General features: G+C 48.9%; 5 protein-coding genes across 8 annotated transcripts in view; 4 read left to right on the top strand and 1 right to left on the bottom strand.

The window, feature by feature from the left end:
* Positions 1 to 9,585, top strand: part of TAGAP (T cell activation RhoGTPase activating protein) — a 10,673-nt gene extending 1,088 nt beyond the window's left edge. For both annotated transcript variants that reach the window (XM_066247927.1, XM_066247928.1), the window contains exons 4-10: positions 185 to 251; positions 1,900 to 2,066; positions 2,733 to 2,894; positions 3,781 to 3,890; positions 5,476 to 5,671; positions 6,215 to 6,329; positions 7,697 to 9,585. In XM_066247927.1, coding sequence (XP_066104024.1) covers positions 185 to 251; positions 1,900 to 2,066; positions 2,733 to 2,894; positions 3,781 to 3,890; positions 5,476 to 5,671; positions 6,215 to 6,329; positions 7,697 to 8,877 — 1,998 coding nt within the window. In that variant the 3' untranslated portion in view covers positions 8,878 to 9,585. The remainder of the gene's footprint in view (positions 1 to 184; positions 252 to 1,899; positions 2,067 to 2,732; positions 2,895 to 3,780; positions 3,891 to 5,475; positions 5,672 to 6,214; positions 6,330 to 7,696) is intronic.
* Positions 9,586 to 25,330: 15,745 nt separating this feature from the next.
* On the top strand, positions 25,331 to 63,657 carry RSPH3 (radial spoke head 3). Its single transcript, XM_066248400.1, has 9 exons — positions 25,331 to 25,701; positions 28,215 to 28,299; positions 37,033 to 37,165; positions 38,897 to 39,042; positions 40,022 to 40,225; positions 42,406 to 42,568; positions 45,631 to 45,717; positions 46,125 to 46,385; positions 63,469 to 63,657. The coding sequence occupies exons 1-8, from the start codon at positions 25,616 to 25,618 to the stop codon at positions 46,346 to 46,348; spliced, it is 1,128 nt and encodes a 375-aa protein (XP_066104497.1). The 5' UTR covers positions 25,331 to 25,615; the 3' UTR covers positions 46,349 to 46,385; positions 63,469 to 63,657.
* Positions 63,658 to 139,773: 76,116 nt separating this feature from the next.
* On the top strand, positions 139,774 to 191,772 carry EZR (ezrin). Its single transcript, XM_066247827.1, has 14 exons — positions 139,774 to 139,923; positions 140,771 to 140,857; positions 165,442 to 165,525; positions 171,455 to 171,550; positions 172,489 to 172,763; positions 173,414 to 173,497; positions 174,330 to 174,476; positions 181,337 to 181,433; positions 186,013 to 186,176; positions 186,501 to 186,631; positions 188,461 to 188,621; positions 188,936 to 189,028; positions 190,401 to 190,652; positions 190,808 to 191,772. The coding sequence occupies exons 2-14, from the start codon at positions 140,846 to 140,848 to the stop codon at positions 190,970 to 190,972; spliced, it is 1,761 nt and encodes a 586-aa protein (XP_066103924.1). The 5' UTR covers positions 139,774 to 139,923; positions 140,771 to 140,845; the 3' UTR covers positions 190,973 to 191,772.
* A 659-nt stretch (positions 191,773 to 192,431) lies between these two features.
* Positions 192,432 to 273,144, bottom strand: SYTL3 (synaptotagmin like 3). 3 transcript variants are annotated; one of them, XM_066247925.1, is made up of 16 exons: positions 272,852 to 273,144; positions 263,864 to 264,462; positions 261,339 to 261,554; positions 252,906 to 252,970; positions 235,626 to 235,677; positions 234,491 to 234,560; positions 232,573 to 232,651; positions 230,450 to 230,574; positions 223,233 to 223,367; positions 206,197 to 206,375; positions 201,076 to 201,178; positions 199,018 to 199,188; positions 196,380 to 196,485; positions 194,907 to 195,009; positions 193,805 to 194,010; positions 192,432 to 192,800 (listed from the first exon to the last, which is right to left on the bottom strand). In XM_066247925.1, exons 2-16 carry the CDS (start codon positions 263,971 to 263,973, stop codon positions 192,691 to 192,693), a joined length of 1,830 nt encoding a protein of 609 aa, XP_066104022.1. In that variant the 5' UTR covers positions 263,974 to 264,462; positions 272,852 to 273,144; the 3' UTR covers positions 192,432 to 192,690. The 3 variants fall into 3 exon arrangements, with proteins under 3 accessions (XP_066104022.1, XP_066104020.1, XP_066104021.1); XM_066247923.1 differs by having other exon boundaries at positions 234,491 to 234,563; positions 272,852 to 273,143; XM_066247924.1 differs by lacking the exon at positions 272,852 to 273,144 and adding an exon at positions 270,298 to 270,377 and having other exon boundaries at positions 234,491 to 234,563.
* Positions 273,145 to 278,071: 4,927 nt separating this feature from the next.
* On the top strand, positions 278,072 to 285,506 carry LOC136316390 (dynein light chain Tctex-type 1-like). The gene is made up of 5 exons (XM_066248435.1): positions 278,072 to 278,163; positions 280,698 to 280,739; positions 283,396 to 283,519; positions 283,943 to 284,020; positions 284,304 to 285,506. The coding sequence occupies exons 1-5, from the start codon at positions 278,137 to 278,139 to the stop codon at positions 284,372 to 284,374; spliced, it is 342 nt and encodes a 113-aa protein (XP_066104532.1). The 5' UTR covers positions 278,072 to 278,136; the 3' UTR covers positions 284,375 to 285,506.
* Positions 285,507 to 285,773: the final 267 nt, after the last annotated feature.

The following is a 285,773-nucleotide window of genomic DNA, read 5'->3' as shown; positions in this document are numbered from 1 at the left end:
AGGCTCTTATATGAAGCAATCAACATTGTTTCTTCTAGAAACCAGAAGCTAGGAAAAAAATCAGTGGATTCTACTGACCGATTTTTAATATGAATAAAATGTCCTATGTGTATTTTGTGGGGAGGGCCTGGGGAGAAACCTTTAGTCATTACTTTTAACTATAATGAAATAAACATGTTTTTAGGGTGATATCAAGGAGCATCCTCTGTTGGCATCAAGTGAGAGTGAAGATAGCATCTGCCAGCTAATTGGTGAGTTTTGAAAACATACTGGTCTTTTATGTAAGTGCTAACAACAAATGTTCTGGGTTTGTAAAACCACAGTACGTTACTCTACCAGGAATTCTGTTTTAAGTGTTTTCTCAGACCGCAGAACATCAGCACTTGAATGGCAGGCACTTCCTGCTCCCTAGCCCTCAGGGCACTCAGACAGGATCCTCCTGCAGCCACCCCCCCCCCCCCCCCAGCGCTCCAAGGGTTCTCAGGAAACCCAGGTCTCGGGCCTGCGCGTCCTCACAGCTCATATACGTATGAGAAACACACAGTGCCGTTTCCGTTTTCTTCCTTCTGTCTTGGAAAGTGAACCTAAAAGCCCACGTAGCAATCACTGCTGACATCAAATTCCAAAGAACCCACGGTTCCCTTTCACTTCTTTCATAGCACATTTCATCGTAAAGTCACTGAAGACAAGCCCCGTTCTGTCTGTCCTCCGCCACCTGCCAGTATAAAACATATAGAGACAAATGTCAGTGCATTGGGAAAATACAGCTTTTAAAATGAGGGGGAACGGAGAAGGTAGGAGAGAGAACAAGAAGGAACCTGTGAGGCAGAACCCATTGCACACACATCTTCAGGATTTGCAAGGACAGACCATCTTAGTCAGGGGTCCCCAAACTACGGCCCGCGGGCCACATGCGGCCCCCTGAGGCCATTTATCCGGCCCCCACCGCACTTCCGGAAGGGGCACCTCTTTCATTGGTGGTCAGTGAGAGGAGCTCATTGACCATCTCATTAGCCAAAAGCAGGCCCATAGTTCCCACTGAAATATTGGTCAGTTTGCTGATTTAAATTTACTTGTTCTTTATTTTACATATTGTATTTGTTCCCATTTTGTTTTTTTACTTTAAAATAAGATATATGCAGTGTGCATAGGGATTTGTTCATAGTTTTTTTTATAGTCCGGCCCTCCAACAGTCTGAGGGACAGTGAACTGGCCCCCTGTGTAAAAAGTTTGGGGACCCCTGATCTTAGCAATGCTTACTGATAATTCCTGATTGCCAAGTCTAGACTCAGGCCTCCCTGCAGCAATCTGTCCTCTCCCTGTCCTAAGCCCTGAGGGTGACTGCAGCCAGGCTGAGTGATGCAGTGCCTCCTAGTGGATGGTGGGTGCTGGCGCGGCTGCAGAGGTTTAACAGCCAGCCCTGCTGAGTAGCTTCAAAATGACATGTTATGCAAGTTACTTCCTCTCCATGTAAGTTTCATTTTCCTCACTTGTCAAAGGAGCAAATTAAAATGACATAGTTAACATCAAAGACGTCCACCACGATTCTGAAGGTCAATAGGTTAAGATGGTTATTTCTGACCTGCACAGTTAGGCTTCGCCGACGCTCTGCAGCAGAGAGTGGCCGCAGGGTAAAAACAGGAAAGGTGGAGATGTCGAAGAACCCTGGTGTTGATGTTTAGGGGCTGGTTGCCTCGGTGACACTGTGGTTGTTTTCTGGGTTGATTTTTCAGAATTGAAGATTCATGCCCTTGGCTATCTCCGTTTTTTCAGTACTTGCCCCGCATGGCACACCAGGGGTGGCTCTATGTGGCCGACGCCACTCAGTGTCTTACGTGGATCTTTGTTTACTGTTATTTTCATCTCCATTTTCTCCTTGCCTTGTTTCCCTGGCTGTAGAAATTAAGAAGAGGAAGAAGGTGCTGTCCTGGCCCTTTCTCATGAGAAAGCTTTCTTCTTCGTCAGAGTTTTCTGGGGCGTCAGAGCCAGAATTGAAAACGTCACTGTTTGATCAGCCCTTGTCCATTATCTGTGGTGACGATGACACACTCCCTCGGCCCATTCAGGTAGGCGCACCTTTACCTGTAAACCTACTTTAGCCAGACCTGAGGAGTCCTTGGCACTCTGAGCCTCATGCTGACCTTGCTGAGGCCGATCTTTAGTTTTCCACTTCCAGAAATGGTGTTTCCACCGCTGAGTGCCGTCGGGACTCTACCTGGCTGCTTTCAGTCTAAAAATTGGTTGTATCTGCCAATGAGCTCAGGTCGATGGTCACTCCATCCTTGACTTGACAGAGTTAAGAATGCTGAAAATGTGTGGCTTCGGAAAAATCAGACAGAGATGTGGAATAGCATGTATGGTCAGAAGTCCAGTGTTCGTGTGGAATGATTCACAAGGAAGGGCACCTGATGTGATTTTAGAGTGTGCAAAATTAGAGCTTTCACGGTTCGCCTCCTCTTAGAATGGTGGCAGGGTTGAGGAAGACAGTTGATAGCAACTGGACCGAAAGGAAGCACTAGTGTTGATGGTCGCTTGTTAAGACTAACTTAGTATCGTGGAAAACTGACTTTGATGAAAAGGACATTTTGTGACAGGTAAAATTAGCTATTATTTATATGCACTATTTCAGTTTTCTGTCTCCTACCTCGGTGTAGGTTTTCCTTGTGTCGGTAGCAAAGCGTGTCTTCAAACCAAGGGTGACCGTGTCCTGTGCCTGTGCCTCTCCCCTGCAGGACATCCTCACTATTCTGTGCCTTCACGGCCCTTCCACGGAGTGGATATTCAGGAAAGCTGCCAACGAGAGAGCCCGCAAAGAGCTCAAGGAGGAGCTCAACGCGGGGGGCCCGGTGGATCTGGGGAGTTGCCCCGTGCATCTCCTGGCAGCGGTCTTTAAGGTAAGTCGGCCATGTTGGCACCAGAGAACCTGCCAGTGGGCTCTGGCACATTAACGCTCAGGATATAAGAATGGGTTCTTGGCCCTGGCCGGTTGGCTCAACGGTAGAGCGTCGGCCTGGCGTGCGGGGGACCCAGGTTCAATTCCTGGCCAGGGCACATAGGAGAGGCACCCATTTGCTTCTCCACGCCCCCCCCCTTCCTCTCTGTCTCTCACTTCCCCTCCCGCAGCCAAGGCTCCATTGGAGCAAAGATGGCCCGGGCGCTGGGGATGGCTTCTTGGCCTCTGCCCCAGGCGCTAGAGTGGCTCTGGTCGCAACAGAGCGAAGCCCCGGAGGGGCAGAGCATCGCCCCCTGGTGGGCAGAGCGTCGCCCCTGGTGGATGTGCCGGGTGGATCCCGGTCGGGCGCATGCGGGAGTCTGACTGTCTCTCCCTGTTTCCAGCTTCAGAAAAATACAAAAAAAAAAAAAAAAAAAAAAAAGAATGGGTTCTTCTCCCTACAGTTCAAAGTAAACTGATCTTGGAGTCGAATTTTTGGTTTATTTTTCCTTAGTTATGCCTTTTATTTATTTGTATAAACGTTTCTATGATCTCAGGTTCCAACAGAAAGTGAGGCATTCAATTTCCCCAAAATTCTGATGAGAAAGGCACTTGGGTTGTCCTACGGCCAAGTCCAGCCCCTGAATCTGCTGGGCCCTTGGATGCTGACCTTACTGGGGCTGTGGTTAGGAAGTTGCTGAGGGACAACTCAAGAGAGAGAGGTCCCCCCCAATCAAATGCCGGCAGGGGGGGGCACAGCCTGTGGCGAGAGAGCATGGCTCCCCGAAGTGGAGCCCACTTTGCCCGACACATGGGCCGAACCGAACCAAACCCGTTCTCCCCTGCAGGACTTCCTCCGGAGCATCCCGCGGAAGCTGCTTTCCTGTGACCTGTTTGAGGAGTGGATGGCGGCCCTGGAGCCGCGGAGCGAGGAGGACAGGATTGAGGCCCTGAAGCAGTAAGTGTCCAGTCATCCCCGCGGGCCTGGCCCACGCGACCCGGCTTCTCCTTCCTCCCTAACTGTGCGAGGGGTTCCTGAGAACTGGAGTGACGAGGGGAGTGAGTGAAACTGTCCCTCTGCTCCCAGTGAACCCAGGACTGAGCCCAGACATTCCCAGAGTTTTAGCCGAACGAAAGGCAGGCAGGGCTTCTGGGAAAAGTAGAACGTGAACTGCAGTCCGTGCAAAGAGGTGGGGGTCTAAGGACGCGAGTCGTTCAACAAAGGCCGAGATGGAGGCACAGATGAAAGCTTCAGACCCGGCCGCCCGGCCAGGCGTGGGGACCTGGGGGTTTTCCTCGGCTGCAGGCACTGCTGTCCTGCAGGGCCACAGCTGCCCCAGGACACATCCCGGGAAGGGCCGTAGAGCAAACCTGGAAGGGACGGCTTTGTTTAAGGGAGTGCATAAAATATTTTATATTCTTAGAACTAACCAAAATGTAAACTACATAAAAACAAATTCCAGAGGGCCCTGGCGGGTTCCTCTGTGGAAAAAGTATTGTCCCAGTGCACCGAGGTCGTGGGTTCGATCCTGGGTCAGGGCACATGGGAAGCAACCAATGAGTCTAAATGGAACAACTGAGTAGAGCAATGAGTTGATGCTTCTCTCTCTCAAATCAATGGAAAAATTAAAAAATAAAAACCAAATTCCAGTGACAGCAAAAATAATTGCATATGCAAATGAAAGTATGACCTGTTAGTGACTAGAGAATCTGAAATGTCTAACTTTAAAATACCAGCCCTTTTGCCAAATCCTACAAAGGATTGCCTATATATTATAATTGTCCCACACAGCTAAGTATTTTCAATGAAGTATTTATAGAACTGGAGTGTTTGTCCCAAAATTGAATATTTGTTTCCACTTAAAGACACAGAGCTCTTCCACAACACTAACTTCTTATGACAAATGACAGTGAGCCATATATGAGAGTCACCATTCTTTTTTTTTTAAGTGAGGCTTTAAAATCTGAATTTATTATTTGTTGGAAACAATATTGCCGTTTCAATGCTGCCTTGACCATAGTTACCAACGTGCCTTATAAACTGATTTCTTCTCTGTAAAGATTTCTCAGAATGGTACAAAAATGTCTCATCTTTGTTCCATGATCACAGTACAGAAAAAGGCAAAAGACAGAGTTTAAAAAAAAAAAAGCCTCGCAGTGTTAGAAACAAAAGGACATTCTATATAGCCAAAGGATCCCTCAGCAAAATGAGTTTCAGAATATTAAACTGTGGCATTTGTTGCAGGACCTACTGCTCCCCAACCTAAGAGTTATGTAAATTACAAAGGGTTGTGTTATCAGTGTCCTGAATATAAAGCCCGTTCTCCTAGTCATCAGGATGCTCGCTGTTGCGGTTGGCCACTTTCATTCCGGGTCAGGTGCCCCTGGAAGTGTCCGAATGGGTGTTTCACAATGTTACTTGTGAAAACGACACCTTCCTCATTTTAACGGAAGTCTGGGTCAGCCAGAAACCTTCAGCTTGCTGCACCGGCGCTGGAAACCTCTAGCGCCCCTAACCCCGTCCTCCCTGACCTTCCCCGCAGGGTTGCAGCTCAGCTGCCCCGGCCCAACCTCCTGCTGCTGAAGCACCTGGTCTCCGTGCTCTATCTGATCAGCAAGAACTGCGAGGTCAACAAGATGGACGCCAGCAACCTGGCCATCTGCGTCGGGCCCAACATGCTGACCCAGGAGAGCGCCCAGGGCCTGTCGCTGGAGGCCCAGAAGGACTTGAACAATAAGGTTTGTTCCAGGCTGTTTCTGAGAAGCTCTCCTTGTAGGACCTCACCATCCGCCTGCAAGTCAAAGCGACGAATGCCCCTGAATTTCTCGGCCTGACTGGAGGGCACAGGGGAAGCTTGGGCTGCGGAAAGTTGTCGTCATAGTTCCGCTCTCAGACATGTGCCTCTAATGAAACACAGGCCATGTCCTTTGTCGTCCTGGGAGACAGCACCGAGCTCCTGATGTTCCCACCGCTGGGGGGAGGGGGGGGCAGCCCTTCCATTGTCCTTCCTGCCTCGCGCTGTCGGTCCGGCTGCCCATCTCCTTAAGTGAAAATTTAGTTACTTTAAACTAAAAGTTTTGGAATTCTCAACTAAAAGGATACATGTCTCAAGGATAACCTCTAATAGAGATGATTGCTTCCAAATGTGTGTGCTCTTTCCAGACGCACAAAACCAGGGTACCCCTGTTGGGGCCTCCCTAATAGCTGACCCCACGAGGTGCCCCCCCCTTAAATAAATTAAGACATTTGTAAGATGACAGTCTACTGGTTTGTCCTCCCAGGTTAAGACTTTGGTGGAGTTCCTCATTGAAAACTGCATTGAAATATTTGGGGAGAACACCCCAGCGCCTCCCAGCGTAGCGTCCGAGGACTCTCTGGAGCACACGGACAGCTCAGGTACGGGCGTGCGGTCGGCGCTCCGGGTCACGGGCGAGCCCGCTGCGCTGCCGGGCAGAGCAACTCTGGGGTCTGAGGCAGGAAGTCCTCTCGCAGATCCCCAAGGAGAGGAGACTCCCCTGTCTGCAGGGAAGTTGTCAGACGGGAACTCTGTGCCCGTGCGTCTCCGGCTGCGGGCTCCATTCAGGCTGAGCCCGGGACTTCGCCTTCCTTTTCTTAAATACGGAGACCTGCCCGTTTTACTGAGACACCTTCAGCCAGAGGGCCCGAGCAGTCAACTTGTGTTTCCGCTAATGGAATCTGGGTCCATTAAAATGCAAACAGACCCTGACCAGGCGGTGGCACAGTGGATAAAGCATCGGACTGGGATACAGAGGACCCAGGTTCGAGACCCCGAGGCCGCCAGCTTGAGCGCAGGCTCATCTGGTTTGAGCAAAGCTCACCAACTTGGATCCAAGGTTGCTGGCTTGAGCAAGGGGGTTACTCCATCTGCTGTAGCCCCACAGTCAAGGCCAGCGGTTCTCAACCTGTGGGTCGTGACCCCGGCGGGGGTCGAACGACCAAAACACAGGGGTCACCTAAAGCAATGAGAATACATAATGCATATCAGGTATTTACATTCCAAATCATAGAAGTAGCCACCAAAATTATTTTTTGGTTTGGGGTCACCGCAACATGAGGAACTGTATTGCGGGGTCACAGCATTAGGAAGGTTGAGAACTACTGGTCAAGGCACATATGATAAAGCAATCAGTGAACTACTAAGGTGTCGCAACAAAAAACTGATCATTGATGCTTCTCATCTCTCTCCGTTCCTGTCTGTCTGTGCCTATCTGTCCCTCTCTCTGACTCTATCTCTGTCTCTGTAAAAAATGCAAACGGAGCCGGTGAAAGAACCATCCACAGCTCAGTTTTTAAACCTAAGATCAGTAAATTTTCCGTGAAATGCTCTTTCCTCTTTTTTATCCTTTCTCTCTTTCTACCGCAATATAGTAGATTCTGAAAGAAACAAAAATTGAATGTGGCAAATATCTTTCATTGCAAACCCCAAAGTATCATACTTTTCACTCCAGAAGGCACACCTGACCATAAGACACACCTAGGGTTTTAAGGAGGAAAATAAGAAATATTCTGAACCAAATGGTGTGTTAAAAATTTTAATAAAATACCATATTTTTCGCTCCATAAGATGCTCGGGCATTTTTCCCTCCACTTTTGGGGGGAAAAAAATGCGTCTTATGGAGCGAAAAATACAGTAGCTTCCCCAAACAGCCAGCGTGATCCTTGATGTAAGTGGGGCAGACGGTGCTCATGATCATTTCTGACTGTATCTGAACGCAACACTGCCCTCCCTTGAATCCCTGCAGACACATCCACGTTGCAGAACGACTCGGCCTACGACAGCACGGACCCCGACGCCGAGGGCTCCCCCAGTGGGCCGGCCCGGGAGCCCAGCCGGGAGCCCATCGCCAGCGCCGTTGCCAGGCTGAAACGCTCCCTCGCCGAACCGGACCGGAGGTTCTCGGAACCCAACCTGTCGTCTTCCCGGGAGTGTCTCGGGGGCCATAGCACCAGCCAGAAGCTGACCCGGAGTGAGGACGACGTCACCGGGGCCCGGCCAGCCTCCCGCTCTCCCGGCGAGGAAGCCGAGGACCCGTTTCCCGAGGAGGTGTTCCCCGCGGCGGAAGGCGCGCGCCAGGGGCTGTGGGACCTGGCAGTGGAGAACTTGGCTCAGGGCGAGGCGTCCCCAGGGGGCCCGGCGCCCAAAGCCGCCTCCAGCGGCTCCCTGGATGCGTCCCCCAACAGCTCGCCCGTGGCCTCTCCGTCCAGCCTCCGGAGAAACTTCTTCACCAGACATCAGTCTTTCACAAGGACGGATAAAAGCAAGCCCAGCAGAGAGATCAAGAAGCACTCCGTGTCCTTCTCCTTTGCCTCCCACAGGAAAGTGCTGACCAAGACCCCCAGCTCGGCGTCCGTGAAGTCCAAGGGCCTCGCCAGGGACCTAGTACCGAAAGACTGTAAGAAAGAAAGCCAGCTTGCTGGGAGAATTGTCCGGGAAAACTTGTCTGAAGTCCGCAGCCAGACGGGCCTGGACGTGAGCCCGGGCTCGCCCGCCCCGTCCGTGGAGGACGTGTTCCATTTGGTAGACCTCAGGAGCCCCGGGAGCCCGCCTTCCTACCAGGAGGCCGTTCAGTGCCAGGCCCCGCACCTCGCTGCCTGCGGGAGCCAGACGGTTGGCAGCATGCGGGCCAGGATGCTCAGCCTGGACGCCAGGCTGCCACCACCCCATCTGCCTTGTCACCGTGGAGGGGACTCAAGGAGTATGTGCGGTCAAGAGCCCCCGAACGGGCACAGGCTCTCCCCCAGGACTGAGAGTTGGGAACAAACGCTAGGACAAGTGACTGTCATTGGGCGACGCGAGTGGCACGGGCTCAGAACTGTGTCTGAGTCCCAACAGAAGGGCAAGTGGGACGGCCTAGTGCGGCGGTGTAGTCAGCTGGTCTTTGAGGCCGACCAGCTCCAATACGCCAAGGAATCCTACATTTAGGACGGCCGCCCAATGCCAGGCGCGCCCGCGTCCAGACTGCTTTCAGACTCTGTTCAAACAGTCGAGAATAAGCTCCCTTCAGGAAGTTGTCCAGAGCCCTCCTCTGAGGGGACAGCGGCTCAGCGGCGCTTGGGTGGTGTCCGCGCAGACCCTGGACTTGTGCGGCACAGAGCAAATGCGTGAAGCGTGTCCTAGACACGGTGGCTACGTGAATGCCTGTACATATTTGTCTGTGGACTTGGCGTGAGCTGCATTGCGCGTCTCTGCCTCCTGGGGCACTCGTCTACCCGTTAGTGTTTAAAAATAATGTTTTCTTTTTTATACGTTGCCTCAAATGTCATGCCAATTTTCGTATTTTCCACAAGCTCCATTTAGGGGGAAATGCTTTCATCTCTCGTGACAAGTGCCCTAAGCAGCCGCGTGGTAACTAATCACCACAGTAAGAAGAGAGAAGGTGACTGCAAGCCTCGGACTCCAGTGTGGGGAGTCGGCACGGGCATCGCCAACACCAGTAAAAGGCTGTCATGAAAATGTATGAAGTTTTTAATTGGGATAGATTAGTGAAAATGCATTACGTCCATATTAACTGACTTACGCACTTTGAGTTTCTTTCTAGTTCGGGGATGTCTTCGCCAGCAGTGTGGAGGAAATTACTTTATATGCATTGGAGGTCGTATATAAAACTTCAGTATAATCTCACTACAATAAATCGCCTGCCTTTTTCAAAGTAAAATGTTTGTTCTTTCCTGACACATTGCTTCCTAAAATCCTTCACACATTGCTTCATTCAACAAGCATTTATCGAATATATAAATTTATTATTTTAGACTAACAGGCAAAGCTAGAGGTCTTGTGTTTAGGGAGAGACAATCCTTGTTCTCCAGATGTTTGCAGCACCATAGAAATGTACCCATTTTAAGCCATCTTTTCGACAAATGGTCACTCGGAGGCTGGAAAATTTAGTATGCAAAACAGGAATATAGCAACTATAATATTTCCTGGGTTTTTTCAGTGACTTAAAATTTTTTGGTACTTTAACAAAACCTTTTTTTTATAATGCTCCATTTGTTTGTTTATTAGCAAACATTGGTAAAATGTGCAAACTTTAATGCTCAGCGGTTAAGATAACTTGGAGATACTTGGAGGTTTTTCTTATTTTATTCACTTCTCTCATAAAACACTGAGTCTTTTCATTTGTTCAAGAAATATTTCTGTGTTGGTTAGCTACCAGATGGTGAAGACCTGTTTTTTCCAGAGGAAACTTATCAATAATGTAACACAAAGTTAAAAACTCAGATCACTCAAGGCAGCATGTTCAGACCGAATGACATCATTTAAAAATATTGATTGAGCACCACTGATAGTATATAAATTTCAAGGGCAGACACTCCCCCTTCAGCTGCCAATTTAAGGAAAGCAATCTGTCCCAGGGTTGGAGGTAGTGGCCAGCGCTGTGGCCGGCGCCCTGCTAAACATTCCAGGCCTGGAAACAATGTATCCGTCACGTCTTTAGCAACTTCCTATTGAGAATCAGCACTTCTCATCAGCGGCCCAGTAAGACTGTAAGCTAGGAAGCCTCCAGTCCGTTCCGCTTCACCATGGACCCGACCGCCACGTGACCCAGCTCAGGCCACCGAAACTTGCCCCTTATTTATTCTTAAAATAAGAATTCCTATGTTAAAAAAGCAGGAGCAGACTGGAAGCCTCCCGCCTATTCCGTGTGAGGAGCACAGTTTGCTGACAAACGTTCACGAGTTTCTTGCAGTCAGACAAACATCACTATGGTGGCCGTCTTTGAACACAGAAGAAAAAGGTCTGGGGATTGTTTCAAATCCTGCAGTGTGCTGTTTCCAGTTCTCTCCGCAGAGTCCACTGGCCTTTCAGAGCAAGACTGCCCAGCTGGTCGCCAGGCATCGAGTCTGCGACGGCTGCCGCCAGCAAGCCTCTTAACAGAAGTGACGTCCATAGCGTTCGACTCAGGGTGTCGGCGGGCGCGGTTCCTTCTGAGGCCGCGGGGGAAAGGCTTGTCCCAGGCCTTTCTCCTGGGCGTGTAGGTGGTGGTCCCACTGTCTTCTCAGTGTATCTGTCCCCAAATTTCTCTTTCTAACAGGCACCAGTCAGATTGGGGCCTGCTCTGATGGCCTCCTTTGTCTCTTTAAAGAGACATTCTGAGATACCAGGAGTTAGGGCTTCAACAGATAAATCTGTGGGCGGGGGCAGCACACTTCAACCCATGGGGCCCGTTTCACAGAACAGTACCCAGTACCTAGATCAGACTAATATTTTTTTTAGATTTTATTCATCTTTATTAGAGAGAGAGAGAGGAAAGAGATAGAGAGAACAGAGGGAAGAGCAGGAAGCATCAACTCCCATATGTGCCTTGACCAGGCAAGCCCAGGGTTTTGAACCGGTGACCTCAGCATCCAGGTCGACGCTTTATCCACTGCGCCACCACAGGTCAGGCTAGACCATAATTTTTAATACTTCACCATAAACAGAGGGCCCAAGATTACATTGAGATTTGAATGATATCAGAATGTCACTTCAGCCCAGGGACCCAGGAACACCAGAGTTCTGTCCTGCATGGACCTCCTCAGGGCCATACAGTCACCAATGGGACCGACACAAAGGACCTGACGCCCAATGCCGGTTGTGTGGCAAAACCAGGTTGGAAGTCAAGGCCTAAGTAGGGGCTTCAAGCTAAATCCAGGTCTGACCCCAGCCTCTGAGCCACAGGCCCCTGCAGCGTGCCTGTGCTGCTGCCTGGGCTCCCGAGCTCGGGGGACCCTGACCCTCGTGCCAGTGGAGACAGGGAGCACGTTCAGTCAGCGTGCCCACTGACCAACAGCCAGCATTCGATGTCCTGGAATCGGACAGAAGAGACCGGAACTTAATCCTCTTGCGGAAGGTAGGACATTTTCTGCCCTCCTATAAAGAGAGGGGGAGAGGGGGGTGTCCAATGCCATTGCCAACGTCCCACATAACATACTGTGACATACTGTGACCTCCGGCAGTGACACACTGTGCCCACCGGGACTTGATCCAGAAATGTTGGTTCATAGCTGTAACCAAGGTGGGGAGTTTGTGCCCCAGCTGAACAAACCCACAGACCCCTCAGAGCCCCAGCTCAGCAAGTACAACACAGGTGCGACCCTGGGCTCCCCGGGCCGCCGGAGTGGCAGCCACAGCTTACAGTGCAAATGAAATAAATGACAGTTACTGGCCGCAGTGCTCCATGGCCATAGATGAGACCGTCCAAGAGGAGATAAGCACTGTTTGTCCTAACACACTTATTTAAAAAATGAAATCCAGCTGAATTTTCCAGATTGTGATCTGACTGGAAGGACCACCAGTACCCGCCTTCCTCCTAACGGGTCAAGTAGACAGAAACCCATGGCAGATGGGATCTCACATATTTTGAGTTAATTGAATTATGTAAGATCTTAACTATCTGCAGAGGGTGACTTGCTGAGGAATGAGGGTACACGCATTTTGCTTGAGATACAAACACATCACTTTCTGGCACTAACTGTGGGCCAAGCCCCTGCACTGCGTCCACTCCTGGGGACGCTGTGTGGGAAAGAGGAAGGGCGCTGGGATGGCAGGCTCCCCTCTTCCTCTCATCGGCTACAAAGGGGGGCCCTCGGGAGACACACCAACCGCAGAATGTGAAAGAGAAACAAGGATACCATCTCTAGGAAAAGGAAGTCCGTGTGCGGACACAGGAGGCGGTATGAAACCCGAATTCACAGGACCTGAGTCCATACCCGACATGTGCCACCATGGGCCAGCACCAAACTGTCCAAGCCTCGGAGTCTCCGTTCATGAAGCGGGAAACATCACAACATTGCATCGGTTGTGGAGTATCCGTAACAGAAACCCCAGACGACAGAAGTATTTCAGTTACTCATAGGCACGCTGTGAGAACTTTGTAATTGTAAAAGAGTAGTTTTCAATAAACTAATTAACAAAGGACTTGACCTCTACAATGTAACAGATACTGTGCTTGTATAAGGAACTTATAACTTCGCAAATAAGACACCTTCAAGGCAAAGGTAAGTCCCAAATGCGTGATGATAACAGAAAGAAAACAGTAGAAATGATTGCTAATTAAATTTAGGAAACATTTCAAATTTAAAGGAGCTTCTTTATGAGTGAAATTCCTGATTCTGTAGGCCAATAATATGGCAGGCTTTCCACTGGAGTGTTAGACACACACACACACACACACACACACACACACACACACACATGCACACACACACACACTTCGCAACAGTGGCCTGTCCTCTGGCCAGAGCTGAATACCTGGAAATGCACGCCCTCCTCCAAGATTCAGCTCCCTTCTTCCTGCTCTTGTTCATGCTCCCGATCCCTCGGGCAGCTGTTTATTCGTAGTTTGTCTAGTGTGGAGTTGCAATTTGTGGGAGGGTTGGTTTGTTGGGAGCCCATTCCATTGGCCCACTGGGTATGCGTCTTCCTCAAAACTGTTTATCAAATAGGCAGGCAAGAGTTCTCGACCACAGCCCTGGTCCCCAGCAGACTTATAAAAGATCAAATGGAATGACATCTTGGAAAATCCTCTTGGCACGTTAAGTGTATAAGGGGGCAGTTAGACATGGGTAGGAAGTGACTAGTTTCCAAAGATGCAAATATGGCAAATGTTTTGAAAAAATATTAAACTCTTAAGGAACCGGAAACATGTCAAGTAGGGGAATCTTACTATAGAATGACAGGGAAACCATCTGGTCATTTCATTCATGACCCTGATTACTTTTATCTGTGAATCTGTAGGAAAAAAAAAAAGTGATGAGGTTTTCTTTTTTATTATTATTTATTGATTTGAGAGAAAGGGAGAGAGAGAGAGAAACATTGATTTGTTGTTCCACTTATTTATGCATTCAGTGGTTGATTCTTCTCTGTGCCCTGACCGGGGATCGAACTGCAATCTCTAACCAACTGAGCTACCTGGCCAGGGCACATGATGTTTTCATTGTGATTGAAAATCAGAAAAAGTGTAACTTGCTTTCTGGAAAATTTGTAGGTGGTATATTTGAACTGTGTGTACTTAATTTCTAAGAAAATTTTACATATATGAGGCTTAGATGTCTAAATCTAAAGCTTTAAGGAAGAGCAAACTCCCACAGGCCTCAGGGCACACTGAGATCTGCATACAATCTAAATTCATTCCTTTCCGAATTTTTTTTTTTTTTTTACAGAGACAGAGAGTCAGAGAGAGGGATAGACAGGGATAGAGAGACAGGGACAGACAGACAGGAACAGAGAGATGAGAAGCATCAATCGTTAGTTTTTCGTTGTGCGTTGCGACACCTTAGTTGTTCATTGATTGCTTTCTCATATGTGCCTTGACCATGGGCCTTCAGCAGACCGAGTAACCCCTTGCTCGAGCCAGTGACCTTGGGTCCAAGCTGGTGAGCTTTGCTCAAACCAGATGAGCCCACGCTCAAGCTGGCGACCTCAGGGTCTCGAACCTGGGTCCTCGGCATCCCAGTCCGACGCTTTAGCCACTGCACCACCGCCTGGTCAGGCCCTCTCCGAAATTTTAACTACAAAGAAAGTTCAGTAACTCCTTAAAGATAGGGGTTGTTTGTGTATTCAGTGAACATTACAGCACATCCAAGCAGCAAAACAATTTGTAAAATTAAGTATTTAGCCCCAGAAGAGATCCCCTCTCAAATTACTAAAACGGTATCCTTATCATTTAACTCTAGCAGTTCTTGCCCAAGAATTCTTCATGGGTGTTCATTCGCATGTGTAAAATTCTTCTTGTTATATCCGTTTTAGCCAAGTTGTTTGAGTCAGGGAGCAAGTCTAATTTGTGAACATTGGTGTCTGACTATCCATCCCCATAACAGAGATGGTAACTTTTCAACACATTCTGGCCATTCCTAGAGACTAAAGAATTAGAAAGCAGAAAGGCAGAATTTAAACTACAATCTACTGGCCCAAGCTCATCTATCAAAGCTGTGCCTTTAGAAATGCTCTATTTAATATTCTTGCCTCAGCTGTCTTGCCCGTGCAACTGATCCAGCCTCGTCGTTCACACCCCACTTGATCATGCTCACCAAACCCTTCCAACCCCACCCTCTTGCCTGGCCCACAGAGGCTGTCTATCAGCCCGTGGAGCCTCCTCCATAGCCACTGTCGTCATTCCCAGGTGTGGCCCCTCAGAGACATGCCACGGGAGCAGGCAGCCAGGGGCTCGGGCATCGGACCCTGCCTACTTCTCCAGCCCACGGCTCCGGGTGTCCCCCTGCCTGCAGCGCCCACACGCATGTGCGCAAAGCTGACCCCACCTATGCCTTTGTTCATGCCATTTCCTCTACCTGGACTGTCACCCGTAGACTCTACGGATCCACACTGGTCACCTCCACTGCCGAGCGGACGCCTGGCCTCGTCCAGAACCACACACTGCGCCCACCTCCTCTCTGGACTCCACACTGCTTTGTCCTGATTCTTTGCACACCCCCCACCCACCCAGCAGACCACAACTTCTTTGAGGGCAAAAGCGGGTCTCATTTCCATTCGTAATCCCCAGTCCTAAAAAGACTTCTGACCTACATTAAATGTTCCTTCCGTGTTTATTGAGGTAATGAAGGAACAATAAAAATAGACAAACATGTAGTCTTTCATTCAACCAGAAAAACAGGACAGTGGTTCCCTCTATGTAATTCATCCGCTCAGCCTCATACGGAACTTTCTCTGAACTAGAATTTCTCCAAGCTGCTATCCCTGACCTTTCTACCTTGTCCGTCAGTGGCCCTCAACTTCAAAGGCCCTGGCCTCACCCTTTCCTTTCATCCTTCTTTTCGGCAATATTCTAGATTCCAGACTCGTTGGGAGGAGATTTAAGGTATTATTTTGTTTCTTTAAGCATTTAGGGAGCTCCGTCTTGGTGCCAGGTATGGTGGGGATGTTCTTTGTTCTGCTTTAAAATTCACCCCTATCTCATTTAATTCTCACAACCTCATGAGGGGAACATTAACATCCATGTTTCTATAGATGAGAAGATTATGTAACTTGTCTGTGATCACATGCGAATGAGAGATGAAACGAGCATTTGATGGGCCACACGCTGAAGACGGGCTCTTTCCCTCCCTCCCAGCGTGCGGGATGGGGGGCACATAATCACGGCTGGTTTTATGTTCTTTCTGTAATAAATCGGTTCTATTCCACAGACCTGAAGTAGTTTTAAAACCACAGGGTCATTCCATCAAAATGGGTGAAGTTTATCTTTGATCAGAGATAAAGGCAAAGAAACTCCCGGCTTTAAAGTAAAACCACATAGGCCCTGGCCAGTTAGCTCAACAGTAGAGTGTCGTGCCAGTGTGTGGAAGTCCCGGGTTCGATTCCCGGCCAGTGCACACAAGAGAAGTGCCCATCTGCTTCTCCACCCTTCCCCTTCTCCTTTCTTTCTATCTCTCTCTTCCCCTCCCGCAGCCAAGGCTCCATTGGAGCAAAGTTGGCCGAGGTGCTGAGGATGGCTCCATGGCCTCTGCCTCAGGTGCTACAATGGCTCCGGTTGTAATGGAGCAACAGCCCAGATGGGCAGAACATCGCCTCCTGGTGGGCATGCTGGGTGGATCCCAGTCAGACACATGTGGGAGTCTCTCTGTCTCCCCCCTTCTAACTTTGGAAAAATACAAATAAAAAAAAATTAAAACCACATAGATGTAAAAGTAATTTTATTACCCAAGTCTGTTTTTCCTGTGTTTTGAAACTGTCAGACACCTGAGCACAGTGAGTGCAGAGAGGGAGTGAGGGCTGCCCCCAAGAGAGAAATCACAGACTCCTGAGTCTGACGTCACCTGCCGACCCATCTCAGAGAAATCTGTTCAAGGCTTAGATCCTTTGACAAAAACAACTCTTATTTTTAAAAATAGGAAGTCAGGGTTTTTCTTCTCTCTCCTGACAAGAAATTTCCATCCACTGGCTTGACATTTTACCTTTCGTTCAAAAGCTCAGAATGTTTTTGTATTGAAAACTTCCCAGGAAGTCGAGCGCCCTCTTCTCGCACTGAGTCACGGTTTTACTCTGACTAGGTAAGCAGCATCCTCAGCCTCCGACCAGAAGGAGCCACTCAGACTTCTGAGTTCGGAAGGAAGTGTGGTTAGTAAACACCTTGATTCGGAGTTCTTCTCTAGGAAATGGAAAAACAAAGCTACAATCCGAAAAATTAGCCTCCAATTCAAGTGACAACTTTGCAGCAAAAGATCAAGGACTGATCTGGAACTGGGCTCCTTCGTGTCAGAGGGGCCGGGTCTTAATAAAATTGCAGAGGGCTCCTGTTGAAAAGGAATGCAAAATCACCAATACATCTTTAAGGGCAAACACGGATATTTATATATTGCAGAAGAAGAAACAAAATCACACATTATAAATCTAATGAAGCTGACATTAAATAAATTTAATGAAGCTGTAGTTTTATTTGATAACAAACAAATCCTCAAAGTTGCATAATATTTTTATTAACAGCCTCCTGAGACAACTCAATAATGCTCCTTTTTCTACAGTTTTTGGCTGCATACCCAATGTAGTTGCTTCTTCGTATAAAGATTTTGTAAATTTTTTTTGTAGAGAGAATGAAAGTTAATTTATTGTGGGTTTTTTTGGCTTACCTGATTAAAATTCAGGCTTCTCTTCAACATTAATAGTTTTATTTAAGCTTCTGAACTCATTATTGTAATGTCATATAAATTTTTAAGGTTGTTGTCAAGTTTGTAGAAACTGCTCTCAAGTCTCTTTCCTATAAGAACTGTAACATCTAGAAAAAGACTTCCTTAGGCTACTTTCTGGCTTCATACAGTTCAAATCTTGGCTCTCCTCCGCTACCCACATGCTTTCAGTGTAAAAAGCGTTCTCAGATGTGTTCTTGTACCGGCGGAAAACTGGGTAGGCATAATAGCCAGGGGAAATATCTCTGGAAGCCCCTCCTACCCAGGACAGCTATTAATAGCCTATTCAAAGAATAGCTTATTCAAAGAAGTGACTGCAAATCACACAAATAAATCTTCAACTTTCTCTTAGCCTAGTCCCAAAATCCCCAGGGCCACTCCAAAGGGGTTGGGAGGAGCAGGGGACAGAACGGAGAGAGACAGCCGGCATAACTGATTATAGTTAGAATATCTTTTGCAGATTGAGCAAGGCCGCGTGGCCATGTGAATCTGCTTTGACTGTGACCCTTCCCAAAGCCTTAGGAGGGACCTGGGGAAAGGCCCTCCGTCCAGGCTGCCTTTGCTTCACTGTAAAAGCTACCTTTGGGCTCCCTAGTATTTTAGGCTTTTAGTCTCCCATTAACAATAAGTGGGGGGGGAAATGCAGGCGTTTTTAAAGTACTTCAATCTCCACAAACCCCCCTCCTATCAGCACAGTCGCAAGGTTGTCAAATAATTTGTGCAGGGTAGGAGCAGAGTCTGCTGAATACGGACATCGGGCAACTGGGTGGGCGGTTTTGCCTATATTGTCGAACTCAGGTTGGTAAATGGGCTCAGCGTTGCTAGTTGCTACGTAGCAGAGCAGCACCCAGAGCAAGCTCCCTGGAGCTCTTACTCTTTCTACTTTCCATGACTGCTTCCTACAGACTCTTTCTTCCCCCTAATGTAACATGTACTCATTGGAGAAAACATTTTAAGTATAGAGGAGTAGAAGAATTTTTTTTAAGTTACCAATGGTTGCATTACCTAGACACAACCATAGTATGATTGTAGTGTATTTCCATGTTTTATGGAACATAGAAATTGGAATTATTACATTAAATAAACCTATTTTTCCTTATTTTTTAAGGAAACATGTTGCTTGTCAAAAATATTTAAAAAACGTTGGAAAGTATGAAGAAACTGAAACCCACCTGTATTAGTTTCCTAGGGCTGCTGTAACCAAACACCACAAAACGGGCAGCTGGAACCATAGAAGGTCACTGTCTCGTAGCTGTGAAGTCCAGAAGTCCAAGATCAAGGTGGGAGCCAGGTCGGTTCTTTCTGAGGGCTGGGCAGGAGAATCTGTTTCAATCTGGAAGCCTCTCTCCCAGCTCTGGGGGTTCACTGGCCACCTTTGGTGTCCCTTGGCTTAGAGAAATATCGCCACGAACTATCTTCACAGGGCGTTCTCCTGGTGTGAGTATCTGTGTCCAATTTTACCTCCTTAAAATGACACCGGTCCTGTTGGATCAGGGGTTGACTCCAGTCCGGTGTGACCTCATTCTAATTTAACTAATTACACCTTACATTTCCAAGAAAGGTCACATTCTGAGGTACCAAGGAGTAGGTCTTCAATATCTGAATTTTGGGGGAATACAATTCAACCCATAATACAATTCCTCGTCCTCCCCAAGCCTCATGGAGCAAAGACAAACCATCCTCACTGCTTCCTGCTCCAAAATTCCTGGTCCACAGGACCTGGGAGCGTAAGACAATTGTTATTGTTTACACCACTCATTTCTGGAGGAACTAGTTACACAGAAGTAGTAACTAGAAATGTATGATTCTTAGTCTTTTCTGTTCTTTGTACCTTTAAGAATATATTTCTTACTGAAGTGAGTCACCAACTTCTTAGATCAAGAGGAAATGATAAATTGTTCATCTGAGATTTGGAGATTTTTCTTTAAGGAACAGAAAAACAGATCAACTACATTTCTAAACATCAGCGCCGTATGTACATAAGGAGATACTGCTTCCCCCCATAGGAAACATGGGGACACCCACGAGTCCTGGTAGAAGGAAGATAAAGTGACTCTTAAGGACTGGTGCACAGTTTACTGGTCTTGCCCAGCTAGAAGTACCACAGATCAGGTGAACATCAGAGTTTTAAAGATGCAGAAGACATGTGGCAGTGATCAGTACAGTGCACACTGAACTCTCACTTGGAGAAATGCAGACTGTCAGTTCTTCTGGACGGCGTGTCTCCCCCAGGCAAACAGTTATGCCAATATTAACAGATACTGGAACCAAATCAGTTTTACGTGGGAATCAAACATGACATTTCTTCTGAAACATGTGGTGCAAAAAAAAAAACAAAAAAAAAACAAAACAAAACGTTTTTTGCAAAATAGCAGCAGCCTCAGGAGGGACAGAGAGCTCAGGGAAGTTCTCCAGCCCAGTTGAATACTGGCCCAAAATGAACAGGTTGGCCTTAGAAACCCTTCGGGCTCATAAACTCCTCATTTAGAGTTTTTCACTTTGACAGCAGAGGCACATACACGATAAAGCACAGCTCTGCCGATGTTACAGTGTTTGTGGACCCCAAGTAGGCTGCGGGAGCAGAAGGAGCCACCAGCCTTCCAGGAGAGGGAATCATCTCTGCTTTCCAGATGTTTCCCTGTGGGCAGACCAGGACTAACAGCAGATGTCTCCATCTCCCGGGTTTCAATATAATCTCAGGGCTGGGAATAGATTCCGTTCATTCATTACAAGACAGTTTATTTAAAAAAAAGAAAAAAGCTTCTGCTTCCTGCTAAGGAAATTCAGGTCGGGAGAATCTATACTGCTCACAAAAATGAGGGGCTACTTCAAAAAGGAATGTGAAGCGGTCGAAATATCCCCTAATTTTTGTGAGCAGTATATTTTCAGATAAAAATCTCACAGATAACAAGTAACCTGACTGATTAATGCAAATGCAGGAAAATAAACATTCAGTAATGGTGTCAGGTCGGTGGATTATGGGGGATGGTCACGCAGGGAACCCAGACCCGCGAACTTTGGCTAGGACCGCCCACAACCAAGCGCGCCAAAAGAGGCTTCACAGGAACCCTTTGGGAAAAAGTGACCGTCTGCCAGCCAGTGACATTTCACCACGTCATATTAGCTTGACTTCCCTAGAGGGACCCCTTTAAATATCTCCCACGGGGTTTAATCCTTGCGACTTCCCTGGCCTCCATCTTTCCTTGGGGCCAGTGAACCTCGCTGGGTGGGATGCGTGCTCTTTCCTCAATAAAACCTTTTGTTATTCCACACTTCGTGGCTCCGGCCCCTTCCTTCCTTCTCGGCAGGGAAAAATACCTTACATTTTGGTGCCAAAACCCAGGAGGAGTTAGAAGTCCGCAAGGACTGCTCCTCTCCCCACCCCTCCGAGAAAGAACCAGGATCTCCGACCTTCCACCCACTTTGGCTCACGGTGCAGTAAGTCTCCTGCCTCCAACCTCCCCTCAGTTCTTTCCGCAGAGACTCCCTGTCCAAACCCATAGCTACATCAGGGAAGTCTTTTTCATCCGAGTGCATGTGCTTGCAAGACGTCCCAAGCATATCCACTTTACCTTTTCCGTCTGTGACCAGACCTTGAGTTTTTAGGACGCTAATACTCAAATCTGACCACTCCAAGGACTGAGGGCGGCCGTGGGGGCACAGGAATCTCCCTCCTTAAAGAAGAAACTGTTCTTCTTCTCAGCTGTGGCCAGGCCACAGAACCCACTGAATTAGCCTCCTGAAGGGACTTTCGGTTTTATCACCCTCACCAATTTAACTATCGCCAAAAAAGCTGGGAACTGATTGGAGATCTCTTACATACACAGCTCCTAATTATTCGCGCACCCATCCTTAATCTCTGTGCCGCCTGTTCCACTGTGCAGGCCTATCCTGGCCAGAGAAACCTCACCTAAAACCTCCACTCCTGATCTTTCCTTCTCCAAGGACTCCCAATTCTCTCTCCCTCCTGTCTGACCCCCGGGGGCGCCCCTCTTTCGGGACTTTTCTCTGGTCCCTCTGCGGACCTCTTTTGTGCTCGGTTCTCTTCCCTCTGAGAGCCTCCACCCCTCCCTCTGCAAAAAAAACCCTGTTTCTTATTCACCACTGCCTTTTCTCTTTCTCCTCCCCTGCTGGCCAGGGGCCCTTCCCTTCTCCACTGTGTCCTTAATTCTCTCCTCCGTCAGGCCATTCTCAGCTTGGCATTGGCTCTTACACCGGTTTTCAGGATGCCCAACCCCAATTTTATTGCAGGAAGTTCCTACCCTGTCCTACCTTCGGCTCCAGCGTTTCCTGCGGGATCTGGGTGCTGGGCTCCGCACGAGCCCCCCTCCTCTTATTTTCAACCCCCCAAACCCCTACCCGGGACCTGTGAATATGGCATTTAAAGTTTTTAACGGTCCCAACTAGTAGAAACAAGCCTGTTCGCCAGGCCCGCATGCAGCAGAAGGTAACGCTCTAAACCCCAACTATTGTGGCAACCCTGAGACCAGCAGAGCCACCAGCAGCTTGCTTTAAGTGTGGCAAGCAGGACCACTGGTCCCGGCAAGGCCCCTGCCCATGGCTGCCCACTGAGCCCTGCCCTGACTGCAAGCAGCCCAGTCACTGGTGGAGCGATTGCCCCTTTGGGCAACAGGCTTTTCCTCAGCTCCTCTACGTGGAGGACAAGCCACCCGAATGGGAGGCCAATCCAGCCAGGTGGGTGCATTGCTCAAACTCCTAGGACACAGCCTGGACTCGGAGAACCCAGGGTATGCTGCAACAAGTGGGTAAGTCCATCTCATTTCTTGTGGACATGGGGGCTACCTTCTCTGTTTTGCCATCACACTCTGGACCTCTAGTTCCCTCACAGGTTTCAGTTATGGGAATGGATGGGACCCCTTCCTTTCCCCTTTTTACGCCACTCCTGACATGCAGTTTTGCCTCCTTATAGGACCACTGGCAGTCGAAACCACTGGACTCCATCCATCTCCAGCTCACCAAAAGGCTGGACCCTACAAATCCCCCTATTACTCCTCTTTTTTATTTTATTTTTTTTCTATTTTATTTATTCATTTTTAGAGAAGAGAGAGAGAGAGAGACAGAGAGGGATAGAGAGGAGAGAGAGAAGGGGGGAGGAGCTGGAAGCATCAACTCCCATATGTGCCTTGACCAGGCAAGCCCAGGGTTTCAAACCGGAGACCTCAGCATTTCCAGGTCGACGCTTTATCCACTGCTCCACCACAGGTCAGGCCACTCCTCTTTTTAAAAAACCCTTACAGGACCGCATCCGCAAAGTTTCTCAACTCACAGCCACACAGATGTTCCTCCTCACACCCCTCAAAGCCACCACCTTCCGATCTCCCCCTCTCCACGACACCCCTAATCAGCAGGAAGTAGCCAGACGAATAAACGGTGCCCTTTTTTCTATTTAACACAAAAGGTCAGAATGTAAGGTCAGTGGATAATGGGGGATGGTCACGTGGGGAACCCAGACCCGTGAACTTTGGCTAGGATCGCCCACAACCAAGCGCGCCAAAAGAGGCTTCACAGGAACCCTTTGGGAAAAAGTGACCGTCTGCTAGCCAGTGAGATTTCACCACGTCATATTAGCTTGACTTCCCTAGAGGGACCCCTTTAAATATCTCCCACGCGGTTTAATCCTTGCGACTTCCCTGGCCTCCATCTTTCCTAGGGGCCAGGGAACCTCGCTGGGCGGGATGCGTGCTCTTTCCTCAATAAAACCTTTTGTTATTCCACACTTCGTGGCTCCGGCCCCTTCCTTCCTTCTCGGCGGGGAAAAATACCTTACAAATGGTACTATTTAAGGTTTTGTTTTTGTTTTTTGTAAAAAGTAATGAACATATTTGTTGGGGTTTAAAAGTTAAATATATAAAACTGTCATGTGCTTCTCACAATATTGTTATGCATATGTTCCTGGAGAGTTATGCAAAAATAGGTTTATAATGAATATATATTCCAAATCAGAAGCCTTTTAAAAGAATACTATGTGAAATGTTTTAAATGAAAATTTGCAAAAGACAGGTATCTATATTTTCATAGTAAATTTTCATATTTTAAAGTCTTTTTTTAATTTTTCCATTGATTTGAGAAAAAGAGAGAGAGAGAGAGAAGTATCAACTCATTGTTCCACTTAGTTGTTCCATTTAGTTGTGCACTCCTTGGCTGCTTCTCATATGTGCCCTGATCGAGGACGGAACCCATGACCTTGGCACACCAGGATGACACTATCCACTGGGAAACCCAGCCAGGGCCACTTTTTTTGTCTTTGAAGTCTTTAAATTAGGTACGTCTATCCTTTTACCTTAATCCTTTACAATGTCAATTTACTGGAAAAAAAAAAAAGACAATCATGCAATATTGTCTAACTTAAAAATAAAGTCATGGAGGCCCAAGGAGATTGGATTGTTTCAGAACATTGGTTTTTGTTTTAATTTGAAGGTTATATTAAGTGACAATGGCTTTTATAAATTCCAATTTTCCTCACCAGAAATCAAGGTAATCTTATAGCATTTACTTCTTTAGCTCTGGTTTCTTGACCTATAGGATGTCACGTGAATGTCCTACAAACTTCCTAATATCAGAATGTTCCCTGTTACGTGGAGGAAGCCAGTTGGAGCCAAAGAGAATAATGACCTCAGATAGATGCAAAGAAGAAAGTTTGGGGTGCTCACACTGGTGTCATTCAAATCCTGATTCCAGTGATGCCTAATGCCCCCTAACACTGCCATTCCTGAGATCACATAACTATCCTGATAAACTTCAAAACATTCTCTTCTTGCTACGCAAGTTCAAATGGATCTCCACCATTTGTAGCCAAGTCTTCACCATGACAACTGTTTAATGTACAACCTATATGGCTATAAATTAGGCATAATTTTTATAAAAATTGTTTCAAATCTCATACTGATATAACACTTCACAGTTTTCTAAACACTCTGATACACACAAGATCTGTTTTGGTATGCAAAAGTAATTGGGTAATGCTGGTAAAACTATTATCTATTATTTTTAAATAACAAAAAAAAATGTTTGTCACTAAAACAAAGAATCACTTAAATTTTGCCAGAGGGCACACAGCTAGCAAGTGCAAAACTGGAGTTCTACTCCAGTCCCTAACTCCAAATCCAGTGCCTTAAAGCCACGCCGCTGGTCTGCAGACTCCTTGCCTATTGCTGTCAGCGTCCTTGTACACACACTTACACGTGTCAATATTCTGGAGAGACTGGCTCTTGAAAGGAAACCTTTTCACAACACAAATAACTACCTTCTAATTGGTCTACTTTGTAGATGTGATTTTTTAAAATAGTATTTCCTTTAATGCAAGGTATACTTGTGCTGCAATTATTTTACTTACTAAAATATATATTTTACTAAAAGCTAACAAAGAATTAGTGACACCTGGTGGCAAAAACTTACAAATTCATGTGCTACTACTACCACCCTTTTTCAGTCGAAAGGCTGGTGCAAAGGCACATGGGCCTAGGGCAATGGCGCCAACACTAGCCCCCGAAATCACATTCCCAAATGGAGCTGGGGACCACCGCCTAGTTCCCCCAGGACACAGCAGAGAGCTCCACGCCCACCTTTCTAGCCCTAGAGCTGCTAACGCGCAGGCGCATCTGCCAGGTGCGGTGGGCGGAGTCGAGGGCCGGAAGTGCGCGAGCGGGGGGCGCCTAGTCGCGAATCCAGCGCCTCGAAATTGCCTGAGGTCCCGCCCCCGCCTGCAGGTCCCGCCCCAGGCGGAATTTGGCGTGGCTGGGCAACCGTTGAGGACGCCGCGGACGCGCTCTCTGCTCCCTTCAGCCAGCCGAGTGTAGCTCCCACCCCTCGCCCTGGCATCCTCCCTTCTCGCCCGCTTTCTTTCTGGACAACTCTCCTCGCGTCCCGGAATCCCTGCCCTTGCACAACGTAAACCTCCCCGGTTCCCATGACGCCTTAGCGTCCACCTGCTGCTGCGAAGCCCCGTTCCATCGAAAGCGAAGTGCTTGGACTCCAGCCGTGCTTCGACGGCCTCCACGTTGGCTGACCGCGGCTCTCCGACCATGGGCACCCACCTGTACACATTCTCCAGCCGGCCCCGGGCCGTGCCCTGCCGGCGCCGGCGTTACCGGGACAACCTGATGGAGCCGTGAGTGAGCCACCAGCCCTGTGGCCCCGCCCACCCCCACCGGCCCCTTCGCCCTGGTAAAGCCTGCCCGTGCTGCTTTCCCTCCGCCACGCGCTGCCCGAGTCAGCTCCCCTCCAGGGCTCTCGCGGCGTGGTGGGGTGCAGGCCGGAGGGCGTGGGGACCTCCGTTTGTTATCTTACAGGGGTAATGGGTGGCGGATTTATTTCACAAAGTTTGAGTCAACTGATGTTTATTGTTGGCCAACTAAATGTCAAGCACCTTTCTAAGGGCGTTGACATACATTTTCTAACCGAGTCCTCAGGGCTTGGTTTGATAACATCACCGTGCAGATAGGGAAACAGGTACAAAAAATTGTCACAAACGTAAATGGCATGGCCAAAAGGGAGCCACACCGAGTCTTTGGTCAAGAATCAGGCGACCCTTTCATGCTGGACCCCAATCATTACATTAATATGGCTTTGCTTATATTCAAATATCCATATTTAGAAAGGGCCGTGATCCTTACGGTTTTCTTGAAGTTCTTTTGATAAGCCTCAAATTTTGGAATCAGCAGAACTTAACAATGAAAGTTACGTGGAAGCAGGAACCTTTGTGTCTTTTGTCCAATTAGAACCCTGCCTGAGACATAGTAAGCACTCAATTCAATTGCTAAATTATAACTCATGATGCTTATTTCAAAATCTGAGTCCAAATTCATAATTATCTCATTCTGACAAATAAAGACTATTTTTTTAAATGAGAGGAGGGGAGATAGACACTCTCTATCCATGGGCAGACTGGGGCCCTCGCTGGAACCAGTCCAGTCATGGCTACAGAGAAGGAGAGGGAGAGAAGGGGAGAGAGAGGGGGACAGAAGCAGATGGTTGCTTCTCCTGTGTGCCCTGACCAGGGATGGAACCCAGGATGGCCGCACACTGGGCTGACACACTATCCACTGAGCCAACCAGCTAGGGCCAATAAAGACATTTTTAATAAGAAGCACCTATCACTTTTAAGGAAACCAAAATAGAAAATTTAAACTTAGAGGAGGACTATTTATATTATAAAAGGATTCAATTTCAAAAGGTACTCCTTCCAAAAGCACTTCTGGTGCCTTTAAATAGTTACAGACACAGGCCGAGAAAGAGTCGTTGGAGAAGGCACAGAAGAACAATCAGAAGAGTATGTCTGTGTCACAGTGTTTAGAGGTGGTGGAGAAAAGGGAGGGCTTCAGTGTGGAGCGGCCAGCTGCTCTGAGCACTGCTGGGAGGAAAAGTACAAGGAGCAGTGAGTGCAGCGTGCCGGAGTGCTAAGTCATGTGAAGTCGGGTTATCCAATTGTGGTTTCAATATATGATGAATAAGCAATTCACTACCCTTCTCAACGTTGTCTCTGACAGAGTCCTGTTATTGGTATAGATTAGTATTTGGTTTCATAGCCCTAAGTAGAATACCATTTAAAGCACTTTGAGTGACAATATCAGCTGTATTTTTCACTATTGATCATTAGGCTGCAAATTAAAATTTTGTTAATATTGAAAACTATAATTTAAAAAGATCTTTGAAGTTAAAGAACAATGAGAAATTTAACTTGTTTTATTTCATTAAGCCTGATTCTATTTATGTAACTTTTCAGTCCTCGGATTGAACTTTTGTCAGTTTTTGAAGTCAGGCCCCTTGTCAACTTTTAATGTTAAGAAATGTTTTACAGCCTAAGCCCAGCCCTGCCACTTCCTAGCAGACTCCTTTTTGAGTGGACTGCTATTTCCCAACTTGAAGCTTATTGTGAGCAATAAATAAAATAACATATGAAGGGCCTGTCATAAAATAAACATTGTGTAAGTGGTAGCCTTTGTCTCATTTTTTGGACTGTGCTAAAACAAAAATCTATTTCTTTAAATATTTTCATCTTAGTCTAAGTCTTTTTAAAAGTGAGTTGACTTTGCCCTGACTGGGGAGCTCAGTTGGTTAGAGCACCATCCCGACACGCCCAGGTTGTGGGTCTCTTCCCCGTCTGGGCACGTGTAAGAATCGGCCCATCTGGGCATAAATAAGCAGAACAACAAATTGGTGTTTCTCCTCACCCCCCCACCCCCGCTTTCTCTCTCTCTCAAATCATTCATGAAATAAAATTGTATAAAAATGAGTTGAGCCTGACTAGGCAGTGGCGCAGTGGATAGAGCATAGGACTGGGATGCGGAGGACCCAGGTTTGAGACCCCGAGGTCACCAGCTTGAGCGCGGACTCATCTGGTTTGAGCAAAGCTCACCAGCTTGGACTCAAGGTTGCTGGCTTGAGCAAGGGGTTACTCGGTCTGCCGAAGGCCCACGGTCAAGGCACATATGAGAAAGCAATCAGTGAACAACTAAGGAACCGCAACGAAGAATTGATGATTGATGCTTCTCATTTCTCTCCATTCCTGTCTGTCTGTCCCTATCTATCCCTCTCTCTGTCTCTGTAAAACAAAAAAAAGTGAGTTGACTTCCTAGTTAGTACCATGTATTACGCGGCTGTTGAGAATCTGCTCTTTTACAGAACGGAGGAGCCTCCACCCTACGGGAACATCATGTACGACAGGCGGGTGATCCGAGGCAACACGTACGCTCTGCACGCCACGCCGGTGAGTCCTTCCCCTTCCCGTCTGCTGCAGACCGAGACCTTCACACAACAAAAGAAAAATGGATTCTAGAAAAATGAACGGTCTTATATCTGTTAAGGAAATTGAATTTCTGATTTTTTTTTTGAAGTTGGAAAAATAAGATGTTTTTTATTTCCAACCTCTCAAGCCAGTAAAAGATCAAATATGGGGTGTTCCAGAAAGACATGGCCTTGGGGTAAATATTGACATGGAAACAGGGAGGTATTTATAGAATCCAGGTAAATACATTTTGACCAACTAAAAAAGCCATAATTGGTTAGTAGTGAGAAAGTAATATGCAAGGAATCTAGGAAGTCCTGAGGTAGCTTTAAAAATTTGAACATGCATTATTCTAAACCTGCCAACTGCTTTTTGCCCTTTTATTCTGTAACTGTCAACCTTTTTTCTTCTCTCTCATTTGCTCTATCTCTTTTTGCTTATTCATTTCTTATATCCCAATGGTGGGAGTAACATAGAAGTATAAATATAATGTCCTTTGTGACATTTCTTAAACCATCCTTTTTATGTAACACATTCTGCATGAGCTCTAATCATAATTATGATCATTGAATACCTGGTAATTTGTGTCATTAAATAAATTTATGTATTTAAGGAAGAAAGTATAACTTAACACTCAAATATATTATTGTGGTGGGAAAACCCTTTTTAAATTGGAAGCTAAAGACAAAACAATTGATCAGGTCCTATATGTAACTGAAAGTCCCTTAAAATGCAATATTGTGAATTTCTTGATTTTTTGGTAGGTAAAGAATTTTACAGTACTTTTTTTTTCTATTTTAACCACTGATAGAATTGGGTATAGATTGAAGACTAGTGTTTTGAGCTTCTGCTTTCTACAAGTCACAGGGTGGGGATGTTTGTGTTTGCCAAACTTGAAAAGGCCAGAACCAAAAAAAAAAAAAGAAAAATCCCATGTTGCAATATTCTGTTCCCACTGCCAGAGCGGGCTCAGCTCTTTCCTGGTCAGATGAGGTCAAATGGAGATTTTCTTCGGAGTCACTTCCAGAAAAAGTTGCTTGCAGTTTCCACATATTTTCAGTGAGCAGATGATGGTAATGCTACAGCTGATGCTGATGTTCAGGATGATAACAGTTTCTTCCATGCATCATAATGAGAGGCATTGTGTATGCCTGTAGTGCCCTGGGTTTAGACCTTCAATCCCTTTCTCCTTAATCTCCATGAGCCTCCATTTTCTCATCTGGCGACCAGGGAGCGAGGTGTGTTGAAAAGACCAGCTTATCTCCCAAGTGGAAAGGACAGGGAGAGGGACAGACTGTGAGGGGCTAAGGAATGGAGGACACGAACTAAAAAAGCTGACTCATCCGTGCTGGAGGTGGCCATAGCTCGAATTTCTGATTTTAAAGTGTCCCCATTCCCCAAAGAAATCTCCAGGCCCAGGTAATTTCCCTGGAGAACTCTACCCAACATGTGCAAAAGAATGTGCATCAGTTCCACACAACCTCTTCCAGAAAATCAAAGAGGACGGAATACTTCCCAACTTACTTTATGAGGCCGATGGCCCTGATTCCCAAATCAAAGCAAGTAATAACAAAACTCTAGGCCAGGCGCTATCGTGGGAGTGTACGTACAAAACCCTCAACAACACCCGAGCAGATAGAATCCAGCAATGCATGGAAAGAGCTACATGCCGTGATCAAGTGGGATTATTCCAGGGCACAGCGGTGTCCCAGCATTTGTGAGTCGGTGTCATCCACCCTGCCAACAGGTTAACAAGAAACATCCCACGGTCGCCTTTGTTGATGCAGAAAAAGTATTTTAACAGAATTCAATGCTTATTCATGATAAACACAGCAAGTTAAGAATTGAGGAGAGCCAGTGGGTAAAGCGCTGACCTGGAATGCCAAGGTCGCCAGATAGAAACCCTGGTCTCGCCTGGTCGAGGCACATGTGACAAGCGATCAATGAACAACCGAAGTGACACAACTATGAGTTGATACTTCTCACTTCCCCCACCCAATAAAATCAATAAATAAAATCTTAAATAATAATAATAATAAAAAAGAACTGAGAGGGTTTCCTCAACTTGATGAAGAGCATGCAGCTCATATCATAATGAATGGGGAAAAGGGACTGCTCTCTCCCCTTAGACGGAACAAGTCGAAGGGCCTACACCCGTCACCCTTAGTCAACATAGTACCAGAAGTTCCAGCCAACGCTAGATCCAGACCAGAAAGGAGGAAGGAAGACTGACCCTGACTGCAGGTGACATGATTGTCTACATAGAAAATCCCACTGAATCTACAGAAAGACCTAGAACTAATCATTGGGTTGGGCAACATCACAGCATACAAGATCAAAACACGAAGATCAGTCATATTTCTGTACACTGGAAAGGAACACGAAACAAAATGTAAAACGCAATACCATTTACAGTCACTTCAAAAACCTGTAATGCCTCGATATAAATCAAAACACACGTAGGGCACGCAGGATAAAAATCACAAGATGCTGATGGAAGAAACTAAAGACAATCTAAAGAAATGGAAAGACATACCAGGTGCACGGATTGAAAGACTCACCATTGTGAAGATGTGAATTCTTCCCAAATTGATCTAGAAGAATAACAGTTTCTATCAAAATCCCAGCAAGATTTATGTAGAGCTGGACAAGCATAGTCTAAAACTTATATGGAAAGGCAAAGGAACTAAAATAGTTAAAAACCATTTTGGAAAAAAAGAATACAGTGGGAAGAATTACTCTACCCTATGTTAAGACTTATCAAATATGATAGTAGTAATTGTATCAAAACAGGGTACTACTGGTGGAAGAATAGATACAGGGACCATTAGAACAGAATAGAGAGCTCAGAAATATACCAGCACAATACACCCAACTAATTTTTGACAAAGGGATGAAAGCAGTTCAATGGACGGAAGACAGCTTTTTCAATAAATGGTATTGGAGCAGCTGAACATCCATAGACCAAAACAAATTAAGTGAACCACAACCTAAACCTTACACCATAAGCAACAGTTAATTCAAATGGATCCTGAGTTTAGATGTAAAATGTAAAACAAACTTTTAGGGACAAACCTTCAGAATCTAGGACTAAGCAAAGAATTCTTAGGTATGATATGCAAAGCACTGCCCAAAGAATGAAGATAATAAATTGGACTTTATGAAAATTTAAAACTTGGTAATGTGAAAATCCTTGTAAAAGTACAAAAAACAGCCCTGGCCAGTTGGCTCAGCGGTAGAGCATCGGCCCAGCGTGTGGAAGTCCCAGGGCACACAGGAGAAGTGCCCATATACCTCTCCACTCCTCCCCCTCTCCTCTCTATCTCTCTTTCCCTCCTATAAACAAGGCTCCATTGAAGCAAAGTTGGCGCGGACTCTAAGGATGGCTCCATGGACTCCGCCTCAGGTGTTAGAATGGCTCCAGTTGCAAAGGAACAATGCCCCAGATGGGCAGAGCATCGTCCCCTGGTGGGCATGCCGGGTGGATCCAGGTCTGGCGCATGTGGGAGTCTGTCTGTCTGCCTCCCTGCTTTTTACTTCAGAAAAATACAAAAAAAAAAAAGTACAAAAAGCTACAAACTGGAAGAAAATATTTGCAAGCCACATATCCAACAAAGGTCTTATATTTGAAATATATAAAGAACTCTCAAAAGTAAAAAAGTAAAAATAAAAACCAATCCAATTCAAAATAGTCAAAAGACATGGCCAGATATTTTGCCAAAGAGATTTGGATGGCAAGTAAGCACGTTAAAAAAATCAACATTATTAGTCATTAGGGAAATACAAATTAGAACCACAACTACATACCTGTTATGCCATTGCTATACACTATTTAGAAATGCTAATAATTTTTTTTTTTTGACAGAGGCAGAGAGAGAGAGAGAGGGACAGATAGGGACAGACAGACAAAGGGAGAGAGATGTGAAGCATCAGTTCTTTGTTGTGGCAACTTAGCTGTTCACTGATTGCTTTCTCATTTGTACCTTGACAGGCATGGGGGGGAGCTACAGCAGAGAGAGTGACTCCTTGCTCAACCCAGCGACCTTGGGCTCAAGCCAGTGACCTTGGGCTCAACCCAGCGACCTTGGGCTCAAGCCAGTGACCTTGGGCTCAAGCCAGCGACTTTTGGGCTTAAGCCAGAGACCATGGGGTCATGTCTGTGATCCCACGCTCAAGCTGGTGAGCTCACGCTCAAGCCAGATGAGCCTGCGCTCAAGCCAGCAACCTCAGGGTCTCAAACCTGGGTCCTCTGTGTCCTAGTCGGACGCTCTATCCACTGCACCACCGCCTGGTCAGGCTAGAAATGCTAAGTTTTTAAATAGTGGTAACAACAAGTGTTGGGGAGGGTGGGGAGCAGCTGGACCTCCTGTCCATTGCTGATGGGGATGCACAGCGCACATTCACTCGGGAACTTTTTTAAGTAGCTACCTAAGAAAACCAGCAAGCACTTACTATTTGCGTCCTTAGATGTTTATCCCAGAGCAATGGGAACTTATATTCACATATTAACCTGAACATGAATGAACATTCATAGCAGGCTTATTCATAATAGCCAAAAACTGAAAACATTCTAGTGTCTTTCACTAGGTAAATGCTTAAGCAAACCTGGTCCATCCATACAACCAAGTGCTACTCAGTAGTAACAAAGAGGATTGAACTGGCAATACATGTAACAGTCTGCCGGGATCTCAAGGACATTTCACTTAGTGAAAAAAGCCATTCTTAAAAGATGACATACAGCATGATTCCTTGTATGGAAGAGCCTCAAAAAGCCAAAGCTGTAGGGATGGAGAACTGATGAGTGGTTGCCAGGGAACAGAGATGAAGGTGGCACTTGGGAGAAATACGCAGGAATACCCAGAGGAGCCCCTTTGTGTTAACAAAACAGGCTCTATCTCAACTGCGGTGGCAGCTACCCACATCTGTGTTAGGGACGAAACCACATAGAACTGTGTATCCACAGACACAAGTCAACGCGTGTAAAAAATGAAAACTGAGTAAGATCTGTTAATATTTTACTAGTGTTGGTTTCTTGATTTTTATGTTATGCTACAAGTGTATAAAATATATATACTTTGGAAAAAGCTACCATTGTAAAAAGCTGGGTGAAGTGTACCAAGGACTCAATCTACTATTTTGGCAACCTCCTGTGAATTATTTCAAAATAAAACTTTAAAATTTTTTAAAATTAGAACCTGAAAGAGTTAAGTTAGGCATTCTGTTCCTTGTGTTTTATATTACCCCAAATCTTTCAAGAGCTGAAATGGATACAGTTATGGCCCGCTTAACAACAGGGTGTGTTCTGAGAAGTGCCTTGTTAGGCAATGTTGTGCGAACATCACAGAGCGCACTTGCTCAGACCTGGACAGGACAGCCAGCCCACACCTGGGCTATCCGGAATAGCTCGTGGCTCCTGGGCTACAAGCCTGCGCAGCATGTTATTGTACGAAATAAGATGAGATTAAATCAAGCACAGGAGAAAATGATGCAATCAGAAACACAATAAACATGAGATGCATGGGGCTGATTGAGGCCACACAGTACGACACACTGTTTTATGACAAACATTTTTTTTCTAAGTAGAAAGAGTACATTCTAGCCTGACCAGTGGTGGCACAGTGGGTAAAGCATCAACCCAGAACTCTGAGGTCGCTGGTTTGAAGCCCCAAGGTTGCTGGTTCTGAGCACGGGTTCATCAGCACCAGGTCGCTGGCTTGAGCAGGGCATTGTCCACAGGACTCAAACCTCGCCAGTTTGAGCCCAAAGGTCACAGGCTTGAGCAAGGAGACACTGGCTTGGCCCTGGTCAAGGCACGTACAAGAAGCAATTGGTGCAAAACTAAAGTAGAAGCAACTATGAGTTGATGCTTCTCATTCTCTTTCCCTTCCTGCCTCTCCCTTTTATGAAGAAAAAAAATGATAAAAATATAGTATGCCAGCCCTGGCCGGTGGCTCAGTGGTAGAGCATCCACCCGTTATGTGGAAGTCCCGGGTTCGATTCTCAGTCAGGGCACACAGGAGAAGCATCATATGCTTCCCCCTCTCCTTTCTCTTTGTCTCTCTTTTCTCTGCCCGCAGCCAAGGCTCCATTGGAACAAAGTTGGCCTGGGTGCTGAGGATGGCTCCATGGTCTCCGCCTCAGGCGCTAGAATGGCTCCTGTTGCAACAGAGCAACGCCTCAGATGGGCAGAGTATCGCCTCCTGGTGGGCATGCCAGGTGGATCCCATTTGGGTGCATGTGGGAGTCTGTCTGCCTCCCTGATTCTCACTTCGGAAATTAAATAAATTAATTAAAAATTAAAAAATATATAGTGTGGTAAACACATAAGCCAGTAACAGCCTTTTATTATCGTTATCAAGTATATACTCTTATACAGCGGCATACTGGGTTTGTTCACACCAGGGTCGCCATGAGCACGAGTGATGTGCTGTGCCACAGAGTTGCAGTGGCTACAGTGTCACTAGGTGATAGGAATTTTTCAACAACTTTATAATTTTATGGGACCCCCATCATATTGTTGACCAAAAACATTATTATAGCACATGACTATAATTCTCTTTCATTAAGAAAATGAAAAAAAAGCATATTTATAATAATGTAGCATATATACACAAAGAAAAGAAAAGTTCCCAAAATGATATTAGTTAATTAGAAAAATAAAATTATAGGTGATTTTTTTAGTGGGGGATAAAGTGGTTATTTTATCTTATAATAAGAGGAAATGGCAACTATGTAGGAGCTATTCTATATCAGACATTGTCTTAGGCTTGTTACAGTATCATTTGATTTGTTCCTTACAACCAAAGCCTTTGATAAATGTCATTAGTATTTCCATTGTACAGATGAGAAAACTGAGTATCTGAAAACTTAGGTTATTAGTTCAAGCTTTACTAATCCTAGTAATTAATAAACTGAGGAGTTGGAATTTGAGCTTCAGAGTCCATGCTTTTGTTTCTACTATGATAGTGTTACATTAGAGAAATAGTATAAGTGCATGGTATCACCACAACTAAAAAATATATATATGCATTTAAATGACAGTAGCCATTGCCTTAGGGATATGTGATTATAGTGTTGTTGTTTAAAAAAAAAAAACACTTTAGTGTTACTACATTCTCATTTTAAGTAAAACATTCTCTTTTTTTTTTTTTTTTTTAAGTTGGAAACGGGGAGGCAGTCAGACAGACTCCCGCATGCGCCCAACTGGGATCCACCCGGCACGCCCACGAGGGGGTGTCGCTCTGTTGCAACTAGAGCCATTCTAGCACCTGAGGCAGAGGCCACAGAGCCATCCTCAGCACTTGGGCCAACTTTTTGCTCCAATGGAGCCTCAGCTGCGGGAGGGGAAGAGAGAGTCAGAGAGGAAGGAGAGGGGGAGGGGTGGAGAAGCAGATTGGCGCTTCTCCTGTGTGCCCTGGCCGGGAATCAAACCCGGGACTCCTGCATGCCAGGCCGACGCTCTACCACTGAGCCAACCAGCCAGGGCCAAGTAAAACATTCTCAATTCTAATTTTAAATATCAAGAGTCTTTTCATGCATAGTATTTTCATGATTTTCCACTGTTTTCATATTTGCCTTGGGATAAGACAGATTAGAGAATGATTTCAAAATGAGATACATAAACAAAATCCAAGGACCTCCAAATAGTGCAAACTGCTCTGAATAATTACAGGATTATTTTGGGGGTTTTTTGGTTTGTTTGTTTTTGTATTTTTCTGAAGCTGGAAACGGGGAGAGACAGTCAGACAGACTCCTGCATGCGCCCGACCGGGATCCACCCGGCACGCCCACCAGGGGCCACACTCTGCCCACCAGGGGGGCCATGCTCTGCCTCTCCGGGGCGTTGCTCTGCCGCGACCAGAGCCACTCTAGCGCCTGGGGCAGAGGCCAAGGAGCCATCCCCAGCGCCCGGGCCATCTTTGCTCCAATGGAGCCTTGGCTGCGGGAGGGGAAGAGAGAGACAGAGAGGAAGGAGGGGGGATGGAGAAGCAAATGGGCGCTTCTCCTATGTGCCCTGGCCGGGAATTGAACCCGGGTCCCCCGCACGCCAGGCCGACGCTCTACCGCTGAGCCAACCGGCCAGGGCCTATAGTTTTGATCTTATAGTTACTGTTCTGTGCACTTGGACAAAAAGTTACTGTTTTATGAATTTGTGTGTTTGGACTAAGGTAAAAGAGTCAATAATAATATTGTAATAACAATGTGTGATGCCAAGTGGGTACTAGGCTTATCTGAGGAATCACTTTGTAAATTATATAAATGTCTAACCACTATGATGGACACCTGAAACTAGTATAAAGTAATATTGAATGTCAACTGTAATTGAAAAATAAAAAAATAATCTTAGTGCTTTTCATTTGCTTAACACTATATTAAAATTTATTATACCCAAATAGTTTTATAAGTACACTATGTTACTAGGCACGAGAGGAAATCATGGTACAAATGCCTCAATGAGGAAAAACAACTAGATAAGATTTGACACCCACTTCACAGTTGTTGTTTGAAGTAATTTTTATTCTTTGTCAGACCCCTTTATAATTATCTGGTATAATTCAAGTAAACTTTTAAGCACCAGGTCACTGAAGATCAGGAAGCCATAGAGGACAGGTGCTCTTAACACTCTTTGGGAATCACTTTTGCAGTTGTTGTTCTATATTCTTTGAGAAATATTTTGTAAACTTTAGATGCCTTTTTTTCACTCAACATGGGCAGTCCCATGATATAGATCTTCAGAGACATCAGTTGACCAGGAAGAAGACTTTTGCCAGAAAACAAACCCAAGAACAGCTCACACCACACACGCCGGAACCCGTGGAAGGCAGGAAGCATGTGGATGTGCAGACAGGTGTGTGTGGCTGTGTCCTTGGCGTCTGACTCCTTGGTTGGCTCCATTTTCTAAGTTAGGTCTTTCTTTTTTGGCCTTTATGTTATTTATGTATCCATTGTTATCCAGTACTTCCCCAATCACTGGGTAGGAGAAGCCAATTCATTAAAATAATTCGTAGACTGTGTTTTATTATTATATTGGGTACACAAGCTACACGTTGCACCAGCCAAGGTGGTGAGTGCACTCACCAATTATCTCTGGGTAGCAGGGGTGAAAGGAAGAGAACCACCCCACGCTTTTCACTACCTTGAGGCCAAGTCTAGAATGAGCCAAGAGAGTTGTGATTCTGTGAGAGATAAATCTTAATGTTTATATTATAATAACATTAAGTGATACAACAGTAGCCACCTTTTGTTGTCTTTCCTGTATCTCAGAGACTAAACCAGGCCCTTTACCTGTGTATCGCATTTATTAGTAAAAGGCTCCAGGTGACAGATGATTATGATCCCTATACAGATAGAGAAACTGAGGCCCAAGGAGGATATAATTGCTAGGTTCTTATTTTTTTTGTTTTGTTTTTTATTTTTCTGAAGTTAGAAGCTGGGAGGCAGTCAGACTCCTGCATGTACCCGACTGGGATCCACCCAGCATGCCCACCAGGGGGCAGTGCTCTGCCCATCGGAGGCCATTGCTCCATTGCAACCGGAGCCATTCTAGTGCCCAAGGCAGAGGCCATAGAGTCATCCTCAGCAACCAGGCCAACTTTGCTCCAATGGAGCCTTGGCTGTGGGAGGGGAAGAGAGAAACAGAGAGAAAGGAGAAGGGGAAAAATGGAGAAGCAGATGGTTGCTTCTCCTGTATGCCCTGACTGGGAATCGAACCTGGGATTTCACTGGGCCAACACTCTACCACTGAGCCAACTGGCCAGGGCCGAAATTGGCTAGGTCCTTGTTCAACATCTGACTTCAATTCTCATGTTCTTTGCGTGATACCATACAGCTCTTGCCTCATATATATTTTTCCTAAGGCAAAATGTGTTTTTATGTAACTATTTATAATCTATAGGGGTTGAGAACTGTTTTGGCTGAGAGAGCCATGAACGCCACATATTTTAAAATGTAATTCCGTGAGAGCCATACAACGACCTGTGTATGTTACACATTATCCAATAAAAATTTGGTGTTGTCCTGGAGGACAGCTGTGATTGGCTCCAGCCACCTGCAACCATGAACATGAGTGGTAGGAAATGAATGGATTCTAATACATGAGAATGTTTTATATTTTTAACGTTATTATTTTTTTATTAAAGATTTGTCTGTGAGCCAGATGCAGCCATCAAAAGAGCCACATCTGGCTCGCAAGCTATAGGTTTCCGACCCCTGGGCTAGAGGGAACATCAAGTAACATAGTACCGTGGGGAATAATTATTTAAAATATGCAGGAATCTTCAAATCTTTATATGTGTACTATCTTACAGGCCTCAGTTGGATGGATTATTAACTTTCCATCCCCTATTACACTTTTCAATAAATATTCTAGCCTAGATGACTCTATGGTCTTCCAAATATATAAAACTGCCTGGTACCACATGTAACACCCTCCCCCCCCCCCCCCCCGCCACTTGAGCACTTTCTAAGACTTACTTTCTGATTCATTTAATTCTATTTTGAAGGAGCTCAAGTTTCCGATACAGATACATGTTTAAAAAATATCACAATTTCAAACTCAATGTGTATGGTATTTTCTTAGAATTATACCTTGAAGAAATTGCTGACCGCATAATAGAAGTTTATGTGGCGTGCCAAACAGATGCATTTTTGGACAGACCACCAACACCACTCTTTATTCCTGCCAAAACCGGCCGGGATGTGAGCACCCAAATACTGGGAGGAGAGGTACAGTATGTTATTTGGGCTTCCTTTCATCTTCACTATAAATCGGCAAAGTTAGCTTTAGTTAAAAGCAAAAGAGGAGTACAAACCCCTCCATGGTCACCAAGATCCTACCGACTGTGTTTCTTTCCAAATGTATCTCTACTAGTTTTATCTTAAAGTACGCAGAAACATTTTTAAATACCATGTTCTGATGTCCCCTCTTTGCTGATCAGAAATATAAATCATTAGCTATGTTTTTGATTTTTATTTGTCTGCATACTTGCTTAATGGATGACTATAAGTAGATTTGTATCAAATAAGGAAAAATAATGTCTCTGGTATAAAAGATTCTACTATGAGTTGCTTATAGATTATATAACTTTTATGAAAACAGTCTATGTTAAGTTCTAAAATACATTTTCAGGTCAATGTGGAATGTATAAATTGGCCAATTTATGAAATATAAGAGAAGGCAATACTTATGTACACAGTGCTTAAAGGAGGTTTAAGACTTGAAGAAACTTGAAAGAATTTTCATAGAAGTTGGGAAATAAAATAAGTCTTCACAAGCTCCATAGCAGAGTATATTGCCTCTGAATCCTAGAAATCACCCTAATAGCCATTCCTCTGGTTCCTTAGTTTTTCAACTATTATCAAAAACAACCAGAAAAAAAAATGAATAGGAAAGGCAGGGAATAAGAAAAAGATATTTCTCTTGTGTTTCAGAATTTGATCTTAAAATTGTTGAGTCTCAGGGTTCATGTTGATGACTGCTAAGATCTCTTTATCACTTTGACTTAATCAGTTTTGCCTATAAACAAAATGCTACCCTGTGCGGGCAGGCTGATGCTGGACTGGAAACTGTAACTAAAGCACCAGCATAGTCCACGCAGGAGGCACTCCACGTGTGGTACCTGATCGCTACTGCTCTGGGTGGTGTTTCAAGGGACATTTAGTTCACGATGACCATTTGAAATTTGCTTTGTTTTGTGCACTGAAGCTCTTTGACTTTGATCTTGAAGTCAAACCAATGTTGGAGGTCCTGGTGGGGAAGATCATTGAGCAGTCGCTCCTGGAAGTGCAGGAGGACGAGGAGCTGGCTAACCTGAAGGCCAGCCAGCGCGCCTACCATGAGCTCCGGAACCTCGAGCTGGCCGAGGTCCAGAGACTGGAGGAGCAGGAGAGGCGACACCGGGAGGAAAAGGTCGGGACTCCGCTTTGCTTTCCTAGGCGGGCTTTTGGCTGGGTAACAAATTATATTCACAATTACATGTGGTATGTTACAGAGCTAAAGGCCTTTGGAAATGTGTTAGGAAAAAAACTCGAGTATTTGTTCTCCAGGTCTCTCCTGTTCTGTAGATCATAGCTCCTTTATGAACTGAATTACATTTTTTCAATTTCAGCATATATAAATGTACCGAAATAGAGTTCCCCCAAAGTCCCAAGTGGAATCATTTAAATTGTGTAGGCCCCAATGGAAAGGCACTGTTAAATATCAAGAGCCCCAGCCCTGACCTGTGGTGGCGCAGTGAATAAAACCTCGACCTGGAATGCTGAGGTCGCCGGTTTGAAGCCCTGGGCTTGCCTGGTCAAGGCACATACGAGAAGCAACTGCTATAAGTTGATGCTTCCTGCTCCTTCCTCCCTTTCTCTCTTTCTTTCTCTTTCTATTTTTCTCCTCTCTCTAAAATCAATAATAAAATCTTAAATTCACATACACACCAAGAGCCCTAGTGAAAGAAATTCATGGTCTTGCTGTAAGTAACTGGCAGAAGAGGTGGAAGGAAAATGTGAAAATACCCAAGATGGGTGGTAAATCAGAAGCAGAGGATCCAGACAGAGTTTTTGGGTCCTTTCTCAGTGGCCAGACCCGTCTCTATACCCTTAAGGACATACCAGAACCACTTGGGTCCTTAGAGTATATTTTAGACTATAGGATTTTAAAACCTTTAAGAAGGAAAGCTTTGGAATCCAACTTTTAAAAGATGCTACTAACCTCCAGTGAGGAAAAACGAGGCTCAGTGGGCCTGGAGTAGCCGTCAGCATCTGTTGGACACCGCAGAACTGAATTCTAAAGGGGCCTTCGTACCTGACACAGTTCCTTTCCCAAGGACCCTCTTACTGCACTGAAAGGCTTCGTTGTCGGGATCTTCTACTAAATACCTAATTAAATGGGCTTTCAGTTTCCCTCCAAAATGAATAATTAATTGTGTAAAGAGCATGTGGCTTAGGGTAAAGGCTGTGCAAATGCAAACTATTTGTTTACAAATATAAAATGAACACTGACCAAATTAGCTTTGTTGAAATAATCAGTGAAATCTATCAAAGAATACTGATTTATTTTTTTAGTTTATTTACTATTAGGAAATGTATTATGAAAAAATGAATAAAAATCTAGATTTATATTTGCTTAAACTTTGAAAATATATTAATTAGAAAATAATGTTTCCAGTGCACATGAGAGTAGAAAAATGGCCCATTAGCTTTACAGATATTGTATAGTCTACAAGAAGCAGCAACAATGAAAAAGAGGTGTTAGAATTTTTGGAACTTTATGACTTCAGAGAGTTATTTCAAATGAGACATCATTGGCCAAGATTCTTAACTGAAGATGTCTCAGCAACTAAAATTTCATATCAGCAATACTTTATAGTACTACATAAAAATATGTATAACTTATAATCCTTTGATATCATCCATACAGTCAAATATGTGTATCTTGAAATTGTTTTACTTTTTTACTTGAAAATAGATTAGGTGCCTGACCAGGTGGTGGTGCAGTGGATAGATAGAGTGGTGGACTGGGACGTGGAGGACCCAGATTTGAAACCCTGAGGTCGCCAGCTTGAGCACAGGTTCATCCACTTGAGCACAGGCTCGGTTGCTGGCTTGAGCATGGGATCATAGACATGACCCCATGGTCATGGCTTGAGCAAAGGTCACTTACTCTGCTGTAGCCCCCCCCCCAAGGCACATATGAGAAAGCAATCAATGAACAACTAAAGTGCCACAAGGAAGAATTGATGCTTATCTCTTTCCCTTCCTGTCTGTCTGACCCTATCTGTCCCTCTCTGTCTCTTCTCTCTGTCTCTGAGACACACACACACACACACACACACACACACACACACACACAGAAAGAAAATAGATCAGGAGATGAGTTTTACCATATGCTCCCTCTCTTTACTGAGTTCAGTACCTATTAGCTATTGGCAATCTTGATGGAAAACATGAACCTTTAATGGACACCTTGCTGTCTGTGTACACACACACACACACACACACACACACAAATATGAGTCCCAACTGTTCTCACACTGGCCTGAGGGCTCGGGGCGGGCACACAGCTGAGGGCCCAGGAGTGACGGGGCTCTCTCGGGGCAGGACCGGCGGAAGCACCAGCAGTGGGAGGTGGTGCACAAGCACAAGGAGACCTCGCAGAAGATCGCGGCCCACGCCTTCGCGCAGCGCTACCTGGCCGACCTGCTCCCTTCGGTGTTCGACAGCCTCCGGGAAGGTGGCTACTTTTTTGACCCCGTTGAAAGAGGTTTGTGGAGGATTTTTATTCGATTAACTCCTGTTACAGTGAGCGTCGTCCTAACAGTTCAGATTTATCCCCTGCCCATTTTTATTTTGAATTGGAATCTTTCTATCTCTGAAGCAAATCAAAAAGTCAATTATAGTGGTTTTAAGTAAATGCTATTACTAGTAAGTATATTTTAAAGATCTTGATTTCAGTATGTTAGTTTGTCTTGTTTCAGAGGGAACATGGGCCTGTAGAAAGCAGAACGGACTTGGCGGTAAGTTTGCATTAGGGACCCGGCTTCATTGTTAAATACATAGCTGTACAAGCTTCAGTTTTCTTACTGTGAGATGAGGACTATTCGGGAGGTACCTGTCATATGAAACTTTTGTAAGCCATAATGTACATGTATATGCAAGTTAACTTTTTCTCAGCTGATTTTCTATTCTAATCAAAAGCCCCTTGGGGCGGCAATTAAGGTCCTTTGTTGGGTTATGTTAGGTGTTCACACCATCCCGGGCACTGCATTAGGTGTGGGAGATTAAAAAGGAGACCTGGGCTCTGCCTTTACAGAACCCAAACCTGCTCGTGTCCCCCAGAGCCGCCGCTCCAGCGGGGCTGGCCCCAGGGGGGTCAGGGCTGCCGTATTCTCACCGCCCCTCTTCCCTCCGACTCAAAGGTCCTCGGTCCTCAGTGCTGTGGGTACAGGTCCCACCTCAAATGACTACCGGTATTCGGGTACATGTTAGCAATGTGCCTTTTGCCCTGACTACATATTCAGCTCAATACGCAGAGGTCCGATTACACACCAATAGTATTAGTTTACATTTATATTGTACTTTGATGTATACAGTGTTTTTCATGCGTGATACCATGTGATCCTCCCAATAACCCTGTGGGGTGGCTGGGGCAGATTAATCCCCATTCTGCAGAACTAAGAACTGAGGCTCAGAGAAGTTCAATGCCTTGTTCCCTTCTGCTGGCAGCACGCAGCACAGCATGACCACACTGACTCCCGGTCTGCGGGCCTTGCTCCCGACTACTCCGCGGGCAGCACGCAGCGCAGCACGACCACACTGACTCCCGGACCACGTGCCTTGCTCCGGGTCCACGTGCCTTGCTCCCAACCACCCCGTAGGCAGCACGCCGGCGCAGCCCAACTGGACCCTGACTCCCAGTCCACGTGCCTGCCTCCCAACCCGTGTGCCTTGCTCCCGACCACCTCGCGGGCAGCACGCAGGCGCAGCCCGACCGGAGCCTGACTCTCGGTCCACGTGCCTTGCTACCATCTTACTGTTTCAGCACACAGGCCAACAACCTTTCTTTCTCATGAATTTCTGAAAGTCAGTTGTAGGTCATGAAAAAGCTTATAAATAGATTCATACCTACCTTAAAATTACTTATAGTAGTGAATATGATATTCTATCACACTGTTGACACCCCACTGAAAAATAAAATGAGCCTAATGGGTGGTGGTGCAGTGGATAGAAAGTGGACGTGGGACGCTAAGGTCCCCAGGTTGAACCCAGAGGTTGCCAGCTTAATCACAGAGTCACTAGCTTTTGCGTGGGAGCATAGACATGACCTCATGGTCCCTGGCTTGAGCCCAAAGGTTGCTGGCTTGAAGCCCAAGGTCGTGGGCTTGAGCAAGGGGTCACTGACTCAGCTTGAGCACCTCCCCCCACATCCCATCAAGTCATGTATGAGAAGCAATCAATAAGCAACTAAAGTGAAGCAACTAACAGTTGCTGCTTCTCACCCCTCTCCTCTGCCCCCTTCCTTCCTGTCTCTCTCAAATTAATTAATTAAAAAAATAAAAAGTAGATGCCTACTCCTAAGAAAGCTATTTTTTAAAATTGATTTGAGAGAGAAAGAGAGAGAGAGAGAAAAACACTGGGTTGTTGTTCCACTTATTTATGCTTGCATAGACTGATTCGTGTATGTGCCCTGACAGATGGCCAAACCCTTGGTATACTGGGACAATGCTCTAACCAACTGAGCTACACAGCCAGGGGCACACAAAAAAGCTATTTTTGAACATTAAAATGTATATTGTAATGGAACATAGTTTTAAAAGGCTCACACAGTAGTGCAGATTTCAGTTTGAACAAATGTATCACTAATGAAACCCCTGGTTTCTAGATAGCCTTCTTGTCAGATATCCTCTGACCTGCATCCTGAGTCTTGATCAGCAGCCGGGAAGCCCTGAGCTTGGGGTTGGGGTGCGGTTCACAGGCACGCCCGATCCCAGACTGACTGTATGCCCTGCACTTCTGCCGCAGACCCCATCCCATCCCACCCCTACCTCTGACCCACCACCCCCTGATCCCAGACTGACTGTATGCCCTGCACTTCTGCCGCAGACCCCATCCCATCCCACCCCCACCTCTGACCCACCACCCCCTGATCCCAGACTGACTGTATGCCCTGCACTTCTGCCGCAGACCCCATCCCATCCCACCCCCACCTCTGACCCACCACCCCCTGATCCCAGACTGACTGTATGCCCTGCACTTCTGCCGCAGACCCCATCCCATCCCACCCCCACCTCTGACCCACCACCCCCTGATCCCAGACTGACTGTATGCCCTGCACTTCTGCCGCAGACCCCATCCCATCCCACCCCCACCTCTGACCCACCACCCCCTGATCCCAGACTGACTGTATGCCCTGCACTTCTGCCGCAGACCCCATCCCATCCCACCCCCACCTCTGACCCACCACCCCCTGATCCCAGACTGACTGTATGCCCTGCACTTCTGCCGCAGACCCCATCCCATCCCACTCCCACCTCCTTGACCCACCACCCCCTAATCCACCTCAGATGTACCGGGACCGTCCACTCTAAGAGCTTTGGCCTCAAAGAAGGCCTCAGCGTTTTGGAAATACTATTTCTACTGCAATACAAAGGAAATGGACCAGGACATTTATAGAGAATGTGGCAAAACTAATGCTTTGTGAGTAACCTTTTCTGTGAGGAAAGCAATGCTGACAGTGTTGACATTGTATGGGGAAGCACAGATTACTCCTATCTATGATGACTTGTAAAAACCGCTTGAGGATTAAAATGAACTTTTTTATTGCAGATGTTGAGACAGGATTCCTCCCATGGCTCATGAATGAAGTGGACAGAACGATGGAACAACGCATGGTGGGAAGGACGGTGCTGGACAGTAAGTATTTTATTTAAAAGTCCTCTAACATTCCTCCGTAGAAGAAATAAGAAGAAGGAAGGTGGTAATTTTACAGTTTTAGTTCTTAATTTTTCAGTCTGTCAACGATATTAACCAAGGTGCAGATTTTTACCCTCAATATTATTTTTAGTTCTTCTATAATTTGATCAGTATTAACATCTTTTGTTAAATATAAATGATATCTTGTTAAAAACAGACGTTGGACATAACTCCTATTTGATTCCTTAAGTGGCTCAGAAGGCAAGTGCACTGACTTTATATAAAAGGTTATGATGTAGGGAAGGGACGAGGTCTGGAGAGTGTTTTATACTCATCTATGTGTCAGCATTATAACTAACCACTGAAATACAAAAAATCACAGGACTTCTGTATGTAAAAATTCTCAGTGTTGATCCGTGAGGCGGTTGAGAGGCGGCTGACGACTTTTGAGCAGAGGGACAACCCCCCGAGGGAATTCCAGGAACCAAGGATGGCGGACGAGGGAAGGCGCAGCCAGAGGTTGTCATCCCAAGGAAGAAAGCTTATGAAAGAAGGAGAAAAACCAACAGAAATAAGGAAGTTCTTTGGATGGGAAGACCAGTCACAACGCGGGGGCATCTCGAAACCGTGACATCAGTCCACAGCCCATCAGCGTGCCAAGCAGTCAGGTAATGACGTGAGTCCCCTTAGGCTATGCAGACTGTGTACTATTACTCAACATAATGGATTGGGCAAAGCAAATCCACTGAAACAATAAAACCAATAATAAGGGAAACTTAAATACTACATTGATTTACTAGTAGGATATCTAGAAGTTACAACTCTAATGAGAATTATGCTTAATTACAAGCTTCCCATTATTACTATATATAACTAACAAATACATTTTTCCTTATCTTTCTAACTTGTGGGTTAGTTTTTTTTGTTGTTGTTTTAGTAAATATGATATTTAATGTTAGATATCAGTGCCATGAGCTTTTCTTCTCTGCAGGGAAACTGTGACTTACTCTAGGTAGGAACATCTAAGTTCTGTGACAAAGTGTTGTGCACCCTCCTTTAAGGACCAGGAAGCATACCCGTGTTTGTATAGAATTAGCAGGGAGCTCCCCATTCCATCTCCGATACTTAACGAAGGCACAGAGGAGTCCGTGACTTGGTAATCTTCCCTCATCTCTTTTTTCACATTCCTGCTGTTAGAAAATATCAGGCGAGGCCGGTAAAGCTAAATCTAAAGCTAAATCTCTACACACCCTTCAGCAAGTCCACTCTCTTCCCCAGAGATAACTTCGGATATTAATTAGCATATACTTATTAAGCCCTTTTGAAGATACTTATATATTTGAACACCTAGAAATATATGGGTTGACTTCTCTATATATAAATATAAATGTATTGATTGCATCTTTCACCTACCTGACAATATATCTTAAATCTTTCAACTTTAGTACATATAAATCCTTTCTTTTTAATGTAAGATATTATATGTTATGACTATATTATATGTAGTATAGGCAAAGCACGTTTGGCTTTTAGTCTGAGCTTGTGTGGAGAACTTACTTGCACTGTTGGAGATAAGATGTTTGATCTGTAAGGTCTTGTTAACTAACCTTCAGCAATCACGGAAGTCTCCTGAGGCTTTCGGTAGACACAGCCCACTTCTCTCTGAGTATTTATTGATATGTGAGCTGCCGTGATTTGAAGTAACTTGCGGTTATTAACACATTTTTATCTTAATTTCTTTTTATGTTAGGTATCGGAAATGTATCCATAGTTTAACAATGGAGAAAGAATGTCTTTCTCCTCTTGTGACAAGGACGGAACCGCGTCACTATATATAGCATCATCGGGCTCTCAAACCGTTTTCCGTACATCACTAATCATTTACACCTCATGGCTCCCCTCCCCTTTTTTAAAAAAAAATTTATTGATTGATTTTTAGAAAGAAGGCAGAAAGAGAGAGAGAGAGAGAGGTAGAGAGGGAGAGAGAAAGGGGGTAAAGTGGGAAGCATCAACTCGCAGTAGTTGCTTCCCATATGTGCCTTGACCAGGCAAGTCCAGGGTTTCGAACTGGTGACCTCAGCATTCCAGGTCGCCACTTTATCCACTGCACCACCACAGGTCTCGTGGCTCCCCTTTTGAAGTATGTGTGACAATATTTTAATCTTCGTTCTCAGTCACGAGGTCGGTCAGCCAGTGAAGGTTGCTGAGCCCCACTGAGTGCCAGCACCCTGCCAGGGGCTGCAGGAAGCCTGCGTGGACACGAGAACGTGGCTCAGGGCGCTAGCGCCACCTGCCGTTGGCGACGAGCCTGCTAAGTAATAGTATGAACGCTGGAACCCAATCTTCTTATCTTCCAGTTGAGTGTACTTTCTTCTAAGCAACCTGAGCCCTTGTGAGGTACAAAGAGTAACCTTCAATAAATTATTGCATTACCAGCATTTTAAAAATTGGGATTACACCTGTTTTCTTTGCTGGGTTAGTTCCATCTTATTAAGCAGTCTTCATGATAACCCTAAAATTTATAAAGTTAATTTTGGCAAGAAGACCAAATTAGGTCTTCTTAATTAGAGCTCTTGCTGATCTTCGTATTATTACTGATTTTTAAATGCCTACAGTTTTAGCCGTGGCTGGGGAGTTCAGTCGGTTCAAGAGCATTGTCCCGATACATCAAGGGTGTAGCCGGCTCAATCCTGGGTCAGGGTGCATACAAGAATCAACAAATGGATGCATAAATAAGTGGAACAACAAATGAAATCTCTCTCTCTCTCTCTGCCTCTTCTTCCCTCTCTCTCTCTCTAAAAAAATTAATTTAAAAATTGAAAATATGTTTTTAAGAAATGATATCATTTTTTTAAAAACAGAATAACTATAATTTTAAGAATGCTTTCAAAATGGATTTGAGATTACCTTCCACAATTCTAGTCCTTTTTTACAATAATCCAGTTTGTTAAGCACTTTGCAGATGCTTTGTTAAACATTCAGACCTATGCCCTATAATTCCATAAATTAACTCAATTTATCAAAATATACAGAAATTTGTAGACCTCACACTGAAATTGGTTAAGCCTAACTGCCATCCTATTCCATCCTTGAGAGAAACAAAACTATTTGAGGTGTTAGGGCACTGCCCCTGTAAGAAAAAACAAATATTATATGTTACATATCATCTGGGGAAAATAATATTAAAGGAATCTTTAAATTTTCCCAAAGTTTATAAGGAATTTCTCCAAGCATGTGAAATATTGTATGGTTAGGTCGTCAGGCGATATGCTTGGGTTCCTTATGTCTGGGTTTTTTCTAACTGTAAGCAACTCTGCAAATGGGATGAGTGCATAAAATTTTCAGACTTGCATTGGCTTTGCCCACGTTTGCTAATACTCTCCTTAGGAGCTCCATTTCTTTCTATTGTTTAAACTAACACTAAGCTAACAGAAGCTAACTGGTAATACAATGGATGATATGTAATAAATGTATAGAGAGTATTATCCCCAACATAAATTCCCATATCACTAAAATAGATCAGAGAGGTGAAAGTAATTTTCTCTAGTGTTAGGCATCAAAGTGTCTAGCCATTGTGACTTGTGTTGGCATGCCCTGGGAAGTCCTTCACATATATATATATATATATATATATATATATATATATATATATATATATATATTCATTGCCATTTATCTCACTTAATTTATTTAGGATAAAGGCATTCTGAAGAGGCTCCAACATGGGTTTAAATGCCCCATAGACCCTAGTTCCTAGGTCTAATCAGAACCAACCTTTCTAAGATTGTTCACAGTCAGAAATACAGATAAGAATGTTACAAATAGCATGTCACCATCATTAGAAAGTATTGTTAATGGTGTTGGATTGGTGTCTGTAATTCTTACTTTGAATTAGGGCGTATTTACCTTTGTGTCCCAGTGACATTAACTTACAAATTAAAATTTAATAGAGATTTTCCTGTTTTTCATAAACCATGAAAATAGTACAACTGAAATATAAGAGTTAAAAGATGGAATAAGTTTGCTTATAAAATAAAATCAAAATACTTAAAAGTTTGAAATTTCAGAATAAAGGTATCTTAAAGATTATATTTAAACAATTTCAATCCATTTAAAAATAGAGTTTAATATGTGAATAAATTTTATCACTGTGTACAGTAATTTTTATAAACATTGAATATTTTAATTTATATACCTATCTTCTAACATTTTAGATTATATTGATATCCATATTTACCACTAGGTGTCAGTAGAATCTTCAGGTAAAGTTAACTTGCCTCCAAACTCATACATAATTTAATGACCATAAAGAGACCTTAGTAGACAAAGAGTTCAAAAATAGATTGTGTTCCTTGGAGTCTCTAGACACACACTGAATATCTTGTCTTGCCCTGAAGTCATCTGTCAGCTCTGCAAGGATGCTAGTGCACGTCCACTTGCATCTCAGATACTTAAAACGTTAGTTTTAGAATGGACCTTAGCTGTCGGACTCTTCAGTCTCCCAGCCGATACAGGGTCCTTAACAGGCAATCATTTATACTTTTTTTAACGCCTTTAAGGATGAAGCTTACACTCTGTGAGCTACTCTAGAATAGCATTTTTATCTCCCCTGACTGAGGCTATGGCAAATGCTTAGTCAATAGCATTATTGGACATTTCCCATTAGAAAAAATTTTCATGCTATGTCAAAATCTGTCCCATTATAACCTACGCTTTTTAGTTCATAGTCATGGCATTTGGAGGGGGACAGGATCATTTTATTTCTATATTAACCCTATTCTATACTCCAGTGCGTTTTTCCTTCTTAGCAAGCTTTTTCTTTTCTCTCAATGAAATGTCACCACTCTTCCCAGGTATTCCTCATATAACACAGTTTCAAAACTTTCTCATTCTCCCTCCTGGTCACTGTCCTCTTGAAACTCCTATTTGGTCAAAGTCATCTTAAAACATGTTTCCCAGAATTAAGCATTTTACTATAGATGTCATCTGACTCAGCAAGAAGCACTGCCGGGCTGTTCTCTGCCATGGTTTGCATATCACCAACTCACTTCTCAGTTCAGATATCTAGAAACTTTATTTTTAGAACATAGGGGAGAAAAGCCAAAGTGACTTCTGAGCAGTCACAGTGTCACAAAGTCTCCTCGTAGCAGACCACCCAAACCTGTTTTTACTGGTTGCTAACCAGTTTGGCTCTTTCTGAGCTCTGCCTATCAGAAGTCGCATATTACAAGGAGAGGGGGCCTTCTATGGAAGACCCAGGGGCTAACAAAGTGAAAAGGCAGGGAAAAAATAAGACAACAAAGCACAACAGCCTGGGACCAAAATCGAATATTCCTCAGCAGTCCTGACTACATCACTGTATTATAGCACAGCCAGAAATGAATGTCTGTGCAGCACGCACTCCTGCGGTGGTCAGGCACGGACCTCTGTCTGTCTGCCCCTCCATGAAAGCAATGAGAACATAGGCAAAAACTGTCAAAGAATCAACACTTTCAGAACTGGAAATTAACCAAAGATTGGCAACAACGAAGAATACTCATTCAAGAAAAATGGCCGAATCTCAGTGAGAACAGTAAGCTTTGTGGCATTTTCACTGCCCTATGTCTGTCTCGATCTTCCCAGCTCCGTGTCAGCCTTGAGCACCAGCAGACTCTGACCACAGGCACTGAGGGCAGCGGCCCAGGCACCATCAGAGGAAGCAGACAGGCTTAGCGCTCCCCAATAGCCACGTCCCAGAAATGGTCACTCTTGCCTGTCTGGCAGCGTCTGGAAAAGTGCATTTGCAGGACTTATCTCTGTTTGCCCTGACTCACAGCTTGCTCAGTGAGGAAAGCCCTAGCACCAGGACATTTGTTTAAAAAACAACAAACAAACAAAAACCCCACAAGTGTTTAATATCACAGCTGCCTAAGGCAGAAGTGTTGGTTGAACAAACAAGAGGCCAGCCACAACCTTGAAAGGGGAGTCTGGGGGTGGAGGTGTCCGCAGGGGCCTGTGAAAAACCTCGGGACCTCCCTGGGAGACCGTGGAGGGTGCTGATGTGCACGCCCAGGGAGACCTGAGCAGACTCATCTCGGGCCTTCCTCGAGGTCGGCCGGAGCAGGAACTGGAGGCTAAGTCAGAGCTGTGAACTGCTGAGATGCTGAAAGCATGTCCCAACACACGAGCCCAGCAGCAAAGGGTGCAAGACGTACCGGCTCCGGGCGTTTGGAAAGCTCTGTCTGATTGTTAGCTGGTGACTAAGCTAATTCAGCAGAGCCTCATGGCAACACACAACAAAGGGTACAGAGTCAACAGGATTTGGTCAGGAACGCGTTCAACAGAAGAACAGCAAAGCAAAGAGCACAGGACACCCAGGTTGGGGGGTTGGAACGAGAATCTGATGTCCAGAGTTAGGACATTTTTAGCTCTTTAAAGTGTCCAAATGTAAACCAAAACTCTGGAAGACTTGCAAAAAATAGGAAAGTGTGGTCCACACAGAAGGAAAAGGTCAGTAGAAGCTGTTCCCTAGGAAGTCCAGATTTTGACCGTGCTAGACAAAGACATTCATCAGCTATTACGAATATGCTCAAAGACCTCAAGGAAACCATGTTTAAAGAACTAAAGTATGAAAATCAAAGTATGAATATCAAGAGATAGAAATCATTTAAAAAGTTTAAAAAAGAACCAAAGAGACATCCTGCTATTGGAAAGCTCACCCGTTGCTGATGGCATTATAACATGGCGTGGCCGCTTCGGAAGAGCGTGGCAGTTTCTGAAAATGTTGCGCTTAGTTACACATGACCCTGCAGCTGCACTCTTAGGGATGCACCCAGGAGCAATGAGAACGAGTCTGCACAAAAACCTGTACATGAGTGTTCACAACAGCACTACCTATAAAAGCCCAAAGTGGAAACCACCTAAATACTGACTGATGAATGGATAAAACGTGCTGTATCAAAACAGTGCGATATTATTTGGCAGTAAAAACAATACGGTGCTGTATACTATTAACATGGCTGAGCTCTGAAAACTACACGATGCGAAACAAGCCAGTCATAAAGGTCACACGTTACATCATTCTGTTTCTATGGAAAAAAATGCCCAGAACTAGCAAGTCCTCAGACAGAGAGTACATGAGTGGTGGCCAGCGCTGTGGAGGGCTCATGGAGAGTGCCCGCTCACGGGGACGGGATTCCTGCTGCAGAAATGAAGACATTCCCAAGTTAAATCGTGGCGAGAGTTGCATGATTCTGTTAAAATACTGAAAACCACTGAGTTGCTATGTGAGTTTCACCATATGTAAATTGTATCTCTATAAAACTGTCATTTTTAAAAGTTAATATTTATAAAGATGAATCATCAAAAAATGGTGATTTATGTGCAGTGGATTCTATTTGAGATGCTTGGTGTGTAATCCTTTAAAAATTTTAAAGGAGGTCAGACACCACGCAGCTTTAGTCTTCCTGGATAGATGAAATGTTACTCTTTTCAGCCCAAAATACGTTAATCCAATGTTTCGTAATTGAAGCTTCTTATTGAAAAAGCTGGTTTGCTACCCCATGAAGGAAGAACATCGTATTCCCAGTTTCTCAGTTATTCTTCTTAAAATATCCCTAACTCAGGATGAGTGTCATGAAATGATTTCAAAAGAGCACCTTGCCACCACCTAGTAAGTAACCAATAACTAATAAGCTCTCCCCTGTAAAACAACCAAATATTCATGGCAGACAAATCAACAGAAAACATTTTATTTTTAATATTCTTCAAGTAGCCTGACTGGGCGGTGGCGCAGTGGATAGAGCGTCGGACTGGGATGCGGAGGACCCAGGTTCAAGACCCCGAGGTCGCCAGCTTGAGTGCGGGCTCATCTGGTTTGAGCAAAAAGCTCACCAGCTTGGACCCAAGGTCACTGGCTTGAGCAAGGAGTTATCTCTCTGCTGTAGCCCCTGGTCAAGGCACGTATGAGAAAGCAATCAGTGAACAACTAAGGTGTAGCAACGAAAAACTAATGATTGATGCTTCTCATCTCTCTCTGTTCCTGTCTGTCTGTCCCTCTCTCTGACTCTGTCTCTGTTAAAAAAAAAAAAAAAAAATTCTTCAAGTAGAACTGTTCCTTGCAAATATTTTTTCCTGCCTCAGAATATATGACTATATATTAGTCATTCAGGAAATATTTAAATCCATTAGAAAAATCCAACTCTCGGTGTTATTAAAATTCCAGAAGAATAAAGAAAAACTTACATTCCAGTTTTCATTCCTAGAGGTGACTGAGATACATAACCCACTTCTCTACGAACCAGTCCTCTGGACACATGACAGTGTAGAACCCAGGCTGAGTTAACTGCGGCTGACCAGCAGAATCTCAGTGTTGCCAATCGAAAGAATTTGGAGGCTACCAAAATTCAGCAAGCTAACAAAGCTAATGATTTATGACAGGACACTGATCATTTCTGGGTTCCAGGCCCTAAAAATAACTGAAAACCGTACAGTAATCACAGTACAGAAGGGACTCGAGAAGCTGTCTGACCCTGTGGATCTCGGATTTTGATTTAGTCCACAGAAACTCTTCCTCAACTGCGGCCAAGTAGAAAAATAATGACAATGCTGCAAGTTTTTCCCGGATAACAAACTTTCCTTTGTTCTGAGATCATATTTGGGAAGAAATTGAAATAAAAATTATAAAGAGTAGTTGTTTGGGTTTAGAAAAGTGAATTGGAACCAGACTAGCAAACCTTGGACCCACAGATAAGATACAGCATGTGTCTGCGTGTGCGTGCCTGTGTGCTGCATTAGAAGCACTCTCCAGAGCCCCGGACACCTCCCTGGGGTCCTCTCTCCTGCCACCCTGTCCGGGAAGCACTGCCTAGTCCTTGTCCTCCCGTTCCGCCCCCACTGCCTTCTCAGTCCCTGCAGCCTGAACTTTGTCCTTTGTCTTCATCCTTCCCGGAAGCTGGTTATACTGAAGTCTCCAGGGACTTCTCAAGTTTGAAACCCAGGGTGCTTATCTTACTGATTTACAGAGTAATTAACATTCCTAGCCACTCCTGTTGGAAGCTGAAATTCTTATTTCTCAGGTCTCTCTGTCTTCGTCTGCTCCACATGCTTTTCTACCTTTCCCTCTCTCAATCTCCCTCCCTCTCTCTCTCTCTCTCTCTCTCTCCCTCCCCCTTTCTCTCCCTCCCTCTCTCTCTCGCTCTCCCTCTCCCTCTCTCTCTCTCTCTCTCTCTCTCTCTCTCTCGCTCCCTCTCAGTAGTCAGGGTTCTTCAAAGCTCTCTTCTCTCCTGTCTCACTTAGCATGACAACCCCGCCAACCCTAGTAACCTCATCGGCGCCATGACTTCAGTCCACCAATGCTGTGAAGGAGACCTCAGTCCTGGGCCTCAAATCTGTATCTCTGTCCATCTCTGGACAGCTCTGTCCAGAACTCTAAAGAATCTGAGATTTTATTTACTTTCAGGTTGTCAGGTTAGCCTGCCAGAGTTTCAAGGATGCTGGTAAAGACACAAGACGTCTGAGTCAGAGATAAAGGGCAGTGTATTACTCACAGTGATAACGGCACCCAGGATATCAGCATTTTTGTGCTGTTTCCTGGGCCCCGGTTCCCACAGGTAAAGTGGAGGAGGTCCAGTGAATCTTGCACGTGGAACGCTTCACCCTGGGGGAGAGGAACCCTGCGCTTGGGGCATGGAATCTTTCCGAGCGAGCAGGAGCCTGCTCTTGGCTGCACAGGGAGACACAGCCTTTTTCTTCGAAACTTGTTCGGTTTCCTTCCAAGGCCCTTGGCTATCCAGACACCCCTGAGAAGACAGTTTGACCTGAAGGGCAGACTGAGGCCCTTGGCTACCCAGACACCCCTGAGAAGACAGTTTGACCTGAAGGGCAGACGGAGGCCCGGAGGCCGGGGCAGCGTCATCTTCTGGGTCTGTTCCTTCCTGTCTTCCTCCTGAAAGGAATAGTTTTAGGTGATTTTAGTAACAACTGAAATGTTCATCTTATAAAAAGTGACAATACTAGAAAGTCAGGAAGAACCAGAGCCCTGGGAAAGGCGTGAAAACTAGGCTGACACAATATTCCTCGCTGTGTGAAAATGTAGACATGGTGTTGGTCGTTTGGGCAACCGTTGTTCATAGACTGACCATGAACCTGCAAATCAAGGGGTCAGAAAAATGCGGAAAACAAGGAAATGAGGTGAGCTTCACGTACTAGCCCTGCTGACGTTGAAGCCAAACTGAAGCGCGCACTCCAGCGAACCCCCCTTAGCTCACTCCCACAGGGGACCTCTGTTGACGCCTGCTCAGTGGATACTGGGAATTCAAACACGGACACTTCCTGGTCCTCCAGGAGCTCACAGAATAGAAACAGGCCGGTTGCCCGTGTGACCAGGCTAAAGGCGAGGCCCACTGCCAGCCGTGAACTGAGGCCTGGAGCGGAGCAAGCCACAGACATCCTGCCGGGCGCCGTGGGAGGCTGTCTGTGGGCCATGCTGCGGACCGTGGTGGCTTCATGGCAGCGCCGTGCCCACTGCTTGGGAGAACAGCCCCTGACCAGGTGGTCCCTGTGACTGCACAGGGCACGTCCAGACAGCCGTCCTCGGACCCTGGTGTTGGCGAGCAGCCTTCCTGCGGAGCCAGGATGTTCCTCAGAGGTGGACGATAGGAGAGACCACAGTTTCGCAAGTAGCTTCATTCTCGGATGGAGATACGGAGCGACAATGGCGTTATCAGCCTGTTCGCTGTTAGCTACGCCTGGCCAAGGGGCAGTGGGACCCCGAGCCACAGGTAGCCAGCCGATGGGCCCGCCTCCTTGGCCAGGGTGGATCTGGATAACAGGTCACTCCTGACTTTCTCTTGGCCAGCTAAGGACGTGTCCGTCTGCCCACGCCAACACCCCGTGGTGCATGTGATCAACGCCGGAGGCGAGGTAGAAAAATGTCTTCCACAAGACTGGGAAAGAAGGTTATGACATCCCCGGGACGGGCCCAGGGCCAGGTGGGAATGTGGGGCCCTTGCTCGAGCATCACTAAGAATTCAGTGACATCAGAGCAGTAAGTCAGGCTTGGGGCCCCTCTGAGCGTGGTTCCCGTGGGCTGCACAGGTCCCACACCTGTGACACCGGCGCTGACCCTGAGACCTCTTTCCTGGGCTGGGGCTGGGTGCCGTGGCCCTGGTCTGCTCTGCGGTGTCCTCAGAGCCATGTGGAGACTGTCCTTGGTCCTGTGGTGGAGATGGTGTGGGATGCTGGTGGAACAAGGAAGAAGGCCCCTTTGAGTTGAGAGAGGGGCTGGGAGCTAACGATCAACTTGCCCAGGACTCATCCTTGCCGAGTCGCCTCCAGAGCTGGAGTTGGCCTCCCGTGGACAGACCCCCGGGCTCAGGGCGGTGCTACGGACACTGGCCGCGGCCAAGTGTTGAGGCCACACAGCCAGTCCTGATGGGAGTGGTCAGGGCCGAAGCCCCTGTCCCCACACTATGAAGCTGCAGCTACAGGAGGGCCTGCGGCATGCGTGGCCACCAGCCTGGGCGGTTCCCTCCCCCAGCCCCGCCTCAGGCGTCAGAAGCAGGCGAGCACCGCAGGCTGGGGAGACTGGGAGCAGAGGGGAGGAACCCACCGCACCACCCGGCCTCTGCCACCCACTGTGGACACCGGAACTGGACGCGGGCGAGCCACAGAGGAGAAGCTTCCAGCTGCAGGAGGGTCTGGGTTTGGACCACTCTCTGCATCAGGCTCACGGATCAGACTGGAGGTTTGAGTGCCCTCACAGGGACAGAAGAGCTGTGGAGTCTGCTCCAGATCGCACCCAAGAAGCGAGGAGAACAAGCGCACAGGGGGCTGCGCGAGCCGGGCGGGTGGGGGAGCAGGGCTGAGTCTGCCTGCCCCCCCTCCGTCCAGACTGGACAGTAACCCACACCCGCTGTGTCTTAAAGGGGAGCTTCTGACACTGCCAGCCTGTGCAGTTTCTTTTCTTTTATTTCACAGTCGTTTATCTTTCTCTAAACATCACACGGGGGGATGCAAACACACACGTTTGCAGAGCACGGGGTCTGAACATGGACGCAGGCTGTCCTGCTGCTCCAGTCAGTTCCGGGACTTGGGCGGCCGGCGGGGTCTCAGCAGGGCCCTGAGCTGCAAGGGAAGCGACAGTTCATCGGTAGAAACTGTGAGGGGGTGACCTCACATCCTTCTGCGTTGTCATGTCGGGGAAGGATGGACTCCAGAGAGCAGCGAGAGTGTTTAAGGAAGGAGTGACATCAGGTGTGTATTTTCCTACGCGGAGTCTAGCAGAACTTTAGACTGTTGGTAAGATTGGATATAGGGAGGTACGATTCCAGTTGCCCTGGGGGGGGACAAAAGTGAGGGGCGGTCGTGAGAGAGCGAGCTGTGAGGTTATCGGGAAGCCAGGTCTGCGACGTAAGGAGAATAAATTGTTAAAATTTCTAAAACGTCAGGGATTCCTTGCAGAGACAGTCTAATGACAAAAACAGATGAAAGCAAACCTCTGCTCTGGAGTGCACTGTTCACGACACGCCTCCTGTCCTGTTGTGACCGATGGTGTGGTCACCACCGTCCGGTCAATTCCACGAGCGATCTGTGCTCGTGTGGCCTTAGGAACTATTGGGTGCTGATGTTTGTTTGTTCAGACTCGTTTGCTGCCTTTTCTCCTTCTGAGTTTGAGTACTGTGCGAGAATCTGGCCCATTCCAGTGTAGAAACACTGATGTGAGCCCCGTGTCCGTGACTGCTCCCCACTGTCCGCACTCAATAAACGTCTTGAATAAATGAGCAGCGTGAGGTCCCGCCAGGAGCACTGGGCGCTTGTCCTCGCCCCTGCCCGGTGGCTGTGGAAGGGGAAGCCCTTCAGTTCTCTCCATTTGTCCAGTGAGGACCTCCACTACAGGGTCTGTTTAAAGTGTCCCCAGATTCCCGACTGCTGTGAGTGACAGCGTCGTGTTTCCTCCGCTACCTGCTCCCCGTCAGGGACTGATGTAAAGGACAGGGTCACAGGTCCTCCGCTGTTCCCTCCGGGACCCTCCTTCAGACGCCCAGTCACTACCAACACCAGCTTGGACAGACAGCACAGTGGGACCAGACATGACAGGGTCCTGGCTGCTGCCCTGGACACTGGCAACAGAGAGGTGCCAGGTGCCCAGGAGAGAGAAAGCCGAAGCTCCGGCAGGTGGGAGGACTCGCTAAGTGGGTCGAGGTAGAGCCATGCCGAGCTCAGCACTCACCTCACCACGGCACGGCAGCCTCCAAGAGGCCGCAGACAGTGGGCACTGTCATCACCCCGTGATATGTGAGGGACCACGACCACGGAGGCTGTCATTTGTCTCAGAGTCACGAGTATTCGGAGGGCCTGGATCCACCACCCACAGGCTGGCTCTGAAGGCCCCCTGCCCAGACTGCCTCCCTGTGCTGAGTGGGGCAGTGACAGGCAGCTCCTCAATTATATCTAATTAGGAGACAGGAAGCTTATCTCCAGAAATGACGTTTACACACCAGTTTCCCAGGGACCTGACCCTGCGTGAAGACAGAGACATCAGCAGGTGGCTGTTTGGGTTAACAGGTGCTGCTTCTCCGGTTCTGTTCCGTGACCACACAGAACCTCAGAAAGTCGTCATCACTTTAATCAAAGCGACTGCGTTCATACCTGTCACACAGGACTTAATTATAGAGCTAGTTCCAGATACGTGAAGATCTGGGCACTGGGACACTGCGGCCTTATCAGGGTACCAGCGAGGACCCTGGGTCTATCGGTGTACCGTGCATGCTCCCCCTGGGTCTATCGGTGTACCGTGCATGCTCGCTCCCCTTCTTTTCAGCAGTAACCAATCAGCTTCTGCGCTTGGAATTTTCCTGAAGGTGTTACATAAACAAACATATCCCTAATCCCAATAAAAACTTACCATTTAAAAATTTTTGAAGATTCGGGTTGCCATTCTTTGATGAATACAGGACTCAACACTTTAAAATTTTTATTTCGTCCATTTAGGAAAATTAGAAAATTTTAATTAAAAATTTTCTTTCAAAACTATGTATAGAATTAGAATCTGAAGAACAAACTATACAAAGGTCTCATAAATACACAGACTTGTTATTTATGAGACCTTTGTATTTTGTTATTTCTTTCTTTCTTTCTTTCTTTTTTTACAGAGAGAGAGCCAGAGAGAGGGAAAGATAGGGACAGACAGACAGGAATGGAGAGAGATGAGAAGCATCAATCATCAGTTTTTCTTTGCGAGACCTTAGTTCAGAGGTCGAGAACCTTTTTGGCTGAGAGAGCCATGAACGCCACATATTTTAAAATATAACTCCATGAGAGCCATACAATATGTTTAACACTAAATACAAGTAAATGTGTGCATTTTTTGTAAGACCAACACTTTTAAAGTACAATAAGTCTCTGAATTCTTTTTAATAACATTGTTATGTTGTTGCTAATCAATGATGAATAAAGTACTTCTTACCATTAATGCAACTTCTGGTGCTGCATGGTTTTGCTGATGGCTTTGTAGTCTGGTTGGTACGTGGTGAGGTTAAGCTTCATGCAGGCATTGAGACTTCCATCCATTAAATGTGATCATAGGTTGGTCTTAATGTTCTTTAGATGTGAGAAAGACTGCTCACATGAATACGTAGAGCCAAACATTGTCAGTACAGCAGTACTCACACGCTGCAGTGTGTGGTATGTGACGGGAAGTGCATTCCAAGTTTTGACAATCAGCTGGTCCGCGAGTTGAAGTTTTTTCATTTCTCCCCACTTGTGTTTGCTCACAAACTCTGCTTGCTGTCGTGCAAGTCTTTCCAAATCTTCATTCAGTGACTTGAACTTATTCACCCACATGTCTGAGGCATTCAGGTCAGCAGTTTGTAGCTCAAAATCTCTGACAGAGACACTGGGGATGTAACTCAGGTCAGTGCTGTCCACTGCACACTTGTGTGGATGGGTGATGAACTTAAAAAGACGAGCACGCTCACGAAATTCTCCAAAGCGCGCTTTGAATGACTGCAGGAGATTGGATGTGAAGCCCGCTAGCTGCTGGAGATCAAGATGTTGAATAGGGTCACTTGCTGTGCATGCATCTTTAAACTCTCTCAGTTTTTCAAAGTGTAGTAAACGACCTGTTTCAATGTAGATGATGAAGAGTTTCAGCTTGTTTTCAAATGCAAACACTGCTTGTTGAAAGGATAAGACTGTATTTTGCCTTGCATTTTCACATTGAGCTGGTTCAGATGTTCAGTCATATCCACGAGATGGTAGAACTTCAGGAGCCACTCAGGGTTGGCTAACTCAGGATGCTTGATGTTTTTCATTTCAAGAAAAGTCTGGATTTCGCTCAGAGAAGCCGCAAAACGGCTGAGCACCTTCTTTCTTGACAACCAACGCACATTGCTGTGCAGAAGCAGACCAGGATAATTATTCCCAACTTCATCCAGCAGTGTTTTAAACTGGTGATCATTTAAAGCTCGGGCAACAATGAAGTTGACCACCTGAATGACCAGCAACATCACCTCACCAAGCAGCTCGCCACACATCTGAGCACAGAGAGCCTCCTGATGTAGGATGCAGTGAAAACTTAGGATGAGTCTCTTTTCATGTTCACGAACAAGCGCTATGAATCCTCTGTTTTTCCCCACCATGCACGGAGCACCATCAGTACACACCGAAATAAGTTTATCCATCGGTAGATTTTTTTCTTTAGCGAACTCTGTGAAAGACTTGAATAAATCCTCCCCTCTTGTATCTTTCGTAGGCAAAACAGCAAGACTTTCCTCACGTAGTGTGTCACCAACAGCATACCTTGCAATCACGCTGAACTGGGATAAATGGCTTATGTCTGTTGACTCATCCAAAGTGAGAAAAAAGAATGGTGCTGCATTTATGTCCTTCACTTGTGTTGCCTCAATTTGATTTGCCATCATGATGGTACGATCGTGAACAGTTCTTGCCGACAGAGGCATGTCTTTTATTCATTTGATTATCTTGTCTTTATCCGAAAAGTTGTCAAAAAGTTCATTGGCAACATCAAGCATGAATGTTTTGGCATACTCCCCATCTGTGAATGGCTTTCCATTTCTCACAGTTGCTAAAGCACCAGCAAAGCTAGCCAAATTCCAGTCACCTTGTTGGGTCCAAACACGGAGTTGCTGATGACTAGCTTGCACTCTGCACAGTAGCTCTTGACATGCTTTCTTCCTGCTGTCCCCTGCTGGATATTTCAATGTAAATGTAGTATGGTGTGTGTCGAAGTGCCGCTTTATATTTGACCATTTCATCGATGCAATTTTATCATTGTATATTAGACACACTGCAGAACCTGCTCTCTCCACAAAGGCAAATTCCTCTGCCCATTCCTGCTGAAAAGTATGATGCTCCTCATCTTTTTTTCTTTTAGCCATCTTCTTTACCAAAAGGATTTCTGCAATTAGCTAGTTGACTACTTGATTAAAAGGAAGGAAGTTTACTTCTTGACCTCACAACGACCTGTGTACGTTACGCATTATTCAATAAAAATTTGGTGTTGGCCCTGGCCGGTTGGCTCAGTGGTAGAGCGTTGGCCTGGCATGCAGAAGTCCCGGGTTCGATTCCCGGCCAGGGCACATAGGAGAAGCGCCCATCTGCTTCTCCACCCCTCCCCCTCTCCTTCCTCTCTGTCTCTCTCTTCCCCTCCCGCAGCCAAGGCTCCATTGGAGCAAAGATGGCCCGGGCAGTGGGGATGGCTCCTTGGCCTCTGCCCCAGGCACTAGAGTGGCTCTGGTCACAACAGAGCGACGTCCCAGAGGGGCAGAGCATCGCCCCCTGGTGGGCAGAGCATCGCCCCTGGTGGGCGTGCTGGGTGGATCCCGGTCGGGCACATGCAGGAGTCTGTCTGACTGTCTCTCCCCATTTTCAGCTTCAGAAAAATACCAAAAAAAAAAAAAAAATTTTGTTGTTGTCCCGGAGGACAGCTGTGATTGGCTCCAGCCACCCGCAACCATGAACATGAGCGGTAGGAAATGAATGGATTGTATACATGAGAATGTTTTATATTTTTAACTTTTTTTTTATTAAAGATTTGTCTGCGAGCCAGATGCAGCCATCAAAAGAGCCACATCTGGCTCACGAGCCATAGGTTCCCGACCCCTGCCTTAGTTCATTGATTGCTTTCTCATATGTGCCTTTACCGGGGGCTACAGCAGACTGAGTAACCCCTTGTGCAAGCCAGCGACCTTGGGTCCAAGCTGGTGAGCTTTGCTCAAACCTGATGAATCTGCGCTCAAGCTGGAGACCTCGGGGTCTCGAACCTGGGTTCTCCGCATCCCAGTCTGACGCTCTATCCACTGCGCCACCACCTGGTCAGGCCAGATTTGTTATTTCTGGTGGTTTCTACTTCTTGTGTCATATCTGCTAAAATGATTCGTAAGGAACTCACAGATAAGGAAAATATGTGTACATTAGCACACCTATTATAAAATTATAAAATAGTGTAATGGACCTAGAGATTACAGCGTTTTAATTGCTTCAGTATCATTCACGTATCAATATAAAGCCTTAGTCATTATCTCTGCTATGTTCCTGTCCATTGTTGGAGAAAGGCATGCGTTTCTTGCTGTCAGGGTGAGGCGGTCTGCTACTGCCCCGGACTCCCTGGGCCCGGCCTTTCTTCCTGTTCCTGAAAAGGGGATCCCACAGGACATCCTACTGTTAGGTCAGTGTTCTAGATGTTCTCAGTGAGATAACTGTCCGATATTACCTGTGATTTTTATATATGGTGTGTGTGTGTCTTCACAGGGGGCCCACTTTATCCAAGACTGTTCTTGAGCCTTCTCGACAAGAAGAAGTTGACCACAGCATTTGGAATCACCTGTTCACTCTTTGGATGGGAAAAGAAGGGGTAAATGGAAGTGTGCAGGTTACTTCTTTGTAGCTGATGTATCTATTTGATTTATACATTACTCATAAAGCCCCCTTTTTCTTTAACACTGCCTTTTTCAATTTTTTATTTATTCATTTTAGAGAGGAGAGGGAGAGAGAGAGAGGGAGAGAGAGAGAGAGAAGGGGGAGGAGCTGGAAACATCAACTCCCATATGTGCCTTGACCAGGCAAGCCCAGGGTTTTGAACCGGCGACCTCAGCATTTCCAGGTCGACGCTTTATCCACTGCGCCACCACAGGTCAGGCCATCACACTGCCTTTTTCATTGGAGAAATGAACTTAAAAAGATACAATAGCATTCAGTAAGAAGGGGCTTAGGATACTGCCCCTCAAACACCACGATGTGAGGGGGGTGCTGAGGGGAGTCCCTGCACATGGGCCGGAAGACACCCAGGAGCATTCCGTGCCAGGCAGAGAAAACGGCTTGTCTTTGTCTGTTGTCACTGATGGAGTCAACGTACTGAGGTAACGCCCACCGCTCTCAGGCTCTGTATCTGCCGAGGGCAAGACGGTGAGCAAAGAGATGAATTAGTAAAATCCTGCCCACCCTCGAGGAGCAAACTCCGGCAGCCCCGTCCTGATCTCTGTGAGATGCACCGAAAAAGATTTTTACAACACTCCCTCCCTTCTTGTACATTGTGACGCAGCTGGTCTAGGGCGTGCCTGGGTGTTGTGTTTTGTTGTTTTGTTTTTAAGCTCCCCAAGTTTTTTGGAAAGTGCAGCTACACACACACAATTGAAAAGTTGAAAATCTCTGAGCATTGTTTCTTCTCTGGGTTCTTTCATAAGTGGTGGGTTGTTTTTTATTTTTTATTTTATTTTTATTTTTTTCGTTTTCTGAAGCTGGAAACGGGGAGAGACAGTCAGACAGACTCCCGCATGCACCCCACCGGGATCCACCTGGCACGCCCACCAGGGGCTATGCTCTGCCCACCGGGGGGCGATGCTCTGCCCCTCCAGGGCGTCGCTCTACCACAACCAGAGCCACTCTAGCGCCTGGGGCAGAGGCCAAGGAGCCATCCCCAGCGTCCAGGCCATCTTTGCTCCAATGGAGCCTTGGCTGCGGGAGGGGAAGAGAGAGACAGAGAGGAAGGGGGGGGTGGAGAAGCAAATTGGCGCTTCTCCTATGTGCCCTGGCCAGGAATTGAACCCGGGTCCCCCGCACGCCAGGCCGACGCTCTACCGCTGAGCCAACCAGCCAGGGCCTGGTGGGTTGTTTTTTATTGTCGTTTGACCCAGAATGTACTTCCCAGTGTTACAGAAAAAGTAGAATTGGACCCAAAGAATGAGTGGCTGCCACCAGACACTGGAAATTCCTGCCAGTCTCTTAACTCCAGAGAAGGAGTCTGGAGGGACGATGGGCCATGTCCATGCCCCTCGGAGGAGTAGGGTTGTGGCTGACCCTCCCCACCTTCCCCTGGTGTCTGCTACAGGGAGTGTTCAGTTAGAGGCATGGCTGAGTGTCCCACTGGGGGCAGGTGACCTCATGTGTCTTATTTACAATTATAATGACTGTAACCAAATTGTATCCTATTTATTCTGGTGAATGGTAAAAATAAGTTTATAAATTTATATAAAAACAACAATCCCTTTTTATTCAGAAATTTGGGAGAGATCTAGATTTTAATATAGGCGTAGATTTATATTTAGGTAATATTGGCCAAAGCAAATATTGCAATATTAAAATAGTATTAATATTTTTTAAAAAGCAATGAAGTAAACTTCAAGTTCTTACAACACTTTTTATGTCCCATAACTCGCTTTGGTTGAAAATATAATTTGAGCCTGACCAGGCGGTGGCGCAGTGGATAGAGCATTGGACTGGGAAGCAGAGGACCCAGGTTCAAGACCCCGAGGTTGCCAGCTTGAGCACGGGCTCATCTGGTTTTGACCAAGGCTCACCAGCTTGAGCCCAAGGTTGCTGGCTTGAGCAAGAGGTCACTCTGTCTGCTGTACCCCCTTGGTCAAGGCACATATGAGAAATCAATCAATGAACAACTAAGAAACCGCAATGAAGAATTGATGTTTCTCATCTCTCTCCCTTTCTGTCTGTCCCTATCTGTCCCTCTCTCTGGCTCTCTCTGGCTCTGCCACCAAAAAAAAAAAAAGAAGAAAGAAAGAAAGAAAGAAAGAAAGAAAGAAAGAAAGAAAGAGGAGGGGAGGGGAGGGGAGGGGAGGGGAGGGGAGGGGAGGGGAGGGGAGGGGAGGGGAGGGGAGGGGAGGGGAGGGGAGGGGAGGGGAGGGGAGGGGAGGGGAGGGGAGGGGAGGGGAGGGGAGGGGAGGGGAGGGGAGGGGAGGGGAGGGGAAAGAAAAAGAGAAAGAAAGAAAAGAAAGAAAGAAAGAAAATATAATTTGAATAAAAGCTAGTTTATGAGCTACTAAGTTGCTAACGCACCATACATGGTAATGAATCTGAGAGGGCAGGACTGTCTCAGTGTGGACAGTGTGGTCTGACCAAGCCTGACATTTAAACCTCACATCATGTTTTCTAAACTATTTTATAAGTGCTAGGACACACACTCAGTGCTGAATATAGTACTGCTTTTAAAGATAGAATTTCCATCCTTCCAAATGAAGAGCTCCCAGGGTGGCTCAGATGGCATCTGGCCGATGCCCAGCCTTGGGGACCGAATGAGTGGTGGTCGAGTTAATTTGGTAGTAATCTTGAACGATGTTCATCTAGAGGTCAAAGAAATGGAAAGACTTTCTGAAAACGTCACACGATCCTGTTTAAGGATTGAACACTATCATTTACAAATAACCGCCCTCGGGAAGGAGAACTGGTGTTTGGAGGCATGGTACCGGTTAGGACACAGCAGGCCTGGGCGCCATCTGTGGTGTCTAGGGACACGCCGCCTGTGTGTTGATGGTCGTCCCCGCGAGCCTGCCCTTCCCCGGCGCAGCGGGAGGGGGGCATTGCATGTCCCCAGCTCTTCCGTGGCCGTCCACTGACCAGAGAGGGCCGACGTTCAGGGACGATGGAAGCCACCTGCTAACACGTTCCGATGCTGACGACTCGCTGCTCGCCCTGGGAGCAGGCCCTGCGGTCAGAGCACTAGCGCTTTCAGACCGAAGGCTGCGGCCCTCGGGTCACGGGGTGGAGCAGTCAGGCTGACCCTGGAGCTACTAACCCTGAACCCCTTCCAGGAGCCTCCAAGATGCTGGGAGAGGGGCCCCAGCAGTTTTCTCCATTGAATTCCATTTCACCCGCAGAGCAGAGCGAGACTAACAAAAGAACCAGTATACATCACCTGCTTCGCCACAGAGAATACAGAGGACCTGGGACATCAGCCGGAGGCCCAGGGCACCCACAAGGGAGCACCCCGGAGCCGGCTGTGGCCACCAGCGAAGCCTTGGGACCAGAGATTCTAAAATGATGTCATCATGCTCTGAGGAACACTTGACTCCTTACAGATTGAAAAATAATAGAATCAGTTTTATTGATTTACCAACAAGACGTGATTTACCACATCTATTTCATGACTTGGTTTTACAGCAGTTTTGTAAATGTGCCTTTTTTTTTTAAAATGTGTGAGTTCTTACTGTTTCCGGTCCCGAATAAAAATAGCCAGTAGATTTTGGTAAAGAAAGCTGTTGGTCTAGCATTCTTCACTGGAACCAAAAGTAACTTTCAAAAATATAAATGGGGTTTTCAGTTGGTTCTGGCTTGAACAGTGCCAGCCGCCTGTGTCCCCGTCGTTAGTGGCAACGTGCATTCTTAGGGATTGACATCAGTGTGCTGGAGAACTCACACGCTTAATAGAAAGTCTCATTTTGTCATTCTGAATTGCTAATGTGAAATGCTATTGACTAGAATCAGCTATTACAGATGAAGAAAACTTAAAAAGGGATAGCAAACACTCCAAGATGGCCAGTATGACATAGTATTTTAAGTGAGGATTTCCTGGAAAATCCAACAGCTTTACTAGGTGTACAGGAATTAAACTTTTACGCAATTTATATTTCAGAGACACTATGTACTTCTAAAGAACACACAAAACTAGTGTATTTTTTTCTCTTTTCTGGCTTACAATTCATTTAATGCTGCTAAAGTTCTCAGAAAAGAAAATACATACTCATGTCTGATAATAAAGTCACTGTGGGCTTTCTGCTTTTGAGAAAAGGAAAAGAACAGTCACACTTGTGAAATGCAATTCCAGTGCGCAGACAAAACCATTGGTTTATTATTAACACTTATTAACTAGGTGGTGGTAGTCAAATAAAACAAGCTCACTACAGCTGAAACAGATTTCACTCGGATTTTAAGTTCCAGAACCTCAGATTTTCATTGTTTTGGGGCACACTGTTACTTTTCTAATTGTATTTGTTACGTATGGTGAACTAACCCAGGATTTCCCACTGCCTAAGCAATCTAGGAGAGATCAATAATCGTTAAAAAATGGTGGTGAGGTTTGCACATCTGGCAAAACTGAGTTATTGTTGGACCAATATGTTCCCCCAGAACAATTAGAAAGCCTGGAGAGAATATAACAAACATGGATTTAAAGACAGGAAAGAAGTGGGAAGCAAGAGAAGTGACCCCAACACCTGGGGACACCTCTCCCCCGCCGCACCAGTCAGTTCAGAAAGCAGACGCGGCAGCTGGCAGCTGAGAAGCAAGCAGAGGTCGGGATCACGCCAGGAGCTGGGGGAATAAAACGTGGACTTCTCCGCCCACCCAGGAGGAAGAGCCCCCTGCAAGCAGCCTAGGTTGCCAACCCAGGCTAAGCGCTAAGTCCTCATCAGTAGAGTAAACCATGAACAGATCGGCTCTAAAAAGCCTGGGGCCCAGCTATAAGTCATCTCAAGCTCTCACAAAGGTCAGGTGATCTGTCTCTGACCCAGCTGTTGGCCACAAGCACAAGCAGATCTCTGGAGAAAGATCACATCGTGCAGAGCCGCAAATTATCACTAAAAATTTCATACATGATGTCTGGCACTCATTCAAAAATAAGCAGGGCATAGGAGAAATCTGGCTAGCTCTCCTTAACCATATGATCAAGTAAATGTCACTAAAAATGGGAGCTCGTGTACCTCCTTAGTAAAACACTAGGAAGGACACGTCAGTTAGTTTTACAGTATTTCTGCCAAAAAGGCATAACTTGATTCTAATGGAACAATCAAACCCAAATTGAGAAACCCTCTATAAAACAACTCATCAAAATGTTCAGTGTTATAAAAAACAAAGGCTGGAGGAATGTTTCACAGAAAACTAGAGACATGACAACTAAAAATGCAAAAGGTGACCCTGGGTGGATCTGGTCTAAGGAAAAAGCACAAAAACTTACAACAAAAGACGTCGCTGGAAAAACTGGTGATATTTGAATATAGATTATATTTTAGATAAAAGTATTAGTATTAAATTTTTTACACTGAGGTCTGATTGGTATACAACATTATACTGGTTCCAGGTGTACAAAGTAATGATTCAGTATTTGTACATGTTGTGAAATGATCACCACAATACATCTCATTATGAGAACTTTGAAGGCCTCTCTTAGCAACTCTCCAATATGCAATACAGAACTATATTATTAACCTCAGTCTGCTCTGCTGCAGACATCCCCAGGACTTAGTGATTTTACAGCTGGACATTGGTACCTTCCGACTTTCTTCAGCCATTTGGCCACCCCTGTCCCCTGGCTGCCTCTGGCAACCACCACTCTGTTGTCTGTGTCATGAGGGTTTTTGTGTGTTTGTTTTTATTTTTATTTGTTTATTCAATTTTATAGAAGAGAGAGAGAGAGAGAAGGGGGAGGAGCAGGAAGCATCAACTCCCATATGTGCCTTGACCAGGCAAGCCCAGGGTTTTGAACCGGCGACCTCAGTGTTCCAGGTCGATGCTTGATTGTCTGTTTGTTTTTAGATTTCACATCTAAATGAGAAAGTAAGGTATTTGTCTTTCTCTGTCTGACATTTCACTCAGTGTTGTGGCCTCAAGGTCCATCGATGTCACAAATGGCAAAACTTCCTTCTTTTCTTCGGCTGAATAATATCCCATGACATACATGCCACGTTTTCTTTATCCAGTTATTTGTCAGCGAGCACTTCCACTGTTTTCGCATCCTGGCCATTGTAGAGAGTGCGGCCGCACACACGGGTGCACAGATCTGTTTGAGTTAGTGTTTTTTGTTTTCTTCGGCAGAGTTGAGTAATTGTTTCAGAAACGGTGTGGCCTGCAAGCTCAAAATGTTTACTAGCTGGCCCTTTAAGGAAAAGTTTGCCAACCCTGCTTTGTATGGTTGGTTGCTTCTCAGTGATTAAGAGAAGAAAAAAAAAGTGAGTACTTTATATTGAAATACATATTACTGTTTCCAGAGCTTTTTATTTTTTCCTAAAGATCTGAATTTTCATCTGATATCTTTTCCTTTAATCTATAGAACACCCTTTAGAATTTCTCATAGTTTAGGCCTGCTAGTAAGAATTCTCTCTTTTACTGATCTGAAAATGGCTTCCCCCCCCCCATTTTCATTTTTTTTTTAATTAATTTTATTTATTCATTTTTAGAGAGGAGAGAGAGAGGGAGAGAGAGAGAGAGAAGGGGGGAGGAGCTGGAAGCATCAACTCCCATATGTGCCTTGACCAGGCAAGCCCAGGGTTTCGAACCGGCGACCTCAGCATTTCCAGGTCGACGCTTTATCCACTGTGCCACCACAGGTCAGGCCACATTTTCATTTTTGAAGAGTGTTTTTACTGGATATAGAATTCTGAATTAACAGCTTTTTTTTTCCTTTCATGTAAATCCATTATCTTTTGGCTTCTGTTGTTTCTCAGGAGAAGTCCATCATAATTTGAATTGATACCTCCTTACATGTAATGCATATTTATTTTCTGGTTGCTTTGAAATTTTTCTTTTTATCTGTGGTTTTCAACAGTTGGATAGGTGTATGTGTGGATCTCTTTTCTTTATCGAGTATCCCTGAGTTTCCTGGGTCTGAAGATAAATGTTTAACATCAAATTTGAGGGATTGGGCCATGATTTCTCTGACAGTTTTTATGCCATTTTCTTTCTTTTCCCACTGACATCCTAATTACCTTTATTTTAAACTGCTGGACACTGCCCTGCAGACCACCAAGTCTCTTTATTCTTCCGTTTGATCATTTTTATTGGTTTGGTTTCAGATTTTCACTAACCCTTTCTTCTGCAGTCTCTCTTAAGTAGTGGAAGTTTCATTTTCTATATTGTACCTTTCGGTCCTAAGATTTCCATTTGGTTCTTTTTTTTATAGTCCCATTTCTCTGCTAAGATTCCTTTATTTTATTTTATTTTTTAAAATGAATTTATTGGGGTGACGTTAATAAAATTATAGCGGTTTCGTGTGTACAATTCTATATGAGATTCCTTTTATGTTTACTGATTATGTTTTAAATCTTTTGATATTTTTATATTAGCTGCTCAAAGTTCTTGTCTGAAATATCAAAGGTCAACATCCAATGTCATCTGCATCGGTTAGGAGTCTGTTTTTATTGATTTTTTTAAAAATCATGAGTCATGGTTTTCTGTTTCTTTGTGATGTCTATACATACTTTATTGTGTGATGGTGAGTGAAGATAATTATGTTGTAGGCACGCGTCCCCAACCACAGCCCGGCCCGTGGGCCGCATGCGGCCCCCTGAGGCATTTATCCGCCCCCCCCCCCCACACTTCCCGAAGGGGCACCTCTTTCACTGGTGGTCAGTGAGAGGAGCACTGTATGTGGCGGCCCTCCAACAGTCTGAGGGACAGTGAACTGGCCCCCTGTGTAAAAAGTTTGGGGACCCCTGCAGTGTAGAGTTTAGATGATGTCATATTCCTTTATAAGATACTGGGTTTTGTTCTGCCAGGCATTTCAATTATTATTGTACGTTTTTCATCAGGATAAGCTAGTATTACTTTTTGTTAGGGAGGGATCTGTTTGGGTTTTGAACTGAGCCCTGAGGTATGACCCTTACTCTTACTTCTTACCTAGTCCTTACTTCCTGGGCTTAGCCTTGCCAGGTCTCACCCGAATGGCCAAGATGTTTGCAGAGGTTGCTCTATTCAGTCCAGATCAGAACTCCAACACTTCCTGTCCTGTACAACTCCTAGATGACCGTTGTCTCAGCTCCACACAGGCCGTCTCCCTAGACCTTGTGGAGTCTTGTCTTGGACAAGCACAACCTAGTCCTCGGTTAAGGACTCACCCAGTTACTCCCCACACAAGTTTCCGTCTCAGGATCCTGCATGGGCCCCCCTGTCTTGTTCCCTCTTCTGTCAACTCCGGCTGCTTCAGCAGCCCAGAACCCCGTCTCTGCCGCCTCCTCTCAGTGTGGCCACTGCTCAGCTTGAGTTCTCCCGCCCTCCGCAGCAGCAGGCAGAAAGCCGGGGTCACTGATTCATCCTGCGAGTTCCCATATCTCGGGGTCACGGCCCTGCACTGCCTGTCTCCAATGCCTCGAAATCGTTGACTCACATATGCTGTCCACTTTTCTAGTTGTTTTCAGCAGAAGGACAAGTCTAATGCCAGTTTCTGTATAATGGCCACAAGGACACGTCAAGCAGATGCAAAGGCGATTATGGTTTTAAACAGTGGTCCTCAACCAGGCTGCACACTGGAGTGCCCTGAGGATTTTATTTTCAGCAGTGGTGCCCCAGAGGATATTTTACAAGCTCCCCAGGTAACCTGGAGCTATAACCAAGCATGAGAAACACATCATAGCGGTTCTACCCTGGTTTCTCGCTTTCCTAAATTATAGGCTTCTTGTTCTTATTTGAGGCAAAGTAGTACCCTTAATCTCCCTGGCCTCCTTGAATCGGCCTCGGAAGAGGTTCGGATAGCTTTGTTTATGGCGTAAGGACAGCGAGGGTACTCTCCTCTGTGATAAGACTTGCTGGGTCAGCGGCTTCTGGAACCTGTGTTTCCCAGTCCTCGCTGGCTCGTTTAATAATTTACAGTCAGCATGAGGGTTACTATGTTGAAAGGTCATTTTGTTAAACTAGACCATAACCACGTGCCCTAACACAGCGTCAGCATGTAGCCACTGAGTGCTCTGGGGATTCTGTAGACCTGGGGCTGCTCCAGTAGGACCGAGACAGCCACTGAAGGTGCGTATCAGAAAGCCCATCACTATGTTTAGAACAAAACTGTGCTCGAGCAATAAGCCAGGCCCCTTTCCACAACCCGAGCCACTGGCTGTGGGACGAGGGTAGGACCATGGGATTCAGAAACACCCCTGGAGGAGAGGTTACCCCTTTTTTATCCTTGATCCCTTTTAGTGGGTTTCTAAAATAATATTGTTTTTATTTGTTAATGTTACCAAAGATATTCTGTCCTCATTAAGAATTATAAATTAGTCTGGCCAGATAACTCAGTTGGTTAGACCAATGTCCTGATGTACAGAGGTTGCTGATTCGATCCCCTATCGTGGCACATACAGGAATAGATTGATGTTCCTGTCTTTCTCTCTCTCTCTATTCCTCTTTCTCTAAATTCAATAAATAAAATTAAAAATTAAGAAACATAAATTAGAATTAATATTATCCATATATATTAAAATATATAACACTAATATTTAGAGAAAGCTATATGATTTAAAATGAATAATTTAAATAAATACTGGTTGTCCCTGGCTGGTTGGCCCAGTGGTAGAGCATCGACCTGGCGTGTGGAAGTCCCAGGTTCAATTCCTGGCCAGGGCACACAAGAGAAGCGCCCATCTGCTTCTCCACCCCTCCCCCTCTCCTTTCTCTTTGTCTCTTTCTTCCCCTCCTGCAGCCAAGGCTCCATTGGAGAAAAGGTGACCCAGGCAATGAGGATGGCTCCAAGGCCTCCGCCTCAGGTGCTAGAATGGCTCCGGTTGCAACAGAGCATCGGTCCAGATGGGCAGAGCGTCACCCCCTAGTGAGCAGGCTGGGTGGATCCCAGTTGGGCGCATGCAGGAGTCTCTCTTTGCCTCCCTGCTTCCTAACTTCAGAAAAATACATAAAATAAAATAAAATAAAAAATACTGGTTTATTACTTTATGATATAACAAGTTGAAAGTCTGGTGTTAAATTCCTTTTATTTCATTACTAGTTTTGACAGATGCCTTTAGCTTAAAAAGCTAGCTCGGCCCTGGCCGGTTGGCTCAGTGGTAGAGCGTCGGCCTGGCATGCGGGAGTCCCGGGTTCGATTCCCGGCCAGGGCACACAGGAGAAGTGCACATCTGCTTTTCTACCCCTCCCCCTCTCCTTCCTCTCTGTCTCTTCCTCTCCCGCAGCTGAGGCTCCATTGGAGCAAAAAGATGGCCCGGGCACTGGGGATGGCTTCTTGGCCTCTGCCCCAGGCGCTAGAGTGGCTCTGGTCGTGACAGAACGACGCCCCAGATGGGCAGAACATCGCCCCCTGGTGGGCGTGCCAGGTGGAGCCCAGTCGGGCGCATGTGGGAGTCTGTCTGACTGCCTCCCCGTTTCCAGCTTCAGAAAATAAAAAAAAAAAAAAGCTAGCTCTGTGGATACGAACATCTGAGGATGCTCAAGTCCCTTGTATAAATGTCATCATTTTGTTCTATAACCTACATTTGCTTCTGGGCTGCAGCCAGGTATGCTTACACATCACTTTATTCTAATGGATTCAGCATAGTGCTGGGTGTTGGCAAATTCAAGTTTTGCTTTTTGGAACTTTTTAAGATTCTTACTTATTTTTCCCTAAATTTTTTTTCCTTAAGTTAGAAGCAGGGAGGCAGAGAGACAGACTCCTGCATGCACCCTGACCAGGATCCACCTGGCAAGCCCCCTATGGGGCAATGATCTGCCCATCTGAGGCCATTGCTTTGTTCCTCAGCAATGGAGCTATTTTAGCACCTGAGGCAGAGACCATGGAGCTATCCTCAGCGCCCAGGGCCAACTTGCTCCAACTAAGCCATGGCTGCAGGAGGGGAAGAAAGAGATAGAGGGAGAATGGAGGAGGGGGTGGAGAAGCAGATGGTCACTTCTTCTGTGTGCCCTGATCAGGAATCAAACCCAGGACATCCACACACTGGGCTGAGCCAACCAGCCAAGGCCCCTAAACATTTTTGATCCTGCAGATACAGCTATCTGACTGTATACTGTATACTCTATTTTTTTTTTTGGGGGGGGGTCTGGCTTCTTTTACTCAGCGTAATTATTTTGGGATATGTCATGTTGTTGCATTACAATAGTTAATTCTTTATTGTTGAGGATTGTTCCACTACATGGCTACTCCTCAGTTTGTTTCTCTGTTCTCCAGGGGACAGACCATGGTCTCACGGTCCAGTCCTTCCCTGAGACGTGCTCTTCTTATTCCTGGTAAATGAGTCAGTCGGGATAGGAAGGGTAGCTTATTTCCTCTAAGGTGTGGGGGAATGTCCGCATGTGCAATGGGAGACCCGACACTCCCACAGACTCTCTACTTCAGCAAGATCAGGACCAAGCAGCCTGGAGGTTCCTGCGTGGAGAAGAACATTTCCTGAGAAGAGAGGAACCATTATAGCGTTTATTACCGATCCCCAAGCTCAGCTGTGAAGCTAAGCTGTTATTTCTTCTAAAACATCTTTATATTCTGAAGGGGGAGGGGAGTGTGTGTATATGTATGTGTGTGATTGTCTCACAAAAATGCAAGACCTTAATGAGATTCTTATAAAATGACCAGCAAAGTTCACATGAAGATACCCTTACCCGATTTTTTGTGACCTAGCACATGACCACTGGACCCACACAATGAGCCTGGGGCCAATTCATAATTCAGATGGGTAATTTGATGCAGCTGTGTAATGGTCTACCACAATTAAAGCGTCATCCTAACAGCTCTAAAGCTGCTCTGGCACTGATCCTTCCCCGTGCCACCCTGGTTGCACGCCTACCACTCTCCCGCATGAAAGCCATGGGGTGGGGTGGAGGACAGTCAGAGGGAATGGCACAGCCCACCCACTCCACGCATTGATTTGAACAATGACAGCAACGTCTTCCGCTTTTGTGCAGAGATTGCATCTAGGAAACATCGAAGGAGAGGTTCTCCATCTGAGACCCTCCTCAGGTTTCTGTGAAACAACCAGGAGGTGGGTGGGACGGCCTCGCAAATCTTCCATCCCCACGTTCTGTGCTCGGGGAAGAACTAGGAGAAACCAGAAACAATTCTGCAAGGACGTTCTCTCTAAAGGTGTTTCTCAACAGTTGTTCAATTTCTATCTTTAAATCCAAATAGAGAACATGTCATCTCACGTTCTTCACAGCTTCATAAACGCACTGTCACCATCAGAAGGGCCCGCGGGAGGCTTGCCGGGGGCCGGGGGCTGTCTCGTTCACCTGTGTCTTTAGAACCCGGTGTGGCACCTGGCAGCAAGTAGGCGCCCAAAGGTTATCAAATGAGCAATTGAAGTTCACTGGCTGGCTGGAAGGATGGATGGATGGGTGAGTGGGTGGGTGGATGGGTGGATGGATGGATGCATGGACGGACAGACGGACGGGCAGTGTCTGCTACCAGGACCAGGAGATAGAGTAGCTCTGGAAGAGAGCCTGGCCAAATGAAAAAGCTTGTCAGAGGGACTGAAGTGCAACCTCTCCATGGTGTTACGCAGGGGTCTGCCCGGGGTAGGGCACCCTCTAGCACCCTCTAGCACCCTCTAGCGCCCTTGGTTTCTCTAGCAGCTGCTCGTCTCCATGAGTTCCTCTGTGCTTCTACCCTTCAGTTCCCAGGTCAGTAGTCCCGCAGGAGGGAAGCTCCGGGAGAGTGGGAATCCTTGTCCTGAGTAGCTACAATGGGTTGTCTGTTATGAATACCAACTTAGTTCAAGTGTTTGGAACAGTGTCTGGCACGTAATTGATACTGTATATTTTTAATTCAGAATGAGAAGGTTTACTCTTTGAGTCTGAGGTGAGAGCCACGACTTTCTGACCAACCCCATATTTTTGTTTGTAACACATGGACTGGTGTCCTACCTCTCCAAGAATGCTCAGCATCTTCTAACAGAAAAATTAGGGCAGTAGAAAAAGATTGAGATTGTTGGGCAGATAAAATGTATTATGCTCACTTTGTTAAAAATGGCGCTACCCAGGTGATATTAATGTGTGTTGAGAATTCTTGTAGCCTGGGGCTTGGTTTTGGGATTAAGCCTTTCCCACCCTTTTTGATGTGGGGTGGTACAATCCCATCATGCCTCAGAGAAGTGACTTTGTATTAGAGACTTCCCTATTTTGTATATTGGATTAGAGGTTGTGAAGCTACAATATAAAATGGGGGCAGAACGAGAGTTTGCTCTCTTGGTTCCTGGGATGATTAGCATGAGAGATCAGAGGGAGAAGAGCAAAGAGCAGAAAAAGGCCATGTGGCCAGGAGAAGCAGCCAAGATGGCGGAGTGTTGAGTGAGAAGCCAGTTTGTGCAGTTTGTACAGGGAGAAGGAAGGAGATGGGGAACTGAGGAGAATAAGGCTGGTAAGCTAGAAACCTTTGATTCTAGGAAACTCGGATAAGTCAGTGGCTTTGTGAGCACTGAATGTGAGTGGGTTTTGGAGCCCAGTGTATATTTTTACTTGCCCGCCGGGCGCAAGCTAGAATTAAAGAAAATGGCCTATCAGTTTTTGGCTCCATTGTTTCTTTGCCGACTGTCCAAATCCAATGCGAACCTGCATGTGAATGGCCACGATGGCGGCTCCTGGCCTTACAGAGATGTATTTATATATCTTATATAACACTTATAGACGGCTATGTGAAAAGACATTCCCCCAAGCATAAAGCCTGGGACTCTCTCTACACAACCTCTTTATTTTAATACATTGTGACAGACCCATATAAGATTATTAAGTTGATATTTATTGAAAAGGAAAAGTGTTCACTACTTGATAAATCTTTAAGAGTAGTGGAGATGTGTGTATTGTATAATACCATTTTTAAAAAGTGAATAATAAATTTCTCTAAATACAGGGGTAGGCAAAAGTAGGTTTACAGTTGTAATACAAATAATAATACAAAATTAAACTTTGTGTTTCACGTGCTCACAAGAATAGACTGATTCTCAAAAGTAAACCTACTTTTGCCCCACCCTGCATATGCATAGAGGCAGAGAGACCTCAGGGAGAAATATACAAATATGAATTCCATAGGTAATACCTTATTATTTTAGTGGTTCATTGACTCCATGAATTCTTACAATTTTTTGCAATAAATATGTAAGACTTTTAAAGAAAAAAAATTGTTACATGCACACGCAAGCGCGCGCGCACACACACACACACACACACAGAACTGCCAAAGAGAGAAAGTCCAACCTAAGGAGCCTGTTTCCAGTAGAGAAATTTTAGAACAGAGCCTCTTTATTTGGGGGAGCGCTGCCTTCTCCCAGTCCCCCCCCCTTTGTGTCATACTTCTCTCCCATGCCCACTCCCACGTCAGGTCAGAGCCCCAAGTGGCATCTTGGTGAGACTCCGCCCTGCCGTGTCCCAGCCTCGAGTCCTAGGGCCACCCCGTGGTCCGTGCCAGGGAGCTGGGACCGGAGCCCATCACCTCTGTCTGCATGCAGCAGCCAGACTGACAACTGGGCTGCTGAGAGGTGACACCCTATAAAAAATAAACACGAAGGAGAAAGAAGCGATTCGCTTGGACAACGCTCGGTAGACGTGAGAAGAGGACAGGCTGTTCCCAGAAGGCACGTGAGGGTGCCCGGAAACGCAGCCTCCCCCACCGCCAGCCCCGCCCCCACTCCCACCCCGTGTACCAGGCTGACCCGGACCCGCAGCATCATTCAAGGAAGGGGCCCCGAGGACACGGGCCAGCTTTAATTAATAGCTAACTGTTCCATGTTGAGATGGCTTTTTCTCCCTTAGTGGAACTTTCCATTAGACTCGCTGACAATATTTTATGTCACGTAAGTAACACTTGAGCTATAAAGTCAAGACAGCACAAGGCGCCCAGAAAGGAAGAGCAAATGGCAATGCGGAGGGCGCGATGTGCTATATACTATCGCGGCCCCAGCACAGTCCATTCCGACAACGCAGCAGCAAACCTAAGGACGCTAAGGCAAACCTTGACACTCAGAATTCCAGAAAAGCAGGGCGTTCCTGACCCTTGTTTAATCGCTACACCTGAGAGGAAACCCAGGTGTGGAGAGGCCCCGCCCTGCACGCTCCCTTTCAATGAGTCTTTCCAGGCCCCTAAATGCAAACAGCTGTAAGGATCCTTTAAGAACCATCCAGGCAGCCTTTGGAAATGAGAGGTCTGCCTCCTGACGAGAAAAGGTAAGCATTTCGTTTCGCAGACAGGACACAGTGTTCTGGGCCTTGTTTAGTCTCCGTACAAACAGCCTTCTTGGAGAATCGTTTGTTAGCATTTACTAGGGACACGGGTGACCATCGTGAAAGGTTCCGAGAGTGCAGAGGAGCTTAAGAAGAACGAAAACCTTAGAGCAAAACAACACTCAGCTTCCAAGGTCCTGAGTTTCAAGTAATGAAAAGGGCAGTGTGAAAACATCACTAGATTCCTTTCTAAACATCCGAATCCCATAAGGAGAGACTCCAGGCAAGGGAAGAGGAAGTATTAAAATAAACGACAGAGCAATAAAAACGTAGTGGCTCAGATATAGAGGGTAAATCAGGTCGCAACACATTTGGTCAAGGAAATGAGGCCTCTGCACAGTTTCCTACATTTTGTCTCAAGTGGAGAAAGTGACACGAAACTCAAACCCCTAGAATTTATAACTGGGTAGCTGGAGGGCAGGAGGGAAATTTTTGCCTAATAAAACCCTGACTTTGGACATCAGCATCTTTAGAACTGTCGGGTAGATCCCAACCAGGAGATATTTTTAAGCACAGAGAGTGACATACAAGTACCCAGAATATATTTGCATCTCTTTTTTTGAGAGAGAGAGAGACAGACAGGAGGGGAGAGAGATGCTCTGTTGCAGCACCTTAGTTGTTCATTGATTGCTTTCTTATATGTGCCTTGATCGGGAACTGCAGTAGAGCAAGCGATCCCTTGCTCAATCTGGCAACCTTGGAGTCAAGCCAGCGACCTTGGGCTTCAAGATGGTGACCTTTGGGCTCCAGTCAGCAACTATGATGTCATGTCTATGATCCCACAGTCAAGGTGGTGAGCCCACCCTCAAGCCCGTGACTTTGGGGTTTCAAACCTGGGTCCATAGCGTCCCCCCCTGATGCTCTCTCCACTGCGCCATCACCTGGTTAGGCTATGTGCATCTCTTTATTTTTTAAATCACTTCAATGTGGCGTGGCCCTCACAGAAGATCCAGCCTGAGCTGTGCGCTGTAGGATTCCCCCTCTAAGCACCAGGGGCTCAGGCCGGAGCTCTGGGCCTAAGCAGCCAGGGAGCCAGAGGAAGGGCCTGAAGGTGGGTGTGCCTCTTTCTCCCTGCGGAGTCTCAGCATGAGGGTTCGAGCTGGGTTTTCCAGACTGGCTCCTCTGTGAAGGCATGCAACTCGGATGCCCCACCCAGAATACTGCAGGTGCACACGTGGGGCACGGTCCTGGCCCCCAGCCGCCGCCACCCAGCAGTGGAGACCCCAAAGTCCTAAACTCAACCCAACCGTTCCGCTGTTGCTGTCTCAGCAGCGGCCCCCTTCCTCCCCACGGTAGGGGAGGGCGCGTGGGGGTGACGACAGCCTCGTTCACTGCCCTCCCCTAACTAGAACGTAACAAGACTGTAGCCCAGGTATTACAAACCGGATGCCTGAAAGCAACATTCTAAGTCATTTGGACCCTACTCCGTTTGTTTGCTTTAATACTAGCCGCTTTTTTTAAAAATCCAGAATTTTCACATAAAAACCATACATTTCTGTCTTCTATTTAAAGAGCAGGTGCTCTAACTATACTAGGCCCACAGTCCCATGTGCCCCGACTGCTTGGAGGTGACTACAGAGGGACACATGGCGTCTGCTTTGCCACCATCTCCACTGTTACCTGTCAGGCTGGGGCCACCTCACAAATTCACACTCCCCGCTTGTGAGAACTAAATTGTGCAATCCTTGATCGAGGCTTTAGGGCATCTAGGTTTGGCTGCCTTTCTGGGAATAGGAGCAAGAACAATTACCTTTTCATTCTTTCAGATTCCCCAGAGAACAAGACAAAACACAATGTGTCAATGGCGCTTCCTGTCACTGACCTACAGCTGTAACTGCTCTGATGACAGCCGGGCGGAGACGCTGCCCACAGCAGCGGCAGACTTCCTAACACACCTGGCTGGCAGACGGCAATCAAGCCATCCCCAAGGTGAGGCGAGTTGTTCTGACACTTGTACAGACAGCGGGCCGACTTCATGCAGGGCTGCTGCGACAGGTGCCCAGACCAGGGCGCTGGGGTTTTGCAGCAGGGAAAAGAGATTGAATTCACTCCCGAAACAACAAAGAAAAGTGGGACTTTATAGCCAAGTTGCAGAGTGAGGGTCAGTGGACAGGAAATTACTAAGAGGAAATATCAGGGTCCAGGATTCTGGCTGAAGTGACCTAACAGAATAGCTGCTGAAGGCAGGTCAGAATCAGTCACCGGGGGGAGGGTTGGTAGGGGGAGAGAAGGAATCTGGTCAGATAGGAGGCAACCGGAAATTGAGGGGGAGATTGAGGGGGTAGGATTCTGGGCTAAGCTGACTTAAGGTCCTGCACAGGGACGGGGCCTCGTTGGAAAAGGTTCAGAGGACCCAGACGAGTCCATGGAGAGAACCCTGTCCCACATCTCCCTCCTCACAGACACCCTCTCCCTGAAAGACCAGAAGCATGTCACTGGCTGGCGATGTCTACCAGACACCTGCCTTTGCTTCCGCAATTCACAGAGCCGTGACTGAAGGGAAAGAGAACGCAGGGCCCGTCCCAAGAACAGCAAGAGTGGCATTTGTAAAGGGTGGCACTAGAAGTGACCGAGGACATTAACAATCTGTCCCATCCGGGGTCAGGAGATCAGCACCACCACTGTCCACCAAGGGTCGCCACCTGCACAGGAGTTGTATCACAACACAACAATTGAAGGTAGGGTCATATCGCACATTACAGAAAAATATTAGAATGCATAAAATATAAAGTTTTGGGGGAAACCACCTAATGTCCATCATCTCCCTTAACCAGAACAGTGCAGCCCTAGCCGGCACCCCGATGTAGCTGAGTCTTGGGAAAGGTCGCCTTTCCCAGGCACCTGTGCACACGCAGCGAGAGAGCTCACCCCAGTGCCTTTGCACAGCGAGCAGTGTGTGAGTAGAACCAGTGTTGTTCCTTTGATTGAACAGGGTGCACTCTCTCCTGCTGGCCACTAACTTGCTCTGGGACATGCATGGTGCTGAGGCTGGGTCAGGAGGAAGGGTGGAGCTGGCGGTCAACCTTCAGGGCCAGGAGCAGGTGAAGGCTTTGATTGTAGTGGATAAGGAGCAGATAAGATTGGGGAAAACATCACTAGCGCATATGAAGGATTTACTACATAAATGACTGTGCAAGGCACTGATAAATATGGATTTATTGAATCTTCTTGCAACTGCGGTGGTGCGGGATTATCCCACATCACAGGAAGGCACCCGCGGTGTCAGCGGGTTCTATGACTTATCGCAGGCTCCAGTGACAGTGATGGGGCGCAGGGAGCGGAGCCGTGTCACGTGACTCCAAAGCCAGGGGTCTGGGAATGCCAACCCAGGAGAAAGCAACAAAGACACAGAGAAAATGGAAGCGAGAGAGAGAGAGAAAGAGAGAGAGAGAGAGAGATCAAAGGAAAGCTCGGAGGCGTCGAGTTGAAAGAAGGGAGTGAGCCAAGGGCATCCACAGAGCGGCTGAGAGCTCGGGTAGGAGAGGCCTTGGACCAGCCCCCGGGGACCAGCGGAGGGAGACACTTTGGTGGAGCGGCGGGCAGACCGGCAGATGTAGACCCGGAGCAAATGCCTCCTCCAAGGCGCCAGTGGAATGTGGAATAAAGCAGCTCTTCCACGTGTGATGTCATGGATGTCATCGTTAGGCCAAAGTAGAAGAGGGTCAAAGCCTCTGGGCGCCCGGTCCAAAGGTCACCTTTCCACCACGCACAGCAAGGCTTCCTGTGGCTGGGACCCCCATCCCACATCTGCCCCGGTCCCTGGGCCGCACCTGGGGCCAGAACAAGCCCCTGCCTGCTCACACGTTTGAGGTCCCTTTCCTGCCTGCAGGTGCCGGAAGTCCCCTTCCAAGCATACCCTGGTCATCGTGTGTGGCAAAGTCTACACGTGGAGAACAATGTCCTGTGACCACCACTCGGGTGCGCAGAGCCGCCCCGCCTGCGGTAACCGGCCTGGATTGCTAAGGGGAGGGACAGGCTCACGTTTTTTCCCGAGGAGTTCAAGATACAAGAAACTCAAAAATCATAAGTCATGGTCCTGACAAATGATAGGAGAAGAGATTCTTTCTTCAATCCTCATAGCCCTCTTCTCCTCCTCCTCCAGGAAGTCCACTGAGCTAGAAAGATAGAAGACAAAAGAGGTCCAGGAAAATCTGGGGCAACAATAACAATAAAGCAGGGAAACCTCACGGCTGTGCTCCTGAACGCTAAACTGAGCCCGGGTAGTTCCATGCTTTGAACGTGAGTCCCAAAGTCAACCCTTCCTTTTCATTAAAAAGAAAAATGTTGACAGTCTAACATTTTGTAGAACAAATGTGAAATAGAATTGAAAATGGAGATTCAAATATATTTTACCTAATTGAAGTATTCAAAAATTCAGAGAAGTGAAAGTAACCAAAATAGGCTTCCCTCATTCTTTAAAAAAATAAAAATAATTTGCTGGCTCTGGCAAGGTTGGCTCCGTGGCAGATAGAGCATTAGCCTGGCGTGTGGAAGTCCTGATTTCAGTTCCTGGTCAGGGCACACAGGAGAGACGCCCATCTGCTTCTCCACCCCTCCCCCTCTCCTTCCTCTCTGTCTCTCTCTCTTCCCCTCCTGCAGCCAAGGCTCCACTGGAGCAAAGTTGGCCCGGGCACTGAGGATGGCTCCATGGCCTCTGCCTCAGGCACTAGAATGGCTCTGGTTGCAATGGAGCAACAGCCCAGATGGGCAGAGCATCGCCCCCTACTGGGCATGCCGGGTGGATCCCTGTCAGGCACATGCGGGTATCTGTCTGTCTGCCGCCCCCCACTTCTCACTTTGGAAAAATACAAAAAAAAATTGCTGGTGACTGCTTTGAACCAGAGAAAAGATTCGACACAAAGGAGAAGGCGGGAGGGTGGCCCTCGGAACGGCCTGTGAGAAGCAGGAGGGGGGTATAGGGGATGATCAGCACCCCCCTTCCCGTCTGGGGACCTCCATGTCCCAGCAGCACTGCAAAGTCCCTTGCCACGTCCAAGTGCTCCTGGGAAGGTCAGTTATGGCAGGTGGGGAATCTTCCCCCAGCGCCCCTGGGTTCAACTGCTGCTAAATCCTTTTAGATGTTAATTTTATGATTCACCCAAAGGCTTTCAAAAGAAAGAGGCTTTTAAGTAAAGAAAGAATGAAATGGGTTTTAAAGCCCTGGCAAGCCGAGGATCAGTCTCTGGAAAGGTACAAAAGCACGCTGCAGAACCGGTTTGGCCTGGAACTGAAACCACACGGAGGAGAAAATGTTTGCCATACAGAGGGAGGCGTCTCTTCCAGAGGGAACCTGCGAGGGGCCGTTTCCCAGCGAGGAGTTCTTCCCTGTCCACGGGTGGATCCGTGTCACAGGCGACTGGAGAGAACCACCACGTGAAAACCCCTACATTCAAACATTTGAGATTCACATCAAAGCCATAAGTTTCCTATGATTGAGTTGAGAAGATTAAGTTTTAACACAAGACTATTTTTAACCAGCTTGTCCAAGACTCAGAGTTTTTTGGACGACTCTTCCACTTGACTGGAATTTTCTTTCCATTGGCAAGATTTTAAGTGTTTAACAAGTATTTGCTGGTGAAAGACGAAAACAAAAGCACAGATGTGTCCCACAAGAATCACTAAACTAAACTGCTGAGATGGAGGGAATGTGCAGAGAAGAGGGGGGAGTAAAGGTTAGGATGCCACTCGATCGGGCAACAATGTCACCCATCCCCACCCACCCCGGCACCAGCTGCTGCCCCCCCCCCCCAGCCACCGCTGAAGCCCAGCCACCCACCCTATAAAGCCTGAGAGGGACTCAAGTGGCTTTTTTTCCCTTTCTTTTTTATTTTAATGAAATATTTCAAACATATACAAGGCATAAAAAATAACACAATCAACATCTTTCTTTCCCTACCTCCCAGTTTAAGAAATAAAACATTACAAAACTTATTCCCGGTGTGACCCTCACCCTATGTTACTACTTCCTCCTTCCCATAAAGAAGCCACCCCATGTGTTGAACTGAGAGTCCTCATTTCCATAGACGAACTACTTCACTGTGTATATACCAGGTATATACCATTTTGGTGGTGTTTTGTATACTTTAAAGCTTCCTGAGAATGTTGTTAAAAACCAAAATTTAACTGAGTAAATGTGAAGATCTCATTGAGTTTACAAAGCACTCATGAACTGGCAGCATCCCATTCAGCAGCTAGAGGGGCCTTCGGAGGGGCTGTGCAAAATGGAGGGATTTTATGGGAAGAGGGGTGGAGCAAGGGATCCATTTGCAAAAGAAACAAAAGAAAAGATTATCTGTGGGCCAGGACATCTTTTTTGAGGGGAAAGAGAAAGGATGAGTTTTAATCACGGGGATTGCCTCATCTTTCCACGGGTGATGAAGAGGGCCTGTGTGACAGAAAATTCCAGACTGGTTGATCATGTTTCTGGGAGAGGTTGACATTGTAATCAGATCAGGTATTAAATCTAGATTTGTTTTCATAGGCTGTTAGCATGAGTGACGCCATTTTGGGCCTGTGGTTATTTTCCTTTAACAATCCTGCCTTTTGATCATATTCTCAGTTTAACTGAGAGATGTGATATAATAATAATAGTAATAAGGCATTCGTGTCACTCTTAGCTAATGCTCTGCAGCTCTGTTGACCCTTGGCATGGTATGACAGTTTTGCTTAATTTATGTTATTTACACGTGTGGACGAAAAGGGGGCCACATATTAAACCTGACAAACTCAGGGGAGGACTACGTGGCAGCCATAGAAACTCAGAGAGGGAAAGTGACCACACAGGACGGTCTGAAGTGAAAACTGTCTAACTAGAAGCAGGCGTGGTGGGTAGGCATGTCCTGGGGCGGTATTTTTCCCTAACAAAGGTCAACCTTCACTTTAACTGAGCCTGTCCATCTTTTTGCATCTAAGATAACAACCTGATAACATATCTTTGGAATATAAAAGGAATTTCTTTCCCCCTCCCCAATCCCTCAGACACAACCAGAGCAGAGACCACAGATCCCTGTTGTGATTATCCTGTTCTTGTAAACTGTTAACGACCCCGCCCACCTAAGTAAAGAAGTGTGAGTCTATTCCTTTTCCTCTCTGTCCAATCCTGGAGCTCTCCCTGCTCTGCTTTCTCCTGCCTCCTTCATCTGTCTCCAGTGGATTCCGTGCAACCCCCTATGTTGGGCTTTGATTCTGATGGATCAAATAAGTGGTGAAACTGCCATTTTCCGGAGCATTTTTTCAATCCCTTGAGATTTTGCTTCCTACCAATTATCAAAAGTTTGGCTCAAATAAACTCATGAAAAAATTCTTACCAGTTTGACTGTTTCTTTTTTTTTTTCTTTTTTCTTTTTTAAAGATTTTATTTATTCATTATAGAGAGGGGAGAGAGAGAAAGAGAGAGAGGGAAGGGGGGAGGAGCAGGAAGTATCAACTTGTGCCTTGACCAGGCAAGCCCAGGGTTTTGAACCGGCAACCTCAGCGTTTCCAGGTTGACGCTTTATCCACTGCACCCACCACAGGTCAGGCCCAGTTTGACTATTTCTTACGTGGACACAGGTCCCACTTCCAGGTTCACTTCGACCTTTAAGTTGGTCATTCTCTTCATCCCTCTTGGCCATTCCAGTCCAAGGGGATGACTTACTGGGTAGTTAGCAGCTGGGAACAGGCATTTGAAGTTCCTGAGAGAATACAACACCAGGGACATTATTATGATAACTATTAGCAAGATAATGCTCAACACCTGTCAACAGTAAGAAATGTGCCCTGAAGGGTCTAGGAAAAAAAGGAAATTACCGGGACATTCCAAAGGTGTGTTATTCTAGATGAGAAAGACAATGGACAGGAACAATAGACAGGTTCTGTTAAGGTGAAGGTTGATCCTGTGGGGAAGATTCAGGCCCAGGACACGACCACCTGCCATGACCTGCTTTCAGTTAGAAATTTCAGACCACCCTCTGTGGTTACTTCTGGTCTTGGGGTTTGTAAGGCCCTATGCAGGCCTCCCCTGAGTTTGTCAGGCTTAGTATGTGGCCCCTTTTCATCCACACTTCAGAGCCATAGACCCAAGAGTCAAACCAAACAAAGAAGGGGTCATCCTTTTAAGCCAAATGGCTTGCCCAACGATCTCATGTCACTTGAGTTTCAGCCTCCCCAGAGCCTTGCTCCAGATGACGCAGGGGTCTGGCCACACAGCACAGACTCCTCCCTGCTCCGCTAACGCTAACTGAGGGCTATTTTATTATCGAGAACTTTGGTCAGAGAGTCTAAGGGTCTTCCACGGGCAGCTGATGCCTTAGCCACGGAACCTGCAACATCTCCAGAACTTAAGGAAGGGTTTCGGACCACATTCCCATTTGTATCTATTCTTCGCTGCCAGGGTTAGCATGGAACTGAATCCTGGAAAGCCTGGTCAGTCCTTCCTAGAACTGTTAGGGGCACAATTAAATCACCTAAGAGGCACTGTCCCTCTGTGCACCAGCCACCTACACGTTAATCAGCCCAAGGAGAATGACAGCTACTATGGACAAGGGTAATTCCTACAGGGCCCATTCAAGCCAGGGGTTAGCTAGGTTTTCTCCAAGTAGAAACAAAAACTGTTCGAAAGTGCAGAGGTCACCCCCAAAGCCATGGCCTGGCAGATGTGGACGATGCATTATCTTTCCAGAGTAACACCAGAGTGAGGGAAAGGAAGAAAAGAAGACAGGGCTTCGTGTTTAGCTGAGGGAGGAAGTGTTGATCCCGCATCTTAGGCAGAGGCGGTCTACATGGTCGCCAGCCACTTGTCATCCTAGTCAGTTTGACCTGGAGGCCTCCAGCTGGGGTGAAGAATCCGAGGGTGTGCACCCAAGGTTTGATGCCATTCAGTTTTGCAGCAGTGTCAGCGGTCACGAGTACTTGGTAAGGTTCCCTTCAGCGGGCTCGCGGGCTGTCATCCTCGGATGAAGCTTCCAGAATACTCAGTCACCAGCCTCCAAACTTAACGAACAGGGTCACTTGAATTGGGATCTGGGAAATCCTCCTTAACTTGTATGCAGTAGGCTTGAGCATAAGACAGTACAGAGTGACAGCAGCTGGTCAAACTGCCCTGCGACAACAAGGGATGAACAAACGGTTAGGTACCAACGGATACTCGTCTACCCATGACTGTCTTGTGAACTCGCGCGCAGTGAAAACACATTTTCTAACGGTGTCTTTGGCTCTGTGAGGGTAGCAGCCTGATGGTGGGGGAAGGCTGTAACCTACCTGGAAAGCACACCCGCTACAACAAGGACATATGGACAGTCCATACCAAGTGCCAGTTGAATGCAGCCCAGATGAAATGCACTATGGTGGACAAAGGATACAAAAATCAAACAATGGAATCTGCCAGGGAGCCTTAATGAACCAAACAGCCATCTTGGTTTTCCTATAGCCCCAACTGTTCAAACTACAGCTGTCATTCACCTGTCTTGGTTTCTCTGAGTTAAGAACAGACTGCTGCCATGTTCCAAGCACATAATAAAGTATGGCAACAAGGGCCCGTTTTCTGCAGAATGGACTTCACCCACACGTGCTACAATCTGATCCCCAGCTTCAGTCCTTCTAGTGTGGGCCTCGATTTTGATGACCGACATCTTATGCCAGGACATCTCAGACCGGAACATTTATAACATATACAAATACAACATAAGAAGGCTCAATGTTACTTCTCAATTGACAATGCTTCTCATGTAATTTACCATCTCAAGCAACCTAATTAGTTCAACATCTCCCTTTTTTATAAAGAGAGAGACAGTTGATATTTTTCAGGCCTCTCCTTGGAATTCTCAAGGAGAATGCAGAGAGAATAGCTACTGGCTGGGAAGGAACTTAAAGGATGCTTCTAGAATGCCAGGCATGTTGTCTATCTTGAGATGAATGTAGTCACACAGGTGCCCACAAATGGAAAACTTCATTGGGTTGTGCCCTTAAGATGAGTTCCCTTATGCGCATTATTATATGTTAAACCTCAATAAAAAAGTAAAAGCTTTCTGCCAATGTGTCCCCTTCCCAGCCTCCAAATGCCACTGCCATCAGAGTGGAGCAGCCAGTCGCCTGTCAGTTGTCTGGAGATGGTGGGAGGAAGCAGCAGACTGAGTGGCAGAAGAGGTGACACGCAGAGGTCTCCGGCCTCGGCCAGTCCACACTCCTCCCTGGGCTGAGCCCAGGGTTGCACCAGCGCCCTGCCATTGGACTCCAGGGAAGACTTCCCTTAGGCTACCGGCAATTTCCCTCTTCACAGTGAGGCTTGGCTTGGTCTCTGTCCCTGCCAAGGTGGCTGACCCTGTCTTAAATCATCCTGACCTGGCCCTGGCTGGTTGGCTCAGTGGTGGAGCGTCAGCCTGGCGTGCGGGGGACCCGGGTTCGATTCCCGGCCAGGGCACATAGGAGAAGCGCCCATGTGCTTCTCCACCCCCCCCTCCTTCCTCTCTGTCTCTCTCTTCCCCTCCCGCAGCCAAGGCTCCATTGGAGCAAGGATGGCCCGGGCGCTGGGGATGGCTCCTTGGCCTCTGCCCCAGGCGCTGGAGTGGCTCTGGTCATGGCAGAGCGACGCCCCCTGGTAGGCAGAGCGTCGCCCCCTGGTGGGCGTGCCGGGTAGATCCCGGTCGGGCGCATGTGGGAGTCTGTCTGACTGTCTCTCCCCGTTTCCAGCTTCAGAAAAATACAAAAAAAAAAAAGAAAAAAATCATCCTGACCTGGGGCATGGAAAAGGCAGAGGAGAAGGAAGAGTCCTAGGAGAGGAGCAGGATGGAAGTGAGAGATAGGGAGCATGGGTACCGGAAGGACCCAGTTCAAGGGCTTCCTGAGCAGAAACAGTGTGTGGTTAAACACTTCCCATTGCAAAGGTGGTAGGGCGGGGCCAAGGGCATGAGGGTAAGACACTTACAAGATGTACATACACTGAAACATGGTGGGGTTATGGGTGATTGACACAAGATGTACATACACTGAAACATGGTGGGGTTATGGGTGATTTTTAGTTTTTGCTTGTCTGGATTTTCTAAGGTTTTTCTTTTCTTTCCTTCCTTTTCAACAAGTGTGTATTATTTTTCCAATAAGAAAGAGGGTGTTTGTTTGTGCTTTAGTACTTCAGCTGTGAGCCATGGTAGGAAGTGCACGGCGTCAGCAGTCCCAACAGAGCCTGTTCAATTTTGATTGTAAGCCAATCTGCCCATGCCTTAGATGATCTTGGGTCAGCTTGCCCTGGTCTACCATCTTGGGTCATTTAGCACCTTTAGAACTGAGCAAGAAACATGATTTTGTTGAGTGTTTCTTTTCTTGATAACAAGTTACTAAAGCCCTGGCACACACATGAGCAGTGTGCTGGGTCCTCTCCTGCCCTCCACACAAGGGGGGTCCTGGGCACAGAGTTGTGAAGGAGGGACTGGGTTACCTCAGGCCACCAGGACCTCAGCTTTCCCGGCTTCTCCTGTTCCCAGCTTCTCCTTTCGACACCTGTTCCCAGAAAGGGCTCCATAGGACTTTTTCATATTGAGTTTAAAGCACTTAGAGAGAGATCAGAGCCCTTAGGCGGCTCAGAGCCTGAGAAGAAGTTCTCTGGTTGTAGATTTCTGCAAAAAGAACACCAGGTGCCCAGGTGTTTTCACAGCAGGGCGGGCAGCCTGTGTAATGCTTTCCACTTCAGTCCGCACAAGCTGCCAAGACTGCCACTCGAAGACCCTGGCCCACCCTGTTTCCCACACCAGTCACCGCCCTTACTTCCCTGTCCTTGCTTGGGATGGCTCGTGTTATCGTCACACTTTAAAATCATGTCAACATTGACCCAACCCCACTCTACACTTAGTTTGGTGACTAGGTCCTACTGAAGAGAAAGCCGGAGGTGGCCCAGTATACTTCAGGTGCCGCTCCAGGGGAGCTGGGCTTACCAAGTCCTGGAGAGATGCAAGTTGTTGGGATAAGCAGGGAGATACTTTGCAAGGGCCCAGAGGCAATGATGAAACCCATCTGGCTGGAGCAGATAATGTAGCTGATGTTCCTTCTCCCCAGAGGCTTGATAAAAGCTCATGAAACATTACTGATAGGAGGGTATGGCACAGCAAGCTCATTAGTTTGCATTTTAACTTGTACATGATAGACAAATAAATGCTCCTAGCAGCCCAGTGATGAGTGGAAAGTGTGCTTTAGAAAGACAGGTTTGTGTAGGATGGACCAGGGAGGAAGAACTGGTTGATGAGGAAACGGGACTGTAGGCTCCTCCCCAGGAGAGCTCGGCGATGCAGCCACACACACAGACATTGTGAAATAAGAACCATTGGATGTCAGTGCCTAACTGGATGTGAAGGTTCAAATGAGGAAAGAATTCAAGTTGGTGCTGACTTATAAACCTGAGTAAATTTGGTTCACTCTGCTGCCTCCTTCCCATTCATTCATTCATTCATTCACTGAACATCAGTTGAGTACATACTATGTGCAAAAAAGATAGAGATGAACAAAATGAATAAAAGAGACAGTGCAGCCCAAGAAGCCCATCACCCAGTGCAAGAGCAGATAGAATCAACAGTTATAAAAATGGTGTGGGGTTGCAGGGTCAGCAGCTGGCCCAGGTTATTGCAGAGCACGGAGGAGGGTCTTTAATCCCTTCTGACAGGCACTGCCCTCAACGTTAACTTCTTTTCCCGATACCGGTCCACTCTGTCATGGATTTAGATGGAGATAAAAAATAAAAAGTCTCAAGGGGCTGGGGTGGGGATCTCTGGAGCCTGGGGGAAGGACAGCACTGTGGATGGAGACCCCAAGAAAGCTGTCTCCCTTCCCTGAGCACTAGGTGTGGGGGCGGGGGCTCAACAGTACCAGGTAATCACACACATTTGCTTAGATACTCAGTTTCTTACCTCCCCTCCTCCCACTATTCTTCAGAACATACTGAGAATCTTGGATGTTGGGTAAGAAGGGAAAATGTAGTGTTTACAACCTTATTTTGTAGATGAAAAAACTCCCCTGGCTATATTCCTTGTTCTTCATTCTTCTCTACTTGCTCTCACTAACAGAACTATTATCATTAACTATGATGGGTTGTTAGACAGCTACGTGATAAACACACAATAATGTGTTAATAAAGTCACAGAATGGTATTAAGAGCTGGTAAAGACTTAATGTGCTTTTAAGGTCATATATATATGGTCTACTGGAAAGTTCTGTCCGTTTCTATCACAACAAGTTTCGACACATAAGCACATGTTTATTTGGAGCATGTGTGCCTCTCTATTTTTATCACTTAATGTATACAGATTGACGTAGCAAATTAACTAAAATAAAGTTGATTTACATTAGTCTTATGTGTGAAGCGATAGTGTACCCAGAGCTACTGATTAAGTTCATTTACACCACTATAATTTTTACGAATTTCAACAAGGAAGAAATGCTACAGAAGCATGTCTGTCACATCCACCATATTCCCCGGATTTAGCACCCTCCAACTATCACTTTTTTTTGTCCTTAAAAAATTTTTTGAAGGGCAAAAAATTCAAAAATGAAGAAGATATCAAACAAGCACTGGTTCAATTTTTTGCATCAAAAGATAAAACATTTTTCAAAAATGGGATATACAAATTGCCCTCACACTGGCAAGAAATCATTAATAATAATGGCAATTATATTATTTAATAAAATTTATTGACGGTAAGAAAAATTTGTATTTTGTTTTATTCCAAAAACGGACAGAACTTTCTGGTAGACCTTATATATATTTATATATATATATATATATTTGTGTGTGTGTGTGTGTGTGTGTGTGACAGAGACAAGACAGAGACAGAGAGAGGGACAGATAGGGACAGACAGACAGGAAGGGAGAGAGATGAGAAGCATCAATTCTTCATTGTGGCACCTTAGTTGTTCATTGATTGCTTTCTCATATATGCCTTGACTGAGGGGCTACAGCAGAGCAAGTGACCCCTTGCTCAAGCCAGCATGACCTTGGGCTCAAGCTGGTGAGCTTTGCTCAAACCAGATGAGCTGACATTCAAGCCGGCAACCTCAAGGTTTCGAACCTGAGTCCTCTGCATCCCAGTCCGATGCTCTGTCCACTGCGCCACTGCCTGGTCAGACAGGCCATTCATGTTTTATAACAGAAAATTCTTAAATACCCTTAACAGAAAACAGTTTAGAAATGTGTGCCCCCAAGTGGACTGTATCAGATACTAATGCGCTATCTTCACACTTCAAACCCAGGTTGTGCCTCCTTGGCCTTCTATGAATGCTGCTGACCCTATACCAGGGGTTGGCAACCATTTTGGCTGAGAGAGCCATGAACACCACATATTTTAAAATGTAATTCCATGAGAGCCATACAACGACCCGTGTACATTACCCATTATCCAATAAAAATTTGGTGTTGTCCTGGAGGACAGCTGTGATTGGCTCCAGCCACCGCAACCATGAACATGAGTGGAATGTTTGTGTGTGTGTGTGTGTATTATTTTTTTTATTTATTTTATTTTATTTTTTTGTATTTTTCTGAAGTTGGAAACGCGGAGGCAGTCAGACAGACTCCCACATGCGCCCGACCGGGATCCACCCAGCATGCCCACCAGGGGGCAATGCTCTACCCATCTGGAGTGTTGCTCTGTTGCAACCACAGCCATTCTAGCGCCTGAGGCAGAGGCCATAGAGCCATCCTCAGCGCCTGGGCCAACTTTGCTCCAATGGAGCCTTGGCTGTGGGAGGGGAAGAGAGAGACAGAGAGGAAGGAGAGGGGGAGGGGTGGAGAAGCAGATGGGCGCTTCTCCTGTGCGCCCTGGCTGGGAATTGAACCCGGGACTCCTGCACGCCAGGCTGACGCTCTACCACTGAGCCAACTGGCCAGGGCCAATGTTTTATATTTTTAACATTATTTTTTTTATTGAAGATTTGTCTGTGAGCCAGATGCAGCCATCAAAAGAGCCACATCTGGCTCGCAAGCCATAGGTTCCTGACCCCTGCCCTATACATTCAAATTCTTCATGTATGGGCCAAGATAATGTATGTATGATCTAATTAGATGAAGGGGCAGGTGGGAGATCAGTGCACATCACAGAGACCCACTGAAGACAGAGAAGCTGATATCCAGCTCACACTCAGTTCACCAAGCCCTGCGTCATGGCCAAATCTTTACCAGTCCAGAGAAAAGAGCACTTTTTAAGTAGTCTTACCAAAGAAGCGTCTGTTTCTAATTTTAACACAGCCATGTATAGTATAGGGGCATCTACCTACCTCTTGCCTTTCTGGAGGCTACAAAGGACTAAACTGATGCCTTTGGAAATAAGTAAGAAACCCTCAGTCCCTCTAAGTGTCCAGGTCACACCGTGCCAAACAAAACACAGTTCTGAATTGAAAAGAACAGAATGAAGAGGAATCTCTCTTATCCTTCCAAGTCTCTTAAAGAGTGTCCACATCATCTCCTCTACTCAGTATTGTACTGCCCGTCTTAAATAACGCAATAAAGCAAGAAAAAGAAATGAAGAGTATAAAGATTGCACAAAAAGAAGTAAAACTGAGGCCCTGGCCGGTTGGCTCAGCGGTAGAGTGTCGGCCTAGCGTGCGGAGGACCCGGGTTCGATTCCCGGCCAGGGCACATAGGAGAAGCGCCCATTTGCTTCTCCACCCCTCCGCCGCGCCTTCCTCTCTGTCTCTCTCTTCCCCTCCCGCAGCCAAGGCTCCATTGGAGCAAAGATGGCCCGGGCGCTGGGGATGGCTCTGTGGCCTCTGCCCCAGGCGCTAGAGTGGCTCTGGTCGCAACATGGCGACGCCCAGGATGGGCAGAGCATCGCCCCCTGGTGGGCAGAGCGTCGCCCCATGGTGGGCGTGCCGGGTGGATCCCGGTCGGGCGCATGCGGGAGTCTGTCTGACTGTCTCTCCCTGTTTCCAGCTTCAGAAATATGCAAAAAAAATAAATAAATAAATAAAAAATAAAAAAGGGGTGTGCGGGGCAAAATACTTGAATGAATCTTATCAATGAGAATAAATGTATGCCAGATAAGTCCACAGAATGATGCTCAAAAAGTTAGCCTTTAGGGAATGCACAGAGAAACTGTGATATCGCTATCACCTATTAGAACCCTAAAATAAAAACAGTGATAAGAACACGTGCTAGTGAGGGCACAGAACAACTAGAACTCTCACACGTTGCTGACAGGAACACAAGTGGTCCTCTCCGGGAAACAGTTTGGCAAATCTGCATAAAGTTCAATGTACACAAATGACCCAGCAACCCTCTCCTGGGTACTTAATGTGGAGAAATGAAAACGTCTGTTTACACAAAAGCTGGTACACAGATGTTTATAGCCGTACAAGCTATGGTTGTCAAAAAGTGTAAACAACCCAAATTGCTTTCAACAACTGAATAAACAGTGGTACATGCGTGCGACAGACTACTGATAGATGGGATTGGCTGTGGACACACGCGGCAACACGGATGACTCTCACGGGTATAATGCTGAGTGAAAGAAGCCACACCTAAAAGATACCCACTGTATTATTCCATTTATATAACATACTGGAAAAGGCAACACTATAGCAACAAAAAAGATGACTGATTCTCAGAGGTTACAGAGGCGGAAGGATGTGACTGTAAGGGGCAGCACAGGGAGTTTTGGGAAGTGAGAGACTAGTTCTGGGTCCTGATTGTGGTGGTGGTTACACTATTTATACATGTGTCAAATCTCACAGAACTATAATTTTTTTAAATCTCAATGTTATTGTATGTTGAGTTTTAAACAAAATGAAATAAAGGCATCATAAGAAACTGAATAGGCAAGGCACAGACACAGAGGATATATTCATGATAATAACAGAAGCCTCATATCCAAAAGATATGAAGCATTCTTAGAAATCATAAAGAAAAGACAGATGCACCCATTAAAACACCAGAAGACTAGAGCCCTAATCGGACAGCTCAGTAGGTTAGAGCATTGTCACAATACTCTAAGTTTGTGGGTTCAATCCCTGGTCAGGGCACATACAAGAATCAATTAATGAATGCATAAATAAGTGGAACAACAAATTGACGTTTCTCTTTGTCTAAAAAAATGTATATGATAAAAAGCCAGGAGACTTGAACAATCATTTAAAAAATTAACCAAATGGCTAATTAGTTAGCAAAGGAGTTCAATATTATTATTCCTTAGGGCAGTGGTTCTCAAAGTGTGCGCCAGGGCACACTGGTGCACCCTAGAAGATTCCCAGGTGTGCCCGATGGTATTCCAGAGAAATATGTGCCTGTTGGGGACCAAAAAACCAACAGGGTTTTGGAATTTAGATTTTTGGGGGACTGAGGTGTGGGGAATTGGCTGTAAACTGACAGTCTGCCCAACCCCCCGCCTCACTTGCCTGATTAGGTTACAAAAGGCTGTTAAGCTGTGGTGCTGGATTGTTTACACTACCCCCCATGTTCCCCCAAAAGACTGGAGGCAAGTTTCTTCTATCCTTTGTTCGGTGTAAAGTTAAGATGATATGTATGGTGGGGGTTTTCTGCACTCAACACAATTAAGAGTAAAAAGAGAGGAATTCTTCAATGTGTTGATGAGGAAATGAGAGTTTGCCTTTCAAATATATGCCCAAACATGGAAGAAATCGCTAGGACACACCAGGCCTATGTTTCTCAGAAACACAAGAATGAAAAAACTTAACACATTCGCACCAGGACCTGCTGAATTTACTAAATCTTACTAAGATTGTACAGGTTATCTATATATATATATATATAAAATGATAACTTTTTAAAAAAATTTTTAACCCCTCTTTTGTATGAATTCTAAAAAGTATAACTCAAAAAATGTAACATAAATTTTTTTTTTTTTTTGCATTTTTCTGAAGCTGGAAACAGGGAGAGACAGTCAGACTCCAGCATGCGCCCGACCGGGATCCACCCGGCACGCCCACCAGGGGGCGACGCTCTGCCCACCAGGGGGCGATGCTCTGCCCATCCTGGGCGTCGCCATGTTGCGACCCTCCTCGGTGTCGCCATGTTGCGACCAGAGCCACTCTAGCGCCTGGGGCAGAGGCCACAGAGCCATCCCCAGCGCCCGGGCCATCTTTGCTCCAATGGAGCCTTGGCTGCGGGAGGGGAAGAGAGAGACAGAGAGGAAGGCGCGGCGGAGGGGTGGAGAAGCAAATGGGCGCTTCTCCTATGTGCCCTGGCCGGGAATCGAACCCCGGTCCTCCGCACGCTAGGCCGACGCTCTACCGCTGAGCCAACCGGCCAGGGCAAAAAATTTTTTTTTTTTTAAATGTTTTTTAATGTCAGAATAAATTTAATTTTGTCATATTTGTTTTGTTTAATTACCATAAATGCATGCTTGAACTTTATATATTTTTTTAATATTTGACTTAATTATTATAACATATTTCTCAGAATTTTGTATATAGTGTGCCTACAATTATTTGTAGGATTTTAAATGCGCCCCGACTTCAAAAAGTTTGAGAACCACTGCCTTAGGAGACTAGAAATGAAAATACACAGAAATACTGCTACATACTTACCAAGAAGTAAAAACTATTTATGCCAACTATTGGCAAGAATGTGAAAAAACTAACTTTAACTTTCTTAAGTTGATTCAGTCTTTTCAGAGAACTGCTAGACAGTGTCTGTTAAAACAGAACATATACCTGTCCTTTGACACAAAAATTCTTCTCATGGGTATGTACCCAACAGAATTAAGTACATTTATTCACCAAAAGACCATATGAATGTTCACAGCAGCTTCATTCATAATAGCCCAAACCTAAAAACAATAAAAATGCCCATCCATTGATAAACTAGTTGTAGTATAGTCATACAATAGAATACTACCCAGCAGTAAACAAACTACTGATATATGCAATGCCATGGATGAGGCTTACAGACATTATGTTGGGTGAAAGAAACCACAGAAAACAAGCTTGATTGCAAACAGGCAAAATTGATATGTAGTAATAAAGGTCGTAACAGTGGTTACCTCTGGAGTGATAAACATTGACTGGTAAGGAGCAGGTGGAAACGGGGCTTACAGAAATGTCTTATGTCTTGATCTTGTGCATACATACCTAAAACTTCACCCAGCCATCCTCTTAAAATCTGTGCGGTTTAATTATGTGTAAGTTATATTAGAAAAAAGTAAGAAAGATGAAGGAATAAAGGAGAAAAGAAAATGAGAGAGAGAACGTGAAGAGAGGAGTTAAGAAAGGAGAGAGGTAACTAAAAAAGAAATGAACATAATTATGGCGGGGGACGCCTCAGAAATTTGTTATTGGGCATGGACTCCTATCTGCATCTTAAAAGATGAGAACCTCCAAGGTATGCTGATCTGTTCAGTGTCACAGCGCGGGTTTGCGACCCCGGCCGAGGCTAGAGCCCATATGGGTACGATGCCAACGCCTTTGTTTTCCTATCTACTAGCTCCAAAGTCACGTCCTCCTGGAAAGGTGACGGAGGAACGCGTCCCAACCTGCACTGATTCTCCCTCCTGGGACGCCTATCTCATCACCATGACCTCAGCTGGGCCTGGACCCACGGACGTGAGACGCGCCCCTGCATTTTGGACTTTCCTCCAGGGTTCAGGGCCGGCGGCACTAACATCTGCCCCAGCGGTTGCAGTCTGCTCTCTGCACTCTCTGAAGGTGCCCTTTGATGACACAAGCGCAAGGCCGCGGGCGCCGCTGCTTTCCCAGTTGGAAACCAGGTAGGCTTGGGGCGATGACTTCTGTTGAACCAGCGCCAACCGCGTCAGTGATAGTCACACAGAAATGCGTGGTTCTGCGAGTGTTTCGGAGAAGCCGCTGGCGACGTGCCCTGCCTGCATCAGGAATCAGGCGGAAAACAGGTGTGCTGGCCCCGCCCACTCACCTGCGCGCGCAACCCCACCCCAATGCACAGCTCTGAGCCGGCAACACAGCCCTGCACGTATTTATAAGGTGCTATTTTGGTCGCGCGCTCTGATTGGCCGGTCTCGAGTGACGACCTGCCCGCGCACGCAGCGAGGCGGGGCGACATCCGGAGGAGGGGCGCTTCCGTCAGCCCCCCGCGGGTGAGTGCGACTGCCGCCCGAGGCGGTTGCGCTGCGGGTCTCAGGGCTCAGCTGGGTCTGGGGATGCTGTCTGCGTTCCATGTCCATTCCTCGATCTGTCGGTCGGCTTATATTTTAATGAAAGAGCCTGTGTGGCCGAAAAGGGTTGTTAAGCACCAAGCATTCGTGATTCTGGGAGGGAGTTGGCTGGTTGGGGTTACACTTCTTCCAAGCCACATGGCGGAAACACACCGAGCTTAACCAAGGGCCGGCCCGAGCTGCACTTTTCAGCTCCCTCTGCGGACCTGCCTTCTGCCATTCTTAGCCCTTCCCGAGCCAGGCGAGACCTCTGGCCTTCGTATTGCTCGTCCAGACTGTCGCCAGGCCTCCTTTCCTCTTCCTGCAGCGACTGCTCTTGGGCACCGTGCTCTGAAGCCAGAGGAACAAAACCCTCTTTAGACATCTCGGAAGGATCTCGTTTCCACCACATTCCCGAATGGTGATCAGAGCCAGGTCTGGCTCTCCCTGAATTCTGGCTGTCCATCAGTCAGGCGGCATTACTTCTGAGTCTCAGGGTTCTTCGATTTCTTTTGGTGGGTGACAAACTGGTTTTGAGCTTCTTTGGTAAAAGTTACTGAGTAAATACCAAGTGTGATTCTGAAATATCAAAAATCCTGATCATGCTTAAACAGATAAGTAAAAAGAACCATTCAAAGCCATCACTCCCTATTGGATGGGAATTGAACTTGAAAGGAGTTCTGTTCATACATTGTTTTCTCCTTAGAATCACAAATACCACCTCTGGTTGCAAAGCCCAAGAAACCCTAGATTCTCTGAGCTCACAGCCTGGAAGCTCATTTGCAGTTGGATGTAGAAAGAGTATAACTTAGTAACTGTTGAACACAGACAATTAAAATTGTCATTAAGTATTTTCAATGTGCCAACCGTTGTAGCTGCTTAAGAGAAGTTTCATTTAATCCTTAAGACATCTCCATGATTGAGATACCATTAGTATACCAATTTTAGAGAAAAGGAAACTAAGGCCCACGGAAATGAAATGACTTGCTTATACAGAGTGGGGCAAAAGTAGGTGTACAGTTATTTCTATTGAAAATAATACAGTGATTAATAAATATTAGTAGAAGAATAAACTCCATTTCACATACTCACAACTGGACACTTGCTTTTGCTCCACCCTATATGTTAGTGTAATAGTCATGCCAGGATTTATAATCCAAGATTGTCTGATGCTGACATTGGTGTCCTTAAACTACTAAGCTTTGTATAGTTTCTTCTGTTTTATCTAATTGCAAATTCAGCCTTAGACTGGCACAAAAGGAGTTGTGACAAGTCAGTAAGTATGATGCGAGACGCGCTCCTGCTAAACACTCAGGAAGATATTTGTCCTGATACGGGATTAAAAAATAAAGGGTTGCCAATAAGGGAAACTAGTTGTGCCAGGGGTCTTCACAACCTCCTCTTCCCCTGAACTGCAGACCATATTGAACCTCTAATACAAAGTTTTTGGAGAGATTTTTGATACTGCTGTCTGTGTTCATTGACACGGAGACTGGGCTGTTTACAAAGTAGCCCCAGGTCCATCCACTCTGTTGGTTAGGAGCCAGGAAGCAAACTGGTCATAGAATGACTTACAAACATTTTTCTCCCCTTTCCCCCACAGAGCTATCAGAGCTATCTGCTGATAGTTCCAAGTACGTGTACAACAGACACTGTGGTGGGGACTGCCGTGGAGCCAGGCAGGCCAGGGTGCAATCTGCCGCCTGCCTACCTCTCTACCTCTCTTGAATGCTGTGTGAGTTGCCTAACTTCTCTGAACCTCATTTTCTTTACATGCAAACCACTTTACTGCAAGAATTAAGTGAGATATATGAAGTTCCTGGATTAGTTTGTGGTGTAAATAAATATTCAAAAGTGTTCTCTTTTTTGCCCTTTCTTAATATTTTCTTAAATATTTAAGAAAAGCATATAACTGTGATGACTGCGCCTTTATTGTTCCTTTTATAGCACTACACTGACTCTGAATTTCAGTCAGTAATCATTTACATTAAGACCATTTTTCACCATTCATAATTTTAAATGTCCTTATTGGAACTTCAGCAACATTTCCAAATATCAGTTTCAGCTTTAGTTGTGGCATTCATTTAACAGATAGTTACTGAAAATCTATTAGGTATAGACAGGTTATTCTTTAATAGAGCTTTCTGAAAACATTTCAATAAAATAGCCTGAACAAATAGGCATTAGGGAAATAGACTGCACTTTTAAGGTAATAATAATCTGTTCTTTCTCACTGGCCCCAAGCTCCAGCTCTGGCCCTAATTCTTAATGAAAATGGCTTAGTCTGGCAGGACAGACACACACACACACAAGGAAAAAAGCACAAAACACTAAGAATGGAAGTAGGCATTAACAAAAGTGAAATATGTTTCTTTTAAAATACAATTTAGGGGATATTCCCTTTAAAAGTCACTCATTTTGTTAATTCATCTTGCACGATCAATTAACAGAATGTTTTCATAATTGCTAGTCAATCAAAAAGAGACTTTAAAATCCTCTTTTCCAGTATAAAGTTATAAAATGTGCTGTGTATGTGTGTTACACAGTGTGGTAGCAGTGAATATTTCTACAAAAATGAAAACTTTGCAAATCATTACACATCCAAATATAGTTTAAGTGAAATGAATTTCCAGAAACTTGCAAAGCATTGAGTTTAACTAAATGGTTTGAATTTAAGTGGAGCTATTTTTTCCTAATTCAAAACTGTGAGCCTGACCTGGTGGTGGTGCAGTAGATAGAGCATTGGCCTGGGACACAGAGGACCCAGGTTTGAAATTCTGAGGTCTCCGGCTTGAGCATGGGCTCACCGGCTTGAGGGTGGAGTCGCTTGCTTGAGTGTGGGATCATAGGCATGACCCCATGGTCGCTGGCTTGAGCCCAAGGTTGCTGGCTCGAGCAGGGAGTCACTTGCTCTGCTATAGCCCCCTAGTCAAGGCACATATGAGAAAGCAATCAGTGAACAACTAAGAAGCTGCAATGAAGAATTGATGTGTCTTATCTCTCTCTTCCTGTCTGTCTGTCTCTCTCTCTCTCTCTGTCTTTCTTGCTAAAAAAAAAAAAAGGAAAAGAAAAACACATTTGATGAGGAATGAGATATTTGCATAGTCTCATATAAGTCCTTATTTAAAACAAAGAGCAGGTAAGTAAGTTTGTAGTAAAAAAACCTGACAGATTACATAGGAATGAAGTGTCAAAGTTTACATCACCAGTGGGCTACAGTGCTGCCATGTGAAGTCCCAGGACTGAACTGTGCACAACCAGTCCCAAAAAATGTCACAAAAATGGCATCAAGCATCTAATGAAGATCTGAATCTCTTAATGACATGGACCCCAAATTTAGGAAAAACCTCAGCTTTGTCAAGAAACAGAAGAAGGGCCTGAAGTCAACACCAACAATACCAAGGCTGTGAGTGTGCAGGCTGAGGCCATCACTGTCCTTGTACAACCTGAGGGGGTCAAGCCCAGATCCCCAAGGGCATCAGCCGCAAGTTCCCACGACTAGCCGACACTGCCCACCCCACGCTAAGGAGGCGGGCGGGGGCCTGCAGCTCCACGGCCCTCGGGCTCTGCTGACCAGGAGCCACGGCTCCAACCAGGCTGTGGTGCTGGCTCCAGCTTCAGCCTGGCTCTAGTGCAGCCTCCATAGGTGGCTCGGCTCCCCCAAAGCCTGGAGTAGAGAGCTCCATGCACCAGTGTGAGAACAGAAGGACCAGTGTCTCCTTGCATTGCTGTCAGCATGAGACCAGTGTCCTCCTGTGCTGTTTGTACAAACAAACCGAAGGCAGCGGCCGCCAAAAATTAATGTCATTGATAATGGGACAAATAAAATTATGTGCCACCTGATAGGCTGCCATAAGAAGATGAATCATTTCTGTAAAATTCCTACCAGAAATGCCTAACCTGACTCTTAACTGTGAGAAAACAGACACACACCCAGATTGAGGAACATTTTACAGATTAACTGATTCTGTAACCTTTAAAATGTCAGTGTTTTGAAACACCTGGAAAGATTGAAGGATATTTGAGAAACATAACAACTAAAGGAAGTGCCTAATCCTGGATTCGGCCATTTGTCTGTAAATAGTGTTGTTCGGACACCTTTTGAACGCTGAGTGGGAATGGTGGTAATTGTAACGTGCCAACGTTGACTGCCAGGTTTAACGGTGAAATTGCAGTTGCGTAGAAGACTGTTTTTGTTTGAAGACCATGCAGACCAACGTTTTAGGGGACCGGGAATCATGCCTGTAACTTACTCTCAAATTGTTCAAGAACGTAATGTTCTTTGGATTATTCTTGTAATATTTTTGTATTTTTTGAAATTACTTTTTAAAAATACAAAAACCTGGCCCTGGCCGGTTGGCTCAGCGGTAGAGTGTTGGCCTGGCGTGCGGGGGACCCGGGTTCGATTCCCGGCCAGGGCACATAGGAGAGGCGCCCATTTGCTTCTCCACCCCCACCCCTCCTTCCTCTCTGTCTCTCTCTTCCCCTCCCGCAGCCAAGGCTCCATTGGAGCAAAGATGGTCCGGGCGCTGGGGATGGCTCCTTGGCCTCTGACCCAGGCGCTAGAGTGGCTCTGGTCGCAACAGAGCGATGCCCTGGAGGGGCAGAGCATTGCCCCCTGGTGGGCAGAGCATTGCCCCCTGGTGGGCGTGCCGGGTGGATCCCGGTTGGGCGCATGCGGGAGTCTGTCTGACTGTCTCTCCCCATTTCCAGCTTCAGAAAAATACAAAAAAAAAAACCAAACAAAAAAAAAACCAAAATAAAAATACAAACACCCAAAGACTTCAAGCATACTGCAACTAATAAATTTTTAACCATGATTGCTACGAATGTTCATTAAACATGTAGCAAGCACCCACTGGGTGCAATGTGGTATGTACAGTCACCCTTACTGAGCTAGGCACTACCCCCCGGAAAAAATGGATTCTTAAAAGTTTGGCCCAGCAGAAAAAAATCTACTTTTGAAATCAAGTGTGTATTGAAGTCAGAATTCGCAGCACGATGAACAGAAACCATTCATTCTTTCCTTCGAAGCGTCTTTACTACTAGACGCCATGTGAATCATAAAATGCTTAAATAGTGCCTTAGCCCTCCTTCCTTACTGCTCAAGATTAAGGCCATTTTCAAATTGGAAATATACCCAGGGGCAGATTTAGATTTTATTTATGCCCCCCAAGATAAATCATATAAAATTATCCATTTAAAAATTGGCCCAAGACCTTGGAAGGGAGCCATGGAACGGATGCGCCCTGAAACTCCAGCCCCAACACCTTCTCGGTAAACCCACAGCTGGGCCTCCAGGTCAAGCGCCCGCGTGGCCACGTTACGCTGAGAGCTCTTCCTGGTTCAGAGCAGGCGCCTGCTCACTGTCCTCACAAGGTGGGGGGGGGGGGGCGATGAGGCATCGTCATCTTTGGGGGTTTATTTCAGCATAGGAGTTTGGGGAGACACATTCAGACCATAGCCAGCCCGGTGTCACCCCCTCTATGAGGTTTCCTCGTCTCTCAGAGGTAGAGCCGGCCATTCCTCATGTGCTTCCAGGGCACGGAGCACACTGTCCCTACTCTGCCTTCTCCACCTTCAGTCTAATGGCACTTCCTTGTCCATTGTTCTCAGTGGCCTGGAAACAGCCAGAGGCGGGGGCCACGTCTTGCTCCTCTCTGTAGACCCAACACCCTTGCCTTGTACCTTGCATATGGTTGACACTCAATTGTTTCAATAAGTTTCAGTTATTAAGAGTGATATCAACAAGTATTCTATTTACTGACTGCTCCGCCTCTGCCAGGTTATTTGCTAAATGAGCCAGTGACAACAGCTGCTAAAATGCATATATGACCCAAGGAGAGGGTGGGGGCCCCGGGAAGGTCTCCTCCCTCCAGTAAACGAGAGTGAGATGACTTAATTGTCATCTTGGACTATGAGTTGGGTGAGGAAGTCCAGGCTGCTAGACTTTGGTCAGCCAGAGGTCACTGGGAGGCTCGGGGTGAGGGGTGGGGTAGAGGGCAGACAGGGCTCCTCAGGAGGGTGGGGTCAGGAGAGCCTGCCCTGGGTGTGGGTCTCTCCAGGTGTGGGAGGGAGGAGAGGGGACACACAGCTTAGTGAGGACGGGTGGCCTGTGTCTCTTCATCTCTAAAGCTAGGAAGTATCTTTGCATGCTGGCCTCACCCTTGAAAGAGCAGGCAGGGACCTGGGGTAGCATCTGTGCACTAGCAGCCGGGCAGAACCCTCATCCTCTCACATACAAACCCATGTGAGGAGAGCAGAGAGCCAGCCAGTTGGCCTTCACACTGTTTACCTGCCCTGTTAAGAGAAAGGGAGGAGAGGAAACAGGATTAAAAATGCCAGAGACTTTGGGAAATAAATCATTGCTGTTTAGATCCTGCCCATCTCCTCCACGTACACAGTGGCCCTCGCAGAAGCTTGGCCTTGCTGGAGCTTGGCATCATCTGGCACCTTCGTGCACGGGAAATGTGCGGGGCGAGGGAGCTGCAGCCCTGCGCCGAGAGCGCCTCAGTGACTGCGCTTAGCGCGCTCTGGGCCGTCTGGGGGTGCTCGGCGGGCACATGGCTCGGGGGCCTGTCTGGTGCCCAGGATCCGAGAACCTGACACCAGCAATCCCATCCTGACTGGGCTGCACCTCGGATCAGAAGGTGTCCTGGCGCACTGTGGCCGAGATAGATTCTGCCATACAGTGACATAGTGTAACGACGGGCCGTTAGAATATGTTTGAATAACTTTTCTGCCCCTAAATTAGTCTTGAGTACCCTGAATACTTTCCCCTCTTTGTACTCAGGAGCAGGGACAGTCTGTCCATCCCAGGCCCTGAGAATGAGACCTTCTGCCCTCTGGTCAAGGTCATCCAATTCTCCTGTCCATCCCAGCTTTGCGAGGGCCACAGAGGGGGAGAAGGGAGCTTCTCCCTCAACTGGGAGCCACCTGGTTTGAGATGTGTTGGTGCAGGACTCAGAAGTAAACAGACACATCACTCCTTTGCTTCAGCTATTTATACTTATAATAATAAAGTGGACAAGTGTTCTATTCCCTGACTGCTTATACTGTGTCAGGCCTCTACTGAGCCCTTTCTATATCATCTCATTTATCCTCACCCCAGTCGACGGGGTTGGCATTACTGTCATTTTCCAGAGCTACTGAGTCTCCCAGCTGCTCAACGGCCCAGTCCAGTTTCCAGGTTTCTAACTTCTTCACCCCTTCATCGCCTCGAAGGGTGCCTGGTCGGTGAATCCTGGTCCTTGAGCAGGGACGGCTGCCAATACACCGTAGGGGTTCATCCCATCACCAACGACCATACAAGTTGGATCTGGGGTATCTGTACTCTTCCCCCATTCAATCTCACTGCCAGAACCCACCTCAACCCCCCATGCCCCAGGAAGCACCCTGATTCTACCAGCGCCCTCCCGAGTGCTCTGTGGTACCCTCAATACTAGATACTCAAGATGTGGTCCCGGGACCAGCAGCCGTGGCTACAGAGATTGCAAAATCTCCCGCTGCCTGGGGAGATGTGAAATCTCAGACCCGACCCCAGACCCAGTCTTCACCAGACCTTAGGTGATTCCGATGCACCTAGCCCAGTGGTTCTCAAACTTTCTGAAGTTGGGGCGCATTTAAAATCCTACAAATAATTATAGGCGCACTATATACAAATTTCTGAGAAATATGTTATAATAATTAAGTCAAATATTAAAGAAAAAAAATAAAGTCCAAGCTGCTTTTATGGTAATTAAACAAAATAAATACAACAAAATTAAAGTTATTCCGACATTAGAAAACATTTTTATGTTACATTTTTTTAGTTTTGCTTTTTAGAATTCATACAAAAGAGGGGTTAAAAATTTTTAAAATGACAAAAAAGTTATCTTATATATATAGATACATTCTTGGTAAGATTTAGTAAATTCATCAGGTCCCAGCACAAATGTGTTAAGTTTTTTCATTCTTGTGTTTATGAGAAACAAGAGCCTGATGTGTCCTAGCAATTTCTTCAATGTTTGGGCATATATTTGAAAGGCAAACTCTCATTTCCTCGTCAATACATTGAAGAATTCCTCTCTTTTTACTCTTTTTTTTTTTTTTTTTAGTTTATTCATTTTTAGAGAGAAGAGAGAGAGGAGAGAGAGAGAGACAGGGGGGAGGAGCTGGAAGCATCAACTCCCATATGTGCCTTGACCAGGCAAGCCCAGGGTTTCGAACCGGCGACCTCAGCATTTCCAGGTCGACGCTTTATCCACTGCGCCACCACAGGTCAGGCCTTTCTTTTTACTCTTAATTGTATTGAGTGCAGAAAACCCCCACCATACAATACATATTATCTTAACTTTACACCGAACAAAGGATAGAAGAAACTGGCCTCCAGTCTTTCGGGGGAACATGGGGGGTAGTGTAAACAATCCAGCACCACAGCTTAACAGCCTTTTGCAACCTAATCAGGCAAGTGAGGTGGAGGGTTGGGCAGACTGTCAGCTTACAGCCAATTCCCCACACCTCAGTCCCCCAAAATCTAAATTCCAAAACCCTGTTGGTTTTTTGGTCCCCAACAGGCATATATTTCTCTGGAATACCATCGGGCGCACCTGGGAATCTTCTAGGGCGCACCAGTGTGCCCTGGCGCACTCTTTGAGAACCACTGCCCCACCCTTTCTGTCATCTGCCTCTTCGTCGCTCACCCACGCTTCATGTGGTTCCAGACCTGTGTGTTAGGTGACCCTTTGTCTTTCTGGAGAGACTATACGTGGACTGTAGGTTTGCCCCAGTCACCGGAGACAGCTACAAGTGCATACTGGGACTGGACCTGGTCAACTGCGGTCCTTGCCCCAGAGCGATCACATGGCCTCTTGTTGAAGGGCAGCCTGACTGGCAGTGTTGTCCCAAGGACTCAGGCCCCACTGCTCCTGGCCTTCCTCTGGGTCCTGGAGGACGTTTGGGCCTTGCAGGGAGGTGTCTGAGAAATGACACTGATTTTTTTTTTTTTTTTTTTTTTCTGAAGCTGGAAATGGGGAGAGACAGTCAGACGGACTCCTGCATGCGCCTCACCGGGATCCACCCAGCACGCCCAGCAGGGGCGAAGCTCTGCCCACCTGGGGGCGATGCTCTGCCCCTCCAGGGCGTCGCTCTGCTGTGACCAGAGCCACTCTAGCGCCTGGGGCAGAGGCCAAGGAGCCATCCCCAGCGCCCGGGCCATCTTTGCTCCAATGGAGCCTTGGCTGTGGGAGGGGAAGAGAGAGACAGAGAGGAAGGAGAGGGGGAGGGGTGGAGAAGCAAATGGGCGCTTCTCCTGTGTGCCCTGGCCGGGAATCAAACCCGGGACTTCCGCACGCCAGGCCGACACTCTACCACTGGGCCAACCGGCCAGGGCCGACACTGATTTTTTTAATGGAAAAATAATCCAGCCCCATGCTGGCATTATCTCCTAGGGCGGCCCCTCTACCTCCACCACTCAGGTGTCCCCAGGCTTGTGTTCTTGGGGTCCAAGAGGAGCCACCTCCCAGGGCTCTGCAGTTCAGAGCCCGGTCTGAGACAGACATGGCGGGCACCGCTTTGTCAGGCTGCCACCTCTCCGACACGCCTGCCCAGAGCCGCCGCTGCTCTCGCTTGTGTTAATCACCTTTCACATGTGCACCAGCCCCGAGAGGGGAGCTGTGTACCTGCCGTTTCACTTCCTGTGGGCAGGGCGGGCCGCACGCTGCTGTGCACGCCGGCTGTGACTCACCCTAAGACTGAGGGCCTCAGCAGCGTGGGCTGGTTTGTGTGGTCCTGGAATGCAGGTGTGGGCCGCTGGGCCACAGTGTGTGCTGATGGAGTGGAGCTGTGGGCAGTCACCTGTCACAGAAAGCACACAGTGTGTGAGTGTGTGTGCTGTGCGTGTGTGTGGTGTGTCTGTGTGTGTGTGCACTATGTGTGGTATGTGTGATGTGTGTATATGGTGTGTGTGGTATGTGCCTGTGTATATGTGGTATGTATGTGTGATGTGTGTGTATGTTTGTGGTGTGTCAATGTGTGTGTGGTGTGTGTGATATGTGTGATGTGTGTATATGTGTGGTGTCTGTGTGTGTGATATGTGTGTATGTGGTGTGTGCAATGAGCATATGTGTATGGTATGTATGTGTGTGGTGTCTGTGTTGTATGTGTGTATAGGGTGTGTATAATGTGCATATGTGTATGGTGTGTCTGTATGTGGGGTTTGTGTGTGTGTGGTGTATGTGTATGTGTGTGGTGAGTTTGTGTGTGGTGTGTGTATGTGTGGTGTTTGTGTGTGTGATGTGTGTATGTGTGTGGTGTATGTGTATGTGTGTGGTGAGTTTGTGTGTGGTGTGTGTATGTGTGGTGTTTGTGTGTGTGATGTGTGTATGTGTGTGGTGTATGTATATGTGTGTGGTGTTTGTGTGTGTGTGATGTGTGTATGTGTGTTAGTGTGTGGTGTATGTGTGTGGTGTGTATGTGTGTGGTGTCTGTGTGTGTGTGTGGTATGTGTGGTGTGTGTAGGTATGTGGTATGTGTAGATGTGTGGTGTTTGTGTGTGTGACGTGTCTGGTGTGTGTGGTGTGTGTATATGTACCTAATGGCTGCCCCACCCCGCCCCTGGAGGAGAGGGCAGTCTGGTTGGCAGCCTTTGACAGGACTGCAGTGCCAAATGCCCTTGGGTGCAGCCCCAGGCTTGCCCTTGAGGGGAATGCACCTCCTCTGGGCAGTACAGTTGGCGTCAGCATGCCTTGCCTGGCCCCCCACGAAGGCCAGTCCCAGGCTTTTATGGAGCAGGTCTGGAGGGGTGACCCTCAAGTCAAGGCCAGGGAGGCTGGATTGTTGAGCTGGGGGCGCTGGGGCTCAGCCAGCACTTGCATTCACTCACGTGTGCAAGACTTTGAGCCTTAATGCAAGTGAGCCATCAGCCCCAGACCTGGCCAGACCGAGGCCTAGGAGCTGCACGTATGGCTGGTGGCAGCTGGGTGGAGAGTCCACCTGGTGGGTGACAGTTCATGTGTTAGGACTTCCCCCCCCCCCGTCTGTTTCAGAGGGGCTGTCAGAGAAGGAGTGGGAGAGTGGAGTCTGAAACTGGCCTGTCTGGCTTCCCGCTCAGTTCTGCCACATCTGAGATGCCGAGTCCTGAGGCGAGGTACTTCACCTCTCTGTGCCTCAGCATCTCCGTCTGTAAAATGGACAACAGTAACACTTACCTCCTAGGATTGTCGTGAGGATGAAAGAGGGTAATCCAAGTAGAGCCTAGACTAGTGACCAGCATCTAGTAAGCACTCGATAATAACAAGAATCAGTGTCCTAAGGGGTGTCAGGGATGGGGTAGGGGAAGCAGCTTACTTCTGAAACCCAAGAGACAAAGTTCGTGCAAAGATTCTTCTACACTATCAGAAAGAAAAGGAAGCCGGCACACATCACTTCCTGTTGTCGGAGAGGCAGCTCTAGATTGAGTTGTGGTCGCGAAGCCCTAGCAGGGCGTCAGGACAACTCATCCTAGGGAAAAATACTAAACCCGTGGGCTGGTTCTCAAGCCTGATACTGTTTCATTTTTAGAATTAACTTTGTGGTCCCTTAATCAAAAGAATATCAGCATTCTGAAACTGTACCCAAGAGTTTTTGATGGATATTTTTATTTAAAACATGATTTTATGCAGGAAGGACAGGTCTCTAAACTAGGCGTATTTAGATGTCCCTCCTTTTACAATCACTGTAATACCGATCACTGCTTCGCTCTTTTCAGAGCCTGACTTGAATCCACTTAGAATTCACGGAATCAGAAGAGGCAACAGCACATTAATCTTTGTGCATCCGTTCACTCATCTACTCAACATGCATTTGCTAAGCATCTACTACATGCCAACTTCTACATAAGGTCCTCTGGAGGCTGTAAGTGTGTAAGCAATCAGAACCCTGTTTGGGGAAACTGTAACCAGTGCACACACATACATACACTATCCTAGGATAGAATCAATGAGAGAAGAACAAATATGGAAGATACCATGACATGTGCACATCAGGATTAGCTAACTAGTTTGAAATTATAAAATCAAATCCTATAACATTTCTGAATGGAGACATGTTGTTCTCTGTTGAAAAGCTCAGAGACCCATGCACTACTCATGGGGGGCGGGAATTTAGGGGCTTGGAGAGGTCCCCAGTCACACAAACCACATCCTGACAAGCCAAGCAGCGGTCATGGGCTGAGAAAAGGGAAGAACGCTGTCTCCTTAGGAAAAGCTGTCTCAGGTAGCAGCGGGAGGCATACACACAAGAATTCAAAAACAATAGCATTCCCTTTTGTAAACACTGTTTACTATTATATCATGAATTAGTGTCCACTTCATGTGTTCTTCTTGTAAGAAAATGCACTGCTTTCACAAAACAAAAAGAGCTTCTAGTCCTTTAGAGAAAAGAGATTGTTGTCACAAGCAACCTGTTGCCTAGCAACGAAACAGCAACGCCTCACACCTTTCTCCCGGTCATGGAAACACACAACCTTGCCCTGGCCTGCTCATTCCTCCTGACTTGCAAATAAATGCAGGGTTCTTTTAATAGGGTCTGTGGTTGGAATAACTGCGTCGAAACGTTTCTAGTTTGAAACAACAATCGTTCTGAAGTCCTGTGAATCGCCAGGAATTGAATCATGTGGTCAGAGACTGAAAAACGCCACGACTCAATAGAACAAGAGGATCTCTGGGCTGGTTCTCTTTAATAAAAAAACTGTACTGGAGGTTTTCAGGGGTGTTGCTTTCCTGCCCCTTCGCCAGGGGCAGCAGGGTTGTCCGCCTCGGGCCTTCACGCCTACTGTGAACATGGAATCATACAACACACCACTTCTTTTCAGATTCTGAGCCCACCGGAGGAAACCCCAGTCCGTTTCAATGCCACATTCATGCCCTTACCTAATGCTACGTCAAAATGAGCAACTCTGACTTTCAAATGTTGTAACAGAGCCATAGGACACACTGTTTGGAAGCAAGTTGCTAACCAACATTCTATAGAACAAAGTGTATTCAGTGATATGACTCACAGATAAATTACTTCACCCTTGTGGACCTCAAACCGGGTGTGCCGTTTGCTGTAGGTTGACTCAGTGCTTAACCCTTCCAGGTATGGGAAAACTCCTCTCTCTTCTGTCCACAAAGTGTCAAACATTTCTGAGCTGTGGCTAGGGTGTCGGGGGAGGGGAAGCAGGGAACTGCTGGGTAGGGAAGGTGGGGGGTGTGCGGGTTACCTAATCTCAGAGCTGGATGAGCGCTTTCTCAATATATGTTTCAGCCATCAGGAGGGGCACTGATTACGGGGGAAATGCAAATTTCAGCAATTTGGCAATTAGATTTAAAAACAGGAATAACACAGTCCTAGCAATGCAGAGAGGTTTACATTTAAGAAAAAGTTTAGTATTCCACAAGATTCAATATGTCATTGCGTCCCATTTATTAGCCCTTTGAAACAGACATTCAAGTGTGCTTTTCTTGTCTGCATTCCAAGGTCTTAAACCCCTCATGCTACCCGGAGGCCTGGACGGTAGGTAGAGAGAGTTCTGGATACCCTGCTCTGGGGACGGCCACGCAGAGGTCATAAACGGTCCCTGCACACATGGATGGGGACACCACTCGGGCACCAGCACGGACACATTCGGTTTCAGGCACTGAGGACAGAGTCCCCATTTCTTTGTGATTTGATGATTGGTCATTTTCCCCAGTCTTCTTTTCTCTGCTTGCGATCAGTTTTGATAGCCGTCAATGACTAGTAGCAGCAAAGGCAAAAAGAGTTCATTCAGGCTCTGAAATGTGGGTGTAATTTTAATACTGCTAATGGAGGGCTGATGATCTCTAAAGAATTAAGAAGAATCTTAAGAGTCACAAGCTGACCCAAGATAGAAACAAAGTAGTTTGTTTTATTTTTAAAGACGTTATTTTTAGGATATTTTTAGATTTGCAGAAAAGTTGAAGTGAAAGTACAGAGATTTCCGACACAACTTTGTCCCCACACATGTGCACCCTCCCCTACCAACATGCCCGCCACCGTGGTCCTCTTGTTACAATCGACGGACCTACAGGGACACCATCATGACCCAAAGCCCGTAGTTTACATTAGGGTTCACCTGTCAGTTGCACATCCCGTGGCTTTGGACACATGTAGAATGACACGTATCCATCACTACAGAACCGTGCGGAGCAGTCTCACTGCCCTAAACTCCGCTGTGTTCCGCCAATTCACCCCCACCCCACCCCCAGAACGTCACTGATCCCATTCCTGTCTCCCTAGTTGTGCCTTTTCCAGAATGTCACATAGTTGGAATCACACAGTATGCAGCCTCCTCAGAGGGGCTCCTTCCACTCAGCAATATGCATCTAAGAGTCCCCTGAGTCGTTTCATGGCTTCTAGCTCGTTTCTTGTCCGTGGTGGATGAGAGTCCATTGGTTGGTTGCACCACCGCCATTTACTCATTCCTCTATGAAGGATGTTCCCTTGCTTCCAAATTTTGGCAATTATGAATAAAGCTGCTATAAAAGTCTGTGTGCAGGATCTTGTGTAGACAGAACTTTTCAGTTCCTTTAGGTGAATACTGAGGGTCACAATCACTGGGTGGTGTGGCGAGAACATTTAGTTTTGTAAGAAATCACCAAGCCATTTCCAAAATGGTTGTACCATGTTGCATCCCCACCAGCCTTGAATGAGAGTGCCTGTTCCACATCCTCCCCAGCATTTGGTGCTCTGGATTTTGGCTATTCTGGTAAGTCTTCACTTTAATTTGCGTTTCCCTGATGCTGTGATGTGGAGCATCTTTCAGTATGCTCAGTTGCCACCTGCGTCTCTTCTTTGACGAGTTGTCTTCATGCTTGGCTCTTCTTTTAATCAGCTTGTGTGTTTCCATATTGTTGAGGGGAAATTGGGGGAACAGGTCCTTGTTGTAAGGGGTAAGTTAATCCTACATCACCTGAACCCCGGACGTGTCAGCTGTGCCCAAGGCCCCAGGATGCACTGAAGCCCGCCTCCCAGCATGGTCCTCAGGCCTTCACAGTGCTCAGAGGCTGAGCACACAGCCTTGGGACCCACTGGACAGCTTCAGGCAAGTTACAGGCAGTCCGTCCCCACGTTAAGAACGAGAGAGGTTCTGTAGGCTTGAAAATGTTTAAGTATTTATATGCACAGAAAGGTAAAATCAAATACAATACTATAAAATTAACCATTTTTACGTGTTCAGTTCAATGGGGCTCTTAAAGTAAATTCATAGTGGGGCGATCATTATCACTACTTAATTTTAGACCATTTCCCTTCACCCCAAAAGGGAACCTCATGCCCATTCGCAGTCACTTTCCCTTCCCACCACGAGCCATGGGCAACCACCAATCTACAGGGTTTGCCTTTTTCATAGAAGTGGAATCATACAGTGTGCCGTCTTTTGTGTCTCACTTCTTCCAGTCCGCATTATGTTTTGGGTTTTTTTTTAATATATATTTTTAAATTTTATTTATTCATTTTTAGAGAGGAGAGAGACAGAGAGAGACAGAGAGGGAGAGGAGAGAGAGACAGAGAGAGAGAAGGGGGAGGAGCTGGAAGCATCAACTCCCATATGTGCCTTGACCAGGCAAGCCCAGGGTTTTGAACCGGTGACCTCAGCATTTCCAAGTCGACGCTTTATTCACTGCGCCACCACAGGTCAGGCCCACATTATGTTTTTGAGGCTCAACCCTGTCATAGTGTGTACCAATACTTCATTACTTTTTATTGCTTTATAGTATTCCATTGCAAGGATATACCACATTCTGTTTCGAGAGCTGGGTGGATTCCCACTTATGGCTAGTGTAAATAATGCTGCTAGGAACAGCATCCTTCTATAGGTGATCAAGGTTAAACTGAGGTCCTAAGGTGGGCTCAAATCCCATATGACTATTGTCATAAAAGGGAGGAGATTTGGACCCAGAGACACACACAAAGGAAGGTGGTACAGACTCATCCACAAGCCAAGAGAGAGCCCTGGACCAGGTCTTCCCCTCAGCTGCAGAAGGACCCAACCCTGCTGACACCTTGATCTGGGACTCCTGTCCTCCAGAGCTGTGAGACAGGAAATGTCTGTCGTGTAAGCCCCCCAGACGGTGGTACTCGGTCATGGCGGCCCTAACCGAGAGTACACCATGCTCCCTTCATTTACTGGACGATCATTTAATCATTTCTATGGTGTGCTGAAGCTGCAATGATGAATAATATATGTTTCCTATCCTTAAGAAGCTTTAGGCTCTGTGTCTGTGTGTGGGGGGGGGAGGGACAATTACTTTACAAAATCATTTGGGTGTAGTGTGGCTGGTGTTCCACTTTCTTGTTTTTCTGGAAATGCATTTTCAGCTTTTATTTTTTTTTTTTTTTTGTTTGTTTGTTTTTTTTTTTTCCATTTTTCTGAAGCTGGAAACAGGGAGAGACAGCCAGACAGACTCCCGCATGCGCCCGACCGGGATCCACCCGGCACGCCCACCAGGGGCGACGCTCCGCCCACCAGGGGGCGATGCTCTGCCCATCCTGGGCGTCGCCATGTTGCGACCAGAGCCACTCCAGCGCCCGAGGCAGAGGCCACAGAGCCATCCCCAGCGCCCGGGCCCTCCTTGCTCCAATGGAGCCCTGGCTGCGGGAGGGGAAGAGAGAGACAGAGAGGAAAGCGCGGCGGAGGGGTGGAGAAGCAAATGGGCGCCTCTCCTGTGTGCCCTGGCCGGGAATCGAACCCGGGTCCTCCGCACGCTAGGCCGACGCTCTACCGCTGAGCCAACCGGCCAGGGCAGCTTTTATTTTAATTTGGTGGTGAAATCCTGACTCTTGCTAAGAAGGAGGCTTCTCTGCAGGACGGGGACGGTTAGGCCTCCCTCACATCTGCTGCCCGCTGCCCTGGTGGCCTAAGTCCCAGCCAGTCTTGCCTCTCTGGCCCTTCCTCCGGAGTCTTCGGAAAGACAGATCAGGTCTGGCCGCAGCTCAGTGCACCCCACCCCTGTCTGGCTGGAAGCATGCCTGAGACTTCCCACTTTCCACAGCTACGTCCAGCTCCCTAACACGGCACACCCGCTGCACGGTCTCCGGCTCCAGTCATGACGGCCTCCCTCCCCGACGGGGACCTCAGCTTGATGCTCCTTCTGCCTGAATCTCTCCCCATCCTGGCAACCTGGTCCGTCTGCCTCCCTGCAGACCTTGTTTAGTCACCACTTCTGCTGGAGAGCTTCTCTTGAACACTCAAATTAGGGAAATTTCCCTAAACCTGTAACACTAACACCATGTCCAGCTATCTTCTTATGAGAGTTGAAATCTTTCACTCATTTGTGCCCTTGTTTGATAATGCTAAGCTCTCTGAAGGCGTTGTCTAGACTCATTCTCTATAATATCCTCAGAGCTCGGGCACATGCTTGGGGCTCAATAGCTGTTGTTGGAATGTATCCATGAATAACCAAGTGAGTGGGTCAATACTGACTATTAGAATTTACAGTTTGGGAGGCAAGCTATAATATTTGAAAAATAGTAAAGTATTAGTGAGTGGGCAAAGTCAGTACAAATCTGAGTATTATTGTGGAAACAGACTTTGCAAAGTTGTTAATTGTCCAGAAACCCTTCTCACCTGTGAAAATTAGTATCTTCCTCTCGCACTTTGAATCTGTTTCCTGAATATTGACTCAATAGTCTATTCACTACAAAATGCCTCATACACATTTAGAGAATTTTTAAGTAAGTCTTATCTTTTTTAAATAGATACCTGTTGACAGTGACAAGCTACTAGATTTCATTGCTAGGCTCGAGATTTTCTAGGCCTTTTGAATTTAATTAGAATTAATTGAGTGAGTTTGAAGGACTGTAGGGCAAAGGTGTGTCTACTCCATAATTGATGTGCCACATGTTTATTGGCTTGTGCTGGTTTAAAGGGGGTGATAAGTGGAGAGACCCAGCCCTGGAGGATGTGTGACCTCCCACAGGACACAAGAGTGTAAACAAATATTACAGGGCTACCCGAGGAGTGTGCAAGGTGCTGTCAACTCCACACAGCGATGGAAAACTCAAGACCTACACGAGACTCCAGCCCCCCCCCCCATTGCCATAAGTATTCCGTCCGACCAACCCGAGAAGAAAATGTACTGAATAGGACAAGACAGCCCATTAGCAAAACAAATAATTTGGTATTCATCCTTCCTGACCTTTCAGAAAAGTAAGATAACATGTTTCCATATTTTATCAGCTTCCAGGAGAGAATCACAGTCACCTGCTCTCTCCTTGTCATTCCTTGGAACACCTTCCCCTCCTCCACGTGCCTCCCGGAGTGGAAATACTGTTTCACTTTGTGCTTGGTCTTTTGACACTGAGCTCCCGGGAGGGAGATGGATTAATATTCCCCAAGTCACCTGACTATTCAGCAGTCCTCTTGATTCCTGGCTTTCTTAGTGAGATGCTAATGGACCCACCACGCCACAGGGGTGTATTCTTCCGGGTTTGAAGATGGACTTGGTTAGTAATAGAATGTACAGGAGGAAAACTGAAAAGATGTAGCCCCTGACTCAAACTCATTTGCTGTTTAGATAAGTAGGAATTTGGAGTGAATAGGAACGTCAGAATCCTAAAGTACAGATTCAGTCTTTCAATTAGGTTTGGAAAATATATCCCGCATCCATGTAAGCAACATAGAAATTGGGACAGGAAATGAAAACTTTAACCCATTCAACGCAAGTGTTCTTATAGCTTCAAACATAATATTTTACTAGGGACTTCTATTCTGATCCCATTGGGTAAAATTGTTCAGGTGAATCAAAATAGTTTTTAGTTCTGAGAATATTACCAAGTAAAGCTATTATAAAGTATCTACAGTCATAATGTATAGAAAGTAGAGTTTCTTGTTATGTGATTATCTAACATATGACACCCTTCCTGAGTGTAGAGGGGGCTGTGCAGGTGCCTTGCTCACCAGGTCACTGTCTCCTTGGACCCTGGCAATGACTCCTCAGCCGATCTCAGACACAGGAGTTGCATTATGAGCCAAATGGCTGTTCATGCAATCATTCACTCAACTAATATTTATCTACTGCCCTCTGTATGCCAGGCACTGTTCTAGGCCCTGGGGAGACACCAGAGGACACAGCAGGCAAAGTGCCTGCCTCCCTGGAATTTACATCCTAGTGAGCAAAACAGACCCTGAACATAGAAACAAGCAATCGTGCGCTCAGATGTCGGGGGGGGGGGGGGGGCATCAAGTGAAGTAAAGAAATTAAAGCAGAGGGAGGGGTTCGGAGCTGACGTTTTAAGCAGGGTGAACAAGGAGGGCTTCGAGGCAGGGACATTGAATCCAGACTGAAAGGAAGTGCGAGTCCTTAACATTGGGAAGAGCATCCCATGCAGAGGACAGAGCAAGTTCAAAGGCATGGAGACAGGACTGTGCCCAAGATCTGACGTGTAGAAACTTTTTCTTTCCTTTTTTAGGAAAAGCCAGAAGCAACACATTCTAAGTTTCAAATGACCTCAAACATTTCTTAGCTTGGGAGTTGCTCAGTGATTCATCACAGTTATGAGAGGGGCTCAGTATGGATTTGTCAACCTGGAAAGATTTAAAATATTTATTTTCTACTAATTTATACCTTCCAGCAGCTGGTGTGTATTTTAGGAGCAGGGTAGGGAATTGGGAGAAATTCAGGCCCGCAAGAGGAAACAGAATTTTCTGGGTGGAACTTCTGGGGAAACTCTTTAAAAAGGGATTAGATTTACCTTTTGCCCTTCCCCCTTCCCTGCTTCCTGTCCTGAACATGGACATGGTTCTAGAGGCTGAGCATTTATCTTGCAATCACCTGGCAACCAGCATGGGGACAAAAGCCACATGCAAAGGATCGCTAAACAGAAGGCTAGACGCAGCCCAGGATCCTGAGGGCCCCTGGGGCAGTCCTCCCCACCTGCTGCCAGTCCCGGGCTCCTTGTGTGGGGCAAGGAGACTAAGAGCAACCCTGGCGTGCTGGGCCGGCCTGGCTGGTGTTCCCTTCCGCTCAGCCCAGTGAGATGCTAATGGACCCGCCAGCCACAGGGGTGTATTCTTCCAGGTCTGAAGGTGGACTTGGTTAGTAATAGAATGTACAGGAGGAAAACTGAAAAGATGTAGCCCCTGACTCAAAACTCACCTGTTGCACTTGACCAGGAAGGAGACCTGGTTGGAAGAGAATCTAGTTCTTGCTCTTTGGTTTCCACAATGTCCAGGGACCAGTCATCTATTAGGGGCAGGGGACCTTGGGGCCCAGCAGCTCTGGCAAGGACTCCAGACTTTAGTTTTATGGTTGAGAGGAAAATGACTCAGGCCCAACATTCCCGCCATTTGTCACGTATCTTTTTTTTTTTTTTTTTTTAAGATTTTGCTTGTTGATTTTACAGAGAGAAGTGGGGGTTGGAGAGGAGAGGAATGAGAAGTTTCAAGTCATAGTTGCTGCACTTTAGTTGGTCATTGATTGCTTATCATTTGTGCCTTGACCGGGCAAGCCCAGGGCTTCCAAACCGATGACCTCAGTGCTCCAGGTTGAGGCTCTATCCACTGTGCCACTACAGGTCAGGCCAAAAAAAATTATTTTATTATTAAATTTTGGAGAGAGAGAGAGAGAGAGAGAGAGAGAGAGAAAGAGAGAGACATCGATTTGTTGTTCCATTTATTTATGCATTCACTGGTTGACTCTTGTGTGTGCCCTGACTGGGGATCAAATCTGCAAACTTGGCTTGTTGGGTCTATGCTCTACTGAACTACCCAGCCAGGGCCAGTTTTCCATGTGTCTAATGTGATTCGTGTGAATGTACCTCTGCAGCTGCTTACAGCACTTTTGTTAGGTTTGATTCTGCATCTTGCCTTTGCACAACTTCCCACGTGTGAAAGGGTTAGGGACTAAAGATTGTTCCCACCAGTGTGTGAGTCCAGAGACTTGCTGAAGTGCCAGCATAGCCCTTTGAAAAATTTCTGGGTACTATTTTAGAAATTCTTTGAAATTCTAGATATTATCTAATCAATACACAATGAGTTGTATACCCTTAAAAAATTTTTTTTTTCTTGCCTGATAGCTCAGTTGGCTGGAATGTCAACCTGATATATCAAGATTGTGGGTTCAATCCCTGGTCAGGGCACATCCAGGACTCAATCAATGCGTGTGTAAATGGGTGGGGCAGCAACTCAATGTTTCTCTCTCTTTCTCTCTATCTTCTAAAATCAATGAATTAAAAAAATCAATGAATTATGCTCAATCATTGTCTGCTCTGAGAATTCAAAGTGACTGAAATCTGTGCCCAGTTGTAAATGAGGATGCTTGTTTGCTAATAATAATAATAATAATAATAATGAAGTCCAAAGTATATCACAAGGCTTTGAACTATGTACACATTTAAATAATATATGTGAAGTACATAAAACAGTTCATAGTGCCATGCAAATTTAGGTTCATCTTTATTGTGAGTGTGGCAAATTCAAGGTCTAGAATAGTTTTTAAAGGATTAGCTTATGTGATCCTTCAAATACCCTAGCAGTGAAAGGAGTGTTGGCCAACAGGATTCTTTTAAAATGAATAATTTGTCTGAGTATTCTTCCTTCAATAAAAGCACTGACATGCCTTCTAAATGTTCTTTCATAGAACCTATAGGATATGTTACTTACATATCACAGTTTGGGATTTAAAAAGGTCACATCTTGACCTGTGGTGGCACAGTGGATAAAGCATCGACCTGGAACGTTGAGGTCTCTGGTTCAAAACCCTGCACTTGTCTGGTCAAGGCACATTTGAGAGTTGATGCTTCCTGCTCCTCCCCCCCTCCTCTCTAAAATGAATAAATAAAATAAAGTTTAAAAAATAACTCTTGCCTGACCTGTGGTGGCGCAGTGGATAAAGCATCGACCTGGAAATGCTGAGGTCGCTGGTTCAAAACCCTGGGCTTGCCTGGTCAAGGCACATATGGGAGTTGATGCTTCCAGCTCCTTCCTCCCTCCTTCTCTCTCTCTCTCTCTGTTTCTCTCTCTCTCTCCCTCTCTCTCTTCTTTCTAAAAAAAAATGAATAAAAAAATGACTCTTTAAAAGAAGGTCACAAAAATGTGTGGCATGTCCTGATGTTTCAGTGGTTGCATGCTAATGCAAATTTACATCCAGGTTAAAATCGGCTACAATAATCTACAGTTGGCTGTATTTCAAAGGCATTATCCTACTTTGGATTCTTAGTTGTGAGTGACAGGAAACCCAACTTAAGCAGGCGCAGGAAAGAAAGGGAATTTTTTAGTACACCTGACTGAGAGGTTCTGGGGGGAGGGGTAGCCACGCTGGACTCAGGAGCTCAAACGGTGTCATCAGGCCCTCGGCCTCTCTTTCCTCACTTGGTTGTACTTTCTTCCATTTTTACATAATCTCCGGGTGGGCTGAGCTGATATCCTAAAACTTGGAAGTCCATTTCTAAGCCCCACCAAAGGTAAATAAAATATAAAATAATCCGGAATCAAGCCCCACTGGAGGAATGAGAATTCCTGCTGAAAGCGATCGCTGTGGGTGAGAGGTCATACCTCCTCAGTGGCCACGTCTGGGTCACAGGCCTGAAATGAGAGCCAGGGGTCAAGTTTGCTCACCAAGCCACACGGACCAGTGATGGGGACTGAGCAGGTCTCCAAGGCAAGTCTTGGTGCTGTTACTGGAAGAAGGGTAATTCAAATTAAGATATGACCGTTACAGGCTCAAACAGCATTCTGTGGCTCCAAAACCTTTCATGGTACTTACTGTTTTGTAATTTTTCTCTGTTCCCTATTAAGTTGTCAATGCCTTGTAAATAGGCTAACTTATGTTTTTAATTTCTTGAGGAACATGAGTATTTGTTATGAACACTGCTTCCCTCCTGATTTCCTGCTTTGAACAAAGCCTAGAATTTAGCTGGCACCTGTCACATGATTTTTTTTGAATGAATGAATAGTAGCTGATAGTAGCGAGAACCGTTCAAGTTCTTACTGCAAGTAATAATGAGAAGTGTCACTATAAGGCTTGCTACTTTCAATTCATACTACTTCCTGGTTCTCTTCAAGGCAGACTGAGTATGTGAAGTGTGATCTGAAATTAGGCAACACTTAACAAGTTCCAGGATTCCTTTAGAGCAGCGGTTCTCAACCTGTGGGTTGTGACCCCGGCGGGGGTCAAACGACCAAAACACAGGGGTCGCCCAAAGCCATCGGAAAATACATATTTATTATACAATACATTTTTAACCACTGCTTTAGAGGTTTGTGGACAGTTAACATTCCCTAAACATGGGTCAGAATTAAATACACACATAATTTGCACTTAATGACAAAACAAAAATAGACAAGAACAAGAAATACAACCATTAATATTAGGGAATAACTTTATAAGGTATTTTATTTTTTGAGGTTTTAAAAATTGTGGTTAAAAAATAATGTAAAATTTACCATCTTAACCATTTTAGGAGTACAATACAGTGGTACTAATGTACGCGCATTACTGTGCAACAGCTCTCTAGAACTTTTCATCTTGCAAAACTGAAACTGTATTCATTGAACAGCAGCTCCTCTTTCCTCCCCTCCCCCACCCCCAGCCCGGGCAAACTGCCAATTCTGCTTTCCGTTTTTAAGAGTGTGACTTCAGGTACCTCATGTAAGAGAAATACTTGTATGTAGTTGTCCTTTTGTGACTGGCTTATTTCACTTCGGGTTTATTTGACGTCGTCAAGCTTCATCCATGTTATAGCATATGACAGGACTTCTTTCTCTTTCATTAAGGCCGAATAATATTCCATTGTGTGTATATACCACACTTTCTTTATCTGTTGATGGGCATTTATGTCGCTTCTACTTCTTGGCTATTGTGAATAATGCTGCAGTAAACGGCAGTGTGGAAATAGCTCTTCAAGATCCTGTTTTCAGTACTTTTAGATATATGCACTGAAGTGGGATTGCTACATTATGTTTTAAATTTTTTTTTTTTTTTTTTTTCATTTTTCTGAAGCTGGAAACAGGGAGAGACAGTCAGACAGACTCCCGCATGCGCCCGACCGGGATCCACCCGGCACGCCCACCAGGGGCGGTGCTCTGCCCCCCAGGGGGCGATGCTCTGCCCATCCTGGGCGTCGCCATATTGCGACCAGAGCCACTCTAGCGCCTGAGGCAGAGGCCACAGAGCCATGCCCAGCGCCCGAGCCATCTCTGCTCCAATGGAGCCTTGGCTGCGGGAGGGGAAGAGAGAGACAGAGAGGAAAGCGCGGCGGAGGGGTGGAGAAGCAAATGGGCGCTTCTCCTGTGTGCCCTGGCCGGGAATCGAACCCGGGTCCTCCGCACGCTAGACCGACGCTCTACCGCTGAGCCAACCGGCCAGGGCTGTTTTAAATTTTTTTTGAGGAACCTCTATACTGTTTTCCATAATGCTGCACCATTTTACATTCCCACCAACAGTGCATAAGGCTTCCAATTTTTCTATTGAATACATTCTCACCAACTCTTTTTACTGCCTGTTGTGTTGTTTTGTTTTGTTCTTTGGTAGAGGCCAACCTAAGGGTATGAGGCAACGTCTCATTGTGGGTTTGATTTTCTGAACATGTATTGAAATGGTTTTCTAAAAGGAGTTGCCATGTCCCCTTAAAGTCACACTGTCGTGTTATGAATCCAGTAGGTGTGGGGGCCTGCCAACAGTACTATCCATTTCCTGGCTGCCATCCAAGCTGCAGATGGAGTTTTAGGGACTTTTTACTGCAAATTAAATGCTCTCCAATAGTCTCTGTATCTACCGTATGGTTTATGGTGAAATTATTGGGCAGCTCTTGCTGATAATTATCTAGGCTCCTGAACTTAGAATTCAGCACTTTTACAGAGTTCTGTTAAGACTGCACAATTCACTAGACAAGATAATTGCATGTTCTGGATGGCGGAGTTACATTTATCCAGGTAAATGCAAGCTCGATAGATAAATACAGAACCAGAACGGAAGCCATGTAGCCATCCATATAGAATTGAGATCCTGGCCACGCTAGTTAGAGCTGGTTTCCCTGCCTCGGATCGCTGGCCTTTTACAGTTTGTTCATCCTTCTCTTTATCCAGCCCCAGTCTCTCCTACACGAGAGAAAGGACACCAGGAACTCTTTTTTCTGCCCCCAAAGGGTGTGAGTTCTTTATTCTTTGACCTCATTACATCATCCACCCCTTGCAGCAGACAGCCCCTCCACGCGCATGCGTACTGCTGTCTGGTTATCTGCACATCTTGTCCTCGCCTTCCCTGGTTACGCTGGAAGACACACATCTGATGATAAGACTTCTCGTGGTGCGCAGTGTGTCTCATTGTTGATCACCACACGTGTTGCCTGATGCCATGATGTCTGACCCTTCACGTGTGGATTCTGGGTGAAATGCCATCAGAATCTTCTTTCCTAAAAGTCGGCATACACTTTTATCTCCTTGAAACAATTTCCCTACAGACTTGAAGGAGTTGGTGGAAGTGTTCGCCTGTTCAAGGTTGAAGGAGGCCGTCTGCCAGGTCCGAGTTTGTTCTTAAGAAAAGATGCCCTTGCCTGACCTGTAGTGGCGCAGTGGGTAAAGCGTCGACCTGGAAATGCTGAGGTCGCCGGTTCGAAACCCTGGGCTTGCCTGGTCAAGGCACATATGGGAGTTGATGCTTCCAGCTCCTCCTCCCTCTCTCTCTCTCTCTCTCTCTCTCTCTCCTCTCTAAAATGAATAAATAAAAAAAAAATAAAATAATTAAAAGAAAAGATGCCCTTTGGAAGCGGAAGTATGTAATTTGGGGCATTAATGAAATACAAAGAGGGTAAGTGACCCCAAATCTGACTGTGACAGAGGAACACTGGGCCTTAGACACATTCTCCTCTTTCTAATAGTAATTTTTTGCTGCTGTTGTAAAAATGAAAATCACCCCCAAGCCTAGCTGTGACAGTGCTCTGTAAACCCTGACGTCCTTCGGAAATGCATCTTTGAGGTTAGCAACAATGGCACATAAATATTAACAGCTGGCATTTGAATCATGTTCTTATTTGATAAGGCAGATTTTATCAGCTCTACTTGAGAGAAGAGAAAAACGTCAGTCGCTGAGGTTACCCCAGCTCCTCCCAAATAGAGTTCCATTTTAGACTCGGGTCTCTGGTCCCAGGTCCTGCGCTTTGCCCATTACCCACCTTCTTTCTGGGGGAGATTCTGGACTTCAAAGGAATCAGGAGGGTCCCCAGAACTGGAAGCCCTGCTCTGGTTGCTGCCTTTCTTTCCAGCCTGAATATACCCTTCAGAAAGATGCTTGCCTCCTCTGGTCCTGTCCCCCAGGCCTTCCGCCAGTGCATATGTACACACACACACACACACACACACACTCACACTTGTGCTTGTGCCTACATGCGTAGCCTGGAGAACAAAGAACAGGGTGTGGAGTCCTCGTCTCCTCCACCTTCACATTCCCCAGGGCCAGCCAGGGTTCCGAGCTGGGAGCTGGGAGCCAGAATCGCTCTGCGGTCCAGCAGAGGTGGGGGGCCGCCACACTGTCACCTCGGGACTCCCACAATGCCAGGGGGCGGATGGCGTCCCCAGGGCTTGTGGCCACCGCATCTTCCTCCCTCTGGGAACACGCGTCAGTGCAGGTGTTCTGAGGCCTGCCAATGAGTGAATATTTATTAGAGGAAGTGGTGACGACGTTTATTTACAGAGGAGCTGCTCTGTTCAGCACACAGCATTAATAATCATAATTACAGTTTCCTAGGGCCCACTTTGTGTGTGAACAGACTAATAAATATCGCAGTAACTCCAGGTGTTGCGGTTATTTCGAAGATGAGAAAAGAAAGATGGCTTAGGGTTTATACAAGAGGGTAGTGACACACCTGGGCGATTTCCCCACAAAGCCACCCAACAGTGGTCCAGGAGCTAGGGCCTCGTGCAAGACTCTGGCCTGTGTCCAGATAACTCTCATACCAGGTGTGAGGGGTTGAATGGTGTCCCTCCCCAAAAGATATATTGAAGTCCTGGTCCTGAGTACCTCAGAATAGGAGCCTATTTAGAAATGGGGTCATCGTAGATGTCATTAGTTAAGGTTAAATTAGGTCAGACTGAAGCAAGGTGAACCCTTCATCCGGTCTGACCGGTGTTCTTATAAGGAGGAAGGAGACAGAGAGAAGCTGCCATGTGATGACTAGGAGAGACTGGGGTGGTGTGGCCACAAGCCAAGGGATGCCCGGGGCCACCAGAGGTTGGAAGAGACAGGGAAGGATCCGACCCTGCCGGTTTCCCGGGAAGCACGGCCCAGCTGACACTTTGGTTTCAGCCGTCTGGTCTCCAGAACTGAGATAATACATTTCTGTTGTTTTTAAGTCACTATGTTTATGACACTTTATTATTGCAGCCCCAGGAAACTAATACACCAAGCAGAATGAAGAGTGTTTTCAAAGAGGTACAGCGCATGCATCATAGGACTTTGTTACATAGGAAGGCGGACTGGGAGAACCTGGAAAAGGAAAGAGAAAAGCCCGCAGCCTTTGCATTGGGTCCTAGAGGATAAGCTGGCTGCCGGGCATGAGGATGCAGGGGTGGCGCGGACGGCTGGAGCACAGCCGGCCGGTGGGCAAGTACAAGCCCCGCGCAGGCGCAGGAGTGTCTGCCTGGGCCGTGTGAGTGACGCACGGGGAGGAGGTACACTGGTGGGGTGACACCGGGGGCTGGTATCCCATGGGGGAGCCATTGTCAGGCTGGGGGCCCCGCGCCCCTTCCTCAACCAGTCTGGCTCATGGTGGCCAGCAGAGAGATCTGGTTCCAGATCCCAGCTCATCCGGCCGGGCTCTGTCCTGAGCTAGACACTGAAGGTTTGCAGGCAGGAGCGAGACATGACCCCGGCTGCAGCTCTGGCTGCTGGGCCCACGCCAGACGGAAAATAGGTGGTGTGGAAGCTGCGTCTGCCAGGACGGGTGCTTAGGGATGTCTGCTGGTCAAATGAACAGATAAGGAGGCAACAGTGTGAGATCACTGTGATTGTCCAGGACAGAGGTCCTGGGCACGTCAGCATGGTTTTGTCCTTCCAGGTACAGACGGCAACAGGACAGGGACATGAGGTGGGGACGGGGACCCTGGGCTTTATGGTGGAGAGAGAGGGCTTTACCATGCAACAGTCTGGCCTTGTGCTTTGGGTAAATGACTTCACTCCTGGGCCTCAGCTTCCTGCCCAGGGCGTGGAGAATACCCTCCACCTCTCAGAGGAACTGGGAAAGGCGAAGGTGGAGTGGGTGGAGTCACCCGCTCGAAGTTTGCCTTTCAGTTTGCGGTGATCTCCATCCATGGGTGGCGGTACCTTTGCCTCAGAATTTAATGCCTGGAGGAGGAATCAAAAAGAATAAGGCGCCTGACCTGTGGTGGCGCAGTGGATAAAGCGTCAACCTGGAAACACTGAGGTTGCCGGTTCAAAACCCTGGGCTTTCCTGGTCAAGGCGCATATGGGAGTTGATGCTTCCTGCTCCTCCCCCTTCTCTCTCTCTCTCTCTCTCTCTCCTCTCTATAATGAATAAATAAAGTCTAAAAAAAAAAAAAAAAAAAAAAAAAAGAATAAGGCATCACTTACGTTGTTCATGCAGGCTCAGGAAATGAAGACAGGTTCCAGTGGCCGGGGTCAGCGCAGTGCCCCCCCCCCCCCCCCCCGTGAGATCGGTACAGTCGGCTGAGAAAACAGAGCAGTCACATCAATGGCCGGATCTGGGTTGCAACATGCAAACAAGACATGGGAGCCTGAAGCCAGCTGGACTGCCCTGACCCGTTGTGGTGCCAGACCCTGCGGCGTTGCTTACATGCTGGCTCTGGGGCTGGCTGAGGTCTGCGGGGGGCGGGGGGGGGACTGAGTGGCTTTAACTGGGGCAGAGAAGGGCTGGAAAAGAAGAGATGGCCATGCGTGGAGTGGTCAGGGATTAGACCAAAGGTCATGGGTGGGAAGAAAGAACAGAGCTGAGCACAAGTCATACGTGTGTCCAGTCTTGAGTGCTGAGCAGCATGCACTGAATGTCTTCGGGGTGACCGGATCTGTGGCCTGCGTGGCGGGGGCCTTCGTGGAAGCAGGGATTCTTGGATGACTCCCGTGTGACTGGGTGTGGAAGAGACGAGGCTGCGCTCCCGACTGTCTCCACACCAAGTGAACCTGGCACAGCCCTGGCCGTGCATGCCCAAGCCCCTTAGCAGCAGAGGGGCCTTTCTCAGATGACACAGCACGCTGCAGTCCCTGTGCAGAGGTTCATGCTAAAACCATTCACCACAGGCCTGACCTGTGGTGGCGCAGTGGATAAAGCGTCGACCTGGAAATGCTGAGGTTGCCGGTTCGAAACCCTGGGCTTGCCTGGTCAAGGCACATATGGGAGTTGATGCTTCCAACTCCTCCTCCCCTTCTCTCTCTCTGTCTCTCCTCTCTCTCTCTCTCTCTCTCTCTCTCTCTGTCTCTCCCTCTCCTCTCTAAAATGAATAAATAAAAAATAAAATTAAAATTAAAAAAAAGAAAAAAAATTAAAGAATAAAACAATTCACCACAAGTGTAACAGCACAGAAATGGAATGCCACTCTGAAGTCTGTCGTAAAAATTTTCTTGGCAAAGGACCCTTCCAGTTGAATGATCAAACAATGAGCGTGACAGCAAGAGACAAGAGTTAGGATAAAGTATGCAAGTGGAGCAGCTCAGCCTGTGCTGGACGGATCCCTGCAGAGATCTTTATGAGAGCCACTGTTTATTAGGAGGGTTCATGCGGGTCCCTGTTGAAAACAGGAGAGTAATGAAGAGAAACTAGCCCTGTGGATAGGGGGTAGGAAGACATGTCACTGCAAAGGCAGAGTGCAGCAAGGTGCAGACCAAGGGACCAGAACAGAAACTGCCTCTCTGTACAGGGAAACACAAAACAGCCTCCCTCCCACAGTCCACACAGCGTGGGCCGGGGTTACAGCCCCCGCGAGCCAGGTAGAACTGAGACGTCAATAGAAGGAAAGAAGTCAATGGGAGAAAATGAAGGGGAGTGTTTTTCTGAAATGGGGAATGAAAATACTTCTAAAATTGGATGTTAATCACACAAAACTATGAGCCCCCCCCCCCAAAAAAAAACCCTTGAGGACTTTGAGTAGAAACATCAAATTCAACAAATGGACAAAATTAATTTAGCTGAGGGAGAACATATTTGCAATGTCTAAAACTGACAGGATGAATAGCTAGGAAACCTAGGAAACTCTTGGAAACAACAAGAAATCCCCAACAAAAAATAGGCACAATAAAGGAATGATTTCCAAGAAAGGAAATCCAGAAGGCCTGCCAGCAGAACAGACACTGAGATGCATTGGTGGTGAGTGGAACCCTGGAGTTATTGTCACGGCACCAACGAAGCAGGGGGTGTGCAGATGGGGACCCCACGCCTGCTGGGGCGAGTGTGGTGTGGGAGCCATGCTGAGACTTCTCAGTCCGCGTATGCTATTCCAACTCTCCACCTAGGGCGACCTTACATCTCGGCAAGCCTGGGGCATCTTGGTGTATGCCTCTTGTCCTGGAGTATTAACAGTATCCCCTTTCGTTCTCTGAATTGTCCTTACTTGGATGATAAGTTATATGGCAACCCTTCCAGGACCCAACAGTTTCGCTCACGGTTCTTTGTCCCAGGGGAATTCTCAGGTCCATGCAATATCTGTGGCATCTGTGGAGGCCACCTGAATGTCCAGCGTCCAAGGGAGGGCAAGAGAAACATGGTGGGTACAGACAGGAAGAACTATGCAGGTGCGTGAGGCATGTATTAGATGAACCCGTAGCGACACAGGTGGATAATAAAAGCAGTGCTGGGGGTGGGGGAGGAAGGCATCAGAAAGCAATACACAACCTTACCTCACATATATAAATTAACAGTGTGTGAGCGCGTGCTTAAAGCAATGTACATTTTGCAGAAAAGATGTAAACAAAGAGGAACACTCTTTAAACACAGGATGACGAGAAGACAGAACATGAAGAGGAAAAGGAGTAATTACAGCAAAAAGAGCTGGATTCATTTTGGGGAGAGGGTGAGGAAGGAGAGAGAGGGAGTGGGGGGAGGAGAGGGGCACAAAGAAAACCAGATAGAAGGTGACGGAAGACAATTTGACTTTGGGTGAGGGGTACGCAGCATAATCAAATGTCAAAATAATCTGGAGATGTTTTCTCGGAACATATGTATCCTGATTTATCAATGTCACTGCATTAAAATTAATAAAAATAAGATTAAAAAAAAGAGTTGGATTCATTTTAATGGGGAAACCTGTGAAAGGTCTGTGAGGGTGAACGTCAGTGACTCACCCGCTGCTACGTGTGGGTTGTCACCATTTGCTGAGGCCGCTTGTGCTGTGGGAGGCACGGAGGAAGGTGTCCGACTCATTTGAGCACGCTGACAGGAGAACAGAGCTGACCTGTGTCAGACACTGAGGTCAACCAGGGAAGGAAGGACACGTGTCTTCAAGGAGCCATTGCCAAGGTCCTCTCTTAAATCAAAACACTTTTACTAAATAAAAAAAAGTTCTTTTGGATGTAACTAATCATAAACAGAAATGTCTGGACCAAGTAAGTTTAGCCTTAAATGTATTGAGAGTTGGTACAGTGTTTGGGAGAAAGGAGTCCGTTCGTCATTTAGGGAGCTCGTTTCCTGGGTAGTGTTTGAAAGAGGGGAAAGATATCGTTGCTGGAGATGGGTATTCCTGAGGGAGAAAGGGGGAGCTGCCCGGGGGTGGACGAGGGCGCAGCGAGGGCCGAGGGACCGGCGGGAGCGGAGAGGCGCGCTTGCGTGGAGCAGACGGCACGTTCTCACTCAGAGTCTGCAGGCATCGTAGATGATAAGAGGCCTTACCGGTTGAAAGCGTCCCAAAGTCTGTAATAAAAAGAAATCTTCAGCCTGACCAGGCAGTGGCACAGTGCACAGAGCCTCGGCTGAGGATGCTGAGGACTCGGGTTCAAACCCTGAGGTTACCGGCTTAAGAGTGGGTTCATCTGGCTTGAGCATGGGATTATAGACATGATTCTGTGGTCACTGGCTTGAAGCTGAAGGTCGCTGGCTTGAGCAAGGGGTCACTGGCTCGGCTAGAGCTGCATGGTCAAGGCACATATGAGAAAGCAGTCAGAGAACAACTGAAGTGTCGCAACTACGAGTTGATGCTTCTCATCTCTCTCCCTTCCTGTGTCTGTCTCTCACACTCTCTTTCTCTGTGTCTCTCTCTCGCAAAAAATAAAAAATAATAAAAATATATACATTTTATTATAAATATATAATATTTATAATTATATATTCCACATGGAGAGGTCCTGCCAGGGAAGGTGAGCCGTGGCCTGTCGTTCAGAGTAGGGTGTCCCCCACAAACATGGGACCCCTTCCTCGAACATCCTGTAAGTGTAAGGCCTTGAGTTATCAAGAGTGACAGTTCTCAACATAGAAAGCATGACCCCAAGAACTGACTTCATGTATGTGCAGAGTGGAAAACAGTGTGGCCTGTGGCCAGCCTGTGTGCTTCCTGCCACATCCAGACACACAGAGAGCAGTGCACCCCGCCCCCGCCCCAGCAGTGTCACCCTCTGCGCAGGAGCATGCCTGCTCTGACAGTGCTTTGGAGCCAGCGGGGTGTCACATGGCACCGGGCTGAACCCCTGGGTCGGACAGATAATAAGGCAGGTCTATGGAGCACAAGGCAGGCAATGCACAGACCCAGCCTGCAGACACGTTTTGCCTAGCTTGCGGAGTGTTTTGAAAAACATTTTTAAACCATTGCCAACATTTAAGAATTGGGGAATTTCATGCTAAAATCAGGTTTTCAAGCTTTTCTTGCAGATGTATGTATGGAAGGCCTAGGCCCACGTTCCAGCCTGGCAATAGCCACTGCAGAAGCCGAGGGCTGGCCGGACCCCCTGCCTCTCCAGGGACCGCCTTCCTTCAGTCCTGCCACGTCCTCGCCACAGCCCAGCGCTGCACCGCCCACGTGGTCTCGGGCCCTGCACCCACTCCGGTGAGGGGCGGAGTCGGGCCCAGCTCCAGGTCCTGCGGGTCCCTGGGCTCCACCCCCTGGCCTCTCCGCGTTCCTGAACCAAGTTGTCGAGGATGACTGGGGGACCCAGGCTGAGGGCGTGCAATTGCAGACTGGCCAAGCAACAAGGCCGATTTTATGGAAATTCATGAGAAATTTGGTAAACGCCAAAGTGCCAGAGGCCAAACTTCAATTAAATATACACTTCAGGGGTTTCGTCCGTCTTGATCGCAGCATAGCTCGTTGCCTGACAAGGGGTAGAAGCTCAATAAGTATTTGTCAAATGAAGTATGTGGTCCACGTTTCAGCCTAAGGCATTGCCTTAGACCAGCGGTTCTCAACCTGTGGTCGCGACCCCGGCGGGGGTCCAACGACCAAAAATACATTTTTAAATAAAATATGTATTTCCGATGGCTTTAGGTGACCCCTGTGTTTTGGTCGTTGGACCCCCGCCGGGGTCGCGACCCACAGGTTGAGCACCGCTGCCTTAGACAGTTATCAAGATGAGTGCGTTCTGGATTGACTCCCTTTTCTTCGGTCAGATCCAAGCCAGTCAGATAGTATTCCTCTCCTGCTACAGAAATGTGTTCGCCCTGTTGTCAAGGCACCTCAAAAAATATTCTTTCAATTGCCAATTTTCCAGTTTACTCGTCAGTTCTCTGGGATCCAGACAACAAACACTCGGTGAGATGTTGTCACTACAGAGAACACGCAGGATTATGTGGTCGTTCCTTCAGCTCGATAAACACTGAGGTCCTCTAATGCGAAGGTTCTGTTCTCGGTTCTGGAAACACTAAGACAGCAGACACTGGCCTTGCCTTCACGGGGCTCACAGTGTGAACAGAGGGTGATCCAAACAGAGGCTAACACTGTCTGGGCCACGCTGGGAGCTCTAAGCCCAGTACCTGCTTTTTTGAGTTAGCTTTTGACATTCCAAAACAGAGAAAGAAAGAGAGAGAGAAGGAAGAAAGGGAAAGAAAGGTGATGTTTTAAAATGTTCATTGTTTCTATTCTGCAACCAAACAGCTAATTAATAAATCTCATGTGTTTGGGAGATATAGCTAGGGCTCGACTTACGACCACGATTGGTTCCGACAGACCGGTCATAACACAATTTGGTCGTAAGCTGAGTGGGCTATATGTACAGTACTGTGAAATGATGTTATAAAAATCTTTAAGTCATATTTTATCATAATTTTCTTTCATTGTTATATATCATAATTTTTTTTGTTCATTTTATGCCATTTGTATCATCTCTACACCATTTTGTTTCTTATTTTTACATTCCTCAGGTTTAAGTAAAACACTGCATTACCAGTACAACTGGTTTAATATTTGCAAAGACAATTTCCTCTTGGTAGACATCTTGGGAGGGGTTTGATGAAAAATATCCAAGACACACACACACAAAAAAAAAAAAAGAAAAGAAAAATATCCAAGACACAAAACACAAATTGCTGTACCGAGTCTGGGATAACAGTTGAAATGGTGCACGCGGAGACGGTAGTGCTGCTGGAAGCTGGCCGCACTGTCCTACTCCCAGCTGGGCAACGCTTGCGCTGCCAGACGCGGAGCAGTCGTGGCTAGTGATTGTGGTCGTAAAGTCGAATGGTTGTAAATTGCATAGGTCGTAAGTCAATCAATATTTGTAGTTTATTTCACATAAGTGGGGGGTTTTCCATATAAAACATGAAACCCTGCCTGACCAGGCGGTGGCGCAGTAGATAGAGTGTCAGACTAGGATGCGGAGGACCCAAGTTCGAGACGCCGAGGTCGCCAGCACAGGCTCATCTGGTTTGAACAAAGCTCGCCAGCTTGGACCCAAGGTCTCTGGCTTGAACAAGGGTTTACTCTGTCTGCTGTAGCCCCCTGGTCAAGGCACAGATGAGAAGGCAATCAATGAACAACTAAGGTGTAGCAACGAAAAGCTAATGATTGATGCTTCTCATCTCTCTCTGTTCCTGTCTGTCTGTCCCTATGTATCCCTCTCTCTGTCTCTGTAAAAAAACCAAAAAACAAAACAAACAAAAACACGAAACCCTGCCGAGAGGAGACACAGCGACAGTAGGAGGAGAGCCAGGCTGGCTGCGGGGCTCTGTTCCTTTTTCTTATTAAAAAAACACGACTAAAGATAATATGATAAAAGATCACCAGTTGGTGATATCTGGATAGTGAGTACATAGTTGTCTATTGAGTTATTTTCTGAAGATTTAAAACATTTTATAATTAAAAAAAAACACAAGAGCATACTCTCTGAAAGTAGAGGGCAGACTTAAATAGCTCATTTTCTGAGCAAACACCACATGAGCACGTGTCCACTCCCTCCCCGGGCTCTGCTCCGTCCCGCTCCTGGGGAATGCACACCTGAGTCTCTGGGCTACGTGACCCAGCCAGCCTGGCTCGGAGCTTTGATCTGTTCCGAGTAATCTCTCTGCTCTCTGCTCTCAGGCATCGCTCTGGCTGCGGCCGGGGTGTGTGCCAGTACCTCACACCGTCCCTCTTAATCTCCTGTGCCTGAAAAGAGCTGATCAGACCTGTTAGAACCCCACCTAACGATGGCATTAATAAACCTCAAGAGAGACCTGGAAAGATTCTAAATAGATGAGCTCCTTGTATTTAAATATCTTTTTTTTTTGTTTTTTGTACCATCTCTGGTTTTCAATGGTGGTTTGCACAGCCGGGAGGTAGGTAGGTGCAGGGTTTCCCTGGTTAGCATTCCAGCAGGCAGCAGGGTGGCCTATTGGAAAGAAAGCTAGCCTGGTAGCTGGCTTGGTACTAACCAGCAGTGCTCGATCATTCGTTTACTCAACACACGGTTACTGAACATCTACTAGGCACCAGGCACCGCTTCTGCTGCCAAGAACACAGTGGTGAACGAGATGGACAGGAGCCGCAATGCCTGTGTATGTGAGTGGGGGGGGGGGGGGGGCAGAAGATAAAGACACAAACCAGCAGGACCATAGCAGACAGTGCTAAGTGCCCTCCACACCGTGAATCAGTCAAGTAGCGGGGAGTGACCTGGGAGGTGGCACTTCCCAGGGAGAGGTGAGAGGTGCTCTCTGACTGAGATTGTATTTGGGCAAAGACCTGAAAGAGTAGGAAAGGCCAGGCTCAGAGATGGGGAAGTGCATTCCAGGCAGAGGGAACATCAAGGACGAGATCCCCGAGGCACAGGACAGAAACTCAGGCGGCTGGAACAGAGGCAGTGAGCAGTGGGGGAAGGTAGGTGGGAGCCGGACCACACAGGCCAAGGGAGGGGCTTGAGTATTACTCTAAAGGCACTGGCGGGGGTGGGGCACACCATCTGATACATTCTGAGTGGGCTCTTAGGTCTGTTGAACTGGATGTACAAGGTCAAGGCAAAGAGAGGTATGCAGGCTGACTCCTAAGTTTGGGGCCAAGCAACAGGGCAAATAGTGGTGCTGTTTGTTAACTGAGAGGCTGGGAGGGCAGCAGTTTTTGAAAAAATCAAGAAAACTGGAGAAACCAAGTCCATAATTGTTACTTTAGAGAGAGGTCCGGGCTGGAGATGTTATTTAACCCTTGAGATTGGATCAGATGACCTAGGAAGAGAGTGTACAAAGATAAGGGCTCTGCAGTGTGTGTGTGTGTGTGTGTGTGTGTGTGTGTGTGTTGGGGGGTGGGGGACCACACAGGGGAGACCCCTTCAAGGAGGAACCAGGACAGGGGAGAAGAGGAGAAAAGAGAAACCCTCGGAGCGGAGCGTTCCCAGTGAGTGTTGTATGTGTCCAAGGCAGCTCAGGAGAACTGTGAGACGAGGCAGAGAAGTTTGGCCTCTGGATGTAGCAAGATGGAGGTTACTGGCGATCTGGACAAGAGAGGTGCCGGAAGGTGGACGATCAGTTTCATCTCTGTGGGTTCTTTCCTCGCTGCACTGAGGGTATCAAAATAGATGTGGGTAAGCTCCCTTCCACCATCTCCTCATACCCCATGCTTCGAAGCTGGTAAACTTTTTTCTTTTTTAAAATTTTTTGTTTTATATTTTATTTATTCATGTTGAGAAAGAGAGAGAGAGAGAGAGAGAGAGAGAGAGAGAAAGGGGAGGAGCAGGAAGCATCAACTATATGTGCCTTAACCAGGCAAGGCCAGGGTTTCAAACCAGCGACCTCAGTGTTCCAGGTCAACGCTTTATCCACCGCACCACCACAGGCCAGGCAAAAAAATAACAAAAAAACCAACTCATAAAATGATCAGGAATAAAACAAAATAGAAGAAGCTGTGCTATTTGGGAATTTATTAGTTAAATAAGTTTTGCCATCACCAGTACCCTTTTACCTAAAAACTATTATGGCTATTTACGCAAATTATTTAAAAGCCAAGGAGATCATTCAAAATAGAACACCTAGTGGCCAGAATTTTGCTTAGCAGACCCAAATTATATAAGATGTAGCCTCAAAATAGTACCTAGAGTCTCCTTCGAACTTGTCTTCCTATGAAGACCTGTAAGTTAATTCTGGACACCAGGCAGGGTGGCCACCGGGCAGGCTATGCGAGTCCTTATTCATTTGAGTGCTCTCACCCACACGGCAAGGACGGTCAGCCCTCCAAGTTCGGAAAGGAATGTTAAACCATGTCAGGGATTTGCATATTGAGTTCATGGAGCTTTATAAGATTACATGATTGCTTAGTTCCCATTAACAATCATCTCGCCAATGAAAAGCTTACTTGAGGTTACATCTGAAATATTTATTATAAAATATTTTAGGCCACAAACTGTGGACCACCACTCAGCTTAATAAAACATCACTACTGTAGCTGAGGCCTCTGCATAGCTTCCCTAACAGTGTCATTCTCCCAGGCCTCTAGTCACTGTGCTGAGTTTTCACCCCAGGTTAATGAGCCCAGAGGAATGCCCTGACCCTTGTTTTGCCGAGAGTACTCTGTACAGCTAGCTCCCTATTGCCTGTTGTCTGTCCTTTCGGAGGGACTGAGTCTAGGGATTGTCCTACTACTTGTGAACTTTTCTTTGTGGGTTGAGATTAACCGGGCACCAGCGTGGAGACAGGCTCCGAGGAGATCTGATAGGAAGCCTGCCGTCAGAGGAGGTGATGTTCTGGGTACAGTTCTTGTCCTTGCTGCTGCGAATAAAAGTACCTTGAGGGGTGCCTTACCACACGTTAGTATCCCCTGTCTAAAGAACTCCCAGAACTTTGCCACCAGGCTCATGTGTCAACATGATTTCCTTCCTCTAGCTGAAAAACTCAAACACTGAAACAAGCAGTGAGTCGTTGAAGGTCAATGGTCTACACGAGATCAGGGAAGGGTGTCCGAGACGCCTGGCTCCAGGTTTCCTCACTTCCTTCCTTATCACCTATTCTCAAACATGAACAAAACCATGATTTACAAATAGAGTGGAATAACTTCATAAAAGAAGGGTGAAGGGAGAGGCCAGGATCCAGGCACACCCTAAATCAGGGGTTCTCAAGTTTTGGTGTACGTCAGATTCACCCGGAGACTTGTTGAAGATGTAGGTCCCAGGGTTTACCTGAGACTTACTGACCCCCAATTTGTAAAGGGGGACCCCATGAGTGATTCTAATGCACACCAAAGCCTCAGAACCACTGTCCTAAGCAATGCTCATAGATTCCTTAGAGTGGTCTTCTCTGTGTTGGGGGATGAGGGTAGGAGATAGGGGTGGCTGTGCTGTGAGGGGAGGGGGTTTTGGGTTCTAAAGTCAGGTGAAGATAAATTACCTCTGGAAAATCACCTGAAACTACTCATAATATATAGTAAAAATGTTCCCCTCCCCCTTGGGAGGGGCTGTATAGTAGCAAGTAAATATAATGTATGCTATATGGGGCCTGCATATGCAAATCAGGACTCTATACTGTTTTAACTTAAGCAAGAGAAATGTAAGTCAAATTTGAGTAAGTTAAATGCTCCCACTCTGTGACTCAGCGAAAGAAGGACAAGGTCATCTCCCTTCTAGAGATGAAGAGGTGATGGCTTCGTCAGGTTCAGAGACTTGCCCGAAGTGACCAGCTTGTACGTAAATCCTGGGACTAGAAGTCAGACATGTCTCTTTCGTTCTGAAACCTGTGATTTTTTTTTTTTTTGGCATTTTTCTGAAGAGTAAAGTTCAGAAATAAAGGTCACGGGCCAATGCTATTCCAAACATCTGGTTGAGAAGACAACATTCTGAGATAAAAGATTGGAGTCATATACTGTCAGCAGAGTTGGGCCAAAAATGAGTAACACAGCTCCAAGCAGTGATAAGAAATACAAGAAGATGATGTCCTAGGAGTAGCATGTCCAACCTGAAACATTACTACTATTGGTTACTTAAATATCGTTCATAGATTCCTTCCCACAGCAAGTTACCTTCTTTGTTTTAATAAAAAATAAAGTCAATCTTTCAGAGGAACAGACTCGCTCAAACAGAGGACAAAATCTCAGGCGACTCTGAAATGCCCTGGACCCGCAACGGGAGGTCACAGATGCCCACCGACAAGGGGTACCCCAGAAGCGGTCTGCTCCTGTGACAGGTTAGGCATTACCAGGAGGCCCTCACTGTGCTTAAGCACTTTGCACACCCGATCTCACGTAATCCCTACAAACCTATGTAGGAGGTGCTACTAGTGTCTCCATCCCACAAGTTGAGAGTTTGGTGCTTCACCCAAAGTCACTGGTTCCTCTGTACAGGGATAGACTTGAGTGCTTACTGTGTGCCAGGCACTTTTCTGGGCATCTTACAGGCATTCACTCCTATAAACCTCATAATCAGCCCCATGAAATAGGTGCCTTAATTCTGCCATTTTAATAACTCGCCCAGTTCACACAGGGAGGTAGTGGTGAGCTGGGGAAGGAATTTAGGAGAAACTCTGGTTTCAGCCCTTAGTCTACATCACAGTCACCTGAAGACCTTGAAGACACAGATTTCTCGGCCCCCAGCTGGAGATTCTGTTCAGGTTTGGGGGAACACTTGTGAATTTCCCTTTCTGCAGAGGCCTTGGGGATGCTGATGTTCTGAGTCCAGGCAGCAGGCTTTGAGAAGCCCTGCTCCAGACCAGCAGTCTTAATCACTGCACTGGAAATCCCACTGGCCACCAAAGGACGTTCTTGTACAACTTCCTGAGAAGTGTTTGTGAAAATATTAAAGAGAATTCCTAGAATTTCTCTCTTTGTAGATTTTTGCTACAGCTTTGAGCTAGCCAAGTCAAACGAGACCACAGTTCGTCCTTTAACAAGATTGTTCGGCGACAGAGCGTCCTCACCCTTGTGTATGTGGTCTGGGGCCGAATCTGAACACCTAGGTTGGCCGGCCACGTGCGCTGAGACACACGGGCCAGATCCAGGCCACCCCAGGCACGGGTTCGGTACGGACGCAAGGACAACAAAATGACTTGACTACGTGGGGTGGGGAGTTAGCGCCACCCCAGAACGGCCCAGCACTTCCATTGTAGCCACCGGTCCTCCAGGTTTATTTACATTCTCTTGATTTCCTTCCGCCCGCAGTGGAGCAGGCCATCCATACACCTTACATCTGAAATTAGCTGAACCAAATTCGGCCAAGTTTTCCAAGGGCAAAGGGACAGACGGTGCAGAGGGAAAGATCTTCACATTGCAGCGAAGCTGCGGGGCAGGTGGGAGACGGAATGCGCCCCCATCGGGGTCTCCGCGGCTTCGGGGGCGCCGGGTGGGGGACGGAGGGCGCCCCCACCGGGGTCTCCGTGGCCTCAGGGGCCGCAGCGCGGTGGACGGAGAGCGCCCCCACCGGGGTTTCCGCGGCCTCGGGGGCGCCGGGCGGGGGACGGAGGGCGCCCCCACCGGGGTTTCCGCGGCCTCGGGGGCGCGGGGCGGGGCGGGGAGGAGAGCGCCTCGGGGCGCGGGCGGCGGTCGCAGCCATCTTGCGCGCGGGCGCACCTCGCAGGTCAGGCAGGCGGGGCGGTAAGAGGCGCGGCCCCGGGACCCCGCCCCTCCGGGGACACTCGTCAGCGCAGGCCGCGGGCACAGAGCGCCGACGCACCGACAGCGGGAGAGCAGCGGTCCTCTGCAGCGCCGCGGGTGAGCCGGGCGGGAGGCCGGGCTTGGCGGGCGCGGCGGTCGGGTCACGCCGGAGAGTTCGCGGCGCGCCCTCCGCGGAGGGGACCGTGGCTGGGGCTCGACGACAGGTGTGGCCGGGCTGGCCCGGCGGAGGGCTGGACCGCGCTCGAGCCCCGGGCCAGTGGTTCCCAAAGGGAGCTGGGCTCACCCCGCGGCCGGCCGGGCTCGGGTCCCGGGCTGTGCGGCCGACGGGGTCCCCGCGCGGCTCTCAGCGCACGGTTTTGTGGTTTGGTCCAAACGTAGGGCAGGTGAAGCTGACCCTGCTGCTGTGGTCGCGCCGGCTGCCCCGCGACCTTCCTCTTTCCTCTGCTCCTCCGAGTCCCCTTTCCGAGGGCCCGCGGAGCCCGGGCTGCGCGGACGCGCCTCGCTAGGCCGGGCGGGGACAGCTTTTAAAAAGTGTTTCTCAAAGGCTTGACGGTTGCGGTTTCAGCCGTGGGGCAAACGGTTGCTTCACAAAGTGAAACTTGCTGTCTGCTGGGCTCCCCTCCCCGCTGGCTTCCTGGAGGCTCCGAAGAGTACGGGGTGGACCCCCTCCCGGCCGCCGCCGCGTCCCCGGCCCGGCCCGCCCCCCGCGCCCCGAACTCCGACCCTCCCTGCGGGGGCCCCGCCCCCGCCCCCGCCCCGGTCTCCGCACCCGCACCCGTGGCCCGCCCGGCCGGCCGGCCCGCCGTAATCGCGGGTTGGGCGGTGACTCATCTCGGGGCCGCCCGCCCCCCTGCCGGGCGGCTTTTTAAGCAGCAGCGCGCGGGGCGGGCGGCGGCGGCGGGAAGAGGAGGGCGCTGCGCTCTAAGCGTTTCTCTGTCTCCAGGTCCCGAGAGCCGTCTCAGCTGCCGCTGGCGACTGTATTTCCAGACGATTGAGGAAAACCCATCCGGAACCGAAAATGCCGAAACCAGTAAGTGAGCCCAGGTTCCGGGCCGGCTCGCTCGCGCCTTCAGGCCCTATTCCCAGCGGAGTCACCTGGGCGCGGCGTTGGGCGGCTCTTGGCTCTTGGTGGATGGAACTCGGCTCTTTTTAAGCGGACGGGAGGGCAGAAGTCGGCCGGGAGCTGCCTCCGCTTTGTTGCTTGCTGGTTATTTTGTTACTCTGGGTCGTTTTGTGTGTCTGTTTAAAAAGTGAATTCTAATGCAGCTTGGTTCTTAAAAGTTGTCTAATCGGCGGGAGAGCCAGGTGGCTTCCGATGACCCACACAAACTCCAGTGCCTGCAAGGGTGCGGGACAAATGTACCCCGAGCCTTCCTGGCGCTTCGCGGGGCATCTGACCGAGGAGACACCCTTTGTGCCGGGCAGCCCGTGTTACCCCACGCCCCCGAGGCTGTTCTCTGTTACCCCGGAATTTGCTAGTGCGGCAGGATTCCTATCTCTAGGAGACGTTTAGTAATGGACTTGAATTGCAAATGAGCGAAGGCAACCCTGGATTTCGATAAGGAGGCTCCATGCACTCTCTGGCCGAGCGCTCCTGCTACACCCCGTAAACAGCAGCTGATTAGAGAGCTGCTGTGCCCGCACCTCTGTCCCCTGCATCGAGTGTGTCGCCATCTCGATTAGGTTGCTGGCCAGGCCTGGGCTTGTTTCGGCTTTCTTTTTAAGTCGTGGGAACAAGGCAGGTTCTTTGTTCCCGGACATTTTTTAGAAAGTTGTATGTGTTCCACCTGCTTTTAACCCAGGTAAACTGATGACCAGACCTTGGGGAGTGGAGTTTGTCAATTTTTCAGTTGAGTTCTGAATTGTGGTGGAGAAAATAATTGGATTTATTAAAAATTGCAATAAAAGGTACATACGGAGTTTATAGTTTTACAGTCAAGGTCTGCAGTCAGTGCTTATGTGCTTTTCCTGCTGTGAAATGTTAGATTTTTTTCTAAAGGGAATTTTTAATAGTTTTTATTTTAATCTTAGGTTAACTAAGTTACTGTGTTACCGTGCTAATAGATTCAGGAGCCAGTATAGTTTTTGCCTAACTTACATCAAGATGATTCATTTATGGTGCAGAAAATTCTTTTCTTACACAAAATTCTTCATTTTAAACTCGCAAGGGGCGTGTGACATCCAGGCCCTTCGAAGCCTGTGATATAAAACTGACCTCCATTCAGTCCTTTACTGAGGGCACAGCCCCGTGCAGCCAAGCGTTACATAGAGCAGTCGTTAAGAGCTTACCTACCACAGGTGTGGCTTTCTTTATTTTGCTAAAAGTTGCAGAGTTCAGCTTTTAAGGTATCCCTCAGAAAAAAAAAGTCACTAAACCGGTTTCCAGGCATGACTTTTCTTTCTCATTTCTCACAATGCACTGTAATTTATTTTACATTTCCTGTTTTTATTTGTAATAAAATAGTATGCCATCTTCCCAAATGGAAACACTGTACCAGTTAAACACTACCGGGTCCCCGTTCCTCTCTGCTCCCAGCCCTGGCAGCCACCCTCCTATCCTCTAGGTGAATTCATCTCCTCCAGGGACCTCGTCTAAGGAGAGTCACAGTATTTGTCCTTTTGTGTCGGTTCATCTCACCATGATGTGCTCAGGGTTCATCCACACTGTGGCGTGTGTCAGAAGGTCCTATTTCAAGGCTTTTCTTAGGGCAGGTCCATTTTAATTTCATTTTGCTTTCAAAGTCTTTTATGATGGATCAGAAACTTAGACAATGTTCTGACAGAGTGCGGGTAGTTGTTAAATTGTTAAAGAATGACAGTAGCCATCACCTTGTGTGTTAGGATCCTGATAACCAGAATCACGTTTTAAAAAGACTTATTTTATATACTGTCTGCAGTTGTAACTTCAAAACAGTGTTGGGAGGTCTCCTTTTATGTGAACCACTTGGGAAATTCCTACCTGTGCCCTTTTTGGTGGTGGTGGTGGTATTAGGGGTGGTTTCTTGGATAGTTAGCCTCATAAAATACACACACAGGCCTTTCTTCACATGAATTGAATTAGGGCCACCCCACAGATGGCTGAGGAGAGCTTGGGGCCTGCACACATTTGGATATGGCACTTCTAAGGCTGCTATAGAGTATCTAGTTTTTGTTACTGTCTTTTGCTGTCTCAATAGGTGTGAAAGTGGAAGCATAACCCAAGAAGCTCTGTAGGTGTGACCTTCAAACCAGGCTTATTGACTTTTATTATTCAGGCCCAAGCTAAGGATTTTATTAGGTGGCTTCATGTGATGTGATGTGTAACCGCAGGGTTGAGGAGCAAACATTTCCCTATTAAGATGGATATATCTGAGTAGTTGGGGTTTGGGGCTTCCACCTGACCCCTTAAAGTTTTGATGAGGTATTTTTGATTGGTTTGTCTAAACTGAGTCAGTGCGTGACTTTATTCTTAAAACAATATGGAGGAACTAATGTTTATTTGCCGCTTTCTCTCTTAACACCACCTTTCCGTTCACCACTTGTTAAAAAGATGGGAGATATGCTCACTCCTTCAACAAGGTGCAAGGAGCCCACACAGACAGGTGAGTCAGATCTTGTCCTCAGGGATCTTACCGTCTGGGACCCCCAGAGCCCCGACGCCATGAACCCAGGAACAGGACCTGGAACACTCTGACAACCACGTGAGAGGGAGGGAGAGCGGCTTAGGTCCTGTGTGGCCCCAGTGACGGCCAGCCACGTGCGGGGAAATGGGTGGTGTGATGGAGAAGTAAGTCCTCAGCGGAGTCCTGTCTGCGCTGGTCGGTAGGAGAGGACAGGCCTGGGCACTCCCAGGAAGGACTGCTCCAGTCGGTCCGCTGTCTGGTTTTGCTCTTCCCACATCTGCAGGGAGGAGGGGTGGGGGTCCCGCAGGGTGCCCCCCCCTCCGGCTCCGCGGCCCTCCCTCTCCCCTGGGGAGCAGTGTGGGGGTTGGTTCCCAGGTTCCTGGCTCAGGAAGTAGTCTTTGTGCCCCCTGTCAGTCATCACATGTCTTCATTGTGATGGGAAGGAGCCAGCCAGGGTATTAGGAAGGAGTCCTGCCGTCCAGCCCAGGAGTGAAGAGGGCGTGGCTGTCGGGCAAGCCTCTCTGAGGAGCTCCAGGCTGACCTGCCTGTAAGTGTCACCAGCACTGCGGGTGGTCCCAGCGGGTGCCTTAGCCTTTCTTTCTAAAGTGCTGATGTGGAAGTTTCTGATATAAACGTAATTTTCCCTTCAGTGACCAACTCTGGAGTGTGTTCAAAATTCTGCCCTGTGCCAGCATTTTAAGATAATTTCTGAGATTACCTTGGCCCCTGGGAACACATAGCCCTTTTCACAGGGTCCATTTTCCATCCCTCCTGGCCCTCGATGAGGCCCCGTGGCTCTAGTAGTTTCTGGGGAGCCCTGCCCCTCCCCATGGGCAGGTGGTCAGCGAGGCAGCTCCAAGCTCCTGTGGGGCGGTGAGAAGTGCTGGCTGGGATTAGTCATCGCCATCATCACCCTGGAAGGCACAATGACTCTGTCTGTACATTCAGCCTTAGTGGGTGTCGGTGCGTCACTGTGCTAGACGCTGGGGCTGCCAAGATGGGCAGCCCCAGAAAGCCCCCGTCACCGTGGGTTTACAGCCTGCTGAGAGGGCGAGGCCGTGATCACAGATAACTGGAGTGTCTAATGATGTGTGCTGGTCGCGATGGGGGTGTGTGCTGATCAGGGAGGTGAGGACAGTGCTGAGGAGGCCGTGACCTCGCTGAGCAGTGCGGAGAATGAAGGGGCCTTCACAAGGTGAAGGAGGAGGCAAGGATGGTGCCAGGCTGGGGACAGCTTATGCAGGGTCCCCGGTCGGCGAGGGAGTAGGGTGAGTTCAGAGTTCCTGGTGAAGGGCCAGTATGGCGAGAGAGGGAGACGGAGGCCAGCTGTGCAGAGTCTTCCTTGTGGGACACACTCAGGCAATGTTTACAAGGGCCACCCTTGGGCAGTATTTGGGGCTTCGTCCCAGGAGAGGCTGTGGAGGGTTTTGACTGGAAGAAGTGAGCCAATCGGATTGGCCTTTTGTAAGGTCGCTGCAGCTGCAGTATGGGAGTCAGCAGAGGGCAGGGGTGGCAGGAGGGGAGGTGGTTGGGCATTGGAGTGGCCCCGGCGAGGCGAGGCCGGTGCAAGGAAAGGGGAGTGAGCCGGTTGGGGAGGCAGACTGGCTGCACTGGGTGGTGGATTGGCTCTGCAGGGGCAGAGGGCGGAGTCGGGACTGACTTCTGGTGTCTGGCTTGCATAACTGTGGGGATGGTGGTACCATTCTCTGAGATAAGGAGCCTGGGAAGGACCAGGTGTGGGAAGGAGGTGGAGGCTTTGGTGTGTACAGGCTGTTAATACTTGTGTGACCGTGATTGATGACAGAAGTCCTCGCCTGCTTTCATAGTTATAACCACTGCCTCCCGAAAGATACACAAGCACCCGACTTCTGCAACTACAGTACAAGTTTAATCCGCATACACTAAAAGTAATCCAGCAGCTTCTTATGTTTCTCCTGAGTGTATGTACACACCAGACACACACAGGCGTTTAGGGTCAGGCTAAAAGTTAGTGCAGTGTTCTCCAGCTTGGATGTGCATGGTCACGTGGAGACTTAGAGATTCCTGGGTCCCCACTGCAGTCTCTGCGGCCAGGCAGGACTGTGCTTTAAAGAAGCTTCCCCGATGGTTTTGATGCACCCCTATTTGGGAACTGCTGATTTCATCGGGAAAGGGGGCAGGCTTGATGTAGTCCGTCCTCTTGGACTCAGTGCAGTGAAGCCCCCTAGACGGGGTTGATCCTGGGGGCTGTGTGTGAGCGGAGACCAGAGCCCACGGTGTGTCCATTCAGGCAGATGCTGTCACGGGCTTGAGCATGGGTGCACAGCTGCTTTCTCAGGGGTCCTGCGCCAGCGCCATGGGTGGCTGTCACTGGCATTGGGACGTGGCTGGGATGGGAAAGAGGAGACAGCTGGATGGGTATCAAACTCCAGAAAGACAAGGCCAGCTAAGACAGACGATAGCATCTTTCTGATTTGAGCTTCTCTCCGCGGGGAGTCCAGTTGCAGAGCTTAATTTGGCAGTGACCAGTGGACGCTCAACTGTTGGCTCTCTTTGTTTTTAAGGGGAACTGGGGCAGACATGTCCTGTTGGAGTGGCAGGGAAGGAAGACATCCCGTTACTCTTCACCTTAGTCCTTCCACCGTCCTCCCTTATTACAGTCCTCAATAATAGCAGTGTGATGTCTAGCAAAATCTTGAATAATTGTATTAAAACTTGTAGTTTGGGAAAGCAAACAGTATCACTATTCTTAGAGAATTACTATAATTTTTCTTAACTTTTTTTTTTTTTACTTAAACTTTTGTGTTTCTTTGACAATTTGGAGACTCTTGGGATGATTCAGTATGTCCACTTTCTTAGTGTTTAGACGTTTTAATTCTAATTGAAGCAATAAAATTTGTAGCCTGCTTTCGAAATCAGTGAATGTATTTTGAAGTATCCCTTATGGGTTCCCCAAGTAGTCCAATTAGTGTTTCATTTAAGCACACTAAGTGTGTTTGCTGCTACTAATTAAATATGGAATTATTTATTGAAGAGACCAGTGGAATTATTTTCTTTCTAACGTACTTACCATACATGCCTGTGGACATAAAGAGTAAAGATCTTATTCTAGACTTCTACAACTAGTTTTTTTAAAGGAAAAGAACCGTTGTGCTATAACGTGACTTAAAGACTTTTGATGAAAATAAAATGCTTAACACAGAATTCATGTATGCATTTTTCCAAATAGAACTGAAAAGAGCTGGGCAAAGCTGCTGCGTAATTAGCTACTCACTTGGACTTGGCAAGCCATTTCGCTTCTGTGAACCAATTTTGTCACCTGTAAAATGGAAGTAAAGTTTTTAAAAGAATGTCACATAAAATAAACTGAGACAAAGTGTGTATCTATGAAATTTAAACAACTTACCTTCAGGTACTGTAAGCATTACATATTTCTTGTGTACCTTTATTCCTGGAAATTTGTCTTAGAACTTTTTGGTGTAACCTGTAGCGAAAACTAACGGTTTTCGTTCCCAAGTGGCTATAAACCAAGTAAAGTTTTGGCACTCGGCCTTTTAAGGAAAACAGCTGTGTGACACGGGTGGGTTCTTTACCGAAAGGGCACGGGCTAACATTATCTGCTTTTCATCCTCTCTTTCTTCTCCTTGTCAGAATCCCCTTGTAGGTCACATGAGTTTCTTCCGTATTAGCGAAGCCCTGTTACGTGTCACCGTGTGCCTGGTGATGGGACTAGAAAAATAAGGATGATAGGGATTGTCGCTCTAACAGGGAGTCAGACAGGTAAACAGAGGTTGCCAGTGCAGGGTGCGTGTGGACATACAGGTACACACAGCAGATTAAGTTTGGCCTGGGGAGCCAGGAGCCCCCCAGCAGGTGAGATGCTTACAGATTGTTAAGGGAGGGAGGCCTGGGAGCTTGCCAGTAGGCAGGGGCAGAAGGACATTAAGAGAGTAGCAGGGGTCAGTTCTGTTTTTCTTTATGATTCACATTCTGTTCTCTTAAGCCTTTTTTTTAACATCTTAAGGATAAATGGTAATGGTGTTTCAAAGGAAATGAAAAGTGTGTTAACACAATTATCTTTTTAATCTAATGTGTTTGAGAAAACAAACCTTAAAAGCAGATTGAAAATTCTAATCTTGACTTAACTTTTATCAATAAAACAGAGGAACGAATACCACCTAAGCATCAAACTGCAGTAGCCAAATAGGTTAGATTTTGCTTTTACCTTCTGTTAAGTTTGAAGTCACTTTCCACATCCTAATTTTCTGTTCTGGTTTTGCCTGAGAGATCAGCTTAAACTCTCTCTCTCTCTCTCTCTCTCTCTCTCTCTATATATATATATATATATACACACACACACACAAACACACACACACATATATAATTGATGTAATAGATATCGGAAAAAATTGTTTTTTACTTTAGAATGGGGTAGGCAAGGGCCACATCTGGCTGTGGCGTGTTTTTGTATGGGCTCCTAGCTAGAAATGGTTTTTTACATTTTTAAAAAGGTTGTTTAAAAGAACAAGAACAATAATATGCAGCAGACACTGAGTAAGGCCTGCAAAGCCCAAAATATTTATCTGGCCCTTTTCAGAAAAAAATTTGCCAATTCCTCCTTTAGGACAAAAATAATTATTGTCCAGCATTTGTTAGGCCATGTATATATGTTATGACTAAGCTAATAATATTTGGAAGCAGATCTACTCGCTGTTTCCAATTAAAAAAAAAAATCCCAGGCTCTGAGCTGGGACACGTTTGGTGTAAGCTCTCCAAGAAGCGGGCATGTGGCTGCCGAGGTCAGGCTTGAAACAAGGATGGGTTCCACGGGCCCTCGTTTCTGTAGAGAAATGTCACATGTGCAGAGCCATTGTCCAGTGGCCAGTTTTTGGCACCTGCTAAGAGAAAGCAGTCTGTACCTGATGTTTAAGTTGGAAGGTGAATGTTACATAAATGAGGTGCTTTTTTTTTTTTTTTTTTTTTACCACCAACAATTTAAAATTAACTTTTTGATCGACCATGTGTGTGGATGAATTTCTGACTGTAGGCGGTGTTCTGTTGAACCCTAGTTTAGACCCCTCTGTCTAGAATAGAGCCCCTTCTCTGTCCACCCTTCACCTCACTTTATCGTATTTCGTAGGACTTGTTTCTACCTGTAACAAGGTGGGCACTTGCCTCTCTGCCTTCCGTCTTTCCTGGTTGTAACAGCGAGTGACAGTGGTTTGGGGGGAAGCACCGTTACCTGCTTCTGGAGCCATCTCTAACCTCTTGGTTATTGGCAGACGCAGAGAGGGAAGGAGAGCAGAGGATGACCAAGGGGGTCAGCATGCCGCCTCTCGGTGGGTGCTCCTGGGTAAGTGGCCCTGCTTCCTCTGGGACCCAGGGTAGCCACCTTCGTCGGACGTTCTGATGAGGCCAGCAGGACAGGGACAGCACGGGGAAGCGCCTGGCCCTCTGTCTTCTCCGGCACCATGGAGGACAGTAAATGTAGAAGAACTCTGCTTGTAGCTACTCAATCCTCATCAGATGACATCCGTTCCTCGGATGGGCACACTTTGTTTCTGACTTAGCTTGCTGCCAGTCCCTAGATTTTTACCCTGCTTTTTGCCCTTGTGTTCCTACAGTGACCACCACCCACACCCTCCATAAAACTCATTCATTCAGCAACTAGAGTACCCACAGTGTGCCGGGGCTTTAGGTCCTGAAGATCCCTGTGGGCGGCGCAGACAGTGTCAGGGAGCGAGGGGCTTGCTGCTGGCGTTGTAGTGCAAGCCTGGCTAAGACGTGGGGGCGCTTTTATTCTTTCAGTCTTTGTGGGGCGAAGAGTTAAGACCATCGGGCAGAGTGACTCCTGAATGGGCAGAGCCTGAAGTGCTTTTGTCTGTTTTCTGTGTCTGGTCAGTCACTCTTCACTGAATAGTGGGCTGAGATGATGCATCTCCAGGAACTTGTTTTCAAACAGGCTTGGTGGTAAGCACGTCATCCTTGGCCATGCCCACTTAGATTCCGCCATCGTCTTCCAGGCATCGGGGTGCAGGGAGATTAGTTCTTTCTCAGATGATACTTTACCTGTACACCATGACCGCATCTATAGATTTCTTGTAAAATGTGTCTTAGAAGGATGTCCAACCTTGTTTCTTACGAGCATATTGAACCATAGATCACTTGGTGAAAGCTTAGAGCATAAATATTTGATGAGAACCACCTCCATGAAAATGTTATGTATATTAGTATAGCAATAAGGTGTTTTATTGCTTTGGTTAAATAATTACGGATGTTGCTTCTTGTTGAAGTATCTGCTTACGTAACACATTGCTATTTGGGTGAGACTCTTTAAGTGGGACCCAGATGGGGAGATAGGGTAGGGATGGCTTGATGTTTATTATTAAGGAACTGGCCAAACAGGGCAGTTTGGAAATATAATGTGAGGGCAAGGCTGCAAAGTGCACGATGTGATTTGAACAAATCCACTGTGAAAAGGTGTTTTTGAGGCATTGGGGGGGGGGGTGAATACTGATTGAATTTTAAATATTAAGAAATGGTTTTGAGTTATGTTGTAAATAATGGCATGCTGTGTGTGTGTCCATTAGGACTACATGCTGATGTTTCTTTTTACAAGTGACATGATATACATATATGATGGCTGTCAAATATGCCAGCAAAACATTTTTTAAAGTAGATGAGTCAGGAATGCTAGAAATGGTGTCAGAGCATTACACCGTTTTCTCTACTTCTGTGAATATTTCAAATTTTCTAAAATCAAAAGGTTGTTTTTTTTTTTTTCTTTTCTTTTCATTTTTCTGAAGCTGGAAACAGGGAGAGACAGTCAGACAGACTCCCGCATGCGCCCGACCGGGATCCACCCGGCACGCCCACCATGGGGCAACGCTCTGCCCACCAGGGGGCGATGCTCTGCCCATCCTGGGCGTCGCCATGTTGTGACCAGAGCCACTCTAGCGCCTGAGGCAGAGGCCACAGAGCCATCCCCAGCGCCCGGGCCATCTTTGCTCCAATGGAGCCTTGGCTGCGGGAGGGGAAGAGAGAGAGAGGAAAGCGCGGCAGAGGGGTAGAGAAGCAAATGGGCGCTTCTCCTGTGTGCCCTGGCCGGGAATCGAACCCCGGTCCTCCGCACGCTAGGCCGACGCTCTACCGCTGAGCCAACCGGCCAGGGCAAAAGGTTGTTTTTTAAAAGCACATTGTAGGGGTGAAAGTGAAAGTCTGTCATGTTTGCAAATCACCAAATGCGGGAGTCTGGTGAGAGGGAAAGTGGGAAGGGCCCGGTCTGGGGTCCTGGACAGGAGGGCTGAGAACTGGCTCAGTGGCCGCCCTGTCGCCCACAGGCCCCAGGGAGCCATTCTCCGTGGGTCCCTGGAGTAGAACCACGGTTTCCTGGGAGACCTTCTGTGTTCTGATCAGTGAGGGCCTGACTTCATCCCACATGGGCCATCTCTCTCCACACACGCATGCACGCGCGCGTGCACACACAACGTTTTATTAAAGGAGATCTCTAGGGCAGAATTGCAGCCGACTTGAAACACACAGAACTGTTTGTTCCCGGCCGGTTCCACCCTTGCTCTGTATTCCCACGATTCTCCTGGTGGGGGAGGAGGAGAGTGCTGTGACCCAACTGCAAACGGGTCATTGTCTCAATAGCAGCATTCTCCGCACTGAGGATTGGAAGTGAGCAACGTAAACGTGGGGCCTTCCCAAGTGGGGTTTCCTGCGGCCGTTGTAGGAGATGGTTGTGCAGTCTGCGTGCTGGGGCGGCAGGGCGGGTGGGTGTGAGGTCTGCAGTGGCCATGCTCGGTCTGCTTGGTCCCATCCAGTAATTAAGGACGCGGTTGTAATCCCATTCCGGATGTAACATACTTGATGTGACAAAGCATCAATTTAAAGAGTTTTTTTTCTTTTTCTTTAAACTTAGTATAATTTCAGGAATACAGGTTAGTTTAAAAGTATAAGTTTTATTGAAGTTTGCTTATTCAAGCGGATTTTGTAAGCTTACTGATTTAGTTTGGGTTTAAAACATCTACTTGGGTCTTCCCTCCATTTTTGATAGATGGCAAAAAGTAAACGCTTCCTGGTCAAGTTCAGATGCGCCTTGTCTAAGCTTATAGTGGGAGACATGCAAAGGATGTCTACACATGTGCTCTTAACTAGGGGCAAAGATTTGTATCTGAAATGGCACAAGATTTCAGTGTGGTTTATTGTATACACCCTTTCCTAAAACAACAGGTTAGCAAAGCAGTTATGCTGTTTTGACACTTTCATTCTCTCGTAGCCTCCCCCTCTGCTAGATTAGAAAGGAAAGAATCTTGACAGACTTCTAAATTTACCAAAAAATTAAAATAAATAGTGTATTCCAGGTGGGTAGTGAAGTTTAGTCTATGTCTTTAATTTCCTGTGTTATGAGCCTAGAATTAAAAACCATTGAAGCGTGTGGTAGCCATCTTGGCCCTGTCCCTTGTTTTGTCTTTTATGGGATCCTCAGTTTATGGATATAATTAACCTCACTTTTCAGTGAACTAAATTGGTGCTGAAGTATGCATGACACAGCTAGTGGAACTGAAATCCACACATGTTACAGAAGCAAGACTTCAAGCTTATTAGATAAAGAGAAAGTGACCTTGGAGGAGAATTTATTTTGCCTGCCTTGGGGTGGGGAGAGGGGAAGAAGGCAGATGATTTGCCTTTCTGAAAAGGCATAGTTTCTTTTGCAGAACATGACATTCTTTGAGTCTTTCTTTTCCCTTTGCTTTGTAAAGAGGTGTCTAAGCATTCTACTTTAGTTCACATATTAAAATTACACACATGGTGTATGTCATTGCCAGTGCAGAAGTCAGTTTCTACTTGCGGGCACACACAAAAAAAGATCTTAAATGGGTGTCAGCTAACGGGTATCAGAAGTATTATTTTTTCATGGTATTGGCAGGTAGGCAAATGCCCACCAGTGTTACCTCCGCAGCACAGACTTGGAACTTGGGGACGGGTGATGACCGTTTCATCTGTCAGAATCCTGGAGAGTCATTTCTTACTGCCTCAGTTTCCTCCCTACGTCAGCAGTACCTTAAGCCCGTGATCAGCACACACTGTTCTCTTTGAGGTTTTATAGAAGAGGGAACTGGCCCTCTTTTTAATGAGACTGCTCAGAAAGTTCCCTGCTAGCTCTGAGGTCCAGATTTTCTCTGGTTATAATGAGTACAAACAGGACTGGTCTGTCCGCTTTCTGTATTGTTCGAGGCCTTGGCTGACAGGAAGTGGGTCTGGGGGCAGGAAGTGGCTTACTTTCAGAGGCAAAAGGAACTATTTAGAAAGATTTCGGATTTCATTACATGTTCTTGAAATTATGGGATGAATATTCATTGATGGGGGGTACTTTTTATGCATAATTTTACATAACTTTTCACCCTGGAATTTAAAAATACAAACTTTTTAAAAAGTTTAAAACCACTGACTGTCTTGAAAGATACAACTTAAGGAATAATGTTTAAGAGCTCTACAAATATAAATATTTTTAAGAGCTGATGACCAGAAGTTGAGAGAGTTGCTTAAACTTTTCTGGGCCTCAGTTTCCCCAGTCTTTAGAAGAAGGTAGTCAGGCTAGGATGACGTCGCACCTCTCACCAAGCAGTCCCTTTTAGGTCACCCTACAAAATTACTGTACCTGGTCATTATTTTAATTGTACTACCTACAACATACACATTTATAAAACTGATACAAAATGTAACAGCATGATGCTACATTTTTATTTTGGCTTCTTAAAATGCAACAAACCTACCTGAAACAAAGGTTGTTTGGAAATTCCAAGACCCAGCTTCAAAAGGGGAGAGACCTTAGAAAATGAGGGAGGGCTCTGTGTAGTGTTAATTTTCAAGATTGAGTTACCTTCAAAATTCCTTTAAGCGATCTGGAATTGTGTGTTAAATGAAGTCAGTGCCCACACCACCGTGTCATGACATGACGCTGTCTCTGGAAGAGGCACAGGGCTGAGCAGGGAGGGAGGGCTGGTGCACCCATCCCCGTTCCTCCAAATTAAAGTGTAGACTTCCGCTTCCTTAGTTAAATAAATAAGGACCGTGCTTGAACTGAAGCGAGAAACTCGACTAAACAACTTACTTGGTTTATATAAATACGAGCTAAGTTGGCTCATTTGAAGTTGAAGTCCGTAGCTCTGACCTTGCTTTTCATTAGTAATTAGCATCTTGGGCAAACGACTAACTGATAGCTACTTCTTTATACCTCCATCCGGAAGGGACAGGAGGGGAGGCCAGGACGGTTTCAGCCGGGAGGATAGTGACGTAGCTGGAGGCACAGGGTTGGGGTAGGCTCCTCTCATCCCTGGTGGATACTGTCTAAGGAAGAGTCATTCCAGGGACTGTCCCACCAGTCCACCCGTGTCCTAGCTTGGATCTTCCTGAGGGGGAAGTACCGCCGTCACAAGGGACAGGGCTGCCCGGAGCTCTGTGTTGGGCACCAGGAGACTGGAGGACAGCTAACACCAATGTTACTCCATCCTTCTCGGTGACTCTCGGGACCTCACAGTCCCAGAAGCAGCGTGACCGCCCATCCACGGTTCCTGGGCGGGCTAGAGGAACTAACAGAACTGTGGGCCCGCACTTTGACCTTTTAGGAGTTGTCACAAGTGAACTCTTGTCAGCTCTAACATTTGGTGGCTTTACTACTCCCATTACGAGGCAATAAAAGAATGTTATCCTGGTTATGATTATGTGACAACTTTACCAGAATAGAGTTCTGTGTCTGTCCTACCCATCTGTCCTTGTTATGCTGTGGACAAAGTGATGCACAGGACTTGTGCCAACTTGCCTGACAATATTTGTTACATTTAATTCCACAGACTTTTTACATGAGTTGTGGAGCTAGATGACCAGTTTCCTTTGGCACATGGAAAGTTTCTTTAGCTGGACCAGCCAGTCTCTTCACCTGCACTCTCCGCTTCTTTTCTTTTTTAGAGAGAGGAAGTGGGGGGAGGGGCAGAAAGCATCAACTCATAGTAGTTGCTTCTCGTATGTGCCTTGGCCGGGCAAGCCCGGGGTTTTGAACCAGTGACCTCAGCATTCCAGGTTGATGCTTGATCCACTGCACCACCACAGATCAGGCATCAATTTCTTTTTAACCTTGAAAAAAAAGACGGTATCAGTGTGTGATTTGGAATAATTTAAACTCAAGAGACTTCACTCCATTTAATGAAAAATCGTGTTTTAAGGACCACATTTCTATTTTACTTGTCCTCTCTCTGTACAATAGTGTTTTGATGTCTTGATAAATACTTCCCATTAGCGACATACTTGTTTTTATTGTGGCCTCTCTATCCTTGAAAGAACTGTGTATGACAGGGTGGTCTGTGGACTGCCTTTCTTGAATAAAAGCTGGATGCTCCTGTCTGTTTACCTGAAACCATAACAATGTAAAATATGGTCATTGGGTTTTCACTGGCAACTACATTTATTATAATCCTGTTGTTTATGTAAACAGTGTCACTGGGAGCAGCATTGCATATTTAACTAGGGCAAAGATCCATTCTATATACTAGATAGAAACAAAGTTATCTTTTAACTAGTTACCATTACTGTGACACCCTAAAAAGGGTTGGTGATATGGAGAAGAGCTAAAAAAAAAAGCCCCCAAAATCCACTTGCTTTAGGGGCTTTCTAGTGTTGCCTTCCTTGGCTGAAGTCACGTAGCTCCGTTTCTGCACTAAGCCAGTGAAGTTTGGTTATTTGTTAGGTGGCATTTGTGAAAAGTTGTCTTAGCTAATGCTATGATTCATTAAGCTGGAGTATTGTTCATAGAAGCTGAGTTTTTATCTTTCTCAGAGGTAAGATCAGGATCCAAAGAGAGTACTGAAAGTGGGGACCCATCTGTCTGTTTGGGATACAGTTTCATTAAGAAACACCTGCCTCTGTGAGTTGAGTTCTGTCCTCCGTTACTATGAATGACACTTGAGTGAGATACCTTCCCAGGGCGGAGCGTGAATAGTAGCAGTGAGTGCCTGGATCGGGCCAGGAGTTGGGGCCGTTGGCATGTTCAGGATGCTGTGAGTCCCTGAGAGCAGTGGTGTCTGGGTGCGGCCACACCTGTGAGCCGAGAGAGCTGTAGGTTTATGGGCCCCATTCCAACATCCTGAGTCAGAATCTCGGCCTGGGCCCGGGGAGCTGTTTCGACAGGCTCTCCAGGTGATATTTCTGCAAGTTCAAGTCAGCGAGGCACTGCCTTAGAGGTGTGGCTGGCTGTATTCCCTAAGCCATTACTGAGGGACGGCAGGCTTCCCGAGGCATGTCGGGGACTGCACGCTGCCTTGTGCGGCAGTGAACAGGGCGCTGGAGGGCTTTATGTTAATCCAAGAGAGTGGGAGATGTATACAGGTGGTGATCAGAGAAATATTGAGGGGGTTTGGGCACTTCAGCTGAGCATCAGAGCACGCTTTGACACCAGTGCAGTTAAGTGTGTAACAGAAGGCTCGGTCAGTCATTAAAATGTAAGGAAAGAACATGCTTAGCTTGGGAGAACCCTTTGCCAGAGCCTGGGTGCGCACCCTCTGCTCCTCCCTCCGTGCCCCTCGAGGGAGGAAGTCGCTAAAACGCTTCTGGCCTCAGAAGAGAGAGCGTGCAGGGGAGAGTGAGTGGGAGGCCGTGTTTTCTACTGTGGTCCCGAGAGTTTGATTGGCAGCCGGTGTCTTCTTCCCAAGAACACAGACTAGTTTCATTTATAACTTAAAAACAGTAAACTTAAATGGAGTTTTAGTTTTAAAAAATTTATTTTCTTCCATTCTTGTTACCCTCTAAGGTTTTTTTTTTGTCCTTACCAACTTTACCATAAGATAGTCCAGTTCACAGCAGATAGATAAAAGGGATCTATCCAGATAGTAGAATAATAATACTTGGCCATAAAAAAGGAACAGACCATTGACATGGGCGACAACATGGCTGCATCTGGACAACATCATGTTCCATGGCAGAAGCCGGTCACAGAGACCACATTCTGTTCATATGAAATGTCCCGGGTGGGGAACCGTGGAGGTGGAAGCCGGTTTGCGAGTGCGGGGGCTGGGTGGAGGGCATCCTGGGAGTCACTGCGCACGGGCATGGGGCTTCTGGGGGTGACGACGTGTTCTAAAATGAGATAGTGGTATTGGTGGCATAACTAAGAATATGCTAAAAAACCCCACTGAATTGCACATTTTAAATGGGCAAATTTTATGGTTGTAAATGATATTTCAGTAAAGCTGTTATTTAAAAATGCGTAATAACGCCACGTGAAAATCAAAATACAACATTGTCTCTAATTTTTCAGTTAAGTGAACCAAACTGGCATCTGGAAACGCTCTTCTCTAATTCATTTCTTATCTGTTGTGGGACTGTTTCCTGGCCAATCCTCCCTGCTTTTCTAACCCCTTCTGTGGGAGAAAGTTGGGTGTGTCTGTTTCCTATCATTGCCTTTCTAAGTATTTGAAAGGTCTTATCCAAATATTTGAAAGCTGTTCGAAGTTGCTGAAGTGGCAGCTTCGGAAGAGGGCTGGAATGTTGGAAAACAGCATTGACATTTTAAAAGATTATGAAAGGTCACGCTCTCAATGTAATCTTGGTGGTGCCCAGATAGCTCCGCGCAGACTGATTTTGAGCAAATGCTGCAGGTGTGATAGTATAGGGATTAATCTGTTATCACTGAATTCAAACATTCCTATTTACCACGTGAATTTCCCTTTCTATTTTTAATGGTTTTCCCGATTCTTGAGTGAGCATGTAGAAGAATGACTGCAACCTTCTCCCCTGCAGTGTTCTGGCTGCGGAGGACGCAGGGCGGAGGACACGGGGCGGAGGACGCGGGGCGGAGGACACGGGGCGGAGGACGCGGGCGCTCTGCCCAAGAGGACCTGAAGGGTTACTTGTCTGAAGTTCATGGCGGAATGGGCCTGGAGCTCACCCTCCTGCCTTGGTCTTCAGTATGGTTTAAATTTACTCCGTGAAAAGCATGATTGGAGAAGTAACCTTAAACCAAGTTTAAAGTGTTTCAAGAGGAAGTAGACACTTCCCAAGGGAATTATTGCCAGATATTTATTTACCAAATTGAGGAAAATAATAAAGGGAGATAATTCGACATCCAAAACTTCAGCAATCTACATGAGTTAGAAGTAAAATATGGTATGTCATTGTTACCTTAACGTCTTGTGTGCGTGTGTGTCTGTGCGCGCGCGCGCACGCGTGAACGCACACGGTTTTAGAAGGCATTTTAGAAACATCATTTTGAAAAGTTAACCTGGGAAGACTCAAAAATCATGTTGTTCAGAGTGTATTCTGAAAAATACAGGTCCTCTGGGGTATTCCATGGAAAAGAAACTGTGGGCAGAACAGTCTGGGAAACTTAAGACTGAGGCCCCGTCCTGGGATTTCACAATTTGCATTAACACTGCAAAGACACTCAAAAGCCTTTCAGTTAAAGAAAGAGAAAAGAAACGGAGAACCTTGGCGGCTGTGACCTCGGAATACCGCCGTTCTGCTCCCCAGTGTTTCGCCTCCCTGTCACTCTTTACGTTGGGGTAATTGTGCTGAGAACGACACAGCCACTGACCGGGATCAGAAAGTACTCAGATGATTCTTGAGTTATAGAATGTTAAAGTTGGAAGATCCCTTACAGATAAAAATCATTTCCAGTTATGAACTTCATTTTACAAAGGAGTGGGGGAGTGGCCTTCCAACGGCGCGGGGTGGGGGTGGGGGCGGGGGGCGGGGGGCGGGGGCGGGGCCGGTCGCCCAGGCCGGCAAGGGGATCCTGTCCACCGTCCTGCTCTCAGGCCTGTCTCATGATCGCTCATGATCGCTCAGCTGCTGAGCAGAGGGGACAGTGGGTTTATTTTGCTTTATGAAGGTGGAAGGTTTTTTTGGTTTGTTTTTTGGATTTTAAAGAAGATTGGGGTTTCAACACGTTTAGTTCTCTTTTGGTTGGAAAACAATGTCAGTTGCATTGGAACAATAAAACCTGGACTACTGTGTCCCCTGCGGGGGGCCTGTCCCCCTCTAGGAAGTGCGAATACAGGTGTGAGCTTTCCTTTTGTCCATGGAAGCAGTCTCCTGGCCTCCTGGTGGTGTTTTCCTAGCTGGTTATTTTGTCCTGGTCCCTGGTGGGCCATCGATCTGCATGCCTCCCCCAAGGAGGAGGCTGGCTCCCCGCTCTGGTCATCTCACCTGGCTCCTCTGGACTTCAGACGTCACCTTTCAGGGTGAGGCAGGACCTCAGGGCATCTGGTCTGGTCTAGACCTTCCTTTTGCAGATCAGGGGCTGAGGCCCCCGCGGGGAGGTCGCCTGCTTGGGGCCCTCAGTGGTTACAGAACCAGATCTTGGCGCTCGGGCGTCCGGCAGCCATGCTGTGCACTCTGTTCAGTGGAGTTGGCCGGTCCTCAGAATCACTTAAGTGGCTTATAAAAAAAACACAGGTTCTTGGGCTGAGGCCCAGAAACTCAAGTGTTGGTAATGCTGCTCCAGGGATTCTAATGGTGAGTCTCCTTCCGGTTTGAGACAGCTACTTGTGGTCCGTCTCTACGTGTGAAGTCATAAGTGGCTCAAGAGCAGGGGAAGTCTGACTCCTCTCTGTGTCCCCAGTGGCCCCGGTGGTTCAGTGCCCTCAACAGACATTTGACTGGTGTTTGTAGAGTGCGTGAGGCTCAGGATGCAAGGTGTCCGCTGGCTGGGCTGGGCTGGCTGGAAACAGGAAGATGAAACTGTGGTTCATTGGCGTGCAGTGTGGTAGCTTTGAGCTGAGCTAAGCCATCATAAGAGCAGGAGATACAACTTTTTAAAGAGTAGATTATTAAGCAGAGGGAGGACAGAGAGTGTGAATTAGGTTTCATTATCTTCACTAACTAAGGCAACGGAATCTGAATATGTTTGAATCCTGGTAGTAAATAGTACGTGCATTCTATAGTCAAGTCACCGGAGGAAGACACCTGTGAAACTCGAATCATTATTCATGGGGGGAAAATATGTGCAGCATTTTGCTTAAATTTAAAAATTTTACTGGCAGGTTTTGTACTTGTTTTAGAAATAAAACTAAATTCATTCCTATTTCTGAGTTCAGGCACTTGTCTCTTGCATGTACTGATATTCTAGTAATAGATCAGAAACTTACCTCTTCTACTGAAGTGAAAATACAGCTCATCTCCTAAGCTAGCCTACTATGGGGGGGGGGGTAAAGAAAGAATGAAGTTTTCGACCGTGGCCGGTTGGCTCAGCAGTAGAGCAAGGCACACAGGAGAAGCGCCCATCTGCTTCTCCACCCCTCCCCCTCTCCTTCCTCTCTGTCTCTCTCTTCCCCTCCCACAGCCGAGGCTCCATTGGAGCAAAGATGGCCCGGGCGCTGGGGATGGCTCCTTGGCCTCTGCCCCAGGCGCTAGAGTGGCTCTGGTCCGGGCAGAGCGACGCCCCGGAGGGGCAGAGCATCGCCCCCTGGTGGGCAGAGCGTTGCCCCTGGTGGGCGTGCCGGATGGATCCCGGTCGGGCGCATGCGGAAGTCTATCTGACTGTCTCTTCCCGTTTCCAGCTTCAGAAAAATACAAAAAAAAAAAAAAAAAAGAATGAAGTTTTCTGCTGAACATGGTCAGGGTGAAACATTCATATACTCACTGGATCCTCATGTTCCTTGTGGGGTTCAGGCACCGTCAGCACTAAGTTTTCCTGACTTGTCTAAGATATTTTAAAATTCTGACATAGTACCTAGCTGTAGAAAGAGCTCATTATCTTTAATCAGTAGAGTGCTAACTTAACTCCCTTCTCAAAATGCGTTTGTATGTCTGACCTGTGGTGGCGCAGTGGATAAAGCGTCGACCTGGAAATGCTGAGGTCGCCGGTTCGAAACCCTGGGCTTGCCTGGTCAAGGCACATATGGGAGTTGAAGCTTCCAGCTCCTCCACCCCTTCTGTCTCTCCTCTCCTCTCTGTCTCTTCCTCTCCTCTCTAAAATGAATAAATAGAAATTAAAATGCGTTTGTGAATTCCCATTATAAATAGTGGCATATGATTGTGTCTGGTTCCTTATAAGTGCTGACATTTTAGAACTCACCATATGACTTTGTGTCTTAGCTTCGAACAGAGTAGCATTTGGAGAGGAAACATGAATTATTAAATTATGATCCACGCCAACAACCACATGGTTCTTCACGTGTGTATGTGGAGCAGGGGGGTACATAAGCAAAGCTGAACTTTAATTACCACCGCCACCCCCTCCAAACAAAGGGGAATAAATGTTGAAAGGTGTTTCGCGTTTTGGCAGCCCTGAGATAAACGCCACCTTTTCCTGGGGAGGTTTTCAGTGACTAACTGCTACTCTGCACACACTTGCACCGCACACAAGGCATGGTCTTACCTCTTCCGGTGACTGTTGCCCCTGAGTAAAGTGTGATCTAGGGGGTCATACCAAGGCGATAAGAATTACGAGGCATGGTCTAAAATCTGCCCTAGTCTGCACATGGTTGGGTGTGTGGTGGTATGTGGAAGCCTGTGGGCCTCTGGCCTGTTGTGGGCCACCTCCCACTTATCGTGCGTAACCACACAGTCCCGCCCCGTTGCCATGGTGCCGTTGCTAAGGCGAGCATCAGCTTCATACAAGCATGTCGAGATCACCACAAACAGTCGCTAACCATGGGAACCTATCGCAGAGGCTGTGAGAAGGAGAGTTGGGATTTAGGTATGTTTCCTTAATTGCCAAAGCTTGATTTCTTTTAAAGACCCTGAATGAGTGGACCAAAATATGTATATAAATGGTCCTGTCATGAGTCGATGGTTTATTTTAAAAAATATTTTTTATGAGAGAGGAAGATAGAGAGTGGGGAGGAAGGGAGAGAGAGAAAGAGGGAGGGAGAAACATCACTCATTGTTCCACTTAGGTGTGCATTACTGATTGCTTCTCATACATGCCCTGATCGGGACTTGAACTGGCGACCTCGGAGTCAAACCTGCGACCTCGGTGCTCGGAGACCACTCTCTATCTTCTGCACTACCAGCCAGGGTTTATGCCAATTTTGGCACATTATTAAAGAGCCATAAAATTGAAAATAATTGTAATAGTCTTTATATATATGGAACTGTTCAGCATGCTCTTTTTTTAATGTAATGCTTTTATTTATTTTTATTAGTTTGAGAGAGGAGAAAGAGATGAGAAGCATCAACTCGTAGTTGTGTCACTTTTCTCGTTCATTGATTGCTTTTCACATGTGCCTTGATGGCAGGGAGCGGGGGCTGGGGAGCTCAAGCCAAACCAGCGACCTTGGGGGTCAAGCCAGTGACCTTGGGATCATGTCGAGGATCCTGTGCTCAAGCTGGTGAGCCCATGCTCAACTCAGGGTTTTGAGCCGGTACCTCAGTGTCTCGGGTCGACACTCTATCCACTGCGCCACCGCTGGTCAGGCTCACATGCTCTTGATTAAGGCAGTACCATGCTGTGGTCCTTAGATAGAGCCTCCCCTTTCTCCTAGAGAGCATTTGGAGGTGTGTGGGGGGTTGTACTTTAGCTGTTCCAGTGACTAGGAACACCTGTGTTCAGTTAGGTGCTGAACAGTCTGCAGTACTTAAAGTCACCTTGCATAATGAATGCGTGTGCTGCCCAGAATGCCAGTAGGGTAATGCCCAGTCAGGTGAATAGACACGCCCATCAAGGTCCAGCAGCTTGGCCATTAGTCATTACCTACCATAGTGTTCATGTTGTGTAGATTTCATGAGTTCTCGGTCTCAGCCTTTGTCAAGATTGTACAGGACGGTCCTGGCTGGATACCTCGGTTGGTTGGAGCCAATCGATGATCCTCTCTTTCTCTCTCCTCCCACCTTTCTCATTGAAATCAATAAATAAAAGTTAAAATGAAAAAATAAAAAAGCTTGCCTGACCAGGCAGTGGTGCAGTGGATAGAGCATTGGGCTGGGATGTGGAGGACCCTGGTTCGAAACCCTGAGCTCACCAGCTTGAGCCCAAGGTCGTTGGCTTGAGCAAGGGATCACTCGCTCTGCTGTAGCCACCCCCCCCCCCAGTCAAGGCATATATGAGAAAGCAATCAATGAACAACTAAGGAGCCGCAGTGAAGAACTGATGCTTCTCATCTCTCTCCCTTCCTGTCTGTCTGTCCCTATCTACCCCTTTCTCTGTCTCTCTCTCTGTCACACACACAGAGACACACAAAAAGATTTGTACAGCTCGCACTGTATCTGACATACACATATAATGGATTAAAATTAACTTGGAAATAAAGCAACAAGAAAGTACTAAGGTAAGGATATTTAAAAGTTGAAAGTATAAGTTTTCTGGGATCAAGCCTGATACCAAACGGTTCCTCCACAACAGGGCACATCCTTCGTGTTTGAGCAAACGCTGCCTTGAGCTTCTTGAGCTAGAAAGCCACTAAGATTAACCCCAAGTGGGCAGACTTAAATACAAATGTATGTAGCTGTAGAGAAGTTAAAGCCAGTGTGGAAAAGGAGACGTGAAAACAAGAGCGATTTCCCCTGCGATGACATGACTTTATATCCAGTAAACAGATGTCTTGTAGGAATATAGTGTGTTTGACAAGTCAGTGTCAGAAAAGTGGTTGTATGCGAATATATGCATATATTGATGAAAATTAACTTGATTTTATAGTGCTAGGAGGGTTTTGGAAAATAACATTCTGATGCATCCCCCCCCACATCAGAACTTAGGAATTACTCCTTTGGGTGGGGCCTGTGACTGAGCGGTGGAGGGATACCTGTTTGTTCCCTGTGGTTTGTCCCCTCGTATTTGCCAGGGCAGTGCCAGAGGGCTTCGCCCGACCTTGGGTTTGCCTGCTGTCTGGGTTAGACGCCAGGCCTCAGGACTGCCCTTGGGTTAGGAGCGCAGGGAGAGGAGGCGGGAAAGGCCAGACCAACCTAAACTTGGCGGAAGGGCTTGGGCCGGAGCTGCTGGTGGTCAGACCAAGTCCTCGTGCTGGGCGCTGCGGTTCATGCAGGCTATGCAGACCTCACTGCACTCCAGTTCAGACATTCACTTTATGATTGTGGCTTATGTCCAGCCTCAGTGACAGTTTTCATTTTACTGGTTATTTTTTGCTTTTTCAAAGAGCTGTGTGAACTTTGAGTCAGATATCCATCTGATTCAGAACCTTAAAATGGTTTTCTTTTCCCTGAACTGCGTTAAGCATTTTGCAAAATGGTTAAAAGTCGGAGTGATGGTCCCCTTTTTACTGTTAATGATTAGCAGTGATTAAGGTTTAGAATTTATGGTCTAAGATCTGCTCATGAACTCTAGTCTGTTCTATTTGTCTCAACCAGGCTGGTTGCATCTGGCGCAGATTACTGGTGGTTCAGTGTCCGAACGGGTGCCCAGCGGAGACGGGAGCGCAGGTCTCGCCAAGGCTCTGCCTCCCTCGGTCCCCCTCCGCCTCCCCCTCTGGTGTTGAGTGTGATGGTCGCTGGGATTATTTATCAGCGTGTCATTGGGACCTGTGTTTGTTACTGGAGTTGTCGACTACGGGGCTGCTCTTTGCACCATAACCGAGGGAGACACTCGCCTGCTTCCTAACAGCCATTTTGTGGTTCATTTAAAAAAATTAATTATTGCCAGCAGGAAGAGAAAGAAACTTTAGTTTTTATATTTTAATATAATTGAAGAACTTCAACTATGCCTAATCTTGCTTCTCGGCACACTTCAGTTCTTTAAATTTGTGGATTTGAGATTGGAGGGGAACTTTTCTTTTTGAAACTCTGGAAAATTATGCCTGACTTTTCTGTGCTGGTAATAGTCATGGCGGAACCTTGAAGACATCCTGGACGTGTATCAAAGCATCTCTCAGTTACTGCCGTCTTGAGGGTTAGAGAGAGACACGATTCGTGAAGACTGATCTTGTTCCCGAAGTCAGAAGGAACGTGGGGCGTCCTGAGTGCGTGTGTCCCGCCCTGGCCGATGCGTAGCCCTCGCGCAGCCCGTATCAGCGCGGTCAGCCTGTGTCCCCATTACGTCAGCGTCTGTGCTGGGAAGAATTCGGGATGTGGCTTTCCAGCTGCCTTCCCTGTTTCACTTGAAAAATGGGGAGAAGCAAGCATGTCTTTTCTTTTTATACAGCTCCTGTGTGGCCATGGTATTTTTCCTTTGGGACAATGACATAAAGTATATTTGTGTGTTTTTCATATGTTAGTAAACCTGGGTTTTCTCAAGTGGTACATTTAAAAACTGCCTTGAAATAAAACTTTTTTTTAAAGCAAACAACCGTATGGCAACATTAGGGCAATTTTTAAGGCCCTCCGGTCACCACCCCTCTGTTCTGTGTGACCTGACCATCCTAACGTCCTAACAGGACTTCCGTTCACCTGTTACTTTGTTACTTTCACCTTCTGTCTCGATGGAGCGAACACGCTCCGGTTGACAGGGCCGCACCAGTCCGCTTGTCAGACTTTTCGTTTCTGAAGCAATTGTCCGTGTTTCCACTCTTTCTGTGGTTACCATTTCACATCGCTGGATAGCATTCTGTCCCCTCTGATGGGGTTTCTCTCTTCGCTGCTCAGATGGTTGCTGACATTGCCGTCAGCGTTCTGGTGTGTACGGGGTGGTTAACGTAGAGTGACCTTTGTGAGTACGTGCGACTCAGTTTATTCTTGTGTTGCTCTTTATTAATTATTGTGTTCTCCGGACGAGCAACTCTAAGCCTGCTTTGCCCCACTGCCCGCTCGGCTGTCCTGAGGGTCACGGAGGGTCAGGAGGAGATGGAGTGTGTGAGGGTCACGGAGGGTCAGGAGGAGATGGAGTGTGTGAAACACGCTAACCGTGAAGACAGGGGTGTACATTTGAATCCAGACTGTGCCCGAGTCGAGACTCATGTTATCTTCCATCGGGGGTGCGTGTGCGTGCGTGTGTACGTGTGTGCGGTGACTAGCATGAGAATGGCCGTTGGGGAGGAACGGACTCTCGCCAGGTTGCCAAGCAGCTTTGAGTTTGTGTGGAGGGCTCAGGAGAGGATTAGGGAGAAGGTCACTCGGTTAAGTGTAACCTATTTCCTCTGTTTTCTAGATCAATGTCCGAGTCACCACCATGGACGCGGAGCTGGAGTTCGCCATCCAGCCCAATACGACGGGGAAGCAGCTCTTCGATCAGGTCGGTCCCTGTGAACTTAAGAGAGAGAAGTTCCCATTTGGAAAAGAATTTCGCAGCATCTGAATACCTTTGTCCCTGCTTTGCTATCTGCTTCTCCTGGTAGGGCAGATCATCCCCCCTCCACCGGGGGACCCCACTGTGACCCATCCGGGGTGGCTCCATTCACAGCCCTGCGGCGGACTTTAGGGGACCTGGGAAGGGAAGGCTTTATCAGCGCAGTCCCACACACCCCCCTGCCCGCCCCCTCCCCCTGGGGCCTTGGTGTCCACCCCCCCCCTGCCCTCCCCCTCCCCCTGGGGCCTTGGTGTCCACCCCTTTTCCCCCTAGGGCCTTGGTGTCCACCCCCTGCCCGCCCCCTCCCCCTGGGGCCTTGGTGTCCACCCCCCCTGCCCGCCCCTCCCCCTGGGGCCTTGGTGTCCACCCCCTCTCCCCCTGGGACCTTGGTGTCCACCCCCCCTGCCCGCCCCTCCCCCTGGGGCCTTGGTGTCCACCCCCCCTGCCCGCCCCTCCCCCTGGGGCCTTGGTGTCCACCCCCCCTGCCCGCCCCTCCCCCTGGGGCCTTGGTGTCCACCCCCTCTCCCCCTGGGACCTTGGTGTCCACCCCCCCTGCCCGCCCCTCCCCCTGGGGCCTTGGTGTCCACCCCCCTGCCTGCCCCTTCCCCCTGGGGCCTTGGTGTCCACCCCCTCTCCCCCTGGGACCTTGGTGTCCACCCCCCCTGCCCGCCCCTCCCCCTGGGGCCTTGGTGTCCACCCCCCTGCCTGCCCCTTCCCCCTGGGGCCTTGGTGTTCACCCTGGCTGTCTCTTGCTGTATGGTCTGAGGGATGGGGTGCGTGAGTTAAACTGAGCAGGCCACAGATTTTGGGGTTACCACCCTCTCCCCAACTCTTTCTCTGACTTGAGGTTGCTCAGACATTCATCCCTGATCTGGACAACACAGAACATGTCCACCTTCCTGCAGATTTCTTCCTGCGGCCCAAAGGTGAATGCAGAGTGTTTTAATGAGACCACTGAGCCCCCCATCAAGGCCACGATAGCTCCTCCAGGGGACAGTTCTTTAGAGAAGTGAGGTCTGCTTTCTCAGCTAAGTCAGTGCTGCTCTGGGGCCGAGGGCCCACTAGGACAGCAGGACCACATGTGAGTTTGCAAGTCCCTGAGCTGTGCCTGCCTTCCGGGGCCCCAGTGGGAGGAGAGCACTGGTCTGAGTTCCAGGACTAACCCGGAAAGTGGAGTGGGCGCTGACTGGGAAGCCTGGGAGGTAGAGTGTTAGCAGATCTGGAGTCTGGTGCTGGATGGGACCTCCTCTCACTTCTGATCCCCCCGCACTGGGCCAGCTCTGCAGCGGCCCCACGGGTGACAGGGCGTGACAGTGCCTGCAGGGGTGTGTGCACACCTGCTCTGCCTCACCCAATAAGGACAGACATTTACTGCTCTGGGTGGGGCTGGACTTCGGGTGAAATTCTAAAGGTTTCTCCTGATAATCTTGAAGTACCGTTCAGTGGAGCCTGCTGAACTCCGGGCGGTGCAGCGCCCAGGGCGCAGATGGGGAGGAGGCCCGGTGCCAGGGTCCACCGTGCCTGCGGCCACCGAGAGCCCTCATCTGGAACCAGTGGCCGCTGCCCTCAGGCGGCTTGCTGTTGAGGCAGTGCTGGGAGCTGTGCGTGAGGACAGCTGTGGCCGGTGCTGTAGTCCTGCAGCTCCTGTGCCTCCGCCGGCCATGCTTCCTACCAGTGCTGCTTTTCAGAGATTGTGCGAAGAGGCTGTGAGAGTTTGCGGTGCCTGCCTCTGCTCTTCGGGGCCCTTTGGGAGGGGAGGGGCAAAGGGAGTGAGGCTTCCCTGGCCCCCTCCTCTCGGGTGTCCCCCGCCTGAGCTCGTCTTCCTGTGGGCTCTGAGCCGGGCAGCGACGGGCACCCCTCCCAAGGTGACCTCAGCGTCCTGACCCAGGAGTAATACCTGAGCCAGGGATTGTTCTGATGTTAGGATAGTTGCTCTCCAGTTGCGTGGAGACCCTGGATCAACAGCTGTGCACAGGCAGACCCCGAACTCAGTCAGGAGATAGGGTTATTTAAAAAGTCTAAACTCATCAATCCAACCAACATGCCAAGTTCTGATAGGCTCTGCATCCAAGTTCTGAAACTCATCAGTCTCCCATCAACCACCCCTCCCAGCACCGAGTTCCTCTTCCCCACGAACAAAGTCCCCTGAGTCCGTGTGCTAGAGAAAGGGTGAGACCCAGGCCCACTGTCACCACCACTCCGGGGGGGGGGCTGTCCTGCCTGAACCTCAGCCGGCCTCCAGCACCGGTGCGAGGTTCCGCTGGGTGAGAGGGAAGAGGCCGGCATACAGCAGCCAGCGAGGCTCCGAGGCCCCGCCTCCCTCCCTCATCCAGTTCCTGTGTACCGTTTTGTGCTTTTTTTTCTTTCCTTTTTTAAATTTTTTATTCTTTCTTCAGTTTTGTACATTCCTAATGAAAAAAATATTACGTGACCTGAGAGCATGAGGCCGGAGCAGACCCGGAACATGACTGGGTCCGCATGTTGTAACTGAGGGAGGAGACTCAGAGAGCGTGCGCTGCCCAAGGTCACACCCCTCGCCAGGGCCACCCAGGGGCTCCGCTGCCCTGTCACCCTCCGTACACTGGTATTTCTGGTGATCCGTTTGTCTGCCCAGATGAGCAGGACTGTCCCTCAGACACCCTGGACTGCTTCCGGGGGCTCCTTGCCACCCCTCAGCCACGGGGGGGGGGTGTCCTGACTGTCAGGGTCTGTGGGCTGCACAGGACTGTGCCCTCTCGCTGTGGCTGCGTCTGATGCCCTGTTAGGTCTGGGAAGCTCATTTGTGGGCCAAACTGCCATCACTAACGCATGGTCCTTAATGGACTAGGTGGTCAGTTAGTCTAGCCCCTTCTCTCCCGCCCGTCTGCCACCAGAGTCTCTCCCGCAGTAACCGGTCCACAGCCTGGGCCAGGGCTCTGGCGTGGCGGAGCGTGTCCCAGAGGCCGACGGCCACATGGAGGCGGGTTTCCGACCAGCCGAGTGGACTTCCCCACTGCCGACGGCCCTGAGGGGCAGGAAGGAGGTGGGCGTGGGACGGCGGGTGTCGTGTCTCCATCACCAAAACCCGTTTTCCAGCTCTTGTTGAGATTGAATGAAATAGACACATCCCTGCCTTTTCCTTTGCAAAACCCTGCCACTTAACACAGGGCCGAGGCCGCGGTCGAGGAGTAGTCTGACACACCTGTCAGGGTCTGCTCCCCCGGGGAGGATCCGCTTCAGGTTAGGCCGAGGCCCTGGGAGGGAGTGGGGAGGGTGTATTTCTAGGAGTGTCGGGCTTCCCATGCAGGGAGGACACAGGTTGGTTGATAGAATGAACCGCAGAAAGGACAGCTGATTCTGTTTTGTCATTTTGGGGAAGCCAGCAGGATAGAAGTAGGGCTTTGAGGCGCACTGAGGACAGTTTTTCCAGGAATCCATGGAAGATTCGTGTCATGAACACGGGTGGCCAATTAGAGCACCAGGGACCGTCTTTCGCCAGGAGCGAGGGCCGGAGTTTCATCCACGCCGTGGTTCCAGGCTGTGACCTGCACCGTTGCAGGGCTGGCCGCGTCGTAGCAGATGGGAAGGAGGAATCCGCGCTGTGGCCCTGAAGACCAGCAGGGTCTGGCAGGGATTGGGAGGGGACACCAAGTGGAAAGAACCTACTTCAGACGGGTCAAGGCTCAAGCAGAGGCTGCAGTTGGGTGGATGAAGTAGAAAGGCTGGGTTGGACAGAGTAATAGCTGCGGGGGGGGGGGGCTTTCTTGTACAACTTGGAACAGCCCAGAGAGTGAGACAAGGTGGGTCTTATGGCCAAATGATGAGACGGAGATTTGTGGGACCAAGAACTTAGCAGAATTGGGTGTATAACTTCTGGTCTTTGAACTCTGTGTCTCTGCACTTGGCTATCCGGAGAACAAGACATCGGGTTTCATAAGAGACTCAGGAGGAGGCCCTGGCCAGTTGGCTCAGTGGTAGAGTCGGCCTGGCGTGCAGAAGTCCTGGGTTCGATTCCCGGCCGGGGCACACAGGAGAAGCGCCCATCTGCTTCTCCACCCTTCCACCCCTCCTTCCTCTCTGTCTCTCTCTTCCCCTCCCGCAGCTGAGGCTCCATTGGAGCAAAGATGGCCCGGGCGCTGGGGATGGCTCCTTGGCCTCTGCCCCAGGCGCTAGAGTGGCTCTGGTGGCCACAGAGCGACGCCCCCTGGTGGGCGTGCCGGGTGGATCCCGGTCGGGCACATGCGGGAGTCTGTCTGACTGTCTCTCCCCGTTTCTAGCTTCATAAAAATACAACAAAAAAAAAAGACTCAAGAGGAGAGCACTGTGCAAGGGCCAACATTTCTTTTGGGTCGTCCCGTGAGGAGGAGTCCTGGTTATGATGGTGCCTCCCATTTTTTGGGTGAGTAGAGGGAGCAGAGAGCAGGTTGGTCCTCGGTGTGTAACCCATGGACCCTGGGCGATCCGGCAGGCATCTCCCCAGCGGGCATCTTCCCAGCAGCTGAGGAATAGGCTCAGAACGGGAGTTTATTAGAAATTTCAGATTTTATTTTCAGCAAGTGCTCCAGGTGCCTGATTGGTCATTTCTAGTGTATTCAGTCTTTTTGCCCCTTTAAATGTGATAGAAGCCATATGCTTATTTGAAGAGTGGCCTAACATTGTGTGTCATGGAGTTTAATTAAAACTGTACAGGCCCTGGCCAGTTAGCTCAGTGGTAGAGCGTTGGCCTGGCGTGTGGGAGTCCCGGTTTCAATTCCCGGCCAGGGCACACAGGAGAGGCGCCCATCTGCTTCTCCATCCCTCCCCCTCTCCTTCCTCTCTGTCTCTCTCTTCCCCTCCCGCAGCCGAGGCTCCATTGGAGCAAAGATGGCCCGGGTGCTGGGGATGGCTCCTTGGCCTCTGCCCCAGGCGCTAGAGTGGCTCTGGTCACGGCGGAGTGACGCCCTGGATGGGCAGAGCGTCACCCCCTGGTGGGCGTGCCGGGTGGATCCCGGTTGGGCGCATGCGGGGGTCTGTCTGACTGCCTCCCCGTTTCCAGCTTCAGAAAAATACAAAAAAAACCCAAAAACAAACCAAAAAACTGTACAGCAAGGCTCTTGGACTCAGTGCCGACGGTGTTTAACAGGTGTCCACATCAAGTTACATTTCTGTGTCCAACACACATGGATAACCAGCCTGGGGCTCTGTGATGGACCACAGGGGACACTTCTCTACTTCCGTGGAGGATTTCCCAATACGAAATCCTCGCCATGACCTCAACGTGAATTCTACCTTTCTGTATCAGAGTTTGAAATTTCTGGAGGTTGAAAGAATGCTTGTCACCCCTGAGCCTGTGTGAAGCTGAGCACTCCCCGCCCCGTTCTGGAAATGTGCCACCACCTCTCTCTCTCTGGGACTGCTGCTGCCTGTCCCTTGCGGAGCGGGTCTCGGGCCAGCTGGCGGGGAGGCGGAGACGGTGGCCAGGGGAGGCCCGAGTGTTCCTTCGCCTCATGGTGGTAACTCTCAACCCCCTTTTCACACGGGCACGCCCGACAGGTGGCATTCATACCTGTGACGTGCGCTGTCACTGGCGTGCCCCGGGGATGCCCGGTTCTCGGTGCTCTAGCTGTCACTCACCTCGCTGTCTGCGCTCAGGGAAGCGTAACGGGGTCCAGAGGAGTAAGGGGGGGATTTCATAAGATCTTACGAGTTTGTAAGATTTAAGGTTAACCCTGAACCTGCTCAAACTGATATTAAAAATAAGTCGTTCGAGGCTTTGGGGCGGCGGCCTGTGTCAGTAGCTGGGGGCAGGGCCGGGCTCCCCTCGCGCCCCGCCGCCCCCCGAGACTGAGCCGCCCCTGCGGCTGCCCCTGCCGAGTGTCTCAAGACCACTGTGCCCCCCGCCCTGTCTCCCTCTCAGGTGGTGAAGACGATCGGCCTTCGGGAAGTGTGGTACTTTGGCCTCCAGTACGTAGATAATAAAGGATTCCCTACCTGGTTGAAACTTGATAAAAAGGTAAATCAAAGTTAACTATTTGCAGACTGTTAACGGGGTGTTGGGGCTCTCCACTGACTCATTGAAACTGGAGTGCCTTCCTCTGTCTTTGTTTTTGTTCCTTTTTATTTGTGTAAAAGTTTTTACAGACAAAAAGGGTTGCTGGTTTCCAGTAAAGGGGAATATTGGCTGGAAATGAGATCCTGGCATTTTCTCCTTAGTGCTTACTCATCGCAGCAGACGATGGCTGATTCTTAGTTTTTAGTTGACCTTAGTGGGGTTTTTTTTCATTGACATTGTTAATCTTATAAACTATGAATCATCTCCTGTTTTGTAAGGACCTGTTACTGCTTTGTTAGAGCCTGTGATAGATGATCTCCCAACTCTCAAGACCGAATAATTAACGAAAAGCAATGAGCTAAATGTGTTTTCTCTAAACAGGTTGAAAACGGTCCCTTTCCCAAGCCCCTGCCCTCCTCCCGAATGACACAGAAGTCGGGGCGGGGGCAGTTGGGGCTGTGAGGGGGGAAAGGCGTGAGGAGTTGCTAAAAGGAAGGTCCATGGTCCAGGGCTAGACTGGCCGCGTGGACAGATTCCACATTCGCGGGTCATCGGGGCAGGTGCTTCCAAACGTAGACTTCTCTCTGGGAATGATCACATTGTCCCTCGAGAATCAGGGCTGGGCTCGTGGCCGTGTGGGTCAGCAAATGGCTAGCTGCTGCTAGACTTCCCGCTACATGTGGGGGGAGGGTGAGAAGACTTTTTAAACCGGCCCTTTTTCGTCTTTCATACTAATAAAAAGGTGACGTGCAGAATAAACGTTACCTTTTGAAAAGCGGCCTGCGGGGGCCGGGCCCTCTGGAGCTGGGCCCTCTGGAGCCGGCGGTTGGAAGCCCACGTCCAGGAAGGCAGGCCTGTGTGTCCGAACTTCCCGTGAGGGTCTGGCTTCTGTCGCCCAGGTGTCAGCCCAGGAGGTCAGGAAGGAGAACCCTCTCCAGTTCAAGTTCAGGGCCAAGTTCTACCCCGAGGACGTGTCCGAGGAGCTCATCCAGGACATCACACAGAAGCTCTTCTTCCTGCAAGTGAAGGAGGGCATCCTGAGCGACGAGATCTACTGCCCCCCCGAGACCGCCGTGCTCCTCGGCTCCTACGCCGTGCAGGCCAAGTTCGGAGACTACAGCAAGGAGAACCACAAGTCTGGGTACCTCAGCTCCGAGCGGCTGATCCCCCAGAGGTGAGCGAGCACTGGCCTGGGGGAGGCTGGCAGTCTGGAGCAGCAGCCGGAAGCACGCGGCCCTGTCAAGGGCACGAGCCCCGGGAGGCTGGGCGCTGGTCACTAGCCGGCGTGTCTGCGGTCCCCTACGTGCCCTGGCCCTCAGCAGGTACTGACCAGCACAGCGCCCCCAGAGGCACCGGGAGCCACCTGAACAGGGCCTGACAAAGCAGCAGCAGGGGAGGGCCCTTCCTCGTTGGAGCTGAGGAGCGGGGCTGTTGTCTGAGGCTGTTAGGAAGCAATCAGATTTCCCAGGGCCTGACTGCCTTGCTCTTTGGGGGGTATAATAATTGGGCCCCATGTTAAGTTGGTATTGATTTACTAATGGTCACATAAATGACCCCTTTTGGCAGAAGAGCCTCTTAAAATAAATACCCCTTTAAATTTCTTTTCTAGTAGGTCCGAGTTTGTCTTGTTCAGGATTCTAGACAGCCCAGGTGTCTGGTTGTCATAGACACAACTGCCGCACGTTAGGAAGTAGAAGCGAGTGCACTCGGTGGGGATTCCATTTGGAAGAAAAGCCGAGGTTTGCGTGAGGGTAGGCAGAGCCGTCAGTCACCCGTCCCTGTCCTGCGGGGTAACGCTGCTCTGCCCTCTTCCTCGCAATCTAGAGTCATGGACCAGCACAAGCTCACCAGGGACCAGTGGGAGGACCGCATCCAGGTGTGGCATGCCGAGCACCGCGGGATGCTCAAGTGAGTGCCATCTGGGGCTCTGTCTTTCCAGCCCGTCTGCTTTGCGTGGGGCCCTAGGTCCCAGTGCCGGGCAGACCAGGGGAGGAGCTTTCTCCTTGAACAAAGCCAGGTGCTCTTGCCTGGGCTGGGAAGCACTTTAATTTTAGCCTTCCGGCCCTAACCCCTCTCCCTCTTGTGTCTAAAACTTCCTTTTCGTCAAGGGGACAGCAGCTTGGTTCACAAGCCATCAAGAGTTTTTTCCCTTCTGTCACAGAGGTGCTGGTTTCTTCACTGTCCATAGACAGTCGCCTTCAGGTGTGTGCAGATGGGGAAAAACAGACCCCAGGGGAAGACACCTGCTGTGAAGACTGAGGAATGGCCGAGTCTCTGCTCCCCAGAGACGGAGCTCAGCCTGGGCGTTGTCCCAGCCTCAGGAGATCATTTGCAGTCTGGGCTCCAGAGACGTGGCTTCAGAGTTCCCGTCCGAGCCAAGCTGCTTTTGCGGAGGGAAATCGTTCAAAGCCTCCCCTAAGCCAGGGCTGCTAGCGAGGCAGACAGAGGGAGCCCCTGCAGCCCATGTAGGCAAGAGAAAAGAAAGATCATGCCTGGAATGAAAATGAAAAAGGGAAATTTATGTCCAGAGAAACCAGCGTCAGTTCAGTTCTTTCAGACTGTGTGAAGGACGTCAGTGGTCAGCGTCAGGGACAGCCCAGGGCACAGGCAAGGGTGGCCTGCGGAGGGACAGCCGCCGGGGACGCAGGGCTGTCGGCTGTCCCACGCGACCCGCCTTGCATTTCAGAGGCTGGTCGTGACATCGCTAACAGTGACGCCCATGTGTGCTCTCCCCGACTAGGGATGGTGCCATGCTGGAGTATCTGAAGATTGCCCAAGACCTGGAAATGTACGGGATCAACTATTTTGAGATAAAGAATAAGAAAGGAACAGACCTTTGGCTTGGCGTGGATGCCCTTGGGCTAAATATTTATGAGAAAGATGATAAGTGAGTTGAACTTCATCTCTGGTTGGTGGGGTCTGGGGCCTGGAAACAGGAGAAATGGCAGTTAAGCATGTGGGTTACTTTTGAAGTATTTATCTGGCAAGTTGCTGGCCCGGGGTGTGAATCTTAAAGGGCTTTTCGACTGTGATGGGGCCACATCGGGGGTTGACTCAGAGCTGTGCACTCTCTCCTGTCACTGTGGCCTCTTGACTGGGACATGTAGCACGAGCTCCAGGGTCCAGCAGGGAGACCACGAAGGTCTGTGACCTCACCCCTCCCCCCCCACCGGGGTGCCGGCACACCCAGAGCTACCTCCCAGGCCGCCTGGCCGTGCCAGGCTGCTGGAGGTTTGTGCTAATCCAACCAAGAATATTTATAGTACTGTCAGAGACCATACAATTCTGGAAACAATAGCCTTTGTGTACAGACAATTGCGCTCAATCCTCTGAAACTGTGGGAAGTGTCTAGAGGCATTCAGGTTAGTTACGTCTGTTGTGTATAAAGCAAGCCAGGTGAGGGGGTTGCCAAGGAGGCCAGGCCTCCCGCGCCTGTCTTCGCCCATCCCTGTGGTTACAAACACTGCACGTGCGCCCCTTTTCTGCTAGAAGCTGGCTGCACAGAAAACGTCCCTCTACGTCAGTGAGGGCAGGTTCGCGGAGGGGGTGCCCTGCGCTCCGAGGACCAGCCTGAATCCTAGATTCTTCCCGTCAGAAGCTACCTGAGTTTAAGCAGCAGAGGAAGAAATGGTCCCTTCTGGGACGAAAAGGGAGAGGCTCCTTACTGTCCCCGGAATGTCGCTCTGAAGGGCTCCCCTAAACAAGCCCCGGTGGTGGCCGCTGGGCTCAGGGTCCGAGCAGAATGTGGCAGCACACCTGGCTGAGGGAGCCAAACCTCTGGCCCGGGCTCCTGCTTCCGTGGCTGCGGGGAAGAGGGACCCAGGGTTAGGGGGTGTTCCTGGGCCCCTGCTGCTGGCGCGGAGCCCAGACTAGACCACTGTCCCGACCCTCCTGGCCACGTACTGTCCTCCACGTCACGGCTCTCCCCCATTTCCTACTCATGCCCCCCCCACCTTCTCTCAGATGTCCGTGTCCCCTGCCCCCACACTCCAGACCTCCCCAGGCCCCTCTCTGGCTGTCACAAGGGGATTAGCACTGATTTTGACACATGATCCACATAGAGAGAAAATGTCTGTGACCCCGGCCACACGTGCGGGCACTGGCATCGGGGCAGGGACCTGGGTCAGGTGTTCCTAGACCCTGCGCTGAGCGTCCCCGTCAGATGGAGGCGTGCCTAGGAGACTCGCTCCTGGAGGATCTGGTTACTCAGCGAATCCCAGGGACTCTTCCCGAGCCTGGAGTGAGTTACTGAGGACTGCTGATTGCAGCCGGTCAGCCCGCCCTGCCTAGGAGCCGCCGTGCTCGGGGTCAGAGCACACAGGGGCCTCGCGGACTGTGTGTGGGAAACTGCCTCTTTGAACTCCCTTCTTGAAGGACTAGGTTTTGTAAGGTAGCCTCGGCCAGGGCGGTCCAAACAGGTTTTTCCAGCTGTTGGAAACAGCCAATGGTGGGAACTTGCTGATGTCAGCCTGTAACCACCCCCAACCCTCCGCAAATGTGCATTTTTCCCTCCACGTAGCATTGGAGCTGCGTGGCTCCTTCAGCCCTGCTCCTGCTCCCCCTGCCCGCAGCTCAGCAATGACACTGGCAGCCTTCTCAAAGGGGTCTTCCCCCAAGAAGAGGCCGGGGCGTGGGCCGGCCTCTTCCTCCCACGTCGGAAGGTGGCGTCGTTTTCAGTGGTGAAAGACACGCAGGCAGGTAGTCACTTCATCGGCAGACCCAGCTTTTCCTTTTAAACAAATATTGACAAGTCGGTTACCAGGATAATCAGGGGACTGTGACACGAGTCTGAGGAACGCGATGACAACTCTTAGAATGTGTTGATTTGGTCCCCTGAGCAGGACTAACAGTGGCACTTGGAATCACCTAGTGCAGGGGTCTCAAACTCGCGCGAACAATTTTGTGCGGCCCGCAGACTAATCCACGAAGTTCAAAATATTCTGGATAAAATTAAGTAAGCCTAGGGGCCTACTTGTATTTTTCATTTCTCTAGCATCCTAGCTAGATATTAGCTTAGTTAACAGCAGTTGTGATGCGAACTACAGTTTCTGGTCGTTTTGTGACACTGAGTAAACTGCATGTACGATTGTGCTTGTTGTACTGATTTTTTTTTGTTTTCAACTGCAGTGAGAAAAGTGTTGCATAACAGTTGCCTTTTGTAGACCTAGTGCGGCCCGCCGAACGGCTGTGATCTTGCTCTGCGGCCCACATGCTGAGTTGAGTTTGAGACCCCTGACCTAGAGTATTATTCAGATGAGAAATTGGAGATATTGAGTATGTTAATTGGGTAATAAGAGACTTAGTACAATCTGCAAATAAACAGATACATCTTTATGTTACCTAAAATGTTTACCCCTTTTATTTTTTATTTATTAATTTTTTTCTGAAGTGAAAAGCAGGGAGACAGTCAGACTCCCACATGTGCCCAACCCAGACCTGCCCAGCATGCCCTCCAGGGGGTGATGCTCTGTCTATCTGGGCTGTTGCTCCATTGCAACCAGAGCCATTCTAGTGCCTGAGGAGGAGGCTGTGGAGCCATCCTCAGTGCCCAGGCCAACTTTGCTCCAATGGAGCCTTGGCTGTGGGAGAGGAAGAGAGAGAGAGAGAGAAAGGAGAGGGGGAGGGGTGGAGAAGCAGATGGGCGCTTCTCCTGTGTGCCCTGGCCGGGAATTGAACCTGGGACTAACACACGCCCGGCTGATGCTTACCGCTGAGCCAGCCCCAGGGCCTGTTTACCCCTTTTAGTATTAAATATGCTGATTGGGAAGTGTCTCTTGGGGTCCCTTTCTCGTGGTGTATATAATAATTGTTTGGCGGGAGCAGGCTGGACGAAAGCGTTTGTCTTTCCTCTCTCTGCCAGTCCCTAGATCAGAGCGGCAGACGTGCAGACCCCGCCCCCGTCCCTGAAAAGCAGTATCGGGTAGGGAACAGAGAAAGTTCCGATTAGCTGTGTTACAGTTCTACTTGGTATCCTGAGACCAAAAACAAGACAATAAAAGCCAGACAGACCAGAGGAACCTGATCCGGCCCCAAAATTCTTTAGTCCTTTGGAAGCCCTTTTCCCTCCCCTCGGGGCTGAGTCCATTCTGCAGTCCTGCGGCAGGAAGGAGGTTCTGACCCGGGGCTCCGGGCTGCGCAGGCCGCCCCATAAACCCTCTCGGGGCAGACTGGGGACCGGGCTGCCGACACGCTGGGGACGGTCACAAGAGCCCAGTCACCTCTTTTATTCGGTTTCTGGGCAGGGCTGTCAGTCAGGTAGTCTGGTTGCCGTTCCCACTTTTATTCTCTTTAGAAATGATGGTTCGAACATAGTATAATAAACAGCTATTTTAAAGAAATTATTTCTACTTTTTAAAGTTATATTCATCAGGCAGAGTGTGTTCGCTTTGTCTTTTGGTGGCGGTGGCGGTGGGGGTGAGGTCTGTGGCTCCCCTGGGAGGGAGATGCCTCGAAGCAGCTGTGCAGACCGTGGGAGCTTGTTCCCGGGACAGCTGGGACCACAGGTGTCGGCTGTTCCTTCCCTTCTGGTCTGTGGAACCCTGCCTTGCCCCCGGAACAGAGTTTTCCAGATCACTGAGTCTTACAGAAGCTGGCATGGCAACTTCCGCAGGGCTCCATTCAGACCGTGTCCTGTAAGAAGTGGAAAGCTCACCTCAGACTGACAGAGTTTGGGGGCCGTGAGACGCGTGCAGGGCGCCCTTTACGCCTGGCCCTGCCACAGGCTGTAGCGAGGGGAGGTGGGCGGTTCCCGTGGCCAGCCCTACCCTGGGTCCCGCGCACCTTCCACGCACCTTCCACGGCCTGTGACGTCAGGATATCTTACTGCTGGTGGGGGTGGGGCTTGCCAGCCTCCTCCGAGTTATTAGCCTTCCCTTCCTAACCGATGCTGTTAATTCCAGCATCCCTTGACGAGTCTTGCATGAAACAGTTATTACTCTGGTATTTGAGAAATGATGATTTAAAAGAAATCATTCATTTTACATCTGTTAATTGGGATTCTAATGTAAGGAGACAAAGTCTCTTGTCCATTTCTTTGTTTAGTTACTTCTGTTAACACGCACTCGTGGGTGTCTGTTTATTCTGTGGGCTGTAACCTAAGACTGTTGCTGCTCAAATTGTCTGAGGTTTGCCTTCACGAGCCCTTTGGGGCTGACCCCTGCGCCCTTTCAATATGACCCCTTGTTTTTTGAGCAGTTCTTTTCTTTTTACTTCAGAATGTTCTGGAATTGTCTTGAAATTCCCTGCTTCAGACCTGGAATCAGCTCTTTCTCGAAAGAACTCTAGCCCCTATTATTCAAGAATCTCACTTTTTTAAAGTGTGTGGCCCAAGCAAAGACAGACTCATACTATAAATCCTTTGGGAATCTTCTCTGTTCATGTGCTGTGTGTGAACTCGTTTAAAAAAGGAAAAAAGAAAGCAGTCCTTGTAGACTTTAATTTTCTAACTATGGTCAAGAATTCAAGGAGGTTCTTTAACTCAGAAGTGAGCCATAACTTTCGTGTTTAGTCCTCACCTTGAGACACTGCGGGCGTGCTGAACGGCTCTGCAGTGTTGTATTTATAACAATAACAGCATCTTACGGACGGGCTGAAAGGCACACCAGAAAGCAGGAGCTGGAGGCCGTGGGGACAGGATGCCGAACCCTTGAAAGCCAGGTGCCTTTCTGGCCTGAAGGTCCACGTTTTCTAGGAGCAGAAATTGTGAGAGACCCGTATTGAGCTGGGAGGCAGAGGAAGGAGTCTCGCCTCTGGAGGTTTGGGGTTGGAAATCTGACCCTCGTGGCTGGCGGCGTGGCTGAGAATTGCGAGCAGTCCCCTAGCCCCTCTGCTGTCACAGCACCCTGCTCTTGGAGGGAGGGACTCGGAAACCGCAGCGCCTGCCTGGCATCGTTCTTATGGCCTGTGCGTGCGGGGACATGGGAGGAAGTCCGTGGCAGGGCCAGGTGATATCCAGGGCTCAGGGACCTGTAAACAAAACTCTTTAAAAATTCTTTATCCCTCACATGAAGTTAAAATAACAGAACGAACTCCCTACGTCCTTGTTTGAGAAGCATGTTGGCCGAAAGGTTTCAGTGGGCATTGGTGCTCCTTTAGGACAGGGCCCTGGAGAGGACATACATGAAAAAGACTTGACATTAAACCCACAGTTGACCAGTGCCTGACTTCATCCCTCCACGTGTGCATGACCGCTGGGTTCCAAAGGAGACATCTGTTGGGCTTAGATGCCCTTGCTTGGCATTCAGAGGCCCCCCCCCCCATACACACACACACTGCCTTGACCTGGCTATGTTGTCATAGCAAGACCTACATCGCCCATCAGTTTTTATTTAAACGTGTTGGTGGGCAATGGAGTCCAGCCCCACCGTTGCTATTTTTCTAAACCGGAAGTTTTTATGGCATCTGAGAAAGGACTGTTTTTGATGGCAGTGCCTCTGAGTGGTGGTTTGAGGATCTGTGTTACTTCTGTAATGGTATCCATGGTGACATATGCTGAAGGAGGAGGGTGAGAATCGGGAGGTAAGTAGAGCAGTGTGGTCTTGAAGTCAGTGCCAATTAAAAAGCCAGAGTCCCAGCCCGTACAGGGCTATTGGTCACTAAGTCGGACAGCACTGGGGCTTCTGTTAGGAGAGTTGAGTCCAGTCTTGTCTTAGAAGTTGGAGGGTGACACGGGAAGGAAAAGACACATCACTTAGAACCAGAAGAGCAGAGTCCATACCAAGCCCTCAGTTCATCAGGAAGGTCCAACCATTGTGAATATATCCACACCCAGTACCAGAGCACCTCCTTACATTAAGCAAATCCTAACAGATCTGAAGGAAAAACAATCAACAACAATAGTAGAGGTCTTCAGCACTCCACTGTCAGCCATGGATAGATCATCCAGACAAAATCAGCAAGGAAGTGAGGGACTTGAACCGTCACCAAGCCCTTTCCCATTCTCCTTAGTGATCAGTCACTCTTAGTGCATAACACGTGATCTTTGCCATGAGAAAGCTTTTACCTGCCTGGTTTTCAGAGAGCTAAATAATGACGCACTGATTTCAATAATGAGGAAAGAATAGTCCGTGTAGCAGTGGGAGACTGCAGGCTGAGGGGTAAGGACTTAAAGGAGATGCAGGTCCGGGCTGGGCAGAGATGCAGGAGGGAGGCCCTCCAGGCTCTGTGGAGAAACCCTGTGTGAAAGGATGGGTTGAACCAGGAACCTCATTCAGATGAGATGACTCTTGGATGCTAAGTTAAGGACTCTGGATTTCATCTGGTAGAAACTGAGGTCATGGTAGTGACATTTTTGGAGAGGGGAACGGATTGACTAAAAGGAACGTGAATTGGACAGGCCAACTGACCACAGGATCCCACCACGGAGCTTGGTTAGGCTGCCGCCACGAGGCGGGATTAGGGTGGAGATGCAAGAATGGATTGTAAAGATGGCCGTGATACAGGGATGTGTGTGGCTAGACTCCAAGCTGACCTCGAGATGACCAGCAAGGATGACTGGACGCAGGGAGAGCCGGCAACTTAGAATGACTGTTGTAAGTGGGAGCATGTTGAGTTCCTCAGACCTTGCGCCTTACAGCACCCGGCTCACCTAGGACAGGCAGGAACTATTTGGCGATGAGGTATATTATATACTGTGTTTTCCTGGGCTGGCTTTATGCTTTCAGAAATTGAACTACAGAAACTTAAGAATTTGTAAATCTCTCTTAGCCAATCCAAGCACATCTAATCATCTGGCTTTTTTACCCTCAGGTTGACCCCGAAGATTGGCTTCCCCTGGAGTGAAATCAGGAACATCTCGTTCAATGACAAGAAGTTTGTCATTAAGCCCATCGACAAGAAGGCACCTGTAAGTCCATGTGGCGTCTGCGCAGGGGGTACCAAATGTTTTTCACTCCTGCAGCCAAAGCGTTTTCAGGAGAAATCGAATTTCTCTGCCTAGGTGACAAGGAGCCCGTGATACCCAGAAGTGTGTGTGTGTGTGTGTATGTGTGTGTGTGTGTGTGTGTGTGTAGGGAATTGCCAGTTGGTTACATTGAAGATCAAGTTCCTCTCAAGACATGTAACTGCCGTTGCAGTAGGAGATTATTACAGAGGCCAGATGTTTGTCAAAAGCTAGCTGACTTTGTCACCTAAGTTTTCAGTTGTCTTTGTTCCTTATGAAAAAGAGGCCTCCAGGCCAGCATTACTGGGGTGTTGGGGCTCACGCTAGCTTCTATCCTTACCCGCCTGGAGCACGGACAGTGATGGCTGGATGGCTGTGACCTTCAAGGGCCAGAGGTGGACTTTCAGAGCTGTCCTTGCAAGTTGCCCACATGAGGAAAAGGCAGAAGCGCCCCCAGAGCCCCGCCGGTCCCCACAGTCCAGCTGCCCCTCCCCGGCCTCCCATGCAGACGCAGGGCTCCGCTTTTGTCTAACGGCCTCTGCCCCTCCAGCGAGCCTTACACACACATCTTCACATGGTGATGGTGTCACAAAGATGAGATGGATGGACAGTCATCCTTTAGCTGGAAATGATTCTCCCTGTCCCGGAACTTGAAGACTATTGACCGTTAGCTCATAGCTACACTGTAGAAACTCATTTTGGTTTTGTTATTTATTCTCCTAACGTTTAGCATTTCAGCCTTTATTTGCCCAGAAAATTTAAGATGTACATACATACTGTAGTGTGGTGGAAAGGTGAAGAGTTTGTTTTCTAATCAGAAATCTGATTCTTAAAAAAAAACAAACAAACAAACACTTGAGGAAAGTCTGTTACCTCCTTTAGAGTCTGTTCTGAGCTTTACCAAAATTATAGCTTGGAAGGGGCTTTGTGTCCCGTGTCATTTGTACTCCTTGGTTACAGTGTCAGGCTCAGAGAGGCCAACACAGGCTGCGCCCCAGCTGGACGTCTGGGAGCTCTCCGGGCTTGGGCACTGCTTGTCAGTGGTGAACCCACGTGGGCACTGCTGTTACTGCCCAACTGCTCCTCCCTGCACGGGAGTCAGTCCTGCGTGCGTGAAAACCAGACGTCTCAACACTGTGAAAGTATTTTCTTTTTTATTGAAAATGCCTCCTGCTGTTAGCAAACTCTTGACTTGTACTCTGTGGGCAGCTGCACAGTTTAATCTAAAATTTCAGTATTTAATATGGACTCACGAGCTCCATGATAGCAGGTCACGTTGTGCAGCACCACACACCGAGGGTCACTGTGTTCCCATGTTAGTGGGCACAAGACGGGCACCCCGAGGGGCTGCTGTCTACTCGGTGACGTGGCTAATTTCACAGAGCCCCCTTTTTATTTTTAATTTGACAGAAGCAGAAATTCTGGACTATACTGTTTCAGAATTGTTATTTTTCTTTAATTTGGCCTAAGTTTAGCTCTTGAAATTCTGCAGAATATTTGCTAGTCATTAAATCCCAAGCAGAGACAATTCTCACGCACCTGGTTGAGTCAGCCGAGTGGACTCTTCCTGTGTGGCAGTTCTCTGGGAAGCCAGGGTGTGTGCCTGGGTGGACAGGCCGGAGTCCCCATGCTGGCGGCAGCAGTGGACGAGGACAAGTGGAACGAGCCCTGTGCTTTCTGGCCGTGGGTTTAACTAACAGTGTGGCTCTGATGAGACAGCAGATGAGGACTTGTGCTGTTTGGAGGGGACCTGGGACAGGGACAGTGTGATTGCTGCAGGTCGGTGGGTTGCAAGGGCCTCGTGGAGGAGGCAGCTTCTGCTCAGGCTTCCTGTCGTCGTGGGGGCTGTGACGTGAGGCGCTGGCGAGGGACCGAGTCCGAGACCTGGACCCCCTGCACCTCCCGGGTAGACAGAAAAGGGAAACCCCAGAGGTGGAGGTGACTGGCTGCAGAGGCAGGGGGTTCCTTCTTGCATCCACACCCTGAGCAGTTTCCGCGGCGACTCACAAACAAGCCCGTGTGCAGGCCCGCCCCGATGACCAGACACCTCCTTGTCAGAGCCAGGTCCCCTCCCTGCCAGCCTGCGTACTGCCCTGTGGGCCATGTTTCCACTCTTGTGAAGGGACCTTAAATATCGTACGTGTTCAGAGCCTGCCCAGCTGGCCCTGTGAGCTCATAGAAACGGCAGAAGGCTCTCAGGCCGCTAGTTAACCGCTTATAAAATGTCTAAGAAACGAACACTTACATTTGACTGGGACTAGCTCTGCACTCAGCTTCTTTCACTGTGACCTTGACCCCCAGCCCTGTCCCTGGGCCAGGGAGCCCCTGGGCGGGGCCCAGTGGGGGAGCAGCTAGGCGTTCCCCTTCTTCCCTCCTTGACCCTCTTACAGGCTGTTTTGGATTTATGTCCTGGAACTTTTCTCATGCCTAGAGCCTCCGTGTTTAGGATGTCCATTCTCTGGCCCATCCTGGGTCATATCAGTGTTACAGTTTCGCATTAGGACATTGGCTAGAGAGTTGGACTGAGACACTTTTAATAATTAACATTAGTTTTTAGGTTTTAACCTGAAGTCAGAAACAGTCTTCCTTCAAAAGTAGTTTGAGGAATTCCGTCCCCACAAAGTGGGGACTCCCTGGGTGCTCACTGACCCCAGTTGTCCAGGCTTGTCCCCCGGAGGCTGGGTGCCACTCGGGGATGTTGTCTGCATTCCTCCTCTCTTTGGATTTTTTAAACTGACTTATTTTTTCAAGGGGAGTTTAAAACTCTGGTGCTAATCAGAGTTTCTTGGCCAATCCTTAGGAGACAGTCAGGACCTGTCTGGGTAGTGTGCCTGTCTGCGCGGCCCAAACATGAAATTGTTTCCTCTTGTGTGACAAGGGATAGGCGGGTAATAAAATGTCTGTTTCTCCCAGCTCCGCAGACACCTCCCCAGGAACCCCGGTGGCTTCATAAGTGTGTGACACCCCACGGAGGGCCCCACCAGGGAGTGCACGGCCCCCGGGCTGGCCAGGCAGTCTCCGGCGTTTCTGGCACAGACAGTGGGGCCGAGCAACCCCCTAGGCCTCCCTGGGCGTGGCGAGAGCCTGCCTGCACGCGCCTGCCAGTCGCAGAGGCGGCCGGCTATGGAACACCGAACGCTGTTTCTTTGGGTCGGTCACGCCTTCCCTGTCCCAGTGGTCAGAATCCCGGCCTTACGCAGAGAAAGGGAAGAGGAAGCAGACAGGTGTTTCAAAATGATCTTTAGCTCGAGTTTCTGAACCATATTCCCCTTTCTGTCGCCGGCCAGTCAGAGCGGTGGCACACAGCTAGGAAGTGTCTGCAGTCACTAGGCATGGAGCTCCTGGAAGCGGCATCTCTCTGCCTTGCGAAGGCGTCTGCGCAGCCAGCAGTCCGAGTGGGCGTTTCCGTGCCAGCCTGCTTTCACCGTGCTAGACTGCGTTCTGAGCCCTTTGTGAACACGGTCTGACTCTCCCATCACAACAGCCCCCTTAGGTGGCTGTCACCCTCATGGTATAGTCAGAGATGCTAGGGCTCAGTGACGGGGACTTGTTCAGGTCATGGGGCTTGGCTGTGGTGGGGCTGCACAAACTCAGTTGCCTAGCTGGTGTTTCTGAGCACCAGTGACCCCGGGTGTGGGTGTGGTGCTGGAGACGAGAGATGAGCTAGTATGGCCCCCCGCAAGGGAGCTCATTGTCTTAGTGGGGCAGAGACAGACGAGTTGGCGGAGCAGGGTGCCAGCAACGCCATGGCAGACACCAGAGTCGAGTGCAGGGGGCACAGAGGAAGCACTGGTTAACCACGGGTGGAGGGGCGGTTATGAAAACACGTGGGATGGTACCGTGACATCATCCCCCAGAGGTGGTGCTCGGGTAGGTGGCACTGGATGTGACATTTCGAACTGGAGGGACTGTCTGGGGAGGTGCTTACAGGTTTGAAAGGGCACAGTTCAGGTAAACGAGGGTAGGTTGAGACCAGAGTGGGATGGCCTTCACGGGGGCCGGGCCGCGGTGTTTGAAGCTGGTCCTGCAGCTGACGAGGTGGCACTGGAGGTCCAGCAGGGACCTGCCCCATGTGGCAGTGACAGTGGGAAATGGCGGGGTGAGGCAGAGACCGGACGCTCAGTAGAAGGACTTGCGGAAGTCCAGGCAAGAATCCGGGCTATGCTGTAGCCGGAGAGGACCAAGGGTGTTGACTTAAAGGTCAGGCAGCGCTGCGACTTGGGGACACTGGGCATCCATAGGCTGTGCAGACCTCGTCTTAGGGAAACTGCAGTCCGGGTGTGTGTGCACGTGACCTCCACACACGTGCGGACCACACACACACAGACACACACTCCCGCTTGTCCCAGCGCACACGTGTCCCACAGCACCCGGAACTTGCATTTCTGGCATCTCCTTGTCCCTTGGGGTCAGTGATTTTTATGTGGACGCCTCTTTCCGGCCCCCTACTCTGCTCTGCGAGTCCTTTTAACCTGGGCGGGTAGCATGTTGGGCCGCCAGTTCAGCAAGGGGCATGCCTGAGTCACCCTGTGCTGCGCTGCAGGACTTCGTGTTCTACGCCCCACGCCTGCGCATCAACAAGCGGATCCTGCAGCTCTGCATGGGGAACCACGAGCTGTACATGCGCCGCAGGAAGCCCGACACCATCGAGGTGCAGCAGATGAAGGCCCAGGCCCGGGAGGAGAAGCACCAGAAGCAGCTGGAGCGGTGAGCGGGCCGCAGGCAGTCCGGGGGCCTCGGGGCTGGCGCTGTCCCCATCGGGACCGCCGGCGGGACATCACTTAGTGACCACGTGGGGTCAGAGCTGCCTGGCCCCGTGGAGCTGCCCACTGGGGGCTGAGGGGTGGCAGAGCCCGGGGTGGGAACGTGGAGCTGGGGACGGCAGGTGACTAAGCAGCAGCTGCTCCCTCCAGTTGCCGGGCCTGGTGGTGTAGGCTTGGGGCCGGCAGCCGCCCTGCTTCTCCTCGGGGTGACTGACTTGTGACGGGTCCCAGCGCTTGAGTCTAAGTGTCCGTGCCCTCCCCTGCACAGGCAGCAGCTGGAGAACGAGAAGAAGAGGAGGGAGACTGTGGAGAGGGAGAAGGAGCAGATGATGAGGGAGAAGGAGGAGTTGATGCTCAGGCTGCAGGACTACGAGCAGAAGACTAAGAAGGCCGAGAAAGGTGGGCCACTCCCCGGGCAGGCGCGTGCCACGTCCGGACAGGCAGCACCCACACCTACCGGCGTAGCCATCAGCCTGGCACCGGACAGGCAGCACCCACACCTACCGGCGTAGCCACCTCAGCCTGGCACCGGACAGGCAGCACCCACACCTAACAGCGTAGCCATCAGCCTGGCACCGGACAGGCAGCACCCACACCTACCGGCGTAGCCACCTCAGCCTGGCACCGGACAGGCAGCACCCACACCTACCGGCGTAGCCATCAGCCTGGCACCGGACAGGCAGCACCCACACCTACCGGCGTAGCCACCTCAGCCTGGCACCGGACAGGCAGCACCCACACCTACCGGCGTAGCCATCAGCCTGGCACCGGACAGGCAGCACCCACACCTAACGGTGTAGCCACCTCAGCCTGGCACCGGACAGACAGCACCCACACCTACCGGCGTAGCCATCAGCCTGGCACCGGACAGGCAGCACCCACACCTACCGGCGTAGCCATCAGCCTGGCACCGGACAGGCAGCACCCACACCTAACGGTGTAGCCACCTCAGCCTGGCACCGGACAGGCAGCACCCACACCTACCGGCGTAGCCACCTCAGCCTGGCACCGGACAGACAGCACCCACACCTACCGGCGTAGCCACCTCAGCCTGGCACCGGACAGGCAGCACCCACACCTAACAGCGTAGCCATCAGCCTGGCACCGGACAGGCAGCACCCACACCTACCGGCGTAGCCATCAGCCTGGCACCGGACAGGCAGCACCCACACCTACCGGCGTAGCCATCAGCCTGGCACCGGACAGGCAGCACCCACACCTACCGGCGTAGCCACCTCAGCCCGGCACCGGACAGGCAGCACCCACACCTAACGGCGTAGCCACCTCAGCCCGGCACCGGACAGACAGCACCCACACCTAACGGTGTAGCCACCTCAGCCCGGCACCGGACAGACAGCACCCACACCTAACGGCGTAGCCATCAGCCTGGCACCGGACAGGCAGCACCCACACCTAACGGCGTAGCCATCAGCCTGGCACCGGACAGGCAGCACCCACACCTAACGGCGTAGCCATCAGCCTGGCACCGGACAGGCAGCACCCACACCTAACAGTGTAGCCACCTCAGCCCGGCACCAGACAGGCAGCACCCACACCTAACGGCGTAGCCACCTCAGCCCGGCACCGGACAGACAGCACCCACACCTACCGGCATAGCCACCTCAGCCTGGCACCGGACAGACAGCACCCACACCTAACGGCGTAGCCATTAGCCCGGCACCAGACAGGCAGCACCCACACCTAACGGCGTAGCCATCAGCCTGGCACCAGACAGGCAGCACCCACACCTACCGGCGTAGCCATCAGCCTGGCACCAGACAGGCAGCACCCACACCTAACGGCGTAGCCATCAGCCTGGCACCAGACAGGCAGCACCCACACCTAACGGCGTAGCCACCTCAGCCCGGCACCCAGAGAGAGCCCTGTAGAGAGATGGGATAGGATGGGTGTTGGGATTGGAAAACAGTTCAGCACTTGGTTTCCATCTGTGCCGAGTGCTTTTTAAGTTTTCCTGAGGAGGGTGTTAAGCTCTAGTAGATAGGTCAGGTTGCCCAAGGTCACAGGCTGGTGTGAGGGCCAGGCTGCAGGACAGGCCTTCTCAGTGCTCTGCCGCGAGGAACACACCCCGCAAACACAGTGGGAAGGGCAGGAGGGGCCCCCTCGCCACGAGACTCAGGAGACTCGGCCCACCGCCCCGGCTGGGAGTCAGGGCTGGACGGCAGCGGGTGGCGGTGCCGTGAGCAGCTCTGGCGCCGTGTCCCCTGCAGAGCTCTCGGACCAGATTCAGAGGGCCCTGCAGCTGGAGGAGGAGCGGAGACGTGCAGAGGAGGAGGCTGAGCGCCTGGAGGCCGAGCGCCTGGCCGCACTGCTGGCCAAGGAGGAGCTGGAGAAGCAGACGGTGGATCAGATAAAGAGCCAGGAGCAGCTGGTAGGAGTCCCCGGGTTTCACCATGCTGAATTATGGAGAGGCTGCCTCTGGGGACTGAAAAAGTGACACCTGCCTGACAATGATTTCTGTCTGGGCTGTAAAATGATCAACAGGACGGTGTCAAGTGTCCAGAGGGGAGGGGCCAACTGGGCAGGCCAGGCGCGGTCTAGACATGCCGGGCTGAAGTGGGTGGACGCTGCTGGCTGGGGACGGAGGGAAGGAGGGACGCGGCCGCGTTACCAGGGAGACAGTTCATTCACAGATGGACTCTATTGAAAGCGTTGCAGGAATAATCGCAGCTTTGCTCCTTGCAGGCCGCGGAGCTCGCGGAGTACACCGCCAAGATCGCCCTCCTGGAAGAGGCGCGCAGGCGCAAGGAGGACGAGGTGGAGGAGTGGCAGCACCGGGTGAGTGCCCGGCGAGCCCTGGGCCCTGTGGCAGGCGGGCGGGGCCCGGGCCATCCTGGCAGGTCACATCAAAAGCCTTGGGACGTTTCGCAATACCACTTGTCCTTAGACAGAAATCCCCATAGGAATGGGCTTGCCCTGGGCCCCAGCGAGTGCTCAGGAGAACAAAGAGCAACTGTTCACCTCCACCCACTTTGCAGTAGCCACCCTGAGCTGTTTGGCCCCACCAGGAACTGGCTTTAAGTAGGGATTAGGCTGGTGCCCCCAGCAACGAGCCACAGAGCCCGAAACACTACCCCCCCCCTCAAGCTGCTGCTCCTGCAGCCTGGCACCATGGAGTGACCAGGACCTGGGAGGTCTCTGGAATGGGGTGGGAGTCCAGGCTCTGCCCCGCGTTTGCTGTGTGACCAGGACACATGGCCTCACCTCTCTGAGTCTGGTTTTCTTGTTGAGGATGGGGATTGATACCCAATTTCTGAGCTTGCTCTAAGGACTTGCAGAGAGCTTTAATAAACTGTAGCCCAGAGAGCCTCTCTCCACTTGTGAACTTTCACGCCCACCAGGCACGCATGGGCCCTGGGGAGCTTTGGGAACAGTGCAGAGTATAGGCCTCAGCCGAGTGGTGGGGGGCTCCTCTCCCCTCCCACCCCTTCTGCCTGCCCTTTTCCATGCTTGCCCCTCTGTGGCAGCTCTTCTGGGGACGCCTGGTGCCTTCCCCTAACTAGTCTTCACCCTGCCCGCCAGCAGCTGAAATTGCTTGCAGAAGACTTCAGTCCTCAGGTTTTTAGAGAGTGTGATTATCATAGAGTATTAAGTGGGACAAGCTGGTAACAAAACAGGTACAAACCAAGCTCATCTGTGGGGTCACGGTGGTGAAGAAGTGGGTTCAGTGTACGTGCCCCTGAGACGTGACTGGAAGGATGAGGGGTGATGGGTGGAAGACTTCCTGAGCGGGGTGCCAGCCAGCAGTGGGGTGTTAACCAGCCACGCACAAGGAGGAGTAAAGCCGTGCAGCAAACCACTAGTGCAGCTCTGCCCAGTGGTGGGGAGAATCTTTTTTTTTTTTTTAATTATGATTATAGACAAAAAACGTTAGGGTACTTGGGGAAACGGCATCAGTATCTCTCTGCACTATGGGCACGATTGGTAACTGCTAGGAGGACCCGGAACCCCAGGCCCAGCAGCAGCTGGTCGGGCCCTGCGGGGGCCTGTGTAATCAGCCTGCCAGGAGAAAGGCAGGGCAAGAGGGGCGGAATCCTCACTAGCAGGGAGAATCGGCCTCCTTCGTTAAGAAGAGGTGATTCTGAGGAAGGTGGCGCAGACAGGAGGCTCCGGGTGAGACTCCTCACCTGCCGCTGATTTGCTTCTGAAGGCCAAGGAGGCCCAGGATGACCTGGTGAAGACCAAGGAGGAGCTGCACCTGGTGATGACGGCGCCGCCGCCCCCGCCGCCCCCCGTGTACGAGCCGGTGGGCTACCACGTGCAGGAGAACCCGCAAGAGGAGGGCACGGAGTACACGGGCTACAGCGCCGAGCTGTCCAGCGAGGGCATCCTGGACGACCGCAACGAGGAGAAGCGGATCACCGAGGCCGAGAAGAATGAGCGCGTGCAGCGGCAGCTCATGGTGAGGGTGTCCCAGGCCTCCAGCCTGCAGGCAGGCAGGGGGAGGGGTGCCGGGGGCGGGGCCGCCAGGGGGAGGGGCTCGGGGCGGGGCCGCCAGGGGGAGGGGCTCGGGGCGGGGCCGGGGCGGGGCCTGAGCCCTGCTTCTTGCTGTTGCAGACTCTGTCCAACGAGCTGTCCCAGGCCAGGGACGAGAACAAGAGGACCCACAACGACATCATCCACAACGAGAACATGAGGCAAGGCCGGGACAAGTACAAGACGCTGCGGCAGATCCGGCAGGGCAACACCAAGCAGCGCATCGACGAGTTCGAGGCCATGTGAAGGCCGCCTGGACTGGGCGGGGTGGGGCCGGAGCCAGGGCTCCTGAGGGTGCCTCGCAGACTTCAACTTGCATCTGTAGTTCTCTAAATCTAGACCCCCTCCCTCATACTCCAGTTCCTTTCAAGAGAGAGTAGCTATGTCAGTGGGAACATTCTGGGGCTAGGACCAGTGGGAGCGTCCCTGGTTCACTTTTCCCATTTGTATTATAGTGCCAAAAGGGCCTGGTTTTTATTATTATTGAATCACTTCCTGTTTTGTGCTCGGAGCAGGGCTGACTGAATCAAGGAGCGAGATGCCTGTCAAGTCCGACGACAACCGCCATGCTGGCATGTGTGATACGAGATCCCGCATAATTAAAACCGCAGTGTGCCTCTGTTCTGTGCCATACTTTTTTTTTTCCTGTATTTGAAATTAGCTCAGATTGATTGATTTGTACTTGATTTCTATGAAGGATGCCTCTTGTATATTTATGTTTTTTTGAGTGGTGAACATGGAGTCTAAAGCACTCACCCACATGCACACACAGTGATTCCTCCCTCAGCTGACACAATCCTGTGGTTGCTCAGGATAAACAACGCGGGATACTCCGCTCTTAAACTTCTCTTGTTTTTTGTTTTTTAACAGAGGGCTACATTGTTGGACTTATCCACCTAATTAATGATCAGCAATAGAGTATAGTATTTATATATACGCGATAACATGGGTTTGTAACATTAGTTTAAAAAAGGGAAAGTTCTGTTCTGTATATTTTGTTACCTTTTACAGAATAATAAAGGAATTACCTATTGAAAACCACAGAACCATGGCACGTGCTCTGATGTGGTGAGGGCAGCGTGAGCCTCTCATCACATCTGTAAAAATGACCTCTCTCCACTGTCCTTGTCCTCTGTGCACGTCATCGACCATGTACACACATTTCAGTTTTCTATCGCAACTTCTCGTTTGAAAAACACACACTATTAATTCAGACCCCAGTCACGCAGGCCCTCCTGATCCAGTCAGTGACTCTGTCCACCGGAAGAACCCGTTCTGACCTTTTTCTGTTCTCTGCCACATCTGGGAAAGCTGTGGACGTGTCAGCTCTCCTGCTGCCCACTCTGCTCACGCACGAACCCTGTTCCTCCCTCCCTCCTCCACTCTGCCTTTTCCTCTTCGGTTCCAACATCATGGCGTGCAGGTGAGCCCCATGCGGCCATGAACGGCGAGGCTCAGCGTAAATGTCTATGTGTGGGGTCTGCAGTCCTGCCGTGCTGCCTCGTGGGGCTGGGTGTCCCCACGTGGACTGTAGGCTAACCCACCCAAAATGGGAGTCTCCCTGTCCCCCACCCAGCTCTCCATGGGGTTGGCGGACCTGCCTCCAGAAACAGTTCTCTGCAGTACAATGGGAGGGATCCGATACCCACCAGGCTTTTTGCTTTTTTTCTTTGAAACACACACAAGGCCATGATTTCCACTATGATCAACTCCAGGAGATGGAGGTAATATTTATTGAAATCTGGCCGTCTTCCACATCTCTTGGAACCTGGAGAGCCAACCCAAGACTTCTATGACGGCGATCACTGCTCTAACTTAAATGTAGGCAGAAGGACATGGAAGAACATTCTAGCTGCATCACAGCTGTAGGTGGAGAGGGGTCGCCCTTTCACCCGCTGTGTGGCCACAGGTCCTCCACCTGCAGGCACGTGCACTTGAACCGGCCGCACGGTGGCACCTCCGCCTCAGTGCAGGATGAGTGTCACGTCTGTCCATGTGTTAGGGCTGGAAAGGACTTTCTGCCACTGAAGCGTTGACTGTGAGCCTGAGTCAGCGCCGCCGGCTGGGTCATCCTCTGGGGTGGGAGAGAAACGACAGGTGAGTGACGAGGGGCCCGCAGACCACTGAGCCACCCCATCCCTCAGCTTTTTCAAAGGGAAGAACAGCAGAAAGCAATTTCCACCTCGGCATAAGACAGTATTAACCAACCAACCATGGGTAAGCAGGGGAGAGACTCCCACCCCCAACAAAAGGTGTTCAGAACAGGACAGGCCCAGGCATCCTCCCCAAGGACCCCCCGGAGCCCTGAGGACTCCAAGCCCGAAACTCTCCTGTAGAGGGAGGCGTGGCAAGTTGGTTCTCTGAAGAGGGTTGACTAGTCCTAACAATATAGTGTCTGTGGGGAGGTGTGGGTGTCCCGGACCTGGGGGCCAGGTTTGTTCATGGAAAGTACTTCCTTAGGGGAAGGAGGTCTGCTTTGGACAATAGTTCATTTAAAACAAGTTGTAATTTAATAGCCGGTTCTCTTGAGTGGTCTCGGTTGGCCTTGGAGAAATGTGCAGGTGTCTTGGTTGGCACAGTGTTTGGGGGGCACTGTTGGCAACCAGTGGGAGGGCTGGGGCACTCGGCCCTCGCCAGGGCTGCCCCCCACAATGCCAGAGCACCCCTGCTGGGCAACACAAAAGCATCGCCCTTTGGTTCCACTCCTAATGACATACTTTCTGAGTCGCCAGTTGTGTGGGTTAAGAAGGTATTTTCCTTTAAGAAAATAATCCCTTCGTGATGGACGCCAGGGACAGAAGCCGATGCCGTCCCGGCCCGTTGGGAGGCCTGTAATTTTTGTTCCTTTGGCAGATCTTAAATCTGATTTAAATTGTTGAAATACTTTGCTGCATTATCGCTGCACTGCACAGGGAGCACTGGACTCGGTGCTCCCAGGACAGCGGGGGAGGCGGCCTCGAAGCCAGCAAAAGCACCTGCCCTGGCGGAAACAGGACTTCTTTTCATGGGATCCGCGCAGGACGGGCTCCTGGGAGCAGCCGTGCGCCAGGGCCTCCTCACTGGCTCCTGCAGACTTACCGGGGCCCAGCCAGGCCTCTCCCAGTAGGCGGTCCTTCACACCGAACACGGCCTGGTCCCAGACGGACAGCGCCAGGCTGGACTGCCTCAGCTGAGACGGGCTCACGCCGTTGAAAACAAAGGAGTGCTTCCACTGGGGACACACTTGCTTCTTCAGGACTGGGGACTTCAGCCTCAGTGTCTGTCTGTCTGGCAGAGTGAGACAGCTGCAGAAGGAAGACAGACACACACCCTGTGAGACCCGCCCTCCGCACAGCCTGGAACGTGCTTATCAGCCAGACTGTTAGAGCTCAGAAAAGGGCTAGATCGACCACAAAACACAAACTCTACAACAAAAGAGAACAGGGATCTCAGGACTGGCCAGGTGACCTCTGGCTCAGACGTCCTGAGTTCAAAGCTGAGCTCTGCACCAGACACTCGGGGTGGTTTGGGATCCTGAGGCCATGTGGTCCTTGTCTTAATCCCCCTCGCTGGTGGCCTACCACCCGATCTGCCACCAGGGACCAGACACTGCACACACGTCATCTCACGTGAACCCTGTTGTCCTCAGGAGGATAAATTCAGAGGGCCGAGTAACGTGCCCAAGGCTGCTCAGACAAACACCAGGGTTAGGACAACCCATTCTGTCTTGACTAGTAGGTCATTTTCCAGAGCAGCGCTGGCCTGGGGCTTCAGCAACTCTACATAATCATGGGGTCTGCTTTACCTCTGGAAAATAGTGAATACAAATAGAACAAAATCTGCCGAGTCGGCCATCTTTACTGGGAATGCAGGGCCCACCTGAATGAAGCTGAGGAAACATCAGTAAACACAACTTTCCCCACGCTCCACCTCAGTCAGTAAATGCTGACTCAGTTACAAGGGCTGCTGAGATCCGGGCTTTCAGGTGAAAACGTGTGGTGTTTATTCCAACGCTAGCGTCAGCATGAATTCTTGGAGATCAAAGTCTTTAACACGACTTCTGGTAGATTTTTGTAGGAGAGCTAACCTACGGCGAGTTTTAAATGGCTCACGCTTTTTGGTGTTTTCTATAGTGCCTAGGGCCATGCTGAATGTATAGCAGATCACCAGGAAATAATATTTGATGAAATCTAATACCTACCCCTTAACGAATGAGTTTAGAGTACCACCTGGCCGCACAGGTAAATTCTTGGCTCCCAGCACCACCAAGCAGAGTTGACCATCACTTGATGGCCGTTCTGTCCCTGGAAGAAAAGCACAGCAGGAAGATGTGTGACGGCCCACAGACCCTGGGAGCACAGCGAGGAAGAGGACTCAGCACCGCAGACCCTGGGAGCACAGCAGGAAGATGTGTGACGGCCCACAGACCCTGGGAGCACAGCAGGAAGATGTGCGACGGCCCACAGACCCTGGGAGCACAGCGAGGAAGATGTGTGACGGCCCACAGACCCTGGGAGCACAGCAGGAAGATGTGCGACGGCACCACAGACCCTGGGAGCACAGCAGGAAGATGTGTGACGGCCCACAGACCCTGGGAGCACAGCAGGAAGATGTGTGACGGCCCAAGACCCTGGGAGCACGGCAGGAAGATGTGCGACGGCACCACAGACCCTGGGAGCACAGCAGGAAGATGTGTGACGGCACCACAGACCCTGGGAGCACAGCAGGAAGATGTGCGATGGCACCACAGACCCTGGGAGCACAGCAGGAAGATGTGTGACGGCCCACAGACCCTGGGAGCACAGCGAGGAAGAGGACTCGGCACTGCAGAAGGCTCTGCTGGCCCCGCACCCACCCCCGTCCCACCAAACAGCCTGTGCGGTGCGGCCTGGAGGGGTTGCTGAAATCCTATGGCAACAGAGTCAAGACTGCCCGAGGAGAGGAAGGATGCTAAGGTTTCAGTCTAGTGGGGGCCAGTGGTATGGGGGCAGGTGGTGGCCCTAAGACCTCTGTTCTAGGGGATTGGAGATGACCACAGGGTGCTTGCTGCTGGTCCAGCGAGATCTTCCAGGAGCCTTCATACAGGAAGTCACTAAAATACATCCTGGAAGTGCATGTTCTCCCTGACTCCACTTCCCCCCTCGTCTTCCCACACACCCCATGTTTAAGTCAGTTTCATCTGCAAGTGCCTTGAGGACCTGCCCTTGGCCCGATCTCTTGCTGGGCAGGAGATGCTCATGTGACCGGCAGCCTAGACTGTCCATGTGGAGCCCTGCACGCCCCGGTGTGTTCCAAAGAGCCAAACTCCCACCAATAACGCAGGAAGTCATTCTTCAAGAGAGGCCACAGCAGGACCATTCTCACCAGGGTGACTATCTGAGCCAGCCTCTTGTGAGTAAGTGCAGGGCTGGTGACCTCAGAGCCTTGGAAGGCAGGGATGGATCACAGGCCTCTCCTCCTCTGGGCCGTTTGATTCCCTCCCAAGCCTTGGGCTCCAGAGAGCGTTCCCCAGGCTGGCTCCCCACTGGGCGACAGTTACGGGGCATGCTGCGTCCGTGGCTGGGGACAGGAAGTGCCAGGGAACACTGGCCGGCCTCTCAGCCTGCCTGCAGCTCCAGGCTTTGAGGACTGTGACACAGTGACAGGAACATTCGTGGGGCTGGAGGCCACCTACCTTCCTGTGCCTCCTGGAGTTCTCGGGGCCCGGCAGGGAGCACCAGTTTGGCCCGGACCGCGAGTTCTCCGTGATTCTGAGGAATGCTGTCTCCGAGCTTCTCCGCCTGGGGGCGAGAGGCGGAGGTCAGAGGCCGGAACCCAGGCCCCGACCTTCAGGGCTCTTCTGGGCGCCTCCTCTCTGTCCATAACCCCTCTCCCTCCACCATCCCTGCAAAGCCTCCGCAGGCCTCGGAGAGCCCTGGGGTGGAGTGGGCATGTCCAGGGCAGGACTGCTCTTCCTTCCATCGTGGTGCCCTCCTCCCACCCTTACCACCCTCAGTGTGGGAGACACACCTCAGCCTCCCTTCCCCCCCACCACCCCCGGGCAGATGGCCCAAGAGCAGAGGGGCTCAAAAGAGAGTGCTAAGGAAACTGGATGCAACCTAGTTTGAAAATGTAAATAAAACCAAGACTCCCACAGACTCCATTCAGGTCCGTAAAGACTGGCTACCGTCCTGTGCCAGGCACTGAAGGCACCAGAGACCAACAGCCTTCCAAGCTCGGTGCCCAGGGCACAGGGGCAGCCCTTAAGTCTGGGTGAGTTGGCCCCTCCTGTCCTCAACTCCACGCAGAGGGCACCTCCCTCTTCTCAGGTCGCGTGTCTGGTCAAGAGTGATTCTGCCAGAAAGTAAGGAAAGGCCGGAGAGGAGACTGCGGAGCACTGACCCCCTGGCCTGTGGGGGAGGGAAGGGCCCCTTCGTTCACAACCATCAGCAGCTGGGAACTCAGTGAGGGTGCCTGGGGCAATGGAGGAGGCCTCCCCTGTGGCTCTCCTGGTTCTAGCTGCCCCCAGGGCAGGCGGAGGCCCTCAGCTGCCAAAGGAGATAAGGCCTCCTCCACCCTCTGCTTCCAGAAAGCCGGCCAACCCAGCGACACCCACACGGCCCCGCCTGTCAGGGCCAAGGGGCAGGGCAGTGAGCAGACACCCCAGATCCAGCGCCAGGGCCAGGACCGGCCGGCATCAGGGAGGACGCCTGTAGCCTGGCACTTCCTGTTCCTAACTTGCTGGCCAATGGATGACCAGTTTTGGTGGCAGCCTCTCTTATCCGGAGTGGGGGAGAAGACAGGCAGGATGCCCCAAGGACAGGGTCCTACGCGGAGACCCTGTCTGGCAGGAAAAATCGGGAAGCCTTTATGGAAGAGATGGGACTTAAGCGATGTCTTGGGCAGACCTTGGACAGGAGAACCACTCCAAGCGGAGATTCTGCGTGTGGCCCCAGGCTCTGAGATGAGAAGGCGCTGGGTACCAGGGGCTGCACAGACCACAGAGAGAGATGAGTGCAGGAAGGGGGCAGGGGATGGCTCCCAGGCGGAGTGCCCTCAGCTGGACCCGGAATGGCTGCAAACCAATGCCATGTCTAAGCAGAGGCATCCGGACTGATCACCTCCCCGGCTGAAGCGGAGATGGCGGGACCTGGGCCAGGCCTGTGAGCCTTCCCCTGGCGGGGTCGCCCCTTCTGTTGTCCTTTCTCAGGAGATAACAGAGCCCACCCACATTTTCTCTCCCTTTTCTATCTCATTCACACTCTCTTCCAACCTTGAATCTTGGCACAGAAATAGGCAACGTAGCCGCCCAAGAAATGTGGACCTGGCCCTGGCCCGTTGGCTCAGCAGTAGAGCGTCGGCCTGGCGTGCGGGGGACCCGGGTTCAATTCCCGGCCAGGGCACACAGGAGAAGCGCCCATTTGCTTCTCCACCCCCCCCCCCCCTTCCTCTCTGTCTCTCTCTTCCCCTCCCACAGCCAAGGCTCCATTGGAGCAAAGATAGCCCGGGCGCTGGGGATGACTCCTTGGCCTCTGCCCCAGGCGCTAGAGTGACTCTGGTCACGGCAGAGCGACGCCCCGGAGGGGCAGAGCATCGCCCCTGGTGGGCGTGCCGGGTGGATCCCGGTGGGGCACATGCGGGAGTCTGTCTGACTGTCTCTCCCCGTTTCCAGCTTCAGAAAAATACAAAAAACAAACAAACAAACAAAAACAACAACAACAAAAAAGAAACGTGGACCTGACCCCGGCCTCTCTCCCTCCCTGCACCGCCAGCTCCGCCTGGCCTGCCTGACCTCACCCTGAGCAGGACACGAGGTCCCCACCATCAGGGCAGCCTGCCCGCCTGACAGCATTGGGTCTAATCATTCTCACCTACTGTCTGGGCGTGCCTGGGGTGGGGCAGTTAGAAACAATACACTATAGTCCAAATGACTGCGGCGTGGCCCCACCCAGGGGGCAGGCTGGACTGGCCACAGGTCATGGATTTTGACCGCAGAGCCGTGAGAAGGCCGAGGCCACCTCAGCAGACACCGAGTGACCCTGATTTGGGAAAAAAGGCGCAGACCAGCAAGGGCATCACAGGAGCACTGACCCCTGGCCTGATCCAGACTGGTGCAGGGCTGCACTAAGACAGGGCTACATGGCACGAGAACAAAGCTGAGCAGGCCCGAGTCCCTCAGCTGGGACACGGAGCCCAAAGTTTTCTTTAAAAGCCTGTGCATGTGCACAACTGCCCTGGGTCCCAAGGGTTCCAGGTAGGTTTGCTCTTCTTGGATCCCTTTGCAAAGTTCTCACGGTGGGCGCGAGGTCGCCCAGTCCCGAACCAGACGTCACCTTGGCCCGCAGCGGATGCCAGCTGAAGGACTGTGTTGCGCTGTCTTCGAAGTCCCATGTGGCCAGAGGAATGATCACTTCTCCAAGAAACACCCTCCGGGCGAGCGAGCCCATGTGCCACACGGACACCTGCAGCCACCGCGTCACCAGCTGGGCAGGCTCCACCTGGTACTGCAGAGGCAGAACAGAGACGTCAGTGGTGGTCCCCAGAGCCACACGACCCGGCCACAGGGGCCTCCGTCCAGCGGGCCGAGTGAAAGTACAGGAAGATGTCCCAAGGGTCAAGCGCCCGGCTTAGGAGATGCTAACGTTTCATTTCTAGAGCCTCAACTGTCACGTGCACTTTCCTCAAAGCTGGCAGAAGATGGTTTCCACACCCCACTCTTCCTCTGGTGCCTGCCCCAGGCTGTGCGAATCCCTAGGGTGCTAAACAAATGGTCATTCAAATGCTGATTTCTGCAAAACTCTCAATATCGCTCTGCTTCCACACCCCACTCTTCCTCTGGTGCCTGCCCCAGGCTGTGCGAATCCCTAGGGTGCTAAACAAATGGTCATTCAAATGCTGATTTCTGCAAAACTCTCAATATCGCTCTGCTTCCCTACGTCTATCTTCCCTACAGTCCCTACCGGTCCCTACTGTCCATCTTCTCTGTCTTGAAAGCATTTCTGTAGAGACGGTTAAGTGCTGAATTGAGAATACATTAGGGTCAGTGATGTTTTTAAATGCCTCTGGGAAGTCTTCCAGGCAACGAAAATACAGTATACTGCATAAAACCAATAGATAAAATTTTCAGGTGCTTTGAGATTCTGTACTCATTTTAAATAAGCTAAACTTTAAAACAATCAAATTATGTAATTAAATATTTATCTAAAATGTTGCCCATCCCGAATTTTATCTCATTTTATAGACTGTAAGATATGTATCTACCTCTGTTTCATACAAAACACCTTAATTAAAACATATGAGCCATTTTAGATATCAAACTGTGGAGGCGCACACAGCTTTTCAAAATTTTTTGCAGGTCCTTGAAAACCATCTGAGGACGGGCCCCCTGACTTGCCACTAGAACGGTCCCATACCAGCCATGCCTCTGGCCTGCCCACATCTTGGGGATTCCCATGCACAGAAATTTTGAGGACTCCTAGTCCATTGTGGGTTTGATTAGTCTCAGTTTTCCTGTTGGTAAATGAGGATTCTAATCCCTCAATCATGGGTATATTAGGCCCTTGGCCACAGCAGGGGCACAAAAGCAGTAACTATTATTATTTACCAAAAGGGACTCTTGCACCAGCTGCCCAGATGGCCCCTTGCCGGGGGTCCATAAAGGGCCCTTCTCAGCAAGGAAGGCAAACAAGGCCCCCTCCTCTCCAGTCCTGACATGGGGGGGCCCTGGGTTTCTCAGCCTTGACTGGATACATGCATCATCCCGAGTCGGGCCTGCGCTTCCAGCTGGGGGCCTGCCAGGTGGAACCCGCACGCCCCCGCACGCCCCCTCACAGCCCCGCAGCCCCTCCCTCCGCCACCCACGTGGGGCGGTCTCCCCTCCCCCGCCCTAAGCCACAGATCCTACTCGTTTGCACCAAGAAAAGTGAAGACCCAAACCTCTAGATTTTTTTCATAAAATAACTATGTGTTTCTTAACATGACAAGAAACTCGTACAACTCTCAGCTGTCACAGTCAAGGGACACTTTTATGAAGATGGCCATCTAGCTTAATCTACAGGGGACTCTGCTTGAGAAAACCTGACAACTATGAAAATTCAACAAACTGATTTTAAAAGTTAAAAGGCAGCCAGATTCTTTTTTTTCCTTTTTACCATTTCCTTGGAAATCATTAATCGCGAGTCCAGCCGACTCTGCACTTTTCCTGGACAAATGCGGAAGTTGATCTTTCACCACCTCGCTACTGATTGACAGGCCCCGCAGAAATGTCTAAGTGTCGGCACTTATGTTTAACTGACTCAAGGCTTTGGAAGAACTGTCCGCTGGACTCCGGCCCCCACGTGCCCGGCCCACGACAGGGAGGCTCAGCACACGAATATCTGCCCAGCTGGTACCTTTAGGGTCTCCTGAAAGGTCGGGTCCACCGTGTTCTTTCGGACTGCAGTCTTGCGCTTGCCCTGGGAGGAGGAGTCAGGCAGCAGATAGGTCTTTACGTACCTAGGGACCAAACGCAGACAGGACCAGATGAAGGGGACAGGCGGAGGACGAGGAGGGAGGAGAACCATTTGTCAGCGGCTCCTCCGCCCTGCCTGCCGCCGGATTGGGCAGAGACGGAAGGGATCAGGGCCACCACTGACAGTGAGCGATAGGCTGGTACTCGACTTCTGTTTACTCCGTCTTTGGCCATCATCCTCCGGAACGTTCTAGGAAGGTGGGCAGAGGGTGGAGTTGCCTGCTGTCCTCATACCCCACCCCTGGACTCTGCACTGTCCACCACCTGCCATTTGGTGGCGACCATGGAAGCAGAGGCTTTAGGGGTCCCATGGTGGCAGGTTCCTGGACCTACCAGGATGTAGAGGCCATGTGCCAGCTTGTCCTCCCTCCATCTGTCACCTCTAACCAACACCCCTCCCCCCCAAAAAACATGGAAACGTAAAGTGTATGCCTTAACTCTGCTCTCCCCTCGCGGGGCCCCCCAGCCTGTCTGCCTGAGCCCTCTCTGCAGACCCCCAGGGCCGGAGCTTAGCCGGGAGAGGCAGTGGGACAGGCTATGGCTCCACCAGCACTCTGCCCATGCCCTGAAATTCTGTTCTAGGCCGATCCCCCCACTCAGGTCCCGACACTGCCCTTCCTGGCTCCTCCCGCAGCTTTACTGATGGCAGTGACCCTGCTGGTCCAGGCCCTGTCGCCACAGGTTAGCAGCAGGCTCAACATTCCCAAAGCAAACAAAACCACAGCAACCCCGCCGTGATCCGGTCCCTCCTGGAGCTCCAGGCTCAGGCGTCTTCTTCCCTGTCAGTCCAAGTCCTCGAGAAAGTACTCCAGGGCCACGGTCAACTATTCTTCACTGTTCCTTTGCTCTTGTTGATCATGATCAGATCTCACACATGTAAAACAGGGCGTATAAAATATACCTGTATAGCTTAAAGCAGGGGTCCCCAAACATTTTACACAGGGGGCCAGTTCACTGTCCCTCAGACCGTTGGAGGGCCGGACTATAAAAAAAACTATGAACAAATCCCTATGCACACTGCACATATCTTATTTTAAAGTAAAAAACCAAAATGAAAACAAATACAATATTTAAAATAAAGAACAAGTAAATTTAAATCAACAAACTGACCAGTATTTCAATGGGAACTATGCTCCTCTCATTGACCACCAATGAAAGAGGTGCCCCTTCCGGAAGTGCGGTGGGGGCCGGATAAATGGCCTCAGGGGGCCGCATGAGGCCTGCCCGCCGGGCTGTAGTTTGGGGACCCCTGGCTTAAAGGATTAAAATTAAACACACACCCAGGTGTCAACTGGTTTATTGTGTTAGGTCTTCTTGTTTCCTCACTTACCTTCTGAGAGGTTATTCCATCTATTGCTGAGCGTGAAGAATTGAAATCTCCAAATATTATTATAGAACCATTTTTCCCTTCAGTTGTCAGTTTTTTGCTTCCTATGTCTTAATGGGCTGTTATTAGATGCATAGATATTTATAATTCTTATATCTCGTTGTATTAAACCTTTTATTAATATAGAATGTCCTTTATCTTTTGTAACCTTGCTGATTTAATTTTGTCTGATACTAGTATAGCCACCCCTGCTCTCTTTTGATTGCTATCTGCATGGAATATCTTCTATTTGTATTTTTGGATCCACAGTGAGTCCCTTGTAGATGACACAGAGTTGGAGCCTATGTTTTTATCCATTCTGCCAATTTCTGTCTTGATTGGAGAGTCTGACTCATTTACATGTAATTACTAATTATGAGGTACTGCTGTCATTGGTTATTCTTTTCTATGCCTATATGTGTTCCTCATTTCCCCCAATTATATTCTTTCATTTAGGTGACTTCTCTATTTTTTAAAAAAGATTTTTATTCATTTTAGAGAAGAGAGAGAGAGATAAGGGCGGAGGAGCAGGAAGCATCAACTCCCATATGTGCCTTGACCAGGCAAGTCCAGGGTCTCAAACCAAGAGATCTCAGCATTCCAGGTCGATGCTTTATCCACTGCACCACCACAGGCCAGGCTGTTTAGTTGACTTTTTACAGTGAAATGTTTAAATTCCTTTCTAATTTCCTTTTGTTTATATTCTACAACTATTCTTTTTATGCTTACCAAGGGCATTACCTTTAACATCCTAAAGTTATAACACTCTAATTTGAATGCATACCATTTTAACTTCAATAACATACACAAACTCTTTTTTAAAATTTCTCCATTGATCTGAGAGAGTGAGAGAGAGACAAGGGAGAGAGAGGAAGAGAGGCAGGGAGAAAGAGATAGAGTAGCATCAACTCACTGTTCCACTTAGTTGTGCACTTGTTGATTGCTTCTCTTAATGTGCCCTGACTGGGGATCGAATCTGCAACCTCAGTGCCCCACGTCAATACTTGATCCACTGAGCTGCCTTGCCAGGGCCAAACTCTGCTTCTTTACAGTTCCATCCTCACTTTTTTTTTTTTTGTATTTTTCTGAAGTGAGAAGTGGGGAAGCAGAGAGACAGACTCCCACATGTGCCCCACCGGGATCCACCTGGCATGCCCATCAGGGGGCAATGCTCTGCCCATCTGGGGCATTGCTCTGCTGTAACTGGAGCCATTCTAGTAGTGCCTGAGGTGGAGGCCATGGTGCCATCCTCAGTGCCTGGGTCAACTTTGCTCCAATGGAGCTTTGGCTGCGGGAGGGGAAGAGAGAAAGAGAAAGGAGAGGGGGAAGGGTGGAGAAGCAGATGAGTGCTTCTCCTGTGTGCCCTGGCTGGGAATTGAACCCAGGACTTCCACACGCCGGACCAACGCTCTACTGCTGAGCCAGCCAGCCAGTGCCTTTTCTTTCTTCTTTCTTTCTTTCTTTCTTTCTTTCTTTCTTTCTTTCTTTCTTTCTTTTCTTTCTTTCTTTCTTCTTTCTTTCTTTCTTTCTTTCTTTCTCTCTCTCTCTCTTTCTTTCTTTCTGTCACACAATTACATTTTTATACATTATGTGACTAAAAACACTAATTCTTCTAAATGCATTAGTCTCTTAAAAATGTCAAAAACCAAATGTGAAGTCACAATAAAAGATTAATAATTGTGCAATGTATTAGTCTCTGTAGTTATGAAAAAAGCAAAAAGTGGAATTACATACTATTTTATACACTGCTCACAAAAATGAGATATTTTATCACTTCATATTCATTTTGAAATATTCTCTAATTTTTGTGAGCAGTATATTATTTCCCTTTCAATGGGCCATACTATGTCTTGTTTTTGTGGGATGCTGGACATTTGTATCTAATAATGTGTTCACTCTGGAAATCAGATTCTTCCCCTTCCCTAAAGTTTGCTGTTTTGTTTTTTGTTTGTTATTGTTCTGTGTATTGATCCCGTGCCGAGAACCAGCCTGAGATGTAAACTTACAGTCTCCTTAGGTGCTTTCTCAGCATGTACCTTTCCCTGGGGATGCATGCCTATTTTTTAATTTTCATTACATGTGCAGTTACTCATGAATGCCCTCAACTGTAGTATCTGGTTCCTAGAAGAGGAAAATGAGCAAAATGAAAAAGGGAGACAAATAAGGGGACTGGCCCTTGAAGTCCCTGGAAATTACATCAGCCAGAGGAAACTGCAGCAATGGGAGAGATGGAATAACAGTGGCTGTAGGCTTGCTCCCCTCTGTGATCAGAGGCAGCACTCAACAATCAGAGAACACGCCGCTGCTCCCTGGGGGCCAGGCTCCCCGTTGCCCACCCTGGCCCCTGCACGCTGTGCGGCTGTGTGGAAGCTGCCCTAGGACACGCCCAGATGCCCACCCAGGTGTGTGTGAGGGCAGGCTCCCCGTTGCCCACCCTGGCCCCTGCATGCTGTGCGGCTGTGTGGAAGCTGCCCTAGGACACGCCCAGATGCCCACCCAGGAGGTGTGTGTGAGCAGGCAGCTACTGCGCTAAGAGCTGAAATGGACCGACATTAACTCCAATGCACCATGGGAGCCTTCAGCAGGCAGCTTTCAAAAGACTCCCCAGTCCCAGACAGTTACGTCAGACAGATTCTGCCCGTGCAATTATTGTCTATGTGCGGAGATGGATTCCTGAGGCTTCTTACTCCGCCATCTTTCAGATGACAGGAAGTTCACAGACGGGAAACTTTAAGTGGCTCGTGTGTCTATAAAGAGTTGCTTCTCTTTGTTACTAATCAAGGAAATGCGTGTTAAATTAATGATGTAACACCATTTCATAGCTATCAGTTGGGGGAAAATTTTGTTGATGGATTGTGTGAGACAGGATTTTTTATTTTATGATATTTTTTCCATATAGAAAGTCAAGTTGTCCAACCCCATTTATTGAAGTTCATCCTTTTCCGCATTGATTTCTACTAGCTGCTTGCTTATGTAAGTTCCCACACATGCTGAGGTCTGTATCTGGACTTCTGATTCTGCTCTATTGACCGCTTGTCTAGTCTTGCACCGATAACACATTGTTGGAATTACTGCGTCTTCATCATAATTCTTTTTTTTTTTTTTTTTTTTTTCTGCATTTTTCTGAAGCTGGAAACAGGGAGAGACAGTCAGACAGACTCCCGCATGCGCCCGACCGGGATCCACCCAGCACGCCCACCATGGGGCGATGCTCTGCCCATCAGGGGACGATGCTCTGCCCATCCTGGGGGTCGCCATGTTGCGACCAGAGCCACTCTAGCGCCTGAGGCAGAGGCCACAGAGCCATCCCCAGCGCCCGGGCCATCTTTGCTCCAATGGAGCCTTGGCTGCGGGAGGGGAAGAGAGAGACAGAGAGGAAAGTGCGGCGGAGGGGTGGAGAAGCAAATGGGCGCTTCTCCTGTGTGCCCTGGCCGGGAATCGAACCCGGGTCCTCCGCACGCTAGGCCGACGCTCTACCGCTGAGCCAACCGGCTAGGGCCTTCATCATAATTGACATGCCTTTTTGTTTTCTGTTCTTTTTGTTACAGTTGTCTTGGCTACTCTTGAACTTTCCACATAACCTTTAGAATCAATAGACCTATCATCTTATGTGAAATTTTAGAAAAAGAAACTTACGGGTTGCACTTTTTCTTCTTTTCCTCTCCATATGCAAGGTTCTTACAGGCCTCGATGCATATTTCTAGAGAATGGGTTTTGAAGCAGTATCGGATGGCAAATTCTATTTCTCCAGTGACATTAGCGTTGTCAAAATTGCCAATCTCTGTACAAGTACTATTGATGCTAATTAAACTTCCCTGAAATAAAAACGACAGAATAAATTACTTCACAGTCAATTCCTTTGCAGTTCTGATTTCCAGATATCAGATCATGGATATTATCCATTATCCCTTCACACAGGGCGTGCATCCTGGCTCGCATGAAGTGAATAATGCACACTGGCTTGCACTTTGCCAAAAGAACTTGCCACATAGTCTGTTGCAATGAGCTAGGAAATCCTCAGGAAGTCCTGCCTTGCCCAAATACAGTCTTTACCAAGCAAGAAAAGTTACACAATCTTATTCTTTAACACAAGTCACTTGGGTTGAAGTGGACTATCTCTAGTGTGATTCTGCAAAGTTAACTCAGAGGGCAGATAATATATATCCATGGCGGAAGTCACATGGAAAGGAGCGTAGTGTGGGAGCTTAGCGCCCGAGATCAGGAATCCGAGCAATCTGGATGCACGTGCTGGCTCTGTCACTCCTTGGCTATGCCTAAGTCCAAAGACAACAACAAATTGTGTCGAATTCTAATGGGCACTGGAAAGGAAAACTCAAAGATGCAGCATAAATTAGGGCACCCGAAGCTTAGATGACATAGATAAGCTACATCAGTGGTAGTCAACCTGGTCCCTACCGCCCACTAGTGGGCGCTCCAGCGGAGCAACCAAAGTATAAATAAAAAGATAGATTTAATTATAGTAAATTGTTTTATAAAGATTTATTCTGCCAAACTTAGTAATAATCTGACATAAATTACCTGGTAATTATTATTATATGCTTTAACTTGCTGTAACTCTGCTTTATAAATTTTATAAAGTAAAGTTACTTCCCTACTTTATAAATCACCATGACTGTGGAACCGGTGGGCAGTTAGAAAATGTTACTACTAACAGAGATACACAAGTGGGCGGCAGGTATGAAAAGGTTGACTACCCCTGAGCACATGGATCGGAATGCCAGTACCTAAAAAACAAAAAGGTGCCTAATCACTACTCGGTTTGCTTAGATATCTGTCCCCCTCGGCACGCAACCCGCCTCAGCGCCGAGGGAACCCTAAGTGATGCCCACTGCTCCTTCCCGGCAGCTCCTCCGCACTGTGAAGCGGCCTGGGACGGAACTAGAAGGAGCCTGGGCCTGCCCCCGCTCCCTAGACTGAGACAGAAAACCAAACCGACAACTCGTTCGAGGGACCCAAACCTGAGCGACCTCAAGCCAAGAACACAACCACCTGCACCACGCCCAGTCCCTGGCTCTGAAAAGTGTTACCTGCCAACGCCCACACAACTGTTTGAATGGAAAACAATTTAAAAATGTTCCGAACTCAGAAAGGCATGGCGCGGGGGTGGGGGGGTGGGGGGACGCATGAACAGCGAGGTACAAAGGACTGAAGGTAGAAGTTGGCGGGCAGGGAGCCTGGCAGGAGACCGCGGCGGGCGAAGACAGGTGCCGAAACTTCTGATTAGACTGCATTCATCCGGGCTGCCAACTGAACTGTGTCACACCAACTCTTCTTCCAGGAACGGAGAGAACACCGAGCTCAACAGCACACAGACTGCTGCGGGGCACTGCAGGGCGACCAGGACAGCCGGGGAGCAAGGGTCCAGGGGACCGCGGGGACGGGGAGCACAGTGAGGGGCTGGCACCGAGGTCCCCGCTTCCCTGAGAAGCACTTGTCCGTGCGCCCGCAGCGCAGGCCTGGAAGACGGAGCCACGCCACACACAACCGCGTGGGGCGCACAAGCCCAGGCTGCAGCCTGGCAGGGCCGGGAGACGAGACCAGCTAGCTATCACCCAGGCCGGGCGGCACACCAGACCCGAGGGGCTGAGTTCCTGGAGGAAGGAGCGACGCACCGAGTGAGTGCACTAGATGCTGCTCTTGCCCTCGACGTACTTGCTGGACTGGAGTGTTGCTGAGGTGCTGACAAGCTTAAAAATCCTTTCAGAAGTCGCATCTTGCCTGACCAGATGGTGGTACAGTGGATAGAGCATCGGACTGGGATGCTAAGGACCCAGGTTCAAAACCCCGAGATTGCTGGCTTAAGCACGGGCTCACCCGGCTTGAGTGCGGGGTTGTTGGCTTGAGTGTAGGATCACAGACATGACCCCATGGTCGCTGGCTTGAGTGTGGGATCACAGACATGACCCCATGGTCGCTGGCTTGAGCCCAAGGTCACTGGCTTGAGTGTGGGATCACAGACATGACCCCATGGTCACTGGCTTGAGCCCAAGGTTGCTGGCTTGAGCAAGGGGTCACTTGCTCTGCTGCAGCCCCCCGGTCAAGGCACATATGAGAAAGCAATCGATGAACTAAGGAGCCGCAACAAGGAATTGATGCTTCTCATCTCTCTCCCTTCCTGTCTCTCTCTCTTTCTCTCACACCAAAAGAAAAAAAAATCTCATCTTACCAGATAGAAAAAATTGAGTTCAAGCCCAGCATGGGGAGGGGTTTGGTAACCTCCAGATGCAGCTGGGCCCCCTCAGAGGCTTTCTTCCCAGGACTAAGTCACCTGGAAATGGACCATTGCCCACAGATGGAATCCCAGCGCTGGGCGAGCTCACGCAGCTGGGTCAAGGCTTTGCCTCCACTCCAGCCGTCCGCTGGAGGCACCAGTGCTTCGTGCTGAAGGAAGACGGTGCCCACCCCTCTCCTGCGACTGGGAACCCCGCGAGAGCAGGGGCTCTGCTGATCCGGCCTGCCCACGTGCCTCCAGCACCCGGCGCAGGGCCTGGCTAATGGCAGTCCTCGGTAAATATTTATGACATGACTCAAGAAGGCACTTGAAACTGTCCTGAGTTTAAACGTTCTCTGTGTAAACATATGGCTCGACGGGTGGTGCCGTCTTGTGCCAGAAGGAGCCACAGAGTTGCAGTGAGGACTCAGGTGATAGCCCTACTTTTTAGAACTTAAATCAAAATTGCTGAAAATCAAAGACAAAGAGGAAAGTCTTAAAGGCACAGGGGGGAAATCCACGCTGCCTTCCACGGAGGAAACAACAGGAGGGAGAGGACTGGGTCCCAGGAATCTCCGGGCCTCTGGCTTCTTCACTTTGGGAGAGGAAGGACAGCGGGCTGGGTGCAGATGCGGCAACGTTAACTTTGGTGTCGGGAGGACTCGGGCATTCCAAGGTGATTCTACTTTTTTTGTGAAGTAAGGTGGGAAGTTCACCTGCAGAGAATGAGGAGGGAGAGCAGGGAAGTTCCTGAAAGGTCTGAAAAGAATGGGCGAGGTGTGAAGCGGTGGCTGAAGAGGACAGGACACTGAGGTCCCCAGAGGGACACATGGGTCACGGGCGCGTGTGGCATCGGTGGCCAACAGGGCGGGCCGCTGGGCGTTAGGTCTGCCCGCTGTTTGAGCTGCTGTTCGCGGGCAGGTGAGGGGAGGCGGACAGCTGGCTCATCCAGCGTGGCTCTCAGACTGCTGAAGTGTCCAGGAAGCACTGTGATTACTCATCCTTCATTTTATAAGTAGATACGCAGAGGTCAGGACAGATCGGGACCCACCCAAACGCTGCACAGCAAACCAGGAGTCGAGCTGGCCGCAGACCTGGGTTCAGAATTCAAACTGATGGTTGCGTCTCAACAGTGGGGTCCGCTGTGCTGAGAAAAGCACAGCCTCAGAGACCCAAAGGACAGCAAGCACACCCTGCGGACAACTGCATTGTCCCCGAGATACCTCGGCCAGGACAGCCTCTCAGAATGCCCTGGGAGGCTGTTCTGGTTCTGTTTTTCCTGCGGCCAGAACAGAATCTTTAAGCAAGTCGACCCTTTGAGTGGCAGGTGCAGTCAACCGAGAGGTTCTGGTGCACCCACAAGAGCAACTAAGAGTTCATCTTGCCCTGGCCGGTTGGCTCAGTGGTAGAGCGTTGGCCCAGCATGTGAAGTCCCGGGTTTGATTCCCAGCCAGGGAACACAGGAGAAGCGCCCATCTGCTTCTCCACCCCTCCCCCTCTCCTTCCTCTCTGTCTCTCTCTTCCCCTCCTGCAGCGAGGCTCCACTGGAGCGAAGTAGGTCCCGGTACCGAGGACAGCTCCATGGCCTCTGCCTCAGGCGCTAGAATGGCTCCAGTTGCAATGGAGCAATGCCCCAGATGGGCAGAGCATCCGCCCCCTGATGGGCATGCCGGGTGGATCCCAGTCGGGTGCATGCGGGAGTCTGTCTGACTGCCTCCCCACTTCTCACTTCAGAAAAATACAAAAGCAAACAAACAAATAAAAAAAAGCTCATCTAGACTTTTATGAGCGCCCTCCGTGCTGTCGGGGTGTGATGGATGAGTCAACCTGAGCCAAAGCAGAGAAGGACCCAAAGCAGGCAGGGAGCCCTCCGTGACTATCTCAGAAGGTCACAAGTTATCGACTCTGACTGCAAGTCAGGCCCGATGCCCTTTTACTCAACGGAGGCAGAAAGCAATGAGCAACTGAAACCACAGCTATACTAAAGAAACCCGATCGTGAGCACCAGGAGCCGGCGAGGGCACAACCGCAGAGCCACAGCGGTGGCCAAGGAACCTGGCAGCCTTGCAGCTCCAGGCCCGCCACTTTGTGGCTGGGCGACTGGGGGCAATTTTCTTAAGCTCTGCAGCCTCAGTTTTCTCATCTGTAAAATAGGGATCTATTTCATAGGCCTGGTATGAGGCTCAACCAGCACATATAAGAAGACTGAGAACCACACCTACACAGATTAAATTTATCAACCTTCTGAAAATGCCACACAGTGTGACTGTCCTTAGCTTTCTCTTTGTCTTTTCTTTCTTATGGTGAAATACATATTTAAAAGTACACATGCTTTTAAATAATGATAGGTATAAATAATGATTATAAAATGAACATCCAAGGACTCACCACTCACTTTAACCCTTTGAGTAGTAAGCTTTTTGTTAACCCTCTGAGTAAGGACATACATGAACGTTTGTACTACTCAAAGGGTTAAGAAAATTAATGGAAGGGAGGGGAGTGGGGGAGGGGAGGGACATAAAGAGGGACAAGTATAAGGTGACGGAGAATGATTTGACTTTGGGTGACAGGTATACAACATAATCGACTGTCTAAATCAGGGGTCTCAAACTCGCGGCCTGCGGACCACATGCGGCCCGCCGAACAATTTTGTGCGGCCTGCAGACTAATTCACGAAGTTCAAAATATTTTGGATAAAATTAAGTAAGCCTAGGGGCCTACTTGTATTTTTCATTTCTCTAGCATCCTAGCTAGATATTAGCTTAGTTAACAGCAGTTGTGATGCGAACTACAGTTTCTGGTCGTTTTGTGACACTGAGTAAACTGCATGTACGATTGTGCTTGTTGTACTGATTTTTTTTTTTTTCAACTGCAGTGAGAAAAGTGTTGCGTAACAGTTGCCTTTTGTAGACCTAGTGCGGCCCGCCGAACGGCTGTGATCTTGCTCTGCGGCCCACATGCTGAGTTGAGTTTGAGACCCCTGGTCTAAATGATGTGGAGATGTTTGCCCAACATATTGAATAGCTATGTCCTCTAGTTGACCAATGTCATCTTGTTAAATTTAACCATCTAGGTAAAATAATAATAAAGAAAAATAATGAAGCCAGGGCCTTGGCTGTGCCCTCCCTTCTCCGGCCCCCTCCCGTTTCTGTCCCCAAGTAAACGCTGTTTCCAAATTTTCTGTTTATCATCCTTATTTTTCTTCATGGTTTTATTATATAGGTGTATATCCCTTAAACCAGTGATTTTCAACCTTTTTTTTTCATGGCACAAACACACACTAATTACTAAGGTCAGTGCCCCTGACTAAATACAACCATTTTCATCTCATGGCACAAATACATTAGTTACTAAGGAAGAAGAGGCCAGGGCCCCTTTTTCTTTAGTAATTAGTTTATGAGTACGTGAGAGACAAAGGTTGAAAATCACTGCATATCAACTTGTTTTGCCCAGTTTGGGAATTTATACGATCAGGATCCTGTTGGGCACATGTGCTCCTGTGATGTTCTCTTGATAGTATGACTTTTAACTCCGTCTGCGTGGGCAGGTGTGGTTGTGCTTTGTTCACCGTCACTCCCAAAGAGAATCCCATTGAACGAACAGGCCACCATATATTCCTCCTCTGTTTAGCTGTTTTTAAATTTAATACTCCATCAGGAGACGACCCAGCTTCTCCCCAGATGCAGCCACGGGCTCCACGTGTTTTCTAACGTCCCCACGAGATGTCCCTTGGCGGACACTGTTACCTGCACCAAGTGAGTGTCCTGCCAGGTCTGGAAAAACTGTTTTTGCTCAGAGGATTTTACATATTCCCTCTGCCAACACTAGTCTGTTTTGTTTACAATCCCGTCCACTCATGAGATAGAAGTAACTAGTGCAGAACAAACCCAGAACATTCCTCAGTTTCCCTGTGGGAATAAGTAACCAGCATGTCAAAATCTCAGGCCTGCCTGAGGTTTATACCCGTCCTGCACCTCCCATCTAAGGCTGGTTTTCCCCTAGTTTCAGCCCAACTGGTTCAACTACTAAAAAAAAGTCTAAAATATTTTTGTAGCATAGGCGGGAAACAAAACACACATCGCTATCACTAGACAACTACTTGAATTACTCAGGGAGCTGAGGAGAATGGTACTGTATCTATAAAACAAACTGAGCTATTGCACATTTTTTACCAGTTAAATTATTTACTTTCCCTCTTTTTGGTAAGAAATCATATACCAACTGACCAGAGGTGGTACAGCGGATAGACTGCTGACCTGGGATGCTGAGGTCCCAGGTCTGAAACCCCAAGGTCACCAGGTTGAGCACAGCTCATCCAGCTTGAGAGTGGGGTCGCCAGCTTGAGCATGGGATCATTGATATGATCTCACGGTCACTGGCTTGAGCCCGAAGTTCAATGTCTTGAAGCCCAAGGTCGCTGGCTTGAGCAAGGGGTCACTGGCTTAGCTGGAGGCCCCTCTTCAAGGCACGTATGAGAAGCAATCAATGAACAACTAAGGTGCTGCAACTATGAGTGGATGCTTCTCATCTCATCTTCTTGTCTCTCTCTCACTTAAAAAAAAAAATCACAGACCCGTAAATTGAAAAAAATACATTAAAACAGATAGCTAAATAAACTTTAAAAAATCAGTGCAGTCAGAGAAGTTCAGAAATATGGAAGGAAAATAAAGGCTTCCCAAACCTCAGTGACCTCTGTGTGATGAACAGGGTAAAGTCCGTACTTAGAAGTGACCCAAAGCCATGGTAATGTCCCACGTCTAAAGTTTATGTTTAAGGAAACCACTGGGAAGTCGGATATTTACTTCTTTGCTGATTAGAAGCCGAGTCTCTCTCCCTCTGCCACCCTCGGCCACAGAGAGGCCCAGAGCGTGCTCTGCAGGCACCTCCGCCAGTCAGTGTCCTCCCTGGCAGGGACCCCGTGAACTGCGTGAGAACATGTGCATAAATGCATTTCTTTCTAGAGTTTTGTTTTAAACAACAGATGTGTAAACAAAATTTAAAAATCGGACAGGATCTTTAATATGGTTTTTTTTCTTCCACGGAAATGTGAACAAAGCATTTCTTGGCTCCACTGAGCTGGCACTCTCTCTGATGACTGAGGGTCTTTTGTTGTTTTGTTTTGTTTTCTAAAAACAATTTGGGATTTTTCTCCTCACAAAACATTACATGTTTATGGAGAAAATGCAGAAAACACAGATGAGCCAAACAATTTTTCGTAAGGAAAAAAACATAATCCCACCATTCCAGGGTCCACATTTTGGTCTAACCCTCTCCATTGTTTTGCAACATAATGTCTGTAGTATAACCAGTCCTTTTTTTTTTTTTTTTTTTTTTTACAGAGAGAGGGATAGATAGGGACAGACAGACAGGAACAGAGAGAGATGAGAAGCATCAATCATCAGTTTTTTTTTTGTTGCCACACCTTAGTTGTTCATTGATTGATTTCTCATATGTGCCTTGACTGGGGGCTACAGCAGACCGAGTAACCCCTTGCTCGAGCCAGTGACCTTGGGCTCAAGCTGGTGAGCTTTGCTCAAACCAGATGAGCCCGCGCTCAAGCTGGAGACCTCGAGGTCTCGAACCTGGGTCCTCTGTATCCCAGTCCGATGCTCTATCCACTGCGCCACCACCTGGTCAGGCTTTGGTGCCTTCCTTAAGAAGCTACACTCATTCTGCCCTGCATATCTCAAGACATTTTATTTTATAGAAAAAATAACTGAATTTCATTACAATCAGTCCATTTTTATAAATATGTGCTACCATTATACTCTGTTGAGGCCTTATATTTTCCATATGAATATTCCTTACACACATTATTTAATAGCTGCAAGGTATTCTTTTTAACAAATGTACCATAATTTATTTAACAATTACCGTATTTTGGACATTTTGGTTATGGAGGGGTTCAGAACAAGTCACCCCCAAGATGTGCCTCTGTCATAGGCAGATTATTTTGAGCTAAAGGTAACCAAGACCCCATGGGCTTAAGTGACATTTCTGTCCCCTTTGACTACCTAGAACAGTTTAAATTGGGGGCACTGGCCATAGTAAAGAATAAGCAGAGGTAACCTTGACCTGGCTATAGAGCAGGGCAACCTGCTAACTACCTACCGCACACCTGTCCTTACTGTCCTCCCGTGACCTTCCTCCCTCTGAGGTCCCACTGCACCTTACCTCCCCGTTGGCTCAGAATGTCGTGTGTCCCTCGTTTTCCCTTTCTGTCTCCGAACCTCTCCTGTCTGTGGGGTTGCTGATTCTCTCATATCTGTGGGGTTCCTATGTGTATGTATGTAATTAAATTTGATGATTTCCTCCTGTCTGTCTGTCTCACGCAGATTTAATTATTAGACCAGCCAAAAGGCCACTGAAGGGCAGAAGCAAGGTTTGGTAATTCTTAATTTTTCAACATTAAAACAATGATAAACAATACTGTCTTGAACATCCAGGTGTACACACATTTGTGGCAACATTTATGATAATTTTTAAAGGCTACTTCGTAAGTGAAACTGGCGGATTAACGAGAACAGCCTTCCGTGATGTCGGTGGCTGACGGGTCCCCGACCACCGCGCCGGGTACGGGGATTCCAGCCGCTCCCTCGTCAGCACTGAGCTGAAGCCTGTTCTAAGTTTGCTAAAATGGTCCCCAAACAGCGCTTGCTTTAATTTTGCGCTGATGTACCTACTTGGGAGGCTGAGTGTTTCTCCTATTTATCGCCTGTTTGTATTTCCACCTGGGTCCTAAGTAGAGAGATTTAATGAGCTTTTTCTAGCCCCAACTTCTGGCTTCTCAGAAAAGGGAACTGTGTCTCGGGAAGGCTACATCGTTGGGCAGAAGCAATTATCTGGTATTTGCTCCGTGGGAGTTTAGTTTCCTCAGACAAAAGCTGCTTCAGTCTAAAAGGACAGGTTAGGATTAAACGCACAATGACTCAGTTCCGTGGTGAGGAGTGTGAGGGGCACACTCAGAGATGACTTCAGGAGAAAGGGAGAAGAGAGTCCTGCTGAATGTGCACAGTGGTGTGGAGAAACTGTCCTAAGCAGCAGAGTCTGAGCTAGATGAAGACACTCACCCACACCCCGGGCATCTCCCTGCCCCACCCCAAGGTTTTCCAGGTGTGCGTGGGCCCCAGGTGAGGGACGCTGGGCCAGGAGGAGGGGTCAGGGAAGTCACTGAGGTTAAAAGGTCCACCGATCCTGGGGTAGCACAAGAAGCCCCGGCTCTGACTCACAGGCCCCTGGGGTGAATCTAAGTCCTGCCGTGACCCCCTGCGAACCTGTTTGCACATTCCTGAAATGATAATGGTGTCCACCAAGGAGGAGGAAGAGGAGGAGGAGCAGGAGGAGGAGGAGGAGGAGGAGGAGGAAGAAGAGGAGGAAGAGGAGGAGGAGGAAGGGGAGGAGGTAGAGGAGGAGGTGGAGGAGGAGGAGGAGGAGGGGGAGGAGTGGAGGAGGAGGGGGAGGAGTGGAGGAGGAAGAGGGGGAGGAGTGGAGGAGGAAGAGAAGAGGAAGGGGAGGAGGTAGAGGAGGAGGTGGAGGAGGAGGAGGAGGAGGGGGAGGAGTGGAGGAAGAGGAGGAGGAGTGGAGGAGGAAGAGGGGGAGGAGTGGAGGAGGAAGAGGGGGAAGAGTGCAGGAGGAGGAGGGGGAGGAGGAGGAGGAGGGGGAGGAGGAGGAGGAGGTGGAGGAGGAGGAGGAGGAGGTGGAGGAGGAGGAGGAAGGGAGGAGGTAGAGGAGAAGGAGGGCGGAGGAGGTGGAGGAGGAGAAGGAGGGCGGAGGAGGTGGAGGAGGAGAAGGAGGGTGGAGGAGGAGAAGGAGGGTGGAGGAGGAGGAGAGAGAGGAGGTGGAGGAGGTGGATGTGGAGGGGGAGGTGGAGGAGGAAGAGGAGGAGGGGGAGGAGTGGAGGGGGAGGAGTGGAGGGGGAGGAGGGGAGAAGGTAGAGGAGGAAGAGGAGGTGGAGGAGGTAGAGGAGGAGGGGAGAAGGTAGAGGAGGAGGAGGAGGGGGAAGAGGTGGAGGGGGAGGAGGAGGAGGGGGAGGAGGTGGAGGAGGAGGAGGGGGAAGAGGTGGAGGAGGTAGAGGAGGAGGGGAGAAGGTAGAAGAGGAGGAGGAGGGGGAGGAGGTGGATGTGGAGGGGGAGGGGGAGGAGGAAGAGGAGGAGGGGGAGGAGGGGAGAAGGTAGAGGAGGAGGAGGTGGAGGAGGTGGATGTGGAGGGGGAGGTGGAGGAGGAAGAAGAGGAGGGGGAGGAGTGGAGGGGGAGGAGGGGAGAAGGCAGAGGAGGAGGGGGTGGAGGAGGTGGATGTGGAGGGGGAGGAGGAGGAGGAAGAGGAGGAGGGGGAGGAGTGGAGGGGGAGGAGGGGAGAAGGTAGAGGAGGAAGAGGAGGTGGAGGAGGTAGAGGAGGAGGGGAGAAGGTAGAGGAGGAGGAGGAGGGGAAGGAGGTGGAGGGGGAGGAGGAGGAGGGGGAGGAGGGGGAGGAGGTGGAGGGGGAAGAGGGGGAGGAGGAGGAGGGGGAGGAGGTGGAGGGGGAAGAAGGGGAGGGGGAAGAGGTGGAGGTGGAGGAGGAGGAGGGGGAGGAGGTGGAGGAGGAGGAGGTGGAGGAGGTGGAGGGGGAAGAGGTGGAGGAGGAGGAGGGGGAGGAGGTAGAGGGGGAAGAGGAGGAGGGGGAGGAGGAGGAGGGGGAGGAGGAGGAGGGGGAGGAGGAGGAGGGGGAGGAGGAGGAGGGGGAGGAGGAAGGGGCAGAGGGGGGAGGAGGAGGAGGAGATGAGGAAATCACTGGGAGGTGGAGCACCTAGCTCAGGAGTCTGCACGTAGTGGGCCTTCAATAAACGATAACTATGGCATGGATGAACCAAATCTCTCCATAAATGCTCACTGCGTGCCACTTAAGGGCCAGGCACTGCTCTGGGCACTTGGCAGTTGCCATAGACAGTAAATAGCAGATAAGCCCAGTGCAGAGCTGTAACCAGTGATAAGAACATGAGTAAACACAGAGCAGGTTGGGACGATGGGAGGGCAAGGCTGACCTCCCTGAGAAGGTGACTGTGGAGCAGAATCTTGGAGGAAGTGACTGAGCCTGGTGCCTGGGAGAGGGAACAGCCACAGAAACGCCCCCAAAGCAGGTGTTGGTCTGACGGGGTCAAGGTCCAGCAAGAGGCCGGTGTGGCTGAGTGGCGTGAACATGGAGGGAAGGTGGTAGCAGTCTGGGGCGGTTAGGGCCCCTGGCCCACCTGTGGGGTGGGTCTCTCTCTGTGCACTGGTCTCTGGGCATACAGAGACGAGACCCTGGCCCATGGGGAAGCTTAGAGTCCAGCCTAGTGGGACCCTGGGCAGCTCAGAGAACGCTGCTCCTTGGGCTCTCTCGGAAGGTTTAGCCTCTGGGATCTGTCTCACAAAGGCTCAAACTGACTGAATTCTGTGGGGTCCTTCCTTTGTCCCCTAGGGCGGAGGCAAATGCCCAGGTGAGTCTCAGAAAAGTGATCCCTAGGGTCTTCCTATCTCAAATCCACCACAGGCACCAACCCTAGGAGAGAACATTCCAGAGCTGCCCTTGCCTGCCTGGCCCTTAGTGTTTCTTCAGTACTTTGATCTTTCTGAAGAAAGGGGCTAAGCCACCCTCAGCACCGCTCTCTGAGATCCCTGGTCAGGGCCACCCCAGACTCACAACCGTAGGGCAATCCAGAGGCACGGGGCCAGGCTCAGCCACTGGAATCTGACCCACTGTGTGTCCCTGGGCAGGCGGCTGCACTCAGGAGGAATTGGGAGGGACCCCCCAGAGGACTCGTGTGAACCACATGAGCACTTGAGAGCGGAATCTTGGTCCTTGACCAGTGTGGACGCACAGACATGTTCAAGAACTGGATGAAAACATGGACCTTCTCCCCGGAAAAGTGCACGGAGGCGCCGCATTTCAGACACCATTCCAGAGAAGCCTGCGAGAGGGGTCCCTCCCGCCGGGCGTCACTTGGAGCTCGCTCGCAGCGCCCAGACCAGCACTGTCCAGCAGAAACCCGATGTGAGCCAAGTACGTAAATTTAAATTCTCTAGCAGCCACATTTTTAGAAATAGAAAATAATTTTAATACTACATTGTATTCATGAAATGTACCCCAAATAGCATCCTGTACACGAAAGTCAATATAAAAATCACTGAAGCATGTTACCCTTCTTCATTCTTAAGCCTCCGGAATCAGCCTGTCTCTTACACTCCTGGTCATCGCAGTTTGGGCTAGCCACGTTTCACGTGCTCAGTCGCCATGTGAGATGAAGAGCTAACCGGTTAGACAGCACAGCCCTCGGCTATGAAAGAACCCTTAATGAACACCACGCTCGGCTCCGACTGAAACTGCTAGGGCTTGACCCGTGCTGCTCAGACTCACCTGTTCTCCTCCTACATGGCCGGTTCTGCGCCGGCAGGCCCAGGGCGGGGCCGGAGGGCCTGTTTTCTGACCAGCTCCCAGGTGGCCCCGTGCTGCAGGGCCCCACACGGAGTAGTGAGGGTGTCACAGGGGTTCCGATGGGGGCAGGACCACAGGTGAGGGGGCAGGTTGGGAGCTGCTAGCAGGTAGGGGCTGGAGTTCAGGATGTTAGCTATGCTCAGGGTGTTTGAAGGAAAGTGTGCCATTTTCTGAAGGGAGCACCACTGCCCATAAAAACACAACCACCTGAGGCACAGAGAAGTCCAGGGACTTACCTTGGGTCACACTCCCTGCCCCTGACCGGGCTGGAATGTGAACGAGAAGTTGGTTTCTAGAAGCTGAGTTCTTAACCACAAAATTACACCATGGAATTTTCGCATTCATTTCATTCTCAAAGCAATCCAGTGAAATAAAAAGAGCAACTCTGTTCTCCATTTCCTTGATGAGGACACTGACATTTAGGGAGTTTTCATGATTATATAAGAGCATCTAGTTCAAGAGCTGTGACTGTAATTGAGGCCTCAGGACCCCTCACCCAAGGATCTATTATATCCTTATACCACAGCTTTAGACATAAAGTAAGCATCTGTTTAATGCTTTTCAATAAGAAAATGAATGAGTGAAAGGTCTGTCAGTAAACAGACACTACGTTTAGAACATCAAAAAGCCATCTTGAGAAAGAAGAACAGAGTTAGAGGAACTGAACTACATAACTTCAAGACTTCAACAAGTCTGGAGTCATCAGGACAGGGAGGCACTGACAGACTAGACAGAGAGGCCAGCGGGACAGACTAGACAGACAGGGAGGCACTGACAGACTAGACAGAGAGGCCAGCGGGACAGACTAGACAGACAGGGAGGCACTGACAGACTAGACAGAGAGGCCAGCGGGACAGACTAGACAGACAGGGAGGCACTGACAGACTAGACAGACAGGGAGGCACTGACAGACTAGACAGACAGGGAGGCACTGACAGACTAGACAGAGAGGCCAGCGGGGCAGACTAGACAGAGAGGGAGGCACTGACAGACTAGACAGAGAGGGAGGCACTGACAGACTAGACAGAGAGGGAGGCACTGACAGACTAGACAGAGAGGGAGGCACTGACAGACTAGACAGAGAGGGAGGCACTGACAGACTAGACAGACAGGGAGGCCAGCGGGGCAGACTAGACAGAGAGGGAGGCACTGACAGACTAGACAGAGAGGGAGGCACTGACAGACTAGACAGAGAGGGAGGCACTGACAGACTAGACAGAGAGGGAGGCACTGACAGACTAGACAGAGAGGGAGGCACTGACAGACTAGACAGAGAGGGAGGCACTGACAGACTAGACAGAGAGGGAGGCACTGACAGACTAGACAGAGAGGCCAGCGGGACAGACTAGACAGACAGGGAGGCACTGACAGACTAGACAGAGAGGGAGGCACTGACAGACTAGACAGAGAGGGAGGCACTGACAGACTAGACAGAGAGGGAGGCACTGACAGACTAGACAGAGAGGGAGGCACTGACAGACTAGACAGACAGGGAGGCACTGACAGACTAGACAGAGAGGGAGGCACTGACAGACTAGACAGAGAGGGAGGCACTGACAGACTAGACAGAGAGGGAGGCACTGACAGACCAGACAGAGAGGGAGGCACTGACAGACCAGACAGAGAGGGAGGCACTGACAGACTAGACAGAGAGGGAGGCACTGACAGACTAGACAGAGAGGGAGGCACTGACAGACTAGACAGAGAGGGAGGCACTGACAGACTAGACAGAGAGGGAGGCACTGACAGACTAGACAGAGAGGGAGGCACTGACAGACTAGACAGAGAGGGAGGCACTGACAGACTAGACAGACAGGGAGGCACTGACAGACTAGACAGAGAGGCCAGCGGGGCAGACTAGACAGACAGGGAGGCACTGACAGACTAGACAGAGAGGGAGGCACTGACAGACTAGACAGAGAGGGAGGCACTGACAGACTAGACAGACAGGGAGGCACTGACAGACTAGACAGAGAGGCCAGCGGGACAGACTAGACAGACAGGGAGGCACTGACAGACTAGACAGAGAGGGAGGCACTGACAGACTAGACAGAGAGGGAGGCACTGACAGACTAGACAGACAGGGAGGCACTGACAGACTAGACAGAGAGGCCAGCGGGGCAGACTAGACAGAGAGGGAGGCACTGACAGACTAGACAGAGAGGGAGGCACTGACAGACTAGACAGAGAGGGAGGCACTGACAGACTAGACAGAGAGGGAGGCACTGACAGACTAGACAGACAGGGAGGCCAGCGGGGCAGACTAGACAGAGAGGGAGGCACTGACAGACTAGACAGAGAGGGAGGCACTGACAGACTAGACAGAGAGGGAGGCACTGACAGACTAGACAGAGAGGCCAGCGGGACAGACTAGACAGAGAGGGAGGCACTGACAGACTAGACAGAGAGGGAGGCACTGACAGACTAGACAGAGAGGGAGGCACTGACAGACTAGACAGAGAGGGAGGCACTGACAGACTAGACAGAGAGGGAGGCACTGACAGACTAGACAGAGAGGGAGGCACTGACAGACCAGACAGAGAGGGAGGCACTGACAGACCAGACAGAGAGGGAGGCACTGACAGACCAGACAGAGAGGGAGGCACTGACAGACCAGACAGAGAGGGAGGCACTGACAGACTAGACAGAGAGGGAGGCACTGACAGACTAGACAGAGAGGGAGGCACTGACAGACTAGACAGAGAGGGAGGCACTGACAGACTAGACAGAGAGGGAGGCACTGACAGACCAGACAGAGAGGGAGGCACTGACAGACTAGACAGAGAGGGAGGCACTGACAGACTAGACAGAGAGGGAGGCACTGACAGACTAGACAGAGAGGCCAGCGGGACAGACTAGACAGACAGGGAGGCACTGACAGACTAGACAGAGAGGGAGGCACTGACAGACTAGACAGAGAGGGAGGCACTGACAGACTAGACAGAGAGGGAGGCACTGACAGACTAGACAGAGAGGGAGGCACTGACAGACTAGACAGAGAGGCCAGCGGGGCAGACTAGACAGAGAGGGAGGCACTGACAGACTAGACAGAGAGGGAGGCACTGACAGACTAGACAGAGAGGCCAGCGGGGCAGGCCGGAACGCAGGAGAGAGCTGCACTCTCCCCAAGAACGCCTCCAAAGTTAGTGGAGGAGTTAGAGTCTTTTTTTTTTTTTTTTTTTTAACAAATGGTGCTGGAATAAGTGGGTATCCATATGGGAAAAAAAAAAAGCTCAATCTCTACCTCACACCATTCACAAAAATTAATGAGTTGGCTCGAGACCTATATAGTAAAGCTAAACTCTCATAACACTTATAGAAGAAAACTTTGGAGAATGTCTTCATGACCTGTGAGTAGCCAAGACACAGACAGAACCATAAAAAGAAATTTTTATAAACTAAACTTCTCACTCAAAGACACCATTATATATTATCAATTACCCACTGTATATATAAAAATGCCCACAATAAGATGTTGTAAAAAAAAAAACAAAAAACAACCACCACTGGCCTGACCAGGCGGTTGCACAGTGGATAGAGCCTCGGACTGGGATGCGGAGGACCCAGGTTCGAAACTCCGAGGCCGCCAGCTTGAGCACAAGCTCATCTGGTTTGAGCAAAGCTCACCAGCTTGGACCCAAGGTCGCTGGCTTGTGCAAGGGGTCACTTGGTCTGCTTAGCTCCCTGGTCAAGGCACATATGAGAAAGCAATCAATGAACAACTAAGGAGTTGCAACAAAGAATTGATGCTTCTCATCTCTCTCCCTTCCTGTCTGTCTCTGTCATAAATAAACAAACAAACAAACCACCATCCAGGGAGAGTGAGGTTTTCCCAAACTCCCAATCTAAGTACAATAGCAGCTCCGGGCTCTGTCGTCATGGGAGGGTCTATCCCCCAAGTCAACACTCACTCCTACCCCTGCCGACCAACCCAATTTAATATTGTGACAATGACCACACTTCATGTGTCGAGGGTATCAGACAGAGGCTCACCTGTCTCGTGCCTCCTGAGAACAAAGTGCCAGGCATTGGACCGGATAAGAGATCTTCTTGCTTCAAAACAGGGCTAGTAGGGCGTTTGGGACTCTCTTGATTGAGAGTTTTCAGGATATCTGGTGCGCTGACCTTCTGAAAAAGGAAACACAAAATTAAGAAAATAATCTGCATCCCAGTTTGATATTTTTCAGATGTGGTGACTTCAGCAAGAACAGCCTGTATCTACTCCCTGCTGGCACTGACATGCAAATCCTGGGTCCTGAGCAAGGGGCACACTTCCGGTCAGGGGGATGCATACACACACCCGTGGGGCCCTGAGCCAGACCTCTCAGCAAGCTCTGGGAACTTCACCAACAGAAACGGGTCTGTTACTTATGGATTAATAAGAGCCTTAAAGAAACAGAAGTGCATGTTTTGGCCTTAATAATGATCCTGGCGTTCAATCACATGAAACAGAATAGTCACCAGATAGGCAGAGTTTTAACTCAGAAAAGTAGAGGAAAATCAAAATGTACCTCTAAACCTTATTTAAAAAATACTTTTTATAGGAAGTGAGTACTTTCATTATGTATATAGCTCTGTTCTCCAATATGGTAGCCACTAGCTAGCCCTGGCCGGGTGGCTCAATGGATAAAGCATCATTCCTGAGGTCACGGATGCTCGCTGAGGTCATGGGTTTGATCCCCAGTCAGGGCACATAGGAGAAGCAATCAATGAGTACACAACTAAATGGAACAACTAAAGTGAAACGAGTTGTTTCTCGCTCTCTCTCTCTTTCTCCCTCCCTCTTCTCTTTCTCTCCTTTCTCAAATCAATGGAAAAATTAAAAGAAATATGGTAGTCACTAGGCACATGTGGCTATTTGAATTTAAGCTCCAATTAATTGATACCAAAAAATTAATAAATTCAGCTCCTTGGTTGTACTAGACACATTTCAAGTGCTCAGTGGTTGCATGTGGCCGTAGCCAGGCAGTGCTATTGGACAGGGCTAGTCTAGAACAGTGGACGGACAGAAGACAATCTGACTTTGGGTGATGGGTATGCAACATAAGTGAACGACAAGATAACCTGGAGTTGTTATCTTTGAATATATGTATCCTGATTTATTGATGTCGCCCCATTAAAAATAAAATTATTAAAAAAAAAAAAAAAAAGAACAGTGAACACAGTGGCAAGGTGGGGAAAACTCTTCCTAGCGAAAGATACAAAGTTTCCGAATCAAGACTTTTTTAAAATTCTGGCTTAGAAATAGAACTTGAAAATATAACAGTCACACCACAGTCATAATTTTCAGGAATAAAAATCTAAGTGAGAAGTTTAGAGAACAAATAAAAAAAAATGACTACTTCCAAATTATTGTTTGTCCTCTCAATGCCCAGAACATCAACTCAATACCACCAGACATCTGTTAGAAGCAACACCATATCCAAACCCAGCAGCCGAAGTGCTGGGGGCAGAGAGAGAAGGGGAGGGAGGAGAAGACGCAGCCCTGCCCCGGGGGTCTCCCCAGTCAGAAGGAAACAGCCACACGAGTCTGGCATGAGAAAGAGGACGAAGAGCTTATGCCAGAAGGGAAGGTTGTCAACGAGAGTACGGCCTGAGTGGGGTCTAGAGGGCTGGCACGGTCAAGACCCAAACGTAAGGCACCCGAGGGCGGGGGCTATCATGACGGTCAAGTACAGAGCGTGCTCCCAGACCCAGCACCTGCAAAGACTGAAGAGGCCAGGCAAAGCCGGACACAGCTAGCACACACACAGTGGTGCCCAGGCTGTGCAGAGCACAGGTAGCGGGGGACTCTACAGGGCGGGCCCAGGGGAGGAGCCAGAGGGCGGGGAGGGGGAGGAGCCAGAGGGCAGGGGGAGGAGCCAGAGGGTGGGGGGGAGGCTGGGAGCCCAGGAGAGGACTTCAAGAATGGTGTTCAGAGAGGAGGAAAAAGTATGAGATCACTGCAGTTCTGAAATTAAAGAATTGCAAATTTAATAAAAATTTCCTATCAAATGAGAAAATACTCTTAAAAAAGTAGAAAGTGTAGGGCTGGCCAGAGGCTGGCAGGCAGGCTACCCTACTTCCACAGTCATGTGGAAGCAGAGTCAGCCTCAGAGCACGGCAACTTGAATTAAAAGCCCTAAAAAAAGTGGCTGTTAAAAAGGGCACTATGGGCCCTGGTCGGTTGGCTCAGTGGTAGAGCGTCGGCCTGGCGTGCAGGAGTCCCGGGTTCGATTCCCGGTCAGGGCACACAGGAGTAGCGCCCATCTGCTTCTCCACCCCTCCTCCTCTCCTTCCTCTCCGTCTCTCTCTTCCCCTCCCACAGCCGAGGCTCCATTCGAGCAAAGATGGTCCGGGTGCTGGGGATGGCTCCTTGGCCTCTGCCCCAGGCTCTAGAGTGGCTCTGGTCTCAACAGAGCGACGCCCCGGATGGGCAGAGCGTCGCCCCCTGGTGGGCGTGCCGGGTGGATCCCGGTCGGGCACATGCGGGAGTCTGTCTGACTGTCTCTCCCCGTTTCCAGCTTCAGAAAAATACAGAAAAAAAAAAAAAAAAAAGGGCACTATGTATCTATCAACGTGGAAAGAATTAGAATGTTAGATTTTCTTTGCAAAGCCCATTGCAGGAGTAGGCATGTGGCATGATGCCATTTCTGTACAATGCGTGTACATGTGTACCCCAAGAGGCCACTGCCGGGGCCACACCATGCCTGATTCTAACTCAGATCAGGACGGAAACAATAGAATGGAGCCAGTTGTCAATGTAAAGGTTTGCGCCTCCTAGGTGTTCGACACATAACCGTCTGATTCAGTCGTCTTGAAGGCAACACAGTTCTGAATCATAAAGACTGATGACAAAGTTCTGAAAAGGTACAAGAGAACCCTCTTTACAATAGCAATCACCTGGTGTGGCAAAGTCACAGCCAGGGAACAATGTGCTTCTCAATAGGTTAGGGTTCTGGGAAACCAGTAGTAAAGCATAAAGGCAAGTATCAATATTTTGAAATGATGAGAAAGTTGACCCAATTCTGAAGATACACCCATCTTGATTGCCTAAGGAATCCAACTTGACCTTTCCTGTCACCTCTTCCCAGTACATTCTGAAGGACTTGGGTGGCTTTGTTGTTAGTTCAGCGCCTTTATTAAAGGATGTCAAGATCCAAAGAGCAGCTTATGGACATTGTTGAGACCGGCTTTTCTTTTCCCCTGTGATTTCTAAAAAGGATTTCTATAACTATCTAGTTTGGGCTGGATCACAGAGAACATGACTGCCCTCAATGAGGTCCACTCTGCCGAGTTCCGTTTAACATTATACACCGAAAGAGCAGTATACATTAGGTTTGATTTGATCGAAGTGCAGGACCGTGCAATACTGGTGTTCGGGATTTTTGCTGATCTTAGGTAAGAGAAAGGAGAGCCACCCATTGCCACCTCTGAGATTTCATCTGAGGATTGCCTTTTATCATAAACATGCACTCGGGTATCAGAAAAATACCCAGGCTGGTCTTGGCCAATAATGCATGCTCAGAGTCAAGCTAAAGCCCAGCTGGAAGGTAGACCTCCTCTCCCGGGACCATCAGAAAGACCAACGGTCCTTCCATCTGAGGACCAAGTGTTTTAATGGTTGAAACCCAGCCCTGCTGCCTCCCTTCTCGGGCGGCTCAGCCTCTGAGGTATGGCCACCGGGAGAGCAGGAGAGAAATGGCAGGTGGAGGTACAGGGACACCAGGCCCCAAGTGGGGTGTTTCTTTAGATTGCAGGTGTCCATGAGAAACCATCGCAGAACACAAAGGGGCAGACAATGAGATAGAGTCGTCTTCTCCGCCTGTCCTCGGTCCCCCTTCTCAAACATAGCCCCTCCCTTTTTTGTTCTTTCCTGGTGAACAAGTGTGTGTTTTTATGGGCAATATAGCTCAGCCACACAGGAAAACCCCACTGGAAGGCACACAAACCCGCAAAGGAGAGGAAAGAAGAATTCGCTTCTTGAAGAACCCCTAGCCCAGCTGCTTACATGAGGGTATTTGCAGGAATAGTTCAGAACACGTCACTCACATTTAAGTGACACAGAGGAGATCCTGAGCTGTTTCCTCAGTTAACACCCTGGAGTCACCATGGGGCTTTAGAGAATCATCTGCTATTTTTGTGCCTCACTCCAGCCACCCACAAGGTGGGCACCGACATCCCCTACTTCCACAGGGCACGGCATTGTGTGCTTAATCCTGGCAAGAAGTGTCACAGCCTTCCCACAAACTGTGCGCGTAATTTCCGTGAGCTCACCCGCCAAGGCATGTGTGTAATTGCCCTCTGACGAAATGTCCTATTTAAAGAGGTACTCTTTACATTTCAACCCAATAATTATTTAGCATTTATAGATCATGCCAGGATTGCCAAGTGCTTTATAAATATTGGCTAAGCTGCTGCTTAGAAACAGCCATATCCTCAAGGAAATTGAGGACTGAGAATTTCTGCGAGATGTTTCGAGCACGTTCAGCCAAGAGTGTGGCAGTGATGTGGACACGCGCAGGACAAAGGGTCTATGCAATGGGGGCCCTGCAGCCAGAGCCGCCCGGCTCCTCCTCCCTTCCACCCTGGAGCTCCCTGTCCCATCGGACAACCTTGCAATTACCCGGCAGGCTTGTTTCAGGGGCACATGCAGCCGGGAGGGTGAACACCAGGTTATGTCAGCCTCCAAAAGCCAAACGCTAAGCGTGTGGATGCGTGGAATGTCCCATCATGCGGCAGTGACGTCCAAGGTGGGACACACGCAGGTCCACACACTTTGCCGCCCCTCTCCTAGCAGATGCTACGGGTGGGGTCCCTGCAGCAGGCTCTCCCTTGCGACCTGGCCTTGCGACTTCCCACGATGTCACACGCTCAGTTCTCTCTTTGCTCCCTCCCTCCCCCCCCCCCCCCCCCCCCCCCCGTGCCCTCATCTTTTGTGAGACAGGAATAGCACAGACCTCACAGGGCTGTTTCAAGGATCGAAAAAGTTAAAACACTTGTAAGGGCTTTACCCAACGAACAGGGCCTGAGACCTCCCTGGACCCTCAGTGTTAGCGTCAGAGAGGCTCCGCCCTGCCCAGGCGAGGAAGAGAATTATCTGTGCTTCGAGAATCACCTTCCCGATCCCTTTTCTTCAGAAGAACCTCGTCTGTCCTCATGTGGGGCATGCGACGAAGACACTAAGAGTCTGGAATCGGAATCACACAGCCTAGTCCCACTCTGCCTCCGCCCTTGTGAACTCGGTATGTTAGACACGTGGGTCTGCCTCTCACTGACGCTCAGCTTCTAGTTCTATCACGGGCATCCCAATATCTTCCTCAGGACTTTTTATTTATTTATTTATTTATTTATTTATTTATTTATTTAACAGAGACAGAGAGAGGGACAGACAGGGCCAGAGAGACAGGAACAGAGATAAGAACCATCTTAGTTGCAACACCTTAGTTGTTCATCCATTGCCCTCTCATATGTGCCTTGACCGTGGGCCTTCAGCAGACCAAGTAACCCCCTGCTCAAGCCAGCGACCTTGGGTCCAAGCTGGTGAGCCTGTACTCAAACCAGATGAGCCTGCGCTAAAGCTGGCGACCTAGGGGTGTCTAACCTGGGTCCTCAGCATCCCAGTCCGACGCTCTATCCACTGCGCCACCGCCTGGTCAGGCTTCCTCAGGACTTTTGCAAGACTCAAATGGGATAAGTATGTAAGAAGCACTGCCATCGTGCGGGAACACGGGGCTTCCCAGGATGCGTGAGAACCCTCTCCTACCCGCTGACGCGGGATGGCAGTCCAGACGGTGTTGACGTGTCCCTGGGCAGCCACTAGGAACTAACGCTTGTTTGTTCCAAATACATTTTGCATACTCTAGAACCCAATGCTGAAGCAAGGCCCGAGGGCCAGCGGCATCACGTGCTCTTGAGAAATGAGGCCGAGATTCTGCGCGTCAGGCCTGCCCAGGTCTGCTGAAGCGGAAGCCACAGGGCCACATCCCCAGGGGCTCAGGACGCGCCTAAGCTGCCAATCACTGCTCTGGAGCCCCGCCCCAAGCCCGCCCCAAACCAGAGCTTCCTGCCACTTTCCGGTTATGGAACCAGGGTCATGTGATACAATCTTTCTAAGCCTCAGTTTCCCTCAATGTAACATAGGGTAGCATAGGGCCGACATCTACCTCATGGGGTGGTGTGAGGATCAAGTAAGATGGTCCAGCGAAAGCTAAAGCTTTTAGCTCCGAGTCTGGTGCATAAGAAACGCTACCATTCAGCTCCTGTATTCCGATAACTTAAGACAGCAAGTTCAGATGCGATATTATCTCAGGGGAGATTTGCAACAAGGCTGGGCTCTGTCAGAACAGGTATAATTATCTTCATGTCACCGGGGCAGGGGGGATCCTGAGGCTCGGGAGTTCACGGGACTTGTCCAAGGTGCAGAGGCGCTGGTATGGCAGGTTCTGAAATCTTGAGTGTGTGTGTCTGTGTCCCCGCAAGAGAGCAAGGCTGACCTCATCCCTTTGCCTCAAGTACAGTCTGTTTGGGGACATCCTGAATAGAGCCCCCAGTCACAGAGTAGGGGCCCCTGTCCAGCCAAGCAGGGCAGTCGCAGTGTATCACCCTGTAAGCCGCCAGCTGGTGGCTCCTGCCGTGGCCAGGTCGCCTCGCTGGACTAGGACCCAGCTTTTCTGAGCCTAAGTTGCCTCGGGCTTGGGGAATTCTGGGGGGAGCCAGAGTGACTCTCCCCTCAAAAGTCCTCACAAGACGAGCTCTCTGGCAGGACAGATGACTGCAGAGTCACTCTCCTGACCGCGTCTGACCGCATGGCAGTCCTAACAGAGACCGGGGCAGGTTTTCAGCGGAGGTGGTCGGAGAAGGATGTAGGAATTCCTCTGGACTCTCGGCGAGGGTCCCTGCAGGTCCGGGAACAGCTGGCCGTCTCAGGCCTGCAGGTGAGCCCCTTCCCTTTTCTGCGGCCTTGACGCCTGAAGGAACACCAGGGGACACGCGGAAGTCCCACTGGCCTGGACTTAGGCTGGGGCCTCTCCCTGTCCTGAACTGTTTTCTAAATTGACCTTGAATTTTGATCTTCCTTTGGCCTGGCCTCCACACCGAGAGGGGTTTAGAATTATGCTTTTCAGACTGCTTCGTGGTTTGTTATAAAAGAAAAGGGAAAATCAAGTCTCTAGAAAAAAAGGGCTAGAAAGCAATTCTGTGGTGGCCTGGTGGCCATGGGGAATAAATACCCTGGTGGCGACGTTGATGGCTGTGTCAGACTGGCTCCTTCTCTCCGTCCGGCTCGCTCGCTGCCGAGGGCCCGTGCTGCAGAGCTGCTTGTCAGCAGTCATGTCATTCTGGGACTTGGACAACTCTAGGAAACAAATACAAGGGTGACAGGTGAGTGTGCACAGCATTGCCAAGTGAGATCCAGGTGAGCCCTGCTTGGGGGTTCCCTCAGCCACATAGAGAGGGGCCCAGGGCCCACGAGGGCAAGTTAATGGAGGGGGGAAGGTAGTGTGTGGCCAACACCACGCTTCGGGCCCTGGGAGCTCAGACAACTGGGGGTGTCCCCAGACAGACACTGCGTTCTGCACAGGGCAAAAGCGTTGGATTCCGAAAAGGTGGTGGCCTTCCGCACACTTCTGTGGGCCGGGGCCACCATCAGAGCAGGAGTGACAGGAAGCTCTTCCCATCCATGTGGCTCTGTCTCTGGGCCACATGTCATGTGAACAACTGTCCAAAACACAGTGAAGTCAGCCTAACCAACCCAGCCAGCTTTGTAGGGGTTCCTTACAAAGATTTTATAACCAAGGACAATTTATATTGACTTTTGGAAGGGAGCTGTCCTTGTAACCATTTCAGTAGCAAAACCTGAAAAGATGACTTTAAATTTGGTTGGCTTTGTAACAAAATGTATTAGGAATGCTGCACACCCCAGCCAGCATAGGTCTGCAGAAAGTTGTTTTCTCTAGAGGCCCCCCCCCCCCCCGGCAATGCCCTCCAAAGCCCCAGTGTGCACCTTCCCCACCAGCATGTACAGGAGCCCGTTGTCTGAGAGCAATGCCATCCACACAGCTCTTGAGTCAGCCACCTGCACACTATGGAGCATCTTTCTAGGCCTGGCAGCTAGAACGGCCCCGCACCGGGGGTGGGGGGTGGGGGGGCGTGTGAGTGGACAAGGTGAACCGTGTGCCCTGCCCCTCCAGCGGTCTGAGGGACTAGGCGTCTGAGCTGACTCCGAGGCACGATTCCACACTGGCCGTGGGGGTAGGGGATCACAGAAGCCACGGGGGTGGGGAGAGGCTGTGCATCCAGAAAGAGCCGCAGGGCCGTCAGCCTCAGCCTCAGCGGGGGAGGAGCCAGCTCGGAGCGTGGGCGGCTGCCACGCGGAAACTGCGGCCTGGGCCGGTACGCACAGCACGTGGATGTCGTCCCACTGCCCGGCCAAGGGGCGGGGATGTTTTTATTAGTAAACAGGCCATGAAATTCGGGTGCTGCCCCCTTAGCAGAGGGGGACACACGGTCACATGGCAGAGTCACTTCTCTGCTTATCTGAAGCGTGGCTTTTGCTTTGGCTGTCTTTGTGCTGTAGCTCAGAAGGGCTCATGGGAAGCACAGAGGACTAACGAACATCAATAACAGGGTTGTCTCCAGCCAGGTACAACGCTGAGACCGCCCACCGACCACATGGAGAAAGGGTGATGAGCGGAAGAGAGATAGACCAGTGAAGAGAAAGGAGGCCCAGGACCCCGCCCCCCAGGGAGCTCCTGCAGGTCCCTGGCTGCCCCCAGCACAGCGCGCAGGAGGCCTGAGGCCGGGCCTGCCCTTGGACTTGTTTAAGGATAAACGGGAAGCCATAGTTGAGCAGAAAGACTATTGAGAGAAACAAGGTTTCTGAGTGGTAACTCTGGGCTCCTTGCAATGTGCACGGTTACTGCTAATTAAAAATAAATAAATTACCAAAAAGAAGAGGGGACCCGACAAGTAATTTCACGCACAGACAGACAGACCCAGGGCCCCACCCAGCCTGTAGGGGTTGGCTTTGGAACACTGGAATCGTCTCTCTCGTGTTCCCTTTGTCCTGGGGAGAAGCCAGGGTGGGCGTCCCTGCTGCCGCGAACCCCTTGCGCCACGCGCTGACTGGGGCGGGCACACAGGAGTGGGGGACAGGGAGCCAGCCAGCCCACTGAGGTGTCTCCTCCTCCTCAGAGACACAGAGGCCCCTGCGGTGGGGGTGCGGAGGTGACGGGCCAGGGGCTGTGGCTTGCCCCAGAAGCCAGAGACAGAGGGGGGCCCTGTCACCGCTGTGGCCCGGGGGCATGGCAGGCGAGCGGTGCTGGGGAAAGAAAGGGAAGAGGCATCCACTTACTTTTCATGTGGGTGGTAACAGACAGGAACAAATTCTCCACGGACTTGTTAAACCCTTTGGACTGACCCAGTTCCTGTAACTAAAGCAGAGAGGGAGAGAGAATGAGAGCCGCGGTTGCCGCCTCACGTCTCCCCCGGCGGTCACCAGGCAGCCAACCCCCAACACCGGCAGACGTGCGCAGGTGGGTGGGTGTGGGTCCTCGGGGTGCATGCGGGTGTGGGCATGTGTGTGTCTGGAGTGGACAGAGCACTGTCCCCTCAAGGGACAGAGGTCCTCTTTACTCAGTTCCTCCTTTGAGTTGTGACACTGCATTAAAGGAAGGACATTCATCAAGGGGTCGATGACAAGGTGAAAACAACCTCTGAGAAATAATGAGTGACATCTCATTGGCTTAAAGACTATACCTAAGTGACCTGCTTCTTTAACATCATCCCAACTACACGCAGAGGGGACGCCCACAAGGCAGAATGCATGGGGCACAGGGCGGCCAGCCTGAAGTCGAGGGTTAGTTCCACTCCAAGAGCAGGAGAGAAAAGAAAAAGGAAGAGAAAACAACAGAAAGGTGATTACTTGCTTCGCAAGTCTCATCTATCCAACCACCATCCATTTGTCCATCCACCCGTCCATCAATCCATCATCTGTCTACCCCAGGGGTCGGGAACCTTTTTGGCTGAGAGCCATGAACACCACATATTTTAAAATGTAATTCTGTGAGAGCCATACAACAACCTGTGTACGTTACGCATTATCCGATAAAAATTTGGTGTTGTCCTGGAGGACAGCTGTGATTGACTCCAGCCACCCGCAACCATGAACATGAGTGGTAGGAAATGAATGGATTGTAATACATGAGAATGTTTTATATTTTTAACGTTATTATATTCTTTATTAAAGATTTGTCTGCGAGCCAGATGTAGCCATCAAAAGAGCCACATCTGGCTTGCGAGCCATAGGTTCCCGACCCCTGGTCTATCCATTCATCTATCTGTCCATCTGTTTGTCCTTCTACCCATTCATCCATCCGTCCATCCATCTATCTGTCCATTCATCCATCCATTAATCCATCCATTCGCACATCCATCCATCCATCCATCCATCCACCCATCCATCCATCCAGTATGTCCTGAGCACACAAATAGCTTTGGAGAATTTAAAATTTCAAGGAGAAAGTAGTGCAGGATTTTGCAGGTCATGCCAGCATCTTGGTTTGAAATAGAAAGAAGAATGTGGATACTTTCTCTCACCAATAAACGTGCGTACCCTTCTCCATATGGATCTAGTTACTCCCTTTCATCTACAGAGTAACAATGATGAAAAAAATTAAGTTTCCAAGTACCAGCATAAGGCGTTCTTTCATTCATTTCTCACCCAGTCCTGGGAGGCAGCCAGATGATATAATTATTTTATCTCCCAGGTGGAAACCCAGAGAACTCCCTCCAAATCATGTGGCTAATTTCTTTGTACAGAAAGGGTCCCGGTCTACCTTAGCACCTGCATGCAATCAGAAGACACACAGACACATTTCCAGAGGCACCCCACTCTCACATACCTGTGACTGAACCCAGATTCCCCTTTAGCCCCCCGGAGACCCTCAGACTCCCTGCGCCTCAGCAGACCCCCGTATTCACAGCATAGTGTGCCGTCAGGGAAGAGAGGTGACAGAAAGACAAGGAGGAAGACTTGGGGCCGGGAGTGCAGGTGAGAACACGGGGTGCAGGCAAGAATGTGGGGTGCTGGCAGAAGAGGAGTCGGTTAATGCACATGGTCCCAGGGTCCCCAAAGCCTGGCAGCGGCACAGACACTGGGCAGAGCCAAGCCCTTCATTTTCTGCCTCGCTTGTGAGACTGCAGCCTGGGCTGGATCCTCCGCCCGCCCCCCAGCCCTCCCCCCCCAGGGAGGCCCGCAGAGCAGACATTACCCGGCCAGGGCTGTGGCTGCACCAGCTTTCACTGAGCGGAGGTGGAGTGGGAGGAACCACGGAAATTCTGCTGCTGAGGAAGAAGACAGGAGTAAGGAACAGGTCACAAATGACGCAAGACTTAGTCTCACCGACACACAGGACTCATTATCATCTTCCTATAATTCAGGTATAATTCCACCTTTGGGTTTTGTTATTTTGTGTTTTTACTTCCTCACTTACAGGCAGATCCCCAGTTAGATGACCTGGGGTGTGAGTGCGGGAACCGAGCAGCGTGCGGGCCAGCGTCCACGTGCATGTGCACGTGCTCGCCACCCCCGCTGCCCCGCTGCCTCCGCTGCCCCCGCTGCCTCCGCTGCCCCCGCTGCCCCGCTGCCCCCGCTGCCCCGCTGCCCCCGCTGCCTCGCTCCCAGCGGCTCGACCACTCTGGGTCCGCGTGGACCCGTGTGCTCTCTCAGTGGAAGCCACACAGGTAGAAGTGCCAAAAATGTCATGGGTGTGAAAACCAACCATAAGAGGAATTAGAAGCGTGTGCGAAAAGAAATGGGGGGGGGGAATGGGGGCGTAAAAAATGAAAAAGTCCTGAGATTGAAATAAACATTTCGTCGTGGCCAGAAAAGCAGCTGCTGGTGGGGGACTTTCCAGTAATACTCCAGTAACATCACTGGGACCAGGCGTGTGCGGGCTGCCAGCGTCAAGACGGCGAGGTGTCCAGAATCGTGTGTGATGACGTTAACACCGCTCAGGCCATCGTGTCCAGCATGTCAGGCGCTGGGCAAGATGCTGGAGGGATGACTGATTCATAAAAGCCAAGGGCAAAGGCTTGGTTTAGAATGTCATGTAATGTGCCATCAAAAATAGTATTTGATTTCCTTGTGACATTTCAGGGGAATTTGAGAAACAAAACAACACGTTTGGTTGAGAAAATACTATGCTAGCTTCTAGGAGGCTTTTCAAAAGAATATGGAAATATCTCTGTTTAAATCTTTCCAGACACTTTATCATTAAAAAAAAAAAAAGTGACATTCCAAAGCAGTGACCTCTGAAAGTCAAGAGATTTGCAACTTCTTTCGTGGGTCCTTTGTGTTCCGGGGTGAGAAGGGCCAGGAACAGCCTGTCTTTCCACAAAACTCACCTCAGTTTCTGATAAGATTGCAAGAGCTTTGCTCCCGCTGTCTCGTGTCTGCCTGGAAGATATACAAGTAAAGGTCATTATTAGTAACAGTTTAACTTGAGATGATGAAAATACGAGAAGTCATACATTAAAAGGGGTATTTTTCTAATATCACTTCTTACAATTAAAATGTAAAATGTGGGGTGATAGCTATGCTCTAAAATTAGATTGTGGAGATAGTCACGTAACTGTACATTTACTAAAAGATTGGATTATACATGTAAGAGAGGTGAAGTTTATGCTATATAAAGTAGACACACAGACACACACCGAGAGACCAGAATTGCTGGGAATGACTGCTTTTATTAAAAGTTGATGTTGGATTAGATTTTCTAAATCTGGAAAATTTGAAAAATAGTTCAGGCTTCCAAGCTTCTATTTGTTCTTTGGAAATATTTTGTAATTGAATGACTATATTCCTTTAAATGTCCCTTCTTATGGAGATTAAAGTAATCTTTTAAAAAATGTAATCTACTTATTTCTAGCTATAGAGGCTAGTAATTTCCTAAACAAGACAGCATCTAATATAGTGCTGTTTCTGTTTCAAGGAATGGGGATTTACAATGTATTAAGATCCCCCAAATAGGACTTCATGTGTTCAAAGTTCTGTGACACAGTGTTTCCAGGTCCAAGGCACAGGGGGAGGTCAGCCCACCCCGCCTGGAGGCCGGAAGACAGAATCCCCTGCTCAGGGCACTTTCCCAGTGGGTCCACGCTGCCTGACACGCGGCCCACAGCCACCGTGGCCGCCATCCTAGAAGTCCATCTAGCTCCTGTCTTGTGCATTCGGGAGGTTTAATCCATTCCAAAGAAAGGCAGGTATTCAAATCTTCTCTATAAGACAGAGGGACAGAAGGACAGGAGGACAGGCAGGGAGAGTGAGAGAATCAGGATGGGCAGCGAGGTCCTTGGGAGCAGGGCAGACAGCATCTGGTACGAGGCCGGGAGGCAGCTGACCCTGACCTGTGCTGCCCCAGGTCAGGGTCCTCAGGGGGCGTGCCTCAGGGAAGGCACAGGCCCTGCAGTCACCCCGGATTCTGAGCCTACTTGCCCGTGCACATTTTTCAAGGGCTCCTGACGGTGTTCACCTGATTCTAAAAGGAGCCTATGCGCCCTCTTCCCCCCTGAAGAAATACTCCGTAAGATAGAACTGAACCAGCAAAACCAGCTCATCATGGTGAAGCCCATGTCCACAGGAGTCACCTGGAAGACAAGGGCTAGGCTAATGCAAAAAGACGGCTGCCCCAGCTGCATCATGGTGGTTGTGACGAGAGGAAAAGATGGGAAAGAGAAAGAAAAAAACTGACCCAGCAATACAGAACCCACAGCCCCGGGAGCCCTGAGCCCTCCTGCGGGCCGGGCTGTGTCACAGTGCATGGTGGCTGCTGTGCCCTCAGCCTCTTGACCCCGATTGTTTGTCGCAACTGTGTTCCAGAGGCACAGCCCCCAGAATAACAAGTCTGTCAGCTCAGATGTGATGCTATCACTCTCCACCTAAAGCCCTCCCGTGGCTCCCTACTGCCTTCTCCTGAAGTCCAAGCCCTGCACGGAGGTCCGGGCCTCCACACCCGGTCTGGGCTCAGCTCATCGGCCTGCTTTTCTACACCCTCCAGGCCTAGTCTTTGCTGCTCCAGCAACAGAATAGCTGCTTATTGTCCTACTCACGGGGGCCTTGCCTGCAGACTCCTCCCCCCTCCCCCCCCCCCCCCCATCACACACACACACACACACACTTCATCTCACGCTAACTGCCCGGGTGTGTCTGTCCCAGGCCCACATCTCCATCTTAAACCTCAGTGGAGTCTGGCTTGGTCACGTTTCTCAATACCCCACCTGAGGTCCATGGCCTGAACACAACTCTCTTCTGCCCCCTGCTGGCTACTGAACCAAGGTCCTGTGGGGTGGTGCACCCTGTCTGCCAAGGTCAACATCTCAGGCTTGCTGCCACTGAGGCTCTTTATCCCAAGTACTTAACCGCCCCATGACAGCAGTCGTAGACAACAGGAAACAGTGGGCAGATCTGTGCTTCTGATATAACTTGATAGACATTGAAATGTAAATTTTATACACTTTTTTGTATTTTTCTGAAGAAGCAGGGAGGCAGTCAGACAGACTTCTGCATGCGCCCAACCAGGATCCACCTGGCCTGCCCAGCAGGGGGCAATGCTCTGCCCATCTGGGCTGTTGCTCTATTGCAACTGGAGCCATTCTAGTAGTACCTGAGGTGGAGGCCATGGAGCTGTCCTTAGCGCCTGGGCCAACTTTGCTTCAGTGGAGCCTTGGCAGCAGGAGGGGAAGAGAGAGACAGAGAGGAAGGAGAAGGGGAGGGGTGGAGAAGCAGATGGGCGCTTCTCCTGTGTGTCCTGACCAGAAATCGAACCCGGGACTTCCACATGCCAGGCTGATGTTCTACCACTGAGCCATCCAACCAGGGCCAATTTTATACATTTTTTATGTGTCACAAATATTCTTTTCACTTTTTGACCACTGAAAAAGGTGGAGCCCATTCTTAGCTCACAGGACACACAAACAAAGGCAGAGGGACAGGCCTGGTGGGACTAGTTGGCCCCGTGTCCCTGCTACTCCAGCTGTGGGCGGCGGGTCTCCCCCGGAGCCAGCGTGGGGCAGCGATGCAGAGCCCAGCCCCGCCCCAGCCTGTGGGATCCCAGCTTCTCACTGAATTTGGAGAAGCTCCTCCCTGTGTCTCTGTCCAAGTCACTGTTCCATTCTGGTTCCCTTCTCTTCTAGTCCTCAGTCGTTTCTTATCAGAGACTTCCTTAGAAAGCATGAAATATTTACTTTTTGTTGTTATTTTTTTATTTCACGTTAATTACTGGGAGGAAATGCTCAGAAAAGTGCGTTCCACAAGGTCTCCCTAGAGGCGGGCTGCTTGGAGGAAGGGCCCCCACCACTGCTGCCCTGCTCTGGCTACCCCCTGAGAAAGGGGGCCCGGCGGACAATTATTGGCAGCTGACCTCATCGGATCATCGCCAAGTATCACCTCAATTTTATAAATGAAAACCGAGGCTTAGGGACATCGTGCAATAAACCCCAAGTCACAGTTTATAAGTGATACCATCACTTGCCTGCCAAGCCAGGCACACATCAGGCAAGGGGGGCCTGGTGACTGAAGCCAAACAGGAATGACCGAGGGGTGACCGACACAGGGGGCTCCCACCCCTCTACTTCTGCTTACTCTTAAAACCCCCATAATAAAAAGCAAGGGGGGAAACACATGTACAAACCGCTGCGTGTGTGCCCGAAAACTCTATGACTTTAATTTCATATCTCTTTTCATAGTTGTCATGCATTTAAATCCTCCAGGAACAAGACTTGTGCACAGACGTTGCAGGGGTGCGGCTCTGCGGGACAGGGCCCAGCAGTGGTGCGTGGACGGCGCCCTCCCTTCTCTTGTAGCCCCCACGTCCTTCCCGGCTCCCACTCACCCTCCGGAGGACTCACAGGTCCTGACACCCGAGGCCCCGTCCCTCCGAGTGTGCTCAGGTCATTGTCCCTCCGGGCACACGCAGGTTCTGTCCCTCCTTCGCTGCAACTCAGGGCCCATGTGGCTACAAAAGACACTTCCCCAACCGGCATCCAAGACTGCTGTGAGCTGAGTCACGTCCCTAAACAGATGCGTTGGAGTCCTCCCCCCGGGCAGCTGTTAATATTGAGAAGGAGTCTTTGCGGATCAAGTCAAAAGGTCATCAGAATGGGTGCTAATCCAATATGACTGGCATCTTATAAAAGAGGAACTTTGGACGGCCATGTGACAATGGAGGCAGAGCCTGGAACCCCAGGGACTGCCAAGAACCACTAGGAGCTTGGACAGACAGTGGAGGCTGTCCCCCGGAGCTGGCAAAGGACGCATGCGCCCTCTGGCTCCTGGACTTTGGACTTCCATCTCCAGACCTGGGCGATAGGACTTCTCTACTGTTTGTGGCATTGTTCAGTGGCCCAGGGAAATCACTACAGGCCCCTTGGGGTTTAGCCACACCTAGCTGTCTGGTGTCACTCCTGCCACCCAGCCCATTCGCAGGTCTTGGCCAAGCTGAGCTTCCCAGATGTCCCATGTCCCCTGGACAGTACTTCCTACTTCCTCGCCCCTGCACGCCCCTCCTCATGGTCGACTCTCTGGATTCCGTGCCTGTGTTCCCAGGCGGGGTGCCATGCACACTTCGCTACCTAACAGTCCTCTGCCCGCAATCACGTGCATATACGCCCACTCCCCCCTCCACTCGACGGTGAAACCTTCCAGCACAATAGCAACCAGCACTATTGGAGCAACGACAGTGAGCATGACCTCACTTGAGTGGTACACTCAACTGTGTATAAAAACAAGCTCATCATTTTTTCACAGCTTGCTTGTAATCTCACCCATTTATCTGCATTAACTGAGTCTAATTCACAGGCACCTTCAGCGATAACAATATAAGAACCCCTGCTCATTAGCAGGGGCTTATGGTGCTGGGAGGATCCTCACAAACTCCAGAACGGAGCTGTGGTTTGCAGATCAAACACCACTCCTGCGACCGAGGCGAGCACGTCTGTACAAGTCCCCACATGTCCACGTCCCCACTCCTGAACCAACAGGGGTAAGGCAGCTTCTCTCAGGTACTCCGGAACACACCTGCGTCCTGGGCAGCCATCGTGACGCCAGGTGGGCACACCGACTGCCAGCCTCCAGGGCCGGGGCTGCGGCTCCTGAAGCAGACGTCATGCCCTCCGCCCCGCGTCTCCCTGACCCTGGTCACCAGAATGAGGGCGCAGGGCAGACGCCCTGGGAGGCGCCGGTACAACTCGGTCCGCCAGCCAAGTCCTGTCGCTGCCACGTGGCTGAGGGGCCTCACGCACTGACCTGTGGGATCTGTGTGGTTAGTCTTCTTCCAAGACGGGACCACTAGCTTCCACTCCTACTGCCACGCCCCAAGCAGCCCCTCATAAGGGAAGTCACACCGAGACAGCAGCGCAGCTAACAGACAAAGCCATCCAGCAGAAGGGCGGCCTGGCCCATGGCCATCTCTCCGCTGGTGTCCATGAAACAGAGCAGCGTCCCATGTAGGAAACCCGCCCCTGGAGGTCCAGCTGTGACCCAGAGCAAAGCACAGGCAGGGTCCCCACACAAAGCCTCCCTGGGGACTTGGCACATGGGCCCCTTTCTCCAGGATGGTTTATGTCTGCCCCAAGAGTTGGCCGTAATACACAGATTTCATTAGAACTCACTTTGCTGCACCTTTCAGAAAAATCATCAGGCCCTGGCCGGTTGGCTCAGTTGTAGAGCATCGGCCTGGCGTGCAGAAGTCCCGGGTTCGATTCCCGGCCAGGGCACACAGGAGAAGCGCCCATCTGCTTCTCCACCCCTCCCCCTCTCCTTCCTCTCTGTCTCTCTCTTCCCCTCCTGCAGCCAAGGCTCCATTGGAGCAAAGATGGCCCGGGCGCTGGGGATGGCTCCTTGGCCTCTGAGTGACGCCTCGGAGGGGCAGAGCATCGCCCCCTGGTGGGCGTGCCGGGTGGATCCCAGTCAGGCGCATGCAGAAGTCTGTCTGACTGTCTCTCCCCGTTTGCAGCTTCAGAAAAATACAAAAATAAATAAATAAATAAATAAATAAATAAATAAATAGAAAAACCATCAGTGTCAATCATGTGAACAGCAACCTCTTAGATGTGGCTTCCCTGGGAAGTGCCCACCTGCACAGGTATAGGTGACAGTCCTGAGGGTTGGCCCACACTAGGGCTTGAGTGTCCTCCAAGTTGCCAGAAACAGTGACTAAAATCAGGGCTTGGAGGGAGTGTTGGACAATTTTCCGTGTGTGTTAGGATACTAACGTTTGAAACCAATCTTTGGCTCACATGTGCAAAACGCAAAACCTCTCAAAAAACTTTTTTTTACTTAAAATTTCCTGGTCATGTAAAGAAGCATGAGATCCTGTCATAACTGCTTTTGGACCTGGATTCCAGAACCTCTTTAGGTATGTTTTGGATCTTAGAGAAGTTCCGAGCTTGGACAGCACTGGGGCCAAGACACTCGCCGGGATGAGACAAGTACAGGACAATGGATCAGCAACCAGCGCCTTCCGGGAGCACGAAGACGGGTAACAGACGGACAGTGCTGTGGGCAGAACAGTCTCCTTCACCCGCTCTTCTCTGCCACTAGACAAGGCTCTTCTGCTGGCTGTAAGAGAGGACAGCGATTCCCCCTTTAATTAAGCTCCCTATATCCTAGCACAGCAAGTCTGGATGGCTTCATATGAATCATCGTCACCGAGAGCGGGGCAGTGAGCCATCCAACAAAGTTGTCCTTGAGACTGGTGGTGACTGTCCAGCTCTGCTGCCTGCTGGGACAGTGGGGCACAGCTGCTTCTCAGCATCCTTCGATTTCCTCTAAAAACTGACTGCTCCTCCGTCAGAAGAAATATTGACGTATTGCCACTTACGACAACATGGATGGACCTTGAGAACATTATGCTAAGTGCAATAAGTAAATCAGAAAAAGCTAAGACCTATATGACTTCACACATGGGTGGGATACAAAACTGAGACTCAGGGACACAGACAAAAGTGAAGTGGTTACGGGGGGGGGGAGTAAAGAGAGACAAACATAAGGTGATGCAAAATGATCTGACTTTGGGTGACGGGCACGTAACACGATCAGCAGTTCAACTGCTCTAGAGATGTTTATCTGACACTTAGGTACTCTTTATTGATCAATGTCACCCCATGAAATTTAATTTTATAAATAAAATTTTAAAAAAGAAGATTCTGAATATCAATCCTTTACCAGATGTGTGATTTGCAAATATTTGCTTCCATTCCATGGGCAGCCTTTCTGTTCTGTTGGTGGTGTCCTTTGACGCACAGAAGGTTTTCCTTCCGACGAAGTCCAATTATTTCCTTCTCTTGTTGCTTGTGCCTTCTGCTAAAGATCATTCTCAGAGTCAATGTCATCTTCCCCCCTGTGTTTTGTTTGAAGAGTTTTATCGTTTAGGTCTTTGATCCATTTTTAGTTAATTTGTTATATATGGTGATGAGTATGAGTCCAATTTTTTTTTTAACTTAGGGCTATGCAGTTTTTCTAGCACCATGTATTACAAAGACTGGCCTCTCCTGCTGAATGATACTGGCACCCTTGACGGAAATCCTCTGACTGTATGTGCAGGGGGTTCTTTCTGGATTCTCTGTTCTGCTCTGTAGGCCCATCCGTCAGCCTTTCGGCCGGCGCTACACTAGCTGGATCACAGCAGCTCTGTAGTGAGCTGCGGAATCAAGAAGCATGGGTCCTCCAGCTTCATCCTTCCTTTTCAAGAAGCAAACAAATCAACCAAACTCAAAAATGGTCAATAGGCAGTTCACCAAAGAAGATACATGGACAACCAGTAAGCCCAGGAAAAAATGTTTGACACCACTAAATCATTAGAGAAATACAAATCAAAATCACATCGATGCAGCCACTACGGAAAACAGTACGAAGTTTCCTCAGAAAATGAACACTGGAACTACCATGTGATCCAGCCGTCCCACTTCTGGCAAAAGAGCGAAGGAGACGAAGTCACTGTCTCAAAGAGGCACATGTGCGCCCATGCGCACTGCAGCCTTCTTCACAAAATCCAAGACCTGGAGACAACCTCCATGCCCACTGACAGACGACTGGACAGAGAATGTCACAGAATATTAGTTTGCCATGAAAAGAATCAGGCCCTGCCGTTTGCAACAACATGAATGTCCCGTGAAGACATTCTGCTAAAGGAAATGTCAGATAGAGAAAGAAAAATACTGCATGATCTCATGTATGTGTGGAATCTGAAAACAATGAACTCATAAAAACAGAGACAATAAACTCATGAAAACAGTGGAATAGTCCGGGCCAGGGACTGGGGAGTGGGGAAGCATTGGCTCCCAGGTTACAAACTTTCCATTACAAGAGGAATGAGTTCTGGGCTCTAACGTGTAGTGACCACGGTGACTGTAGTTAACACTGTATCGTATATTCAAAAGTTGCTCTGAAAGTAGCACATTAATGTTCACACCCATTGGAGGGTTAGCCTAAGGAACAAAGCAAGACAGACAGCAAGTGTCAGCCTGGGTCCGAGACACTGGAACCCACGTGCACCGCCGGTGGGGACACGAGAGGGGGCAGCCATTATGGGGAACTGCACAATGATTCCTCAAGAAATGAAACATAGAATTACCACTTGATCCAGCAATTCCATCTCCGGGCACAAACACACAAGAGCTGAAGGCAGGGACGGGAACAGGGATTCGTACATCAGTGTTCACAGCAGCACCATTCGTAATCGCCAAAGGTCACAACAACACAAGCGTCCTCTGGCAGATGGGTGAAGCACCAGAATGTGGTGCACGCATGCCGCAGACTACCAGTCAGGCTCTCAACGGAATGAAATTCTGACAGCTGCTACCCTGGGCGGAAGTAAGACAACAAAGGTACAAAAGGACAAACAGGACATGCGACGATCCCACCCGTATGAGGGACCGAGAGGAATGACAGTCACAGAGACGGGAAGGGGCGGGTGGCACCAGAGGCTGGGAGGGCAGGGGTGGCGGTGCTGTTTGCTGGGGACGGAGTTTCAGTTCGGTAAGATGAAAGAGTTCTGGAGGTGGCTGGAGGTGACGCTTGCACAGCCGTGTGAATGCACTTAAAGCCACTAAACTGTACACTTAAAAATGGGTAAAATAGTGAATTTATATTATGCATAAAAGTGGAGTTCTTAAATTCAAAATGATTTTGGCCTGACCTGTGGTGGCGCAGTGGATAAAGCGTCGACCTGGAATGCTGAGGTCGCTGGTTCAAAACCCCAGGCTTGCCCGGTCAAGGCACATATGGGAGTTGATGCTTCCTGCTCCTCCCCCTTTCTCTCTCTCTCTCTCTCCCCTCTAAAATGAATAAAATCTTTATAAAAATGATTTCTTATTTAACTATATATGTTTGGTCTTTTAAAAAATTATTCATATAAAGAGATAGTTTAATGTCCGATTGTCAAGATATTCACTGGAAACAACCCTTATCAGGATTTTTGTCTAAATATATGAACACATGAATTCTTAATTCAGAAATCCTATTCAGTTCAATTATTCTACCTTGGTTTCCCATTCTGTTCATTTCAGTAGGAAAAATAAGGATGTCATTCCAAAATTTGCTGTATTTTATCAGCTGATCATCTAGAGCAGGGAGCAGCAAACTTGATCTGTGGAGGGTCACGGAGAGGATTTTAGGCTTGTCGGCTATACAATCTCGTGGTAACTACCCAACCCCTCCCTGCATTGCCGAAGTGGCCACATTCAGAAAGGAGAGAGCATGGCTGTGTACAAATAAAACTTTATTTAGAAAAACAGATGGTGGGCAAATCTGTAGCTGGCCAACCCCCAATGAAGCAGAGCATATCACGTAAAATGAAATACTGACCAGCCTAAGAACTAACTCGTTTAATCATGGTTCACCCTCCAGGCTAAAAGTAATAAATCAAAACCCAAAAGAAACAAATGGATAGTGAGGTGGTCATGACAATCAGGATCAAAGATGACCTAAGGTGGCCTCTTTATCAAGTGGCAATGAACAGGGCACGGAGGAGGATGGTGGGACAGGAAGTGGTGCTGGTAGAAACACCAGAGACAGGAAGCATCCAGGAAACGCCAGTCTCCTGGGGAGGTACTGGAGATGCGACAAACACGTGTGTGTGTTGAACTGGTGTGTTCCCAGTGCCTTGGACCAAACAAGCCATTCAATGTTTAAGTTGTTCCTTTGTGCAGAGCCAAAGGTGTCGTGAAAATCAAAAATGACTATACTCAGGAGCCTACCTCCGGAAAGGTTATTCCTTCGAAAACAAAAGGTTGGAAGGGCAAAGCCTTACTTCAGTAATTAATCATAAAACCTGGCTCGATAGTCTCTGTTCTCCCCAGTTTAAACAGACTAACCTAAAAATCGGTTGGGGACACGACAAGCAATCCAACCAGAAAGCAAATCACTTCCGGGGCATACCTTCTCCCCCACCCCTTGGCTGAGTGTGTGTTTATTTCCTGTTTCCTCTGAGGGAGAGCAGCGAAAATATCTAACAAGTGAGATGCCACGTTCTCTTTAAAATAAGACAAAGGCATATCCACGGTTTTATGTCTGGGACATAAACACACTTTCATCAAGACACCCTGCGGTAAAAGTCAGCACAGGAACGGGGCACTCACGGGGGCTTTGGGGACCACCTGGCAGAGCCGTTCGCTGAATCCGAGGGCTGGGAGGTGTCATGAGTCTTTACAGTGGACAGGTGATCAACTCAGGGCCTGTGCTAGAGCCGCGGAGATTTAATGGGACCTGCTTCTTTTAATTCATGACCCTGAATGTTTCAAGGACACACAAGCAGTCACTGTCCCAAAAGCCTTGGGATCAGATGAACCTTATCTAAGCTGTCTGAGTAAAAGAGTAAAATGCTGAACAGTCCCTGGAAAGACTAAATCGCGTTTACTACTGGGAGTTGGCAATAAACAGTTATTTTCCTTCATAATTATTAGACGTAGTACCATCCTGGTTAGTGATGCAACGGATCACTGAGACCATTATCAGAGGCTCTACTGAGGTGCGGCCTTCACAAATGGTTTTAACTCCCCAATTACTAACAATAAAGTGAAAGCCACTGTAGATTGCTTATATATTACACTTAAGCATTTATCACTTGGAAAAGTATTAGTACTGAAAGTACTAATATTGTCATCTTTCCGCTTTTAAGAGCAAGCCTGGATCCAGCTGTAAAATGGCATGGTTGTAAAGTGTGTGCGTTTACAGCAGGGAGCCAGGAGAGGGCACTGTCTTTATGCGCATAGCAAATACCGCCAAAGGGATCAGAATAAAGGTCGGTTTTCAGTCTCAGGTTTCCAGTTACCAGTGATCTAGAAAATGACCGTCGTAATTATGTTTTACCTTTGCTGCTTTGTCAGCGGCTCTTCAACTTAAAGTGCATAAAAAGAATTATTTGGGAACTCGTTAAACTTTCACCCTTGGGTCCCACTGAATCAGGAGCTTTGAATTTAAAAATGCTCACAGCTGATCCTGGGGCCGGAGTCCTGGAAACCCCAGTAGAAACCCTAGTAGAGGGTGAGACTGCCACATGCCTGAGAGGGAGGGACGCAGGTGACAGTACCAGCATGTAGGAGAGTGCCTAGCGACATCTCGGAGGCCTCAGGAGGGCCCCGTGGGTTGGTCATTCTGATGCACCACAGAGGAACCACAACGGCAGCACACAAGGAACTGCTTACAGGCAACCAAACTAAACATCGACTTATAAAATCTTAGTGGGGGGGGGGGAGCCAGTCTATAAAAAAAAATTTTTTTTAAGGAAGTAAAATATACTGCTCACAAAAATTAGGGAATATTTTATCATTTCATATTCACTTTTAAATATCACCTAATTTTTGTGAGCAGTGTACTTCATGTACCATCTCCCGGCAACATATAGGATTTTGGTTCCACTTTCTTATTTTTAAATCATTTTAATGGCTGGAAAATGAGCACAGCAAGTGCCGCACTTAATATCTGTTCTTTGTCTTTGGGCTCTTGCTCCTACCTCTCCTGCTCACGGGACATTGTGGGAGCACCTGTTTTAAAAGGCACACCCAGTGAGACCCTTAAAACAGAGAAGCGAAAGCTGGTGAGGACTCAGTGAGAGGCAGGATGATTCCTGGAACTCCTTTAGCTGAACTTGAAATTTAGCTCTAGGTTTCTGGATGCCAAAAAAAGAAAAGACCTCTAACTTTTCCTGTTTAGGTGCCTCCTAGAAGCTAAGTTCTGACCATGGTGCCTCCTAGGGGCTAAGCTCTGACCCTGGAGACCGCCACCACGCTGTGTCGCCGAGCAGCCCTTCCTTCCTTCTCGCGTTCACCGACTCACGTGCGCCGAGCTCCTGGCCTCACAGACGTGAAGGCTGCTTAGGACAGACAGTTGCAGGTGACCAGGGCAGCATGAGCGGGAGACCCGTGTGACTGAGACCCCGGGAGCTCAGGGCTCGGGTTCCGGTGAGTGGCGTCCGAAGCTGTGCGAACAAACGGCCCCGAGTGATAAACCGAGGGGTAGGGGACTCGTGACAGAACAAACGGTCCCCGGGAAACTGACGGCTGAGAGAAACCTGTAAAATTGGACCAGGCCTCCTGATGCATCGTGAAGGCTTAAATGTAAATAAAAATCATAGAAATGAGAAGATAAATATGGGTATCTTCCTTATCATAGGATAAGGAGGAAGTTTCTAAGCCTAAAAACAAAGAAAGAAATTATACAGGGACAGGTAGGCTTGACTACAAACAACAAGACTTTTGTATGTCAAGAAACATGAAGGCACACGGTACAGCCCTCGTGACCGGACAGGGCTCGGGGCCTTCCTGTCCGAGGACCATCTGCCGAAAGTCAGACTAGCGGAAGCACTGCATCGCACCAGTGGGCAGAGGAATTCAGACGAAACTAACAGGCAACCTTTGGGGATTACAATGTGGTTTTACCATATGGACAAAGTTGTTTGTTTGTAAGGGTAATTCCTACTGGTGATCGAGGCACGTGCTTTCTGGAGGCAAAGTTCTTGTCATTTTTCTTTTGTTCTAAAAAGATCTGGCTCCGTGCCAAAAACCCATCCACAGAGATGTTCACTGAACTTTATTGTTTTAATAATATTACAGACTCCAAATATGTAACAGCAAAACCGGAAATTCTCTAACTATCCAACAACAGTGAAGATGTTCAAGGACATGGAAAATGTTCTTTATAAGTTCTTGTGTGAGGAAATCTCAGAATTCAAGTGTGTGTGTGTGTGTGTGTGTGTGTGTGTGTAATTTGATCCCAATTATGTAAGCATATTAGTCTGGCTTATATAACATTTCTTCTATTGATTATTTTTTTTTAACTAAAAATGTTTTAAAATGAATATATACTCACAAGTATATTCACCAAAGGACATGGTATGTACCAAAATGTTAATAACAATAGTTCTCAGGGTGAAGTCACTATATTTTTAACATTACTGATTATGCTCTTTTTCATTTTTCAAACTTTAAAATGAATAAACATTACTTTCACCTTCAGAACAAAACCACAAATGTGATTGGAAATCGAGTTTCAAGGGCCAGGACCGCTGGGCCAGCAAGCAGGAGGAGGGCAGTTCGTACCCCCGGGCAGGGTACTACCAGCGGGCAAAAACCACCAGAGGGGAACTTGGCAAAACATATCAAAGCTTTCCAAGTGTTCGCACATTTGACCAGCCATTGTTCTTCTAAGAAGCTATCCTAAGGACACAGAGATGCCAAGATGTTCCTCACGGAGTTATCTGTAGCGTGAAGATCTGAACAGACCAGCTCACCCACAAGAGGGAACTGGCTGAATAGATGGTAGTGCACCCCTGCCCTCGGGGGTATTTTATGTAGCCGCCAATATTGCTGGAAGAAGTCCTACTAGCACAGGGCAACGTGTGTGCGCAACACTGCATTTTAAAAGCAAGATAGAAATCTATAGTCTGATCACAAATACAATCACTGATTCTTGCCCCCTGACATGCACGCCTGGGGACCCCGGCCACCCTGCCGAGAGCTGACCTGAGACCCGCAGGATGGAGCAGGGATGACAGCAAGTGACATCAGAAGCCAGGCCATGAAAGAGATTGGCAAGGACAGGAAGTACAAAGCAGAATCGAGGTGACTGGGAGCTTTGGGGAGGTGGGTGTTGGAGGGTGGGAGTTACCACTTACTGGGGACAACAGTCTCAGTGAGGGACGATGAAAAAGTTCTGGAGGCGGACGGGGTGAGGTTGCACAGCAGTGTGAACGTGCCGATGCCACTGAACTTGACACCTACAAATGGCTAAAATGGAAAATGTAATGGTCTGTGTATCTTACTACCCAAGAGACATCGTGTTTTGAAGGGACCGCAGGGCTCTGTCTGTCTCTCTAGGATCACACGGTGGGGCTGCGCGGGGTTGCGAAGTCACCGAAGCAGCCTCGTGGAGAGGTCCGGGTGCGGAGGGGCCCAGGCCTCCGCTGACAGCACTACCTGGCCCGTGTGGGCAGGAGCCCCCGAGAAAGCCGCTCCTGCAGCCCCAGCACACCTCCGTTGTAGACAGCAACCGTAGGAAATACCGGTGCTGGTGTGATCCCCACGCTGGGGAGGAATTTGTTGTCCAGCACCAGGTAACCGAGGCACAGAAGGAGGTGCAGGCTTGAGCCGTCTTCAGACCTTCACGGTGGGACCACCCTCCGCTGGGCTCCCTCTACATCGGATGCGGAGGGCTGAGGAGAGCCACGTCCACACCATTGCAACGAATACCGCAGATAATAAGCAGGTTCACAGTTTTTCTTGAGCACATCAGAGAGCTGAGGCTGTAGCTGGCTCCGCATTCGGGCCGCGGGTGGGGAGTGCTGGAGGGAGGCGGGGTGGCAGAGGGCAGGGAGGAGGGTGGCACCTGCTGTGCTGTGTGAGCATTGGAGGGCAGGGAGGAGGGTGGCACCTGCTGTGCTGTGCGGGTACGGGAGGGCAGGGAGGAGGGTGGCACCTGCTGTGCTGTGCGGGCATGGGAGGGCAGGGAGGAGGGTGGCACCTGCTGTGCTGTGCGGGCATGGGAGGGCAGGGAGGAGGGTGGCACCTGCTGTGCTGTGCGGGCAAGGGAGGGCAGGGAGGAGGGTGGCACCTGCTGTGCTGTGTGGGCATTGGAGGGCAGGGAGGAGGGTGGCACCTGCTGTGCTGTGCGGGTACGGGAGGGCAGGGAGGAGGGTGGCACCTGCTGTGCTGTGCGGGCATTGGAGGGCAGGGAGGAGGGTGGCACCTGCTGTGCTGTGCGGGTACGGGAGGGCAGGGAGGAGGGTGGCACCTGCTGTGCTGTGCGGGCAAGGGAGGGCAGGGAGGAGGGTGGCACCTGCTGTGCTGTGTGGGCATTGGAGGGCAGGGAGGAGGGTGGCACCTGCTGTGCTGTGCGGGTACGGGAGGGCAGGGAGGAGGGTGGCACCTGCTGTGCTGTGCGGGCATGGGAGGGCAGGGAGGAGGGTGGCACCTGCTGTGCTGTGCGGGCATGGGAGGGCAGGGAGGAGGGTGGCACCTGCTGTGCTGTGTGGGCATGGGAGGGCAGGGAGGAGGGTGGCACCTGCTGTGCTGTGTGGGCATGGGTGGTGCCCTGCAGAGTGCCACTCCCTGCCTCCCTGCCGCTCCCGTCTCTGAGTTTCCTCAGGGTTCCCTTCCTGCCTTTCCAGTCATCCAATAATACCTGTTAAGCCAATCCCTAAATTAAATTCTCTTTGTTCAAATCACCGCTTGGTTTCCGTTTTCCTCACTGGCCCTCAACTGATAGATCACACAAGCAAACTCAATTCACCTCGTCAATTACAGAGCCCGGCTCTCTCGGAGGGGCCCCCATCGGGCCAGCTGGAGACCCCACGTGTCCAGATAAGCCTTCACCACGTGGCCCTGACTGCTGCCCGACTCCACCGCCTGGGGTCTGGCTCACGGTGCTACTGTGATCAACACAGCCTCTCCCGCAGGTCACCACTCCTATTGAGCCCAACTCGACTCAAATCGGACAATAAGAAAATGAGACACCTCGGCCTTTGAGGAAACATTGTGGAGAAAGAAGAATTTGTTGTTTCTTTTGGTTTGTTTGACCCTTTGGAAGAAACAATGGAAACAAAAAAGAATGACATGTGCTTGAGCTGACTTCCACTGCCCGAATTTATGTTTTCTTCCTGCTGTTTTCATGCTTATTGCGGAAAGTCACAGAGAAGGACGGAGGTCAGTCTCATTTCCACCCGACTCCGCTGCGATCTCCGGTGAGCGCCAGGTCATGCCTCTTCTATTCGCCCAGAAGGGGAAGCAGGCCGAACAGTGACCAGGTGATGACAGTGCGTGTGAGCACACACACACGTAAGTGCACACACACGCATGAGTGCACACACACAGCACATACAGCACATACGTGCACACACAGCATGCATGCACACACACATGCACACCGCACGCAATGCACACAGCACAGACACACATGCGCCCATAGATACACGCACACAAGTATGTGGGTTCTAGTCCACATATGAATTTACCCAGCTGAAAATAATGATGCTAAAACTTCCAAAAATGTATATTTTTTAAAACTCCAGATGTCTTCACGACAGTGTTATTGAGGAATTTCAGAAATTTTACTTCCTACGGTCTGATTATGTTGGAGTTCCCTCCAGATGGCTCATAGCCTCAGCAGAAACATCCTTGGTCCCGAGAAAGAAGAGTCGGGAAGAGGGCCCAAGGGAGAGTTCCATGCCGACTGCACACGAACCCGTTCGCAGTGCCTTCTATGAACGAGCAGGGTCAGCTCTCCAGCCAGTGCTGCCTGTACGTGACCACAGTTTTGGTTGATGCTAAATAGCTTACTTCTCTACCTCAGAACAACGTGTACCAGGGTGGAAAAGGTGTTTCCAGCAACCCTGTCCCCTCTAGGTGAGCGCAGGCTCCCTTGAGTGTGGTATCCACTGTCGCAAATCTCAGGGGGGTGCCACCCACCCACGTTACCACTACAGACGGGTACCATTCACAGAGCATGATGGCCCCACGTTATTTTGACGACATGTGTGTGCCTTTGATAAGTTCCTCTTATCTGCACCCGCTAACATCCTCTGACTCGGCACTTCTGTAACCAAAGCACGGTTCCTTCTCTCCATGGCTCCCAGTCCCAGCAACTGGGCGCACCGTTGCATCAACGTTGTGACTATTCTAGAAGACGTTCCTGGTACACACACAGGCCAACCACACTCGGCGTCACTGCGCCGTGTGACTTCCTAACCAGCGACTTCTACTCAGCTCTGATGCTAGCCACTCGCTGAGGTCCTCAGTCACCCACACGATCATGTTGACTGCGTATCATGAACAGGTTCTGTGCCTGGCGCTGCCAGTGGCTAACAAGGTTTCACAGCTCAGCTCGTGGAGAAAGAGAAAGACGTGCACAGATAAGGATACAACCCCAGGCCCTGTCAGCGACGCTGGGAGATGTCACTCCGGGAAGCAGGACAGCAGGGAACCTCCAGGGAAGGGGGTGGAGAGGGGACACTGCCGTCACAGGCAGGGGCCACGGGGCAGCAGCAGGAAACCACAAACAAGCAAGGCCAGGAGGACAGAAGGCAGGGGCCCATCTCCCTCGCCCTGTAAAATTGCTTATATTCAAAAGTCTTACACCCGCTGTTTTAAACCCAGGAATATATCGTTTTTAACCTAGTCAAGATTTTAAGCACTTACCTTCCGTTGGAAATTTCTTGGCTCGTTCCGCAAAGAACCATTCTCCAGTTTTTATTCTCACATTTCTGAAAAACAGGCAGAAAGGAAGCGTCAGCTAGGGACAGGGACAGTGCTGGATCGGGTTCATTACAGGTACGTAGAGAGTGTCACTAAATACTCATCTTGCAAAGGATCTCAGAGGTCACATTTCTGGCTCAGCCCCTAACTCGGCTGCGTTCCCAGAGAGGTTACGTGATCTGACTAGTTAGCAGCACAGTAGGGTATCTCTGCTTGGGTATATTTTACCTTCTGTATAATATGTACATGCAAGTTCTACACCTTAACTTATGCGTGTGCCCAATGCATGGTAAGTACTCAATGTTTTCTGAATAGACACACAAGGAGAAACAAAATAATCAATTAAATCAAGTAGACAGATATTGTATTATAAAGTTGTACATCTGAAATTTATATAATGTTATTGACCAACACTGCCCTCGTAAATTTAATTTTAAAAAATAAAATGAAAGATAATAACTTATCATGTTTATGGGGAGAAGCAATGGCATGAAGAATAGGCTACCCCCAAAAAATTCAAAGCTGCCTATTTGCTTGGAGGGAGATCATCCATAGCGTAGTTTAAGGTGAGCTTGAGTGAACCACAGCATTTACCAGCAGCCAACAGAGAAAGTTCCTGGGAGAACCTGAAGTCTGGAAAATGGAACCAATGTGCTTCGATGGAGATTTGGGAGCCTGGGTCCCAGTGGGCCACTTGAGACATGAGAAATGGCTCCTTGGCCCGCTGGAGTGGCAGGGGCTCCCAGGGCTCACCGCCTTCCTCCTCAGGCACCCAGAGAACAGCCAGGGAGCACTTCCCATGAGCACTTTCCAGGACATCCTTATAAGCAGGACAAGGTCAGCCCTGGCTGGTTGCTCAGTGGTAGAGCATCGGCCCGGCGTATGGATGTCCGGGGTTTGATTCCTGGTCAGGGCACACCAGAGATGCGACCATCTTCTCTCTCTCTCTCCCCCTCCCGCAGCCATGGCTCAAGCAAGTTGGCCCCAGGCGCTGATGATGGCTCTAGCCTCCACCTCAGGTACTAAAAAATGGCTCTGGTTGCCAACAGAAATATGGCCCCGGATGGGCAGAGCATCGCTCCTACTGGGCTTGCCGGGTAGATCCTGGTCGGGGCGCATGTGGGAGTCTGTCTCTCTGCCTCCCCTCCTTTCACTAAAAGTTAAAAAAAAAAGGGCAGGACAAGGTCTAACCATTAGATGAGGACACAGGATAGCAAAATCAACAAATCAGTGGTGGGAACCAGGAGGCCTCCCCGATAAGTCCACTTCACTTCCTGCGTTCACTCCTCGTGCTGGCGCCCTGTCCTGGCTGCTCGATCTCAATCTCTCCCACTCCCCCGCTCATTACCTCTGTGACCAGGAGCACTACCACGAGACAGGTCTGGGGCTGGGCAGGGCGGACTGGGAAGTGAGCAGAGCTAGGAATTCAGCAGCGAATCAAACCATGACCCTCTCTGTGGTCAGCTGAGCCGGCCAGACACAGGCCGCAGGCCGCAGGCCGCACACACAATCACGGAAAATGAAAACAAGGACAGAGAGCAGGGAGAGTGGGGAACACGCCCGAGTAAATCACCACTGCAAGTCATTACCAAGTCCTCCTCTAGCCCTGGTTTCAGAACCCATGACAGGACGCAGACAAATTAAATACTAGTCACCTAGTGCTAGTCATCTAATGTAACCTCACTAGTCACCTAATATTAGTCATCTAATGTAACCTTCTAACCATCTCAATGAACCCCAACTGATGATTGTGAAGTCCAAGCAGGAGTTATTTGGCACGGAGAGATACGGACACAAACTCGCGGGTCTCCTGGGCTTCTCTGTGATTGAAGAATGGAAGGTAAAGAACCACCATCCTAAACCAAACGCCAACCAGCACTTCCTGCGTTTGAGGCGGTTTCCTTTGAGATCTAGATTTGAGGGGCATGCATCTCCGTAAACCAGTGGTTCTCAACCTTTCTAATGCCGTGACCCCGCAATACAGTTCCTCATGTTGCGATGACCCCAAACCAAAAAATAATTTTGGTGGCTACTTCATAACTGTAATTTTGCTACAGTTATGATTCGGAATGTAAATACCTGATATGCATTATGTATTTTCCAATGGCTTTAGGCGACCCCGCCAGGGTTGCAACCCACAGGTTGAGAACCGCTGCCGTAAACAGTTCTCACAGAATCAGCTGTTTCTTAAGCCATTATTCCCTAATACCTTTCAGAAGGGCATTCCCAAATTTTAAAAGAAGGACCATTAAGCCCTGGCTGAATAGCTTGTTGGGTTAGAGCAGGGGTCCCCAAACTTTTTACACAGGGGGCCAGTTCACTGTCCCTCAGACTGTTGGAGGGCCACCACATACAGTGCTCTTCTCACTGACCACCAATGAAAGAGATGCCCCTTCCGAAAGTGTGGCGGGGGCAGGATAAATGGCCTCAGGGGGCCACATGTGGCCCACGGGCCATAGTTTGGGGACGCCTGGGTTAGAGCATCATCCCAAAGTTCAGGGGTTGCCAGTTCGATCCCCAGTCAGGGCACAGAAAGGATCAGATCAATGTTCCTCTCTCTCTCTCTCTCTCTCTCTCTCTCTCTCTCTTTCAAATCAATAAAAAAAATATATTTTAAGATAAAATTTAAAAAGAAGTGAAAGGAGAACCATTCATCGCTCTTATGGTCTAGGACAGAGGTGAGCAGACCCCGGTGCATCCCTGTCCTCATTAGGGCCAACACGGAACTCACAGAAACCAGCAGAAGCTTTTCTTATTTCTTCCCATTAGAATCTGACTACGAGAGCTTCGTGGAACATTTTCTGAGCTCAGTGATCGGTTAATGTTTTTATGTTTCTCAAACAGAACCATGACTTGCTTCCTTGAACCTTTTCTAATCAATGTGTCTCTCGAACAGTGGACACTAGAGCGGTAGAGAGAGCAGACGACGCGGCAGCAGGAGAGCGGGGCTTTCCCGATGCCTGGCCTTCCCAGTAACTCCGCACGAGGCCCCCCGTAATCGCAGCCAGCAAGCACCGGTGTGTGGACGCCTTTAACAAACCCCCGGACGTGCCGGTATCCACTTCCATGGCCTGAGCTCTGCTGACGCTATCGCCGCGTTAGCAAACGAGAAGTCACTGTTGGAAAATACTTTGCAAATCCTAGCATACAAATGCTCAACAGTCTGATGCATGGACAACCCTAAGAGATGGTTTGCACTCATTACGATCAGCAAGCAGTGAGGCACACAGGCCTGCTGAAATGCATCTTTACTTCGCCTCCAGGTTACTCGCATCGGCAGGTGGCTAAGCTGTCTGCGCTTTGTGCTCCAAAAAGTCAGCACCACGTCCCTGGGGTTGCTCAATGTATTTTCCATTATTCAACGAACAGAAGTGAAAAACTGATCTGTAGAGTCAAGATTCTTCCAGTGGCTAAAGCAGCCCATTTCCCACGTAGATCTGCTCTCCAACCAGTGCCCTGATGGCAAAGAAGCCTCCAGAGAGGCCCCGGTGGCCCGCCAGACCACCAAGCTGTTAACACGAAGAAGCCGCACGCTGTAAAGCTGAGATCAACCTAACTGCTCTGTGCTCACTGTCCAAGCGCTAAGTGACCGCTGGCTACCATGGCCCTGTGCACGCATACTGTTGAAAAACGTCTTACTTTAAATAATCTTGCATCAAAGATGGTTTTTACTTACAGAGCAAAACAGTGAGTTGTTTGCACCAGCACAGTTGATCTGATTTCAACGTTCTTACAGGAAAAGCCTGATCATTGAGATTAAATCCTAAGGAACCGGAAGAGGAGTTAGAACATGGAGATGAAAATCAAGAAACGACTTGATCAAGCTGCTAACCGCTGCTTCATGCAAAACACTGATAACTCTCCTTCACCTGACCTCAGAGAGAAGACGGGTCACCTCCGCGTCATATTCGGCACTGTAGTCACAACCCAAGCACAATGGAGACCCCACAGCAAGGCCCAGTAAATATATGTTGGTTGATGAATGAGTGAATATCCCTATGTCTGCAGGGAGAACCCCGAGAATCGAAGGGCTAAGGTGGGGCCCAAATAGGTCAAGCCCTGTGTCAGTGACAGTGTGCCCTAAGGGCTAATGTGCATCCTGCCTTCTGAACCTGTGGGCAGGGCTCCCAGATTCAGTGCCCAGCAGCAACTGTAAATGAGACTGGGCTGGGTGGGAGACAACAGGGAGGGGTGGGTACTGTGGCAAACTGGAGAACCCATGCCCCATTTTAAGGCATTAAAATGATCAATATTAGACCTTGCACAGGTGTGGGCTGTCTGCAGCCTATTGGCCACAGGTTTCTGATTCCCAGTTTGTTATATCAGATAAATAGTCAATGAAAGTAAGAATTCTGCAGCCAGAAAGAGCAGTCCTTGTTAAGCCCTCAACAATAAAAACCAGGTTAGATGCTGAGTGTCACCCTGTCTCTATATTTGTCTACCCTGGGGACCTCAGGTAAATGAACTGATACAATCATTTTCCTTTTGTGGCTGGCTTATTTCACGTAGCATAAATGTTCAGAGGTCTCAGCTGTACTTTAGCATGTAGCAGAATTCCGTTCTTTTTATGACTAAATAATACGCCACAGTGTTTAGAGATCACATTTAGTTCACCCATTCCTTTGTTGACAAACATGAAGTTGTTTCCACTTTGTGACTATTGGGAAGGATGGCTCCTTGCTTGAAGTACAATTTGAAAGCTATGATATTGTCAAAACCAACATTAAGGTTTCATTTTGCTATTTCAGGTGGCAGAGCTGTCACAGTACGCTAGCTCTTCAGGGCCTGACAGCATTCACAGTAAGATTCAAATGCTCCTTACTTAAATTGTAACAGTGTCACTGCATTCTTAACAAGTTTTGACAATTTTAAAAGGAAGAAGGAACAACTGGCTTCTTATTGGTTGACTTCACTACCTTCAATTATAAAAGTACTATTTATATAGAGAGCAAAGTACACAGCAGAATTAGGCAGACATTACTTTCCATTTAAGAAGCAGTTTTGTTCATTTCTTTTAACACATCATAATGTACTGCTTTGCAGCAATAAGTTAAATGCCAATCTGAGAACTAAGAATGTCGTGATAAAGGTCGGTATCAGTTTGGAACCAAACGCACTTTGCCTCCATTGGCATCAGGTGTAGGACATCAGAGAAAACGTGGAAGATCCCAGAAATGGACCCTAAAATCAACAGTACCGCCTGCCATCGTTTGAGACTCGAAGTGTAAAATCTCTAAGTATATTACAAATAGAGAAATGTTCCTAATGAACAGAGAAAGCTTGCCCATGAATAGCTGAAACTGAAGAATAAATGATTGCTTGTGGTCAAACCAAGTACAAAGCAAGAGGAAAGTCACTGAAGGAAAAAAAGTGCCGAGCAATCATAATTCCTCAGCAGTCCGCAGGGAATGTGAGGTTGCCGCATAGCAGATGATTTTGAATGGGAAGAAAAATCAATGTAAACCTAAGTCTTCCAGTTTAATCTTAGTTTTTCTAAATGAAACTGAAATAAGTAAATATAAAGCTTTGGCTTCTCCTTGATATTTCAACGAAGTTTTTTTGTTCTGTTTTGTTTTACTTTGGGCCATTTCACTGCAAAATTGTCAATCAATTCCTGGGGGTAAAAGTCAACCCAGACGCGAGGATCACTTTGGGTATCTCTCTTCCCTTTCTTCTGCCAAACCACCCTCACCTGGGGGCCACGACCCACGGCCCTGGCCACATTAGGGGAAGCAAGTCTAACCAACTTTCCTCTTCTAAGCCTTTGCTTCTTACTTGATTCTCCTTTACTCTATTTCTTTTTGTTTTTCTGTGCCTGACGAGCAGGGTAAGCATAAAAAACCAGTCCTCAGAACCATTTTTACCATTCCCTCTCTTTTGTCCTCTAACTACATTCTACCACCCTTTGTTGAACTGTCTGTCCGTTGTTCTTCGTCTGTGCCACCACCAGCCTCACCACCTCAAGCCTGGTCTCACCAAGAGGACACCCACAGGGCGTGTTATTCTACCCGCTCCAGAGCCTGCCCTCCCAACAGCCGACTCCCGCCTGGTTTTCCTCCTGCATGTGTCCCCAATCCACGCTCTTCTGAGTGGCTTTGAAAACTCTAGCCCCTCCAGGGGGAGGGGTGGTCCCCCAGCAGACAGGAGAGGGTGGAGGTCAAGAGGGGAATGGGATGTGGGAGACTCGGGTTCTAGTCTTACTGACTTCACAGCCCCAGAGAACTACCTGGTGTCTCTAAGCCTCCGCTTCCTCGCCTGTCCAATGAGGATCCTACAGCGGCTGCCCTGTGAGACTAGTTAAGGTTCAGCTAGGACATCGGGGGTAAAGCAACGCTTAGCCGGGCACCCTGCACACGGTGAGTGGTCATCGCTCATTGCCACGCCCACTCCCTCGCCCCCACAGCGCCTGTCCCCACCAATCCCGCCCCCCTTCCAGAAATGCCCCAACCGCAGACGCCCTCGCCCTGGAAGGCTGCCCTGAGAAAACCTGCCTGGAAGGCACAGTCCTCGCCGGCCTCCTGCGTGGCACACAGCACGAGGCCAAGGCCAGCGCAAGCCTTGACAATGGCTGCAGCAATCTGCCAGTTGGCTTGGGCTTTTTTCTTTTTTAATTGTTATGCTAGGGCTTCCCTTCCCTTGGTTTTAATGCCCTCTTTCCCTTGTCCTTGTCCTTGAGGAACAAGCGTCAGGCTGAGGAGGAGGCAGGCCGAGGAAAACGACTGGGCTCAACCCCCTCCACCCTGGGCCCGTTTCGGTTATGACCGCCAGGGCTCTGAGGTTTTACCAAAGCTTCTGTTGGTCTGGCCCTGAGATCGGCGGGGCAGCCCCGGAGCGGCTAGACCGAAGCGAGGCCGCGGGGCCGCAAGAAGCCACAGCAACGAGAAGGGGGCGGGGCACCTGCTAGAAGTGGCTGAGCCCGCGTTCGTTTCCTGTGCGGCTGGCGGGGGGAACGCAACAACCTGAGGGATGTTGAAAAACATCCTTATTTCAAAATAAGGAAGCTGGGGCTAGAGAAATCACGCTTGGTGGACTTAGAGGGTAACGTTTCAATACCCAGGGCTCTCCGGCTCCCACGGAGATTTCAACACAGCCAGCCCCAGAGATTAGTTCAGGCCGGAGCTCCTGTTCTGATTTTTCGCTTATAGTTCACTAGTGGAAGAAAAATGCTGAAAAATTTAATATCTAACTAAGCAATGTTTATCACTGGACTTCAAAATCTATATGGTTGAATAAAATGGGAAGGTCTGAAAATCTTTCTAGAGGTTATTTGGAATTGTCACCTACCCTTCTCAAGAGCCCAGACCTGCATGGGCCCGAGAGTGGCCCCGGCAGCTCACAGCGATCCCTGGCTTTTCCCTCTCAAGCCAGAGGGCACTGGCCTCCACAGACACAGGAACACGAGAGGCTGCAGGGGTCTGCTGTGCGCCGCTGGCCTGGGCCGGCTGCTAGACGCTGCTCTGGCCCAAAGAAATTAGGTTGGACCACTTCACTTTTCTGTGAATGAGCGATTGCAACACGTCAGGCCTTGCGAAGGGACTGGACGTTTACAGAGATGAACATCGGGGTTCCTCCTTAATTTGGTGGGACAGACAATCCAGCCGCCGTGTTCACCCCAGGGAAACGCCACTGACTGTCTCTGTCCCGGGCACTCAGGCCTCTGCAGCAATACTTAGGAATTATTTTCCAACGTCAAGTTCTCTGGCTACACTCCAGAGTTCACAGCGGACACGCAGCTCCTTTCTCCTAAGTCCCGTGACAGCCTGGAGCACGCTGTCCCCCGACAACCAGAAACACACTCCCCTGGGCCTCCGAGGACCAATGACCGTTCCGTTCTTGCTTTAAACAGTGGGAGCCTGACTCCAATATGTTCTTTGTTGTTTTCAAAGTAGGTGGTTCAAAAATACCAATCCCACAATAAATAAAACAAACAAACTAAAAAAAAATCATCTCACAACACCAAAACATTAAATGTAGGTTCAGTCTATCTGAATGTCTTTCTATCAGTCTATCTATTTCTTTATGTGAGAGTCCAACACAGGCCACCTTGCCTCCTTCCAAAAGGCCTCCCTGAAAGCAGCACCGGGCCACTCTGATGTCCCCTGTGTACAAGTCACTCCACTTTTCCTGGAGGGTAAGCGAAGCTCTAAGAAAACTAAGGCACCTACTCAAAACGCAGATGGACCTTAACTCCTGGTGAGCCCACACTTAGCCATTACAAACAAGCTTTCGTTCATTAGAAAAGAATTTTCTATTAATATATAATAAAAATGATTTTTGAATGACAGTGACGTCCAAGTCTCAGAAGGTGGCTCCGCGGTGCGCTGTAAGCGTGCAGGCTGAAGGGAGCAGTCCCGGACCACCTTCCTCCGCACTCACCTGCCCTCGTAGCACACGGTGCACCTCCAGACACGGGTCCCCAGGCGCACGCGGCACTCGGAGCACACGCAGTGGCTGCAGCCCTGGCACACGGCGCCGCGGTTCAGCAGCAGCCCCAGCCCGCGCCGGCAGCGGGCACACGCCTTCTCTCCGTACTGCTGGCCCGCGCTCCTCGCGCCTTTCCACCGGAGATGCTGCAGGCGCGTCTTCAGTTTCCTGCGGCCCAGAGAGTTCAATGAGAGCTGGCGGAGTGCAAGGACAGACGCCAGACATACCGCTCCACGGCCAGGGCCCCATTGTGCCGCCACGGGAAACCGCAAGGGGCTTTGGCACCCAACACCCCGAGCTCCACCAGGATCAACTGTGCGGCTCAGGTTTTCTCAACTGTGAAAGACACCGAGAAAACCTTCCCTCCAGGACTGCTGTGAGGTTGAAAAGGCAAAGCATAAAAAGAGGCCCAGCACAGGGGAGTTAGCTGCTAGTGGGTTCTAGGTTCATCCCATCATGCCCAAAGGGCATTATAGTGGTAAGCAAGAACAGCGAAAGACAAGGGGGGGTATACAGAAAATGACGTCAATTCTAATGTGCAAGGCACAGAAAGATCTGTCAATACTCAGTATACATGCCTGCCACTGTTATTAGCCAGTTAAAATTAACTGACACTGCTGGGTTTTTTTATGGGAGGTCAGTACACTTCCAGTCTCCTTCGCCCTAGATAATAGCCCTCGTGCCAAAGGATTGGACTCCAAAGATGTGTCATTAACCAGAACACTATTTCTGAGATCTGTTACCTACTCTTATTTGTTTTTTATTTATTGATTTTAGAGAGGGAGGAAGGCAGGCAGAGAGATAGAGAAAGAGAGAGAGAGAGAGAGAAACTGATTTGTTGTTCTTATTTATGCATTCATTGGTTGCTTCTTATATGTGCTCTGACCAGGGCTCAAACCCACAACTTTGGCATATCTGGACAACGCTCTAACCAACTGAGCTACCCAGCCAGCGCTGTTACCTACTTTTAGAAGAGAGAAGCCAATTCTAAGAAACAAGCTGACATCCAACTATCAGGATTGCCCTAGAATCAGCACCCTCAGGAACAAAACTTCCTTATCACTGTTTCCTGCGTTCTTTGTGGATCTCCAAAATGATGTTTCTAAATCACCGAAAGAGCGTCCATCGTCAGAGAAAAGCCCCACTTTGGTCAGTCTGTTACATTTCTTTGTGAAAGAGACGTGCAAGGAGCACATTCAGGGGGCTTTGGGGTAACAGGCGAGGTGAGAAAAAGAACATTATACGTTCCAGGTGGCCAGGAAATTTCCATGTGCCTCACGCATTTGGTTGGTCAAAGGTTTGGGTGTTCTTTATGTGTGTTTTTCTTGGCAGACTCTGAAAGAGCGCTGTCATTAAGAACAAAACCTAGCCCTGGCCGGTTGGCTCAGTGGTAGAACGTCGGCCTGGCGTGCAGAAGTCCTGGGTTGGATTCCTGGCCAGGGCACACAGGAGAAGCGCCCATCTGCTTCTCCATTCCTCCCCCTCTCATTCCTCTCTGTCTCTCTCTTCCCCTCACGCAGCCGAGGCTCCATTGGAGCAAAGATGGCCCGGGCGCTGGGGATGACTCCTTGGCCTCTGCCCCAGGCGCTAGAGTGGCTCTGGTCGCAACAGAGCGACGCCCCAGGGGGGCAGAGCATCGCCCCCTGGTGGGCAGAGCGTCGCCCCCTGGTGGGCGTGCCGGGCAGATCCCGGTCAGGCGCATGTGGGAGTCTGTCTGACTGTCTCTCCCCGTTTCCAGCTTCAGAAAAATACAAAAAAAAAAAGAACAAAACCTAAACCCAAAGCCTCTTCTCGTCTTTTCTAAACTTCACACCCTCCATGAACGTTGACAAAGCATCCGCCTCTGTTTGAAACTCTCCTGAATCTATTTAAAGGGGGTTCTTGACAGCTAACCACGGACACACAGATCTGACACAGTCTGGCCCTGCTTTTCAGATGTTAACGTCAAGCAGCCTGCGTGCCACTACGGGGCGGGGTGGAGAAGAGGACAGAGGCATCCTATCGACAGCTCGACAGCTCGCTGGGGAACAGGCTGAGCAATTCCTAATTCACACCTGCCCTTCCTCTGAACCCACTTGGAGACCAAGGCAGGCAAGCAGGGGAAGGGGGGATTCCAGCAGATTTGCTGTTTCTAAGCTGTTTTGTTTGTTTTTGTGCCTTCAAATGACACCGAAAATAATTCAGGAAAAATCCACAACCGGAGTGTTGGCCCCTGAGGGGTGTACAGGAAGCTGATCGGCTTCCCTAGAGTTATTTTTGCCAAGTAGGGAAACTGATCACGAAAGAAGGCACCATTTTCAGGGAATAACAAAAGCAGCCTCCCGGGTCCTTTGCCGTCTCTGGAGTTGAGCTGGGCCGTAAGGGTCATCTCTACCCACCGCCCATCCCCAGGATAGCGCCAAGCCCACAGGAGCAGGCCCCGGCAGGAAAAGCCCAGAGCCCGGAGCATCCCACCACCCCTCTGAGCGCCAGCCTACCGGATCCTCTCCTCCTCCGCGTGCTGGACCGCCCGGTCCCGGTACAGCACCTGCAGAATCGCCTCCCGTTCCAGGTCCTGGAGGGAATTCAGATTGACTTCTTGGGCCATGTCTCCCCGTCTTAGGCCCCAAGGTGCCGTTTCACTCCATGCCCAGCGCCTGTCCTGTCCGGGGAGCTCGGGGTCCAGCAGCAAGCTGAAGTCCTTACGCGCTCTCCGGCTCCAGTATCATTGGCAGGTCCTTCCCCGTTTAACTGTGTCACACTGCTTGGGACCGGAGAGCCCCAAGAGGCCGCTGCCCTGCTGGAGTCCTGGCTCCCAGAGCCTCACGCCCCCCGGGGTGCGTTTCCCCCGGGTCCTGCCGCAGCCTCTGACATCCCTCGGAGACAAAAGCGTGTCCCTTTCTGAGGTTTTGCCAGAGGTTGTTCTAAATTATGCATGGCTCCCAGCAGATAATGTCTGTGAAGCAGACGCCATCCCCAATCTGAGGGGAATTTATGAATAGTGATAGGGAGCGTATCAACGATTTATAGGAGCTGATTTTCCTCTTCAAGTATTTTCAGGTCGCCAGGAATGACGGTTAAAATCTCAGTTCGGTGCCTGTAGGAAAGAATAAAAGTGATTTTTAGCTTTCCTGGTCTGAGCCTCTAAGAGACACCACTTCTGAAAACCAAAAAAAAAAAAAAGACAAAATGTTCTACACAGACAGAGACAGGCCTTTGTGTCTTCTGCCGGGGTGATACAGCAAGATTTAAAATGTTACGAAACTGGGCTGCTGTTTCTAAAAGCCTCCTACTCCCAAACTCGGATTATTCTAGGCTGACTTCTGCATCCTCCCTGATTAGGGATAGGGAGGCGGCATCCTCCTAATTGAAAACACATTTGCAGAACAACGTTCTCAACTGCTAGCTATTATCTTGACAATTAACTTCCAAAACTCAAAAAGTAAAAATGTATTCAATTAGGGAGGTCTGGAGGGCAGTCAACAAGGCAGCCTCAATCTACCAATTATCTGTGGGCGGTAGGGTTTCACCAGCTGCCCTGTGCACGGGGCCTTGTTTCTGTTGAATGCTACTTGAAAGGTTCTGCTTACGTGTGTCCTACTTTTTTTTTTTTTTCCAATCAGTGACAAAGGGCAACCATCACCTTCATCTTGTGCCTCCCCCTCAACCAAGAAGATGGCTGTGAATTGATAAAACACCAGACAGATGCATAACAATGAAAGGCAGAAATTGTAGCCAATCAAATCAATATATGTTCTTTTTTTCTTTTTTTAAATTTTTTTTATTCATTTTTTTAGAGAGGAGAGGGAGAGACAGAGAGAGAGGAGAGACAGAGAGAGAAGGGGGGCAGAGCTGGAAGCATCAACTCCCATATGTGCCTTGACCAGGCAAGCCCAGGGTTTCGAGCCGGCGACCTCAGCATTTCCAAGTTGATGCTTTATCCACTGCGCCACCACAGGTCAGGCTCAATATATGTTCTTAAAGGCCATCTTGTTACCAAAGCCACAGGAATTCTTTAGTAATAAGACTTTCTTTTAATGCTTGACAAGCTCAACTCCCTCTGTGGGCTTCAACAGAAAACCACACTATACTTACTCCTGACCCACAGCAGATCCGGGAACGAGAGGTTAATGAACCCTAAGGGCTCACATTCTCTTTAAGCAGTGATTCTTAACCTTGGTGTTCTTTTTATAGTTATATTTGAAGATGAATAACCCTTCATATTTAAATGCATAAAATAAAATACATTGAGGTACAAGGAAAATCAGTTATACAGAAATATATTTTAAATTATATGGTACCAGTATATGTGTTCACTAGTGCTTGAAATAATGAGATCTAGCAGTGATCTAATGACTACCATGATTTCAAAGTAGTGGTGACTATAAACAATATTTTGAGATATCTGTAACATACAATGGGGCATGAAAATACCTGTGATTTCTATTGGCAAGAGTAATAAAATCTGCTAGTTCACTGTGGTCTGATGCCTTTCATAACTGAAAGAAATGCTAAATTTTCATTAGACATAAATATGTAATTTTTTTCCTATCCCAGTTCATGGGCTTCTAGGTTCAGGTAAGGGCCCCTCTGTTTGTCAGTGTCTCTATTATAAGAGAAAGTGAAAATACATTGCTCACCCAAGGGCAGAGGTTACACAAGGAACAGGAAGACCCAGAGCTCTGAGAAGGGCTGCTCCCAGCCTCTAGTCCTTAGAAAGTTCTCACATGTAGCTGCTCTCAAGAAAGGCTGCCTATCTAGCCTGTAGCCCAACCTGCAGTGGCGCAGTGGATAAAGAACGAGGCTCCCTTGCTGGGTCCCTGGTTTCTGGATGAACAGATGACACTAGCAGGTCTTAGTTCCCCGAACCTCTGAGCCCCCGGAAATGAGGAAAGTGACACGAAACAGCATGTGATCACGTGCTCAGTGGCAAGGCACAGATTAGCCATCATGCCACCAACCTGAAGAGTCTATTTCTTCTAAACTTCCTTCAGTTATCCTTGTTTTCTTCTTATTTCTACTCTGTGCACCATACTACTAGACCAAGAATTATCCAGTTTGTCTGATTTCTCAAGGATTGTAAACGAAGATTTTTATGCATTGGGCTCAAAACACGTGATCCGTGTCCTGAGTGTCTGTTCAGACTGCTGCACAGTCTGGCTGTGGTGGCCTTCGGTGCTTCAGGTGGGCAGGACCAGAGCGGCGCTGGGCTAGACATGACACCAGGTACACTCACTGGGGGAACCTTCAGCATTCAGATGTTCACTCTTTCAGGTGGCTAAGTCCTACACGGTTCAGAAATTCAGGATTCAATTGCCATCAAAAAATGCGCTACTCATACTCAACCAAATCCATGCCTATGGGCCTCCGAGTGGGAGCTCCCCCTCCCCCTAGTGGCCACGCACTGCTAGTTACAGGAAGCATCAACTCCCATATGTGCCTTGACCAGGCAAGCCCAGGGTTTTGAACCGGCGACCTCAGCATTCCAGGTTGATGCTTTATCCACTGCGCCACCACAGGTCAGGCTGACGCACTGCTAGTTACAGAAAAGTGATTCCGTTCATTCCCAGACCGGTCGGTCCACTCATTCATTCAATAAATATTTATAAAGCACCATTCAAGTGCTAGTTGTTCACGGTTTAGGGTTCGTGACTGGTAATTTACATACTACTTACTCTATCTACTCCGAACAAGAAAATGAGGCAGCTTACAAGAACATCACATAGAACACAATTAAAGTGCGAGGAACGCCAGCAGCCAGAGCTGAGAGGTGGCAAATAATCCCGCCGCGAGCCCGCAGTAAAATAGTCACTGTACTGGAGCGTTAGCTGCATTCACAACCTGCCTAGTAACCAAAGCAAAACAAAACAGAACGAAACAAAACGAAACATCTAGTTCCGACAAACTGAAGGAAAACAAAAACAAAGGTCTCCGGGTGGAAAACGCATGGACTGAGAACACAGCTACGTGCACAGATGTCTGGCAGCTCCACCTGTCTCCTAGTCTCCTAGTGTGTTTACAGAGACGAGTACACGTTAGTGTTATAATGTGCTCGCCTTTGGTTCACTTCCCTTTATCACACAATATTACTAGCATCTCTCTGTCTCTGAAAAAACAAAATAAAACAAGTCAAGTCACTAAAACTATTCTTCCTCATAGGCTATTTATCCAAGATGTGGCTCACCCTGACCCATCCCATGGCAATAATTGACTTATTTGTAATTTTTAAAGTTTTTTTTAAGTGAACTTCTTAGTTAATGAAGGTTTCCAGGGCTGCAGATGGAGTGAGTTAGAAAGCAGTTAGGCCCATGGTAAAGACAAAGAAAGTGAGAGATAACCCCACCCTCCCCTTCCCCCCTCCCCGCCATTAGTAAGACAGGGTACACCTTCGCATATGTCCTTTCTGGCCACTTGTGCCTGGTGGAAATTAGAAACATAAACCACACTGGGCTGTTTCTTACATTCTTCAATACATGGATAAAACAATCTACCTCTCTCTCGAATGCTTGCTGTTTCTGTGATGTTCTGGGGCTGGGAATGCAGGTGGTAAAAGAATGACACGAAATTGATTAAACCTGGCTTGCACGTCCCTGGGGCTGTGCCATGTATCGCTGTCTGGGATGACAGTGAGGTGTGAGGGTGGCGAGCGCAATGCTCGCAAAGTGGTGACAGGGACAGCTGGTGGGGTCCAGAGCCGGCTGTGCCCACTAACTGGCAGGTGGGTGGCTGCAGGCAACCAGCGGGAGCAGACGTGACGGGACCCGGTGGACCGGGAGAGCCAGGGACACGAGTGTCAGGGCAGGACAGGAAGATCTGCATGGCAAAGGTGACTCCCGCTGTCTGGGCGGAGAGGACTAGGTCTAGGAATGGGAAGGAAGAGGAGATGTCTGTAGGGTGAGGGACAGTATATTTAATAATACTGAGGTGGGAAGACGTCATTCTTCCTCCAGTAAAGGGCCCCCGGTTCTCCACAGCCCAGAAACCGACCCTAAAGTACAAACATGGCAGTCCTGACGCTCCCGGGTCTGGTCTCTTCTGACCTCTCCATCCTCAGTTCCCACGAAGTGCCCCACGCTCCCCAAGGGGACCCATTCTGGGACTATGCCCTGAACACGTCACACACTTCTCCTCCTGCCCTCCCCCCCCCCCCCAACGCTGTCTGCTCAGGGGCAGAGGGGGCAGTCAGAGAACAGGGTTTGGAGCCTGACCGTCTGGATGTGCAGTCCCGCTCTGCCCCCTGCTAACTGCTGAACGCTGGGCCACTTACTTCAGCCCTTGGGAATATTTCCTTATCTATCAAGTAGAAAGAATTACAGCACCTGCTTCTTAGAGTTGTTGTGAGGATTAAATGTGTTGATACACAGAAAGTACTTAGATCACAGTGGCAAGCATGGATAATAAGCAGTCGATAATTCAAAGAACAGATTGGTGGCTGTCAAAGGTGGTGGGGGGAATGGGTGAAGGGAGTCAATAGGTATAAATTTTCTGTTATAATATAAAAGTCATGGGATGTAATGTACAGCATGGTGACATAGTTAACAATACTGTATTGTATACTTGAAAATTGCCAACAGAATAGAGGTTAAAAGTTCTCCCCACTAGAAAAAAAATTCTGTAACTATGGATGGTGATGGATATTAACTAGATTTATTGCTGTGGTCATTCTGCAATATATGTAAATATTTAACAGTTTACGTTGTATGCCTGAAACTAACATATAATGTTGTGTGTCAATTATACCTCAATTAAAAATATAAGCAGTTGGCCCTGGCCAGTTTGCTCAGTGGTAGAGCATCGGCCTGATGTGTGGATGTCCTGGGTTCAGTTCTCGGTCAGGGCACACAGGAGAAGCCACCATCTGCTTCTTCACCCCTTCCCCTCCCCTTTCTCTCTCTCTCTCTCTTCTCCTCCCGCAGCCATGGCTTGATTGGTTAGAGTGCATTGGCCTCAGGCGCTGAGGATGGCTCCCTGGAACCTCTGCCTCAAGGCAATAAAAATAGCTCGATTGCAAGCATGGCCCCAGATGGGTAGAACATCAGCCCCAGATGGGGGTTGCCAGGTGGATCCTGGTCAGAGTGCATATGAGAGTCTGTCTCTCTAGCTCCCCTCCTCTCACTTGAAAAAGAAGGGGGAAAAAAGCAGCTGATACATGTTAGCTGTAATTACTAGTAGTAGCAGTATCATCATTATTATTATCTTTCAAGGCCCAGGTTGTTATCTAATTCAGAAACTTTCTCCTCATTTACAATCAAAATTTAATTGCTCCTTCATTATAACCCGTTCTACTTTGTATATTTCTCTATTGCGCCCCTCACGCTGTCTCATATGTAAGGGGTGACGTTGGGTTTTAATGTTCCCTCAGCACCCAGCTAATACTATAGGTTCTTAACATCTGGCTTGAATTGCAAAACCCGGTGATGATTGCGCCATGCGGGTCTGCTTGCCAAAGCAGGAACACGACTTCACGCGGAGCAGGAAGTCAGGACAGCCAGGGAGCAAGCAGGCGCTCGTGTACAGCGGCTTCTGCCTCCAGACACCAAAAGGCACAGGAAAACTGGAGTCACTCCAGAATGTCAGAAGCACATTGAAAAGTATCCGCATGATCTCAGGCAGCAATTCCCTGTCTCACAGCTTGAAAGATAAACTCTCCCAGGTCTCTCACTCACCCAACAAATTCTCGCCCAGCCTGTTCCGTCCCCAGCCCTGGAGTCGGGCTCCGCCTCCTCTCCCTACTGCCTGTTCGTAATTCTGCGAGGGCGACTGTCTATATCGCAGCATTCCATGTACTGGTCCAATCTTATTTAACAATTAAAAAGTAAGTAAAACCAACACCCCGGCACCACTATAAAGGAAAAAGCCTCCCACCGCCCCTTAGAGACACGCTCCACACCAAACCGCCCCATCTCAGCGTCGGTTTGGTTCGGGTGTCCACCTGGCCTCAAACACGGATTCCAGAATCGTCAGGGCGCAGCCCTAGAGCAGGAGCTGGCATTTCCAAGCAAGCAGGACTCCGAGGTGTTCCTCTCGGCCGTCTGTCTTTCCCTTCAGGAGGGCCCCAGAGCAGGAAGCCGGGCCGTTTGTCTGGGATGGACAGGGACGCAGCAGTAGGTCTGCCCTCTTGAACCCAGCATTGCCACTGTGTCTGTATCGGGTCCCGCTGGACCCAGTGGGACTTGGGCATCCAGGCAAACAGCGTGGTTGCAGTGCTCAGTGCATCGGTTCAACAACCCCAACCTAGGGGCCTGCTCCGTGCCAAGCATGCAGCGGGTACCGAGGATCCAAAATAAGGAAGACCCAGTCTCTGCATTCAAGTTCCCATTCCAGCCAGGAAATAAACTGCAAGACAGGAGGGTGCGTATAAAACCCACAGGGCTCTGCAGAGAAGGAGGGGGCTCAGAACAAGGTGATTCTCTCCACAAGCAGACAGCGGGAACGACTGGTGGTGGGGGTCAGGGACGCATCCCAGGGGAGGAACGTGTGGGCCACTTTGCCAGGGGATCCAAATATCCAATCATGTGCTGAATTTGGAAACAACTTGCTTTCTTTCCTCAACCTAAGAGCAAGGGTTGCCCTTGACTTTTAGACCTGATTGGGGGGGCGCATGAGGGTTGGGGGTACAGGAAATGAGACAGGGTGAAGAAAGGGTGGGAAAGCAGACGTTCCGCCTGCAGGCTGTAGCCCCCTTCCTTTCTTCCAATTATCTATCATCTCTGAGCAGCTGGTCATGAGATCAAAGGACAGACAGCCTCCCACCCCACCATAATGTCAGGAGATGACACTGTGCTGGGTGGAAATGTGACACATTGCTGTGGCATATGTGTGAGTGAGCGTAACCCTCATCGCTGCCCGCCAGGCTTGCAAGGGAAACTACAGACCGTTCTCCAAGCCCCAAAGCCACAGCCTTGCAATGAAGGGCTCACAGCACAGGTCACTTCGGGGGCTGGCCACCTCCGCTGCTGTGGGCTTCACCACAGCCATTTCCTTAGAAGCTGCACAGCTCAGAACGCAGCTGAGTGGCGCTGCCGAAAATCCCATCCTTCTTAACGTGTGTGCATTCTCTATGGAAGGCTGTGATGGCCACAAAAGACACGTGCGAGAAATAAAGAACAGCCTGTGTTCCTACCCAACGGGGCTGAAACTCACAGGCTTGACAGACAGGTTTTTGCAAAGGTGAGACTCCTGTGTGTACCTGACCTCGCAGTGGAGAGGTGCGTGAGTGGATTCCTTCCTTTTCTCTCTTGTTAATCGGAGGTGGGTCTGCTGAAGCCACTAAGCTTCAGCCTTGGAATCCCTCACAGGCACGGCCCCATCCGAGGCCCAGGACCTGGTTCTGTATTCATTTTCCTAAGGAATTGTCCACAAGCTGTATCAGCTCCCAGTCCGTCAAAACTCTGTTTGTCATAAGTGAAGTTGCACATACAGAGGCTGAAATCTAGAAACTCTGACACCGGCCCAAGACAGCAGAAAGTGAACGGAGATTTCACCCTGAAAGCTCACTGCAATTCACTGTCGATCCTACTTATTCTCCCCCATCTGGGTAGGTATCTTGCCACCCAACGAAAACAAAACAAAACCCCCCAAATGCTATTTTAGAACCAGAGTAAAACACAAAGATTGACATCCATGATTACAATTGTCATTATACTTTTCGCTGTACTGAGAGCTATTACTCAGCACTTACCGTGGGCCAATGTGACAAGTACTCTGCATACAGTACTTCAATCCTCATTTCAACATGCAACATTATGGAGTAAGCATACCCGGTTTACAGATGAGAAAAGTAAGGCTTGGAGTGATTAAGCAATTCACCTGAAGTCACATTCTAATCTGAGTCTCTTTAACTTTAGGCAGAGAAATTAAGAAGTTAGCATCTCTCACTATCTTAAGCTAAATAATGTTTTCTACACCAATTCTAACCTAATAGGTCCTTAAGATCTGATGTGCTTTTCCTCTCATACTCTCTTCTCTTGCTAAGAAATATGGGTGTTAGGGAAGCTTCATTGAAAGAAATTTAAATTAGATCCTAGCTAATTTCATTTTTTTATTTTAAAATTATGTATTTATTCCTCCTCCAAACTGAAGATTAGGGTGATTAAACAAATTTATGCAGTAGATTCAGAGCAAAATAGTAATAAATTATACCTATAAAAACTTAACAAACCAAAGAAGAAACTGAACGTTCGATACCACCACCTTAAAAAAAATTCACACCATACAGCTTTTGGGTAGTGTTTTCTGGTATGATTTGGTTTGTTTTTAACTAACTCTAAAATACTTCCTCCATTCCATTTAAGTCATTATGACCCTGAATTTTAAATGTATGCTATTCAAAAAAAATTACAAGTCATCCTTTGTCTAATTTAACGTTGTTTTTGTTACCTACTTTTTAATGTCATCAATTCAAGAAAAGTTACTGTAACTGTAATCTCTACCACCCACCTCCAAAACAACCTGTCCAAACGGCTGTACCTGGATGCTCAGCCTACCTTTGAACCGGCTTCTAGAGATGAGACCAAGGGAGTCTGCTCTGGAAAGAAGGAAGTCAGTTTTTCTTCATGTTAGAACTGACGTATTTCTCTTTCCTTCCTGTTGGGCACAGGGCTGAAGCAGTGCACTCGCTGGGCTGCCTGAGTGCCTCTGCGGCTACCCCGCCTCACCAAGGACTCCGGGAACAAACCACCCAAAACCACACCCAGGAGCTCTTCTATGCCAGCAGTTGACCTGTTCAGCGAGAGGACAGACCGAGCTGACGCCACTCACGTTTCACCCCCATCAAGAAAACTCCCAAGAGACAGGGGCTCCAAATACTCATATGTTCCCACACTTGCTAGGGGTTTCACATTAACCTCAAGTGTAAATATCGAACTGCATCTCAAACAACAGCTGCCAATTCAAGAATCAGTTTAGAACAAGATTGGCATGGACTTTTTTTGGTAAATTAAATTGCAGTTTAGCATACATATGGAACATGATATAAATTATGAGCACAGCTTGATACAGTTTTCCAAAGTGAACTCACTTCTATCAAGAAATTGAACTTTAACAGCATTCTGGAAGTTCCCATTGCAGCATTATATTTCATCATATGAATATCTGAAAAAACAAAAAACTGATCTGTTGTACTATTGATGGGCATTTGTGTTAATTTTTGGCTATTAGGAATAGTGTTGCTGCAAACATTCTTATCTAGTCTCTTGGGTATTTGTACACGTTTCTGTTGCTTATGTGCCTGTGAATGGAAACGCTGAGTCATAGGCTAGGTGTTTCCCACAGTTTTCCTAAGTGGTTACACCCACATTCCTACCAGCAACAATTTCCAGTGGCTTCACATCCTCACCAACATTTGATACTATCTGTCTCTTATCTATTTGTGGTGGTATCGCATGGTTTTCATTTTCAGTTCCCTGATGTTTTGTGTAGCTGAGTAATCTGACATCATTTTATGTTTATTGGTCATTTGACAATCTACTTTGAGGTTGGGCTTGTTCAAGTCTTTTGCCTGTTTTTCTGCTGGGTTATCTGTCTTCCTGTTATTGACCTCTACACCTTTTTTTTTTTTTTTTTTTGAGAGGTTAGGGAGAGACAGAGAGACAGAGAGAGAGAGAGGAGAGACAGAGAGAGAGAAGGTGGGGAGGAGCTGGAAACATCAACTCCCATATGTGCCTTGACCAGGCAAGCCCAGGGTTTCGAACCGGCGACCTCAGCATTTCCAGGTCGACGCTTTATCCACTGCGCCACCACAAGTCAGGCTAGACGTTCTTTATATATTCAGACTCAAGTGCTTTGTCAGATATTTATATTGCAGATACTTTCTCCCACTCTGTGAACTGGTTTATCATTCCCTTTATCAGCTCTTTTGAGGGTCTCAGACTCACTCTTGAGAGTGAACGAGTGTGAACTTTGATCGTGAGTATAGGACTCGGGCAAGCCAGCTGATGACCGAGAATCACGTCCACTGTGTGGCCTTGAGAGTCACCGAGCCTCTCTGAACACGCCCAGGTTCCCTTGTCTGTAAGTGGGGTTCACGCTGATCATCCTTTTGGCTCTCCGATTCTGAAGTCTCACCCTTCCCTGGCCTGCAGATGGCAATGTGAGATGGTGAATCCCTTCGGGTGAGGAGCAGGGAGGGTGGGAGGTGATGGTGGGCTGTGGAGGGTTGGCATGACAAAGAGAAGAGTGAACTAAGGGGGCAAGCTTTGGGGTGACACGGTCGGAGTGACCCTGAGCAGACCGTGTGGCCTCTCTGAGCCCAGGTCCTGGTGCGGGTCACAGGGCTTCCCTCTCCGTTTATAGGTCATTCCATTCACTCACCAGTACTTGCTGTGCATCTACAGTGTCAGGCACTGCCGTGCTGATCATGGTTGAGGATCCTGCTATATATTTAGTAGTAATATTACTATTTTGTAGCATAAGGTACTGAATAAATCCAGTTAGGCATGTTTGGAGAAAAGAATGTTTTAGAAGTGAGGGTAACCTGGAATAATTATTACTTTGCTAAGGCCGCTGTAACCAATACCATAGACCGGAGAGCCGAAGGGCAGAAATGGGTTTTCTCAGCATTCCGAAGACCAGATGTAAGTGTGGGCGGGCTGGCTCCCTGGGCCACCTGATTGGCCGGCTAACAGTCGTCTCTGTGTCTTCAGGTGCTTCTCACTCTGTGTGTCTCTCTGCCGGAGTCCCCTTTTCCTATAAGGACACAGCCAGATTGCACAAGGACTCACCCTAACAGCCTTATTTTAACTTAACACCTCTCTAAAGGCCCTGTCTCCACAAACAGAATGTCTCATTCTGAGTTTCTGGTGGTTAAAGCACTGGTCGTGAGAAGACAGGCCAGCGGAGGCTCCTGCTATGACATGCACTATCCCTTAGCTGTTCTCTCGGGGCTGGTGTCCGAGGGACGCGCAGGGCAGCCAGGCCTGGGAGGAGGAGGGTCCTGAGGGGCTCAGAGCATCAGCCATTCCCAGCCGGTACCACGGTATTTCGGTCCCATTGTGCCGGCCTTTCCCAGCTGACAGCATCTCACTAGCATGTCATTCCTCAGCCTGGAGTCTCACCTCAGGTGTGTGTCGGCCACAGCTTTGTCTTCTCCTCCTTACAGCCTCAAATCCCTCAGACTGGAGGGTTTCGGCATTTTCGGCTTCACTGTATTACCACCAGTATTCCTGGCTTGGCACGACTCCATAGTGTGTCTCAGGAACACTCTCCTAGGCACAGGAAAAGGAGGAACCACTCGAACATCCAGAGGGTTGCACCTGGATGGTGGGGGGCGCACATCACAGGCAGCACTGTGAGACTCAACGGTGGCCGTTGACTTATCACCCGAGGTGACCAGGCTAGGGTTATTAGGCTCGCACTTGCTAAATAAAGGCATTGGCAACGTCAATCCCTATGTCTACAGAGTCCGTAGTTAAGAGACTTGGCTCAAAGGAAGAAAGCACGCAGTACCTGCCAATCTACGGCTGACTCCCAGATTGAAAGGCAAACCCAAGATTACTCCGCTGATTTACTGCGTAGAAACTCACCATTACTCTAAAATGTGGCTGGGTCCCAGAGGTTCACGAGCAGCTAGCTATGAGTCTGTTGGACATTCACTCCTGCACAGTCGGGGGAGCTGGTAACGGCAGCTAGTCCCAGTGATTTGAAATTCCTCAGCCCCCCCAGAGTGGACATCCACAATACAATGCCATATTGCTGCCTTTTCCCAAGAGCTACAACATCACTGAGCCCAGAGAATTCAAATCCTAATTACAGAAAAGTAGTTTTAAAAAACTTTCCATGGAGACATATCTTAGTCAACTTTGTAGCCTCAGCGCCACTTCAGGCTGGCACAAAGCCAGTGCTTAATGTAAGTTTGTTTAAAATAGTAAACAAAGAAGAAGAAAAAGTAAATAAAGAGTTCACAATATAAACAGACCGACTTGCCCACTTCTGGGACAGACACAATATGCTGTATATCATGAGCATTTAACGAATGTTCTTGGATGGTTATAATTGGAGAGTGGTACCCAGTACATAAAAGCTAAAGTCATGTAAGTCTTTTAGAATTCACATTTACATGTTTTCTGTTGATTTCTATACATGCGGTGATTGTCCGTTATGACATCACTAGGGCTCTGTATTGCTGACAAACCATCCCCCCGTCATTCAGGACGCTTATTGGGACCAAGAAGTTCCTAAATGGCTGTGGCGCAATTCTTAAAATACGTTCCAAACCTCGTCTGCCTGCTCACTCTCACTTTGCACATCATTCTGAGACATGCAGCTCCTCCGTGTCCACAGCGGAGGAGAAATCTGGAAGAGAATGAAAAGGCCCCTTTTCAGAAGTGTGGTGCCACTGAGGCCTGGAACCGGGAGGGTGGGCTCAAGGGAAAGGAGAACACCTAACAGGGATCTCAGGGGCAACTGGGGTATCAGGAAGACAAAACAAAGACACGTCAGAATTAGAATCACATGTAGACCACGAGGCACAAGACAAATACTGGAACAGGTGAGACGAAGCCAGATAATGGGAAGAGAACAAAACTCAAAAAGTAAATCATGTTCAGAATTCGAGAAGCAGAAAGCAGGTGTTGGAAAGCACCCAGTCCCACCAGCAGGTCTCCTTGTTCAGGCCAGGTGTCCAGCAGCCTGTGTCCTTCCCAGCTCTGCCCTCTTCTCCCCACCCCAGTTTCCTACAAGGAGGCAGGCAGGCAATTGTACCTTCCTCCTCTCCCCAGGTCTCTGCTGTTGGGTATGGGCAGCACTAACACCTGTGGGGAGAGCGTGCATCCATTCAATACAATTTCATTGTGTCTCTACCTACTACGTGCCAGGCACAATTGAAGTGACAGTGAATAAAACAGATTCCGCCTGCATGAAAATGAGATTCGATACCGTACAAACAACAAAGGTTGCTGATGAGCTGAATGTGGACTCTGCAGCTTAATCCCACCTACTCTCAGGTCTTGTGGTCAGCTCTCCCCGGGTGGGGGGATGGCATGTGGTTTTCAGCAGCTGGGCCTCTGAGAGTTAAGAAGTTACAGCTTGACTTCAGGGGTGTGGTGAAACCAGAAGAGCAGTCTGCAAAGTCCAAGATCTTAACCTCGGAGTCCATGCAAGCAGGTGACTACATCCCAGCCCTTCTTGGAGAATCAGAGCCCTGAGCAAGTGCTGATTTGCATAAGGACTGCTGTAGACACGTCAAGTGTATGTCATTACGGATAAAGGCAGCCAGAAAGTGCGTAGCATTTTACCAGATTTTTCATCCAAAAATGTTTTTTTAAATGGTGCTTAAATTAAAAATAAATTATATGGAAAACTTGCCTCTCCAAAGGAAGGAAAGTTACATCGGAACTAAAGGTTCCTAACCCTGGAGCCCCGAGGGGCTGTAATCAGTATCTCACGCTGCCCATCAAGGTCAGAAGTCACATTTCCATTTGTTACCAGGAGCCCAAGCCCGTCTGGATATGCAGATTAACCCAGACCTTACAGAACAGCCTAGACTCGGAAGAGGCCAGCACGACTCTCCCCTCCCGAACTGGCTTCGTGCATTTGTTTTACTTGCTGCGGTCTAGTCCGCGGGCAGGTTACTCAGACGGGCTCCCGCGGGGAGGACGAGAGGAAACGACGATCTCGGGTCCCCGTGTGTCAGAGGCACTGCGGGGAGGGCCCGGCCCTCGAGCAGGGAGGGCGGGACCAAAGGGGGCGTGGCCAGGCCAGGCGGGGCAGGGTCTAAGTGCGCCGGCGCACTGCGCTCCTCTCCGAGAGGCGTTGGCGACGCGTCAGAGGGAAGATGGAAGACTTTCAGGGTTCCGAAGAGGTAACCGCCGGGTAGGCGACTGGAAGGGTGGAGGCTGGGGTCGCCGGGCCCAGGTGGGCGGCTGCAGCCAAGTGGGTGTGTGTGTGAGTACCTGGGTGGCGTCAGGACGCCGGCAGCGGTCGTCCCCCGCGCAGGCTGGCGACTCCGGCCCCTGCCGAGCGGTTGCGGGGACCCAGGCCCGGCCTGCCCCGGGTGTTGTCAATCAACGTGCGGGGGGGCGGGCCGACAAAGGCACTGCCGGCGCGGGGCGCACCCCGTCCCTCCACACCCGCGGGCCCAGGAGCGGGGCCCCGAGCCCCTCGTACTCAGTGCTGCAGGACCTGCTGCTCGTCCAGGGGTGGGAGACAAGGTCCCTGGCTGGGACCGTATTTAACGTGGGACTCCAGAGTAACAGGCACGCGTGACACGCCCGTGCAGTCCCATCTCTCAGGTCCCTTCGTTTGCGGATTAGATGCTCGGGCTGTCTGCAAAATGCAGAAGCACAGGATAGGAGGACCTGCCTTTGTCTGCCGGTCCCCACCTTGCGCTGCAGTGCCATGCGCACTCCCACCCGGGCCCCGTCGCGGACTTAGTGGGAGACAGCGGAAAGACAGCCCCGGTTTGTGGGGACAGAGGCTCTCCTTGCCTCTGTGAAGAAGCAGGGGACAGCCTACCGTTCTTGGCCGAGCAGAAGACACTCATTGTAGCTGAGTGCTGTTAAAGTGGGCTTCTTTCAGGCTAAAAAGCAGCATTCAGGGAACACAGCTGATGGCTGCTCCTACTTTGGAAGAATGGTTGCCCATTTTCTTCTTGCTCAAGTTTTTGTTGAAATTCAAATAAATTTGAGTCCTATGCACTATGCAGCCTGTCAAAAATAAAAACTAGGTAAATTTGGTAAGGTTTGACATTGTTACTGTTTTGAAGGCAACAGATAGAGAAGGCTTAAGGAGTGATCTCAGATTTCAGTGTTGATATGATTTAACGAGCAGAAGCGCTGCGCCCGCATCACCAGCAGAGTTTGAATGCTGGTCGCAACCCAGCGAACGATAATGAGAAGACAGGTTTCAGAAGCAGCTTTTCCCTGCAGATTGTTAGCTGACGTAATATTGGGAAATGGCTCGTATAATAGGAATATTGAGTACAACTATAGAAAAGGAAATGGCAGAGTCAGAGAAAGCCCTTACTGCTGGCATTGGAATATTGTGCACTCTAATTCTGGCTCTCCCCAGTGAGGTGGCCCAGTGACTTCATTATTCCAGGGCTCAGTTGCAGGTCTGGGAAAAGAAGGGGCTGAACAGAGTGGCCTGTGTTGACAACAAGCTACAGCTCTGCAGGGATGCAGCCATGACTGTTCCTTCCAGTGGGCACGTCTTCAGTTCTCACTAATTCATGCCAGTCCTCCTGACATCCTCTGACCCAAGCCTTTTCTGCGTCTCCCCTAACTCCATGTGGACACCTAGGCCTCGATAACTACTCTCGAGTCACTGTTTCTCTTGCCCGCAGAAGTTGAAACTGCCCCGTGGATTCTGGACACCTGCTCTGCTTCCCACGAAAAGGCCACTGAAATGCCCCTCAAGCTTTTTCATATTTTAACCACACAGGAAGTAATCTAGGGACCTTCCTGTATGGTTTAGGGTCTTTGAAGTCCCTTGGAGGATCCTCTAAACTTTGAGAAGTAATTTAATCTCTAAGGTACTTGGACTCCCAAGTCTGACTTCTGAGTGGAGCAGGTGAGAGGGCTTCCAGCCATGCGTGTTTGATCTCCCCAGAAAGAAAGGGGCCTCGCTGGAACAGGCCATGGTGGTCAGCCGACAGCAAGGAAGAAAACTTTGTGTCGGGGGCAGGGCCTGCTGCCTTCGTCCCCAGGATGCACACTGACTGAGCGCTCACGGTGGCTTCCGCAAGGCATGTTCAGAGCTGAGCACTGTTCCCAGGATTCAGGTGACACCTGTACCCATTCATATGTGCCACACGTAAAAAGAAAGAAAATAAAGCCACTTATAAACTCCTGGCACTAGACTACCACTGGCAGCGCACCTCGCCCATTCCGACCTCACGGCTGTGCTAGCAGCTGGTCGTCTAGTCCCCAGAGTAGGACAGCGCTGAGAAAGAAAAACAACCCGAACACCTTAAGTTTCAAGCCTCCTTATCGGTTTATATCAGGGAAAGTCAGTTAATTTATACAAGTCAATAACTCATTAACTTTGTTTTTTGTCAGTGATCCTAGCTGAAATGGATGGAGAGATTATTAAATTCTAGTTTCAAGTCAGTCGTTTGGATCATGGCATGATCACAGCAAAAGTAAAACAACCTTTTATATTATGAATACATGAATTGTAGTCTCCCGACTGCTACTCCCAGCTCTGTGACGCTCAGAGCCACTTAGTGTTTCTGAGTCTCTCTGTCATGTTTTCCTCAGTAAAATGAACAGTTCCGTTAGATCCTTTCTAAGGTCTTCATTTCTAAAGGATGCTTCTTACCAAAATTTGCATTTATCAATGCTACACTGGGTATGAATCTTTTAAATCAAACTTAGCTCATTTTTTTCCTTTCAGGCGACTTTTGTTGTTGATGAAGTGAGCAGCATTGTCAAAGAGGTAAGAGGAGAAATGCCTACTTTTTAAATACTTGATTAATGGCTTGTATGAGTGAAAGAATGTGTTTTAAACATTGTCTTGGAATTGTTTCAGCGGAGCCTGTGTTTTGGCATTTCAAATAACAGTTTTTACTGCATTGAATATCTAGATAAGACTTACTCCCATATTGTAGAAATTACATGTATGTATGGTTGGGGTGCTTATTGGGTAAAATATATTTTAAATCAGACAGGAACGTTTATATACAAGCATTAGTGTTGAATATTACTAAGGCTTGAGTCTATAACTAGAGCATGAAAGACTGGTGGTATACAAGTCACCGTTTCCAGTGATTAGTGAAGAAAGAGTGGATGTAAAAACTGAGCCAGCTGCCAGTTCCTCAAGGCCTCCTGTTGGTTCAGTTGAGGCTTGTTTTATTTTTCTTACATTCCTATACTGCCCACTTTCTCATTGACCAGGTTGTTTCCCTTGGTAATGAGAATGGGAGACAAAAAATCGACAGCTAGTCTTCATTGAACAAAGAAAATCCGTCGCCCGAGCCGGATAGCTGGTTGGGTAGAGCCCTGTCCTGAAGCGCAGAGGTTGCCGGTTCGATGCCGGTCAGGGCACATAGAGGAGCAGCTCGATGTCTCTGACTCCTGCTCCCCCTTCCTCTCTCTAAAAAATCAGCCAGTAAATAAAAAGACAAACCAAGGGGGCACGCAGAGGACTAACCGTCACGGAGTTTACTTTTACGGGCAGGAAGGGCAGGCGCTGGTCAGATAGCCACGTCGGACAAGTGACCTTGCATTCCCCGTGCGGTCACTGCACGGTAGGTGGTGGGTTCAGAGCTGGACTCCAGAGTTGGGACAGCACGAACTCAGCGAAGAGGGGCCACACGGCCCAGCGGGGGCACGTGGAGGGGGCCTGCCGGAGTGAGGGGAACAGGCAGGGCAGCCACTGGCTGAAAAAAAGCCAGCAGATGGTCTGAGAGGAACAGCGCCGTTTGAGGCACGTTTGATTTGGAATTGATCCTAATGCAGATTACTGGCTGCTGCCAGAGTCGTCAAGAGCCACAGCCTAGTTTTGTGAACATCAAAAACAAAGTGACTGCGTTCTACCGTATATATATTTACACATTCACCTTCGTCTAATAGTGTTTCCCGTGGAAGGGGTGTGGGGCGCAGGAAGGTGGGCGAGTCACAGCAGACCTGTGGGAGGGGCGTTGGTGAGGAAGTAGCCTTTGGCCCCAGTTTTCTGCAGTGGCTGTGACTGGGTTCCCAGGCAGCAGTGTAGCTGAGGCCGACCTTGCCAGTGTCGCTGGCAGCATGGAGCACTCTGGTGTGACTTTCCCGTGAGCACCAGCCTCGACAGCTTTCCTCTGCTGAGGAAATGGCTACTCGAGCTATTTGAACTATTGGGTGGGTCCAAAATGGGAGGCAGGTTTTTCTCCTTCCCTGAAAAACAGTGATTCCCAAAGTGTGTGTGGAGGGTCCCCAGAGTTAGAGCTGTAGCTTGAGCAAAGGTTCTTGGATGGAGCCCAGATCTAGTAATAACCTGGCCCCTTTAAACCAGGGCTCCTGGTCCCTGGCCCCATGTTGTGCCCTGAGCTGGGGAGGGGAAGGACCTGGCAGGGAACGCAGGAGCTGTGGTAGAACGGGCAGTGGGCTGTGGGTGGAGGCAGCAGGGGCCAGGTGACTTGGGTTTCATGTGATGGCTCGTGGTCCCGGGAGCAGTAGGGGTTTCTGTAGGCTGGAATTGGGGTGTGACTGCCTTCTTCCTCAAAAGCAGGCTCACTGGGCTTATGCCGAGGAGCAGACCCGTCGCCAAAGGCGCACAACTCAGACCCTGGCCTGGCTTGCTCTGCGTGCCCCGGACAGAACTCAAAAGGCACCGGATACTTCTGTTTTTGGCCACTATTGTCATAAAACTCCGCGTTCTGGTTTCTAGCGCAGAAGTTAAAAGAGGAGTGGAGAAGAACACAGATTAGAAGCCGGAGCACTGGCATCAGCACAGAAGGCCCAGAAAATCATAAAAAGGGAATATCCCAACTATAGACTGGAGCCAGAGTCGGGGCGAGAGACCCTGTGTACCCTGAATACCCCTTATGGTGTGTACCCTTCCCAACAGCACACAGAGAAGACAGGGAATTTCCTAAGAAAGAAAGAATTCATCATCAACTTAAATTTTAAGATACATAAGGCTGTTTTTCATTTATCTGAAAAATGTCCTTATGTGGTCAAAAAATTCCCAGAAAATGCTGACTAAAGGAAGTACTTATAAACACATGAGAATTTGGATAGGTTTGTATACTGTCAGTCATACAAACAACTGATACAGATTCCTGTATCTAGTATACTTTTAAGGAAGAAATTGACAAAGGAAAATATTTTCTGTTGTAGGAAAATTGTTGCTATTCTCCAGGTGCTAATAGCAACAGTCAACATTAAGTCAAAATGTTAATAGACCCTATATAATTATGAATTCTTAAAAAACAAGTATAAAACCTAAATAAGATGTTATTTAACAAAATATATATGCAAAGGAGTACTCGTGAATACAAATAAACTTACACTTTATACAGACTCAGCTGTTCTGAAGGTGATGGGCTCCCTACTCACCCGAAGGTGTCTGGCTGTGTCCTGCTTGACGGCGTCCTCTGTGCTTTGTCTTCCAGGCCGTGGAAAGTGTCATCGGAGGCAGCGCCTACCAGCACAGCAAGGTCAACCAGTGGACCAACAATGTAGTGGAACAAACTCTGAGCCAACTCAGCAAGCTGGGAAAACCATTTAAATACATTGGTAATGGGACTGGGCTTCTTGTATATGTGGGTGCTGGTTCTGGGAACTGACCAGAAGAGGGTCTGGTGTCAGAAGAGAGGGATGGTGTTAGTGTTAGAGGGACGGGTGTTAGCCCGTCCTCCAAGTTCCTGGTACAGGTGTCCCTTGTGATGTGCACATGATTTTACTTTAGGTCGTACTGCCTTAAACTGGCCTGTGTGGCCACTGGGACAGCTGCGGGATCTCACAGCAGGTGCCTGTAGAACGAGCGCAGGGAAGGAAAGGGACGTGCATGAGCTGTCCAAGTCGAAGGATGAGGCGATCTACCCTTAGAACTTTTATCATGAGCCTCAGCCATGAAATCAACATGCACATGCTAAAAGTGGCAGAAGGGAATTTGTGTTGCCCTGGAGATTTCACTAATAAAAGCTGTTTTCATTGAAGTGACCTGTGTAATAATGCAGAAGAACGGAGCAGGATTGCACTCGGCGAGTTCTTGCTTCTGGGACAGCTCTACTGACGGTATGGTTCTCATTCACTGGGCACAGGGGTGTCTGGGTATTTTCCTGAGAGGTTAGCAGTGTCTTCTTGCACTGTTCTGAGATCTAGCTTGTCCAGAGCAGTGTTTTATGACCTGTGTGCTGGGCTGTCGCATGTCTGGGGGTGCATGTGTGTTAGTCACCTTTTAAAGCATTTTGTAGAGAGAGGATTTCCACAGAGGTGGAGACTCGAGCGTGTTGGCCCTGTGGTGAGAACTGGGGACCGGTGGTGCCGTCCTCCTGACCGCTGCCCGTCTGCCCCGCAGGGAGCTGCACCGTGCGGTGGGAGAACAAGACCATGTACTGCATCATCACCACCTTCGGGCTGTCCATCTGACCTCGTCGTCGCCCGCGCTCTTCTCCTCTGGCACCCTCTCTCCTCCATCTGCTAACCACCAGCCGTGAATTCAGTGAGCACCTTCCCCGTTCTTTGATTTTGTAGCACTCTCAGAATGGAGAGAAAACACCAAACGACCGCACTGTTCTGCAGTCGGCACACCTCGTCAGAGGAGTCGTTCACCACAGGCAGTAGAAGCCTGGGCCGCCACTTGTCTTAACTCGATTTCTGCTCAAAGGTGCTAAAAGCTCAAATCTGCTAGTGTGAAACTTTCTCTACTCTCTCAAATGATTCCATCACACTAAGTTTTCACACTTTGTAATTTTAAAAGTTAGAATAAATTATTCCAATTTAAAGTTTGTGTTTTTCTTCAGAGTCTAAATAGTATCACAGATGAATTCTTCATATTTAGCGGGCTCAGCACCTCTAAAACCATAAAAAGTGAAAAATCAAAGCTGTGATTTGGCTTTGGCCCTCTCCAGTCCTAGGATTTGCTAACATCCGCCATGAGACCAGGGTCCGGGCAGCTTAGCTGCGTTCTGGTTAGACTTCTGTCTGCCCGGGGAATCACACCCTTCGTCCTCAAGTCCCCTCCTAGGGAGCCTGGGCGGTGGGAAGCAGGCGAGCTGACTCCACTAACCGGGGGTGCTAATTCGCACACGGGCCTGGGGCTGCAGCTCCTGTGTTCTCTATGTACAGGAACAGTCACACCCACAGAAAAATGCTGTAGTCTTTCAGGGTTTGCAGAATGCCTTCCCAGTCATTCACTTTGTGCCTGTAACAATCACACCATCATTTGTGAATCAGAAAGTGTCTGGAGGATGTCCAAGGGAGTGAGGAGGTGGGCCTCAAATGCAGGCCTTGGGGCCTCATCGCACTCCTCCAGTCACAGGCACGTGGTGATAACGGCACCTCCACTCGCCTGCCGAAGGAAAAGCTCTCTCTTGTCCCTGACGCATTCATGTGTGAGTAGTTCACTTAACTCCATATGCAAAGAGCAAAAAAAAATCAGTATACATAAAAAAGATCAAATATTAAAAATTTATTAACATTTACCCAAAAGGTAGTATCCAAATATCAAAATGAAGCCATTCCCAAAGTTTGCCATAAATAAACATTTATTACCTTTTAATTGATTACAGTGCTAATTGTCACTAGGTTGCCTGTGCTCACGGACAGAGTTCCGGGGTCTAATTCACAGCTCTCTCCTTTGGAGCTTGAACTTCAGTTTGTTTTATTTACAGATATTTATAGTCTTTGTAAAAAGGCAGTTTTCAGTAGCACACGATCCTGTTTTTCATAATACGGCATGAGAGTTATCAGTATATCTAAAACAAAATTACAGTGAACAGGACGAGAAGTCACAGACGGAAGCAACTTCCCTTTGGCCCGGAGAAAA

This window comes from Saccopteryx bilineata, chromosome 12 (assembly GCF_036850765.1).
Source record: "Saccopteryx bilineata isolate mSacBil1 chromosome 12, mSacBil1_pri_phased_curated, whole genome shotgun sequence".
In the NCBI taxonomy this organism is placed as follows: domain Eukaryota; kingdom Metazoa; phylum Chordata; class Mammalia; order Chiroptera; family Emballonuridae; genus Saccopteryx; species Saccopteryx bilineata.
Note: the sequence above shows the minus strand (reverse complement) of the source record. Positions and strands in the feature narration are given on the sequence as shown.

What these genes read in the sequence shown, in the direction of transcription:
- SYTL3 (XM_066247923.1), bottom strand. Translation starts at nt 263,973, where the DNA reads ATGGCCCAAGAAGTCAATCTGAATTCCCTCCAGGACCTGGAACGGGAG. An exon ending in AAGAAGAAAAAGTGCAACCC is followed by an intron (nt 201,179 to 206,196) that starts GTAAGTTTCTTT and finishes TTTGGTCCCTAG; the next exon opens with GTACGTAAAGACCTATCTGC. An exon ending in GGCATCCGCTGCGGGCCAAG is followed by an intron (nt 196,486 to 199,017) that starts GTGACGTCTGGT and finishes TCTCGCCCCCAG; the next exon opens with GCGGAGAAGCTCGGAGACAG.
- RSPH3 (XM_066248400.1), top strand. Translation starts at nt 25,616, where the DNA reads ATGGGCACCCACCTGTACACATTCTCCAGCCGGCCCCGGGCCGTGCCC. An exon ending in GCATGTGGATGTGCAGACAG is followed by an intron (nt 37,166 to 38,896) that starts GTGTGTGTGGCT and finishes GTATTTTCTTAG; the next exon opens with AATTATACCTTGAAGAAATT. An exon ending in TTTTGACCCCGTTGAAAGAG is followed by an intron (nt 42,569 to 45,630) that starts GTTTGTGGAGGA and finishes TTTTTATTGCAG; the next exon opens with ATGTTGAGACAGGATTCCTC.
- EZR (XM_066247827.1), top strand. An exon ending in CCATCGACAAGAAGGCACCT is followed by an intron (nt 181,434 to 186,012) that starts GTAAGTCCATGT and finishes GCTGCGCTGCAG; the next exon opens with GACTTCGTGTTCTACGCCCC. An exon ending in TGGAGGAGTGGCAGCACCGG is followed by an intron (nt 189,029 to 190,400) that starts GTGAGTGCCCGG and finishes TTGCTTCTGAAG; the next exon opens with GCCAAGGAGGCCCAGGATGA.
- LOC136316390 (XM_066248435.1), top strand. Translation starts at nt 278,137, where the DNA reads ATGGAAGACTTTCAGGGTTCCGAAGAG. An exon ending in AAAACCATTTAAATACATTG is followed by an intron (nt 283,520 to 283,942) that starts GTAATGGGACTG and finishes TTTTCATTGAAG; the next exon opens with TGACCTGTGTAATAATGCAG. An exon ending in CTGGGACAGCTCTACTGACG is followed by an intron (nt 284,021 to 284,303) that starts GTATGGTTCTCA and finishes TCTGCCCCGCAG; the next exon opens with GGAGCTGCACCGTGCGGTGG.